The sequence below is a fragment of the Callospermophilus lateralis genome, unplaced genomic scaffold (genome assembly GCF_048772815.1).
Source record: "Callospermophilus lateralis isolate mCalLat2 unplaced genomic scaffold, mCalLat2.hap1 Scaffold_1909, whole genome shotgun sequence".
Classification (NCBI taxonomy): Eukaryota; Metazoa; Chordata; class Mammalia; order Rodentia; family Sciuridae; genus Callospermophilus; species Callospermophilus lateralis.
In genome coordinates, this window is record NW_027512924.1 from 7486 (window position 1) to 295843 (window position 288358).

Genomic DNA, 288358 nt, shown 5'->3' on the forward strand with positions numbered 1-288358 from the left:
GTTAGGAGAATAAGATAAATGTATCCACAATAATGGACCTTCTTGCCAAAATACTCCTGTAGGAATATTTTTTGTTGGTAGTACAATAAATAATAAAGGCAAACTTATATCAATTCTATCCAAATGTATATTTTCCATATATGTTTCAATAATTTTTAATGCCTTTCTTGCTTTAGGAGTTAATATGCGAGGTGAGTTTGGATCTGATGGACCTTTTAGAATATCAAATAAAGGTCCCAACTCTCCTGTTGGTATGCCTAGATAAGGCCTTATCCAATTTATGTCTCCCAATAACTTTTGAAAGTCGTTAAGTGACTTGAGTTGATCTACTCGTATTTGAATTTTTGGTGGACGGACCATTGTTGAGGATAATAGAACTCCTAAATAATTAATTGGAAAATTTAATTGTACTTTATCTATTGCTATCTCTAGATTATAATTTTTTAATAAGTTTGTAAGTGTGGCATAACATTCCAGCAATATGTTTTTATCTTTATGTGCCAATAATACATCATCCATATAGTGAAATATTTGTAGTTCAGGATTTTGATTTCTAAGTGGCTGGATTGCTTTATTAACATATATTTGACACATAGTTGGACTGTTAGCCATCCCTTGAGGGAGTACTTTCCATTCATATCTCTGATCAGGACCTTCATGATTTAATGCAGGGATAGTAAATGCAAAACGTGGACTATCCTCGGGATGAATTGGAATTGAAAAAAAACAATCTTTAATATCTATGGCTAAAACATGCCAGGTTTTTGGCAAAGCAGACAATTGAGGAATCCCTGATTGAGCAGGTCCCATAATAACCATCTCATTATTAATGGCTCTTAAATCTTGCAATAATCTCCATTTACCAGATTTCTTTTTAATGACAAAAATGGGAGTATTATGGGGAGATATGGAAGGTTGTATATGTCCTTCCGCTAATTGTTGTTTGACCAGATCATGGGCTACTTGCATCTTTTCTTTAGTCAGGGGCCACTGAGGAACCCACACTGGTCTTTCTGATTTCCAAGTAATTTTGATTGTCTCAGTGGCACTTTCTGAAAATCCAACCCATGTCTGTCTGTTCCTTGATCTATTTGAATTGGTGCTGCTATACCTTGTCCTTGTTTTCCTAATCTTTTTTCTTTCCTAAAACCTTGTCTAGCCCTAGTAGTGGGCGCATTAGGATTGGTGTTATTTGTTAATGTCAAACCTAATTGATCTAGGACATCTCGTCCCCATAAATTTATAGGAAGATGATCCAATACATAGGGCTGTATAGTTCCCTCACAACCTTCAGGATCCTTCCAATCTAATATCATTGCACTTCTATGGGGATTAGTAGCCACTCCTAGGCCTCGAAGCGTTTGAGTGGCTTGTTGTAATGGCCAATGTTTTGGCCATTCCTTACTAGATATGATGCTAAGGTCTGCACCTGTGTCCAGTAGCCCATTAAAGTCGTGTCCTTGAATATTTAGTTTTAACATTGGGCGAGAATCTAAATTTAAAGACAACATAGCCCAATCTACACCTGTGGAGCCTAATCCCCTGGAACCTCTTTTTACACTATGACTAGGAAATTTATTATGTAGGCTGGGTATTATTAACAACTGTGCTATTCTGTCTCCAGGTGAAATTACTGATATACCTCTTGGAGAACTAGCTATAATTTTTATTTCACCTACATAATCGGGATCAATTACCCCGGGACTTATCATAAGTCCTTTTAATGTAGATGAACTACGTCCCAATAATAAGCCTACTGTCCCTTGGGGAAGAGGTCCTTTTACTCCTGTGGGAATGATTTGAACTCCCATCTCTGGAGTTAGTACTGCTCTGGCAGAGGCGCAGATGTCCAACCCTGCGCTCCCTCGGGTTTGTCTGATGAGGGATTTAATGGACAATGTGTCCTGGGCACTACTCTGATGGTGTTGCTGGGTTCCTCCACTGCCCCGTATATTTGTGGTTGTGGGCCCCGGAGCATTGGGCCCGGCTGTCCGTTTTTTGGCAAGGGAGCCTGATGCCTTTCTCCACGGTATCATGGGTAAATACCTGGTCCTTGTCCGTTTTTTGATAAGGGAGTACCCTCCATGGTAGTTTGAGAACGGCATTCATTAGCCCAATGTCTCCCTCTACGGCATCGTGGGCAAATACCCGGTATTCTATTTCTTTGATACCTAGTTTTGTTAAATCCTCCTCCTATGGGGCAACTCCTTTTAAAATGTCCTGTTTGTTCACAATCATAGCATGTTTTTGGACTGGCATCTAAAGCCTGTTGTACTGCAGCTGCCAAGACTTGCCCTTGTTCATTAATATCTCTACATAATTTAATATATGTGTTTAAATCTTCATGTCTCCATGGTCTAATAACCTCTCTGCAGCAACGATTAGCTTGGTCATAAGCCAGTTGTTTTATTAATGGCATTGCTTGTTCCGTATCCCCAAAAATTTTGGCAGCCGTTTGAATTAGCCTATCTACAAAGTCAGCGTAAGGTTCATTAGCTCTCTGTATTACCTTAGATAGCTGACCTTGTAAATCTCCATGTCCTTGTAAAGTCTTCCATGCCCTAACTGCGTCTGCAGCAATTTGTGCATATATAGCAGGATCATATTCAATTTGTTGCCGCTGACCCTCATAAGGTCCTTTTCCTAGCAACATTTCTAAATTTCTTTGAGGGTAACCGGCTGCTGCATTTCTCCTACCTGTCTCTGCACAAAATTCCTCATTGGCAACCTTCCATAACAAATATTGTCCTCCATTTAGCACAGATTTACACATGCTAGCCCAATCTGCTGGCGTCATGTCCAAGTTAGTAATGGACTCGACCATGCTCACCGTGAAGGGAGCTTGGGGACCATAGGTTGTTACAGCCTCTTTTAACTGCTTCACTGTTTTAAAATCTAAAGCACGGTGAATTCGCTGCCCTCCTACCTGTTCAAGTACAGGGCATGCTAATCTTTGAGGTCCTGTCTCAGGATTCCATTTATCAACTACGGGGTTTGAGGGCCACTCAGCTGTCTCTATCGGTGGGGCTGTTGGTTGAATTAAACCCTCTTGTGATAAAACGGAGTTAGTAACAGCCTCCTGTTGTGGCCTTTTTCCTAACAACCCCTTTTCCTTTAAATTTTCTTCCTCTGTCTGACTAGCTGGAGAGACCTTCTCTTTTGCTTGATCTAAAATGTCTTTCACCATGTTCTGAACCTCTAACAATTTACTTAACATCTTTTCAGTTTGTTTTAATCTACTATAAAGATAACGCAACCCAATAAGATAACACAAAACAAAACCGAAACTGAATGAAGCAAAAACAGAATAAAAAATCGTTGTATCAATTTTCTCTTCCTCAGGGCCGACAAACTTCAAACCTTTAGTCAACCATTTTTTCCAGTTTGCCTGAGAAATTTCTAGGGATAGGCAGCTTGAAAGAAAAACAAAATAAATCAAAAGAAGAACACATTGTTTTCTGAAATGGTCACCCATTCTCTCGCCTTCCCTCAGGGGCGAGCAATTTCACTTACCTCCAAGTTTCAGACGTTCCGCGTACGGGCCACCAGATGCCGCAGTCTCTCGGCTGGGCACAAATCACGAGTCTCCACACAGCTTGTAGATTCAAACAGCAATTCTTTATTCCCGAACTCACACCGGCCGTCTACAAACACGTTCTGGGGGAATCCATGTTCTCTTTCCAAATCCACACTCTGCCCTAATCCACTCTCTCCCAAATCCACTCCGCATGGGCTTCTGTCTCCCAAAATATACTGTCTGACCCTAAGCACTCAAGAGGAACTCAGCAGCAGGATACGCCCTATTCCAAAAGAGGAACACCCTAATCTCCTATTACTAAACCGCCCTATTCTAAAGGGGAAACACCCTACTCTCCTATTATGCTAAACTGCCCTATTCTAAAGGGGGAACACCCTAAACACAGATCCTGCCCTGGTCCTTGAGCAAGGTCACCTTTCAGAAGTCCTTCCACTAGACAGCATGGGAATAAGCTGGCAAGGAATTTGTCATACCTACTTGGCTGATGGCTCCCAGCAAATGTGCATGACTGTATTTGCTTCCATATTCTTGATTAGCAGAGAATATACTCATTGTTGAACAGATGCAAAAACAACTGGTTCCAAAGCTTGCCAATAGTTTTTGTATATCTTGATGGGTCATATAGCTCCATCCTTATGTCTGGAGTTTATGTGACTGTGGAGATTTGAAGCATACACATGAAATAATAAATCAGGAAAACTCAAAAAGAGAAAATTCAGTCTTTCAATATATAACAAATGCTTCTTCAAACTCCAGTGTTAATTGTGTGTATGAAAATTAGATGTAGAAAAGTTGTCCATTATCTTAAATGCCATCAAAGAGATAGCATTTATATAGTACATAGGTAGCTCTATGTTTCTTGTTGAAGGATGACCACTCCAAGTACTAGTTCTTGCCAGGTTTAGGCATCTGGGCAACTGCAAGGGAACTGATTCAGATTATCCCTTATGTGGCAGAAATGACAAACCACTGTTTACACTTTCTTAATTCAAAGCATTCATAAAATGCATTTCTCAAGACAGCAGATTCTTACTAAATGGGTTCCTGGGTCTTAAGATGTCCAGGTAATCCACAATTTCCATAAGTAACTAAAACGAAATAAATAAAAATATCTTAGTCCAAAATACCATATATTAAAAGATTATCTACAGTTCACCCATTAATCTCAAAAATCTATACACCTCATCTCTGGCACTTTCAAGAAGTTGGGACACTTAACCCTCAAAGATATTCGTTCCATTTCCCTTTTGCATTATTTTCTTCTATGGTTGTAATTCCCAAGCAGCCAGATATTAATAATTTAATATCGATTTTTGAAACCTTTTCACCCTAGAAAGGGAGAAAAAGAGACCTGATAAACATGGAGTGACACTCTTCATTTTGGCCCAAAGGCTCTGAGGTGGAACAGCGCTCCAAGGAAGCGCTCTCAGCCCGCCGGGCACAGCAGTCAGAGGCTGTCTACTGAACTCGCCACACTTCTTTGTTGGTAGTTTGCAAAATCTAGGAGAAGAACCCCAGGGTTGCGGCTGGATGGGAACTGGTTAACAGAAAAGGGAAGGCGAGGATCCCTTCCACAAATGATAAATCAAACACACTACAGTGTGACTCCTTCCCCCGCTGCACCAAGGGCGACACGCAGGATGGGGTCGGTTCGCAGCCGCGAACTCCTCCGGAGCACGGGCGCGGGGCAGAGGTGCTGGCAGGGCAGCCCGAGTCCAGCTCGGCCTGCAGACAAAAGGGTCCGAGTCCGGTGCCCGGGTCGCCGAGGCTGGCCGCCCAGCAGAGGCCGTGCCCCGCACCGTGGTCCCCCGCCACACACGCCCGCCGCCGCCTGCCCCGCCCCGCCCCTAGGATGTGTCCGCGGGAGAGTGCGGGGTCCTCGGAGCCCCTGTGAGGGCCGCGGCCAATGTCCAGCACGGCGCCCCCAACCCTCCAGGCCCGCGGAGCGGGGCGCACCTGAGCGGGGATGGCGTCGAGGGGAAGCGGGTCTCCGCCAGCCCCGTTGCAGCCGCGCGCTGCCGACCGAGGGAAAGCCTCGATCCCCCCGCCGCCGCCCCTGGGCACAGCGGCCATGCCACCGCGGCCCCTTGGTACCTGGGCCCTGCCGCCGCCGCCGCCTCAGGCACTGGCTGCGGGAGATTCTGCCGATTGCAGCGCTTCCGTATCCAGCTGCAGCCACCTCCTCTGCTGGCCTGGGGTGCGCTCCCAGCTGCAGATCCGCCTCTTGGCTCCCGGCGACGGCCAGCTCCAGCTGCCCCAGCAGCCCGGGCCTTGCAGCTCCCCACCCCTACAGGCCAGCGGCCGCCACCGCCGCCATCAGGGCATTGACTGTCTGGGGCAGCCTGGACCTGCTGGCTCCGCCCCGCCGCTGAAGCTCCGCCCCAGGCCCCGCCCGCCCTCGAGGCCCCGCCTTAGCCGTCCAACCTGCCTCTCCCGCCCGACCGCCTCCACCCGCCCGACCAGGCCATGCCCCTGGCTTTGGCCCTTCTTCACTCGCTGGCGGGCGCCCTGCGCCCGTGACCCTCCTAGCTTCGCTCTACCGGGCAGGTCTGGTTGGGCTGCACAGGCCCCGCCTTCGCCGTCTAACCTGCCTCACCCGCCCGACCAGGCCACGCCCCCGGCGTCGGCCCTTCTTCACTCGCTGGCGAGCGCCCCGCCCCCGTGGCCCTGCTAGCTTCCCTTGCCCTGGCAGTTCCCTTGGGCTGCTCAGGCCCCGCCCCTAAGGCCTTTCCCCGCTTCCCTGGCGGCCAGTGCCCGGGCATCCGTAATAGCTTGGGACCCGCTGCCTCTCTTTGGGGGCGCCTTTCGGGACGGGCGTCAGGTCTCCGCCTTTCTACGGGGGCGGGGGCCGGAGGACAGGGCGGTGGTGCGTTCTCGCCACCTGAGCGCTTGGTAGTCGCAGCCTCCCTCGGCCATGAGCCTGCCTTTGTCCTGCGGGCCGCCTCCCTCCCTCGCTGGGCGCCTCCGAGGCCACTGGGTTGGCAGCCCCGCGCAGGCCTGGTCGCCGTTCTGTCCACTGAATTGCGGGGATGCTTTCCCAGACCAGAACTCCATGAGGGATGGGCAGAGTGGGGGACGTTGCAGGGCCGCCGCCGCCCGCCCATTCAGGACGCTCCGCTGTAGCGCCGCCAGCCACCTTGCTGTGTGCAGGGCGCCCGCTGTTGGCTCGCCCTGCGCCCTCCCGAGGTCTAGATCCCGGGTTTCTCCTGGGAAAATAGGTGTGTGTCAACCGACGGAGTGGGAAACCTAGTGCATTTATTATTTTGGTTGTTTTGGCTAAAATGCAAAGTTCTCCTCTTTTCTGGTATGTTTCCCAAAATGCCAAGCCAATCTCCCTGGTTTTAGGAATTTCAAAGTACAATACGTAAGTAGAAACTCAACCAAATAGACCTGCTTGTGCTTACTCTCCCATATTGCTTATTCATGACATAAGGCTTAATGTTTAGCTTTGACTTATGTACACTTAATTTGGTGGATCTTTTTCCAGAACACAACCAAAATGACAGTAAAGTTCAGTTTTTCCATAATTAGATGAAAGTTGATTTTATGAAACTATGAATTATGATTTAAACAGCTTATTTGTTTTAATAGTTTTACTGGCACATTATAGTTGTACATAATGGGGGATTTGTTGTAACATATTCATACATGAACACAATGTAACAATTTGGCCAGTAGCATTAACCAGTATTTGTCTTTTTTATCGCTTGCTCCCTCCCCCTGATCCCTCTCCTCAACTGATATCTTATCTCGATTTATAGATTTACATGAGATTCCCCCCAACACACCTTTATTTTTCTTTTTCCTCTCTAGCTTTCACATATCTGAGAAAACATACCACCTTTGACCTTCTGAGTTTGGCTTATTTCACTTAACCTAAGTTCTCAAGTTCTATTCATTTTCTTATGCATACCACAATTTCATTTTTCTTCCTGGCTTAATAAAACTCCTTTGTGTATACATACCACATTTTCTTTATCCATTCATTCACTGATGGACGCCTTGGCTGGTTCCATAGTTTGGCAATTGTGAATTTAGCAGTTATAAATGGGTATTTATCTGTAGCTGTAGTATGACTAATTCTTAAGGATAAATACTATGCAGTGGTTTAGCTGGGTCATATGGTGGTTCCATGCCAAGTCTTTTGAGGAACCTTCATACTAATTTTCCATATTGGTTGTACTAATTTACAAGCCCATCAACAGTATAAAAGTGTTCATTTTTCTCCACATCTTGTCCACCATTTATTATTGTTTTTATTCTTAATGGCTGATGTTCTATCTGGAGTAAAGTGAAATTTCAATGTAGTTTTGCTTGCTTAAGCAGTTTTTAAAAATATATTATTTGTTCTAATTAGTTATATCTGATAGCAGGATGCATTTTGGCATCTCATAGGTAAATGGAGCAGTTTTGATCATGACTTAGTTTACCATGCAACACTGATTGACTCTAGTTTCACAGTTGTCATTTTATGTTTACTGAAAATTTTAAATGAGAAAAATGTATATCACATTTCATTTCCATTAAGCCACTTGCTAGTGTGATAATTAAAATAGTTTCTACCTAACAGGGAAATTCCAGAAACTTGGTTTGGTGCCCCTTTCTAATGATAACTATCACCCTGCATGGAATACAATTTATAGTAACATCAGCTACATCTAAGCAGTTAATAATCTTCAGCCCATCTAGAATTTTATTTTTTTTACTTTTAATAAATTTTATTTCAGGGCTGGGGTTGTGGCTCAATAGTAGAGCACTCACCTCGAATGTGTGAAGCCCTGGGTCCCATCCTCAGCACCACATAAAAATAAAGGCATTGTGTTGTGTCCATCTACACCTAAAAAATAAATATTTTTTTAAAAAATAAATAAAATTTATTTCATATACAAATAAAGTTTATTTCATTTTTTATTGCTTTTTGCTTTCCTCAATAGAAAAGTTTTAATAATAACAATTTTATAATACTTCTTTTTGTTAATTACCTCTATGCTAAAAATAGCATGAGCAGAGTTCTTAGTCCTGCTACTATTCACATTGTTTAATCAGTTTCTTAGCCATCATTTTCTCCAAAAGTAGGTACTGGCATTTTCTGAAAAATGCCTTTTATTTTCATATGGCTTTCCTTATTTTTCTTTATAAGATTTCCTAAAATTATCTTCACAACTGCATAAAATTGAAGTTACTGACACCTTCAATTACTGCTTCTCTATAGAATCTTAAATCAAAAATTTTCTCTGTTTGTAGGACGGCATCTACTACTTTCAAGCAAACTCTGCTTAATGTATTCTCAATTCTGGTTTCTTCAAATGTTCAGCTTAAATCTTTCCCTAGAAATTGTCTTTTTAAAATCCACTTAGAGCTACACACGTCAACATATATTTTTACAAGAGGAAGCTCAACATATATTTTAAGTTTGTTGCTTTGATGATCTTAAGCAAATTTGTAGACTGCACAGATTGACATCTCAATTTTAGCACATTTGTGTACAAAATATAGTTTGTTGTTGTTGTTGTGGTACTAGGGATGGAAGCTGTGGCCTCCTGTGTACTAGCACTCATCCTACCACTAAGCCACATCCCCAGCCCCAAATATAGTTTTATCCAATTAGAAGCTCCATCAAAAGATTCTCCCCACAAGTTCAAGTATCCCAAAGCACAATTAAACATTTCAAAATTAGTTTTTTTTATAAAGTTTATGCTCTTTTCATAGAGTACATTGATTTTCTTTTTGGTCATTATAAGACTTTAAAGCTGCTGAAGGTGAATAATCTGATTTTAGAGTGCCAATAATTTTGAATGAAATGCATGAAAATGTAGAGGTTTTGTGTCAGTCCTCCGGTTTAACTAGTAGGTCCATAGGTTTATTCACAACAGAGTGCTTTAAGGAGCTTTCCCAGCAGGCTTTCCAACTGGGCCACAGTGTACAAAAGCATTCAGCATACTTGCTTTCTCCTCTGCTGTAGGCAAAACCATCTCTATTTCACATGTTCCAGACAAACCTCATGAGATTTTCCACATGTACCAGTGGGTCTGAGAAGTAGCAGCCCGGTAGGGCTCTTGTGTGTGGAAAGTGGCAGCAGCAGGCCACAGCATTCTAGGCACAAGGCTGACACACAGAGTCACAGCAGCGTCAGAGGCCTCCCAAGCTTCTCTGATTATGACCAGGCCCAGGACTGCTTGGAGGTGCACATGTACCACCTCTCATATCAAGTCATATTTAAGTCATATTTACTTACTTCTTTTCAGATAGCACCCTGTACAGTATTCTAGTCACTTTGAATCTGGAAAGGTTCAGGAAAAAAGTTATCACCGGCCATCTTTCATATTTCCCCACAAATTTAAATTCTGTCCTCTCACACACTATTAAACATGGCAAACGCTGGAACTAAGACAATGAAGGTCTATCAAACTCATCCCAAATGATTTTAATGCTAATATTAATAAGGCCTTATCTACACAAACACGTGCATTTGAAAGAAAATTGACCACAACACTCGGAGCAACCAAAAGATCTTTATTGCATCAGTGCAACAAAGAGAAAGAAAAGAAGGAAAGAGAGAGAAAGAAGGGAAGAGATGAACAGGGAGGAGAGCAAGAGCGAGAGAGAGAGACAGAGAGCACGTGCAAGAAAGAGAGAGAGAGCAAGAGAAAGAGGTGCCTGGCAGGAGGGAGTTTTTATAGCCCAAATCTAATGGGGCCTCTGGGTCTGCAAGCTGCCTTGTTGGCCCAAGGGGTGTTAAGTGCTCAGCCTTGAGCGGGACTTGACACAAACAGGTGATAAAGGACCAGATAGAGGGGGGTTTGAGTGCCTGGGCTATCTTGCAGCCAACATCTGTTCAGCCTGCCCTGCAGACAACACAGTTCAGCCTGCTCTGCACCCAACAGCATTATGTTAGTTATGTTGATTGGTCTTGAGGGAGACCTAGACCATGCAAAAGATTTGATTGGCATGATAAGTGTATTGATAGGGATAGCCAGCTGTGTTGCTCTCTTAAATACTCTTTTAAAACAAACCTTATTTAAATTTCACATTTAAAAAAATTAGGTGCCAGCTTTATTCAGTGCTATTCTTGAAAGCATGTCTTAAAATAGTCTTTACTTATAAAATGTGAAAGAAAAAAGCCTCTCCTTCAAAAATTAAAAGAACGCCAAAATATGATTCATTTTGCAGAATTACCAGCTAAGCAAGATGAAGACTTGCTAGCTATGATTATCAAGTAGCTGATTACAATGCTTTACCATCAACCAAAGGTCTACCCCGCCCCCTTTCAGAAGCAGTGCAGAGTGGCCCCAAAAGGTCATCCCAGGGACAGGGAGAGGTCCAGCCAGCCCACATCCCAGGGGGCAGTGGGTCCTGGGATGATTCCAGCCTCCACCACCATGAGCAACAACTTTATGAAGAACCCCAAGAGAGATCAGAGAAAAAATTGTCCAGCTGAGCCCCGGGAACCCCAGAAATATAGGGGCTGACAAGGCCAGTGGTGTTTTGAGGTTCTGGGGCGGGGCTTGTGAAATAGTAGTAAGTAATTTAAACACTGTCAGATGGAAACAATAAACAGCTTCACGGTGCATACATAGGCTGAGCATCCTGAATCCAGAAATCTGAAATCCAAAATGTTCCACATATGAAATTTTTTAGTGTTCCCATGACACTACAACTGTAAACTTCCATGCCCAGCCTCACAAAATGGTCACACAAGAGTCCCACTGCATTTATTGTTGCAATCTCAAAAAATAATAAAACATTTATTTCCAACCAAATTAGGTACATTAAAAGCCTAGAGTAAATGGAAAGGGAGGGAATCAAGTTTATGCTTAGAGACCTACAATCTAAAATAAAGAAGGAAGCCAGGGACAGGGAACACACCTGTAATCCCAGTGGCTCAGGAGGATTGAGGCAGGAGGATTGTAAGTTCAAAGCCAGCCTCAACAACTTAGTGAGACTCTAAGAAACTCAGTGAGATCCCCAGTACCATGAAAGAAAGAAAGAAAGAAAGAAAGAAAGAAAGAAAGAAAGAAAGAAAGAAAGAAAGAAAGAAGCAATCATTTTGTCTAAGAGAACACAGGAAATAATAGTAATAAAAAAGGAGCTATGTTGTACATCCTTCAGGAGGGAGTATGTCTTTGAATTTACTTTAAGGTGAAGTCATATTTGAATGTTAGGAGCTTCATGGTTTGAGGACAGTGAAGAGTCACCACAGATAACTGCACAGGCTGAGTACTGCACAACTTCAGGTGACATTATTCAAATGGATTGTGATGCACTTCTCAAGGATTAGAGGGCATCAGGTTGGGAACATAGTTAGAGGTTATATTGAGTATGGGTAACAAAGCCCCCAAACAATGGTTTGATCATGAGGGCGTGTTTCTCTTGGGCAACAAGAAGTTAGGGAGGCCTAGTTTATATGGTGTACAAAGCCATCAAAAACCACCCTGATGTCTCTCTTCTGCCATTCTATGTAGCTCAGCATGGTGGAACAGAAATAGGGAAGCGGAGAGCCAGAGGAAGCCAGGCTGGGGACTGCCCAGGGAAGGACAGTGGGAGGCCGAGGAACCGGATTGTGGTGGGTGCATGCATATGATTCCCCAAATTGTCCATCCTGAAGTGCATCCTGGGGAAGGAGTGCCAGACAGCCAGTCAGGGCTCTGCTAGTGAGACAGGCGGTAGGACAGGTAGCAAGGTTCCTTTTGGACTTTCAGATACTGGGGGAAAATTCTACCTGAGAAAATCAATGATCTCAAAGAGGTAAATGAATATTACTTCTTTTTGGCCTATGACAAGAATGTTTGCCTTTAATTTGAGATTCGTTAAGTAATTCTGTTTTGCTCATTGAAAAATTCTAAACTTTAGGGGTTGGGGATGCAGCTCAGTGGTAGAGCACTTGCCTAGCACATGTGATCCTCTGCACCTCATTAAAATATATATAAATGTGTATGTATGAATGTGTGTGTGTGTGTGTGTGTGTGTGTGTGTATATATATATATACACAAATAAAATAAAGTGAAAAAAAAATCTAAACTTTAAGGATAAAATTTTTGGGCTGAAATGAAACTATTTCTGTCACAATGATTTTGTTTCTCAAGCTAGAGCCTAGATTTCCACATGTGGGCTTCATTTCTCACATTGGTCTAGGTTAATTTTACCCCAATAAATTTTCTCACTCCTCTAAGCCAAGGAGAAAAAACAATTCTCAAGAAAAATGAGAAATTAACAATAAATCAATAAAGACATCTTAACGATAAAAGCAAAATTTTGTAGAAAAATAGATGGTGATTTGATGACTGAAGAATTTTTTTAAAAATGTATTTTAATGAAAATGTATGTGTGTAAATTTAAGCTAAATATTTTAGTGTCACATGATAATTAGGATAGCTCGCTGATTGAAAATGGAAACCATTTGTCTCAAATGAATACTGACAGTTGTTGAAAGTGACAGCTGAATTGGAAGCACCACCTCCTACTTAAATTGGGGCACATTTAGGAATATATGCCCTTATCAGACTGGGGATAGCAAGAGCCATAACAATCTCTCTAGGGGAAGTAGTATTTATTGCATATTTCAATTTCCCCCTACTAATATTTGAAGGGATTAAATAAGTGAAATCCAGAACTAATGCTATTTATGTAAATAAACTTTAAGGAATCAGTAAAACAAGTCAGTCCTTATTCAGATATTACAAATAAGAAAATAAAAATGACTGTAACAGACTTACAGACCAGCATCACAGCTGCAGTGGTGGAAGATAAGACAATGCTCTAGGAACCAGTAACATAAATTTGATTTTTCTTGTGTGGACCTTATTTTATTTAATACTAACTATTAAATTAAATAGTAATTGTTTCTTTCATCATCACTGTGGGTGATCATCGTTTAGAGTAGGGGATACGGATTTATAATTGCTTGAGTTCAGACCTGGTGAACATAAAATGACACATTTCTCAGAGGGGGAATCCTTCCTCATGAGAGCTTTTAAAGCTCCAACCTGAAGATTCTGTATACTTGTCTAAGGAAGGCCAAGGCATTCCATGGAAGATGGAACCTTCTGGAATAAAGAAGAACCAGGCCCACAGAGTCGGCAGCAGAAGAGCTGCGGGGCCCCTGCAGCAGCTCCGCTCTGGTTTGGCTCCGCTGAGGCAGGAGGCTTTTGTGTCTCAAGCCAGAGCCTAGGGCTGGAGATGTGGCTCAAGCAGTAGCACACTCACCTGGCAGGCGTGCGGCCCCAGGTTCAATCCTCAGCACCACATACAAAGATGTTGTGTCCACCAATAACTAAAAATAAATAAATAAATATTTAAAAAATTTAAAAAATAAAAGAAAAGAAAGATGGACCGAAGGGATCCTTCAATTAATTAAAAAAAAAAAAGCCAGAGCCTAGATTTCCACTCATGGGCTCCATTTCTCACATTGGTCTAGGTGAATTTTACCCCAATAGATTTTCTCACTCCTCTAAGCCAAGGAGAAAAAAAAATTCTCAAGAAAAAGGAGAAATCAGATAACAATACAATGGAGGAAATATTACCTGCAGAATTGGCTGCCTGTCCCTGAGAAATTGAAGATGGTTTGAAGCCTGAGAGCTCTTACACTGATAAAACGATACTGTAAATTTTAATTTATTTAAAGATAAAAATACACTAAGTGTAATTTTTGAATAGGAGAAATTAATTACAAATTTTCAAAGTATAAAAATAATCTTTTCTATTAATATTATTCTCTAATGCATTTTTCTGAAAATGATGAATGCAATATTACCTCCTTTTGACTCATTGAATAGAAAAAGATCATTAAAATGTTGGTACAGAATCTCTTTGTATATAGCAGTTTGTAAAGAAGTCTGTGGTAAAGTGGAGTTTTTGAAAGAGGACTCATTTTTTTGTACCAGCTTTTGGTGGAGGATTAGATTTTTGGACTCTGTGGCTGCATTGAATCCCTTAACCTGAAGCTTAGTGGCTGAAAACAACCCTTACCTATACTTCTCCACCATGCTGTGTTCAACTGGTTGCTCTGATGCCTATTGGGCCGCCTCATGCAGCTGCCCTGAGGTGGGGGGAGGTCACTGCATGTGTAGTCTAGCAGCTGAGAGACCCTAAAATTCGGTACTGGGTCTTCTTCTCTTCCTGGGGGTCCAGAGTTCCTCAAGGGCTGGGGGCAATCGGGGAGGAGGTTGTGAAAAGCTGTGAAAGCTGGTGAGGTCTCTATTCTGAAATTGCCCCACATAGCTTCCTGTCACATCTTATAAAAGTCAAGGCATTTGACCAGGACAGCTCAGCATCAGAGGTGGGGGCAAATCATTGGCATAAGGTTCACAAAATTACAGCTATGTTTTTTAAAGACCACAAATGGAAACCTTTGAAAACTTGATATTTCATATTAATTCCCCACCAGAGAAAAACAAAAAGCACACATATACCAGTTCTCTGTCCATTTTAAAGAAAGCTGATCTTCTGTGTTACCTTAGAATCAGGATGGTCTGATTCAAACAGCTTCCATTTTTATGGATTTAATTCTATGTACTCTTTAACATGAATAAACAGGAAAACCACAAGAAAAAACATATGTCCATCTGTACCTTTTTCAGTGTTAGTTCTGTACTTATTAAAAATTGTATTTTTATTCAATATAACATGATTTTTACAGAAGTTAAGGCTGAGAAACTTGAAATATAGTAGTTCAACAGAAACTTATAACTTTTGGAAAATATTTTGTTTGACCTCAAATGGAACATTACTCATATGAATGAATACATAACAAGATGATAGTACTTTTCAAGTTTTATAAAAAGCTTTTTTATTTCAATTAATTTGTCATTCTGTCTCTGATTACATCTTTTAATCTGAGGAGGCTAAAAGCAAATAGTTTATAATCTTCTGCAATTATGGGTAGAAGGAGCTTCCCTCAAAGAAGAAAGCAAATATATTTTTGCTTAATTAATGTGCTTTAAAAATATGTTAAAGCATATGAGCATTTTGCAAAAATAATTTAATAATTACTATAATTTAATAATTGGCATCAGTTAAATCTTCTCAAGATTCATTTCTTATTTGATAGAATTTTTGTAGTGAATTGATTTTATAATCCCTCTTAGTTTAATTGGGCTAACTTTAAAATGAAATCAATGAAGAATATTTTATTACTTTTATTTTTTATGTGCATTCATTATTTGCTTCCAGAAGAATTTAGAAATACCAATTACACAAGTGTCTAGCACTTCAGTCTATAATTTGTGATGGATTAGAAAAAAGCAGGACTTTTGGATATGTACACAAGTTACATAAAAGAAACCCTGGCACAGTTCCTGAACTTCAGGAGAACCAAGGTGCTGCCATTGGATGCCACACAGGAACCTGTAGAGAGAAATATCATAATCAAAATATGCTCAGATGGGAGCAGGGAAAGTCATGGTAAAGTCCATTGTAGGGGGTTATATCAGGAGCTCACTTATCACACACTAAAGTAAATGAAGGAAAGTCCCAGTTCAAGCAAGATTATAGAACTAAACCCCACCTTGGGGGTGACTGTCTGGGAGAATCTTTGTTCAATTGTATTTTGCAACACTGTTGCTGGCCTTTGAAGATGGAGAGGACCATAAGTAGGGATTGGAGAATGACTGCAAGGAGCCAAGAGTGACTGCTGCCCAAATACCCAGGAGGACACGGGAACCTTAGTCTGCAACTTCAAGGAGCTGTATTCCCCCAGTCACAAGAATGGGCCTGGAAGAGGACCTGATGTTCCTGAGGGAAACAGGCCAGCAGGACCTCAGTTGGTCCTGCTTTGACTCCTTAAGCTGGGAACTCGATTGAGTCCTGCTAGACATCTGGTGCACAGAAACTGGGAGGTAGCGAGTGGGTCCTTTTTTAAGTTTCTAAGTTTGTGATCATAGGTATGGAAGCAACAGAACACTGATATAAATTCTGGTACCAGCCATGCTACCATAACAAAACCTCAAATATGTGCAAAGTGTTTTGGAATCTGCTGGTAAACTAAGCTGCTGGAATTTTGAGAAGAATGATAATAATTGTAAATGCCTAGATTGCTTTGAAAACTGCTATAATTATGGACCCCAAAAGGACTGCAAGGGAGTTCTCAGAAGAAAAAAACCTCATGTTATTGAAACTGCAGGAAGGGAGACCCTTGTTCCACAGTGGCCAGAAGCTTAGGAAAATGGTTCCCTCCCTTTAGGAGGTAGGACCTGTCAATGGTGAGTTTACAAGTTGGGTTGAGGAGATGTCTAAGCAAAGTGTTGAAGTGAAAGCTGGTTCTTCTTTATGTTTATAGTAAAATTGGGGGGTGGGGAGAGAGAGGGAGAAACTGAGGAAAGAGCTGTCGATATGGGAAATCCTCATCCTCTACAGATGGCAAAAGGTGCTAAAAATAATTGATTGCTGCTCTGGAGGTTAGCACAAAGAGCTGAATGGGTACAGCAGTACAGCCCTTTGCTGCAATCTCAGGAAGATGGAAAGGTCCCAGCATTCAACACCAGGGGTTCAAGTAATGCCAGTGGGTCTTCTCAGTCCTTTTAGAGAGCCACCAGGGAGCTTCTTGGAATTATCCTTCAGCCACCCCAGAAGAAGCTGAAAATGGAAAAGGAACAACCTCAGCAAGATGAGAGCACATGTTCTGTCTCATGAGGCATCCAAGGGGCCCACAAGGAACTGGGCTGTCTCATCAGCAGGAGAGCTGCCTGTGGGAACTGACAGGTACAGACCACAGGACAGGGGGAGATGCTCAGAACTATCAAGATCTCTGGCAGGAGGGGACTGGGCAAGCCACACGGCTACTTACAAAAGTTCCCTTCCATGCAGAAGCAAGAAGACACAGTGAAGCTCCCAGAGGGCAGAGATAATCCAGATAGGATTTTCCCAGGCCTGGGGACCTAACATAGAGGAATTCCCCCATTGGATTCAATTTTCCCCATGTTTAAAGAAGAATGCCAGTAACTGTCACTTTTCAATCCCCATGTAACAAATTTGCACAAAGGTAGTGACTTAAAACAGCACAAATTTTTTGGAACCTGTTGAGAGCCACAGCCACAGTCAGAATGATGCCTGGCATATTGCCAGAAGGAGTGGTTGAAAGGTGACACCAGTGAACCATTGAGATGATGATTTGAGTTAAGTTGTATATAATTGCTGTGGTGCTAGATTGATTGAGTTGTATATGGACCCTGTTGGGTGGGGGGAATAGGGCGGCTCCTGGAATCTGCCTCAGGCACCTGATACTTTGTAGTCATGTTGCAAGGCTCTTCTTTTGGAATTGCTTTCAGAGTTTATTGGAAATTTTTGAATGGTGATAAGTCTTGTTCTCTAAAGATTAATTAATTTTCAGCAGTAACTAAATTTCCAAAAAGCAAAGTATGGTATATAAATTTGGGCTCAAAATTAGACAAAGGTTATGAAAGGACTAGAAATCAAGTAGACATAATTTCCCATATGGCTTTTAACTGACTGTAAAGAAAACTCAAGAATAACATTTAGAATAGTTGAAATCAGTTGTAACTTCCCATATTAACTTTGCTTTTATAATTAGTTTGACATTATCTTAAAATCTAAGTACTTTCATATCATATCAAACATTTTAGCAGATAACACTAACTTGAATCAGTTACTCTTAGTTTCTTTACCTACATTCATTATATTCAAATAATAATAATAATAATAATAATAATAATAATAATAATAAATGTGTTAGGCACCATTCTGCTTCAAAGGTGTTTCTATCAAAATTTGTGTGAAATTACAGAAGGAAAGTAAGATTTTACCTTGTAGGTTGAGTTCTGTTGCCTATTATAATAAGTAATTCAGCCTCAGGTGATTCTGTGCAGAGTTCTGTATTTGCTGTCATTCTAAATTTTTATTAATATTGTCAGAGAAGCTGACAGGTAAGGGGTAAGTTTCATGAGTTACACTTAGACCTAAAGACCTTGAACTTTACTGAAATTGTTTAGTAGCAATGAATCACAGCCCTGCATCACCTGAGTCCTCTTCCCATAACCAGAACACTGCTGCTGACTGTGTAGATTTCCATATAGGCTGCAACCAAGAGCAATCATTAATCTCCTTACTACAAACAGTAACTCTAGAGTTAAAATGTTGACTTTCAAGAGAATGTATGTGAGGCCAGAGACCTACCAGGTGACCCGATGATAGTGTACCACTCCAAACCAAAAATTTCACAGTAGGAAAAATGTGGCAGATTCCTAGAGTACAAAGTTGGAAGACATCAAATCCAACATATTTTTTTTTCTTCTGTTGATAAACTTACAGATTTCTTCTTTAAGAAAAATTCTGAAGAAAGGAATTACCTTATTTTCATAGTCAATGTGTAACTGATTATGTTTTTCTGCCTCTTCTGTTAGTTTAGGAATGAACTTCAACCTTGATTTCTGTTTATCCTTTACAACAAATGCTATCAGAGCAGTCAGTTAATTTTATGTTCATGGAGCATGGCACAGAGAAGGTCATGAAGAAATCTTTTTGTTGGAACAAAGAAAAGAAATAAATTATCTTACTGGATTTTGCAAGCTTAAAAATAGTTTTGGAGTCAAACTTTCTGTATTAATATTTTATTTATTTTTATGATGTTGGTGAATAAAAAAATTATTTCCTCCCATTGAACATTAATTCCCTTAACTATAATGCTGGGGTATAATTTGACCAATCTAAAAACACTGTTGTAAAGATTAAATGAGATAATACAAATAAAGTTGATAATATAATAAGTAGGTATTATATAGAGTTCTAACTGTAAATAGCTTTATACCGTGTAGATTTCATTACTTCAAAGGGATGTCATGAATCTATTAAAGAATCTAATGGAATCCCCTCATCATCCCCTCATCATTCCATAGCTTTAGCAAGCTCTTCAAACTATCTAAGCATAATTCACAATAGCTAAATTGTGGAACCAACCCAGATGCCCTTCAGTAGATGAATGGGTAGGGAAATTTTGGTATATATGCACATTGGAATATTACTCAGCAATAAAAAGGAATAAAATCATGGCATTTGCTGGTAAATGAATGGAGTTGGAGAATATAATGTTAAGTGAAGTAAGCCAATCCCTAAAAACCAAAGGCCAAGTATTTTCTTTGATATAGGATACTGACTCATAATGGTGATGGGTGGGTAGCATGGGAGGAATGGAGGAACTTTAAATAGGGCAAAAGGGAAGGAGGGAACGGGAGCGCATATGGGGGTAGGAAAGACTGTGGAATGATTTAGACATCATTACCCTAAGTTCATGAGCCACATCCTCAGCCCATTTTTGTATTTTCTTTAGAGACAGGGTCTCACTGAGTTGCTTAGCACCTCGCTGTTGCTGAGGTTGTGTTTAAACTCAAGATTCTCCTGTCTCAGCCTCTGGAGCTGCTGGGATTATAGGTCTGTGCCACAGTGCCAAGCCCATTATATTTTTAACTAATATGAACCAATGGAATGGAGTGGAGTAGAGTGCAGTTGAGTGGAATAATAGAAGAATAGAGTCTATGCTTTGCATTTAGTGGGATAAATAAAGGTAAACATTTTGTGCAACTTGCCTTAAAGTGTATGTGCATAGTATGCTTATGTGCCTATATATGTATGTTAGGTTCAAATATATCTTGCTTGATCAAGATGGCTCACACAGAGCATCCTGCAGATTTCTATGCCTTATCATTTTCATCACACTTGCTGTTCTTAGTTTCAACTGTTTGCTTTATTTCCCAACATCTAAACACAACAGCTACATTTGCAATACAACTGACCACAGAGATCACACTCATTTAAAAAACAGATTAAATCAACCAAGTGATCACATTATCAAGCAATCACAATAATTGTATGCTAGATTCACCGATAACACAAAAGGTCATGTTCAGAAGGCAAGATGCATCAAATTTTGAGTGTTCCACATAGATGACCTATATTCCAGAGTTTCTTAGACTATGACCCTCAGAGCATGTTATACACAAAGCAGGAAAATGAAGTTGCACTCTTCTAGATGATGTCAGAAATAGTTCTAAGTCAAACTTTGTATCAGAGCATGATGCCTTAGAGTAAAATTATAATGAATAAATATTCCAGATTTTTGTAAATAAGATGCTTTAAGCCAATTTATCCACTTTCTTAACTTGAAACTAGAATCAGAACGTGAATCAAATATGTCACGTGGTTTTTCTTACAAAACATAATTCCACAACTATATATAAAATGTTTTTTGTTCGAATGATATATAGTAAAGACTGTTCACAAAAAAAAACTAAAATCCCTGCAGATGATGGAGACACCTTTGAAATTCTCCATTCCAAGGACCATTAATCTAATTTTCTTCTATTTCTTCTTGAATTAATATCTCTTCAAAAAGGTTAGTTTTTTATTGAGTCTCTGAAATGCAGTGTAGCTGTTCTCCCTCATTGTTAATGTCTTGTTTATTAAACTTTTTCAAGAATTAATCTAATTAACATTGAGTTTACTTTTTAAGACTTGTATTGTTTCACAAAGAAAAGACATAAAATTATTTGAGGGAAAAATGCAGGCATTTATTGTTTTTACCTGGTGCATTTTTACTGTTTGCCACATTAGTGATTTAATTTACACTGAACAAACACAACTCTCTCCAATACAGTTTTATTTAATGCAGCTAAATTTGTATTTGGCAACATTGTACTATATTTAGGATGGAAACATTAGTTAAAAGAGCACATAAACAAAGTATTTATTTTTGATATTCTATGAAATCAACATTAGAGATTTTAGGAAGATTTGCCAGAAGAATTCCAGAAGTTATAAGTCATTATTTATTTGATTGGTCTTCCAGGGAATGTTTGGAACTTTTCATGAATCTATATCTCATGTAGATGCTTGCCTTAAATATTGATTGGATGAAGAATTAAATAGTCAATGTGCTAGAAATTAAAAACATAACTAAACTTTTAACTTTAGCAATTCCTGGTCTGTTGACTAAGGATATATGGATGTTCTTTGAGGCAAAACATCTTTAATAAGCTTTAGATTATATATGTTTTTGACGATTTGTAACTTCATATATATTATGTGAAGAGTTGAAATAAAGCAATTAACTATTCAAGCCAGATCAAGAATACCAGGAAACATGTCATTGGTGTAATAAATGGTGCTCTGTGCATGCAAATTTAGGAGATAGAATTTACAGGCATAAAATAGAATTTGTAACAATGGCAACAGAAGCCAAGCAACCAGAATATAGTCACATGATAAGTTTCCTTAAAGAGCATTAGCTGAGCAGTCAGGAGGTCTTCATTTTATTTTCCTTTTGTCATGACTATTCTTAGTTTGTTATCTTTTGTAAACTGAACATCTAATTATAAATGTGTGAAACAAATATAAAAGCAACATTTGTATTTGTTGTGGGACAAAACACTGAAAAGGATTTGTTTTGGAAATAAGATACTAAAGTGGTTGCTTAAGTCACAAAGTTCATATTCAGGCAATTATGACTACCCTTTTAATTTCTGTAATAATAATTTTTTTCCAATAGCATAATTTTTTTGTTCCCTCAATGGTGACATTCTTGAGTAATTTTATAAGCACAGAATTTTTTTAAAAAAATAAATGTTCTCCAGGAATGTTTAAAACTTTAAGTTTTTCATTTAAATGCTGCCATTCCTTCTCTCATAAAAACTTGACAAAATTCTAACTGCAAATTAAAAGAAAGAAGGATGGACAGACTCAGTCATTTTCATTTATAATCCTTTATATCCAGTCCCAGAATATAATTTGGAGTCCAAAATAAACAGTGAGGGCAGGGACCACATTTATCTTTCACTGATCAAGTTACCAGCCCCCAGTAAGATTTCAGTTAATATAGTTTGAGTAAGTGAAAGAACAAAACTAAATCCAATAAAATGAAACATGATAAAAAACATTTGTGCTTTTAACATAGAAGAGCAAAGGCTTCTTACCTAGCATTTTTTCTCTTGAAATTTCCTATTACAAAATAGTATAAATTTCTAAGCAATTTTTAATTAATGTATTGTCCATGAATTTAGAAAAACTTGTGATTTTCAGAGTTAGGCTAATTTTCTCCACCAATAAGAAGAAGAGGAATTGATACAGTACGTTATACTGTTTGATCCAAAAATATTGGATGACATTAGGCAAATAAAGATCCTAACATGCAAAAGAGTGCAGGTCCTGAGCAAACCCACACTCAGACAAACAGAAAAGTTATTTTTCATGTACTCAGAAGATGTCTTATCACTCATGGACTATCTTCTCTTTAGCTGTGGTTTTTAATTAATAGAAGCACAAAAGAAAGGCTATGCGGTGGGATGGCCAAGTTTTGCAGAACACTCTGGAGATGATGCACCTGCCTATACTATTTATCCCAGGGGCACCCAAATTTGGGTTGACACATTTTGAAGTCTGTGATAAACGTTTGCAAAATTAAACAATATTGACAGTGCAATGGGCTTTTTATTAAAGTTTTTTTCAACTTTGATATCTCATTTAAACAGAAGTTTTCAAATAGAATATTATTGAATAGTAAATTTTGCTGTTTCCAAGCTCAAATAATTTTAAACTTTAGAAAATTGGTAACAGAAACACCTTCTGAGATTGCATTAAAAAGAAGGAAATAGAAAACATTGCAAGTGCAAGAAGAAAACATTAGATTTGAAAGGATAAAAGAAATTGAAGTTAAAATGTAAAGGACCAGGTTTTGTAAAGTTTTCAAGCTGCACTCAGAGCCTGAAATTTCTGTGGCAGTTAAGACAATTCCTGGAACCGCCTGTTAGATGTGTGTCGAAATCTTCCCTTGACCACGTAGTTACTAAATCACCCCTTCCCAGAGGCTGTGCAGCTCAGCACATACACTTCTCAGGGCTTCAACCAATCAGTTTAAATGTATGCCTATCTTAGTGCTGACCAATCACCCCCACCGGACCTGTTCCTGCCAATGAATGTGCTAATCATGTTTTAGAGTTGTTATTTGATTTTCCCGCAGTATATGATGATTTGCTAAAGGAGGCTATGACGTATGTAAAGCCCCTGCCCTCTCTAAAGAATGTATATGAACTCTGCTCAAGTGGCTCTTGGGACTCTTTGTTCTCTGCTCTTCTTAAGTGAGCTCTGAGCCACAGCATGCTGGATGCCCAATAAACCCTTTGCTGTTGCATGAGAGGGTCTCTTGGTGGTCTTTTCCTCCAACGCTCTCCATACCTTTTCAGATTAAAGGAACAAATTTCAGTGTCTCTATTTACAACTGCCATTGATTGATGAATACAGAGAGTCTAGGAGTACTATGAATGGGGTTCCTTCCTCTTTTATTCATCCATTGAAAGAATCCAGCTACCCTTGATACTTCTTTGAAAAATGTCATTCAACTATACCAAAGAAAAAAAAGAAAAGAAATGAAAGGATGCTTTTTTTTTTTTTTTAGAGAATGAAAATGGCCTTGGTTCTCAAAGACTGTTTCTTTTTCATTAATTTATTCAGACATGACCAAGTTATGATGGAAAGTCTTACAATTTATTGTATAAGTTGTGCACAAATGCAAGAAAAAAAGCAAAACAACACTTATTCCAAAATAAACTCAGTCTACTTAAGAAAATTGTTATTAACAAGTTAGATTGAATTTTAAACAATAACTGATGTGTCTGAATTCATTTTAAAAGAGCTAAACATATGTTAAATTTTTCTATGAGTATGATTTAATTATTAAGATATCTACTTAAAAGTTCAGAGATGCATGAAAACTAATATATTTACTTTCTTAGAAGTCTTTTTAAAGAGGGAGCCTGATACTTCTTCAAAATAGATAATCCAGGTTTCCTAAGAAAGTGGTGAATTGAAGTTTTTACCCCAGGATTATTTACTGTAGGATTATTATGTAAGGGCTCGAGTTGTGGCTCAGTGGTAGTGTGCTTGCCTAGCATGCATGAGGCACTGGGTTCGATTCTCAGTACCACATACAAATAAATAAAATAAAGGTCCATCAACAACTAAAAAAATTAAAAAATAAATAAAAAAATATGGCCTGAGGCCTTGTTTAAAAAAGGATTATTATGTAATTAAATTAATTTATCATGTTAAAGTTTTAAGTATAAATTCACATAATTTCTCTTGGTAAGTAAATAAGCAAATAAAAATACATAAAACATACCCCAAATCACCAGTGTATTTAGGGACTATAGCAGAATCATGATACCTTTGAGCTAATGTCATTATCATATTCTCTCATGCTTTAAATTAATAATTTTCCTTACACATTTACACATACATTCACACACATATGCACACACAACCGGTTCATACACTCACATGTATAGACTTTAACCCTTTTGCTTTACATTTAGACATTTATAGCTAAAACAAACCACTATGTGCCCTATATGACTAAATAAAACTTTAAAAACTCTCCTGTGGGGAATTGTTAACTTTTGTATATCATTGAAAAATTTATTTACTACCTCCAATCAATTCTGTAGGAGAATCAAATGAGTATAAAGTCATCTCGAAGATTTAAAAGACTGCAAACAAGTTTGGAAGAAACACTGCATCCTGAATAGGAAAGATAACATCTATGTAATAACGAAAATGATACACTTAGGCAAGGGAATTTGGAAAAAGTTGTAATAATGGAGAAAATAGACATTTATACTCTGAGCTGGACCATCGTATTTAGATTTTTCTTTTTAAAGTTACTCATATGTTAAATAAGGATAATAGTAACTACCACCCTGGTCATTGTGGAGATGATCAGGCATGTTAAATGACTAGCTCTGGAACAAGTATATTTATTAGAATTAGCAAATAAATGTTCATTATTATTAATGGAATTTGATGACATTAATAGTTATAATCATACTTGGTTGTGATCTTCTTCCCCAGCACCCCTCTCACACTGAAGCTTACTTCACACTTGTCTCATGATCCTTTTTACCTGTTTGATTATTAATATTGTGCTACAAGTTGTTGAACTATGTGAGGCCAAGTATTATGATGAGCTGATGTGTGCATCCTACAAAGCAAGCTCTCTCCAACTACAATCTGGTTTCCATGATTTTATTCTGTTTTATTTTCATTAAATTTATTTTAACTGATACATAAAAACATGAAAATTACACAGATTTTGGAGACTATCATGAAATGTTTCTGTATATGTAAACATAACTTACTTATTTATCTACTTAACATACTGGGGATTGAACCCAGTATGTTAAGTAGATAACATAACACTGAGCTACTTCCCTACCATCTATTTCTCCCCTGCCTCTTTTTTTTTGAGACAGTCTCACTAACTTTTTGAGGCTGGTCTTGAACTTAGGATCCTCCTGCCTCAGCCTTCTGAGCAGCAGGGATTACAGGTGTGTGCCATTGCACTCAGCTACATGTAAATACTCTCAATAATTCTGGACAGAGTTCTAAGGTTTTGCACTTTAACGATGATTCTGGTTTCTCTCATCATGCTTAGAGTACAAAGGTGCTACCATACTTACCACATTGCAAGATAGTCTATATTTCTTGAATTAAAATGACAACATAAAACATACTATTTAAATTATAAACTTAATGATTGAAACAACCATTTTTCAAAGATGTTCACAGGGAGAAACTACAGAAAACTTTATAGGAAGAGAGTTTTCTCAAGTTCTAAAAATTATAAAAATGAAAATGGTCAGGATAGAAAGAAAATAAATTTAGATTTGTAGAAGACTTTGAGCCAAATGGAGCAGAATGGAAGGAATGTTCATGCATTAGTGCAGCCTGCATGCTTTTTTGAAACATAAACTTTAGATTAGATTAAAAATAAGTTCAAAAATATTAGTTGATATAAATGTTTATCTGAAAATGAACAAACGTACAAAGTTTTTAAGTAGAGTCTGTGAAATGATCATGATGTTTTTAGGACAGCTGTTCCTTACAGCCATATAAGGTAGTTGAGAGTAAAGAGAAATGTGGAAGACAGGTGCTTCAATAAGGTCTTTCAACTTCTATCTGTATGTTCAGTGAGATTGCCAGAATTTAAATGTAAGATATCCTTGCACATGTTTTCTATTGCTATGTTAAATCTCATGCTAACCCTGAGACAATTAAACAAGAGTATTTGTATATTTTAGCCTCAAAATAAACTTGTTTATAGTTCCTTCTGCCAATTAAATATGTTAATATGATGCATTTTTCCTGATTTCAAGCATCTCCAAATTTCTGAGGTCTCTTACAACTTTCCTAACTGCATTGTATTGGGACTCATATTTAGCAAATATCACTGTTATTTTTACATATATAATAAAATTTCAATGAAATGCTTAAAGCATAAAACTATTAACAACCCATGGATGGGGTGTGAAAAGTAAGCCAATTGCTTACCTTCCATAATAAAGTGAAAAAATAGAATGTAGCATTGCCTACTATATTTAATAATGGAGCAAAGAGTCATGTTTGTGGAAAGCAGTTTTGACTGTATTGTAAAATAATTAACAAGTTTTGACCATAAATTCTTAAAGTTTACAGCTGAAAAAAATCACTCACTAATGTATATTTCAGTGTATCTAATTGCAGTTTTTCCTATTATGTGATTCAATTCTAGGGGGAGATAAAATGAGACTTGTCCCATATTATTTAGTAGTAACATCTAATTAGAGGATATAGCTGGCATAAAATAATTGAAGAGTAACTCTCACTAGTGATGTCTAAAATCAAGTGATTTAGTGTACTGCATCACTTAGAACCAATGAAGCAGAGTAAGCAATTGGCAGTAAAAGTTTTTAAAAAATAGAGAAATGGCAAAGCAAGGCAACTACCATTAACATCAACAACAACAGAAAGTAATGATATTATTATAGACATTGTATGCCATCTCCACTCTAATTTTCACAACTCTGGATTCACTTGCCAGATTTGCAATAATGTTTTCTTCTATCACATAATTTTAACTTTAATTCAAGTGTAAAATAAGAATACTGTTTAATACTGTTTAGATCTTTATTATAGGTTTCACACTTAAGTTACAGTGTTTCATATGCCCATGTGCAGTATTGATTAATACAGTTGCTTTCCTGCCCCTCCTTTTCTAATCTGAGATATAGTGATTCATTTACATATAAAAGTCTGAAGGTAAGCATCCATTAATTCATACTACGTATGTGGTTGAAAAGATTATTTCATATGTGGAAAACTCAATAGAAATCACAGAGAGTTCAAAAGAACATTATAATAAGGCCTTTTAGAAATAGATCTCAGTTTTTTGAACTGTGAGATCTGATTTAAAAATTCATGAGAATTACTTTCCTGTGAGAAGGCTCAGGGAATTATGAATATGACAGACAAAAGCAAAATAAAAATAGGAAACTCAAAAAATCCGGAATTCATTCATTATTTGGGTTTTATAGTTTATTATTACTGATTAAGATAAATCTTGGACATTTTTCTTCAGTTCAAAAACTGCAAAGGAGAAGTTTTAAACTACCTGTGTAAAATTGCTTTGGAACCATGTAATTGTAATTAGATAGGTCAGGATATATGAAAAGACAATCATATGCAGTAAATTCTGTGATATTTTTTAATTGAACACAGATTCTATTTTCAACTTTTCTAACAGTGTTTATTATTACAACAGTTTTTGTTTTAAACTTAAGAGCAATATTTAGAATGTGTGTTCTGCATTAATTTTTAATCATTGAATTTTCATGGACTTTCTGTTTTATTGCTTCATAAATAAATAACTTGTAAATTTGTCTAGTCAATTTTTGTTTCCACATAGAAAACTTGACCTTAAAAAGGAAGTTAATGTTCTAGATATATAATGAAAATATTTGTGAAAATGTAATTTATCATTAAGCATTATAATAGGGGATACATAAAAGAGAAGCACAGCCTCTTTTTTCAAATACAATATAACCGTTTTAGTTGTAGCAATGATTGGTTTTTTAAAAAATAAACATAAGTCCAATTATTATTGCATATATTCGTGTACATAATGTTTCTAATGAAAAGTAGGTTAAAAGAGTGGTCATAGTTACATGGTGAGTGGCACACACTTATAATCCCTAGCAACTTTGGAGGCTGAGCAGGAGGATTGCAAGTTCAGAGCCAGCCTAGGCAACTTAGCCAGGTCCTAATCAACTTAGTAAGACCTCTATATTATATAGGGGTGAGTGTGTAGTATAAGTGCCACAGTCAATCAACACCATCCAGTTCTATGAGTAGTAATGAAATAGGGCACCTCCGCACCTCCTGCTTGTATCATTATTAATTGTGCCAGTCTTTTCTAGAATTTTGGGCTTTATTTGAAAATAAATGTTACAGTATTCTGCTTTGCACAGTATGGTGCAACTATATTTAAGAGTGAAATTTGATTCACTGTGTGACACTGGTTGAATTGTTGCCTTTCTCTTTGTAAGATTTTCTTCCTATTTTTAAGAGGTAAATTATATTTTTCTGCCCTATGCAACACATAATGTTGTTTGGAAGTTCAAATGAACCTTAAGTAAAGGTGCTTTGAAAAGTGCACTGTCTTAAAGAAAAACATCGCTGTGAAGAAATTTCTAAAGAAAACCTCAGGCCTGTGTTCTCATGATCTTAAGTTCCCTACCAGTGCTATGATGTGTACTCCAGTCTCTTTCTCAGAATTTGTCTAATATTTTATCTAGAATTGGTCAACATCCACTCTGATTTGTGCACAGTACAATTTTCATCAAATACCACAAGGCTATTATATTGCAATATAACTTCAAATAAGTATTTTGTACAGCAGAAACCTAGATAGAACTGGAAATTGAGTTCACCATTTCCACAAACCCTTAGACATCTGTCATGTGTCCGACATTGTGCTTGTCACAGGAATACAAAGAAGAGTCTGCCCTTCAGGAGCTTTTTATCTAGTTGAAGAGAAGAGCAAATGAGCATATAATAATGTATTGTAAATATTATTACGCTAAAGTGGATAAATGAGATAAATGAGAAATGTTTACTCATTTTAACAGTTTGATTTTATTTGATTTTAGGAGTTACCATATGATTCATAAAAGGAAGTTACAACTAGTAGTATGATTCCATTCCAATTATTGATTTATGCCAATTTTTCAAATAAATGCTATTTTGAAGAGTAACGTTCCTATTGAATGTTACCCACTATAGTTTATTTAAGTTCTAAAAGAATAAATTTTTAATTTAATTCACTAGTCAATGTCTTTCTGGCAGTAAAATTTATGGGCTTCCCATTGAGCTAACCACTTATATTGAATTAAAGTGATGTGTTTTGGTCTATACTGCAGTTTAAGATGGAAAGATTACAACAATGACCCAAAAAGTTTAATCAAGATTTTCATGTTTATAGAAATGCATACAGAATTTATAATGGATTCAATATAACTAAGTTATATAAAATATAATAAATAAACAGATGGCATTTATAACTAATTATGCATAATTTTTAACCCATTTATTAATTCATTGTAAGACAATAAGGAATCTATCTATTTACAGATACTTAATAATTACAGTTGCCATCACTTTTGCTGGGAAGCCTTACAGGAATCCAAAGTTAAGACATCAATTTTTTTGATTATTCTATAATAAATAGTAATTGAGAAATTATTCTATAATAAATAGTAATTATTTATTATTATTATTATTATTATTATTATTATTATTATTATTATTATATAAATAGTAATTGAGAAATTAAGGGAAAAAATGGTTCAGCCAGAGAAATTAATAGAAGAAATGCACATTCTGGCTATAAAAACGTTTTGCTCTGAGAAACTATAGCAGCATTTCTTTATAATCTAAGAAGCACTAATGGCAACAAACTTACAAAGATATTGAAAGAAAAGAAATAAAATTATAAGCCACTGGTGCATAATAAAGAAATAAACAAAAGACTCAGAAAATTAAGACAAAGATTTTGATTCAGTCACCTCTTGTGGAGTTGAAGACAATGTGCAGAAAACTAAAAGTGCAAAAATCAAACAAATGTAAAAACCAAATCCAAGCTTTTTCAGTTAAGTTTGGGGTAAAATCCAGGTCCTCTTAGAGTTAGTTCATCAAATATACAGTGGCAGATCAGCATAGACATTCCATAGTCCAAGGATCAAGGGAATATGTACATTATGAGGCACAGAGGCAAAGTGAGTTCCAGCATTGCCAAATCAACAGTCACTGTCCTTCAGGAAATCTCTGAGGTAATCTTAAATTTTGAATTATGGCTTCTCCGTCTAAGTCAGGATTTGAGGGGAGATATGATTTGTAATTGAATGCACTAGTAATACTGTTTCTCTTCAAGCATATTTGTCATAATTTTTTTTTAAAAATGATGAAAGCAAGATCTGTAGGGGAGACATTCTTTCCCTCCATTCCTGTGAATTCTAGAGACTGTAGAAGGAGCATATTCCTTGAGCTTAAGAGTTCATTTCTAGCCACCACATAAATGGATATCACCCTAGGAAACCTCTATAATGAAACTCATATTTACCACATTCCCTACACCATCCCTTTGTGTGGCTTTTATGAATTAATTCAATAAATTTTTATTGTGTTCATGCATTATTTCAGGAGCTATTTTTCTGTGCCAGTGAAATCCCAGTAAAAAACCAAGGCCCAGACCTGGGGGACTTATATTTTGGTCAGGAGTTGAAGATAAGTAATAAATAATGAATAACATAATGCAGGTTATTAAGAAAAATGGACAGGGGGTGCAGGTGATACTGGGTCTCTTGGAACAACTCTCTGATAATGTGGCTCAAAGAAAGAAGAATGTACAAATCCGTGGGAAGAATTTCCAAAACAGGAGAAATGAGTTGAAGAGCACTAAGAAACAGCTCATATAAGTATCAGAAAGAAGGTGTAGGTGGTTGAGCAGGGTAAGTCAGGAGAACAGGATGAACTGAGGATGGGTGAGGACACAATACAAATGACACAGATCTTGTGAAGAGAATTTGATCTGATTTGCACAAAGTAGAAATTACTTAGTGAGAGATTTTAAATTAATCCCTCTGCCCGTTGAATAATGAAGATAGTGTACTGACTGGGTTAAGGTAGATCTTGCACGTTAGTCAGAAAGTGATTGCAATAGTGCTGGTGAGAGCTGTACTGGCCATCGCTGAGAGTCTTCCTTGGGGCAACGAAGCCTGACTAGATCATGGACACATTGAAGGGTGTTGGATGGGTGTGGAATGTTTGGAGAGTGAGAATTAGGCGATGATTTTGAAGTTTTAGTCTTAAACTACTGGAATACTGGAGCCATACTGAAACAGAAGGGTGGGAATTAAGAGCATGGTTTTGAGTGGTTTTGAGATGCCATTTGAGTATCTAAATGGAGTTGGTATGCAGGCATTTGGATATGTAGGTCTCGAGTACAAGGAAGGAGTTGAGCTTGAAGTTATAATTTGGGCATCATCAGCATTAAGATATAATTAAAGACCTAGGAAATGATTGTAACAAAAGAAAAGGTCCCCCAACTGGCATTTAGGGAAGATAAATAAGGTGAGCATACAATATTGGTGTTTCTCTTGTTAAGAGATAAGGTCTCAAAAGACAGTAAGCCAGTCATCTTGTAGTGCTCAGCACTGAATCATTTGCAGATAGACAGTTTGCAAGTCACTTTCACATTGATAGGTGAGACCCAAACTGTGTTAACCCCAGTATACAGAGACAGTTATTCTTTTGCAGGTACAAATTCATTAACATTTTGGAATTAACCAACATATTGTAGAATTCTAAAGAAGGAAGTGTGAGACAGAATCTTACTGCATAGGCAATAATCCGAATAAGAGTCAAATTCTGTGGCATTTCTTTGATTAAATAAAAATCCTTTTTTCCCCTAAACTATCCAAAATTTTGGATGTCAATATCCATTGCTTTAGTTATAGGAACATCCAGCTATGATTGATCAAAATCTATCCCTTAAAACATGGATGGTAGGTAAAATATTATAGCAAAAAACCTCTTGACAGTTATATTTCATAACAACTTGTTTTTAATATTTGATAATGGAAAACATAGTAAATAAATATTCATATAATACTAATAAAATGTATTCATATTGCCTATGTCATTAGGGAATTCCCAACCTGTTGAAAGAATGAGAGATTTGTGGTGTCTTGCTTAATGTCTACTCGTTCATAGACTTTTCTCCATCTGGTTTTCTAGGAGTTTTAAAACATCTAAGTTAAAGTTTTTCATTTTCATTTGTTGTTGTGTTAATATGAAAATTATTCTTGCCAGAAGCATTCTGTTACAATCTTTTAAGAAAGAAATTTAAATTAGATATATGTGCCTGTTAATGTTGTGAGAATAGCGCTAACTGCATCTGCTAACTAAATCTGTAGATTAGAAAATCTTTGGTTTAGTGATCACATCAAACTTAAGGAGCTGCAGTTTAAAAGAGATTAAATGTATTTCTAACAACTGCTTCCAAAGCTGTTGATAGCAAAGGAAATGAATGACTATTATCTTGAGAAATGTCTGCAAATTTTCTTAAGGTAATATTTTGATCTTTTTTAACTCAGGTGGCATTATATCAAATGCAGGGTATCGTAAAATAGTGCTTTTGCAAGTTTAAATAATAATGCTTAAAATATTTTTCTATGAAGTCATTATCTTTTGAAATATTTTCTGAGATGCCAGAATTGTCCAGAATTTATACAGAATTAAAATATATTATATGAGGAAGCCCAGCATTCAGATAGTCACAGAATTGCAGTTTGAATCATAGTGATGTTAAAAATCAAAACTGGAGTCTAAAGTAATTGAAACTCATTAATTTGTAAAGGCTTAAAATAATGCAAATGTGAAAGACCACATTAAAAATGCAAGCTTTTATAGGAACATTTTTTCACTTTTTAGGAAGATACACAGAGAAATCAACATTAGAATTTTCCTCTGGCAAGAAATAAAATTGTATATTCTATTTGATGCAATGCTTTCTAAAAGAGCATATTTAACTATTATATGAAGTTTGCATTCTGAATGGTATAGAAAAGAAATGACTATTGTTTGAACTGCATATTCTATTGAATAGGTTGACTTTTTAGCTGTAAACAGGAAATGTAAAGAAATTATTTTATATTCATATAATCTTTTTATCAACTTACAACAAAAGCACCACTTGTAAATATTTCTTAGTTCTCAGTTTAACCTGGAAATGGGGATTATAGAATTTTTATTATACAAATATACAAGCTCCATTTTGAAAAAGTCTAAGGAATGTCAAGAGAATATTAAAATTATAGACATGTGGTAATCATTGTTCTTATTTTATTTATGTATTCAGTATGTTGTGGCTTCATAGAATGAAATCGATAGTGTATGATGTCTCAATCCATGATGTCAGGTCTCCCAACTCGATTTCAAGTCCTTGTCATTATTCTAACTAAGACCTCAATTTCCTCAGAGGATAAATGGATTTCTGTATATTTTTATAACCTCCCTAGGATGTAACATGGTTTCTATATGATTAGAGAAGAGCAATTCCAGTAAATTGTGTTCATAATGCAGCATCTGCTATTAAAGTCTCCCAATTTTCTATTTCAAAAAAAGAATATCTCATAATTCTGCAATTTGCTATCATTATGATATAATTTCAGCTGTATACATACAGACATGCTAAACAGTGGAAAAGAAGGGTATACCTGCAGAAAATAAATAATTCTGTCCTGCATTTGTGTTTACCTCACATCTAAGAAATTGAAAGTAGTTAAAAGAAATGAATGTTGAAAATCAGAGGCAACTACCTGGAAAATATAGTTACCACTCTGTTTAGCAAGGTGAAGTATATACACACCACACAAAGTAAGAAAATTGCTCTCTCCGGAATAATATGGGGAGTGAGAGGAGTATTCTGAGTATATCTTTTACTACTTACACATAGTGATTTTTCTTTCCAGAAATAAAATAGTGAAAAAAATTACAATTGGCCCAAATTTGCTAAATCGTGTCTTTTTTTATTTTTTGTTTGACTCTTTTACTAAATACAATAGTACTCACCATCCACAGGGTTTTTGTTCAAAGACACTCAATGGATTCCTGAAACCACATTCACTAAATTTTTTTTCTATATAAACCTATCTATGATAAGGTTTAATTTTTAATTTAGGCACAGTAAAAATTAAAAGAAATAACTGAAAATAAAACATAATAATTATAAAAATAAACATAATAAATGTTATGTGAATATTGTGTCTCTTTAAAAAGTCAAGACAAATATTGACATTTTTAAATTGTATTTCTCCAAGAGTAACTACACCTGTAAGTATGTGGTGACTACTACACTGAAAACCAAGATTTATTTACTGCTCTACATATGATAAATACAATTCACAAATTAACCTGTTAAACCCTTACAACATCATAAGGTATTATCTATCATTTCACAGATGAGGAATCTAGCAAGAAAAAATCAGGTAGCCTGTCCCAAATCCCACAATAAAGAACTAGGGTTAAAATGTTGCTCCACTACCATTAGAGGTAGCCTTTGATCTTAGAAGGACTCTATGTTAGACCAGCCAATAACTTCCTCATTGTCTGTCTAGAGTTTTCTAAGATTTCATACAGTTCAAATGCCGATAAATATATTTCTTCTTCTCTGGATAATGGAACAGCCTGTTTTAAAATATTCACCTCTATTTTATATAAAATGGTTTACTATCTTCACAGATTTGACATTATTCTGTTTAAAGAAAATGTTATTAAGCCCATGTATCTCTCTTACAATTTTTGTGCATTAATAACAAGGGAAGCCTATTACTACTGATTTTAGTGATTGGAAGTTATGATATAATAAAAAAATAATAATTTGTTGGTGCATCAGTTTGAAAGCCATTCACAGTGTGAACAAGAATCAACTTGTCAGTCATTGTTTCTTGGCCTCTGCCAAAAGAAGAAAAAAGCTTAACAGTAGTTAGGGAGCTACTGAGTTGAAATCTCTAAGGATGTTTCAACCTATTTGTTATATTTTCATCCACCCTGTCCACGGATGAAAAGTGATGTGATCTTAACTTATTACTGACTGAAAATCAGCGTCAGGGGCTTTTCTGTAGTCCTTGTAATGGTTCTGACTAACCATGCTTAAAATCCAATTGCTATTTAAATCAGACAGTGAGGCCTTCTTTTATTGACATGACATTTGCTAGTCTGTGACTTGAATGATTATATTCAGCAGGTTCTTAACTTTGGGATAGAACTTGGCTGTTGAACTCAAGGTCTTTGACCTAATAACTGTAGTAAGTAATGGTGATGAAACTACCTGAATTAATAAAAGTTGCTGATCATTAGTCCTGAGAGCCAAAATGATATTTTTCTTGGGAGCACATTTATAACTTTTTTTCAAACTCAGACGTCCTTGTTCATAAATTATGAGACTAGAAATCACTCTATTGTTCATTACTTAACTGTAACATTACACATCATGATCATGCATTCTTATAATTTTTTTTCTTTCTTTTTTCTTAAACTTCTTTTTTATGTTCTCACCACACCATTGTAATGTCTACAGCTCACCCTGTTGGTAAGTAGTCATCCTTTTATCCATTTAGCATGGCTTTTTACAACGCTTCATAATTCATGCATAGTAGAATTTGACAGAAATATAATTATTCACCCATATTCAAATATTACTGGAGGGACTGTCTACCATAGAAATTCTTCTGACTTTTTTGTCACTCTGAAAAACCATTTTTTTAATGACTTTTGCTACAAAGCAGTGTGTAGGTGTCAGTTTGTCATATAAATGTATAAATGAATGATTTATGGTATAAAATGCTAACTTTTCTTAAGGGGAAAAATGGAATTCTTTCCTTTCCTTGTATGTATAAAAGAATCAATTACTATTTATGCTTGGTATTGGTTAAGACAAAAGATCATAAGATCTTATAAGATCATTTAAGCAATTCTATTACTTTCATCACTTATTTTATTTTAACCTACACAGACTCCCAGTTCTTTAGGAGTATTTTTACCTGCTACACACCTGTTATCTGCATGCCTATATAAACAAAATTAAGTAGAACGCTTTAACTTATTGTGAATAGATTGTGACCCTTAGTGTATAAGGGAAAAGAGAGTAGTGGTTTTTGGCATGAAAAGTTAATGTTTGTGTTTTTAACATATCTCATTCTTCATTTGGCTTTGCAAAATTGAAGTAAGAGCTTATGCTTGCAGAAATTTAGGTAGTAATTATTCATGAGTATGTGGTTGATAAAATATTTTCAAATTCATTGATTTACTAATCTTTTTGTGTCAGATTTGAATTTTAGTTTAACCCAAAAAATACATTTAAATAAGCGAAATATTGCTAATTGTGTGATAAGTAAATTAACAGATGGATGTGTACATGGCTGAATGAATGAATGGATCAATTCTACATATTGCTTCTTTAATATACTAAGAAATAACAAATTTTTTTGTTTTTAGGAATTTTTAAATTTTTCCAGCTAGCTTAAAAACTTTCCTTAATATAATAACTTTAAATTGCTGACATTGATATATATTGATCCAAATTCATAACCCTCCCCCTATCTTTCTTTGAAATAGTCACAGACATTATTATCACATAGTACATTGTTTCATTAATAGCAAGTATCATAAATAGAACTTTAGTGTCCCAATCTGAATTTCTGATATGCCATTTCTGACCAGTACTTTCTTACGTTAGCTCTTGAATAACTGAAACTTTCATCATCTCTTCTGTAAAACGGACAAAATATTATTGACTTATCAAAGTTGCTGCAAGACTGGATTGAGCTTATAATTGATTATGTATTTGAAAAGTGTTCTATATGCCAATACTGGCTAATGTATTCCTTGTTTCTGAGACACTATTTTGCATTTTGATATATTGAAATATGGTTATGACTTAAAGTTATTTGAAAAATAAAGTACCAGGCTCTTTTTTTCTAGGAACATTCATGTTATTTGAAAATTGTGGACTATATTGTTATAATATTTAATTTTCATTTTCTTGTATTTGAAAGAAATCCTAGGAATGATAACTTGGTTGTCAATGGAATAGTATCTAAAATATGGAAGAGAAAGGGAAAATTGAGATAACAGAGAAAGCCTGAGAACAAACTGACAGTAGGCTCCATGATCACTCTCTCTGATTTCCTTGTTTCAGCATCTGTGAAAACATTTTCTGGTTCAGGGGTGGACTTATTTATGTGTCCAAGAATGTATTTCATTATTTATTAATGTTGTATAATAAAATATAAGTGAAGAAATTTATACAAGTCAGGTGTGGTGGTACATGTCTAAAATAGCAGCTATTTGGGGAGACTTGAGGTGGGAGGATTATAAATCCAAGGCCAGCTTGGACAAGATTAGTGAGATCAAGTCTCAAAACAGACCAAAAAAACAAAATCAAAAGCAGAATCATTTATATATAACAAATTTAAGGAATGAATAAGAGTAAATGTAAATATAACATTAATTGACAAGGATTAAAGCAATTTGAATTTTTTTTGGAACTCTTGATAACTAAGTAACATAAATTTACAACTTTAATTAGAAATTATTTTAAAATATTAAACTTATGGATTTTATAATAAATATATAAAGATACATGATTCGATGTGAAAATTTGTCAATTGAAAGGTTGGCAATAAGTACCTCAAAATTCAATTTGATTAGGCTTAGGTATCAATTTTAATTATAAGATCATGACCTCAAATGAATAGAAAAATATCACATATAAATTATAGATTTTTATACAGCAAATCCTGAGTCTGCTATATTGTTACCAGTTAATTTATATCAAATATTTCCAGAACATAAAACAATATTTTAATAATTTTTTTATGTATTTTAAACATTTAAGCTAAGAAAACAGTACATTGATGAAAACAATGTGATGTACACAGAGTATAGGGATTTATCTGTCACCTACAAGTACTTTTAAAAGTTATTTTCATTTTTTATTCTTGTTTGAAATGATTCTTAAATTCCCATTGGACTGGAAATAAAGAATAGCTTCTTGACACATTGCATTTTACTCGAGAAAGTCTGTCATTTCATAAATCTATCTCGAATGCCTTATAACAGTGTTCAGAAATATGAATAACTATACTTTATACTTGACAACTACTATTAATTTTGAAAACTGAATTTTAGATACATTTTTATTGAATTACTAAAAAAGAGAATGATAATTGGGAAATTAGTCTGTTTTTTCTATCAAATTCTTACATCAATTTAAGTTTAGGAACTATAGGTATTTGAACTTTTATTGTTAGTGGACTCAGAAGAAAGTTTTTAAACTTTCAGGTGATAGTAAGAATATTCTGTAGACACCATAGACTGCGAACAGAAGCTAGTTTTTAATTCCAATATGTCTGGTGAAAAAATTTGTACCCAGCACATAAAGCTTAGAGAAAATGCAGAGAGGGCAAAGCTTTCTTTAGAAATCATTGCAGATTCTAGAATTCTTACAAATTCGGAAAATCATCATGGCATTACACCAGATGAAACTTCCTGATGGTCTATGGAAAGTCCCACTTAGAAATCTTTTAAAAACCCCAACTGGGAGTTTGTTTAAATGAATGACTCTTATGAGTTAAAGACTCTACTTTGGAGATTCTATAAAACTTGTTTAAGAGGATCCCCAATGTGGAAAAATATTGCTGAAATCAGTCCATTATACACTTGCCAATGGAAACCAATATTTTCCAGATTGCATTATTCATCTGTAATGTTACCAACATCTCCTAAAGAGCCCTTTAATTCAACCTCTGTATTTATTGGTTTCCAAAAAATCTAGACCAATGCCACTTTGACAATTAAAAAGCCATTTTTACTATTTCGAAGACATTCCTTCTAAGAAAAGCACAAGTGCATTGTAAGGCATAGTTAACTAAGAATGTTGAAATGTTCTTTTGTTTATGTGGAAAACTCTTCCAATGAAGGAACTGACAAGAAAAAAAAAAAAACATGGTCTTAATAAGCATAAATATCTTGCTTCCTTTACCTGTCTGTCTTATTTTCCTATTGGAAGCCTTTCCCAAGCTTAAAAATAAAAAAGAACATCTATTTTGGAGATGGGCAACACATTTTTTCCTAGCAGCAACTCAAAACATGATGAGTAATTTGGAAAAGAACTGTCAAATCGACCAGCTGCCTTACTTGTGATGCTGAGCCCTGCCTCATTTTATATCTTGTACACCATATGCTATCTGCTTATTGCCTCAAGTAGAGAGACCAAAAAAAGCTGAATATATCAGGTGAAACGTGTTTGAAATATCACAAACAAACTGACAGTACACAACTTTATAAAAAAACTTTTTTCCCAATTCAGTGATATAAAAGTATGTTCTTTTTGATAGTAGAATATAATTGGTTACAGAAAAATTCATAAATATTGAGAAAATCATGTTCTTGGCAAAATTCCACATTTTTCGATTATGATTTTATAGAATCTGCCACTAGTCAAAACAGACATCTATAGGGACATAATTTTTCAATGTTTTAACTGCTTAAGCACAAAAGTAAACATATTCTCATTTTAGAAAGTTCTATTTTATGAGTTGAGGCAGTTTTGGAATAACATGTTCTAACGTATTTTATTCCTGAGGCCACCAAGAAATACAACAACAACAATAAAAATGAGTGAATAAAATAATAATTCAAGACAAATAATAAATCAGTTATTACTAAGGAACAAGTTGACAGATATTTTTGACACCTTCATATCCCACCCTACCTTGAAATGTGGAAACTGTAATGTGCTAAATGTAATTTAAATTAGAAGTGGAAAAATTATAGTTTCTTTCAAGTAAAAAAAAAAAAAACGTGGTTATTATCCAGCATGCTGAGATGTATTGTTTGTAAAAGGTGTTCTGAGTGTGTTTTGGAAGGAGACCTAGAATTTTATTCCTTGCATTCTTTCTTTGTTGGACAAACTGAACCTCATAACCTGGGCTAATCTTTTCTTTCCTTCAAGTTCTTGATGTTTCTTGTACCTGGCACTAATTAGCTACTTTATACAGAGTCCTGATTAACTATTACTAAATAAATATCATGTTTTTCATCACACCGTATATTTTTACAAAATTATGGGTAAAAATGCATATTCTAATAGAGTTTCCACTATGTGAAATGTTCAAGATAGCTTAAACTAATACTTATTTTTAAAGTGAAAAACAATTTCAGATTACTTCTGCTGGGCCAGTTTTAGCCTTATGTTCTTGACAGCATCTGTCCATTGTCTCTATAGGGAAGGTTAGGTAAGAATTATTGAATCACATATTTCTTTCTTTTCTTTTTGTTTCTCATAACTGGATGACATATTCTCTTGTTTTGGAATTGAAAGGTACTTACACAACAATTCCCTCTTGGTTGGGATATCTCTTTGCATATTCTTCCAAATATATTTTCTGGATTACGGACACCAAAAGCTTCCTGAATCTATAGGATCATAATTAAGTTAATCCTTAAAGGATGTTTCCTTCTGTTTTATCTTTGAATATTTTTCTTCCACTTATTTCCTTCAGAAATACTTTGTATATTGGCTTTCCTTTGTTTACATTCCATGTTTACTGACTATGCTGTAATAATTTCAAAGGTAAGAATTTTATTTCATATGTGTGAATTTTAATGTCAGTTTTCACCTTCCTTTTTAAATTATAATCATCACGTATTTCTTCTTACTAAAATAATTTATTGTTTTTCTCTTTCTTTCCCCATTTCCTTGCTGAGCCCTTACATACCTTTCTTAATCTCATGTGTCACTTAATCCATTTACTTAATCCAATTTTATGAATTTGTTTGTTGCTTTTGTAGAAGAAAAACTTCATTGTATGTACTTTCCTTTAAAATATGCTCAACTATTGTAAAGTATGTCTGTGTTTCTTTGATAATTCCTAGAAGGTACTGGTCATTTCTCTTGGATTAATTATTTTTCCTTTTTCTCTTTAATTAAATAATTAGTTCAGTAATATATATATTTATTTTGTTTTGCATAGATCCTATTAAAACCTTATCTGGTAATTATCTAGTTGAGTGCAGAAGACTACAGTTTGCATGTTTAGAGAAGAGAAAGAGGAAAGTATGAGGGTCATTTGCTAGCCCTTGCTTGAAATGCAATCTTAAATATCTCTTTTTTTTCTTAATTTTTAAGCTTATTCATTCTAATCAGTTATATATGACAGCAGAATGTTTCTCTGGTTGTACATGAAGTAGGGTCACACCATTGATGCAATCATGACCTAGTATAATGATGTCGGTCTCACTCCATCATTTCTTGAAATCTTCATGCTCCCTCCTCTCTCTTCCCTGTCTTTGCCCAATCCAGAGTTCCTCCACGCATCACATGCCCAACTCCCCATTATGGATTAGCATCCACTTATCAAAGAGAACATTTGGCCTTTGGTTTGGGGGGATTGGCTTACTTTGCTTAGCATGATATTCTACAACTCCATCCATTTATGTGCAAATGCCATAATTTTGTTTTCTTTTATAGTAATATTCCATTGTGTACATATACCACGGTTTCTTTATCCATCATCTATTGAAGAGCATCTACATTGGTTCCTTTATGAAAAAAATAAAATCAATTTCTTTTTAGTGTTTTATTGACTCTGCTGATAAACAATAATATTTGTTAGGTTTGAGCTCTCTGCTTTCCCACATGAAACTACCTCCTCATCTTCCCTTTATATTCCTTTCTTCATAATGAAGATGGCTTTCAGGCATGGTAGTTTTCTATTACTGAGAGAAAATCGTCACAAACTGAGCTATTTAAAACAACATCCAGGGCTGGGGATATGGCTCAAGTGGTAGCGTACTCGCCTGGCATGTGTGCGGCCTGGGTTCAATCCTCAGCACCACATACAAACAAAGATGTTGTGTCCGCCGAAAAAACTAAAAAATAAATATTAAAGATTCTCTCTCGCTTGCTTGCTCTCGCTCTCTTTTTAAAAATAAAATATAAAACAATATCCATTAATTAAGTCAAAATTCTATAGATACAAAGAACAGACAGGTAAAAGCAGGGGGGGTTCTGCTTAGGGTCTCAACAGGTGAAAATCAAAACATATACCCAATTAAGCTCTTCTCTGGAAACTCTCCGAAAGAAACCACTTCAAATTTTGTTTGTGTTGATGGCAGACTTAAGTTCCTTGCAGTTGTAGACTGAAGTCCCCAATTCCTTGGCTGCAAGTCAGTGTCACCCACAGTTTTGAGAGGTCACTCTTCAGCCTTCCTATATGGCTTACAGGGCCTTCAAAATTGGCAATGGTTTCTTGAATTCTTATGTGTTAATTTTGTATTGCTTCCCTTTTGGTACTAGAGAAAATCTACTTATTTAAAAATCTCATAGGGTTAAGTTAGGCCCAACTGACTCATCTTCCTGTCTTTGGGTTAACTGATTTGTACTCTCAGTTATATCTTCAGAATCTCTTTTGTAACATAACATGATCATGAGAGTAACTCCAGCAAGCGGAAGTCATGTGGGTCACCTTAGAATTCTGCCCACCACAGGACGCTTGGCTTTTTCTTTCTTTAAGTTCACCTTCCTTTCTTCTAAATTTTAGCTGGTTTTCTATGTAGTCATGTCTCTTATTTTCAAAATCATGATTAAAGGATCAAATGACTAGCTTTTGCAATGTGACAGGAGATTATAGTGACATGACTAGTGATAGAGAATGGAGGCTGGTTATGCTGATTGATGTTCACCTTGCTTCCTCTTTCTCTTCCCGACTTGAACCTGTTTAGCAGGGATACCATACAGTTTGTTGTTTTGGCTTACAGTAGCTTTTCCATATTATTTATTTCTTTTCTTATAATAACTAGAGGAAAATAGAGCAAAATATATTGACTACATTATCTTAAACCAAACATCAAAAAGTTTAAATCTCATTAATTTTAGAATCTCTCCACATAGGATTAAAACAGAAACTAAATATTTTAATTTGGTACCTAAAGTACTATAAGTTTTGAATATTGTAATAATGTAAATTTTGTGGCCTGAAACTGTCCAATAAGATGAGAATTAAGAGATTTCACTGGATGTAGACAGAATAAAACACATGAACATCTGAGTCATTCCTTTAAAAAAGGTAGAAATTTAAATTTTTATACATTATTGTAATTTGTAGACAGCAAGAAACTCTATGATATGTATGTTTTTATATCCTATAAAATATATTGTGATATGTATTACACCTCAGTCTTACATGCATGACATTTAAATTACTACACTACTTACTTAAACATATTAAAGGTCACTCAAGGGACTGGTACATAATTATATTCATTAAAAATATATAAACTAGCAAATTAAATTAAAATTTGAGTTAAAATATATCTGAATGCACATTAGGCTATCTGGCAAATATTGCTTCCAAGATTTATTGGTGATGCTATTTTCTTCTATCCTACAAAATGATTCGTTCTTTATCTGCAAATATGTTGTTGTATTAATCTTTCTGCTGCTTCTAGCTCTAGCATAACACTTACATGTGGTAGGGGCATGCCAAATGTTGGCACAGTTAATTGATACACACATATGCATACATAGGTAAGACTTGCATAGAAAATGTTTATGCAAGCAGCTTTAAATAGTGCCATAAAAATAGTAAGCAACATTAATGGTAATAGGCCAATCACATATTCCTCATTCTGCTAGTAGGAGATAAAATACAACAAAAAGAAGGCATTAATGAGTTAGGATGGTGCCTTACTAAGCGTGTAATTAATGTTATTAAGAAACATTTCAGTTGCATGTTAAAATTCCATTAACTAAGCAATCCTTCAGCATCAGTACAATGGTTCCTGGGTTGCAAAAAATTTTTCCTTTTTCCTTTTTCTGATTGGCATCTTAATGCAATCTTTCTTTAAAAAATGAGATAATGGGATGTGATCAGCCTTCCTGATTTTCCTGGAATGCTGATGTGACAGTTCTGGCAAGTTGACAGGTTAAGTGACTGAAAGTGGATGTCTTGTCTCACCATTTACTTGAAGAGGCATTTTTTAGGCTATAGTTTTCCCCTCCTCACTTGCACAGTTATGACCCCTTCTACCCCAATATAAGAAATCTTATTTCCCCAGTTTAGCAGCATAGGACCTTGATATTTTTTTTTACAAACTTTTAAAACATTCTCCATTTGCTGGTCAAAAATATGATCGTTCTTTTCTGAATTATGTGAATATTGTCTTGATAAACAATTAGTTCTAAAATTAATAATATTTCATTTGCAAATCAAGAGTTCCCTAAAGAGTAAAAAAAAAATTATTCTGATAAAAAACAGAAAATATAGGGAAGTGGTACTTAGAAGTTCAAAATTTCTTAAAATGTTTATAGATGTTTCCAGAAAGTTTTCAATGTATATTTTTATTTTTTTTTAATAGTTCAGTTGTTCTATGCAACTTGTATGTTGAATCAAGTATGAGTTTCTGTACTTACCTACAATCGAAATTAAATCTACTTTGGTAATCCAAGATATAATAAAGCTTAAATTTCTATAAACATGCCTGAGTTATATGATGAAGTAGGTATACTACTTATACTAATTATGACCAACTGTATCACTGGTGGAAAAGTGTCAGGAGCTTTGAGTATAATGAGATGAAAAAAATATTGCAATGTAGAAATATTTAATACCATCATAGGATTATAGAAGGCTTTGTAAAACAAGTAAAGACAATTAATATAGAAAAATATGTGGGTTCGCTAATATGATCCTTTTTGTTTAACAAACTGACTAAAAATGTGGAATGATCTAGATTGCCAGTGGTGACAAAGAAGGAGGTGAGGTTAATGGAACCCTGGTGCCATTGAAAGAATTTTATATTTCTAACATAAAACATATGTTTTTCTCTCTGTGAAGAACAACCTCTCACCCTTCCTCTTACCTGTTTAATCAATAAAAAAGAATAAAATTCTATCCTTCCTCCCTTTGTCCCTCTATAATTTCCCTCTCTCCCTCTTTCCTTCCTCTAGCTTCTCTTAGAATTGCTTTTACAGTTGCTCTACAATGTGATTAAGAAGTCCACTTTGATCACACTAGATAATAACTGGCTCACTTCATTGCCTACTCTGATCATCAGATTTGGAATAATTGAGAGTGTTTTTGGGGTTTCAAGTATTATATGAACCCTCCAAAATTGTAGTCTTCCCAAAGTTAACAAATTCCATAGGAGGAAGTAAGAAATCCACAGAGTAATACTAAATGACAGCAGCATCATTATTCACACAAGGAATGGATGCTCCTATGTATGTGACCTCTGATAGGTGAAGAGTAGGATGTGAAGTCTGATTAGATGAAGAATCTAAGACTCTCATTCATTGTGATCATTCTATTCTCTTTAACCATTTACTTTACTTTTTCAAATTTATGAAACTAGTAAACTATATAGTACTTTTCCATCTTCATTTTGATATCAGAAAAGTGTGTGTTTGGGGGTGGGCCAGGCATGGTTCTGGAAGCTGAGACAGGAGGACTGCAAGTTCAAAGCCATCATTAGCAATGGTGAGGCGTTCAGCAACTTAGTGAGACCCTGTTTCGAATAAAAAAAAAAAGATGTCAGAAAAAATATATATCTGTTTATGGTTTTACAAATTATATTATTGTCAAAAGAAAAGGTATAGATATTGGTATTATCTTAAATCCTATATTCCAAATTTATATTTTCCATTACAAATGCATTCTTTCCTCTGAGATGAATTATGTATTAATATGCTTCAAATCAAATATTTTATGACATTATGTATGCATTTCCAATATTAAAAGAAATGATATGAACTCAAGTGAATGTTAAATAGTAAAAAAATAAATAAAATTAAATAAGTTCAAAACATTCACTTATCAATTAGAAGTCAAACTCTACTGTTTTTAGATTGAATAAACATTTACCTCTTATTCCTAGAGTATACTGCATTGTAATGAAATGACTTCTGCCTGTTTCTTGTTGGTAAAGGCAAGTCTACTAACATTTTGCCAGGACTTCTAGGTCTGATTGCTATAAAATGCCTATTTTTGTCTATATGCTTTTGTTCCTCTGGGATGGTAGGTACTTGTTTATAGTCATATAGTCATGTTCAAATTGGTTAATTATTTTTTTCCTACATTTTCTGTCATTTCCCTCCATCCAAATTATTACCAATAGTATTGGTGAAAAAATCAGAAGCTTTGAGTAAAATGAGATGGAAAAAATATTGAATATTTTCTATAGATCCATTTTTAAAAATTTCCTAATCTATGCCCTTTACTTAGAAATTCTCTCTTAGAAGATTTTCTAGGCCAAATAACGACAACATTTCAGTGCAAGGTGGTAAACAACACTTCACACCAATAAGAATGTACTACAGATCTGAGTAAGATATGTAAATGGGGGAAAATAGAGAAAAAAAGAGAGAGAAAATGCAAGCCAGGGCAACTACAAGGTCAGGATGTGTTCAGGTAAATCCTTGTTGACAAGGTGAATCAAAAGATAATAGATATCAAGATTGGTTAAGCATAAGAAAAGCCAATATATATGTGAGTGATGGAGAGAAGACTGGTCTACTGAAATTCTGGAAGTAGTCTGGGGACAAATGAATGTCAAGATGATAAAATCTTGGGAGAGAATGAGTTGCAAGCCTTGCAATGATATGCATTGTAGGTTTTTATTGCCATGTAATGAAAAGCACTGTAGGGTTTTGAATCAAGGGTTATTTGAAAGAAAGTGTATTTAAGAAAGGCTGTACTTAGAGTTAGTATAGAAAGAAAAAAATTATGGGTTTTATGCTCCTTTAAATAATAAAAACAGCTATTCAAGAAAAGCATGTTATGATTTTTTAAATATTATACCTTATGGGAAGTTGTAGCCTAAATTTCTGACTCAATTATTTGATGCTAGATATGAAAAATTCTCAGTTAACCAGATTATAATTTGAAGTAAAACAAATTAAACTAGCAGTTCAGTGTTTAATAGGTCCAACTATGACATTGAAATGAAAGTAAAGTAAACCTATCTTCCAGTCTAAGACTTTAACCTTAAGAAAATTGTGTACCCTTTATAAAGTTCAGTTTACTGGCCTTTATATCATAATGGTAATCATTAAGACATAAGGTTTTCAAATTTTAAATAAAATAATGCCTGTAGATTGTTTAACATAGTCCATATCACTTAATAAGCACTCAATTAATGTTAATTATTGTCATTGTATTGCACAGTTTGTGACTGAGCAAGTCTTTGACTCAAGCAAATGATCAAAGAGATTGCATTTTAAATGTTTGCAGAATATATTAGCATTTAATAAGTAAATTATATTAAATAGCAAAAACTCTTTTCTACTCCAGTTTGTCAAGAAGTTCAAAATGTTTATTACTATTGAATCAAAAGTTTATTCATTCAGGCATGAAATTACACCCAAAGAAAGGGAGCAGCTGAGTGTGCCTGTAACCATCCTGTATCACATATTAATGTACCTAACTGCGGCATGACTATCTCCATGTTAATGCCTGCCATACAAAGTCATATTTTCCTGTAGAAACATCTTGAACATGATGTGATGAACCTTTAAGGTCCCCCTCCCCTCATCTCAAAGCCCACCCCATGCATGGCCTATGCTTCCTACTCATGTTCAGCCATCTGATTTCCATATCACCCACTCACTCTCACCAGCAAGCATTAGCATAACAGAGCTGTTGCATGACTTTGATTGAAGCCAGCTTGGGCTGAATTCAGAATCAAAGCATAATTTCGCAGAAATCAAATCTAATTTGCTGTGCATTGTATTTAAATTCTCAAAACACAGTTTCAAGTGAACTGGACTAGACCTCTAATCTTGATTGACCTTTTTATAGATCAGGTCAACTTCTCTGGAAATCACACAACATACTTTTCTCATAGAGATATTGTTTTTTAATGTGTAAGTGTTGATTAAATACTGAACTGCATCACTCTGCTCCATCTCATTTCTTCTTATAGCTAAAGCAATAAGGTATAATCACTTGACATAGCAGGCAAGTAGGTTATTGCAGCATAGTTACAGGAAATTTGTCTAATGTTTTCAGGTTTTAGAGAGGACATAAATATGTATTTCATAGTCATCTGTCTTAATAAACATCAGAGAATTGCCATTTTTATAACTAGCATATTCTTTTGGAGTTTATAACTCAATATCCTTAATTCACATTGGGTTTAAATTGTGTTTTGAATTGTCATCTTGAGGACCTAATTGTGTTTTTTTCATATTTAATGAGAACCATTGTATAAAATCCCTTTTATGTATATCCCACTTCCCACTATGATGCTGTGTTGATAAAAGGCCATCCCTGTCTACTCTCTCCCTTTGGTGCCATCAGCCAAGTACTGTCTTTTCAAACCATTCTCACTGCCACCTGGCAGAGATGCGGAAACTGTGGAGTGTCATCAGAAGAATAATTGATGCTGTTTTTCATTTTAAAACCTCAAAAGTAAATTCCTTGAGCTTATATGCCTTCACAGAAGATTGCAATATAGATCTTGGGCAGAGAAAGAGAATCTACAAAAGTAAAAGTGATCGTTGCAATTTTATTTGTTGGCCTGACTTTGGGTGACAAAAGGACATACATTTTCAGAGACTCAAAAGCTTTTTAGATTGTTTTGCTAAATGATTCAACATTTTTAGTTTTCTTTAAAAAAAATTTACACCTGACAATTCTGGTTCTATTGAGACCCACGAGGCTATTGACATGAAATTTGTCTAATGTTTTCATGTTTTAGAGAGGACATAATTATGTATTTCATAGTCATCTGTCTTAACAAACATCAGAGAATTGCCATTTTTATAACTAGCATATTTTTTGGAGTTTATAACTCGATATCCTTAATTCATATTGGGTTTAAATTGTGTTTTGAATTGTCATCTTGAGGACCTAATTGTGTTATTTTACATTAGAAATAGAGCATATTTATAATAACTTAGAATTAAAGTATAATATAAATAGATATCACAGGAAAAAGAGAGTTTTTAGGATTGATGGCTTTTGGTTAGTGGTCTTTAAAAAATATAAAACTGGAAAAAAGTTCAAGAAATTATGATTTCCTGGTCTTTCAGAATGATATCATGAGTGGTAAATATTATGTTGTGATACTGTAGCACTTCATTTTTGTGTAGGAGTTCTGATGAAATGTTTTCTTTAGGTGCTACTCATAGCAATTCTCACTGGATTTTCTGTCCCAACTTGCCAAGGTGTTCCAGCCTTTGTCTCTGTCTTTCTAATCATCATCTCCAATCACCATCTACATTGCTTCCAGAGCATTCTTTTTAAAACCATATATCTGATATCTATTTTGCAAAATCATCTTTGAAAAGATCTTAATAGCTTTCAGGACACAATTTTCAACTCCTTTGTATAAATTATCTGGTCTTATCTATATCAGCTCTGTACACCAGGTTTCTTCTACTTTTAAAACTCTTTATCTTCCTGTACCAAATCCAGTTCCACAGGTCTTTGCCTTATGTTTGGTGCCTTTGTTCTGTGACCTTAATTCTCTTCATCTAGTGATCTCTTACCTGTGCTTCAAAACACAGCTCATTTTCTATTATTGTACAAATCGTGTAATGGTGTGTTTGTTTCCTGAGAAATCTCTGCCATAGGACAAGTAGGACGAGAGCACCTCCTAACACCTCTTTTTTCCCCTCTCTTTTTTATTTTATTTTGGGTGTCCTGGAGATGGAACCCAGAGCCTGTGAATGCTAGACAAGAGCTCTAATAGTGAGCTACACCCCCACTCAAGTGCCATGTTATATTTGGCTTCCCATGCCCTGAAACAAGCAGAATGTCTTAGAATTTGTTTTCAGTCAGTACATTTTGAATGAATGAATGGAAGAACTCTAGCTTCTCAGGAAAGTGTATGCATAGATATGGCCAATTCTGAATCCTTTTGGGGCGGGCTGTATTTTAGCAGCTGTGATAAAACTATAGGATGAGGATTTCAAAAATGTTTTACAAAAACACTCTTCTAAAACACATTTTCAAACATTTAAGTATCAAATTCAACGAAGTCTATAGCTATTTCTAAATTACAGATAGTGATTTTACTGACAGGTAGATGACAGAAAATAAAATGCTTAAAACTCTGTTTTCATTTATGTTTTATTTGATGATTTCAATCTGTTATTGCTTTTTTAAAATATATATATATATATATATATATATATATATATATATATATATATATATATATATATATATAGTTTAAGTACCAGGTTCTCATGTCTTACTAACTAGTTATATAGGCCAATTTAAATTTTTTCTCACCCAAAGCTGTGCAAATGAACTAATAAGCTGAACAGGCAACTTTTATTAAAGAGTGTCAAATAACTGATTTTGACTGAATTGGGTTTTTAATTTTTGAAGATGACATATAAGCTAAATTCCTCAATACTTCTCAAAAAGCTAATGTCCACATTGGCATTATTACTTTTCTTTTTAGGATTTCATACAACTATACACTGATTCTTAAATATTTCATAACATTTTTTTCTAGAAAAATCCCATATTATAGATGATAAAGATCAACCTTTAATCTTCTGTGGCAAAAATAATCCAGTGGTTTCACATTTCTGCTGAAAAATGAATACTGCTGTGCTTTAAAAGTTTTTCCTAAAGTAATTTTGTAACATTGATTTAAACTATCATTTATATTAGCAAACATGGAACAAAAATCAATGTATCTGCTGATTCAGGAGAAGTGTGTAGAAATAACAAGTAGATTGTGAGAGGCCTGTAATCTTCTGAGCATGCCAGGCAACATAAACCACACTCTGTCCAAATAGAGCCATAAATCCGGGTTCTCTGTACTGTTAGAATGAGTCTTCCATTATCTTTAGTTATAGAAAAGAATTTCACTTAGTAGATTTATCCCTTCTGTCCTTGGGGTATGTGTTGGATATCTTGAATTAGGATCCAGGAAAATAGAACACCTAAAAAAATAAATCAATACAAATCTCACTGAATTCTTTTTGAGAAAAATACCTCTGCTTTCACAGTGATAGCATTTTTGTTAGGATGAATGATTGGTTTTAGGTTTGGGGCACCATGTATTTATTCTGTTCTTAGATTTGCAGTTATGCACTTGAAAAACGTAAAAGAAATTCAGGTGAACTCTTTTATTGGATGTTGCTGATTGTCAGAGTTCTTTAGAGCTCACCTTTTAGCTGATGTATACCAGATTCTAAAACTTAGAGTAGATTTGAAAGTGTTTCCTTGGTCTTAGTTTTCTAGCATAAGCAACTAGTTAAAATAGAAACAGATGATCAGAAAAGTCATGGGATACACATGGTGTTTACAACTGATGTGGGTTTGGTGCTGAAGAAGATGTCCTTGGGAACATTTCTAGCTATACATTCTCTTGCTTTTTACTCCTTTGTCTCTCTTTATCATTAGGTTCCAATCTAAATTTTTCTGTCTTAGCATTTTTACCCCATCCCTGCCCTCTTTCTTTCTTTCTTTTTGTATTATATCTAGATAGATAGATAGATAGATAGATAGATAGACAGATATCTTCTGATATAGATATAGATATAGATAGATTAAACCCTGGGGTGCTCTAATTTGATACATTTATTTATATTGTTTGTTATTTCAAATATGTAACTTCCATCCCTTAAATAATTCAATGTCTTTAATCTTCAAATCTTGAATTCCAGAATATAAGAATTTTAATAATATGGATCATATATTATGCCTTCTGACATCCCATTGCCTCATTCAATATCTTACAAATATTGTAATAAAATGAGTGTGTACTAGGAGATGGATTTTAAAGGAGGAGATAATTGTGTAAAGGAGTGACTCCTTTCCATGTTTTTCTATTAAAAAACATAACCAAATCATTTTTATAAAAAATGTTAGAATCATAAGGGATCAATTTTCCCATATAAGTAGGTGGGACACAGGGATATAATATAATGGACAATATTTAAAATAGATCTGCTAATAAGTTTTCTCACATTATTTCCCCAATCCCTCAGTGTTTTAAGAAATGCATACAAGTAAGTAAAAAATTGCTCTCTGGCACTGAGCAATGCACCCAGAGCCAGATTTTCTCTTTGATATCTTTTTCTTTGACAATGGTTGATATTTACACATTTTCTTTCCTTTTAAATTATAGCTCCTCCACAGTTTGTGGTTAGGCCAAGAGATCAGATTGTTGCTCAAGGTCGAACTGCAACATTTCCCTGTGAAACTAAAGAAAATCCCCAGCCAGCTGTGTTTTGGCAGAAAGAAGGCAGCCAGGTGAGTGTGAGGCTAGACTGCTTTTCTGAAGTCTCTGAACTTTGCTGACTTTGGTACTCCCTGAAGCTTGCCTTGCCTCCATTGCTATCAGATGCTGAACTTATTTTATTGCTAAAAGAAAGACAAATGATTCTAAAATAAGTGAAAGACAGATGTTCTAGCACTTTTTATTTGCTATTGGTAATCTTTGAAAATCCTGCATTTTGCAAGAAACAGAGTGTAGCAAACTTATTTTAAAAATCCAACCAAACCTCTGTAGATATTTAAATCTCTGCAGGTTAAGGTGATTTTGCTTTCTTGCAAAGGATTAGTCTGTGTAAGTGAGTTGGTACATACAAAGAGCTGAGAACAGTTCCTCGCTCATGGAAGATGATCAAAAAATATTTCTAGCATTTATTGGCATAGATCCAATATCCCTCCACTCCTAGATAGAAAATATAAATGACTTTTAAAAATTATTAATTTAAGCCTGTTTCCACTTAAGAGTTGACGAAATCTTTTCTTTCATTTTCCCTTCTGGATTTCTTCACAGCAGGGTAAAACAGAAATAATATATTACACAAAGAGCCAATACATACCTTATCTTTGCTTTGCTCTTTCTGGACATGATGGCCTCTCAATGTCTCTCCCAAAGCCAACTGGATACATTACTTTTATAATTTAGCACTTGGTCCAAATTCAGAGAGTGTTTAGCCTATACCTTCTGAGGCAATGAATGGAACTTTCAGCTAAAATTAGATCAGAGATTGTGATCTTTGCATAAAAATTTGTGCATTCCTGAGAGATCCTGAATTATTTTGTGCTAGATTCTCTAAAATCCTCCAGACAAGAAATGTAGTTCTTGTGGTACTCTTCCCCAGCACATTCTGATACTAGTCCAGGTTCTGAAAAAATTTCTCAGGGATTAATTGAAAATATTATTATAAGTCATAGGAAATCTGAAAACTTGGCCAGCAATAGGGAATGGTTTTAGCTACATTAAGAGAACCTATTGATTAGAACTCATATATGTCTGTCCTTCTGGAGAGCCTCTAGGAAGTCCTGCTCAGCCATGCTTTCTAATTTGTAGGGGTTCCTCTGCATTCCTGAACCACCCCCAAACTAGCAGTTATAAACTCTGAATTGACACCTGGTCATTCTTACTTTCTCAACACTCCTTGTTACTTCCCCTCTGAGTCAGGGATGTAAAGGCAATGAAGAAAAGAGAGTCATGCCCACTGCCTTATCCCATTATCAGAATTATCAGACTTCAATTCCCAATTTTTTTTATCATTTAACAGCTATAAAATGTATTTCTCTTCATAGATTTTCTTGACTATTCTTTTCAGTTTATTTCACATGAATTTATCCCAAAAATTCCAGTAAGTATGAAAAAAAAGATATGATAGTTAAACACACACATGCATACACACTCACAACCTTTAAAGGAGAGGCCTTAAAGCCATTTTCCTCCTTTTTTTGTTGCACAGTATTTGTAAGTGTTTTTCAACTTTACTAAAGCTAGTTTTTATACTAATCTGAAATTTTGGGTTATACATCTTACCTCCCATGAGTTATGAAGATTTCATAAATAATTGTAAATGTAAAAGGAATTTACATGTTATGAAGATAACACAAATTGCTATTTTGTCACTGATAGCAAACATAATGATGAGAAGCAATTTGATTATTGCAAATTCACACTTTAAGTCATGTTTTGAGTGAAATCTCATAATGTTTTCTGATATATATATATATATATATATATATATATATATATATATATGATTTATTTTTGTAAGATTATTTCATGTGTACATAATATCCCTCTAAATAGCTCCAAGGTAGATAAAAAATGTTTTTTTTTCCTGTAGTCTAATTCACATATGGTATCAAACATTGTTTTTAATGGTTATGAAAATAGTTATCAAAAGCATTGAAGTATTCCTTTTCCTATTTGACAATGTAGCATGTAAATCCATATATACTATAGCTAAGGATGCCACAAAATTTCTACTTAGCTTCTTTGGCTTGTTTATTATCATATCAGAGGGAGAGAGAGTAAAGAGAAGTGCTTGAGCAAACTGTAAATTTTCAAATCATGAATTAGGATATTAGGAAAAATAAATTGGTCTTACTGTTTGTAGTATCCAATTTCTATGGTGATCTATGACTATCCATCAGTAGAAAGAGTGAAGTGCTTGGACTTAATGGTCCATATTCCCCAATATGTGCTGATAATGCCAATTAGTACTAATAGGATTCTCAGACACTTCAAGGCAAGCAGAGCTCTGTCGAGTGCCTTGGTTTTGCTTATAATCCATTTTCCTTTGGCCATGTCATACAAGCAGGAAATAAAGATGATGGGTTAATCTCAATCAAATGCCATTTTCCATGTAAATGGATCATTTAGAAGGTGGACTTATATTACATCCTAGAGGAAAAGATCCCAGAGAGAATTAGCCCATCTGATAGATTGGTGCTATGTAAATTGGTATTCTAATGGCTAATTGTAAGAAAGTGCACATTTTGAGTTATTGTATCATTTTCAAGTGCCTTTAAATTTAGACCCTTCTCTTTTGGATGGTTTATTTCTGTAATATATTTGGATTCCACGTGAGATTTAACTTGTTCTCAAATTATGTTTCATATGCATGAAAATATCTAGACTTAGATAGTAATACAAATTTTAAAAGAGGGAAACAGTTTTTTTGAAATCATATCCATGTCAGGCTAGCAAACATCTCTTCTTTTAGGAGTTTAATAACATGGTAATGTTTATGTAAAGTGGGCTAATAGTGTCACACTTGAATCTAATAAAGTGGACATCCATCATGTTGCAATAAAGAGAAGAGCTTCTAATTAAAGTAGGACATCATTTGCAGGATTAAAGTCATTTAGCGTAATTGAAAAGTGTTAATACCTTATTTTATCCTCTTCCATTGGTAGTACTTCAAGGGTAAAAACATTTTAAGGTGAAAATGTGTCTTGTGCCTTTAATTGAATGTTATTACCTCCTGATTGCAACTTATTGAAAATGTTTAATTACAAACCTGGAAAATTAATTACTATATTGAGAAACAGATCCCCGAGGGTTATAATGTTCTTTTTTGTAAGTAAATAGAACATAAAAATTGATATGTTCTTATTTATAATCCAACTTGGAAACATACCTCAATATGATTTATTATATCCAAATGTTTTTCTTAATTTAACAACAGTAAAGTGACATAGGTCATCTAAATTGATGTTACTGCACTCATATAAAAACTTTCAACATTTATGATTAGGTTATATGAGATATATGATAGGCTTTTTTGTGATATATAGTAAAGTGTTTTTTAAAAATAATACTTCAAAATTGTTTGGTTGAACATTCTAACTTCCATAATTATTCTACATCCTTTAATTTTCAGCCATTGATTTTATCATGCTTAGATTAGGATTTGTCAATAGCTCTTTGGGAAGTTGTCATGGTTTGCAGTGCATTATAGCAATACACTCAGCTTTGTCTGTCAGTCAAAGACACACACATTTTGAAAAATGTTAGAATTTAATTTGTTGTCCTAAAATATTCAAAATTATCAGTGACAATTGGAATTATATTTTACATTCTTTGTTTCTTGTAAGTTTAGAAAAGACCTACACATTTATTGTTACTCTCTTGATTCTTACCTTGTGTAGAAGTTAAATCATATGAGCATTAATCTGCCCATTTTATAGATGAGGAAAACTTGTTTTAGAGAGAGTAAATGGCTGAGATCAAGAAACCTTAATGTTACCCTGATTTTATCATTACATGCTGTACATATGTGCTGAATTTTTATACTGTAGCCCATTAAAATGTACAAGCATTATATACCAATCAAAACTTAAAAATTAAAGACAGATCCAGCTCTTTAAAAATGCAGGTGATCATTCCTTTAACTGAAGTATATTGAGGTCATAGAGCATACACCATGATTGGAAACTTTCCCAGTTAGTTTTCCCACTACCCGACCTATAATTATTTTGAAACTTTTTTGTTTAAATCTATACATCTTTTTACCAATCATATTTTTCATAACTATAATATTTGTTGTTAATGCGATTTTCCTTGTAAATGGTAAAAAAAAATATTGATAACATTGTGTTTGCTTCTACAGAACCTACTTTTCCCAAACCAACCCCAGCAGCCCAACAGTAGATGTTCAGTGTCACCAACTGGAGACCTCACCATTACCACCATTCAGCGCTCAGAAGCGGGTTACTACATCTGCCAGGCCTTGACTGTGGCAGGAAGCATTTTAGCAAAAGCTCAACTGGAGGTTACTGATGGTGCGATATTGTTTTTAGATTCGTCTCATAAAAAATATGATTTTTTATTTCAAGATACACATTAGATGTGGGTTTTTTCTACTTGTTAAATGGCTTAGATCAATGTTTATCCTCTAAATTTAAATCTAGGTAAAGTAACACATTTTAACAGTTTTTAATTTACCTGCCAGTATTTCCTTTAATGCCATTAAAGGCAGCCCATTTTAATCTTAAAAACATTGATTTGGAGGAAATTTTAATTTTAAATTTAAAGTAATTTTAAAGAAATGACATCAAAATTATTGTGTTTACAAGTATAATCTGAATACTTTTAGTTAGTCTTATGTTGACATGACTGCTTCTCAAAGATGTTAATAATTTTATATTTTATTGCAGAATAAGAGATATCATCTTTAATATTATCAGTGAAACAGAGAATTAGTTTTTTAGTTATCTAATCACATTATGACATTCCTCTGCCTTTAATTATACATTCACTAAGTTAAATTAATTAAGTACTTTTGGAAGCACTGATGAATGCTAAAATTATTATTTTTTACTTGCATGTATATACTTTGAATCTTAACTGAGACACTTACATTCAGAGTGAAAGTTGAAAATGTTCTGATCTTTCCCCAAGGTTCATCACAATTGACAGTTAGGAAGTTGTAGCTAATTTTTGAGCCTCTGAGCATGAATGTATTCCCTATTCTTCCATGCCTTAAATTAAAACTTTCTATTGCTGTCTTATATTGGTGAGCTTTTTGTGTTTGTTTTCCCTTCGCATTCTGGTTAATGAGATATAAGACTTTTCATCTGTGGTTTCTCTAATTCTCTGCTGGTTAAATTTCAATGTGATTTCATAGAATTTGAATTTACGTGTAGATTAAAAGGTCATTTAAAATTAATAGAAAGGCAGTATTTTTTAATATCTGTCCATGGTATGGCCTGATTCAGCACCATGTCAGTAATGGGAATAAATAAGACAGACAAACACTGGCTGTGAAGACATTGAGTCATTAATGTCTGCACCTGCTAATGCTCTGGAGATTTATGGACTGGAGCTGAAAGAAGAAGTCAGGTTCAAGGGTAACAGTGATAAGAAATCCTTCTTTAAATAGGCAGTGCTTCCTTAAAGCCTCTTTGATGGTTTCTACCTCTTTGTTTATTTAAAAAGAGTGAAAGATAATTATGAATATTTTAAAAGTACTCATATATTCTATCAGTAAAAATTTATAGGTATTTAAATTGGAAAACAAGATATCTGGGTCTAAACCTAAGATTTACTCTAAATTGCTATATTTCAAACATAATGCTTAAAATATCTACTATAATCTAGCTACTTGAAGCATTTTACTTGAGAGAGACCGAGCTTAAATGAATAATTTGCTATGAAAAAGCAGACATATATGTAGAAAACAAAATAAGTGAATTAGAAGAGGTAGTGGTTTCAAATGATAGGGTTCATGAGACAGGTAGATATTGAGAATTATTTTTGATACAATGAATTGAAAACTTATGTTAGTTGATGATATCTCACAGCTAGAATATCTATTCTAGGTCAAAATTAAAAAGGTCACGATGGAGTTTAAATTTTCAGTTGACTGAGATGGCTCTGAACATTTCATTACAACTGTTTCGAACATTAATTCCTACATTGATTTTTACTTAAGCAATCAAAAAGTCAAAGTTATTATGAATAACTATCTCTAAATATGAAATTGTGTCCTTGGCTGATGACTTCATCTTCTAGTCATACTTTAGGTTTTTCAGAATAGTTAGTGATTTAATCATATGTAAGTCATCATTTTCATTTTAGGTGTACTCTTTGATAAGATCTAGGGAAATTTTGAGTCAATTGAAATTGTAAATTGAAAAATATATATCATATTCAGATTATTCCATCTGTACCAATGTTTTTGTTATATCTTTGACATTAAACTCAATTACTGAGCATATATTTAATTTAAACATTCATATAGTATTCACATACTATTGCTAATAGTGATGAAATATGTCATGTCGAGTTACAGTTGTACAGATTATGGATTGAGGTAAGATGTTTCCAAATACTTAAGTTTCAAAATAGACCTCTAAAAGATCTTCTCATAGTTATTCACTTTTTTCCTTTGCCTTTATTTCAAAAAGTTAAAAAAAAAACTTGTAAAGAAAACTCTATGGGTGGAATGAATAGAATCTAAAAGGACTAGGAGCTGAAATGCATTTCTGTCTTATGCTGACTATAAATGTCAAATCATAATCTTACATGCATGGTTTATTAAGGATTTATAATGCATAGTTAGAGAAGACCATGGAGTTGTTCACAGATCACTGGAAACCCTAAATGTTCATTTAAACTTTGACCTTAATGTCATGGAAACCTTGTGGTCATCTTTCACCCATAACATCCTTGAAAGTGAGAATTCCTCTGGCCAGGAGATTTTCAATTCACTTATTGATCGAAGTCATTCAAAAGACAATGAACCACTCATAAAGAAAAAAAAAGGCAGAGGGGAATAATTAGATGACCTTTGGCTACATCTAATGATTTCAGAGATATGACAATAAAAGCAGGTTATAAGAAATTACTGGAATTCTTACGAAGAACTTAATTTGAAGCAAAGATGTAACATTTAAAATTTGATAAATAAGTTAGACTCTGAAGACCTATTTTTCTCGCCATATTAAAAAAATCCATTGATCTAGTTTTGTCTCATAAACGATTTATGTAAAACCATTAGCTTAAATTTCTATTTGCAAATTATTGCCAGATGTCTCAGAATTATTGTAATATTGGGCTCCCACATTCTCTTAAGCTTCTTCATTTGTTTCTAAAATGAAGAAAGTGATCAAAAAATCAGTGAAATAAGTAGTTCTAATTTTGATGTATGATCAAGTAATGGTTCTATGGTTTATTATAGTTTTTTTATTATCAATATAATAAATTCAGGTTCATTGGGGTCTACAGTGTCTTGACTTGTGGGGACCTATTATCCTAAGTTCTAATTTAAATTAAAATTGATTGGTTGTGTCATGGGTGGTTCGTAGAGGCCTGGTAATTTTAATGATTTCTTCCCCAAATCTGTGAACACTAGTATAAATATGATGCATACAGATGGAGACAGAGTCATGAAAATTGGTGTTTACAAACATGGATAGACAAAGGAATTGAGAACCTCAAGCAAAATTACTTTTCTAATTATTTACCTGGTAATAAAAAATAACTTTTTAGAGAAAAGAAACCATTTTTTTTTTTCATCACAGTTGCTAAACAATAATTTAAGTCCACTATTCTTTTTTATTTTCTGGGAGGATTTTTAAATATATATCTTATGTATTGGATGTTATATGTTCATATATGATATATATGATGGGTATTGAATAAATACACAAAGTAAGTTATAAGTAATATGTTTGGCTTTGGGGTTTTCTCCTTACTTCCGATATCAGTACTTTAAGACTATTGAATGCATAGGAGTTAAAATATACTAAATATGTCTTTATTCATCAGTTCTGACAGATAGACCTCCGCCCATAATTTTACAAGGCCCAGTAAACCAAACACTAGCAGTCGATGGTATAGCATTACTAAAATGTAAAGCCACTGGTGATCCTCTTCCAGTCATTAGCTGGTTAAAGGAGGGATTTACTTTTCTGGGTAGAATTTCAAGAGCACCTATACAAGAGAAAGGAACACTGCAAATTAAGAATTTATGGGTAAGCAATATTTGGTTTGCATTTGAGTCCTTGTCTTAACATAAGAACTGTTATAGGGAAATATTTTGTGGTGAACTTAAAATCTTACATCTTAGCATGCCTTCTGTGCATGTTACTTCTTACTGTAAAAATTCTTAGTTGAAATTAGAGCAAGGGTCTTTTCCTTATGTCACTCATAAATTCAAAACAGACCTAGAATCTTTTTACTCTTGTATCACATCTGCTATGTATGTAATTATTGAAACTATAAATCATAGTTTAATGATGTAAGGATAGTAGTATAATATATAAAATCCTTTGAAAAAGTGACAAATGCTTCTGATTTTACTATCACTGATGAAAGGTATATCATAGCAAGATGTAGATAAGTTGGCTTGGTCAAAAAATTGTGTAGAAAAAATAAAGGGATGAGACTGAATGCAAGAAAGGCAGGTTTGGCTAGTTAGAGAAAACCCATAGGTTTTAGGGGATGTTGCTGTGGTTTTTTTCATTTAAACCCCAGGATGAAAACAAATTGTTGGTGATCTTTTAACTGAAATGTATGCAACAGAGAAAGACCATTCCTGGAAATTTAACAATTTGGTACCTCTTCAGGAGCAACTCAAAATAATATGTGTGCTTCTGGATATTTTTTAACTATCTATTACAATGTAACAGTATTGGCAGTAAAACAATTATTAATATCTCATAGCTTATGTGAGTTAGAAGCATGACCATGACTTAATAGGGCCACCTGTTTCAGAGGCATAATCAGAGGTGCCAGTTAGAGGAGATGAGGGCTCATATGAAGATTGACAGGATAGATTTGCTTCCAATCATCATGACTGCTGGTAGACTAGAGTTATTTGGGTCTACTGGATTAACAACCTCAGTTTACTTGCTTTAGTATATTGCTATGTGGACTTTCTCAATATGCCTGTCTCCTTCCTCTATGTCAACAAGCAAGATCATCTCCTACCAAAATAGGCATTGCAATCCTATGTACGAAAGTCACAAACAAGGTATCTTAAAACCTTGAAACCAATGGTTTTCAATATACTCAGGTGGAATATGGAAATTGTAAAATCCAGGTGAATGTCACCATGAGCGATATCTGTTCTCTGCCAGTATATTCAACTCATTCAACCAAGAATAGTTACTCTACCCCTACTTACCCCATGTTGCAAGCATTACACTAAAGCTGGAGGATATATTCATACCACTGGGTTTGAGAGCCAGAATTAAGATACTGGGTATAATATAATGCATGAGGAAAAATGGAATGAAAACAGTTCAGTGGAAGAACAGTTAGTAGAAACTGGTATCTAGGTAGAAATTGAGAATGAAAGATAAAGAAAAAACAAACAAACAAGCAAAACCATATTGCTCAATTTTCACATTCAGAAGCTAAGGAGGAAAGTAAAAAATGTTCTACTATAAATGTTTTCAAATGAAAAGGATTCTTCCTGTATGGTGGGAAATGTTATCTACACTTAAATGTTTATCTGGTTATTTATCACTGTAACTAACACACACACACACACACACACACACACACACACACACACACACAAACACACACACACACACACACACACACACGCCAAATAGAAGAATGATCCTATTTTTGTAGCAAATACATGCTTACATTTTTAATTGTGTGTGTATGTGTGTATATATTAACACACACACACACACCACACACATATATGATTTTGAGACATAGGCATTAATTATTGCTCTTAAGTAACAAAACTACTGCCAAGTTCACTTAAAGGAAAATAAATTAATACAGACTCTTTTTAATGTGTCTTTTCATTGATTGTAAATTAGTTATTAACTTTCTTTGAACAAAATGGAAGTTATTAAAAAATTAATGCCAGCTCTCCTTGGGTAAACACTTTAACCTCTCTCTCTGGGAGCAAGGCAGCCTAGGGCAATGGAGGTTAATGCATTTTCACTGTATTGTTGAATTAAAGGGTATTCTCAGAGTCAAGATTCCTAGGAGTGTTTGAAAGAAGCAATTAAAGGTGCGTGCTTGATGATGTCAAACTCAATAGTCTCTAAGGGGCTTATCTGTAGCCAACTGCACAAGGAGAAAAGTAGGATGGAGTGAGCTAGAATATACACCTCTTAAAGCAGTTGGTGAGATGAATGGATAAGGTTGGAAGAGAAGTGAAGCATTCTTGTCCAGAAAAGTTATTATTTAAAATTAAAACAATAAAAGAGAGTAAAGTGCTGATGATTATGGTGATAAAATAGTGAGATGTATCAATGATATTCAGGCATTTGATAAACACCAAAGTAAGCACATCATTCTTTTTCTGTAAAATGAGTCTCTTTCCAGGAGGATTCAAATGGGCTTTTCAGTGTTTCACTTGCATAATCAAGAAAGGTTTTCTATAGGTCATGTTCTTTTGTGTCTCACTATTTCCTTTTCAGTATGTAAAGCAAGAGAAAAAAATAACATGATGAATACAGTGTTCTCATAGTCCAGCTAATTGGTAACTGAATCTGTATCTTTTGAGACGTAGAATATTCCAGTACTCATTAAAACCTAGCTACCACAGCTATTGTCAGGTTGTATCTCCACACAATGACAAGGAGCTACAGTTAAAAAGCATCACCTACATACTCTTCTTTTAGCATTTGCACAGAATAACAAGTGCTATGTTTTAGTTCAACAGCTATAATAAAATGCAAATTTTTTTACTCTTTCACAGTCCATATTCAAATGAACATCCCATTAAAATCCAACCCTGGCTTATTATATTTAGTTTGTGAGTGATGCTTCTTAAATGCAAAGAATTCTAATGACTATAATGTGAACACAGCCACATTTGAAAGAATGGCTCATTCTACAATGGCTATTCCCATCATCCCTCTGTGTAATAGAAGACAATTGTACAGAGATAATATGGCAAAGAATGACGTGCAAGAGCAATTTGAAACTTAAGTTAAAATACATAATGACATTTGCAATCAATTAAAACAGTGAAATGGCAGTAACATCCATGCACTAATGATATACCTGAGAATCCATTCTGAAAGCTAGAATCATCAATACACTTACATTTTGAACCTGACAGATGCAATATTCTATGAACTCCCACATTTCACCAACAATTAAGTTCATGTTCATCACAGTTTTAATCTATGTCTTCTGCCTTGCTTTATTCTCTTTTTTTCATGAGCCTCTCTTCCCAGTCTCACTTCTCCTGTACTCCTAAACCCAACCTAAGTGAGTGTTGTTTACCATGGAAGCCCACAAGTCTCAACCACAGTGAGGACTTTTGAATTACATCTTTTATTGACCTTGGGGCTATTTTCAAATTATAATGAGAGAATCTTTTGGCTTAGATTTGTAAAAGAGACCTCTTTTTAAGTGTCCTTGGCTGTTCTTCAACGAGTAATGAAAACATTTTCAGTCCTCAATGAAATGTCAGTTTTTAAAAATGTTTAAATTTTGTTAGATTATTTTTATGATCCCTTTCAACACTAACTCCATAGTCAGTATTTGTTGATTTACGTATGACACAACTTTCTTTTACTGGATTCTGCACTGCTACAATTTACATAGAAGTGAATACTGAACTCCTTAAAAGAAAAAAAAAATTCTTCTTAAAAAATATTTTTCTTCTTTTTTTTTCATGTTTTTAAAAAGAAAGAAAGTATGGCCTCCTATTATCTCATTGCTAATTTATTCCAGAGAAAATAGTTTATTTAAAACAGAAAAAAAAAACAGAAAAGACAGCTTTTTATTTCTGATGGTGTGTAGCCTTATGATATTATGAATGAATTCTGTCCTGAGTTGTCTATATTTAACTCAGGCTCCATTATAAAATGGAATTAAGAGATTAGTATTATCAAAAAAGAAAAAAAGACAAATAGAATTTATCCTATACATTTAATTGTAGAAATATAATTTTGCAAACTTTCAAATCAATGCTATGAATAACATTGTATGAATTTATTTTAATATTTCATATATATAAAATTAATGCATTATTTAGATGGGCAAATGGTATCTTTAAAAAAATCAAATATTACCTGGTTGATATTGAGTAATTATTCTGCACACTGATTACAGTTGAATTCTCTCCTTCCATGCATGCTAGATTTCTGACACTGGCACTTACACTTGTGTGGCTACAAGTTCAAGTGGGGAGACTTCCTGGAGTGCAGTACTGGATCTGACAGGTGAGCTCTTTGTGAACCATCTTAGCAGCAGAAATCTTGAGCCTCATAATGATGGTTTCTTATTAAATAACAAGGTAGTGGACGATCAAAGTTTTAATTGATTGAATGTAAATCTAAGTCTGTACATTCAGTACCACTTTTTAAGCCCTCTACCAGTTCACACTCAGCATTACATTTGTGAAATTTAGTACATTGGTTCTTGAAAACTTTGTTATTTTACATCCTCTTAAGTGCAGGCAATTCTAGTGATCATGTGTGAAAGTAGAGTTTGCATTTACTAATGTGTATGGAAAGCAGATATTCACTTACATAGATGCTACTGATTAATGAAGATGAATTGTTCACCATCTAAGCCAACTTCTTTAGTAGACTGTTTTTTTCTTGTAAGCATCAATGTCAACATGACTGATCAGGAACAAAGTTTATTCTGTCTGTCTTCTATAGAATCTGGAGCAACAATCAGTAAAAATTATGATTTAAATGACCTGCCAGGACCACCATCAAAACCACAGGTCACTGATGTTACTAAGAATAGTGTTACCTTGTCCTGGCAACCAGGTACCCCTGGAACTCTTCCAGCAAGTGCATATATCATTGAAGCTTTCAGGTATGGCATGATTTCTTTTTTCTTAGTTGTGTTTTTAATTTAGCTCTTAAGTACTAAAGCCTCACCTGAGCTATCTGGCTGTGTTATGATAAGAATGGGTTCAATGGATGCATTTGAAGAATTTATCTTTTATATCAGTATTTATTCAAGAACAGACTTTATGTTTTAATTTATAACTTAATTGTAGAATTAAATATGCATCATCTATGTCTATATCTATAGAAATGTAGTCATGACACAATCACTTAGCTCATTTATTTTTCCTGACAAGTGTATGTATTTAAAATGAGAATTTGGGCATTAGAACTGGGAAGACAATACTTTAATTAGGGACAGACACATTTTTATGTTATGCAATATTTATTGAAGCATGAGACTTTGGAATATTTATGCCTAATAATTAGGATAGAACTTAATTCCAATGTTTTTATGCTATATATTTGAATAAATCTATTAAATATGTCTGCAAGAAAATGTAAATCTAAATCGAGAAACTGATTCCATGTGGTTTTAGTGCAGAAAGGAAAAGATGTTTTCATGTAGTTTTTGAAATCCTATCAACTTACAGCTATGAATGATAAATTAGCAAATATTATTATAAAATTACTTTATGGGAATTTAATGACATACTGATGCAAATGGGAAAATATACTTAATTTATTTTCATGTTTAATTTCACATCGTAACATCATACATTTTGAAGGATAGCCTTTGTCCTTTGTCAATAATGGGACAAATGATCACTTTCATTTTGAGCTTTTAGAATCCATATTTAAGATAATAAAAGGTACATAGTTTTCAAATTTCAAAATACTATTTTTCTACAGTTTGATAGTTTGATGCTTAAAGACATCTAAAATGAAACCTCCCTAATACCATTTTCTCTTCATTGTAAGCAAAAGTAGCATTTGACTATAGACAAAGTATTTTAAAATGTCATCCATCTGGCTCTAAAAGGTCTGTCTACACACACACACACACACACACACACACACACACACACACATTCAGAGATATTTCACCAGTCTGAGATGCCAAATCACAATTCTGTGTAATGTACAATTTTTTTAAAAAATGTAACCAAGGGAAAATACTCATTATATGCTTTCTTTCTTCTTTTACAGATATGTAGTTTTAGAAGGCTCTATTTTAATATTGCATGTGGAATTGATGCAAAAGAAAACACACCTTGTAACAGGAAAATATATTGGCATAATTTACTCTATAGTCCACTTATTCTTTCTGCAGGTTAATTCTTTTCAAGGTATATATATATATATATATATATATATATATATATATATATATATATATATATATATCTCATACTTATTGTATAAACTTGATATTGTGATCTTGACCTCTGTTCCATTTACAGGTATTCATTTAGTGGGCTGCTGTGCATTAGCAAAGGGCTGTCACATCTCCTGGGCTGAGTTTAATTTTGTTGTGCATGGCACTTCCGTTAGGTGGGCTCGGCTTTGTTGTTGAATAAACTGAATTCATCCAAATGTTTCATTTATTGGACTGAACACTTCAAGTGTTCTGTGTGTGTGTGTGTGTTTAATTTTCAGCCATTAACCTTTGTCATTGCTACCCAACTCCATTTCCAATAACTGTATGACTGTTCTTTAAGTGAAATTTCTGTTCACATTTCAGGCAATCAGTGAGCAATAGCTGGCAGACAGTGGCAAACCATGTAAAGACCACCCTTTATACTGTGAGAGAATTGCGACCCAATACAATCTACTTGTTCATGGTCAGAGCGATCAACCCTCAAGGTCTCAGTGACCCAAGCCCTATGTCAGACCCTGTGCACACTCAAGGTAATTTCAATAGCTGTAAACATGACTGGTTCTAGAGAGAAGCATCAGACTGACATTTGAGAACAAAGAGATTGCATGAGGAAAAGTACATGTATGTACACTGCTTTGTAAAATGATTTACTGGACTTTAGCTAGTGAAGAAGAAAGAAGTCAGCAGTTCAACTTGCTAAAATGTTTCCTTTCTCTGGAGCTGTTAGGATCTTTGCAGTGAAAAATTAAATCGGATACATTTACATGTTAAAAGTAAATCCACTAAGCTAGGACTTTAGTATATTTACAAGAGGGAAAAAAAGATAAAATAAATAAAAATAAAATTTCTCCTTCTTTGGAAGAAATTATACACTAGCCAAAAAAAGTGATATTTTAATGGATAGATGCTCAGATAAGGGTATCCAAATTACTTCAGAAATTCTATTTTTATAGTACAGTGACTGTCCTGAGAATGCAGCATCTGGATCCTCTGAGATAGTTCGAAACACAGATTTTCAGGCTCCAAGTCAAAAACACTGGGGTCAGCCAGTGTGTATCTTAATATACCCTCCAGGGGATGCTGGTGCTAAAGTTTAATGACCACAGTTATGATGTATTTTATTCAATCCAATGTTTCAAAAAGTGATTTAGTACAGAAAACAGTAAATCAAGTTTTCTTTCTGAGGCTTGTCATTCTTTTGACTAGTATAAAAACTCCTAGAATATCAAAATGTGATTTCAAAATGGAGATGTCCTCATCTCATCTTTTGTAACCTGACTCTTCCAACTAAAAAGTCACTGGAATCTCAGATGGAATGCAGGATGCTAGATTACAGTTTCCTTTTCTACTAGTAGGTAAAGGGAATTAATACAATAGAAGTAGTGCCTTTATTATTTGCTGCAAACAGCTCCCCACAGAGTTATAAGAAAGGGTTAATTATTTCTTATTTGTAAAAGGCTTTGAACAAGATATAATTCAAAGTAGTATTTTGTGCTATGAAAAGCACTATACAGCCATAAAATATTATTATAATTACCATGTAGTTCAGTGATAGTAACTAGCATGCCATTATAACAGAGAAGGTGCCTTAAAGGAATCAAGTGAGATAAAGTCACCACGTGACTAATGTTGCTGACATGATGACAGTCAAGAGAGGAGGGAATGCCACTCTGCTATTGTTCTCTAAGCAGTAATGTGATTAATTTTCCTTGATGATAAAGGGCCTGTATGTAAAAAACCTGTCTCAGGAAAAATAAAAAGCACAACAAAGAATCTGAACACCTGTAACTAGTTATATTTTATCTTACCTAGATCCAATTGCTTTATAGGGTGTCTGAATTTAATGAGTAAATTAAATTATTGGATGCAAAATGGAAAAGATGTATAATTTTAATTCAGGAAATCCTAGTACCTAGATCATTTACACCTGTGTGGATTGCAATAGTTTTTTTTTGTGTGTGTACAACTGCAGTGTGAGGTAAGGAGATAACAGAATGTGGACGACTTGCATGTGATTGAGTCTGGCAGATTGTCCAGATCATTCAATAACTATGCCAGTCACTAAATCTTGACTCATAAAATAACTCTCAGTGAAAAGATCAAGAAAGATTAATGAAAAGTTGTTTTTGATCTGACCTGTTTCAGTTGAGAGACTATCCAGAGCAAAAGACTTATGTTCTTTTAACATATATTTAATAGGAAAACTCATGTTGTGGGTCTGAATGTCAGGATCATTTTTGATACCTCACTTTCAGTAGCTTTGCATTTTGCAACCGCTAACTTTCAAAGAGCTCTTATTTTACAAAGATTTTAAATATCACAGAACACAGAAATTGTTTATTTCATTAAGGCTACTAAATGCTTACACCATCAACATCACAGTTGAGTGTATTTATGTAGGCAAAGATTAACATTGTTCATATAAAGGGACTCCCCCCTCCCTCAATTTCAATAAGAGTGTACTTTGCAGTTTTGTTAAGGATGAAACAAAGAAGGAAAATGAGGGGGAAAAATCACCCAAGTATAGTTTCCAAGTATTCATGTGGCAATTTAAATTAGTGCACTCAATTTAAATTATAGCTAAGATATGCACTTAAAAGATATTTCTGCAAAAATGTGGTGTGGTGGCCTGAGAAAACAGGAGAAAAAAAGATGAAGAAAATAAATCATTTTAAATTGGACCTTCTTCCTTAAATAAAGTAGTTTGAATTCAACTAAACTTTGAAGTGTACCAGTTAAAGACAACTTGAAGAGTGTGAAATTCAGTGTTTGATATCAATTAAATGTCTATAAGGTACCATTTTGTCTTAATGGACACAGAATATATACCATTGTATAGGGCCGTAAATAGGTGGATGGTGAATAAGGAGACAACAATGTACAGTTACGCATGTCTTATTCAAAATGTCACCATTCTTTCTTTTCCTCCTTTCTTAATCACCAAAAGCAGCTGCATTTCCTCTTTTCAGATATTGGAGTTCTGGCCAAAATTTATTATTTTGGAATATTTTGTCAGTATTCTAAATTTTTCAGTGACTGTGAATTTGAGGAGCTCTGTCCCCTCTCTCCCCTACTCTAGTTACCTTTAATGACATAGTTCCTTGTCCCAGTCTCCCAAATTTTCCTTTCCATACTCCCAGACTTAAATAGTTCAAGGGGTAGAAAAACACAACCTGAAACAAGGGATTCAACAAATTTCTAACCTTCCGTGTTGAGACATGTATTAATTGACCACTGGGGAAAATTCTTCAATGCTCTAAAATCTACATAAAGCCAATCCTTCTAGAAAAGTCTCCGAGTATGTACTTCATTCTTTCTAAAGGATCATTCTAGTGATCTTCCACAATATTGTGTCTGTGTTTGAATGGAGATGAGGGACTTTAAATGGTCTTTCATTAAACCATTGTAATGAAGATTAATATCCTTCAACTTATGTCCTACCTTGTGAAGTACACACACACACAAAACACACACACACACACACAACACACACACACACACACACACACATGCTTAAATGCTCTTTGTCATGAAAGGTTTGTAATTTTCCCCCTATAATTAGTTCTAGAAGGATAATTTGACTTGTATTAGGTGAATTGGAATTTTATTATGAATTTCTGAAAATCAGGAGTTTTTATTTCCTCTAACTGCAGATATCAGCCCACCAGCACAAGGAATGGACCACAGACAAGTACAGAAGGAACTAGGAGACGTCCTTGTTCGCCTTCACACTCCAGTTGTACTGACTCCCACTACTGTTCAGGTCACATGGACAGTAAGTTGTTGAAAACTATATGAGGCTTTATGGACAGCTTTATATATAGTGAAAAAGCCTATATGAAATGTTTTGTAATACTTTAAGGAAACCAGAAATAATAGGAAAATGCAAATAACCAAACTCAAAACAAATAATTAAAATGCTCACCTTTTAATATCCAAGTAAAATCCACAAAAATATTGAATGAATAAATGTGTAAGTGGAGAAGTAGAATAAAAATATATTATAATATAAACATGACCTTTTCTATCTTCTAAATTTTTAACAGTTTTATTAAAAAGGTATAAGTAACACATCAAAGTGCACAACTAAATATTTTTAGTATATTTATAGAGGTTTGAAATTATCATCAAAATCTAATTTTAGAACACATTTTGAAATGAAACTTTGTCCCCACTATAGGCATTCTCTGTACTATATATCTTAGCCCTGTGCAACTAGGAATTTTCTCTCTATATTTAGATATGCCTATTCTAGACTTTCTTGGGTATGGATTCATATAATATATGTCTTTATTGTGTGGCTTCTTTAATTCACCATGATGTATTTAATGTTCATCCATTGTGAAGTATGTGTCAGTACTTTGTTCCTTAAAATGTACTATTCTATTGTGGGATTTCATTCCCTTCTTTACCAGGATAGTGATTCCAAATAATACTACATTGTATATCATATTTTCTTTATCCATTTATCTAGTGATGGGCCTTTGGGTTGTTTGGAATTTTGGCTATTATAAATAATGGCACCTCGAACATTTGTATGCAAATCTTGGTGTGGACATTCATTTAATTGTTCTTGGTATACATCTAAGAATTTTTGAATAATACGGAAACTCCCCCACTTAATTTTTTGATGAAGTAGCAAAATGTCTTCAAAATGATGATATCATTGTGTATTTGAAACAGCAATGTTTTAACATTCCAATTTCCTCCAAATCTATTCCAACTTTTCTTTCATCCTTGTTAACACTTATTATTCTTTCTCTTTTTTGGTTATGGCTGTTCTAGTGGGTGTATAGTAGTTTATCACTGTGATTTTGACTTGCATTTCTTTCTAGACTAATGATGTTCTTCTTTTCATGTGCTTGTTGGCATTTGTATACCTATTTAGAGAAATGTCTATTCAAATTCTTTGTAAATTTCTAGTTGAATTGTTTGTCTTCTTCTTAAAGATTTATTCCAGATATGTCACTTATCTTATACATGACTTGCAAATATTTCCAGTCTGTGAGTTGTTTTTTACATTCTTTAGGGTGTCATTTGAAACACAAAAGATTTTAATTTTGATGAAGTTATCTTCTGAATTTAAATAAACCATCTTTATAGTCTTTTAGTGAATGTGATACAACAGCACAAAACATTTACACAATTTTAATCATTTGCATGTGTGGTCAAAAAATTAGTGAGATTTAGGTAATAATTTGATATTTTAATGAATGTTAAGAAAGTTCAAGTGTCATGCGTTATTATATGTGTCAGAATACACACTTATTTCAAATGGCAAATGTTTTTATCAGATGGCAACTGCTGCAGTGAAATCAACAAATAGGATGAAAATAGAAATATCAATTGTATTTGAGAATATTGCTACTGTGTGTGCTTATTGTATGTGTGCGACTGTGTTTTGAGAGGAGTCAGATCCTATTCTCTGTGCCTACTATAGTTAGCACCAACTTCTCATTTATGTCCAAATCCCTCTCTATTATAAATCCAAAAAAATCCATTAAAATATACATATTGGAATGACAGAAAAGTACGGCTATTTGGAACACTCTGAGGATGTGACAGAATTTGTTAAAGTAATGAACATTTGAGGGCATGGTTAAGAGTTTTCACTTTAATTACAATATTGTTTATTTAGACAGTACTTGTGTTTCTATTGCTGTTGTTTGATATTATGTAAGTAGAAGGAAGACAAATTTTAAATAATGTGTTTACTGCTCTTAGAATCTAAGTTACTTCAGAGAAAGAACTCTATCACTATTCCTACCAACTCCCTTAAGAGAGGAGAATGCAAAACTAGTTATTTTTGGTCAGTTGTGAGTAGTTATGTTTGGAATATAAGACACAATAAAGAGAAACATACTGATGTCTTCCTCATGATAATTCCATTGAACAAATCCAGTTCAACAAGCATTTTTTTTGTGAATGAATTATGTTCTAGATGGAGAATAGCACCACAGAAGATGTGATTCTAGTTGCTGATACACATGAATGATTGCAATAAGGATATTTATGCACACATTTAAATGAAAAGGAAGTGATTAATTCTATCATAGGCACCAAAAAAGACATTGTTATTCTTTCCCATCCATACTGAGAAATATGGAGGCATTATTGTGTAACAAAAGTAAAAAATGAAAATAACAGTTAAGAATGTTTAGTCCATGCTCCTCCTCCCAACCCCACTATGAATCAGCCTCCTTATTCAGAGAAAACATTCAGCATTTGTTTTTGGGGGATTGGGTAACTTCACTTAGCATTATATTCTCCAACTTCATCCATTTACCTGCAAATGCCATGATTTTAATTCCCTTTTATTGCTCAGTAATATTCCAGTGTGTGTGTGTGTGTGTGTGTGAGTGTGTGACATTTTCTTTATCCATTCATCTATTGAAGGCCATCTAGGATTCCAAGTTCAGCTATTGTGAATTGTGCTGCTATAAACATTGATGTGGCTGTGTCCCTTTGGTTCCATGGGAGGATTAGAGGAACTCTAGATAGGAAAAAGGAGTGGCAGGGAAGGGAGGGGGCATGGGGATACAAAAGATGGTGGAATGAGGTAGACATCATTACCCTAGGTGCAGGTATGAAGACACGAATGGTGTGAATGTACTTTGTATACAACCAGAGAGATGAAAAACTATGCTCTACATGTGTAATATCCACTGCAATGCATTCTACTGTCATATGTAGCAAATTAGAATAAAAAAAAAATAAAATGTTTAGTCCAATTATATACTCCATAAAAGAAAAACAATGCAGACAGGTTGAATAGTATCCCTAATCTCCCCTGTTTATTTATAAGTAAAGATAAGACTAGAAGTCCCTGGATTTGCAGATTTTTAACTTTTTTTTAAGGTGTGTAATTTTGGGGATTGAACCCAGAACCCCGAGCATGCTATATAAGCACTCTACTACTGACCTACACTCCAGCCCCAAATTACCTGACTTTACATATGCATTCTTATTTCTTTTTTTTACTATAAAGAGAAGCTATATATAAATATTTAATAGAAAAGAATGACTTTTAGTAATGAAATTTTGATATATGATCCTGGGTAACACATTTTGTTTCTTCTTAAATGAAACCTCATTATTGTTCAAATTTTCTAACTTATTCGTACAAAATTGGATTATATTTTAATAAAAATATGACTAAGTTTATAGTGACTGTTTCGTATTGTAGCACTCCTAATTCCATTTTGATATAATTTTGTATTGGCCTATTTTATGTTCTGCACATAACACTTTCTATTATTCCAATCCCATGGAAGTAATGTAATTCTCCAATAATTCCAGTGGTACAAACTGCCATGATTCTATCTTTCAGTAGTTTTGACTGGATACAAAACCACCCAAGCCAGGAAACCATGTGTTTTTCATAGCAGATTTTCCACCATTCTTAATGGAAAACATGTCCTCTGTAAATTTTGAGGGGGTTTCTTTTTCATTGATTTTTTAAAAATAAATGAAAGCAGAATGCATTACAATTCTTATTACATGTATACAGCATAATTTTTCATATCTCTGTTTGTATATAGAGTATATTCACCACAATCCGTGTCTCCATACATGTACTTTGGATAATGATGCCTATCACATTTCACCATCTTTGCTAATTCCCCTACCACCTCCCTTTCCCTCCCACCCCTCTGCCCTAACTAGAATTTATCTATTCCTCCCATGCTTCTTTACCCTACCCCACTATGAGTTAGCCTCCTTTCTTTTTCCTTTTTTCTTATTGGTTGTTCAAAACATTACAAAGCTCTTGACATCTCATATTTCATACGTTAGATTCAAGTGGGTTATGAACTCCCATTTTTACCCCAAATACAGATTGCAGAATCACATCGGTTACACATCCACATTTTTACATAATGCCCTATTAGTGATTGTTGTATTCTGCTACCTTTCCTATCCTCTACTATCCCCCCTCCCCTCCCCTCCCATCTTCTCTCTCTACCCCATCTACTATAATTCATTTCTCTCCTTGTTTTTTTTTCCCCATTCCCCTCACAACCTCTTATATGTAATTTTGTATAACAATGAGGGTCTCCTTCAATTTCCATGTAATTTGCCTTTTCTCTCCCTTTCCCTCCCACCTCTTGTCTCTGTTTAATGTTAAACTTTTCCTACTGCTCTTCCTCCCTGCTCTGTTCTTAGTTGCTCTCATTATATCAAAGAAGACATTTGGCATTTGTTTTTTAGGGATCGGCTAGCTTCACTTAGCATAATCTGCTCTAATACCATCCATTTCCCTTCAAATTCCATGATTTTGTTATTTTTTAGTGCAGAGTAATACTCCATTGTGTATAAATGCCACATTGTTTTTTATTCATTCATCTATTGAAGGGCATCTGGGTTGGTTCCACAGTCTAGCTATTGTGATTTGTGCTGCTATGAACATCGATGTAACTGTGTCCCTATAATACACTCTTTTAAGGTCTTTGGGGAATAGTCCGAGAAGGGGAATAGCTGGGTCAAATGTGATTCCATTCCCAGCTTTCCCAGGAATCTACATACTGCTTTCCAAATTGGCCGCACCAATTTGCAGTCCCACCAGCAATGTATAAGTGTACCCTTTTCCCCACATCCTCGCCAGCACTTATTGTTGTTTGACTTCCTAATGGCTGCCAATCTTACTGGAGTGAGATGGTATCTTAGTGTGGTTTTGATTTGCATTTCTCTGACTGCTAGAGATGGTGAGCATTTTTTCATGTACTTGTTGATTGATTATATGTTCTCCTCTGAGAAGTGTCTTTTCAGGTTCTTGGCCCATTTGTTGATTGGGTTATTTGATATCTTATTGTTTAATTTTTTGAGTTCTTTGTATACTCTGTATATTAGGGCTCTATCTGAAGTGTGAGGAGTAAAGATTTGTTCCCATGATGTAGGCTCCCTATTTACCTCTCTTATTGTTTCTCTTGCTGAGAAAAAACTTTTTAGTTTAAGTAAATCCCATTTGTTGATTCTTGTTATTAACTCTTGCGCTATGGCTGTCCTATTAAGGAATTTGGAGCAAAAACCCGACAATATGTAAATCGGAGCCAACTTTTTCTTCTATCAGACGCAGAATCTCTTATTTGATATCAAGCTCCTTGATCCATTTTGAGTTAACTTTTGTGCATGGCGAGAGAAGGGGATTCAGTTTCATTTTGTTGCATATGGATTTCCAGTTTTCTTAGCACCATTTGTTGAAGATGCTATCCTTCATCCATTGCATGCTTTAAGCCCCTTTATCAAATATAAAATAGTTTTAACTTTTTGGATTGGTCTCTGTGTCCTCTATTTTGTACAATTGGTCCACCTGCCTGTTTTGGAACCAGTACCATGCTGTTTTTGTTACTATTGCTCTGTAGTATAGTTTGAAATCTGGTATCGCTATGCCGCCTGATTCACACTTTCTGCTTAGAGTTGCTTTTGCTATTCGGGGTCTTTTACTTTTTCCATATGAATTTCATGATGCTTTATCTATTTTTTTTTTTACAAGAAATGCCATTGGGATTTTGATTGGCATTGCATTAAACCTATAGAGAACTTTTGGTAATATTGCCATTTTGATGATGTTAGTTCTGCCTATCCATGAATAGGGTATATTTTTCCATCTTCTAAGATATTCTTCTATTTCTCTCTTTAGGGTTCTGTAGTTTTTATTGTATAAATCTTTCACCTCATTTGTTAGGTTGATTCCCGAGTATTTTACTTTTTTTGAGGATATTGTGAATGGGTTGTTTTTTCTCATTTCCATTTCAGAAGTTTTGTCACTGATATACAGAAATGCCTTTGATTTATGCGTGTTGATTTTATATCCTGCCACTTTGCTGAATTCATTTATTAGTTCTAGTAGTTTCTTTGTAGACCCTTTGGGTCTTCTAGGTATAGAATCATGTCATCTGAAAATAGGGATAATTTAATTTCTTCTTTACCTATTTTTATGCCTTTAATTTCTTTCATTTGTCTAATTGCTCTGGCCAATGTTTTGAGAACTATATTGAATAGAAGTGGTGATAGAGGGCATCCTTGTCTTGTTCCAGATTTTAGAGGGAATGCCTTCAATTTTTCTCCATTCAGAATGATGGTAGCCTGAGGCTTAGCATAGATAGCTTTTACAATGTTGAGGTAAGTTCCTGTTATCCCTAGTTTTTCTAATGTTTTGAACATAAAGGGATGCTGTACTTTGTCAAATGCTTTTTCTGTGTCTATCGAAGATGATCATATGGTTCTTATCTTTGAGTCTATTGATGTGGTGAATAGCATTTATTGATTTCTGTATATTGAATCATCCTTGCATCCCAGGGATGAATCCTACTTGATCATGCTGCACAATTTTTTTGATGTGTGTTTGTATCCGATTCACCAGAATTTTATTGAGGAATTTTGCATCTAGGTTCATTAGAGATATTGGTCTGTAGTTTTCTTTCTTTGTGGTGTCCTTGTCTGGTTTCAGAATCAGGGTGATGTTGGCCTCATAGAATGAATTTTGAAGAGCTCCCTCTTTTTCTATTTCCTGAAATAACTTGAAAAGTATTGGTATTAATGCTTCTTTAAAGGTTTTGTAAAACTCCACTGTATACCCATCCGGTCCTGGGCTTTTTTTGGTTGGTAATCTTTTGATAGCTTCTTCTATGTCATCCATTGATATTGGTCTGTTCAAATTGTGTGTATCCTCCTGACTCAGTCTGGGCAAATCATATGACTTAAGAAATTTATCGATGATGTCTTCACTATCTTCTATTGTATTGGGATATAGGTTTTCAAAATAATTTCTAATTGTCTTCTGTATTTCTGTAGCATCTGTTGTGATATTGCCTTTTTTATCCCGTATGTTAGTAATTTGAGTTCTCTCTCTTCTTCTCTTCATTAGCATGGCTAAGGGTATGTTGATCTTATCTATTTTTTCGAAGAACCAACTTTTAGTTTTGTCAATTTTTTCAATAGTTTCTTTTGTTTCAATTTCGTTGATTTCCGCTCTGATTTTAATTATTTCTTGCCTTCTGCTACATTTGCTATTGTTTTGCTCTTCCTTTTCTAAGGCTTTGACATGAAGTATGAGCTCATTTACTTGTTGTTTTGTTCTTTTTTTTTGAGGAATTTCCCTCTTAAAACTGCTTTCACTGTGTCCCATAGATTCTGATATGTTGTGTCTGTATTTTCATTTATCTCTAAGAATTTTTTGATTTCCTCCTTTATGTCTTCTGTAACCCATTGATCATTCAGTAACATATTGTTCATTTTCCATGTGATGTAGGATTTTTCCTTCCTTCTTTTATCATTGATTTCCAGTTTCATTCCATTATGATCAGATAAAATGCATGGTATTATCTCCACCCTTTATATTTACTGAGGGTTGCCCTATGGCATAATATATGGTCTATTATTGAGAAGGATCCATGTTCTACTGAGAAAAAAGTATATCCACTTGATGATGGTTGATATATTCTATATACGTCAGTTAAGTCTAGGTTATTGATTGTGATATTGAGTTCTGTAGTTTCTTTATTTAACTTTTGTTTGGAGGATCTGTCCAATGGTGAGAGAGTGTGTTGAAGTCACCCATAATTATTGTGTTGTGGTCTATTTGATTCTTGAACTTGAGGAGAGTTTGTTTTATGAACGTCGCAGCACCCTTATTTGGTGCATAAATATTGATAATTGTTATGTCTTGTTGGTGAATTGTTCCTTTTAACAGTATATAATGTTCTTCCTTATCCCTTTTGATTAACTTAGTCTTGAAGTCGCTTTTATTGGATATGAGGATGGCTACCCCTGCTTGCTTACGAGGACCGTGTGTGTGGTATATTTTTTCCCAACCTTTCACCTTCAGACTGTGTATGTCTTTTCCAATCAGATGTGTCTCCTGGAGGCAGCATATTGTTGGATTTGTTTTTTTAGTCCATGTTACCAACCTATGTCGCTTTATTGGAGAGTTTAAGCCATTAATGTTTAGAGTTACTATTGATATATGATTTGTACTTCCAGCTATGTTTGATTATTTATCTTTTTTTTTTTTAATTTACTTTGTTTCTCCATGATTAGCTTTCCCCCCGCCCTCTGTCTTTACTGAGGTATATCGCACTGTTGGTTTTGGTTATTGTTTTTTATTTCTTGTTCATGTATTATTTTGATCAAGATTCTTTGCAATGCTGGTGTTCTGGCTGCAAATTCTTTTAACTTTTGTTTAACATAAAAGATTTTTATTTCGTTGTCGTACCTGAAGCTTAATTTTGCTGGATACAAAATTCTTGGTTGGCATCCATTGTCTTTCAGTGTTTGAAATACGTTGTTCCAGGATCTTCTCGCTTTCAGCATCTGTGATGAAAAATCCGTTGTTAACCTTATTGGTTTACCCCTGAATGTAATCTGCCTCCTTTCTCTTGTAGCTTTTAATATTTTCTCTTTGTTTTGTATATTGGATATCTTCATAACAATGTGTCTTGACGTTGGTCTACTGTGATTTTGAATGCTCGGTGTCCTGTATGCATTGACAATTTGTATATCCGTTTCCTTTTTTATTTCTGGAAAGGTATCTATAATTATTTCATTCAGCAGGTTGCTCATTCCCTTGGTTTGAATCTCTATACCTTCCTCTATCCCGATGACTCTTAAGTTTGTTTTTTTTATGTTATCCCATATCTCTTGGATGTTTTTCTTGTGATTTTTTACCAGCCTTTCTGAGTTGGCTAGACTCTTTTCAAGATGATATATTTTGTCTTCATTATCTAACGTTCTGGCTTCTACTTGCTCTACTCTGTTAGTGATACTCTCATTTGAGTTTTAAATTTGGTTTATAGTTTCCTTCATTTCTAGAATTATTGTTTGATTTTTTTAATAATCTCTATCTCCTGATAAAGATGCTTATTTGCTTCTTTTATCTGTTTATGTAATTCATTTTCAATGTGTTCTTTCACTGTTTAACTTTGCTGTCTCATATCCTCTTTAAGATTCCATTCCATATATCTAAGGTATTCCTTGATTCTTTATTTGGCCATTTTTCTGATGCCTCTAGGTCCTCCTGAATATTTAGGCTGTCCTGCTCACTTGGTATTAACCTCCGCAGGGTCAGAAGGGACAACCAGTTGTTTCAGTGAGATCGTTTAGTGCTGAGTCACAGCGGTTTGCCTGAGAGACACAGGCGAACAGGAGCATTAATTCAGCCTATCCGGGCTCAGTGCATGTTCTGAGAGGCCCAGACTGTTTGCCCCAGATCCACGTCAGCTCAGCATTACCTAGTGATCCTGAGCAAACAGCCTTTAGATGGCTTACGACTCCCTATGCCCGCACAGCTGAAGAGGTCAGAGACTTGATCTCTCCGTGCCCTCCGCCATGTTGGATCTCTGAGTCAGCCTCCTTATATCAGAAGAAACATTTGGCATTTATTTTTTTGGGATTGGCTAACTTCACTTAGCATTATCTTCTCCAATACCATCCATTTACCTGAAAATGCCATGATTCTGTTCTCTTTTATTGCCAAGTAAAATTCCATTGTGTATATATGCCACATTTTTTTATCCATTCATCTACTGAAGGACATCTAGATTAGCTCCACAGTTTAGCTAGTGTGAATTGTGCTGCTATGTGGCTCTGTCCCTGTAGTATGCTGTTTTTAAGTCTTTCGGTTATAGACCAAGGAGAGGGATAGCTGGGTCAAATGGTGGTTCCATTCCCAGATTTCTAAGGAATCTCCATACTGCTTTCCATATTGGCTGCACCAATTTGCAGTCCCACCAGCTATGTAAGAGTGTACCTTTTTCCCCACATCCTCACCAACAGTTATTGTTGTTTGTCTTTATAAGAGCTTCCCTTCTGACTGGAGTGAGATGATATCTTAGAATAGTTTTGAATTTGCATTTCTCTAATTGCTAGAGATAATGAACATTTTTTTATATATATGTTGATTGATTGTATATCCTCTTCTGAGAAGTGTCTGATGATGTCTTTGGCCCATTTGTTGATTGGGTTGTTTTTTGGGTGCTTACCTTTTTGAGTTCATTATATATCTTAGAGATTAGTGCTCTATCTGATATGTGAGGGGTCAAAATTTGCTCCCAGGATGTCAGTTCTCTGTTCACTTCACAGATTGTTTCTTTTGCTGAAAGGAAACTTTTTAGTTTGATTCCATCCCATTTATTGATTCTTGGTTTTAATTCTTGCACTCTAGGAGTCTTGTTAAGGAAGTTGGAGCCTAATCCCACATGATGAAGATCAGGGCCTACTTTTTCTTCTATTAGACGCAGAGTCTCTGGTTTAATTCCTAGGTCCCTGATCCACTTTGAGTTGAGTTTTGTGCATGTACAGAATAGAGGACACAGAGACTAACCCATAAAATTACAATTATCTTATATTAGACAAAGTTGCCAAAAACACGCATTGGAGAAAAGATAGCCTCTTCAACAAATGATGCTGGGAAAACTGGAAATGCACATGCAAAAAAATGAGGGAGCTTCTTTAAGCTACTTCTAAGTGAAGAAAATATTTGGGGAAGAATTAAAGTCATCATGTTTATGAAGTTAATTGCTTCAAGATTCACTAAGTTTAAAAGAATACATCAAATTAGATTAAAATTGCATGTCTATATATTGGGAGTTCTTCCAGGAAAGGACCATGTCATATTCATCTCTGTAGCCCATGAAGGCTGACTTGCCAGTTTGCTTATCTATCTCTTTCTTGGGCAGGGATTTATGTGAGTATAGAATCCTTGTCCTTCACATCTGTTTTTCAAAATGTTCTTTTAATAACTGCCTATTAAACAATTGAACCAGTTGCTTTCATAGGTCTTTACATTTTTCTTTTGAAATGTAACATATTCAATAATATCTCAGGGTATAATTCCCCTTCAGTTTGTAGTTACACATATGTAAGAATGTATTTGAAGCCAGGCATGGGTGCATGCCTGTAATCCCAGCAGTTTGAGAGGCTGAGGCAGGAGGATCACAACTTCAAAACCAGCCTCCGCAAAAGTGAGACCCTAAGAAACTAAGTGAGACCCTGTCTCTAAATAAAATACAAAATAGGGCAGGGGTTGTGGCTCAGTGGTCAAGTGCCCCTGAATTCAATCCTTGACAAACCCCCACCCTCAAATACCAACCACCAAAAAAAAAAAAAACGTATTTGAGAGAGATAAGTTTTAGTAAAAATGTCTGATTGGGGGTGGGACCAATAGCCAAAGAAATTGTAATTTTGTAATATTTTAACTTGCTAAATGTGTAGGTTATTTAAATTATTACACTGTTGTCATTTGAATGACAGATTGTTGGAGTTTAAGGGGAGGAATATATTCTCCAGCCAAGTGATTGGATCTGTCGGCAGCTGAGGTGATTTACCAAAGGTCCACAGGATTCAGCTATCAAAAGGACAAGACGTTGTACTGAAAAATTATCCCCATGCCCCACCCATGGCTGAAGTTACAGCAACAATAGATAGCAATGGCTAATTTCAGAAGATCAAATTACCACTGTTTTAATGAAGATAGGCAATATGATTAGAAAATACCTGTTCCACAAAGAAAAATAGTCACTGAACAATGATTATTCCTGTGCTTGATTATTATTGTTGCTGTTCAAGGCCAAAAGGATCACAGACCATTTGACTCCGAAAACTCTCAACACTGACATGGAAAATAATATTGTTTTGAATTCAACTAGAACCAGATCAGTTCCTTAGCAGATAAACCCATCAAAGAAAACTCACATTGAATTGTATTTTTAAATGGATGTTTTTGTTTTTGTTTTATTGAAAACAGTAGCTATTCAACATCTTGAATGGTTCAATAACAACACTGATTTGAAAGCCCATATATTCTACTTCTTTTTAGTACATCCCTTCTTTAGCAAAGCTCCTTAACATTACACATCTCTACAGTTTGCAGTGTTTTTTCTGAAATTAGACATCTGATTATTTTTGCACCCTTGAGCTGAGGGTATTATCTGAACAACACAAGTATAGGAAGGCTCAGAAAACTTAAGAGACTAAACTCTATTTGAAATCAAGGTCTTATACTGGAAGTCTGAAGTTTTCTTTATCATTTCACTTCTTCCTTAACACAATTCTTTTTAATGCATGTTTCAAAATACAGTGGTATTTTTTAAAATCATATAAACCTATAAATTTGTGGCCAGACTCTGATTGCAATAAACTTTAAGAGCACATTTTTTTTCTCCTCAGAATGTTAATAAAGCTAGTGACAAGTGTATGGTTTAACTTGAAAATGATAACCTGTCAAAATGAGCACCACACATTAGTGGTGTAGAACACACATCCAATAAAAGCCAGCTTATTTGTTTAAATGGTAATGCTCAGCATTTTCATTTTTGCTTCCACCTGTAACAACAAATTTCCTCTCCCCCCAAATGCCTGGCAACTACACAAACTGAAGTTAAACTACGTGGCTATTAAGTAGGCCATTACTATCTAGGGGTTGGAGACGGTGCCCACTGAAGTGAGCAAGGCGATGTGGGGTAGTAAATACTAGCTTCATAAAGTCCCTAAAACACTTAATTAATGAAAACCAAACATGGATAAAACCAATTTACCCTGATTTACAGACTCCCTTCATCTGGAAACAGCTGCTTAATGCTCTTCTTAAAAACACAGCTTGCTTCTTTCAGTATTAACAAGCTATTATTGTGAGTTATGTCTTTCTTTCAGTATATAAATTCACTTAAAGCCAACACAGAGAAGTTTATAAAATGTAAGCTTCATGTTGTTTTAACGTACGCTGCAAGTTTTTTTTTTTTTTTCTTATTTTGTTTTTTTTCTCAAACTTTGACAGTTTTGATGAAAAGCATCACTCTTTGACTCTTGTAAATTTAACTTTTTGCTTCTTGGTTGCCTTATTTTATGATGTTGGAATGACTCCTGCTTTTTAAAAAAAATATGTGAGTCATTATGAACACAAACTGGTAACATGGATGAGGTCTCAGAGACCACGAGTTTCTGTGTTAGACCTGGGCTCCCCCTTTTCCTCATTCTTTCTCTTTCTTTCTTTCTTTTTTTTTTGTTTAAGTGGGATTTTATGCATTTATTAAAATATCATTTTTACAAATCATTTATTTATTTTCATTGGTTTCTGTTAGTTATGCATGTCAGTAGAATTCATTTTTATAAAATACTAAAGTGTAGAGTGTATTATATTCCAGAGGATATACTTACTATATGGTAAGATTCACTGTGATATATTCATGTATGTCCATAGGAAAGTTATGCCAGATTCATTCCACTCTCTTTCCTTTTCCCATCCTTCCTCCCTTCCCTTCAATCCCCATTGTCTGCTCCACTGAACTTCTATCTCCCACCCCCTGATTGTGGTTTAGCTTCCACATATCAGTGAAAACATTCCACTTTTGGTATCTGGAACTGGTGTCTTTTACTTAGCATGATAGTCTACAGATCCATCCATTTACTGACAGGCAAATATCTTAAGTCATTCTTGATATAATCTTATACAAGTATAGCAGTAATTCCAGAAAAATCTGTGAGGGTTAGAAAGTTGTCAGATGGGTGAAGAAATTTATATTTGTTGAGACTCATCTGAAAGGCTGGAATTAGCTGTATATAGATACACACACAGTCAGACCCATCAACTTCCTAGAGATTTCTAGCTTGGACATTCTGAACATGGAAAAAAACAATTGTTCCATTGTTTTGCCCGAAGCTCTGCGTTTTTATTTTTTGAAAACTAATAGCTTAATATTAATTGCTTTGCTGACTTCCCTTAACAAACAAAACAATGCTGAAGCTAAATAAGAGGTGTTAGAAGTTAATTCATGATAAAAACATTTTTTTGTTCATAGCAAGCTGACAACGGAATAAAGAATTTTTTTAAGAGTTAACATAACCATTTCCATCATCACCTTCTCTCTTTTTTCTTTCTTCATAACCATTCTGAAATGAGGTGATTTTATTTCTCTCCATTAATCTTTACTTTTGATTTGACAGTAAAATATATCAAGCTTAAAGCTTCTTAGTATATGAATATTAAACTATAATATGAGATACTAATTGGAGAAGTTACCATCACTGTTTATGCTTCAATACAGCATCTTAAGAAATAGGGTAGGAACAAAAACTCTTTAAAAATAAAGAAAAAAACCCTAAATTTCCTTTCCCTACAAATGAAGAAACTCTGAAACACCTGTGAAGAGTGCTTAATAAATATATAAAGGGAGCATGTTTATTTTTCTACTTGCACTTACATTATTTGATTTTCATGTAATTATCATGAGACTGAACAAAAATACATATAAAAATACATTAAAAAAGTTCTATTTGATTCAAATTTTAAATTACAAATCTCAGATCATTTTTAAAAATAGCTATTGTCTCTTAAGTAAATGAAAACATAAGAGAGTTTGGTTGTGTACAGAGCAGGACCACTGAAAGAATAAGAAGTTACTGAATTAACAAAAGCTTTTTCATGGACTATTTGGTAATGGGTATAAGTTTTCATATGCACTTAAAACATTAGTACTTGTTTCACAACTGAAATCTCTTTTATATGCTCTCTCTAGCCACAGGGTGGTTACACATCTGTCCCCACTTTTCTTTCCTCTGGTAAACTCTATTTTTATTGCAGATGTCAAATCCTCTGACTTTTGTCTGGAAACTACCTCCCTTTCCCAAATCATTGAGCTTCTTCTGCTCTTATTTCCTGGTGCCTGCCATTCATTACATTTATTTCTGATGTGTGCTGTAACTGAACTTGGCCATGTAGGCACCGTAATGCCTACCTTCCACCTGGACTCAAAGTACCACGAGGGCAAGAGTTGGCTCTACCAACTTTTTCCATTTTATCCCCAGAGCTTAGCAGAATTCCTGGCAGATACTAGTAAGAACTCAAAAATGTCTAAGGAGCAGACAAGTAATGAGAATGGAAATCCCTGAAAAATACCATATCACATATAAAACCATAAATATGGGTGTTGAATGCAAGAGAGTTGTCCTACTCTTCATTTTGGAGATAATGTTGGGGGAAATGTGAATGTGGGATTGGAGGAGGTTATTGGAAGCAGGGAGATGAGTTAGAAAGCCCTGGTCTCACTGAGAAGATAGGTATGTGGATTGAACTGGGACAGAGAAGAGACGATAGGTCTCTTGTGATTCTGGCACACCTCCCTTCAGTTTCAGAGGGTCTTTGATGTGTTTTCCAGGTTGATCGCCAGCCTCAGTTTATTCAAGGCTACCGAGTAATGTATGGTCAGACTTCAGGCCTACAAGCCACCTCCTCATGGCAGAATTTAGATGCCAAAGTCCCAACTGAGCGAAGTGCTTTCTTAGTCAATCTGAAAAAAGGAGTCACTTATGAAATTAAAGTCCGACCATATTTTAATGAGTTCCAAGGAATGGATAGTGAATCTAAAACAGTCCGTACTACTGAAGAAGGTGAGTATCCCAATTTGTAATGTAAACCAAACTTATACTATGAATAAACCAACTTCTCTTACAGTTCTATTTTAGTATATTCCTTAGAAAACTAGACAGAGAACATTTAAAGATATATGGGCTGCGGTTGTAGTTCAGTGTAGAACACTTGCCTAGCATGTGAGGCACTGGGTTGAATCCTCAAAACAACATATAAATAAATAAAACAAAGGTCCATTGAAAACTAAAAAGTTATTAAAAAAAGAAAAAATATATAGTAGGCACTCTCATTTTTCTCTTTGTATTAGGAGAATTGTACAGAATCTGACAAAAATGAATATAAAAATATAAATAGATTCTGAATTTAAATTCTTCTTAAACATTTGAACCAAGTTTTATATGTTTCTGTGCCCTTGATTTTGATTGCAGCATATTTCCATATATTTATGTGGGTGCAGTTCATTAGGGACAGACTATAGAAAATACAAGATCACAGGTTATTCACAATGACTACTCCTTTTTTAATGTAGTAGAATGTGATATTTTCTTTTCTCAGCCATTTTCTACTGTGGGCATTGCCAGTCTGAAACATAAGCTCTGATTTGGAAGGTCACTTTCATGTTTGTAATACGTTTCTTCTTAGGAAAATTCTTGCCTTCTCTCTAGTTTTGAAAATTTTTTTACCCACAGATACTTTAAAGTCAATCAATGATGGACCTAAGATTGATATAGGTTTCAACTAGTCCATTTATAAAGTCTCCTTCAGTAAGCCAGAGACTTATAATGAATATTGCTATTAAAATAAAAATGCGGGATGACAAAACAAATCCCCCTTTTTGTTTTTATACGAATTTTATGTGCACCAATCCTAACAAAAACCTTTTGTCTAAATGTATGTTATGCAAAGAGATATTTTTAAAAAGGCTTTAAGAAAATGTATATTGTTTGCTTATACTGACCGGTATGTCTGACCAGAGAAATTTTATAAAAATATAAATTTTCTATAATATAATACAGAGCAAAAATAGAATGTTCACATTAGTTTACAGTGTGATCCACAGGCAGGGGCACAAAGCCTTATTTTAAAGGCACATTTGCTTTACTTTTAGGATATGAAAAGAAAATGCAAGATTGATAAAAATTGGTAGTATTTTCTCCAGCATTAAATTTTTACCATATCTTGGCAAGTGTAGTACTAATGAGCAGGGTGGATAACTCCAATACAGAAGATCACATTGGAATCCTCCCTCCGAAAGTCATTTTCACTGCAGTTGGCTTTTCCTCTGGCCTAGACATTTGTCACCATTCAGTGTAACATTCATCTCTGATTTCTGTGGCCTTGTGAAGGTAACAAATGGAACTCAGCTGGGCTATGTCTGGGAATGATGAGCAGCGATTTGGGTTCTTTCACATCTGTACAAAGAAGCTGAGTACCAGAATAAATGACCTGTCAGGAAGCAGGCCTGGTGTCTTGCCAAGCCAGCAGTAAGGAGAATGAAAAGCCAGTTTCAAAAGTGTTATTTTTCAGTGCAGTCTACTTACTAACTACAAGGCTGGTAGAAAAGTGGTCAGATTGATGTCATCATACCCTCTTTTACAGCAATATTGTCACATAGAGGAATAGGAAAAGAGCAATATTGTATTATCACATGTCTGTGTACATCCTATATCTCAATGTAAATATGATCATTTCTCAATGAAATTTATGTCCTGACAAGTTTGCCAAACATGGAAAAACCTTATCAATGGGTCTTCAAAATATGTTTTAGATACGATTTTTAAGGGACTAAACTGTGCAGAATATAAAAGCATTGATGGTTTTATATAAAAATCCTTTAATGTCATAAAATTCTTTGTTTTCTAATTATCAAGGAATTTTTATGTAGAATCCTTATTATGCTTTCTCTACATTTGGTTTAAATTCAGAGATTCACTGAAAATAAAGGAGTATTTTTCTGCAAAATTAATATTTCTTAACTCTCAGATGCACCGTATGGAATATGCTTAGTCTAAATTCAGGAAAACCTTCGTGCTTCCTATTTCTCAGTACAGTGGTAATTAGTTATAGGAGAAACTATAAAGAAAAAGAGTTTTTGTTGGAAATCAAAATCTGACTACTTCACATTTGACCCAACATGAACCTGTTTTCATATTTATCATCATAGTCTCTTGCCCATCCATATAAAATCAGTTTTAAATCTTAAATTATGGGTCAGTTTATGAGAGTCAATTATTGTTCCCAGTGTGAAAGGATTGTTTTTCTTTGGTGGTGAAATTTATATCTGTGTTTCTGTTTTTATTTACTAAACACAATCGAAAACAATATTTTTTAAAAGACTGTCAATAATCCCACTATTCAAAAATAATATCTCATAAAATTTTGATATATATTCTCTCAAAATAATTTTGGTTGGAAGCTATGATTTTATTTTTCAGAAACATGGTCTATTAGAATTGAAATAATCAAATTCTTAAAACAGATGTACCTGGTTCAAATCCTGACTTACCATTTAACTTTTTTTTTTTGGTAAGGGAGTTCCAGGAATTTAACTCAGGACACTCAACCACTAAGTCATATCCCAAGCCTTGCTTTGTATTTTACTTAGAAATTGGATCTCACTGAGTTGCTTAGGGCCTAGCTTTTGCAGGGGTTAGCTTTGAACTTTTGATCACCCTGCCTCAGACTCCCAAGCTGCTGTGATTACTGGCGTGTGCCACCATGCCTGGCTTCATTTGACTGTGATAAATTTCTTACAGTAGATCATTTCCTTTTCTGTGAAATTAAGAGTTACTTCTACCCACTGAGGTTATGGTGATAATGAAAATTGACATTTTGGTGCTGGGCATATAAAAACCACTCATTAGCATGTTAACTGTTAAATTTATTATTTAGTGCATGTTTCCCCACCTGTTGTATTTGCTTTAATTTTTTTATTGAGTTTAATGACTGAATTCTCAAAAAAAATTGTCACTGTTAAATGCTATATACAGATTTAGAAGTACTGGAAGCCAGAATGTCATTGGTCTTGCCTTTCTATTAATATTTTGTAAGCAATGCTAATGTACACTGAGACTCAAAGACTGCATTTTTCCTAATTACTCCCTCTGCAGCCCCAAGTGCCCCTCCACAATCTGTCACTGTGCTGACAGTCGGAAGCCACAATAGCACAAGCATTAGTGTTTCCTGGGATCCTCCTCCTCCAGATCACCAGAATGGAATAATCCAAGAGTACAAGGTAGGGCCTGCATGAAGAAGAAAGGTTTATGGATAGTTTTTTGGAGAAAGTTCAGTGTCATATGAGAAAGAGACAGCTCTAAATATTCTCTTATTCATTTAAAGTGTGAAGTGGTTATACCTTTGTATGACAGGTAAGGAAACAAATGCATCAGGAATCATAACTTAATTTTAAGATTAGACACATAACTGAGTTGAGCAAAAAACCTACAACAGTGGAATGATTTTCTATATGGTATGATCCAGGAACCAAGGATTTAAAGGGATGGGGATAGATGTAGGTAATAAAGAGGTCATCCCAGAAATTGCCTGCATGATTATTATTAAATTCTATGTAAGGGACTTAGGGCAGCTGTTTTAAATCTGGTTCTCAAGAAATGGAGAGAGATTTTGGATTTAGAGTGGATAAGGTAGGAATAGAAGATGGCAACACCAACTTGATCTCTATATTCTGCTTTTATTTATTAAGATTTTGAAAGATATTTCCCTTGCGGCGGGGGGAAGGTGACCATTAAAACATCAAATTAAAAAAAAAAACTTAAAAAAGTTTTGTCTCTTTTATTAATTGATAAACTTGTTGCTATTTAGAAAGAGTATCTGTTGTTTTATCCTCATCCTTGATGTTTAAGACACAGGCCATGTCTAAGGATTCAAAATAAAATTTTATCTAATTGATATGATTAAACCATGGATGAGTGTAAAACTTCTCACTAAACTTTGTAAAATTTCAAATCTGTGTTGCTGTTAGGAAATATTTCTAGAATTTTGAAAACAACTTATGCAATAAAAATAATATAATAAAGAACACCTCACTTTGCTTCAGAAATCCATAATTGGTATGTGAAATAAAGTTGAAATAGTTCACTCAAAAGATTGCTGATTGAATTTTATCTCTAAAAATATCCTATATTTTAAATAGAACTGTATTAATTTGAAGGTCAACTTGGAAGCACATGAATGCACTAAAGCATAAGGTTTTATTTTAAAATGATTAACATCACTTTATCAGCAAACATTCTAAAAAAGTATAAGAATAAATGCCTTCATAATAGGATAGTTTTGTACATTCTCAAGTTTTAAAATATTAGAACATTGTTTGAACACTAGATAATTAATCACTATGGTGTATATATGTGTGTGTGTGCATGTCTGTGATTTAATTCGGTGAGGAATTTGCTTTAGGACCATCTAGGTCTGAATACCCTAAATTTACTTTCAATTAAATTTTGATAAATTTATTTACAACATGATGAATGTTTTTCATAAATTATAAAATTTTCCACTCATTATAAATCTGTCATATTTTATTAGCAAATTGTATACATAGATGAGTGATAAATATTCTTTTGCTGGGAACACAGATGTCAGATATAAATATGGAACAGGATGCACAATAATTATTTTGCTAAAAGAATTCAGGGGCTTACCTGTTTCAGAAACAAACCTTATGTATTCCTACATGTTCATCTATATGTAGATTATGAAGTATAATATGAATTAAAATAAAGATATGCAGCAGAACTATTTTACAATTACAGTTTTTCATATCCCTAAAGAAAATATGATCTAAAGTATGATTTCTTCTTGGAGTAAAGACCTAGGTGCTTTAACATCAGTGTCTACAGTATTTAACCATTTTATTTTCGTGTGTGTCATATGTGTCTCTGTGTGTGTGTGTGTGTATGTGTGTGTGTGTGTGTGTGTATGTATTCATCAATATAAAGATTTATTGGTGTCAATGTAAAAATTGGCTTTAATCTCATTTTAGTCAATACCTATAACTTAGGTCAATTAATCTCACTGACTACTTCTGTGTAAGTTAATATTTTCTTTAATGAAATATAAATTACTTAGATGTATATCTATATGCCTTAGACATTATAATTCATAGCCATCATATTTTAAATAGGTTATATGCACAATAAATTTTGATAAATTAAGTGGAAAAAAGTATGTGTTTTTATATGTACCAAAATGCTATTTCCAACTAAAGACCATTTTCTATATAGGTGTTAAAGGAATCATTGTTTGTTATAGATTATTTATCATAATTCCTTGATGATATATATATATATATATATATATATATATATATATATATATATATATATATATAGTTTGAATGTTGAATAGTTGTATTTTCTTTTATTGTTCTTCCTTTAATTCACACATATACATAAAATGCAGGAGTTGGACTTTGGGAAATGTCATTCACAAACATTTCTGGGAGACCAGAAATTAGACTGGTCACAATTAAAAATATTTAATCAATTATAGTCATTCAGTTACCACAAATGGGATTTTCATATTTATGTGTTTTCACTTTCCCTTTGTGTAGATCTGGTGTCTGGGAAATGAAACACGATTCCATATCAACAAAACTGTGGACGCAGCCATTCGGTCGGTAATAATTGGTGGATTATTCCCAGGTATTCAATACCGGGTTGAGTTTGCGGCTAGTACCAGCTCCGGGGTTGGAGTAAAAAGTGAACCACAGCCAATAATAATTGGTGAGTATCGATGTAGGTGCTAAATACTTCAGCATTATTCAACTGACAACAATGTAGATTGGTTTCAGTCTACATCTTAACATATCATATGTTCATATGATATGAACATACCATATGGGCAAATGACTGAGTAGGATTTCCTACAAAATGATATAAGTTCTTGTGCTCTTAAGATGCCCACCAGCCTCTTGAATCTATAATCATTATGAGTTTAAAAGCTGAAAGGTATTTGAAAATTATTTTTAATCACTAGCTTCATTTGTAATTTTGGTGTCACTGAAATATTAAGTAACTGAAAGGAGTGCATCGTGTCTCAAATCTACACGCTTCTTAGCCAGAAAAATGTCAAAAATTAATCAGAACCAGGCCAAAGAAACTTAGTAATCCAAATATACTATCCCAAAGAAATTCGTGTTAAATCTACTTCCATCATTGCATGGAACTCTTCTCTATCAGCATAGATTATATTTGTCTGCTCTTGAAGTGTATATAAATGGGATCATGCAGAATATGATATGTTATGTCTGGTTTCTTTCACGAAGCTTCAGTTTTTTTGATGATTCAACCATGTATGTATTATGCAATTCACATGTTTTGCTGCTGAGCAGGATTCAGTTCTATGAATAAGCTGTATTTTGTTTATCTGCTTTTCTTTTGGGAGAATGAACATTTTTCTGTAAGCCTTTACAAGGACACATACTTTCATTTCCTTTGGAGAAACACCTTGGAGAGGAATTTGTGGGTAATAGGGCTTTATAGTTTTGACTTTATAAGAAACTGCTAAACAGTTTCCACAATTTCAAATTTTAAAATTTAATACTTCCAGCAGCAAGGAAAAGGACTGTCAGTTTCTCTGCATTATCACCAACATTTGACGTTGCCAGCCTTTGAAAATTTAGCATTCAAGTGTATGTAAAACAGTAACATCCTTGTGATTTTACCTTGAATTTTTTTAATGATTAATGATCTCAAGCAACTTTATATGTGCTTCCTAGCTGTTTGCAGATTTTGTTTTGTAATTTTGCCAGGTCTTTGCCTCTCTAAACTTGGATTGTTTCTTGCTACTCCTTGGGGAGAGTTGTTTTTAAATTCTAGAGATAGATAGATAGATAGATAGATAGATAGATAGACAGGCAGACACACACACACAAATATATATCTCACAAACATTTTCTCCTAATCCATTACTTTATATTTATTTTCTTAATGTATTTTGATGAACAAAAGTCTTAAATTTTAATGAAGTATAACTTATCATAATATTTTTCATATTTATTGTTCCTAAGAAATTGTGTTCTACTTCTAGATATTGACGACATTATCTCATACTTTTTCTAAAGGCCTTATAATTTTAGCTTTCATACATAGTTCTGTAATTCAATTTAAGGTAATTACATGTGGTTCAAGGATTAATGTTTATGTATGCATATCAAATTGTATAGGCACACTGACAAGACTTGTTTTCCTCCAGTTAACCACATACACATGGATTCATTCCTGGGTTCCTTATGTTTATAATGTTTATATGGTAATTATACTCTCTTGATTACTGTATCTTACAGTAACTCTTGAAATCAGGTAATGTGAATACTGCCCATTATCTTCTGCAGAATTGCTCTGGCTGATAATAGGCCTTCTACCTTTCCATATACTTCTCAAATTAATGTCAATTTCTACAAAAATATGTTGAAAGTGTGATTGAAGTGCAATGAATCTATCCATCAAAATTGGGTAAACATTTTACTTATGATTTTTTCTGTTCAGGACATGATATACTTCTTCATTATAGACATCTTCAATACTGTTTCAGAATATTTTGTAGATTTCTATGTATGAATGGGCTTACATGTTTTGTTAAAATATTTTGTGTGTACTTAAAGATTTTTTTTACTATGATAAATGGATTTTTGAAATTTCCTTTTGTTTTACATTATACATACAGTAAATTTTTATATTGCCATTCTATCTTGTGGCCTTACTAACATCTCTTGTTCATTTTAATAGTTGTGAAATGACTTTTTTGAGTTTATTAAAATGACCATACTTTTTTTCCTGGGTTTTGGTTTATTTTGTTTGGAGGTGGGCGGTGGTTGTTGACATGATCAATTCTAATGAATGGTTTTCAAAGGTAAATCAACTTTGCATTCCTGGGATAAATTCCACTTGGTCAGATTTGTCCTCTATATGGGTGTTTCTAGATGTGATTTACTGACATTTTGTAAAGAGTCTTGCACTTAAAATTGATAGGTAGCATTTTTTTCTTCTACAATCGTTGTCAAGTTTTGGAATTAGAGTATCTGGCTTTATAAAATGGGTAGGAAGTATTCCTCCTCTTTATTCCTCTGGAATTTTGGAGAGTTTTTTCATTATCTCTTCCATTAATATTTGCTAAAAATCACTGATTATATCCATTCCTAGAGGTTTAATTTTGATTTTTTTAAATTCAATGAACATAGATCTATTTAGCATTTTTTTAATTTCTCCTTGTATTGGCCGTGGTAAGTAGATTTTTGGTTGTGGCCCCAAAATGAACTTGTCTAATTCATCTAAGTTATTGAATTTATTATCATGTGGTTGGTTGTATTTCCTTATGATCTTTGCCATGTCTGCAGAATATGTCGTAATTATGTTAGCTTTTCTCCATTGTGACAAATACCTGAGAAAATAAACTTAGAGAAGGAAAGATTTATTTTGACTCATGGTTTCAGGGGTTTCTGTCCAAGATCAGCCAACGCCATTGCTTTGGGCCTGACTTGATCATGGCAAATGGGAATGTCAGAGCAAAGTTACTCATGTTGGCCCAAAAGCAGAGAAAGAGGAAGGGGCTACAGATGGAAGATAGTCTCCAAAGTCCTGTCCTATGGAAGCATTCCTTACAACTAGGCTGTATATCTCACATACATTTTCTCCTAATCCATGACTTCATATTTATTTTCTTAATTTGAAAAGTATATGGAAAGGTAGAAGGCCTATTATCAGCCAAAACAATTTCAACCTCCTCCCTAGAATGCCATCAAATTATTAATTTACCAAGAAGATCAGAGCCTTATGATCTAATCACTTCCCCAAAACCTCACTTCTGAACATTACTGCATTAGGGACCAACACATGAGCCTTTGGGAGACATTCCTGATCCAAAACATAACAGTAGCATCTCTCTTTTTTTCATATATACTGGGAATTTGTATGGACCTTTCTGCCTATTCTTTGTACCCCTTTGTGTCTGCCTCTCTCTCTCTCTCCTCTATCTCTCCCCTCCACACACAGTTATTACTATTAGTCTTTTTAAAATATACTTTTTAGCTGTCGATAGACATTTTAGTTAATTAATTAATCAATTTATTCTTTTATTTATGTATTTATTTATTTACATGCAGTGCCTCCCATATGCTAAGCGAGCACTCTACCACTAAGCTACAATTCCAGACCTTATTCAATCTTCATAATGATTTAGGAATTTTAAGGATATTTTAAAATTACAAACATTTGACTTTTTCGGTTTTGTTTTCTAATTAATTGTTTTTTGCTATTTCATCTTCTTTTATTTTGCTTCTTAAGACCAATAGTTATTTAATTTGGGGGACATTTTTTTTCTGATTTGAATATTTTTCTCATATGAATATTTTAAAGTTTTACTTTATTTTGAAGCACTTCTTCAGCTAAATATTCCCAATTTTGATATATATTGTTTCCATTTATTATGGAGTATATAATTTTTCTTTTTTTATATATTTCTGTTCTTTTTCTGAGGTAATTTGGAAATACATTGCATAATATACAAATGTTTGGGGAATTTTCCATATATATTTTTGTTCACTGATTTCTAATATAATTCCTTTAAGGACAGAGAATGTACTTTGTGTAAATTTAATTTTTTTAAATATAGAGTAATTTTATGGCTCAACACTTAATCTTGTATGTACTTGTATTTCATAAATGTAAAGTAAACTTGGTAGTGTTTTTCTAGTCATTAATGACTTTCTTTTTTTTCTTTGAAATACAAAGAAAGGGTCTGGAAATCTATTATAATTATGGATTTGTGCATTATTTTTCAGCCTACAATTTTGTTTCATGTCTTTATTCCTTTGTTTAAATGATCACATTTTAAGAATGTTAGCTTCTAAATGAACTTATACTTTAGCATTATAAGATTTCCCTCTTCAGTCCTTGCCCCCAAACTTGCTTTGTCTGATACTAATATAGCCATATATATATAGGCAGTGTAGTCTCTTCCAAGTATTTGCAAGATTTGTCTATTTTCCAGTCATTTAGATTAACCTCTCTTTCATTGCATGTAATGTGCACTTCTGTTATTTAATTTACATATTAACAGGTCTCATTATTTATATATTCTGATTATTTTTGCCTATTAATCATGGTGTTCAGATTATCATTAGTGTATTTATTGACACTTTGGGATTTAAAATTATCAACTTGCTATGTGTTATCTGTGTTACTTTCTGCATTCTTTGTACAAACTGAGAAACTTTCAGTTTTATATTTTATCTCCACTAATGGATTTTTAAATATGTTTCTGTATTTGTTTTTTGTTGTTGTTATTGTTGTTGTTTTTAGTGCTCATCAAACCCAGGGCCTTTATGTATGCAAGGCAAGCACTCTACCAACTGAGCTATAGCCTCAGCCCCTTCTATATTTGTAATGGCTTCTCTAAGATTTCCTACAAGGATCTGAAGTAAAATTTCATTTCTTTCTCTCATCCTATTTAATTAGCCATACCATTTATTTTTAAATTTGTAATAATTATCATTGTGTAAATTATAGTGCATTATTTTTTTTCTGTAAGGACACAAGCATCTTTCAAATAAATTTAAAATAAGAAAAAAAATTTGGTTACTCCTATGCACTTGATACTCTGCTCCATAAATTTAATCCCTGAGCTTTCCTAGTGACTCCTTGTTGTTAGTTCATGAATGACCTCAGTCAGATCCCCTGTTTCATTCCTGTATCTTAGAGATCACAATAACATTCTTTTTCTTATGTATTTAATCTGGTCTTGTTTGTGATGTTTGCACATGTCCCATGCCTGCTATTTCTTCCTGGGTAGAGGTAAAATTATCCAAGGAGTTATTCACTTAATATATTTTTCTGATATCCAATTTCTATTTCCTTTCTTTTATATTTTTCATTTCCCTCTGATATTTTCTATAGATTCATTCATTATGACTTTATTAACATTTTAAATCTATAACCACATTATAACAACTGCTTTAAAACCCATTTCTCCTGATTTCAATGTCTGTATTGTATCAAGGTATATTTTTATTGAGTATATTTTCTAGTTTTTTACCTTGGGGTATATTTTTCTAATTTGTTGTTATTGTTTGCTTATTTTTGCATGTCTGGTAATATTTATTCTATACTGATTATTGCTGATGACATTATAAAAATTGTATTATCTGTTAAAGTATGTTAATTTTGTTCTAGAATACAGTCTAGGTAAATACCTAGAATTTTTCTTTTTTTAAAATTATGTCAGTATGGAATTGTTCATGTATTCCCCTTATTCATAGGGCAAAATCTTGGTTTGATATTTACTTTGGAGGCATGGCCCTCCTAGGATTTCAATGAAAAGTGTAATATATTTATCTGATCTCCCTAACTTGATGAAATTTAAACTTCAATCACTAAGTTATTTTTAATAGCTATCAGATGAAACCCCTCTTCAGTCTTTCATCTTTCTAGTTTTTGATTTTCATGAGATCCTTACAATCTTATTCCTACATGCATAATTCAGGATTCACCCTAAGATTTGGGGGTGGGGATCATTTGGAGATTTGGGAATTCACTATCCACTGCTTTCTTTTGCTCATAGTTTTCCCCTTAATTTTCAGTAAGTATTGCAGTCCTGAACTTTACCTTCTGGCTCATCATACCATTAAGAATGTGACTTTTGAGACTGGGCTCTGGCTTCCCTATATTGCATGAGCTAAGTATATCTCTAAGGTGGAGGGGGCTTATCAACACATATTTCCTCTAATAGGGCTTTTTTTATTTCTAGAGTCAAATCTCTATCAATTAGCTCTGTTCTAATTGCTTGGCAGGGCCATTGATTCTTTAAAAAGTATTCAAAATATTTTTCCCAGAATTTATATATTTTCAAAATATCTGTCATGCATTTGTATAAGCCAGTTAGCTTTTAGATTCCATGACCAAAGTACCTGACAGGAACAACTTTGAGGAGGGAAAGTTTATTTTGGACTAATGGTTTCATAGATTTAGTTCATGGTTGTCCAACTGCATTGCTCTGGGCCTGAAGTGAGGCTGATAATTATGGCAGAAGGGCCTACTAGAGGAAAAGTTTCATCTTATGGCAGGAAGGAAGCAGAGAGCAAAAGAGAGGAGAAAAAGACATGGACAGATATAGTCCAGACCACGCCCACATTGTCCTATTTTCTCCAGCCCTGCCCCACCTGCCTACAGTTAATACAGCAGTCTGTTCAATTTATTAATCTATCAAGTGCATTAATCCACTGATGAGGGTACAGCTTGCATAATCTAATCATTTCACCTTCTGAGCACTCGTGCATTGCCTATCACATGAGATCTTTGGGAGAGCTTTTAAGATCCAAACCATAACACCAATCCCATTATTCTCAGTTTATTTTTTGAAGTAGCATATAGAGGCTATATTGCTATTGACTAGATAATTATTTCTACTGAAAAGTATTTAATATGTATATATTTAAACTCAGTCATAATGTTGAAACATTTAGATTACCTGAGTTTTCTCTGTTTTATACATTAATAACTTTGAAGAGAGAAAGTTAAAGTATTACCTTTTCTTTAAATTGCCTTCCCTTTCTTAATTAGTTGTAAAAACTGAATTAATTTCTTAACCGGAGGGAAACCTACAATCTTACCCTTCTGAGATTTTTCTAAAATAAATTGGAATAAGAAAGAAATACAGGTATACCCAAAAGGATTTAACTGATACATAGATACATATATAATAATATATATGTATATAATAATATATATACACACACATATGTACATATTTATTTCTCTTACAGTATTTAGAAATATGCCATTAATTGTTTCCCTAAAAACTATATATGAAGCAGGTTTAAATGCAATAGTTCATTGTGAGTGCCCCTAGATAAGTAAGAAACTTATTTTTTGTGTCTCTCTAATATATATATAAAACTATATATATATATAGTTTTATAGTAACATAAAGTAACAAAGTCATTTTATGTATGTATATATATGTATATATAATGGATTTATTAAATATAATTATTATAACTTGAAGATAAGTAAGATTACCAAACAACTATATTTGCATTTCATGTTTTATTTTTCTATACTTTAGAAATAAGTATATTTCTTAAGGAAGGGCATTTTCATCTTTTCCTAGTGACTGATGATTCCCAATATATTGGAGAACTATGGCTCTTGGAGGCAAAGAAAAAATAACAAATATAAAATATAACCAATCCCATGACATGACAATCAAAGTAATGTGCTGAACAGTTTTATAGTAACATAAACTAATTAAGTGAATTTAGATTATTTTAAATCAAAAAGTTTCATTAGCTTTTTAATTATTTACAAGAGACAGAGTCTCCAAATGAATAATGAGTATTTTAAAACAATTTTAGAGTACCATAGAAAGATTCAAATTTTCCTATGAAATTAAAAATATCTAGTAAATTATTTTCCTATCTTCTCTTCAGATAATTAGAATATTTTGTGATTGAGGGGTAATGATAGAAGGTAGAATTATAGTAAATGAGTAGATGCATGTGCACACACACATACATACACAAGCTGAATTCAGCCCCCAAAAGTCTATTTGTCTGAAGAGATTTATTTCTTTTTAATATCTACTGTTGTAGTGAGAAACCTCCTAATTGTTTCTTTAATCATCATCCATATCTACCTTCACATCTTGTCTGATAACATTATCTACACAACTCTTATTCCTAGTTGAATAGTGATGGCTAATCTCCTTTCTGTTTCAATTCATGCTCTCCTTATTGCTAATTTAATACTGGATACAGCATTGAAGAGACTCAAGCTCTCTCTCGTTTCCCCTTTGCTTTAATTAAATTGCATATTGTCATTTGATGTAATTTCTAGTTCCTCATTTTACATTTGTCCTATGCCAGACCAAATGTACTGTTTTATCTCTACCCTCTCAGTTTTCTTCATTTCAAAAGATTCCATAAGGAGACCATTAATTAGAATATTGAAAAATATAATGTATGACCTAATGCAAGCTTAAAACCAGTGTTATTCTTTTTTCTACAGTTTTCCATGGGAAAGGGACTTTTATATGAAAGTGTCCATAAGCCCATATCATTCGTAAAACTTACAGGCACAAAAATGCAACACCATTTGTTCACATACATAACTATCAAGCAATATGTCATGTAAAAATTTTACATTGATTTACAGTTTTCAGGAGTCTTGATTAGTAATATATCTATTGTCTCTCTAATCATTTGGCCTTTTCATGCTTACATTACATAGTTGGTAATAATATGTGGAACAGCTGCAAACTTTCACAGTAATAGGTACAATCAAATCTGATGTGTCTAAATAATTTTTAGTCCAACAAATTAGTTTTGTTCTTCATTACTCTCCAATGGGAGGGAGACATTAGATTTCATTATATTTTTTTGTCTGCAGGAACAATGGAGCATTACAGGTCACACACATCCTTGTCTGTGCTCTAATTAGTCCAACTGATAACATTATTTCAAAAATGCTAGGAACATTAAAAAATAGTAACACACCTTGGCAAAATAAGTATTGTACCATACTAAATAATATTCTATGGACTCTTTATAAAAATGAAGGGAAATTTTTCTTTTCTCTTTGCACTAGAAGGTATTTATTTTCTTTTAGGTAACTGTTAATAGTTAAGAAAATCAACAAATCTAGTACTGAAAATGCAAGCTATTTTAAGTAAACTTTTAATTGTATTTATATGTATGATTTTTTATGGGTAAACTTATTGGAGGAAAAAGTAGCCTTATTACCTAAGTGAGTCTGGTTTTAAATGTGAAAATTAATACAAAATAACTTTGGGGAATAAAATATAAGTATGTATAAGGAAATATAAGGAGCTTCATTAAGCCTTCATTTTGCTTGTATTCACAAAATAAAAGGTCTTTATAGCCTTACTTATAGTCTAGTCTAAGACAGGTCCTCAAAATGGAAAATGGGGTTTCAGGGTCCCATATAGTGTTCCAGGAACCTTGTATCCCTCCAAACTTAGCCCTATTATCTCTTAGAGATTCAGCATCCTCCAATAGACCCTTTGTCTCTGTCTAACAAGAAAGGAAACAAAAAAGAGTGTAAAGTATTGTTACAGAAAATAATGGGTTAGGGCCCAAGATGTTGTGCATCATTTGTACCTACACACTATTACTTAACATTCAGTTACTTTGTTGTATTCAACTCCATGTGAGTCTGAGAGATAAAAGTTAATTTTCTGCCCCAGGAGAAAGGGGGAAGAGTGTGGTAAACTAGTCATTTACAGTTTGACTTATATTTCATTCCGAAAAATTATTTGTATTAAAAGTAGTAAATCTATTTTTCAAATCTAGATAATTCATAATGACATGAATTTAACAGAAATGCTCTTAAAGTAAAACTCTTACCATTATGTGAGTCATAATTTTCAGTGAAAAAGATACTGTGCATCTATTAACCTCTTTATATGTATCATCTCCTTGATTCTTCCCCAAATGAATGAAGTAGACAATGTTGTTGCTGACTAACTCAAACAGAGACTTAAGATTAGTTATCTTACGTAAGTTCATTGCTTACCTAGCTAGTTAAGTGACAGAGATGGTACTCCAATCCAGGACTTCAAGGACCATGCTCTTTATAATAGTTACATTGCCATAAGGTAATGACAGTCCTACACATTCTTTTCATGTAATACACTGAAATGTGCCATATATTTTGCTTGCAATTCAATTGTTGAAGGTCTTTGATTAGATACTCACTAGATGTGATATTTACTTTACAAATCACTTAATTCCCAAGGTCTGAATTTCTTTATTTGTTAAATAAGTATCTGAATGTTCACTCTCTCGTGATGTTTTGATTCCATGAGTTTAAAACTTATTAAAAATATAGACTGAAATTTTCTTAATTTTTTTGAGAGTTCTAAATTTTCAAAACATGACCACCTCCAGAATAATCTTTGTCTAGATTTACATGTATGTATATATATGTATATATATATATATATATATATATATATATATATATATATATATAATTTTAGTTATGAAGATCTTAAAATTATTTTAAAGTTGTTTCTCATATTTGATATTTAATCATTGTTAAATTAGTCAAATACATGAGATTTACCTTTTCATTAGGTTTTAATTATACATGCTGATCTCTACAAAAAGACATTTTTATGATTATAATGATTTTATATAGCAAATTTTCTTTGAGAAAGTTAAAGCATAGGTGTTCAAAAGAAAAGGGTAACATGAAATTATATAGTTTTGTATACCAGGAACATTTGAATATAAACAAATACATGGCCAAAAATCAATTGGTAAATACCTGTGTTAAATGCTGTAGTTGCTTACTTTTCTGAGAACTATTTTTAAAAATATTTTTGCTTAACTCAAAAAAAATTACTGTTGTTTAAGTTCCCAGTACTTGTGTGAGTCCTTATTTATAAGGATATAGATCAAGAAGTAGTTCAGAATTTTAGCAAACCAAAACAAACAAACAAAAAAAAGAGAGCAATATTCTTAGTCATGGTTTTAAGGATATGTCTCAATTCTTCTTTTTAAACATGCAACATATGTATGTTGATGATTGTCACAATTGCAGGACAGAACAAATACTACTTGAGCTTACAGGGATTTTCTGTGCCTTTGATGCACCCCACATGTAGTCTGCATTTATTTTTGTCTTCATATTTACTGACACTGTTGTTTCTTCTATAGGAAAAAGGAATAAAGTTGTCATTACTGAAAACAATAACAGCATAACTGAACAAATCACTGATGTTGTGAAGCAACCGGCTTTTATAGCTGGTATTGGTGGTGCCTGCTGGGTAATTTTGATGGGCTTTAGCATCTGGTTGTATTGGCGAAGAAAGAAGAGAAAGGGCCTCAGTAATTATGCTGGTAAGAAACTATTTACAGTTAAGAAAACCTCTTATCTTTAAGAATGTAATGAAAAGAAAGAAAAAAAAGTATATGAAAGAACAAATGAATAATTTGGGCTTGTTTTAAAATCTTGCTCTGTAAAATGCGATGATAAACAACCTACTTTCACATACTTCTCTTGACCATATCACTTTATGACTTTAGGCAATCTTTTTGCTTGTATCTCCAGTGAAGCATAACAAGAGTGCACAGTGATAAAATGTTCAGCTGCTTTTCTCAATTAGTTCTTCAAAACCACACGCAAATACTTTGAACACTATTAAGACATTCTTTGAAAAATCTGTTTAGGCAACAGCATTACTAAAACACAAAAGGAAAATAAAGGAGAGATTTGGAATCTAGCTTGTAGTATGTCAGGATGCAGATTGCAATAGGAAATGTCCCAGAAGGAAAATACAAACAAGCAAAAATCTCACCAATATTAATAAAACTGATGAGGCATGAGTGGAGTGATTTACTCTTCACTTAAATGGTGTAGTCTATTTCAGTGTGAACTGCAGCCTTTTAGAAGGAAAAAAAATAGGAGAGAGGAGCAAAAGGAAAAGGGAAAGAAGCAGATCAGCAGACCAAAATTAAACAAAAAACCTTGGATGTTCTATTTTTTTTAAAATAAATTGTTTTTGAATCCTAGACAGAGTATTAAGGACATTAGATATTATGACCTTCAAATTATCTCCAAAGGAGGGAGGGATAAAACAGGTGATAGAGAGAAAGAGATAAAAATCATAAAGTGGGTAAATGAGAGAAGATATTCAATGCTGAAGTTATGTTCAATTACATTTTGATCATAATTTACATTAAATATTATCTCTAACAGCAACAATTCATCTGAAACTGACAATATTTCATACTTTCTAGAATTTGTAAGTGGACCTATTTAAAATAATATCATCCTACAGACATTTAAACAGTTTCTGAGACATTATATTCAGTCTTCCATTTTTAATAATCAGCAAAGGATCTGTCAAAATAAAATATTATTAAGACATTTGTTTTTTAACAAAACATTAAAAATAGAAGATTTAATATAATGAAATACAATATGTACATAGTGAAAAATATACGACATACCACCCATTCAGTTGTATTGCATGTGTTATTTGACAGCATTAAACATAATAATCTAGTTGTGATATTGTGACTTATGTCTGCATCTTGTGAAGATTAAATTTATTAGTTATTGGTCAAAATAAATTCCAGGAGTAGAAAAAGGAGTATGGCAAATCCATTGAACAGAGGTTTCCATGTGTTTGACATTCTGCCATTCTCAGTTCTCAGTGGTTCTTGGCTGCCCAATTTCTTATGTTCTATCATCCAAGTGTTAAACCACTGCACCAATTAGAGATTCTTCCCAGAGAGGTGTGCTCAGAACTAACTGCTGAGTATAGAGTCTTGGACATTGAAAAAACTAAACAGATACATGAGGTGGGAGGGAAAGAGAGAAGAAAAGGAAATTGCATGGTAATGGAGGGAGACCCTCATTGTTATACAAAATTACATATAAGAGGTTGTGAGGGGAATGGGAAAATTAACAAGGAGAGAAATGAATTATAGTAAATGGGGTAGGGAGAGAAGATGGGAGGGGAGGGGAGGGGGGATAGTAGAGGATAGGAAAGGTAGCAGAATACAACAATCACTAATAGGGCATTATGTAAAAATGTGGATGTGTAACCTATGTGATTCTGCAATCTGTATTTGGGGTAAAATTGGGAGTTCATAACCATCTTGAATCTAATGTATGAAATATGATATGTCAAGAGCTTTATAATGTTTTGAACAACCAATAAAAAAACTCTCATATACTTTCTTGTTTTGCATTCTAGCCCCTTGCCTTCACCCATGAATGTATTGCCCATCAGCCTTTCTTTAATCAGTTACTATGTAATATTTTATCTCTGTGAGACATACATATAAATGATTTTAAAAAATAAGGAAGAATTGATTTAATTCAAGGAAAATTTTTTGTTTATCCCTTCACTTGACTTTAGAGATAATAAAAATGAACTATGCAAGTCACTTCAGTGCAGCGTTCTAAAATATCCATATTTGGAATGGTGCATTTTTAAACTTCATACTTCTTCATTCATTCATGACTTACAAATGAAATAGCTCTCATAGTTGGTAGGTTTGCACTTTTAGTACAATCACATTAAGCTGACTTTCTTTTTCTTCTACTACTTCTTTTTTTTTTTTAACAGCCATTCTTTGCAAAACCTATGCACTTAATTTGAAAATATCTGTTGGTCTTTGAGCTTGACAAGAATAGTACATTTCCCATTATCATTTCTCATTGTGATTGATATCCATCTGCTTGTAGAAAACTGCTAACTCGGAATGTGCTATGCCCTTCAAATATTTTGGAAGAAGGCCAAGCCAGAGAAAAGCCTTTCAAAACTTTTATACTTAATTGATAGATGGCTTACTCTCAGAATGGATTTCCCTTCAGCTAGTAATTTGCCTTCTAGCAACTGCTGCTCCAGATGAGAAGCAAATGAAAATTTGCCAAACCACAGATACCTAGCATTACATGTCTGATTTGTGATATTTTCTACATATTTTCCTCCAAAAATAACCTGTCTTCCACCTTTTTAAGTTTTCACATTCTCATCCTTTTATAACTTAAAGAACAAGGGATTTTGAATGAGTAATAGAATATGTATTTATCTTTTGTTTCTATTTTTGACATTTCATGTATGAGCTAATAATCATACATGAAAGAGCAGAGAGATTTCATAAGGGCTTTTTACCTCGAAGGTCTTATAACAATTATTTTAAAAATTCTTGTGTTGGCCTTGCTTATATTTTGGTTTTCATACAGATTTCTTAGTAAGTCTTATAATTTTATAGTATAAAAACTGTGGAAGGTAATCAGAAGGAAGGAAAGGAAAGGGATATCAAAAAAATAGAGAAGAGACCCAGAAGACTAGAGCAAGGGAATATGGAGAGAGGAGAGAGGAGAGAGGTAAAGATGATAGGTTTGAAGGAATGGAGCAGACCAAATTGTGAGCAGACCAAGTTGTGCATGTATAAATATATCACAATGAATTCCATTATTATGTAAAACTATAATATACCAATAGAAAAGTGAAAACTAAACCAAATAGAATTCAAGCAATGTGACTTGATTTGCAAAATGTGGTCTGAAGTGTATATGTACTTTTTCACTACCTGGTAATATGTATGTAGTCTCAAATCTATATTTACAGTCTCTAATTGTTGATTTATGATAAAACACTTTTTTTGTACAATCAGGTTCCACTTTGAGTCAATATTTAAATTATTTTATAGCACAATTATTTCAAAATTCAGTTGTGGTCATAATTAAATATTTGGTGGAATTTTCCTACATTAGAAAACATATTTTCAATGCAGCTGGATTGACTGTAAGATTGTAGACCAGGCTAAATTTTTTCTCAGACCTCCTTTTTCCTACTTCTTCATTTCTGTTTATCCACTAGAGGAAGGAAAAAGAAGATGTTAAATAGTGTAAGTGCAGAATTGCTTTACAAGGTGTGATCCAAACTCTGGGTAGGATGCCTTAGCTAACTCTATGTAGGCCAAACATTACCCATTGACTCATACTATAGCTCCTTTGGAACTTGCCATTATTACAGAAAATTATACTTGAAGACTTAGAAAAGAAACAACAACAACAACAAAAACTGCTCATCACTGTTAATACTTTCTTTTAGGTGTCAGCAGGTGTAACAGATGTGTCAGAGAACAGTAATGGATTAAATTTTAGATTAAATATCAAGAATCTAATGTATATCTATATATTCATATCATCTGGGAGGAAAATCTGGCCTAAACATGTTTTGCCTCTTCACATAGGAGAAAGTCGAGGATCCTCTGAGACAATGTTACACATCAACTTATAATTTTATATCTGCATATTAATCACTTACTTAAACTCTTCAGATATAAATACATATCTCAGGTTTTGACCCATAGCAATAAGGGCAGCTGCAAGAGCTAAAAGCATCTCTGTGTATCATATCCTAAATAAAATAATATCATACTTCTATAAGCAACATGAAGCGCCATCTACCTTAATTTTCACTGAGCACTATCAATCTCCATATCACTGCCAATGGGGGTCCTGTTTGCTCAACATATTCAGTCCTTAAACTATTATAAACAATAAAAAAAAGTTGTAGAAATTTAGATAGAAAATATTAAGTGGTTTTGAATTTGAAGTAAATATTTGGTAATATCTGTAATAATTTTTGACAATAGAAAAAAGGACAATGTAAGTTTGGAAAAAATCTACATAGCTTTGATAAGGTTCATATAAATATATCAGTATAAATGTATATAACTGTATTATAATCTTTATGATAAATGCACAGTATTTTTCAAACTTCTGCTATCCATTTTTCTATTTGTGATTACTGAAGTCATCAAATATTAATGAAAATAAATGTAATTTTCCAGAAGTATAAAGGGTAAGTTATGTTTTCTGAATATTATCTCTGAGGTTAACATTTTATGAAACTCAGTAAATATAAACAATTCATGAGTGAGAAATTTTGAAAATGCTAAACACCTCACACATAGGTTTTATAACTGGTGGTGAAATAAGTTACTTGACAGTACTCTCCAAAAGCAGCTAAAAGATTTGATGGAATTTTTATACTCTGATTATCTGGGGTGAGTTAATGCTTATTAAAAAGGATTAATATGCTTTCATATTTGCCAAATAAGCATATCAGGAAAGAGAATGAGAATTGGCTGCAAGAATTTGGAGTAGGAAAATGTGAACTACTAGAGATATGCACTTTGAAAGCTACATTACCTCAAAATGCCAATTTACCACATAGTTACATTTTCCTCCCAGTTCTGGCAGACATGTAGTATTAATCCTGTCAGATAGTAGTAGACTTACTTTGTATATGATATAGCTTTGAAAAATCCCACTGGTATGTGGGAGAAATTTCTGGAAACATTATTAGTATTCAGTTCATTTTTGGTCAAAATTTCTATATGTTATGCCTTGTAAGCTTTTAATTTGAGATTCCACACAGACTTCTGATTAAGAGCTTGTAATAATTAAGTTACTCCAAATTTATTTCTGATGAGCACAAAGTTACTGCACTGTGATTTCAAAATTATAAAAAAATAACAAGAAAAAGATTATTCACCATCGATCTATCACCCCCTCACCCTACTTTCTTTCACCTTCAAGTTAAACTTTTCTTATGAATGAGGACTACCTCAAAATAGCTTGTAGTATGCAATGGCATTTATTTTTATGTTACACATGCCCGTACACACACACACACACACACACACACACACACACACATACTTGCACGTTTACATACACACAAACATTCATCAAAATGCTATATATTATTTCCATTTTAGAAGTTTTAGTTTTTCATTCTATTTTGTAGTCTCCTTTGATGGCCTATTAGACTAAGTTACTCTTGTTCTACTTTTCAAAATGAAATTAATCTAAATATTTTGAAGCAAAACATTAAAAAAAAGAAGTGTGAAAAGATGTCCCCTTTCTTCCCTCACTTTAAAAACACAGCTAACCAGTGTCTGTAAGAGAAAATATGTGTGTGTGTTCTCTTCCTCCTCCTACTCTACTTTCCTTCTTCCTCTTTTCCTCGTCCGCCTCCTTCTTCTGTGACAGAAAAATGCAAAATGAAAGATTCCTGTGTATACTAAATTTTATGGAGTCCATTTTAAGTTATTCAGGTATTCACGTAATGTTCTGTGAAGTTTTTCCTATGTTAGCGGGCATGCAGAGATAGAGATGAATGATATTATAGAATATTTGACAAACTATTAGCAGTCTAGAATCCTTTGAGAAACACGTGTTAATGACGACTAGGACACAAATAAAATGGATATGTCCTGAATACTGAATGTGAAATGCTTTGAAATTAATTATTTTGCTTCCAAATTTAGCTCTCAACTGGCAGATATGGACCATCCCATGTGGTCTATATTCTAGCACATCTGCAAATTAACCTTAATAAATGATATATTTTGATAGAATTTTGAGTGTTATGTCATACTACTTTAAACTTCACATTTGATGAAAATATGCCATTGGTTATCTCATAGAGTTAAGTACAACGCAATTTTTGTGACTCAGCTTCAGCTTCTTTTCTTTTCTTTGCTATACTTTATTCCTGTGGCAGTATCAGAAATTTTGGATGATGAAATAAAAGTCATCTAAATTAGGGAGAACTATGTGGCATCTCACATATCTCTTAAACAGCACATTTTTGAGATGCAGCCCATCAGAACCTGCTTATTTGCATATTTGCAATGATGTTCACAGCATTATCTTAACTCCCTTTTGGCAGAGTAAAACAATCACTTGATATTCCATTAAAATGCCACATAACTGGAAAGTCACATCAGATGGAAAGCTAATTAGCTGTACCACTTTCACATTGTGAAAATGAATTTTTACATGTGTGTGTCCTAATCAGGCCTTTATTGAATACCTCTAGTGCTCAATTTTTTTTGCATTAATTGTTTCAGATTAATTCTATTGTGTTCAAAGCAATTAATAAGAGGCACAATGTGATACAGTTGCACTGCTGATTCATGACTCCAAGCCCTGAAGTCACTCTGTAGTGATCAGTATTTTTTCATCATCTCTGCAGAGCTATCTACTGCCAATTCTGGGCAGATGTTAAGGTTTTGTCAGGATTGCTTTACAATGCATTTGAGGTGTTACCTGAAAAAATGATAAGGTTGTATATTTCAGATCCCAGTTTGAAGGCCCTTATTTATTTTACTGTCTTGAAATCCTGATGGACCCTTGGAATTATGTTCATATTGCCTGGTAGTGTCATGAAAAGTAATGTTACTAGATGACCTTTCATATGGGCCTAGGAAACAGTGCTTGGAAACTTACAAAATTTAAAGAGTTATCATATTTAATAGCTCAAACTTGAAAAGCAGAAGAATTTTGGAGAACCATTTAAATGAAAAAGTATCCAAACAATTTGTCTATCTTAAGTGGAAATATGCTTGGTTACTTGAAATATGAATTCTTTCATTAAAATTTTAGTAAATTTCACTTTTAGTCACCAAGCAACAATTTTTAATAGACATAATTATCCTGTTCCAAAGATAAGATGTATTGTTTTCACAACTGTGAAAAATGGTATTTTTCTTTCATTCCCAGGGATTGATTTAACTGACCCTTGCTGTTTGTTTTGTTTTGATTTGATTTTAGAATTTCAAGTTTATTGCAATTTTGTAATCTGTAAGTTTCTTAACAAATACCTTGTCCATAATTTTCTAGTTAAATAATTTAGTGGCAAAACTTGATACAAACTAGTGTGAAGCTATTTTAGACTTTATAATCATTCATATTCAGTTTTCATTGGACAAATATTACATAAATTTGAGTGCAATTTGCTACTTCAAACATTATAGTATGAAAAGTATATTATCTTTCTCGGGTATGAATCATTTTGAAGTCTAAATACATTTGGCTTCAACAGTTTGGGATAAGGTGATGGCCCACAACTGATATTTACATTCTTTGGCTGTTCCTGGAAGTCCACTTGCTCAATGTTAGCTTTGTGGAGTGGAAGACATTGAGTGGAGGGAGTGGCTTCATTGACCTTGGTTCTATTAGATACTAGTGGACATTGTTAATAAGTCACACAGTTTTGTAGAAAATTTTAACTTGTGATCATTACATATAATTGGAGTCTATTTAGTATAAATTGGTTAAATTTTTATTTTCATGAATATGCTATTCTCTATTAGTTACAGTTTACATCTACTGTAATTATACCTATTCAATTCATAATAACTATTAGCATACTTAAAAGGATCTGTGATGATAAGCAATGTGTAATAACAGTTACCTGTTTTTCTTATCTTGTTGGAAAGACATTACCTGTTAAAACTCTCCTGTTTCAATTTCTAGTATATATTTTGCTTTATGCCTTCTAATTAAGACAGTTTTATGTTATTATTAGCAGTTTTATTTGATAACTCTTCATTAATGCTGTGTCAATCATCCAGGATTACTAGGTCCACCACTTATAATAGTGTTTGATGTTTAAATCCAAATTGTCACTTTTATTTATCCATACTTTTGACTTGAAGAAACTTGAAATATTCTATTAAAGTTGGAGCAAGTGATAACTTTGCCCTGAGCCAAACCACTGTTTTTTACTATCTGCACAATTATGTTAATTATATTTTGTTAAAATTCCCATAGGCTTAGTTCTAAACTGAGGTCCAATATGAGTTGTTATTAATTGTAATTAATATTGACAACTTGTGTGTGTACATGCCTTTCTGTTTTTTTGTGTTTTTTTTTACAGTTACATATCAAAGAGGAGATGGAGGAATAATGAGCAATGGAAGGTATGCTAAGGAGATTCTTTATTAGTATTTTTAATCAGGACTAGAAAAACTCTGTAGTAAGAAGCTATTATTGTGATAAATGATCACTTATAAGTCTGAGAATTCTAGGAGGAGTTAAATGGCTTACTACTAGGTTTAATGATCTATCTGTTGTGCACTTTAGAGGAATCAAGTCCAGATGTTTCATATCTCCCAGATGCCCCTGAAGAAATTAGTGGTAAATATCACAAGGAATGTGTTCATTTGTTAGCAGGATGTTTATTGCATTAATTAGACATTAGCAAATGAAGTTGCTGTTGTTTAAGACTCCTTATTGGCTCACACTAAATTGCTGTGAGTGAACAATTACATATAATCGATCACAAAGTAAATGATTCATGGATGATGAATAGGCTGTAGATTGATAGGACTGGATTCCACAACTTTGGATACTCAATTGAAATTGATAAAAGCTGATAACAAACCCATATATCCTCATCTATTTTCCCTTTGCCAATATGGAGATTGTAATTAGGCTCTGGTAATAACTTCCAATCTCCCATTTAATCAATATTTTAGCAAAAAGAGATTAAGTCTAATGAGAACTAGTGGATGTAGCAAGGAAGCAGTTGAATCTTCTTATTGCAGTTCCCATAGAAACACATGTTTCTCTTAGGTATTATACCAGAAGGGGTCTATCAACAACAACAACAAAAAGGTACAATTATTATAGATGTTCTATTTCTTTGTAAATATGTTAATAACTTGGAAAGGAATCAAAATCCCATTTTAACATTAAAGAACGGAATTCTTTATTAAATATGATGTGAAGGAAATTTTCCTTGTAGACTATACTCACATGCTGGAGCAGATCACAGGTGTCTTTTATTGCCTTCAGAAAAACACTTAATAGCCCCCTGATATTTTTCCATTTAAAGAACTTGGAAATGTGCTATTGATGGAACAGTATAAGTACTGTTCATTAATTTCTTTCAAGTTCTTTGCCTCTAAATCAAACATGAAGGCTCACAATAAGGGTGACAGGTTAGAGAGGACAGATTCATGTTGGGACTGCAGTTACTGGGAACAAAATAACCCAAAGTCCTGGAAATGGCTAATACCAAGAAGCCATTCTGAAAGATTGTTCCCTTGAGGTGTCAATTTATCATCAAACCTCGTGTGGGGTTACTACTATGGCCAATTCCCACCAATTACAGGGCAGAAGTCTGATTTCTTGTGGAGTTTGACAGGATCCCAGGCAAAGAGACTTCTTCCACTGACAGGGTTGATCAATACATAGCCTTAATGAATTGCCAAAGTTCTTTAATTTTGAGAGCCTACACATTTTAATTCTAAATTCAATTAAAATCTTCTTAAATTCCTTAATCCTTTCTAGTGCATGAGACAGGCATCAAAATCTTTCATTGAGCTCCATAGTCTGATTTCCTTTTCATTTCTGTTGTAGCCGCCCAGGCCTTCTAAATGCGGGTGATCCCAGCTATCCATGGCTTGATGATTCATGGCCAGCCACAACCTTGCCAGTGAACAACAGCAATAGTGGCCCAAATGAAATTGGAAATTTTGGGCTTGGAGGTAAGTTGTATTTTTCGAAATAATGTTGTTTTTAATTTTGTTTTTGATTCTGTTTTCATTTTCCAGATATTTTTAAGAGATGGAGAGTATTTCTTCCATAGTTAAAAGAATAAAGCACATATATTAATATTGCTGTATGTTTCCAAAATATTTTATTATAAAATTAGTGTGTCTATAATACCTTAAAAAATAAAGTAAAGAAGGTCATTATTAATGTGGAAGTATCCATAATACATTTTGTTTTTAGGAATATCAGTACAAGGTAACTAAAATCAGGGAATATACTGTTAATTAGGGTTTATGCTTTTGGAACAAATACTTCATTTTTCAAAATCTTATTCAACATGTATTTATTGAGTACCTCCTGTGTACCTGGCACTATGGCAGTCAGAAAGAATATAATATTGGTATAAAGAGTGATCATCCTTTATCCCATTTTATTTCATGTGAGGAAGACAGTTAACTAGATGGGGTGGCATGTTCAGAGAGAACTTTCTATTCTACAATCATTAATTGCTATTCCAAAGCAAAGATAAAACAGTGCAACGTGGCTGACACGATAAAACCTCCAAAATTTCACGCTAAACTCCCCTCCATAGGTTTTTCTAAAGAGACAGAGTTGTATCTAATATAAATAATGACTGCTTCCTCCCAAATGCACTTTTTCTTCTGGTCAATTGGATAGGTTAGTTTAGATAAAGATGAGAGGAGTAGAGAATTCCCTGATTGGCTCAGCAATTATACATAAGTTTTCTCCTGGTACAATACTATGCAGACAGTAAATGGACTTGAACTGCCTTATCAGTACCCTGATAAAAAAGGCTGAAATAAAGGCTGCTAGAAATAAGAGACTAGAAATAAGAGAGACATTGGGCTGGGGTTGTGGTTAAATGGTAGAGCTTTTGCCTAGCACATGTGAGGCCCTGGGTTCAAACCTAAAAATAACAAAATAATAAAGGTATTATTGTTGTCCATCTACAATGAAAAAAATTAAAAGACAAAATGACAGACATTCAATCTTTTTAAGAAATTAATAGGAGACTGTGGATGTAGCTTATTGGTAGAGGACTTCTCCAGCATGACCAGGGGCCTAAGTTGATTACCCAGCACTGAAAGGGAGGGTAGGTGAGGGGATAAGAAGGAAGGGAAAGACGGAACTTCCTAACGGTTGAGTTCAATGATGTTAGAAAGCACAAAGGGACAAGAAAGAAAAGATGTTCTAAGTCACATTAAGAGTTTAAACTTTGTCCAGAGGGTAATCAGAAATTATTGGTGAATTTTTAAGAGGAGAATGCTAAGATGTAAACACTTTTAAATCATTCAGGCTTCTTCTGGGTGGAGAATGGAAAAAGTAGAAAACTGGAGTGAGGAATTCGGAGATTCTTGTAAAGCAAAGCAAATTTAGATAGACACACTAGAAGATTTCCACACTTGGAGAATTAATTCGGAAGACCCAGGGCTGTGCTAAACTGTTCCAGTTCTACTAAAAGCTGCAGTGGATTTCACATGTATGACTATATAAGCATATACACTTAAAAAGAAGGGCTGGGCCTGTGGCTCAGTGGTAGAGTGCTCACCTAGTATGGGTGAGACATAGGGTTCCATCCTCAGCACCACATAAAAATCAATAAATAAAAATAAAGGCATTGTGTCCACCTACATCTAAAAAAAATTTTTAAAAAAATTGGAGTAATTATGGATCCTTGCATTTTCTCTTCAAGATGGATTAACAATGTATTTGCATATAAAGTAATACCTCAAATTATAAAGTTACTAAGTATTTCATAAGCCTGATTTCTATGAATATCATTTCAATTAACTCCTTTTCCTTCTTGAAAATAAAATATAAAGATAACCATCCCTACCTCGTAGGTGTGTAATAAGAATTAAATGGATGACAATATATAGTTTTCACACAGAGCTTAACTGCATAATCAACTCCCAAAGGTATCAGATTAAATGAGAAAATACAAAGAAAGCTGTAAGTTTCTTTGACTTCCTGCTTTCTCTCTGTATGCCTTTACTGTCGCCTGGGAAGTTTGTGTGTCTGAGTATTCCCAACCAAGGAAACAGATCATCTTTCCCCTAAAATGCAGACTGATTTTTGCCTAAAGGAATTCTGTTCCCAAAGTTTTTATCAGTCAATAATAACTTCCTATTTTACACTTTGTATTAGAACATCACAAGGTTCTATCTTTGAATCAAGAGATACATGCCTCAGATGGAGAAAACATTTTCTTTTTCTGTTGGCTAGCAAGCTAAATTAACATCTAAAATATCTTAGTCCAATTTAACTGAAGGTAGAATGGAGGGTTTTTCTTCCATTTGTACCTTATTTTTATGGCATGAATATCAAGGCCAAGACTAAGTTTTTCCAGTTTCTACCCACTCTCTTTTCAATTTGATAGTCATTTAAACACTTGTGCCAGAAATACTGTAGGACATTTTTGTATATTTAAATTTATGTCTTTTGCATAATTGTGAAATACATAAACATATTTACATGTTTAAAGTCAAAAGACTAGAGTTAAGCAAGATAATTTGAGAAGTGGATATAGAATGCACGTCTGGTAGATTTTTAATGCCTCTGCTATTTTATTTATACTGCTGTGTAGTCTGAAGTTGGGTTCATATGTATGATTTTATAACCACATTCACTTAGAAAAATAAGCATGGATACTGACATTTTCCCTTTACAAATAGAATACCAATATATGAATGTAATGAAAATCATATTTTGAAAAATGAAAAAATTAATTATCTCATAATTTTGCATTTTACCAATGCAAACTATGAGAAATGCATTTAAACATTCCATCAGCAAGTGCTTACTCTCATAACAGTAGGTGAGGAATTATGGTAATGAAAGCATATATCCAATAGGCTCCTGTTCTCAAGTAACTTATGATGCCATGAGGAAGGCAGTCCTTCATACAAATAATTACATTGGGCAAAAATAAAATAAATCCATGAATACAAATAAAGCCAAGGTACTCAAAAGCTGCACCACTAATCCAAACTGGAGTCAAGGTTTCTCGAATTCATAGGTTTCCAAAACAAATGTTAACAAGTGCCAGTCAGACAGCATTAAGGTTGGCGGGGACAGCAAGAAATATTAAATGAAAAGTCCTTCCTAATGATGGCCGCACTTATTCAGAGCCAGCTTGTTGAATGGAGGGCTAGTCCAGAGTTCCAGAGTATTTCGTGTTATAAGATTCTCCTCCACATACAGATATTCATGTGTGATCCTCCAATGTTTCAGTGTTGGATATAATTTAATTTAGTTTTTGAAAATGTGGGAGTGATCAAATAATATTTGAAGACAATACATGCAGCCCAAAAATCAATATAGAAGCACTTAGGCTGGAAGGCTGACTATAATTTCATCTAGCAGAGAAAAAGAGATACTCTATTTCCAGAGCCATAACTTTAGTGTTTAATTGTTAGTAATATTATGTAGAATTATATTCTTGGACAATATTGTTCCATTTTTTAATTGTTTGAGCACAGAACCCTTTCAATAACATGTAACTGAAGGGACTCTGGAGAACCTTAAGTTCAAGATATGAGAAACTGAGGTCCACGTAGGAGAAACATTTCTATTCAATTAATATTCAAATATTCAGCAGTGAGAGATAGGTGGAGAGAGCCCAAAAACTTATGCAAAAAAAAAAAGATCTGGTGGGGTTTTTTTGCCAATTTTTGATATAGTCTTAAATATTCAAGGTTCTGAGAATTAAAAAAATGATACTAATACTTGAGAATGAACAATGTTTCTTAAAATCAGATTCTATAATTATTAGTAACAAATAAATAATGACAGAAAAACAATTTTGATATTCTGAAATCCAAAAACAATTTCTTGCTTATGCAACCTAGCATAATTTAAAATGTGAATATGTGTAACAGTCTCACTGAGATGCCTTTAAAATCTTTACTTCAATAAACATCCACATATTTGTAAAACAGGTTGGTATTCCAGACTTTCAAAACTTCAGAAAGAGTGAAATTGCACACTCTACACAATATATTATAAATTTCTTGTCACTGTTGTTAATGAAGATTTTTTTTTAGTATTTATAAAATTCCAAAGAAAAGCTAATACTTCTGTAAGCACTTTTATTTCAAGTACTATGGGCATTATCAAATCTAAAAGTTTTAAAGACAGTTGAAATGTCTTATAATGAAGAGATCAAGTGGTTTCATGACCTCAAGTCCTATGAAGTGATATTTTCAGAACATACATTATTCAGGACTGCACTATAATTAGATTTATCTTAAGTGTACATGATTAATACTAGAGTTAGTGATTTCTCTTTTAGATTCACTTAGTGTCTTTCTTCTGAAAAGGGAAAAGAGCTCAGGAGCGAGGTGGCAGATCTGAATTATAAAGCATCCTGTAAAGATAATTCAGCATACCAAAATGATAAATGGACCGATTGATATTCAGTGTTGTTCCTGAAGTTTAATTTTACTCTTGCTGTATTACAACGTGAAACTGTAATTCTCCACTTCTAAGTGTTGATAGCATAAATTAAACTCACTGATCACTAAGGTTGCTTTTTCTATAGTTAAATCCTGCTATATTATGGAAATGACTTATTCATGAAATTTTTCCTTTGTTATGCAAGAAAAAAAGAACACATTTTCTACCATCAGTTCTCCATTTCTGCAGTTATAAAATCAGATCACATAAATGTCAAGTAAAAACTTCAGAAAAATGGATTTCAAAATCAGGGTCGTATAATTTTGGAAATTTTTGCAACTATTTAGCAGCCATATTCCATATCTTTGGGGATGAAGTGGAAAGAGCTGTTTTCAGGCACAATTTGTAGATTCCCTCTGTTCATTGCTGCTGTATCTTGCTACCACTTTCCTTGATTCTAAAACATAGTGAAAAACTGAAAGCATGTTTCAGTAGTGAAATATCCCAAATTTTTCATTCCTGGTTAGAGGAAATGGGGGAAGGGATGTGTTAAGCAGTGAGACGTGAAGGACGAGCAGTAGGCCTGCCTGTCACTGAGGTTGATAGCTTGGCGATGGTTGTATATCATCTACCCTTCATTGGTTCATGAAGCCCATCTCAGCTGAAATGCAAACGTGTGGCATGACACATTTATTTTTCATCTTCAATTCTCATAGTTTTGGGCTTCCTGTGTGTCATTAAATTGTTTCATTTCCCTATGTTCATCACGGATTTGCTGCCACCAGTTCCAGGCCAAGGGGATAAATCAGCAAAGATGCTCTCATATGGAGCCATTTATAGCAGCATTGACTTCACTACCAAAACCACTTACAACAGTTCCAGCCAAATAACACAGGCTACCCCATATGCCACGACACAGATCTTGCATTCCAATAGCATCCATGAATTGGCTGTCGATATGCCTGATCCACAGTGGAAAAGCTCAATTCAGCAAAAAACAGATCTGATGGGATTTGGTTATTCTCTGCCCGAACAGAACAAAGGTAACAATGGTGAGTCACATTCTTCTGTCCTGAGAAGTTAACTTCATGTCATTTGTGCATGAGATAGAAATTAGTATTTGTTGTTCAATTCAGTGATGCATTACCAGGTTCACTACCTAAACTAAAAAAACATACTGGCATGTATTTAGTACCTTGAACAATTCCTACCACCACCGCCACTGCCTCCACCGCCGCTACCACACACCAACACCAATCGGGTTCATCCTTTCAGCTGTTTTTCAATATAGTGATCAGCAATCCATCTGTACTTCCATTAGGACAGGCTAGAGGAGTCATTCCTCCACTCTCCCACTACATCCGCTTCTGAGTTGCTAACTGCATGTTCTGCATGGGCTTGTGCTGTGAACTAATCACATGATGCCACTATGACCTCTGACTTTAACCCTTAGCCTTACTTTACATCCCTGACTACCGATTGGCTGAGGGATTGTCTAATAGAATGCCACACAACCAGTCACAGGATTTCAGCACCACCAGCTCTCACAACAGCTCAGAAAGGAGTGGCAGTCTCTCAGGTTGGTCTCATCACAGTAAGGAGAAATATTTGTTTGTCACCAGCATATGACCTGTGTTCCCTAACAACTGATGAGGAAATATTGAATCGCAAGCCACTGTCAGGCATTTATCTTTCAAATGACAATAACAGTTGATCCTGGTGAAATTATGCCTTGGTGGGGGTGGGCAATAAAAATCATTGTCATCACTTACGTACTAACTGCACAATAATGTATTGAAAGAAAAATAGTGCCATTTTACTAATTACTATTCCTTAAAGAGCAGATGAGTCCATTCCATCTTGAACCAAATATATGAGTCCAAAGAACTTTATAATAAAAAGATCATGCATGAAAGTTAACTCCAGGTCATTGATATCAAAAGATAAATTCAACTGAAATGAAAATAATCTCAGAGATGATTTCATATCGGGATGCCAATAATATAACTTCCTATTTTAGGACAACCTCTCAAATATTATGTAATAGTTATCAATTCAATGATTACTATGCTAAATATGAATGTTAATATGTGAAATTATTAATTTTTACTTCAAAAAATACAATATTTGATAACAATAACTATTTTATGCTGTCACTTTTAATATATATTTGAGAAATATCAGCTAAACCAACAAGCGTAAGGAAAAACGCATTTTATTGGATAGAAATATATTCCTATCCTAATGAGTTATCCTCCCTTTGTATGTGAGGATATTGTATTAACGACATTGTAAATTCCACCTATTTACATCACATGCCTTTTTCTGCCTACTTCTGACTGGTTCCTGACTCCACTTACTTAATATGCTTAATTATATGCTAATTGTTTTTACGGAGTTTCTGTTTGGTTTTTTAAAATTACATATTAATAATAAAGGATTATAGTGTACTATGATACTGTGCAGTCTCCAAGGCATCAAGACTATGAAGAGTTAACTTTTTCTTATCATTAGTGTTACATTTACTAAATTACTTTTCCTCAGGAGATGGAACCTTCTCAGAATGAAAATGTTAATGCTCTCTCTTCCCTCCAAAATGAGTCATTTGCTCTTCTTGCCTATTGGTAGGATTAGGTACATTATAGAATTCAGAAAATTTTAAACATCTGTTATGAATTTAAACTGGCTTAATAATATAAGGGAATGTTTTGAATGACCTTCTATGTCATTTATGCGGGCATTTATTTATAATTAGTCCCACAATTTTTCTGAATAATTAAAAAGTAATTTTGTTGGATATTCCTTTTTATTTCATTAAATATATGTAAAGATCAAGCAATATATGAAAAGAAATCTCCATATTGCAAGCCATGGACTCCATAAGACCTGTAAATCTTTCATTAATTGTTCTGTATAGATTGATTTTCACCAAATTTAAAAGTTATCTTTTGAGTAATTGAAAGCAGAACAGGATTCACAATGGTGCTTGCTGCTGTTTGAATCCATTAATCTCTTGAGTGACATTTACATATATCCAGGAATTATATTAACTACTTCATCTACATTTGAATACAGGATTACTTGAATTGGTGATAGAAAGCATTTTTTAGTAGGTAAGAGTGAGGTGATTATTCCTTTTACAGTTTAGTCTAATTGAGTTTAATGTTACACTTTTGTTTAATTCTTTTTATTTATAGCTATGTTTCCTAGGGGCCAAATCTAAGAATTAACTGCCCCGTGGCTAGCTAATCATATATTATGGGATTTTTTAAATCTGTGCACATTGGTGTAACCAATTTAAAATAATCACAGTGACAAAGAAAATTGGGCATTTCTGAATTATTTGAGTGAACTTCTTACCCTCTTTGAAACACTTTTATAATGCATTCAATATGTAAGTTCTGAGTACTTCTTGTTAAATATCCAACCAGTAAAAACTATACAATGAAACTCAGATGTTTTAAAATAGTATTTTAAATCATAGTTGTATGTGTATATAATATAAAATATTGGTAACAATAGCTAAATCTTTTAATATTTTTTTAAAAATAGACCATATGTTTAATTTTAAAATGAATTGCTTTTATGATTTATTTTTTTTTACAGAGAAGTCATTTTTTAAGCTTTAACTATCCAACTATTTACATTTTTATTTTAAGAGAAAAGGGTCAAATATGTTTACAAGGCATCAATATCTGCTTCGTTAAAACATAATTTAGGTACTCTGGCCTTCAGATGATACAGGGTTCAAGGTGAAACAGCAGACTGTGGCTTGCTTCTCTAAAGATTCAGATCTCAAGAGATTTTAACAGTTGTCAGTTATATCAAGCTCACCTCCATCTCAAAGTGTTGTTAAGACGTCCTAAGATGCATGTGTTGATGAATAATAGTCCTACCCAGACTGATCAAATGAAAGAACAGATATTTCTCCAGAACAGGGGAAAAATAAGTGTTGGTTGTAAAGTCCACAGTAATTCTCTCTGTGCTTCAGCTATTTCCAGAACACATTTAAAAGCCTGATGTTGTTTGGAAGCATAAAAATGAGTAGCTTTCTTGAACCTGAGCAAGGGCTTCAACAATGAGGTTCAGAGCTCTAGAAATATTTTCAAGTTAAGCTGCTCAGTAGTAAATCTGATTGTTCTCTTGCTATGTGAAAGTGAATCACATAACATTCAGAGCCTTAGTGTCATCATCTAGAATACGGAGGTGTAGGAACTTCTTTCTTAGGCACTTTGTTCAGGTGAGATTCAAATGACATTTCTAAAATGCTGGAGAATGTGATTAGGATTGTGCATACATAAAGTTGAAAGGGAGTGATCAGGAAGAACAAATAGCTCAAGCATTCTTCTCTCAATCATTGAAATATAGTTCTGATACTGTAAAAAGGAAATAGACCTTAGTGATTGGTGGGTTAAGGAAATGAGGAATTGAGGTTCATTTACCTTAAAAACAAAAATTACATACTTATAACCGAGCAAGCTTATTATTATTTTTATTCTGAATATGAGGCCTTTTCTGACAAGTAAGACTTCAGAAAACAAGTGAAACTGGTTTTGCTATGAGGAAGAGAAGACAGGAGAAAGCAATTATGATTGGCATTTATTGAGTTTTTCTGTGCATCTGAGCACTTCCTATACAATATCTCTTATAATCCTCATGACAACTCAAGGAAGTAGTAACTTTTGCATGCCTATAATTCCAACAACTCAGGAGGATCACAAATTTTGAGGCCAGCCTCAGCAACTTACCAAGGCCTTACACAACTTAGCAAGATCGTGTCACAAAATAAAAACTAAAAGGGCTGGGGATGTGGCTCAATGGTAAAACATTCCTGGGTCCAATCCCAAGTACCAAAGAAAAAAAAGTGGAATAAGTTCATATTTCTTTTACATGTATGTAAGTTAAGGCAATACCTTTTGAGTGAGGAGTTAAATTTCAAACTCAGAAACCAAACTCTTACTCACTAAACATAGGACACTTTCTTACCCTCCTCTTAATATCTTTTGTCCTGTCAAAGAATAGAAGTGAGAGGAAAGCTGAAAGCACTTTTTTTGTAGGGATCTTCTTTTAAATATTTATTTATGTATCCTATGTGGAAAATGTACACAACTCAATAATTGACTGTAGTGTCTAGTTTAAGAGTTTTATCACTTTCTGGCACTCAAATACATTATTACCAAATTGCATAATCTGACTCAGCAGTTGTAGAAGAAAAAGGATGGATTGACTTCTTAGTGAGATCTAAATAGCTAGATAGCCCTGCTACAAATATCCTATGCTTAAAATTTAGCTATAAGTTGAGGTGGAATTATTGGAAGTTACTGAGTCACCCCTGAAAGGTCATTTTCATTTTGCTCATGAAGTATTCAGTCTGCATCCAACTGAGGTCCATTTTTATGAAAAAGCTTTATTTACTTGATTTTAAAAAGTACAGCACTATGCAGATGATGAATTTTATTTTTATAGTTCATTAAGCATCATGTAATCTCAGATATGGCTCATACACTCTTCATTTATGTTCTGCTAATATTTGTGCATGAATTCATTCATGTAACAAATAGTACTGAAACTGATCACTATATTATCATTAATTTTTCCTCCTTTTTGGAATTTACAAAATGTGATAGTTAAAACATCTGGGAAATATTCTCACTATATGCAAAAGTAATTGTGCCATTTATTAGTCAAAAAGTCTATGAAATGTATCATTGTGAGAGGTTTATAGGTATTCTCCAGATTGTACTTGATTGATTTTTATCAGTGACTTTTGAGAGAAAAATGTTACTCTCCTGGATTAATTAAATTGAGCAAATTCTAATGGAAAAGTTAAGCCTGTATCCTTAGACACTGTATTTTCCACTGAGAGAGATTATTCAAAAGAGCATTTTAAACGCACTAAAATCTGACATTTAAAAGAATTTGTTATGGACCATTATTTCCTCTTACAGTGAAAACGTGGAGGCAGCAGACATGAATAAATCAATAAATGTTCTTTTGATACAGCAGCCATGTTTTTGGTTTATTCAGCTCTGCAGTTAATGCAATGGGAAAGAAACAATATCATTTTGAGTGATTTATAAAAATGTGTTTCTGATTATATAATTTCATTGTTTATAGCTTTTACCATCTCTAACATAGCGATTCTGGTATTTTGAAAACAAATACATCTTTCCACCTGATATTGCCTGTTCGTTCTGATATTCACCATGTCTAAATAAATGCATTATTATTTCCAGGTGGGAAAGGTGGAAAAAAGAGGAAAAATAAAAACTCCTCTAAACCACAGAAAAACAATGGATCAACCTGGGCCAATGTCCCTCTACCTCCTCCCCCAGTTCAACCCCTTCCTGGCATAGAGCTGGAACACTATGGAGTGGAACAGCAAGAGAATGGGTAAATGGTATTTTATATACCAACAAAATGGCCCAGCTTGCATTCCACTCTCTATTGTTCTCTTTTGCCCTGAGTTCTTGTTCTTTCTTAGCTCCCCTCCCACCCTGTTCATTACATTTTCCCTCTTTCCTGTTTGCACTGTCCGTGTATTTTTAGCTGATAAACACAAAACAGCACATATTGAGGACTGTGAATCCTTGGCCTTCAAGTGCCTCAGATTGTCTGCAATCATGATAATGCAGTCTACATTTATAATATTGCTTGTTAGTTTGAAAGCAAGTACCCACAGCTCTTTGAACTAAAGAGCCACTCCTGAGAAGGGCTGAAAGGAAATTAAAATAATCTTCCTCATCATCCCTTGCAGTTCTCTAATGACTTGATGTCTGGCCATAACAGGGCACCACGGTAGAGCGCCATCACAATGGGATAATTGTAGGGACCTGGGAAGTGGGTAGAACTTTAATCATCAGCTCTGATGGGAATTTGGGGGCAGGGACAATAAAAGAGGTTCAAGCCAATGCACACTCTGTAACAAAACCTTTTTAAGTTAGAAAATTTCCTTTGAGGACCTTTAAAGGTGATCAGTTTTCTGAATCTTTCTTTTGAAACATCTAACAAGAGTTAGTGTCCTCTGTAAGCTTAAGTGTTAATTGATTTTGAACACAGACACAGATAATTTTTTATTTGAAAGAAAAAAAACAGGTCAAAAGAATATATTCTCTTTTTCTGTATGAATAAATCCTATGTCTTCCTTATAATTCCTAGATCACTGTTTATTTTGACTAGACCTTTATGTAACCTAAAATAGAGAATACAGACAGTTTTTCTTTGCATAAATTTTCTTTACTTAGAAATATATATATATATATATATATATATATATATATATATATATATATATATATATATATCAGTTTATTTGAATGATAGATTTAAATCTTGTCTTGGTTCAAAAAAATATCATATGTATGTACTTATCATTTATTCTATCTGCTTTCTAAATCTTCTGAGGTTCCCAGAGTACTTTTCATAACTGTTTTCTATGTCATAGCTTTTGTTTTCTTTCAAAAATATTATTTTCCTATATATTATATATATATATATATATATATATATATATATATATACACACACACACATCTGTATAGATATAACATGAATTATATATATAAATATATATACACACACACATAGTATGTATACATGTACACACATCACACACATACACACACACACACACACACACACACACACTCATCACATATTTTTTGTATGTTTTTTTCTCCCTCCAAAGGACTTTATTTATTTCTCTGGGATTATAGTGCCCATATATGTTCATATTATTATCATTTATATATTTTAGAAATATATTGACCTATGAAATAGGCAGCTAAGGGTACATGCTTTCTTTCCGTAACTTAAAAAAATTAAATTTTTTATATGAAATTAATTTACCTCAAGGTATAAATGTGTTAGTCTCACATGAATTGTGAGCAAAGAAATAGCAGACCTATCAGGGCTGAAGGTGTAGCTCAGTGTTGGAGCTCTTGCTTAGCCTGTGTGAGGCCCTGGGTTCAATCCCCAGCACTGCAAAAGAAAAGGAAGAGCAAAGATACATATTCCATAAGAAAAGATTATCACACAGAATTTTACAGTCTGCATTTTTAACAGAATCATCACAAAATGAGGGAATGAAATTTAAAAGATGAATATGAAGAGAAAGCAGTGCTATTAAAACTTTATAAGCATAAAATTGAAAACACAGATCACACAAAAATTATGGGTAATTTGGAATTCTTTCTATTTTCTTTTTTTGTTGAGTCTACTTGAAATATATGTACAATATAATAAGGCCAGTTACTCATTAAAATAAAACTAATTCCATCAAAGTGAGTACTAAACTTATCACTTGATTTGTTTTATCTAGCAGTAGAATTGGAAATACTAATTTGATAATGAAATAACATATGCTATTGCAGACTTTTATCTTTTGACAAAATCATTTTCAGAATATCAAGATATAAAGCAAAAACTTATTTCTTAAGGGGATTTTAATTTGTTTAAATATTCATCCAAAATATATGATATTAAAAAATCCCTTTTTAAAGATTTCTATAATATCAACTTGATTTTTTAAATAGGTAAATTATATTTGTTGACCATATACATGTATATGTATATATCTACATGCATGTGTATATGTATTCATATGTATATTTGAAGTCTATTTAGGATGTATTTTAGTCCTTATTTACCTTTGAATTTTTATCACTTTACCTAGTATTTGCTGAAAAAAGTCATTCTTGCTCAAAGTAATGGTTAGGTCTTAAACAGTTAGTAATACTAACCACAGAATTAGATTTACTTCTATTTTAGTTTTTTTTTCAAAGAATATTGTAGGTTTTATTTCAATTGTTTGTGATGAAAACATATTTAAAGTCAATGCAAAAAGAACAAATTAAACTTACTAAACTGAGGCTGATATTGTTCCTTTGCATATAATCTTTACATTTTGGTGTTTTCTAATGTGCAAACCTCACACTACCAAAAAGGAAATATTATTAGACTCAGGTTGTAGTCTCCTATTCATGAAATTAACGTTGACTATTTCACAGATGAGAACTTCTATAGAATCTTTTTATATTTTAGTGTGAAAACTTCATAATTTAGGCTTGAGGTTTTCTTCATATTCAAAGTAGAGAAACTTTAGAATTAATTTTTTGCTTTTGATAATTTTTACTTCTATCCATCAAGGATTCTGCAGTTATACTACTTACAGAGATATACAGATTATGACACTTTTATTTCTAACATCCTAATAGATAATTTAATCCACAAATATTTCTATCAAGTATAATAAGTGCTAAGCATTGTACTTGGAAGAGACATAGGAGACACAAGATAAATGTACAATTACTAGGGAAAACTGACCTGTGACCCAGAGGGGAAGATAGAAAGCACATTCTAGATAGTAACCCCCTTCACAACACTTATCCATCTCCATCTCTCTGTCTCTCTGTCTCTGTCTTTTTCTCTCTGACACACACGATTTTGTACAATGAGCTCTTGGGGAATTTTGTATACAAAATAATAATTTGTCTACCCCAAGGAATAATCATAGATGCCAGGTAAGCAGGTAAGTCTTCAAAAAGCTGATAGCTGGAGAATATGTCCGTGAATCTTGAATCATTTCTTCATAAAGAACATTGCCAAGTTGGGTGGTTGTTAGATGCCAGATATAGAGCAAAAAGTAAGGACAAAGGAGAACAAGAAATAAGTCTCTGATCTAATGGATCTTATGTACTAGAAATAGGTCATTAATCAATAGCTGCATTGAAACAATACTAAGGTCACTATTTGAACAAATGGAAAGAAATTTCTGTGGGGAAAGAAAAAATTAAAATTAATACTATGTGTGATGAGAAAATGAGAGTAGAAATAGCTCCATTGGTCTTCCTTTGGAAACCCTGCCCTATTCTAGTTAGAGGTATCTGCTTTTCTCTTAGTTGCCCCTATTCAGTACCACCAGCTTCCATGCCCTACCCTCAGCACTTTATTTTAATTACTTGTCTGCATCCTTCAGCAATTGGTGGCTTCTGTATGTGGTTTTATGAGCTTTAACCTACATTTTGTATGACAACATCTGACATGGAGTCTTAGTTTTCATCTTGAATCCTTAATGCCATAGGAAAATTCTGATTTTTGAATACAGATGATGGATTGGAGAACATGATGCTGAAGGACATGAGATTGCAGGTGGATCACATACAAGATATCATAGCATATGATCTAGAAATCATATGATATAAAAATGCTAAGGCAGTAAAATAAGAGGATGAAAGTGGGTAGGTGCGAAAGGAGTAGATTTAGGCACAATTCCTAGCTGATAAAAACTGTGATCTGGAAAGTATAGTCTCTAGTTTTTGTTACAATTTTTAGTACAATTTCTAAGTGTTTAGAAATCAGCAATTTTCTTTCTAAGCATTTCTTGGACCAGTCTTTCCTTACAATACTAAATACCAAAAGTTATCAAAGCATTTTCCAAATAACAAAATATTTAATTGTTAATTCAATAATATGGTAACAATGCTAAATGTTCTCTCTCATCAATATGCATCTTCAGTTAGACAAAATAGTGTTAAAATGTATTAGTTCTTCACTATAAATATATACATTTTATTATAGTCATGATGCTAGGAAGCATTGAATAGTAATTAAGTATAAAACTGGTGCTTTGCTTTGTTATTGCAATTAGAGATTGGCAAGCTTTTGCTAGTGTTGAACTTCATTGTATTTTTTATTAGTAATTTGATATTTGTATTTGGCCTTTAACAAGTTAGTTCACATGTGGCATTTATTTGCCATCATCTTTATCATTATTCATCAGTCAAGACATAACATGACGCCTCATATTTCACTGACAGAATGTCAAAAGAACAAGCACTTCCCTAGGAAAGGTTGGCGAGAAGAACTATGGTTTGGCATTAGGAGAATTTTTATTCATTTTAATGTTACACAAGAAAAAGATGAAATTCTATCTCTCAAATAAGATGTGTATTATAAAATGTGAAGGAAACTATCAAAACAGATTTACATTTTTATAGACTTCATAGGCACATCTGTAGTCTTTTCATCCTTCCTTAGTAGCTGCATGAACTAAGCCTAAAATATATGTTCCTCTGGAATGGATCAAGACTTGACTATTTCAGAGATGATGAACAATTCTTCGCCATTTTGATTTGCACTATATCCCAGATTCCTTTCCTCTATTCTTTCATATTTTTCTTCTTTGAATATTCTTTCCTTCTTTGTTTATTTATCTAATGTTGGTACAAATCACTTTGAATCCATGGACTGTTCCCAGCTTTGCTTATATACTGCATGTAGACTTATATACAGAGTTGGTATATTAAAGTTCTAGAGTAACTTTGAAAAAGGACATAGAAGAATTGGTGATAAAATGTATAGTATGTTTGTGAGATAGGTGATGAAATATGTTTTAGTCATTTAATACACAATGCAATGCATTTACATAGTATTAAAAATAATGTTTTAATGGTTAGACACTTCTTTGCCTGATATTATTTGAATAATAAAAATGAATCTAATACAACTTACTACCATGTTTTTTTTTGTTACCTTAACACATGTGATGCATATACCATACACTTTTCCTTTCTCTTATGTTCATTTTGTGTTTTCATTCCATAGGTATATCTCTAGTAGATTATTGAAAGTAAGAACAGTTTACTATTTATGGACTACACAAATTTTAGGAGATAACTGGCTAATTTCATTTGAAAGATTAAGTATATAGTTTTTTATTTAAAAGTATAATATATATGGGAATAAACCAATGTAAGAAAGTGCAATTATGACTTTCTGACACAAAAATAAATGTGCTCTTTTCTACTGAATTTTACAAAGTAAATGTAAATTTAATTGATGAACTACAGTGGTAAACACATTCTATACTGAAAAAGGACAATTATTTTATGATTAGCTTTCTTGTATATTTTTTTGTTTGAGTTAATAATATGATATTTAAAGTTAAGTAAGAAAATAAACCTAAGCATTTTTATTAATTAATCAAATTGTGTGTTTTCATTTCAAATCAGTAAATATGCTTATAACCTACTATTTTTAAGGTATACTGTTAGGGGCAACAGAACAAGAACAGTTCCGTGTTATAACTCTAAGGTAGCTTAAATCCACTTGAGAAAAAGATACCATAAACATGTGAAAAGTAAATACAAAAATAATTTAAAGTGTTAAAAGAGTCCAACATTGGAAAGAACATTAGATGGTGCATAATCAATTTTCAAATAAATGTAGAAAAATATTGTCAGCACCAGTTAAGAAGAGTAGTTTAGCAATGCTAGTTGGCCTCATCAAGGAAATCTTTATAAAGATATGAGATTTCACCTATAGCTTGAGGATTTATCAGATTAAGATAGGTAAATTTGGACGCATCCAGTTTATTTGAATAACTTGGATTCTATAAACAAACCTACCAGAAAAGTACGTAGACAAGAGGAGACAAACCAATTTAGTTTGAGCAGAAGATTCATGTTGAGAAACTATAAAACCTATCCTAAAGGTAGACTAAAGATTAAATATATTTAATAAACAGAATAGATAAGAGAAATAAAATTGGTAGACCATTCTCATATTTTCATAGAAAAAAAATGTAAGTGGTGCTCTACTTCACCTGTGCCCATTTTTTTTTCTTTCTTTGGAAGATATTGCCATTTAGGAAACTATCTGAATTGTTCCAAAACCATTTCCCTTCCACATATGTCACTTAAAATTTTCTCTTTTTAGTGATCACTGTAGCCTTGATCAACCCCAAAACAATATTAGGCCTTCCAAATCAATTCTATAGTACCCTGTATTTTTAATAATTTACTTAATATCAATCTACTGAATTGTATGCTATATGAAATAAAGTCAGGACCCTAACACATAACTGTTGGGAAGAAAGGATGATAAATTTGGGGTTACTTTAAAAAGAGATTTTAGTTTTATAGACCAGTTTTTGGTTCACAAAAAAATGAAGAAAAGCATAGTGATTTATCCCAACTTTCACATATGCATAATCTCCTATCATCTCTCACCAAGCTGGTGCAATTATTCTAGTTGATGAACTTGCATTGGCACATCATTATCTCCCAGAATGCATCATTTCCCACAGGGTTTACTTATCATGTGGTACATTTTGTGGTTTGGACAGATTCAGGTTGACATGTATCTACCATTATTGTATCATACAAAATATCTTCACTTTTCCAAAATCCACTTTGCTTTTTGCCCATCTCTCACTCCCCAGAGTCTGGCACTACTGATGTTTTTACTCTTTTCATGGTTTTGCCATTTCTAGAATGTTCTGGAATTGGAAATATACAATCTATACCCTTTGTATATTGACTTCTTTCACTTACCAAGGTGCATTTATGTTTTCTCCATGTCTTTTTATGACTTGAAGCCCAATTCTTTTAAACATTGAATAATATTCCATTGTCTGGATGTATCTGTTTATTTATTCAACTTCTGGGGATATCTTAGCTACTTCCAAATTTTGGCAATTATAAATAAAACTGCTATACATGTCCACATGCAGGTTTTTATGATATATTCAGTTTTTAACAAAATGATTAAAATGTTACTCAAGTGAAGATATTCAACTTACAGTGGATCTATATGAGTTACAGGTTTTTTTTTATAAGGGAGATCAAGACTAGTTATGCATAGCTGTGATATGGATAGTTAATTCTAATTTTAGGTACTAAGCACTAGCAATGGAGAAGAGTATTAAATAGTTCTTGGACTTAAGGATCTCACAGAATATTAGGACAAAAGAGACAGAGACAAATAATCCCAATATAACATGGGTAGTTCCACAATGTAGGTATTATAAAATTCTAATCAGTTGTATATGGAAATGGTAGAGAAGGTTCCACAAAACTAACCACCTTTGAGGTGACCAGGAACCCACAGGCAGATAGATGATTTGAGAACAGTCATACGCAGACCCAGAGTTTAGGAAAAAATAGAAAATAGGCTGATGTTGGGGAAATAGTGAGAAACATGGCTAAAATAACAGATTAATCCATTGGGGAAGGATCTTTTAAGCCAGCTAATGAGTTTTGACTTTTCTCATATTAGTTATGATCGTAAGTGTAGGTGTGATGTGAATTAACATCCTGTTGCCTGCATTAAAGATAGGGTGGAAAAGAAGAAAAGAGAATCAGAAAGCTAGTGAACTATTTTATAGAAGGTGACTGATCAATAATTATGGAAGAGGAGATGTAGGAGGCAGATTCAGGAGATATTTAAGATGTTGAATTAAGAAAACAATTAAATCCTTTATTATTCTTATCTTATACTTAAAAATCTATAAAAAAGTATATTAGGACTTATTTGATTTCTGAAAACATTAGGGTTACAGAAAAAGTATAAGTAGAAATTCTGCTTATTTTGTACCACAACAAAAACATATTCCTGGTCATATTACGGTCATATTCCTGGACCATAATCCCATTTCTAGATGTAATTTGAACATGAAATATAAGTATTTAAAATAATTGTATTTTGTGCACTTAAAATATGTCAATGAGGTTCATTTCATATTAAATATTTTACTACAATAAAACAATTTTTTTAAAAATATATATTTTGTAGGGCAAGGTTTTGAACTTCTGTTTTCTGGTTTGAATTTAACACTCAATGTAAGAAGAAGCATTTGATTTTACTGATAAAATTAAGGGAAATAAACTAATATTGAGTATAATTTGTGTCATGAAGTCTTATGACTGGAATATCAAATAGAAAGGTTGTCATAAGTCTAGAATAAAAGCAAATCAAGGGGCTGGGGATGTGGCTCAAGTGGTAGCGCCCCCGTCTGGCATGCGTGCGGCCCGGGTTCGATCCTCAGCACCACATACAAACAAAGATGTTGTGTCTGCCAAAAACTAAGAAATAAAATATTAAAATTCTCTCTCTCTCTCTCTCTCTCTCTCTCTCTCTCTCTCTCTCTCCTCACTCTCTCTTTAAAAAAAAGCAAATCAAGTTCTCTGATACTTCTTATATGGTCAGTCAGCTCTATTGATGTATTCTGCTGGTGCATAAGAGAAGGAAGCAGTTAAGTCTACAAGCACTAAATTCATTAATTGTCTTTTATTAGCAATTTGGTGTTTCCACATGAGTAACTTTGTTGGGAAGTTATTGCTTTTTGTAACTGTGGGGTAACAATTAGCGAAAAAGATCTTTAAAGAATAAATTGAGATACTGAGATAACAGTTGTAATTACAATTTCAAATTAGGTGATTTACTATAGTAGCATTGACAATGTGATCAGGATGAAGTAAACTGAGAGAACATTTTAGACACCGTGTGGTTGCTGTTTATTGTCAGTGTAGCCATTTTTGTTTGTCTATTAATATGCATTTTTCCTCATCTAATTTCAGCTATGACAGTGATAGTTGGTGCCCACCATTACCAGTACAAACATACTTACACCAGGGTATGGAACATGAACTGGAAGAAGATGATGATCGGGTCCCAACTCCACCTGTTTGAGGCGTGGCTTCCTCTCCTGCTATCTCTTTTGGACAACAGTCTACTGCCACTCTTACTCCATCTCCACGGGTAGAGATGCAACCCATGCTGCAGGCTCACCTGGATGAACTGACAAGGGCATATCAGTTTGATATAGCAAAACAAACATGGTAAATATATTCACTGAGTCAAGGGATCCATGTTTTCTGCACATGGAAATGCCCTTTTATATAAATTCACAAGACATATTCATAAAACTATACACATGGGGACAAAATTTTGATTTTGTATACTCGTTAATCATTTAGAAAATGATTTAACTACTACAGAAATGTTAATTTGACCAAAGTCGCATAGCTAGTTGGAGAGTAAGCTAGAGCAAGAATTCAGGTCTGCTGAAATTCAGTCAAAAGTGCTATTTGGCTACAGTGGAATCTTCTAATTTACAACTGATTTAGCTTCAATTAGCTTATCCTTGAACTCACTTTTAATGCCATGATGAAGGACTCCTTTTGGATTCTTCAAAATGCCTGTGATTAATTCTGCATGTGGTTGTGAATATGTAAATCCAAGCTTCTGCAAATCACTTATGGTCAGTGTCAGTTATTAAAAGACCCTCTTTGGGCAGAATTAAACAAATCAGAAAAATAACAAATGTACTAACAGAAAATGCATTTTTTAAAATCATAAAGAATAGATTAAAAACCCAAATTTCATGTTTTTTTTCTTTTGGTACCAAGGATTGAACCCAGGGTCACTTAACCACTAAACCACATGCTCAGCTGCCCCCCTCACCCACACCTCAGACAGGTTGTCTCTAAGTTTCTTAGGGCCTCACTAAATTGGTGTCTTTGAATTTGTGATCCTCCTGCCTCAGCTTTCTGAACCACTGGGATTACAAGCCTGTGCCACCACACCAGGATCTATAGTTTTTTCTTCTAATTATTAAAAAACTTTCATAAATTATAGATGCAATTCATATAGGTATCTTGTACAAATATGGTAGATCATAATTTTATAGGGTTGGTTGTTTTTTCCAATGTTTTTCTCTCAGATAGTGATATATAGGCCTGCACCCTTGAAAACAAAATCTCTGTGACATTCTTTGAATTATGTTCTCTTGATTTATACCCTGTGCTTGAAATCATGGTAGCTTTTTTAAAAGATAATATTATCTTTCTTTTTATGGGAGGGTAATTCTAGCTACTAGAGTAAGTTGATTATGAGATGACTCTTATTCTCAGTGTTAATTGACTATTTTTAAAATATAACAGCTATATTAAAATATAACATAGTTAACTATACATACAAAGAGATTCTCAAACAGGTATGTCACTTAAAGCTGTATAAACATGCTCTTTCCTTAGGATAAGAGGGTCTTGAACATTTTCTCATTTTTTCTAAAGATTAAAGACAACCTCCTGTTACACATAATTATTTTATGATACATCACTGGTTAAAATGAAGCCAATTACTTAAAGAGTGATAGGATTCTCTCAAGGTTAACTGGTGAAATCACAACTTTAAGTCATTTGAAGCAGAGACTTTGGCTCAGGGGTTCTCAAATTTGTGTGTTTTGAAATCATATGGAGAACTTTAAAATATATTGGTCCTAAGTCCCACCTCTAGGCAGATTCTGATTCCATACTCTGAGCTTTGACTGAGGACAGCCCAAGTTGGGGCAGTTACCATGGAGGTGAACCTGCTTCCTATCTGCATAACTATGGGCAACTTGCTTACCACTTGCATGCTATAGTTAATGTGTTTAAAATGATGTCAGAAATAATAGCTCATGTATAAAATGAAAGGGCAGTCCTCACACCACTCTCATTTCTGATAAAAAATACAAATATCAGGGTCCTGAGACCACACTGAAATTCAAGAATTCACTAGAAAAATTTATAGAAATCTATTATTCTCAAAGACATAGTTAACTTCTGTAAAAACATATAAAGTCAGCAAAGAGAAGAGTTATGAGGCAGAGTCTAGAAAAATCCCCAAAGCAGAGCTTCTTGTTGTTTCTTCCAATTGGAGTCAAGGACAGCACTACTTTCCCTTAAGTGTGACGATACACAGGGGATATTGCCAGACTTGGAAATGAGTTTCAAAAGACAACAGTAAAAGAACATAACACTTACTCTTTAGTCTTGCTTAAATAGAAGGGGTATTTAAGATACTTTTGAATGACAGCAATGAAAAGACTCTGTTAAAACTTGTAGTACATTTGCTTTTAAATTACATTAAGAAACAACATTGCTGACGGCTGCAGTGGCGCACACCTATAATCCTAGTAGCTCTGGAGGCTGAGGTAGGAGGATTTTGAGTTCAGAGCCAGCCTCAGCAATGGTGAGGCATTAATCAACTCAGTGAGACCCTGTCTGTAAATAAAATACAAAATAGGGCTGGGGATGTGGCTCAGTGATTGTGCATCCCTGGGTTCAATCTTGGTACTTCCCCAAAAAAAGAAAGGAAGGAAGGAAGGAAGGAAGGAAGGAAGGAAGGAAGGAAGGAAGGGAGGGAGGGAGGAAGGGAGGAAGGAAGAAAGGAAAGAAGGAAGAAAATAACATTGCAGTGCTTTTGCTTAGCATTTTGTAGGTGTCCAGTTGCACATTATTTAGCCACCTTATTTGATAAATTTAAGTTTTACTTGAATATGTTTCAAAACTGTGATGGTAATTATAAGATTCTATTTATCTAATGAAGGTTGAGATTAAAATTATTTACTCATTGCAAAGGGTTTATCTAACACATCTTTTGTTCTAAACACAGAATACTAGGGTGAATTGTTTCTGCCTTGGAGAAGTTCAAGATTTTGGTGGCTGAGATAGATGCACAACTAGGTAGATAGAGCAGAAGATACTTGCCCTAACTGGGGCAAATGAAAATACTACTCAGCCTGCTCTGAGAAGGTCATGCAAAAAGAAATCCTCCTAAGTCCAGAAATGTGTTGAAGATGGAAGAGAAGGAACATTAGGCATTCCAGTGACATCTTAAGTGCTAGCAGGCCGCATGGGTGGGTTACACAAAAACTGGAAACAAAATAATATGTATATGTATATATGTATGGGTATATATATTATTTTTTGAAAAGGTAAACTTTAAATAGTCTTGTGACAAGTATTTTCATTCTGTTTTTGATGACTTATCTATACAAAATATATGTTTATATCACTAGAATAATTCTTAAATTTATGTGGTTGTTGGTAAGGCATATGCCCAGAGACCTATTGTCTCTATTGATGTGTATGTAATAAAGCATTGTAAACTCCAAAATTATTAATGCAAAAGAAGAATACTGTTACCATAGCATGCCATTTAATTCTTATTACAATGTTTTTGAATGTTAATGGACTGCTTTTCCCATTTTATTGTTTCCATTTGAATTCTAGGCACATTCAAAGCAATAATCCACCCCCACAGCCCCCAGTTCCACCATTAGGTTATGTGTCAGGAGCCTTGATTTCTGACTTGGAAACAGATGTTCCAGATGATGATGCTGATAATGAAGAGGAAGCTTTAGAAATCCCCAGGCCCCTGAGAGCACTAGACCAGACACCTGGATCCAGTATGGACAATATAGACAGTTCTGTGACAGGTAATGGAACTGATTTAATATGAATAACTGACCTATTTGCAATATTGAAATGCATCAAAAATCAAGTACTTTCTTACTTTCTTATGTAAGATTTATTCCACTCCATCTATTTCTGTAACATTTTAAATATGTTAATGTTAAACACAAAATTCAAAAAGGATTTGGAAATACTGTTGCTTTGCTGCAAAAATGATAAGAAAATTCATGAATTTTAAAAAGCTTTAAAGACATGAAAGAAAACTCAATTATAGTCATGGCTTTAATGAAAAGTTCACTGTTCTAGGGAACCAAGTCTATTACATAAAAAAAAAGAAACTTTCAGAAATGATATATTTTGTATATCAGGAGGAACATACAAAATGAATGCAATCTTAAAATGCTTCTTGATATTTCACACTGTAAAAGCATTCACTGATGAAAATAAGCAAGTCTTCAGAAAAAGACTCTTCAGTTGCACAAGGTATTAATTTTAGAGTGGAAAATGCATAGTGAGATAAACCATGCATTTATGCATTTTATAGTGTAGAATCCAACAACTTCCCCTCTTCCAAGAAGTATATTTATTTTGACTTATTTACTCCTCTGGCTTCTACTTGCCTTGTTCACCAAGTGAAAGACTTCAGTTGGTACCCTCCTCTGATGATTCCAGGACTGATGTGTAACCTATGTCCAACAATTTCAATTGGAAATTTTAAAATCTTAATATGTACACAATATATATGGTGAAAAGTAAAAATTCAGTATTTCTGTTCACATAGTTATACATTCTTTGATATACAGGCACACACACAAAAAATGCCTTTTACAAAATTATGAAGACCTAGCTACTCCATACTAAGCCTGGTCTTTGCATTTCTTTAGGATTTCTAAGGAAACTACACATATCTGTATTTTCCTGGATGACAACTTTCATCCTAGAAAGCATCTTATCACAGTCTTAATTTACTTTTAATCCAACAGTTTCCGAATTCCACAGACTTTGTGTTCCATATTAGTTCTGCAAACACAAATGGAAACTGGTTTAGTGCTGAGAAAACATGAGTGCCTTCACTTTTCCTGTACAGCCCTCTCTGCATGAGGAAGTGCATGATGCATGAGTCCACTATTCGGTTTTCCTTCTTGCTTGATGGATGGTCAGCTTGCCAGTCAAATTAAGATTTAAGAACTGCAGATATACTGGTGTGATTTGAAACCCAGATCCAACCCACAGTGACAGAGAAAAAGTTAAAATCTTTGAATTCAGAAAGCTGACTTATTAGGGCACTATTATGTTAAGCCTCTTTGCCTGAATTTCTAGCATAATCTCCTTAAGGGTAAAATTCTGCATATTTTTGCATATTTCACTAATGATACTGAACTCTTTTTTTCCTTTAGGAATGCAGTAAAAATGTGCAATAATGATGAAAAAAAGTCAGCTATGCTGATGTAGTTCTTTTATTAAATACTATAATTAGAAAGATGATAAATGTATCTATAAATTGGGAGAACACCACCCTGCACTTTTACATACACACCTGTCAGGAACAAGTAAGAATGTCTAAAATAGTCCACTGGTTAAGATGTCAAGTTTAAACATCTTAAGTAACCTGCATTTCTCCTGTTGGTAATATAATGTTAATTCCAAATGAAGCTCTTATTGCTAAGAAAAGAAAGTCTAAATTTTCCTACTTGAATTCACTGCTTAATTACTTCTGAATATAGAAACCTCAGGGTGTTTAGGCATGAATTCCACAATGCACTTATCCTATGAATAATACATCTCCTTAGCAGAAGTTGTACTTTACACTTAAGCAACTTAAGCACCTCCCCCATACACATTTTTTTGTCTTTCCATGCACCAATGACTTTGAGGAGAAAGTTTGATCAAAGATTTGATTTGCCTTCCAGGGTGTGTTGTGTGTCTATGTGTATGTGTGTAGGAAGTGTGAATGAGTATATGTAGGTATTAGTGTGGCCATAGGGTATGTGAGTATTAGTGTATGTACATATGTAGGGTGTAGAGTGCATGAGTATAAATGTGTGTGAGAACAAGGAAGATTGAAAGTGCATATACAGTGTGAGTGTGAATGGGGTGTGCACATCTATACAGGGTATGTGCATGTATTACACAGTTTTCAATTCTATACAGTTTGTGAACATGTGTGTAAAGTGTATGGTATACATGTGTGTATGAAAGACAAGGCACAATGTGTGTGGAATATGTGTGAGTCTATGTAGCGAGTGAATATATTTGTGTGTGAGGGAGAGCAACTAGGATGTACATGTAATTGTGTGTGTACACATGCCTGTACATATGCTCAGGTGGATGTTTATGTGGACCAAATGTAATCAAAACCAACGTGCTAATAAATATTGTTCTAATGATGTTCTTAGGTTTTGTTCAGCTATAAGGCTACTTTAATAGTGCTAATAGAGATAGGCCATAATACACATACTCCTTCAATGAGCTTTGGAGACTAGAGGACTCTGAACTTACCGTCAGTTTCTTAGAGTTCTAAACTCGCCTGTGGTGTAAATTAATCTTTACTTTCAACTGAAATTCCCTTATATTGTCATTTTCATGAAGCAAATGACCATTTTTATTAAATAGAACTAACAATTTCCATTCCTGGAGACTCTAAATCCATCCAGAATGGATGTAACACTGGGTAACACAGTAACACTGGGTGGGCTGAAAGTCTTTATGTAAAATTTCAAATTTTACTTGGCTGAATTGTACTCCCAACTGCCAGCATAGGGAATACCAGCCACTAACAGTCTACAGAGCTTTATTCTGTAAAATATATATATATATATATATATATATATATATATATATATATATATATATATATATATATACACACATATACATTAACTCCAAATATTTTCATAGCAAGTATGTAGTTTGTGAATGGCTACTTAAATCTTGAAATGATCATCAAGAATGAAAAAGAACAAAAAGAAACGAAAATATCAATAATTCCACATCCCATGATCTTAGTAATGGTAATATGTATTTGCAAGTCTCCTGTTTCATGTATTTATTCCCTAAACAAACATTTATTTTAAGCCCATGACTTCTAGTCACTTGAATAGACATTTAGATTTAATAATAGCAACAACCAAACAGCAATAATAATAATAATAAAGTAGAAAACCTAGCTCCTAGTCAATGCATGATACCCTTCTAAGCAGTGGCTTGTTTTTTCCTATGGCTGGCTGAGCTAAGAATGGATTTAAATGTTAGAGTTTGTAAAGAAACAAGATGTAAGTATGAAATCAGAACTAAAGAATGCATGACAGAACTATAGAATGGAGAAGCCTAAATTATTTGGTTTCTTACATTTGTAGAAAGAACTCCCTGCCCTGATGTAAAGTTTTACCATCTACTAACTCATTTAATCCTCATAACCTCATTATTATTGTTGTTGTTCTCATTTTATAGCTAAAGAAATTGAGTCACAGAAGGATTTACATCCTTTTTGAAGGTTATCTACCAGATAAGTGGCAGAAGAATGAACAAAATCAATCAGTTTTACTTTAAAGATAAATTACTATGATCTCTGCCCTGGAAATGCCCAGTTCATTCTAATCCTCAGAATTAGCATATTGAAGAGGAAAATAATGTTCTGTTTTTTTTTTTACTTCTCTCTCTCTCTCTCTCTGTGTGTGTGTGTGTGTGTGTGTGTGTGTGTGTTGAGAGGAATAAGTATGTATTTATAAAAATAAAATATGCATTTTATCGCTGGAAACGTTAATCCTTTCCCACAATGTGCTTAATTTTGATAAAAATATTGAATTTGATATGACTTTTATTATTTATTCTTCTCATATTTATCTCTGTGTGCAGTTACCTTTTTCTAATAAAATTAAAATCCATTAGCTCTTTTGGAAGGAATATTATTTTTATAATTTTTATTTTAATTTGTGCTTAATACTATTTGGTTGTAATAATGTACATTTTTTTAAGTTTCATACCATCACACTGCATTTGGGACTAAGCAATGTCTATGCAACATTGTCTTGGGAAATATGGACTGTTTCTTCCTCAGTGTTCAACTTGTCAGCTTTGCTCTCTGAGTACCAGGGAGGGGCAAGATTTCAAGATTTCTTTCTCTAACTTCCAAAAGGTGGTGGGAGTCAAGGATAAGTGTTTCCTGAATTTAATGACACCACCATGAAAACAAACCAAGGCAAGAGGAGAGTGGGAGAGGACAATGTCCTGAACATGTAGTCAAGATTCTAACTGCCTCACTGATTACAAAAAGACCCAGATTGAGTGTTGTAAAGTGAAACGAATAAACTTTCCTTGCCTGTTGGATCCCACATGAACACTACAGCTGAAAGGAAATTGTGGCCCTGTATTTTCCACTTTATATCTTTGGAGGTTTTTACTGGAACTCCCATACCAGATGAGTATGAAAGTAATAAAACCAGACATCCTCACCATCTGACCCGAGCACACAGCTTTTGGGTCCTTGGACTCGGGAAAGTTTGATCTGACAGATGGTGAAGCCTAATGGCCTAACAATTTCTCTCCCTCACACACAAATACACTCACTCCCTACTCAGACTCACACACACTCCACACACTTGCCACACTTTGCTTCTGCTACAAAAGCATAATAATTGAGTATTAAGGCAAATTCCAGGAATAATGCTAAAATTAAGGAAATCATTATCTGATGTCTTTAAAAAGAAATTAAATATATACTTTGGAATTTAATGGATAAGAAAAGTGCATATTTTATGCACAATATTTTGACATGAGTTAACAAGTATTATATGAACCAAGGGAAGAGATTTTTTTAATTGCTTATTTTGCTTTTCCTATATGACACATTTCTCTCCCTTCCTCCCTCCCTCTCTCCCACTCCCTCCCACCTTCCCCCATGCCTTTCTCTCTCTGGAATATAGGTGGGACTATTGTATATTCAGACATTTGAGTGTAAAAAGAATTTCCAGAGACTTGAAATATTTCTCTGCCTCTAAACAGAAGTCAATATTTGGATTGATTTGATCAAAGACATTTAGAGTTGAAGATTTTACTTAGCAGGTAGTTAGGCAATGAGAACTTCATAGAAAAAATTTCAGGATTAAATATTGGCTCAAAAAATGGGGGAACATTAGTTTTTGTATCTCATAAAAATGGTAATGCAACAATTATCAGGGTCATATTAGAAAGCACAGACTTTACTCTAGCTTAATGGATCTAAGGATAAGCATTTATCAGCAAGGAAGGATTTAGCATATAACGACATGTAAATGAATTGATGACTGATCATAAATTAATTTTAGTGCTGAAGATGTAATAGAGACACAGCAAGATGCCACTTTATCATGGTATTTTATGTTCAGTAACATTTGAGCAACAACTTAATGTCCTGTGTGCATTTTTTCTTTAACAACTTGAATACATTTGAGATATTTTTTGACCTTTCAGTAATTTTAAAGCTGAGAAATTTGGAAAGATTGAGAACATAAACACAAATAAATTTCTCTATAGGACATAAATTCATTTTTCATTAAGTGTTTAAGTATGTATTGATTATGTTTGGGGCTATAATGTGTCAAATGAATACAAATCTCATGTAATTTGTAAGAATCTCTGGCTGAACTCCTTTTACCTGGTGTTCACTTTTATTTTCATGTTTATGCTTACATTTACAAAAAAAAAACTGTTACCACTAAATGACTTCCTTTTTAATTGATGAGTTACTCTTTTTTTGTTTTCTTTCAATTACTGTCTTTTTTCCTCCCCCTTTTCTCTTCCTCCTCAAGGATTTCTACCCTTCTCCTCCTTCTTTCCCTCCTCTCTTTAATAATTGTTTGCCTGAATCTTCAGATCATTCTTGATGTTCAAATCAAAAGTAAGAGGAAAAATTGTAATGACTGAGAGGTAAAATCAATAAATGTTAAAAATTTTAACGATTTTATGGTAGGAACTTTAACATATGTTATAGACCTTTTTGTTCATACAATATGACTAAACTGCTTTAAAATTGTCCTACGAAGGTACTAATTCTATGTATCTCATCCCCAATTCAGAGGAAAGTTGAAGACTTACCAGAAAGGCAGAGTAATGAAGGAAAAGGAAATATCGATTTCTTTCTGTTTATATTGGTTGCAATCTATTGAAGCAACTAACTTAACTTCTCTCTTTCACTTGGGATCATTAGTGTTCTCATTGCCTAATATGGCCAAATAGCTATAGTATATTTGTCTTTAACTCTAAAGTCATCTGTCTAGTCGCTTTGCTCTTATTGGAAGTACAAGTAAAAGAATAGCTAATGTTGTCTCTTTATCAACCAATACCCACTTGATGTCCTGCCTTCCAGGCCACTCTCTCTTCCCAGAGAAGGGAGTCGGTGAGCATCAGGAAAAGCTTCATGAACAAATGAAAAATAAATTCATTTTTAAATGAATTTAAATATGTTTAAATATTTCTTGATTATGTTTGAGGCCATATTGTGTCAAATTAAAGCTTGAAAGATTGAGAGAAATCAGAGCAAACACAAAAGTAGGAAAGTTGCTGATCTGTTTAGGGTAAGGCAGATGCATGTATGGAAATCCTCTTGTGTGGGACTCACTTTCACAGGGCGATAACAGTTTATTTGGGGGGAAAGTTGGGAAGTCTTACAAGATGGGATTTCTTTGGTAACATTGCTGTGATGGGAGATTTTTTTCTAAATTTTGCAGATTCAGAAACTAAATTTGTCAATATTCTAGATCCTCAGAGTAGAACCACACAGCAGGCAGAGTAGACTCAATTTCTTGGCTGATCATAGTGGATAGAAGTGGAATAAGAAAATTTTAAAAGAATAACAACAAAAATAAGAGCTTGGGCTAAGTGCATTGGGATGGGTGAATCTCAATAGAGATGTCACATATACACACACAAATAAATTGCCACTTGCCACTTAATGATATTTAGCATCTTCATTGGAAGACAATATTGCTTAACCTTGATATTCAAAAATATCAAAGCCTAACCAAGATGTACATCATATGAACTTTATTATATAATATATATCCTAATTTATATAATAAAAATTATATAGTACAATTTTTACTTTCTTACTTGAAGACGTTATTGCTTTTCCCATGGTTCCAAAGTAATCAACAAATATTCACTAATTTGTTTAATAAATTTTCTGAGGATGCTTGTAAGAACATTCTTTTTGCAACTAAAGAAAGGTCATTGCTAAGAAATTGTACATCAAATATAATCACTCAAAGAATTTACAGTGAATAAAAAAACAATAAATGCATTTAATTCCATATGCCCACTGTTCATTGAATTCCTACTGTTCAGTGACCCTGTACAAGAAATACTGAAGTGAAGAAGAGATAGTTCTTAATGTCAAGAGTTTTATTTCCTGGAACAGGAAAAATACATACAATATACAAAATATAGGGAGACAGGTGATAGACTACTGCATGCACAATGTTTTCACAACAAAGGAGGGAGTCACCCTAACAGAATGTTGAAGGTAGAACCCAGGTGATAAAGATGGTATTTTATTTGAACTTTAAAGTTTGGCAGTGATTATTAGATTTGGTGCAATACAGAGTATTGTCAAAAAATGGGAAGTGATGTGTGGGTGAGAGAGTGAGACTACACTAGTTGTGGGACAGAATGGGCTGCAAAGGTAGGCTGGCTTAATATTGGGGGGAGGTCTCAGATTCCTAATTTTTTATGTGCATTGGTGTTATAGGTAAGACTTTAAACAGAGGAACAAAGTATAAGATTGATGCTTTGAAAAGATAATGTAGATAACAATGAGGAAAGATAGAAGGGACTAGAAGGAAATCCGCTAAAAGGAGTGTCAGGATGAATTAGAATAACAATAAGGAGATGCTTGTTTGGAGAGTGAGCACAGACATTTAGAAAAACAGAAATCACATGGAAGGGTTTGGAACTGAGCTTTTGAATGTTTTAAAACTATTCCCAGTTCTCGACTTTCATATTCTTTTGTGACCCCTTGCTGAATCACTTTGATTTCTTCTTATCTCCTGTAGCATTATATTGCAAGACCCACTGCATCATTTCTTCTTTCATTTTGGGCTGTTGATCCTTGACTTGTGATTATTAACCTAGAAATGAATCTCTCAGAGGAGGCTCAGTTGCTTGTGTTATCTCAGGTTCCTTGCAGTGGTCTGTGTCAAGGGAATTTGTTTGGAAAGTAAAAAGTATATCTTTGTGCTTTTGGCAAATAGAATCAAGACTCTATCTTTCTCTGCTACACTTAACACCCTTTTAACTTCCAGATCATTCTAACCCTTTCAGTTTCAGTTTTCTCTGTTTTGAGAATGCATGCATCCGTGTTATTGTACCATGACAGCCTGAATTCTAAATTAACTTTTTGTAAGTCCTTTTTTTGTCCCTCTTCTAACAAAAGCAGAAGATAAGGTAAACAATACTTGATAATTTATTTTGTCATGAATTAATGGTACACCAACTTAAATATGTACTGCAATTTTAATTTTATTACATAATGAGTTAAGTTCCCAGTGTGCTTTTATCTAATATGTGTGTATGTATATGCATAAAATACTAAGTGACTTTCTAGAAAGAAAAAAAGTTGTCAATATCTTCAAAGTGTATTTTCTTTAAATATAAAGTTGCATTTTTTTTACTCTACTGCCATAGTTCATTTTGAAAAAGAAAATTGATAGAAATGCTGATAATAGTCTCCATAAAGGCTAATTTCATAAGTATCAGTGTTAAAGAGAAAATTAGAGTTCTTCAAATATTAAAAATCAAAGAAAGCATAAGAAATATTGAAATTAATAGCACTTTTGCAAACTAACATTTTCCTTATGTTCTATGTTTAGTTGATTTGATGTCATCTATACATTTTAGTTGATGTATTTTGTTATTTAAACAGTAATTAACTGTTCACCTTAAAATCTTAAAATAATTCCAGATCTTCTATGAAATACAACTGTACGTACAAGGTCCGGTATTCAAGTTTTTATGCAGATTACCATTGCCCTCTGAAGTAACTTCAAATTATACCCATACTATTTATTCAAGCAAGTCACTGATCAGTTTAAATTAACCATAATTTGTTTCAATAAAATTGTTCATCCCTGACTTGTAGAAAATACACATAGCAGTTCTTGCTTGGAAAAATGATCATGTAACAATTTAAACAATGTAAGAAATGAACCACTTGGAACATGTCTTGCACATGTGCTTCAAACAAATACCGATTTTACACAAGCTTCTTTCATTTGTACTAAGTGTGTTTAAAACACGGATAATGTTTAGCTAAGGAATCCATGATGAAACTTCAAAGTGGCAAGGAGTCGAGGCAGTGTACTTGCTCATTCGTATAGTGTTTGCAAGCACATGAGATATGCAATATATACAAACTCACTAGACAACTACATTTGTTTTTAGGTTCAATGGTAAATGGATGGGGCTCTGCATCTGATGAGGATTGTAACTTTTCTAGTCATAGATCTAGTGTAGGTAGCTCCTCAGATGGTTCCATATTTGCCAGTGGCAGTTTTGCACAAGCACTGGTGGAAGCAGCAGATAAAGCTGGTTTTAGGCTGGATGGAACCAGCCTTACAAGAACAGGTTGGTAGACTCCAAAGTCAACACTCTTTGCATGAGAGAATCTTGTCCTTGGGACACTTACCTTTTTTCTCTTCTTCTTTCTCAGCAAGTCTGACTGCAGGGCTCTCTGTAATATGCATGAACATTTGGGATGCTCTGTTGTCTGAACTCTGACCTGATGCAAGTTTTGCAGAGCCAAAAATAGGCTCCAACTTACTACCTTCTATCCTTAATATCCCTTTCTCTTCACGGTTCTGCTGATTAATTGGAATATACTTCCTTTCTATATTACGGCAAATCAGCAACTCAGATTGCCATTAAATTTTCAATAACTCACACTTTGCAAAATCTGCACACATTAATTTTGAACCTAGTGATTAAAATTATTCAGCTTTTATCTCCATTACTTTCCTTTGCCCCGTCTCTTTCTACAGATGCAGTTTCTGGGAAACCTTCCTCAGCATGGGGTGAATAGGTGTAAGGCTTTCAGTCTAACAGTTCAAATGGCTGAGGGTCTTATTGTTTGGCTAAGATTTTAATACAATAATTTATTATATGTTTTAAAGGATGCTAATTAAAGATACACCTACTGCATTTGCAAGTTGAATAAAATGATGACTACGTGTATATTGTACATTAGAGAATTTAATATTGATTTCTGAGAGTAATAAGTAATAATATAAAGGACCAATTATGTCATTTTCACATGCTGCTCATTCCACAAAAAGAAATGCAGTCTTAATTCTAAAAATAGATTAGCAGTTTGTAATCATTTGTTTTTCTGGGAAAAAAACCAACAATTTGGCATGATTATGCTCTAATATTTGTATATGTACTTCTTAACTTCACATTTAGGATGGTAATATATGAATTAAACTGAGCTCTCTTACAAAACTAATGAAATATCAAATGCATTTTTAAATCTTTGTAGTGTTCAAATATTAAATAAAAGTGATATGCTCCTGATATTTATTAAACTCTCAGGTTAGAAAAGTGAGCCTTGGAAATTGTCTTGAATTATATCATCAATGTTTATTTTGAGCACGTATTAGATATCTTCAAGCAAAATAAAATGATTTCTCAAGCATTGCAGAGGTTTATTTTCATATAGCATCCAATCTAAAATATGTTGTAATATAACTGTTATTTGAATTTTCTTGCTTTATAAAGAATAAGTCAAAAACTTTATGTTGTCTGAGTGCTTTTTGTGGCATTAGCTGTAAGCAGAACAGTGAGAAAGTGCAAGGAAACTAATAAATTAGACAGAATAGGTGCATTTCTTGCATGTGTGCTAATAGCTAATAAAACATTAAGCAACATCATGTAACATTGACTTAGGAAAATGAAACTATGTAGGATAAGTTTGTATGAAATGAAAACATGACAAGAGAATAAATATATGAACATAAACCATCCTTCTCTTACTATAATAAACAGTATTAAAAGACGTTTTTGAAAATGTATTAGGTAACCTTTTCCCAGAATAAATTTCACTTCTTTTGTACTAAACCACAAGAAAGGGAAATAGTACAATTCATTCGTCCATAAGAATTTGAAGTCTGCTCAGATACAGTAATCACAAAATACCTACTTCACTTTGGATATACAAGGTGATTTTAACCTGCTATCCTCTACACTGATGTTATTGAGTTTCCACTAAGAGATAGAGTTCATTTTGTTTGCATATAAGTGGTAAAGTCAATTTAGCATGTGTACCTGAGCAGACTTTTCAAATAAAACTACAAGGCATTTTTTACTGTGCTCAGATTTTTTAAAATTTCAGGGGTGAAAATGAAACAGTGTGCAATTCATTTAAGAAATAACCTCTTGAATTTTGAGAAATAATGTTTCATGAATTTGCATATAACTATAAAATTATCACTAAGATTTTCAAGGTAATATAAAAACTAATCAAGCAGTATGAAGCTTTGGATTGGTGGATTTGTTTTATGTTCAATTGTTTGAAATATTTTTGTGGGTGGGATGTTCTTAGCTTATAAAAATTGAACACATTATATGTAGCAGGGCATATATTTATTTTTATAGGTGCACCAATATTTGGTATCTTCCAATGGCGTCTCTAGGTAGGTTCACAGACTTAGCCTTAGGAAGAGCAGAAAATACAAGACATTATCAGTGCATTACAATGACCTTCCCTATACCCCACTCCCTTTGTTTTCTTTCTAGGAAAAGCCTTTACCTCCTCTCAAAGACCTTGACCCACCAGCCCATTTTCTACTGATAGTAACACGAGCACAGCCCTGAATCAAAGTCAGAGGCCCAGGCCCACCAACAAACACAAGGGAGGGCGAATGGACCAACAGCCAGCACTGCCATACCGAAGGGAAGAAATAACAGATGGTAGGCTGATTTCTGTTCCTCTTCTTTCCTCAATGAAGAGATGCATTCTACTTGGTCATTAACTCAGATTAAAATATCTATGGTAGATTAGGCATTGCCTCATTACATACAAGGCAGGAACCTGGCAAAATGGTCTTGCTTACGTGAAACACCCTCTCTCTCAACAATCTGGAATTATGTCTTTATGATTAATCCCCAAGAAAGAGAAGCTGTACCACTCTTAACTGTTGATTTTTCTACCCTTCTGAAATTTTTCTTTATTGTATTTTAGCAAACATTCCACTTAAAGGTTAGGAAAAAAAAACATAAGCAGCATGTGCACATGTCATAGTATCAGAACATTTATGATATGAAATTATAATCTCTTTCACTCTTGGAAAAGAACTTGAAATGGTTTAGTAATTTTTTAGTTTCGTGAATTTCAGAGCTTAAAACATGCTAGCGGTTATGTAGTTGAAGAGTGTCTACTTGGGCTGCTATAACAGATAATCATAACTGTATAAACAGCAGAAAGTTTCTAAACAACAAATATTCATTTCTCATGGATGTCTGGGCTAATATTAGTGGAAGTACAAAGATCAAGGCACTTACTGATTTGGAATCTTTTGAAGGCTCACACTCTGGTTTACAGATGGTACATTTTTATTAATTCTCACATGATGGAACAGACCTCTCTGGGGTGTGATTAATAAGGGCACTAATCCCATTCATGTGAACTTTACCTTTATGACCTCATGAAGCCCTCATATTCCAATACCATCACCTGGGGTTAGGATTTCAACAGATGAATTTTAGGGATATACAGTCATTTGGACCATAACAAAGGGCTAGTATATATATATATATATATATATATATATATATATATATATATATATATATATATATATCTATTGAAATTCAGAGAGTAAATATTTGGAGTTTTTTTTAGCATGTGGCCTGTGCCACAAGTACTCTGCACTGCCATTATTGCATGGGTAGAGCTATAGTAAATGAAAATATGGGTGCGACTAATATCTAATAAATCGTTATTGATAGAATAGTGGCAGAATTTGGCCTATAGGTCATAGTTTGCCAAGGTATGTCAATTAATTGAATAGCCAATCTTTGAATATTTGCTTAAATAGTTAGTTTCAGAAAATATTTTTACTGGAAGTTATCCATGGTCAATAATGAGTATTTCAACTGCTCCACGAGCATAGTCTATTTCCCACATTTTCCACTTAATTATTATATCTTTTAAAGTCTGAATAAATATATTCATCATGAAACTTTATTCTAAGCATAAGCACATATGAAGTATATTTAAGGATATATAATTATATTTAAAGTGCCTAGTATGCAGTGAGACTCAAAAATGAGTTTCTTCCCTCTTCTCAACCTTATCTTTCATAAGCATACAAACTTTATCTGAGATTGTCCAACTAAACCTAGCCATGCTGAATGTTGGAAACATTTGGGGAGATCTTCAAATAAACCATGGAGACATTCATGATTATTCTGAGGTATAATCCTATTATAGGAAGTTTTGAAGCTCCATGGGTTAAAATTAATGGACATCCACCTTTGAGAAGCCATGACCTAGTCCTTAGCACTCTTACATCCATCATTATGAAACAGAATGAAGCTTGTTTTGGAAAAAAAAAGCATTTTCCTTTGTGGGAAGGGGCACTCTGTGTCAGGCAGCCATCTTTGTGCTTTCTTTTGTCACCCTGTAATGCTAAGAAGGCTTAAAAAAGCCAAACATGCTTGTTCTAAAAGCTTTCAGGTTTGTTCATATATCCTGCTTATTTTGTTTTCATGGGGAAGTGTTTCTATGGAATATGAAGATTAAGGGTCCAATTGAGTTTTTCATTCTCTCTAAATAGATACCCTGTGGTGAACAAAGCCTTTCTGCTCCACATGCTCTGGAGATTAGTTGAGCACTTAGAACAGTTTGCAGTGTTGATCTTATTCACTCTAAATAGAAAAGACTGCTCTCACTGATATGCTACAACTTGGAGAATTAATAATTTTATATATTTTTTTCTGCTCAGAATATTGTGGCAACAGAGAAAAATATAGTGTGTTCTTTTTACAAATCTTTGAAGACCATATGTAGTATATGTGGATGGCATACAATTTAAATATACAAAAAGTAGAGTGCTCTTTTTTTCTTCTATAATCCTTTTTTCTGCAAGATTTTTCAATATGTTCACATAAAACTATCTTCCTCCTAGTTTAAATCATGATCAATATATTGCTTATCTTTCTAAAAAAAATAGGTCCCTAAATTTCAATTTTGAAAAGTGATTATGAATTATGTGTTATTAGTAGATATATTTTAAGTGATATTGCAAAGGAAATTTGGCTCACATATCTTCCCACATGTGCAATCCAGACACATTTAATTGTGAAACAAGGACATTTATTTTGGAGGCCTTAAGAATATTGTTATTTTACAATAAATGCTTATGACATGGCACTTACATGATATGAATCCATGTGTCAGGAATAATTCAAAACTTCTTTACATAAAATCAAACTGTTCTTTTTGGGAAGATTGCTGCCTAGTAGTTTATAGTGTATGGACACTTTACAATAAAACTTTTACATTATAGATTTTACAATAGTGTTTTATGGCTATATTAATTAGGGTAATTATTGCTAGCTGCTTTACCAAACAACCTCTAACCCTCAGTGTCTTGGCACAGTAAAAGATACTTTCTTATTGACACACTCATCTATCAAGGTCAGGTGGTTCTCCTCTAAGCAGTAATGTAAGGGTGTAGGTCTCTCCAGAATTGAGATGGCATTATTTTCAGAAATATTTATGGTTTCTGAGTGAGGCAAAGACAGATAATGGGTGATCATTGGGAGTTTCTAATGACAAGAACCTATTTCATGTCTCATATGTCATTATCAAAAACTCTCTCCCATGGTGTCTAGTACTAGAAAGTATCCTCCATGTGTCCCAGAAGAATTGGAATGTATATTTCTGTGTCTGTCCCAAAAGCTATACCAAAACCCAGGCACACCTAAGGAGACATTGATGAATCCACATCTTCTATCCACTTGCATAATGAGTCAAAAAATACCTTTGAAGCCAACACACTGAGTAAAAATTGGCAGTTCTCTACCCAACAAACTGATTTTCCTTAGACTACAACCTGTGTTCCCTTTCCCCTGGTTTTTAATGCCCTGTTCAGAAAAGGGGCCCTTTCCAAGCTCTGTCAAATATTAGCTTTACCCCTTAAAATATATATTAAGTGTATTCCACATGGTAGGCAATAGGAGCCAGATAGACAAAATCCTCTGGTTTCATGGAGCTTACATTTGAGTGTAGGAAGATAGATAAAGACCAACAGTAATACATGAATATAAAAAAGCAGTTGATAAGAGGGTGATCATTGCCATGAGGAAAAAGACAAAAGGGAAAGAAGTTGAGAAATATGGAGGTAGGGAAGAGATATTTTTCAGAATGTTCTTTAGGGAAGGCCTCACATACAAGGTGACATTGGAGAAAAGACTAGAAGAATGAAAGCAAAGATATCCAAGGAAAGGTCCTTCAAAGACATAAAAAAACAGCAATAAAATCTGGGGCTTATTTACCAAAAATGTTAGGGGAGAAAAATGACTAGAGCAAGCATAAAAACAAAATAGAACACGAAGTCAGACAAGCAAAAGAGCACATATGATGTAGGACCTTAAAGCTGCAGTGTTGCAATCAGCCTTACAGTATGTTGAGTGGGAAGCTACTGGAGAGAGGGGTGGGGAGTGTGGGGTGGGGGGGAGCAGAGGAGTGACATGATCTTCTCTGTTTTTCTTTTTAAAAAGATCGTCTCCACTGTTGTGTTATATTTAATGGGGAAAAGGTGTAAAACAGATCACATACTTAGGAAGCTGTAGAAGCAACATAGGGGATTCATAACAAGTCAGAAATAAGTGAAAGCGATGAGAAGTGAGGAATTCTGGAAATGGTGCTCACAGGTCTTGTTAATAAAATTAGTAAAGCAAAGCTTAAAGGTCACTTCATAGCTTTGGTGAACTTGTAGGATGAAATTGCCACAGGTGGGGAAGAGGAATATCATGCAAGACACACATTTTATAAAGGAGGAACTAGATTTCAGTTCTGATATGTGCAATTTGAAAAGCTTTCTAAATATCCAAGTGGAATTTTCCCATGTAGATTTGGTTAGAAGAGTCTGCAGTTCTTGGGAGGAAAGATCCAGAATGGAGATACTTCATTTCTTTGTGGTCCCAGTTTCTCAAATAAAAAATGAAGACAATAACAACATTTATGTCATGGGATTGTGGTCACCTGACAATAGCTAATTCTCAGTAGTCTAGTAAGATACTCTTTAGTGAATTGACTTTGTTGAGATGAATCAACCTACAATTGAATAATAAATTTAATTTAGATAAAATGTATTTGCTTATATATTTTTATTTTTCTATAGCCATTTGCAATTCCATTTCCCTTTCCCGTTGGTTTATTTCAATGTGCTTGCAATGCCCTTTCTTCTTAGAAGACACAGTCTTCAAGGATATTACTTAATTATGAAGCTATATAATTTCAGGTTATATTAAATAGTCTTCAGAGTTTTAGCTGGCATAAGCAGATACCATTTTGACCATTTTAGAAATTAAGCTGCTCTGATGGAGAGTAAAAATCAATGTGAAGATCTGTTATTTTGGAAGCAAATTTTATAATTTCTCCTTGCTGTCTCTCTAAGAACAATAACTCAAATGAAATAATTAATTTGCATTTATAATAATGTTTAGTGATGGGAGTCCCAAACTCATTAGATTATCCAACAAAGAGATATCTCAACATTACATTAGCTTTTCATCTTGGAAGAAATGTTTGGAATAAAACCTTATTTTCCCAGACAGAGACTCTGTTCCCCTCAATAATTAGAAATTCATAATATAATGTGAAAAGTATACATAAGAACTAGTAACCATCCAACCTGGGTGCTCCAGATTCTCTGTGCAGTAGAGAATAATATAATTTTGCTCCTAAGACAAAGTATAAATCTTAGAATGACCAGTTTAACATTCCTTTGAAAAAGCTATTTTTTGTATATAAGAAATTTATACTTTTCCCTTTAAAATTCAATGATAATATTATTAGAAATAAGAACCTGGTTATAAAAGTGTCATAACAATGCTATATTAAGTACAGTATCTTCTAATTAATGAAATAAATAGTATACATGATTTTTGCTTTTTATGAATAAATAACATAATTGCCAATACTCTAAGGATAAACTAAGAAGTACACAATAGCATACACAAAATCACAATAAATCAAGCTAAATGAATATTTAGAAGGATTTAAAAATTATTTTAAACCTGGGTGTTGTGATGCTCACCTACCATACCAATGACTCAGGAGGCTGAGTCAGGAGGGTCACAAGTTTGAGGCTGGCCTCAATCATTAGCATTTAATGAGACTCTCAACAACTTATAAAACTACCTCAAAATAACAAATTAAAAAAACTGGGGATGTAGCTCAGTGGCAAAATTCCCCTGGGTTCAATGCCCAGTACTAAAGGAAAAAAAATAAATCATTTCAGCTGGTGTAATATTTAAGGAAGGAAGTATGATTTCACAGTGGAAGATTTTCCAGACACAAAGTTTTAGATATGAATAGCTAATAAAAGGAAAATGAAAAATTTGCTGATACTTGAACTTTAAAGTTTTTCATTTCCGATATTTAATTTAAAAAGCGTTTCTAAAAAATTATCTATTCCACTACTTCTCAAATTTCCATGATATATTGCCAACTCTAGTACCATAAAGCATATTCAATCTGTATGCTGAACATTGGTTATTATTTATTAAAATTAATACATTGGAAGATTATAATATATTAGTTGTAACTCATTAGCTAACTCATGAAACGAATAGCCAGAATTGGTTGTCAGGCAGAATGTTAATTGCATTTAATAAATGTTAGCTTAACCCTTTGACTATTGCTAAATGTGCCACATACTTGGGTAAAGGCAATCATATGTTGCATATGATACGGCATATAGTTCTTAATTTCCCAAGGGTGATGTTTCCTATGGAGATTGGCAGGCTGGCTTTTGTTCTTTTATTAGCACAGTTGCTAGAATTTCTAGTGATGTTATTATTTTATTTTTTGCCATAGTATTTCTACCTTGAAAAGGGAAGGATGAAAATGAATTATGACCCTTAAGTTGCCCTTTAACCTTGAATGTTAGCCCCAGTGTGCAATTGAAAACATTTTCCATGTTTAACAGTTGGATGAATCCAGTCAATTTGATTTCAATGATGCTGTGGTAGAAGACAGCAGAGACACCAATAATATGCATTTTACATATCAATAATTGACTTTTATTTTTCTCTGTTTTTTTTTTTTGTTTGTTTGTTTGTTTTTGCATGGGTGATACTTGTACAAGGGCAGGAGTTTTTTTTTTCCAACTTGAACTAAAACCTGTATTTTTTCATTAAATTTTAGTCCATTCTAAACATTATTCAAAATTTTTAGATCTTCCACCACCACCAGATCCCCCACCAGGTCAGGGTTTAAGGCAGCAAATAGGCCCGAGCCAGCATGCTGGTCATGTGGAAAACTCAACAGAGAGAAAAGGAAGCACTCTAGAGAGACAACATGCCTCCAGCTTAGAAGACCCAAAGAGCTCCTTGGATTGTCCAGCCAAAACCTCCCTAGAGTGGCAACGACAAACCCAGGAATGGATAAGCTCCACAGAACGCCAAGAAGACACACAAAACGCCCCACACAAACAAGGGTTTGGATCAGGTGTGTTCTGCACAGTCCCAAGCAAGTGTGGGCTGTGACCCTTTTATTTTCTACCAGGTATTCTAGAAATGGCAGTTGTTTAAGCGCATCCAAGAGATATTTGCCTTAAGTCAGTAAGTGAAGTAGGAATTTCTCAAGCAGACCTCAGAGGCATGTTCCTTGAAACTGATTACAGTGGTGATTGCTCCTCAAATTGACCACTCCATAGGTCTTTGAATCCAAGAAATCTCCAGCCTTCATCTACGGTCTCAGGGGACAATTTTGGCTTTTTTGCCTTTTACCTTTTCTATTGAGTAGCTTTAAGACCACTAAATTTCAGCTTTTGTGTCAGTTTAATCTCTACCTTCAAGGAGATTGTCATTTTGACAGAAGTAACCAGTCACTTGAAAGGAGAGCTCCTGTCAGTCAATTAGGTGAATTAATTGAGATTATAAATTTACAAATAAATGACCAACCAACAGACCTCATGTTGGAAAAGGTTAACTGATTAAATGTAGATGACTGTTCACATGGGGACAAGAATGCTCTTGTTTATAAATCACACTTCCTGGAAATGTTAAAACATAAATTTCATGGTTTCTGATTGGACATTAATTAGGGGTGGGGCTATTGCATTTTTTGGAATATCTTGCATCAGGATTTACTGAGTATTAATAAACATATACACATGCACACAACTTTTGAAACATATTCCATATTCATTTGGACTCAATCTTTATTAGACAAGTCCTCTCCCCATGCATTTCTGTAATTACATTTTGTTACAACACTGTGCTCAAGTTTTTGAAAAATTCAATTTGTGCAAGGGCCAGAAGATGACAATTTCAATATCTAGATTTACTGAAATGTTTAGGAATGGTTGACCATTCAAGCTGTGAGAGAAAAATTATGTGATCCCTGTCATTAAAGACTATCTAAGGCAAGAAACAGTAAATTCAGCCAACATTTTTTCATCATCTAATCACTTGTTAATGGCCAAAACCTCAAAAGAAAGAAAGAAATAGAGTAGTTGGGGTGGAGAGGAAGATGTGGAGAGATGAAAAGAAAGAGCTAAAGAAAGACAGGAAGAGAGAGATAAGAAATAAAGAGAGGAGAAAAGGAGAAGGAAAGAAGGATTCAAAATATTAAATAATTATTCATAATACATTTGATCAGTTATTTGTTGGGAGACAATATACAAAATAAATATTATCACATTTGTTAAAATTGGGTGGGTTTCTCTTTTTCTTTTAATGAAATTCCTAGCCTTTCAATTAATATATTTATGTCCCAAGCAACAACAAAAATTTAAGAAACTTACTTAATTTGTTAATACAAAATCCTTGATCTAAATTGATTGAGAAAATATTGCTGTGGTTTAAACTAAAACAAAACCACGTTCCTTCTGTTTTGATGGGAATATTGAAGCCTCATTGAACTCTAGAAATTATTCTAAGATATGCTTTTTTTTGAAACAAAGTAGTTCACTGTAAGCTGCTCTCTTTTATAATGAATTTAAGTTTTGCAAATAATATACAACAGTGTATACTTATCCCAAGATCTCTTTTAATTTAATCCTGCTTCAGATCCTATTGTAGGAAATGTTGCTTGCACATGGAAATTCCTTTAATATCCAGTCTTGATTAAACCTCTTAATTTTAATTTTACTAAAGAATGAAATAGTAAAATGGTCCATTCTGAGCTTAACTTGTAAGAGTTAAATTCGTGTTATTTTCCCAGGCTGCAGTTCAATTTAGCCCTTTATTGTTTTTTATTTTTCTTTTTCAGAGGAGGCCTTGGTGCCCTATAGCAAGCCCAGTTTCCCATCTCCAGGTGGCCACAGCTCATCAGGAACAGCTTCTTCTAAAGGATCCACTGGACCCAGGAAACCAGAGGTGTTGAGGGGAGGCCACCAGCGCAATGCCAGTAACCTTCTTGACATAGGATATATGGGCTCAAATAGTCAAGGACAGTTTACAGGTGAATTATGTAAGTGTTTTAGGTCACTGAAAAGGCTACCATAGCCAAGCACGGTGTGGCACAGCTGTAATCCCTATGACATAGAAGGCTGAGGTAGGAGGATTCCAAGTTTGAGGCCAGCCTCAATTTAGTAAAACCATCAGCTACTCAACAGGACCCTGTCTCAAAATGAAAAATAAAAGCACTGGGGATGTAGTTCAATGGTAGCTCATCCCTGAGTTCAATCCCCAGAACCAAAATAATAAAAATTATGGTTTATTGTGATTCAGAAAAAATATTAGATTAATAATATTGTCATATTAAACAAATTTAAGAATGATAGAAAACTTTCCCTGCTACAGGAAAAAAAATCAATGATTTTTAAACAAGTTTGGTCATAACGTAGATGATTGCTATTTATAGCAGGTCGATGACATAAATATTTCATTTATATTTCAAGATGATTTATGCTATGTTAGAATTACTTTAAACATGGTGGTGCACACCTGTAATTCTAGCTACCAGAGGCTGAGGCAGGAGGATCACAAGCTTGAGGACAACTTGGGCAACTTAGTAAGATCCTGTTTCAAAATAAAATATAACAAAGACTGGGGATGTAGCTCAGGATAGAGCACCCTTGGTTCAAACCCCATTACCAAAATAAACAACCATAAAACAACAGAAAATTGTTTAAACGTGGGCAAAGAGTCTCAACACTTACAAGTTAAATTAAATGTAGTTCACTGGATACTTTTCTTGCTCTTTTAAACTCAGCACAATAAAAAAGAGAGAAATTCTGGCCCTTTGGTACTTTAAAGAGTCTTCTTTCTTAGTAGTTCTTCCTATTCTTCATTTATTTGCTCTTCATTCGTTTTTTTTTTTTTTTTTAATTTATGGAGTCAGTCTTAAAAAAATTTGATCTTTGATTTGAGTTAGTTCACAATATTTTTATTATAATGATATAGCTATTGATTAAGTTTATCTTTTTGAATGAAGAACTGGCATTGGTTTTCATATTTTCTAAATATAAAAATATGAGGTAATGGTGAAAAATAGGGATGTCACAGTTCGTCCAATTAAAAACATTGAATTTGTGTTAATTCCATTAGGAAATTTACCAACTCCCTATTCCCTATTATAATGATGCCTGCTTAACATTGTCAACTGCTTCTTTGAATTCAGCTTAACCAAGGCTGTTAAGAGAACAGCCATGGCTTCTAATGTTCTCAACCACTTGCCTGATTATAGCTCATGAGAAGACAAAGCTACTTTTATGATCTCTTGAATTTCTCATGGAAAAATAGTTTATGATTACCATTATGCTCACATCACAGGCTGGAGGAGTTCATGAGCTAATGAAAAGGGAAAATAGTTTCAAACTTATTGTTTATGGATCTGAGTTATCATTATTGGCTATTATCAATCAGATCAGTATTAAGATTTATTTATAATTTTTCATTTGGCCCATGGGTACTTGAAATTTTCTTTAAATTTTATATTGACATAATCGTAGGTGTGCAGGGAGTGAAAATAAAATAGCTCTAGTTGAATTTTAAATCTCCAGATACTACAGTGTTTCTATTTTCCTTGTTTCTCTGGTTCAACGAAAATGAATTGCACAAACACACCAAGATCTTTCTGATGACTTCATCTTCATTTACTATCCAGTTGCTCTGATATTGAATATGCGGGTCAGGATAGAAGAATGCATCATTTAACTCTTGAGCTTTATTCCTGACTTTTGTTTCCATCTCTTTTTAGAGTAACCGAGAGGAGACATACAAAGCTGCTCTGAAGGATCATCAGGTCCCAACTCATGAACGTGATGACACTAAACAGTGCAATGAACAATTTCTTTTATTTATGTACTATTAAAAGAACTGTAAATGCAATGTAAAGACACACAGCCACACATATCCCACAGATATTTTACTTGTGTTCTTCTCTTAAGTACACCATCCACCTTAACTCTTTCTTGTCAGGAGTATATAAAAAAAAGAAAGAAAACAAAACTTGCCCTCCAGGAAGAAAAGGATTTTTCTCTGTATATAATTTCTTTTGTGCATTGCTATGCAAGCTCACTCTTTTTAGCTCTGTTCCTATTATTGTCTGTTCTTATTGGTTTGTTTTACTATATGTGAATTAATAGGCTGTGGTTCCATATATTAACTTTTAATTGTGTAACTTTTTTTTTGTCAGAACAGAAATTAGAAGTTTATTAAAGGACAGCAGAAAAGACTTCTCCCGGAGGAAGAAGGGAACCCAAAAGGTGGAATCCGTGGAAGTGCAGTTGTTTCCCCTTTTTATAGTTCTTTCAGTGATGGTTTGTAGGTTGGAGGTCTACAGGTGGGCTTAATTATCACCTTTGGGGATGGGCTATCTCCAAGTCTGTTGGGGCTGTTTTCCCAGGCTCCATTAACATTTCCTTGAGGTGGACTTTGGCCTAGGGCCTTTTCAGGACTTCATTAACATTCCATGAGTTGTCCTGCGTTTTCCCTGAGTCATTCCCAGCATGGCCTCCATTTTAGATTTCACTCGATATTAGATTTACCTAACTACACTGACTACCTAACTTTTAATCTGGCTTCATTCCCCCTTCTAATTTGGGAACTCCTTACTGCTGTAAGGAAGGGGGGCGAAGAAAATCTTTCTGGCTTCTTCAGGCTGAAAAGGGAAGGTGTGGGGCAAGCAGTTTGGAGTCCCCCTTTAAAATTCGGGTCTATTGAGTGGGTCCATGATAGAAGTCTGATTGAGAAGTAATTGGCTGGAGGGCCATTTGAGTGATGGGTGGTCTATAAGAGAAAAAAGAATTCATTAGTACTGGAACCAGACTGATGCAGCAATAAATCTCATAGCACAGGAATATGCCAATGAGTATGATGGCAAAGACAAAGACTAACAATGTTTTCCACCAGGAAGTACCAAGAACCAGGAGCTAAGATTGCTGAGAACATGTCTTTTATCTAAGTATGTAAATCTTTAAGGATATTTGTCACATTGCCAGAATTGTCAGGGATGTAAACACAACATTAAGATACAGTTTAATGTCATCTGGCTTGCAAAATCCTTTTACTAGTATGACCTCTGTGTCTAATAGAGAAATCTTTAATTCTGTTACTTAGGGCTGGATAACCATACTAGCAAACACCAGGCCTACCTGTGTAGGTTAGAAATAAAGGCCTTGAACTAAGAACTACTTTGGCAGTTCCTTTTGATAGTTATCAGGCATTCATGTCTGAGAATCTCTTTTGAAGAATCCAGTTTACTTATTTATGGAAGTTACATTTAAGTATTATTTTATTTAAAATGCCCAGGAATAGCTGTGTTTTGGCTTTGACTGTCTTTGCTAAGTGTTTAAGATGAAGCAAGTCAAACTGACTTTTGTTTCTATCTATTGTTAACAGTCAGCCAAGTTTCCTTGGGAGTCCTCGGGAACTTACAGCAGCTTCTCAGATCTGCTAGTGCCATTTGCGCTAGGATGGGTCCAGGCCTTGCTTGACCATGTGGCTTCCCTCAGAAGCATCAGGAATGTCTCCCTTTTCTGATGACCCTCCTCTTCACAGCAAATGCACTGACTGGCTTTCTGTCCTCCACTGGTCTCATTAATCTCCCTGATCGGGAGGTTATGTGGCCTAGAGTTGCAAAGCTCTTTGGAAAAGTCCCCTATCCCCTGACTCAGACTGACTCAGAGTGCAGGAGTCAAATTTTTAATTTTAAAACTTAATCTTAAACATTTAGCAAATAAGTTTTAACAGCCTTATATTAAGAGCACTGGGCTTTAATGTCTATCTCTCTATCCTGTAGGTGATAACTCCTTATCTTAAATTAACCCAGGTTGTGAGTTCTTAAAGCAGTACCTCTGCAAAACAGGCAATCTTTAGACCATTTATAAGAAAACTACAAAATAAAATTATCAAGAGTAAAAACATATTTAGTTCATATAATAGCTACCTTGAATTTTGGTGGAGTTATACATTATATCCCCTGTTTGAGATCCTGGTAATCATGACAAAAACTAACTTTTAATGTACTGAAATCTAGCCTATTTCTTTTATAGTCACTTTCACATGCAGTGAGATGGGACATAGAGCCTTATCTCAAGTAAGGGGCTCTTCATGAATTTTACTATAGCTCTGAAGCTGATCTTTGCTTTTTAGACATCATTTTATAAAGCCTACATAAATTGTTGTAAACTTGAGCAAACACAACATAATATCACATCTAAAACATGAATTAAAGAAAGGCTGAAAGCTTCTAACATTTTGTAGAAAAGTAGCAAAGTACTTTTGTGTTTTACAATAAAACCTTTACATAGATTAAGCCCTCATTAACTTAAAAATACACTTAAGTTGTATCTCAGTGTAAAAAGGTAACATAGAACTGTACATATCTTATTGATAACAAGCCCAGTTATAGAACACAAATGATTTAATTATATCTCCAACATGTCTTTTTTTAAGCCTAAAATTACCATCATATAGACTCTTATCCAGAAACACATTTTTCCTCTATGAAATCCATACCTAGAACTTTCTAGTTTCTTTTTTATCTGTTAACCTCCTTCTGTTCACATTTTGAAACAATACTTGTAAATTTTGAATTTAATCAGATTATTTTATAGACATCAACATTTTTAGGTTTTATTTTTGAACACCTAGAAAAACTTATAAGCTTAATTTTAAAGACATCTTTACTTTTATCTGTTTACCCAATTTAAATTGAACCATTTGAATCATGTGAGTCAAAGAAATTTGGATCCATTTTTAAAATTTTTCATGAGCACTCCTCATCTGCCAATTGTTATATCACTGCATGATATATGAACATACAGACATACTGACATACAACACGTAACACAAGTGTAACACAACACAATATTAAAGGCCTTGTTGCTTTCTTAATTGTGTAACTTTTATGTTTAAATTTTGCACTGCAATTTTATTTGGTGATAAGCACAAATCTTTACTCCTCATGACATGAAGAAAAGATTGAATGTGAAGGGGGTTTCTGTACTGTGAGCTAGGTTGGATAATGCTGGTGTAACTCATTCTGTTAGATGGTTTTCAGCTGGGGTGTAGAAATAGGAAGATGCAAAGGAACAATGGTGTTGGCAAAGTCTGAACATCAGAAAACGAGTCTGTTTTTAAGAGAAGAAAGATGGATTTTGCTATTGACAAAAGCAAGGGGTCAAAAGAAGGAATTTTAAGTCTTTAGGCTGAATATGCATTAAAATATGCAGATAGCAAAGATGTACTAAACTTGCTTTAAAAAAAAGATAATTAAAGTTTTATTTAGAATCAACTTTACTTGTCATTGTAATTGACCCATCTGAGAATGGCGACAAGCAAAAGGAAATTAAGGTGTTTCACAAGAGCTGTATTTATATTATAGCTTTTTAAAACAGCATTTTCTGAATTACCATAATTAATCTCTCCAACTCATTAAGTCAGAATATAACATGAAGTTCCCCAAGGAAACAAACAAAATGAACTCGCGACTATCTAGCAAGTAAAGAAGCAATTTATTATTAGGACATGCTCAAGCTGCTTCCAAACATGAAATCTATTGCAATATCTTGTTTTGTCTTTCTAATACATGTACAGTACACACTAGAGGATAAAACTGAATCACTTAAATTCATGATTGAAAAAATGCAGTCTATATACAACTTTGTGTTTCATTTAACTAAGATATAAAGTTGATTTCACCAAAGGTAGAGCCAAATTGCAAGTGCTTAAAAAGCAGTGCTCAGAGTATGTTCAGTTCACCATCCATAAGTTTATTGGAATAAATATTTGATGGTACATTCTCGGAAATTGGCTACCAACTAAAATCTGTTTGACCCATTTTGAATGAGTAAATTGAAAAGAAAAAATTAAAAAGGAGAAAAAAAATGCATGTTTATACACTTTTTAAATAAAATCAAACCTTGTAAGTGGACACTAATAACAGTGTCCTCCCTCATTTGTTTTCACGACTTTGAGAACAAGAAGTTGAACATCAGCTACGTATGCTCAAAATAAATGTGACTTTGAAATATATGTTAGCTACTGTACATGTATAGTCAATCAGTCAAGTAGAAGATAACCTTCCTGAAATTCCCACTTGTGACATTTTCCCATGTGCTACCTACGCAATCTTAAATTCTAGCTCTGACTATATTTTCTTATGTTTTTCCTACGATATATTCAGTACTTCAAAACTATTCGATGTAACAATCAGGATCAGTTTTCAAGTAGGAGACCCTTTAATAGGTCTCATACTCTGCATTATTGGCTCAGTCACCGGTTCATGTCCTGTTGTCATAGCAAAGGGATGACATAGTTCAATGGCTCCATCTTTTGAATTCCCTGAGACTGCATCAGCACAGGCAAGCCTAGAATGTGATGTTATTTATGGACCCCAACATCTTCTCGGTGTCGTGTGTAGTTCATTTCTTCACTGAAGAGAAAAGGAATTCTGAGACACACTTATTAAACACTTTATCAGCTTTCTACCATCAGTGCCTGGATTTTCATGCAGTTTGATTTCTCTGGGATAAAGAGACTGGGAGAGGAGAAAAAGCTTTTGCAAAAAAATGAATACATAATAATTCACAACTCTAAGATGTGAGGAATTTATTTTTTATTTGTGAAGTTCCTTAATTCACCTCCTTTATTTCAAAACAAATATCTAAGAAGTTATATTCATTTGTATTTCATCTTTTTGCTCCTCAATCACTGAATTTAGTCTAAAATTTTATCACATAGATTATACAGATTCTTGACTCCTGGTAACTGGCATTTGTAGGCAATTAATAAACCAAGACTTAAAAAATATGTCTTTATGTAGATGACATGTAGAATAATTGGAACATAGCATCATACCTTCCTGATTGTCTTGAGTACACAAAAAATTAACAGTTAGGTAATGCAATACAAACCCTGTGGTTACTTGGAATGTTCTTTTAGAATAATCCATGTTGCCCATTAAACTTAGTTTTAAATAAATTTGTCCAAAAAATCTTCCACCCAATATGGTCATCCTTTTATAGAGCAAAATAACATGCTATGGCTATATAAATTCAGGAACACTCTTAAAAATCAGAAATCTTCATCAACATGATACACGTATAAAGCTACCAGTCAGTACAAGCCAGAATGTCAACAGAATAACACAAATCTAAGAGAAACTTCGTAGATTTTTATTGTGTAGCTGATTGAATGAATGCGATTAGGAATTCACTGAGCTAACTCTGCTAACCAGAGCCTACATAAACCATCAGAAGGAAAAGTGGGTGGGAGAGAATGTAACTTACTTTGCACTTACAGGCTTCACTGCTGTGAAGTCAAGACAGACACAAGTACTGCTTCATTTATAACGGGTAAAGTCTCTTTAGAGAAAATAACCATGTCAGTGCCCAAACTCAGGTATGCCAGTGTATGCCAGGGAGTCAACCCACCCTCCTCTAAATCTTTTCCATGCCATTTTTTAAAAAGTTAGGATAGTACAGGGGCATGAAAATAATTGATCCCTTCAGAGGATTTGCATCCAATTCAAGAGAGAATATAAGAAAACAAGGACCAGCATGTTAAGTTATCATACAACCAAAGGGAAGTAAAACCATTACAAGTTTACTTGCTTTGAATAGCAGATTTAATGGTGTTCTATGTCATGGTTTAATGCTCTGGGTATTTAAATATATTTTCAATTGAATTTGAGTTGAAAGTTTGTATGTGCTTTGGTGGAACACTTCCTAATTTCTACTCAATAAAAATATGTAACTGTCCATTGACAATAAAACAATAATGATGCCAATGAGCTCCAAACAGGGGATTATCTCCACTGGAAAGCAATTGTGTGTCAGTATTAAAGATATGCAGAACCATAGTATTCACTAATGTTAGTTTTTTCATCTGCTTCTGTATATTGTGTTTATAGAGTTACATGACAAGAATTGGTGTAAAGCTACATGTCTTTCCACATTATCTTAGAGGTGAAGTTACTTTTATTTTCCTTCTTTATAATGTGTAAATCAAATGAAGCACCATGCATTTATTTAAATGACATGCAATTTACTAATTCTTTTTAATTCCATGATTTTAAAATAATTTATTGTGACTTTAAAAGTGTTGCAAGATAAGGGATTCTGTGGCCGTGGGTAGACTTTTTATACTTTGTTTTATAGATGCATTTTTTTAAAAAACTGTAGTTTTTTTAAGTCACCAAACAGCATCCAAAAATCTTAATGTGTTTCATTTGATGTTAGATTGGCAAAGAAATTGGCATAAAATTGGTTAATAGTATTGTCAAACAATTGTGTATTGTGTACTCACTGGGAAAAAATAAAATATATTCACATTTCAAATTTGTAAAAAAGCCATTTAATGTAAAACAAACTTGCTTGTAGAAAAACCAAAAAATAGACTATTTTGTCACTTTTAGGTCTTCACATTAATATTTTGTAGCAAAATGAATAATCTTGTCTTCTAATTCAGGTACGGGTTGAAAAGTGACAGCTAGGAATTGGCATTGACCTATAAAAGTCATTAAAATACAATGATTGAGACCATGACCTGTAGTTGGAATTTCACAGCTCATTCTATCAGCACTGTTTTCCATATCTGAAGCCTCCACCACACCATAATGACCTTTAGATAGTTAAAATTACCACAAACATTTCTCAACAGAATTACTTTAATGAATTATTTTAAGTGTAAGTAAATATGAGAATTACAAGCAAGTACATAGTTCTTAATTGCTTTAGAATCGTTAATTATAATTGTTTGAGATGTTGGATATTGAACAATTACCTCTGGGACAGACGGGTACAAAAGAATAATATTCTATCTTATTGTACTTCATAAATACTTCATCATTCTTCATGGTAAACTATAACTGTAGGATATAATTCTCCAAAAGTAGTTTCTGAGTTTTTAAAAATAATTATCTCAGTAACTGTAAAAAGCAAATGGTAAAAAAGAAAAGATACATTTATTCATTTAAAAATAGCTTTAAAAACACATGGTAAATGGACAATACATTTTAGAGATCTATTTAACATAGATGCATCATAAAATGCTCTTAGAGTAATTACAAATAATGTTGCCTTAATATAATATAGTGGTGATACATACTATGTGGGGGTTAAAGATGAAACCTACCTGTTATCAATATGATGAAAAACAGACCAATTACAAAGCAAACATTGCTTTATTGAATTTTGTTGTATTGTAGAAACACCTACACATGGCAAAAATACAAAATTATCACAAAGGTTATTTTAAAAAACGCACTATTTTATCTTGATTACTGTAGATATTAGCTAAGGAAAAATATATATTTTAATAGTGCAGAAAAGCATTTATATAAAAATATTATTTAGAATCTTTAATTTGTGAAAATAAATTCTCTCTCTCCCATGGAAGACAGCAGGTCACTATAACTGCCCTTAGACCATAGTACCATAGTACTCTTTCCAAAAAAAAATAATGATAATACCTGGACAGATACAGAATTTATAGCACACATTTATTTAAAACAATTTTCAGACATTCTTTTTCTAGACCCATTTTTCAATAATTTGTTTCTGTCAAATATAGTTCTTGTTTTTATTCTTTTTGCAAGCAAGCACTGAGACACGGTGCTTAGAATTAAATATTCAGAGTGCTTTAAAAGGAAATAATTCTTGTCTTGAGAAATAGATTAATATCTTTTATTAAATCTTGCCCTGATTTTTAAGAAAGTATTGTTTTGAGTAATGTTTTTATGTTAATGGGAAAGACCCAAAAACCAAAGTTTTCAAATACATTTCATACAGTAAATTCTGTGTTAGCATCATTTGTATCTCAAACTCCCATCAAATTACCCTTGTTTTATTCTTTCTCAAAAATAGTATGTGGGGTATTAAAAGTTATTTTAAAAACTAAGAAGAGGCTAAAGAACTGGAAGCTCGAGGTTTGAATATATGTAGAGTTTTCATCACTGCCTGACTTATTTATACATCTTCTGTGACATAAAACCCTTTGTCCTGGGACACCTCATGGGATTAATACTCTTCCAGGATCTGTAGTACCTATTCTGCCATTAGACTCTTTAGTGACCCCAAAGGTATTTTATGCCATATCTTGCTGCATATTTTTTTAACCAATTTAACTCTTGGGAAAGAATCATGCAAATCCCAGGAACTCTGTGAAGGTGATGAGAAAAGTGAGTTATTAAATCATTGAATTATGTTTCAAGAACTTAATTGAGATCAGTACTCTGCACTTTCTCAACAGGTATGAGTGCATCATGTTCCTCAGCATTTCCACAATTTTGTGCTGTGAACACTTGAAATCATTAGGCTAAAACTAAAGCATAAAAATAGACTCATTATCTTTCCCCACCCCCAGTTCATATCTACTACCTCCCACAAAAAAATAATTATTATTTTTTAAGACTATTGCTTGATTATCACTAGGTTCTACATAAAGTGGAGTTTTGCTAAAATTAATAATGAATAACATGAAATTTAAGGGAAAAAGACTTATCTCAGTAAGATAATAATAGAACTAAGTCCCAGTAGAATTTTAAATATAGCTAACTAGAAACTACAAAAATCAGAATACTCAGAAATTTATAAATATAGATGCTCAGAAGTGAAAATGAAGGGTTACCATTAAACGAACTTTCACTGGCAGTGAGTACAAAGATGCTAATATTATCATAGAAATGAAAGTGGAATAGAGAATATAAAGATTTAAATTTGCTTGATTAATTTTGAATGATGGTAGATTGGTGCAATCAATAAATTTAAATATCCTAACAGTGTGATTTAAAAACAATTACCAATGGGTAATGATTCTACTAAAAGATGAAATAGGCAAATGGAAGCAGCCTGGGTGTTGGGGGGGAAGACACATAAGGCTAATATTCAACTTAAGAAAAAGGAGTAATATTTTCAGTAATATGCAACCCTTTCTTATGCAAGTAACCATTTACCAAGAATTAAATTAATCAGTAATAGAGATGTTATTTTTTAAATATTTAAAAATATGATGTTATTTTTTAAATGTATAAGAGAAATCCTTATATATGAATGGCAACAAAGTATTAAAAAATAAGTGTGTTCAATATCAGATAACTCCTACTAAAACTATTTCAATATTATATTACAAGTTAAAAATTGGGCTGGGAATATAACTAGGGCTTGCCTAGTGTTTGTTGAGACTGCCAAACCTAATTCATATAAGGTCCCAGCATGAGCTCGCATTCAGTTATCATTAACATCTTTAACCTATTCTTCAATTTCTTTAATGAATAAATTTAACTTCTTTCCTCAGAATATAGAACAATTGTACTTTCCTTCTTGAGCATTGTATATATGCAATATAAATTATGATGTTAAAGTATCCTATCAAGTCATAAACGTTATCACATTGCTTTTTGGTCAGAATCATAACTAATGGAATGATGTTAGAAAGGTATTGAAGAAACAGGTCTTGATTTATATTTTTCCCATAAATTCTTCATGAAAACAGATTTCACATACCAATAAAGTAATTCTGAGGCTGCATAAATTACTAAATTACTGGTTAAGTTAAAAAAAAAGTGACAGAGCTATTTGTGCCTTAGTGGCTAATGTCAGTGCCTAATAAATTTGTTATAAAATGTTACAGGATTAAAATAAAGATCATCACTTAGGATTGGATTAACAATAAAAAAACAGGAGCCTTTTCCTAAAGCTCTATGTGAACAATGGCACTTGAAAATGAAACACTGGCAATTTGACCATCTCCTGTGGGAAAAAGGAGGAAGGAAACAGCTGTGTCTTTGTAAGCAATCACACTGGAGAAGGCAGGCTTCTTCCTGGGGCATTAACAACATCTCAACAGGAATCAGAGATTTTTGTCAAGAGCCACAATTTACACAATAATTACACTCATTGGAGCAAATACTGATCCCAAATTGCCTACTACTTCTTGTTAGTTCCCCAAATCAAATGTTTTGTTCATGTCCCCAAGTTGTTTAAAAGGATTAGTTTATTAGTGTATTTGTTTAATAAATAGTAGCTTTTATGTGTGTGTGTGTGTGTGTGTGTGTGTGTGTTTTATCTTTCCAAGCAATCAATTCATAGCTCTGACATCATTTTCCTTTCTATTCATGTACAAAAAAAATTTAAATGTGATTTTGTTGTTGTTGTTGTTTGGTTTGGGGTTTTTTTCAGGAGGGTACTGGGGATTGAACTCAGGGGTATTTGACCACTGACCCACATTTGCAGCCCTATTTTGTATTTTATTTGGAGAGCAGGTCTCACTGTGTTGCTTATGACCTTGCTAAGTTGCTGAGGCTGGCTTTGATCTAGCGATCCTCCTGCCTCAGCCTCCTGAGACTCTGGGATTACAGGCATTTACCACTGTGCCTTACTCACTCATTTTTTATCTGCCTGAAATATAACCTTCTCATGTTTTTAAAATAGGAATCTGGATTCATTATTATCTGTAATGGGTAGCCAATATTCTAAATGCTCTCTGTAAAACCATTCATACACAAAAGCAGCTGTCATGTACATAGTGTCTGTATATACATGGGTCTGTATTTGAGCTTTTGAATGTGACCTGTTGGTTTATTTCCTTTTGTATGATTGTATACTTTGATAAATTTATAGCATAGCTATTCTTTAATAAATAGTATGTATCACTTAAAATTGTAACTAACAAACTGTAAAGTGTAATTACAAACTTTCTTCAAAAGAAACACATAAGCAAAATAAAAAAACTGCAGTCATTGAGGAGTAAAGGAAGGCAAGATAGCAGTCAGTGAACAGAAAACGGGAATCAGTAGACATTAGGCCTCAAATTAAAAGCTTATTAATTCTCAAAGTGAAACTGTTGTTCGAATTCGGAGCCTCATCTCCAGAAGCCTGACCAAATGTGACATTCAGACAGATGTTTTAACCCATTTTTAATCTGTTTAAGATACTAGCTTCAATTACCAATGGAAAACTGGATCATTAGCAATAAACCCTGAAGAATTAGACATCATAACATAGAAACTTTCAATGGGGCCAGGATGCCCTGGTATCACAAGTGACAGGTGGACTATGTAGAGCATGTCACCCTCACCCTCTCTGGCTTGGTTGTAGACCTGAGATAAGAAAGGGGGTAAATGAAGACTTTGACAAAAGAAACTAAATCACTCTAAAAATGTAAATAACCAAAGAGCTACTTTCAATGTGGCACATTTTTGTCTACACACTGTTATCTCCAGACAACATTTAGAAAATGTATCCCTTTCTGTCTTCTGCTAATAGTGTAATAGTGCTTTAGCCCAGATTTTCATAAGAATTCTGGAGAATTCGAGAAAGACCAATTAATCAATGCCAGAGTGGATAATGATTTATGACCAGAGTGAAAATAGGACTGCAAACCTTTCAATGTGGTTCCTTCTCTCCATTGACCAGACTTTTCTTTTTTTTTGTCTTTTTCTTGGAATCACTCCAAACATCTTGCTGGCAAAGAGGGTGTATTTTTTGAGATAGCAAAGTTGTTTATTGAGCCGCAGTGTTCAATCAGCATCAGTAACTCCTGCAGTCCAAGGAAAATTGGAAAGAAAAAGCTTAGTGTAAATCTTCGAATATGGAGTAACCCATTAGCTGGTTCAGTCAGTCACAGAATGGGGCTTGAAATGTGAACATATCATATACAGGGTTATGTTGTGGCTGTCTGTTGTAAAATATATGGGATAGTCTCTACCTATCAAAGCATTTTCATTTTTCTGCCACATGGGCACACAGATATTTTGACAGTATTGCTGGCATAGCACACCCAACCAAAATAAAAGATCTATATTATTTTTCTGCTTTCCACTTTTGTCTTCAAGCTATTTCGTTCAAATATTCATTCAGTTTTATCATGTTTTTTTTTCCTGAATCATAAAATGCTTAACAATACCATATCATGGGCTCCGCGGAACCCGACAGCGCGGCAGCTTCTCCTCAGAGCCGGACGCGGAGCGTCTGCCACCGTTGTTGCAGCCATGAGTCGTACTTACAACGATGAGTTACAGTTCTTGGAAAAGATCAATAAAAACTGCTGGAGAATCAAGAAGGGCTTCGTGCCCAACATGCAGGTTGAAGGAGTTTTCTATGTGAATGATGCTCTGGAGAAATTAATGTTTGAGGAATTAAGGAATGCCTGTCGAGGTGGTGGTGTTGGTGGATTCTTGCCAGCCATGAAACAGATTGGCAACGTGGCAGCCTTGCCTGGAATTGTTCATCGATCTATTGGGCTTCCTGATGTCCATTCAGGCTATGGGTTTGCTATTGGGAATATGGCTGCCTTTGATATGAATGATCCTGAAGCGGTGGTATCCCAAGGTGGTGTCGGATTTGACATCAACTGTGGTGTGCGCTTGCTGAGAACCAATTTGGATGAGAGTGATGTCCAGCCTGTGAAAGAGCAACTTGCCCAAGCTATGTTTGACCACATTCCTGTTGGGGTGGGATCAAAAGGTGTGATCCCAATGAATGCCAAGACTTGGAGGAGGCCTTGGAGATGGGCGTGGACTGGTCTCTAAGGGAAGGCTATGCCTGGGCTGAAGACAAGGAGCACTGTGAGGAGTATGGAAGGATGCTGCAAGCTGACCCCAACAAGGTCTCTGCAAGGGCCAAGAAAAGAGGCCTTCCTCAGTTGGGGACCCTAGGAGCAGGCAACCACTATGCAGAAATCCAGGTTGTGGATGAGATTTTCAATGAGTATGCTGCTAAGAAAATGGGCATCGACCATAAGGGACAAGTGTGTGTAATGATCCACAGTGGAAGCAGAGGCTTGGGCCACCAAGTAGCCACAGATGCACTGGTAGCTATGGAAAAGGCCATGAAGAGAGACAAGATCATAGTCAATGACCGTCAGTTGGCTTGTGCTCGAATTGCTTCTGCAGAGGGTCAGGACTACCTAAAGGGAATGGCAGCAGCTGGGAACTATGCCTGGGTCAACCGCTCATCTATGACCTTCTTAACGCGTCAGGCTTTTGCCAAGGTCTTCAACACAACCCCTGACGACTTGGACCTGCATGTGATCTATGATGTTTCTCACAATATTGCCAAAGTAGAGCAGCATGTGGTGGATGGAAAGGAACGGACACTGTTGGTGCACAGGAAGGGATCCACCCGTGCTTTCCCTCCTCACCACCCCCTCATTGCTGTTGATTACCAACTCACTGGACAGCCAGTACTTATTGGTGGCACCATGGAAACTTGTAGTTATGTTCTTACTGGCACTGAACAAGGCATGACTGAGACCTTTGGAACAACCTGTCATGGAGCGGGCCGTGCATTGTCCCGAGCAAAATCTCGGCGTAATTTAGATTTCCAGGATGTTTTAGACAAATTGGCAGATATGGGAATTGCGATCCGTGTTGCCTCACCCAAACTGGTTATGGAAGAGGCTCCTGAGTCCTATAAGAATGTTACAGATGTGGTAAATACCTGCCATGATGCTGGAATCAGCAAGAAGGCCATTAAACTGAGACCAATTGCTGTTATCAAAGGGTAGAACCTTGATGGGAGCCTCTGGATGCCACTGACCCTCAGTGAAGTGGCTGTGGACTGCAACACTCTTCAGACGTCAGACTTGAGACTTGGCAAGTTCAAAGTGTGCTGCTGAAACTGTCCATGCCAAAATGGCTGCTGACCCCAGAGCCAGTGTTGTGAAATAACCTTCCAGAGGGGACCATCTGGAAAGGATGAAAGGGCTTCCTCCTCAGTAGTCCCATAGACTTTTAGGAAAATCTTTTAGGGGGAGGTATCAAGAAACTCCCTTTAATCATCAGAATGAACTCCTTCACACCAGATTCTGTTTACATCCTAATAGGTGTCGTGAAGAACATTCTACTAAATATAATTTTGGAATGTTCTCTTTTTTCCCCTCACTTTGTTCATTGACTGACTATCTACCAACCACCCCTGCACTAAACAAAATCTAAATACCCTTCTTACCTGCAGAGCACCCAGGGCTTGTAGTTAGGACACTGGATGATTAAATAATGAAACATGTTGAGGAGGGCATGTGTGGAAGAGCCCAAAAGAGAAAATAATTTTTAAAAGCATTACTATTGCATACTAAAGACAGAGTTGCCTGCAGCATCGTACTTGTTATCTGTCTTTAATTAGGCCCGACCTGGCAAACTTTTTTTTTTAAATAATGCAATTGCATAGCAGCAGCAAAAAAAAAAATAAATAAAAATAAAACTGAAAACCTTTACATTTCTTTATAATACTAAATTTTTTACATTTCATGGTTGAATTATTATAAAAGCATTAAGTGGCCAGCTGCAACATTCACAGTTGCTCTTTGTTGATGGTGTTATGTCACCTAATTGGATTTTACATTATGTATGGTGATGTCTCAAAGATGTTAAAGGACCATCATTATAGGTTACTAAGACCTCGCTAGAGTCCAAACATAAAATAGAAAAATGTAATAAAGTTGCAATATGTTGTTTAAAAAAAAAAACAATACCATATCATTGATGTATTCCATAGAACAAGACAGTATCTTATTTCTTCTGTGAGTGATTATGGACGAGTACCTTATATTGCAGAGATTAATGGTACTGTTTTAGGAAGAGCTGCTGTAGGATGGTGAAATGAACAGTAATAAAGTTGGCAGACTGAAGGCTGCTCTGTGTGTCTAATGTCTGAAAAAGAAGTCTGCTTTTATGCAAATACACATTGGCTGTGAAGCTTGTAATTCTGGAATCCAAACATCTAGCATGTGTCCTCTGTATGACCCAATATAATTTGAAAGACAGAATGTAGACAATGGGTGGAGAGTGCAAGATTGAGAAGGAAAATATTAATTATATTAGTGGTTATTTGTTAAAGGTCACTGCCTATTAAAGAAAGAAACTCAGGAATGGAACTTCTGCTAAATGCTCAATTATGATCTTAGCAATGAAAAAAGAGAGAACAATTGTTATTATTTTCTTTCTAACCACAATAAGGGTTAAATAATATCTAACACTGCCTTTGGTGCTTGGTAAACAGATGATTTCATTGTATCGTGCTGTTGTGAATACTAACACTGCTCCTTTTGTTAGAAAAGATAACAAAAAAACAGGAGAGAGTGCCTGATAGAGCTGTCTGCAGCAATCTGAGTGTTGAGACCCAAGGATTACTCGGAACCATATGGAAAATGTTTCTGAGTCACCAATGAAAATTTGAGAAGAAATGGGAACTCTTTTATATTATTGTCCTGGATGTGTATTGTTTTTGTCTCCTTCTAGAATTTCCTTTATCTTTTCATAACTTCCTCAATACTGGCCATGAGTACATCTCCCAGCCATGTTGATCCAATTGTGAGAATCGGACCAAAACTGGTTAAAAAAAATTATTTTCTGATTCCTGGCTGAGTTCAATGATCCAGGAAGCTTGGGAACAGGATTGCACCAAATTAATCTAAGAAAGTACAACTCTAGGATTTGAAATCTTAACATGAAACACACAGAAACAGTTAAAATTCATGTGTTCCACCATACAGAAGAAATCTATATAACATTATATGTTGATAAGATGATGTCAATAAGCAAATGGAAGCTCAATCCATACATAGAGTCCTATGGTCCTTCAAACCCTGTATCAAGGTGTTTGCCAGACTTCACTATACCCCAGTGTTTCCTATGTGTTGGATATTCACTAATTTCTTGTATTCCTTAAGTTATTCTGTCTTGTTAAATTGATTCAGATTGGCATTTGTCACTTAACAATAAGAATCTTGACTAATATCATTTATGAAATTAATGATTTTCAGGTAAGCTGTAAAAAAATCATCATCATGTATTAACTATGGTATAAACAAAAACTAAAAGTACAAGATTTAAGTCTGGAATTGACCCAAATGTATTTTTTTAAATGAGATCATTTACATAAAACACATTTAAAAGGTTAAGTAATCCTGAGAATATTCAATAGTTAAGTATGGAACAGATAAACAAAGAGAGACAATTCAATCTGTTATATGTGATTATGTCAGATAGAAAATATTTAACCATTACTCTTTTTATTCTAGTTCACCAAATTTTTTTTTAGGTTTCCTAAATACAAATGAGTACAAATTTTGCTGGATGAGCACTAATTAAAAAATAAACATGACAAATTTAAATTGGACATATTTGAATTGTTTATCTCTTTGCAGAGCAAATTCTAAGACTTCCCCCACCTCCTTATTCATGTTTGTTTATAGAGTAGCTACAATCCAGCAAGTATTGCAGATGGAACTAAAAATCTAATGGAAGAAAGAAGTAGTGAATTCAAACAGCACAGAATACAGTCATAAATTGCTAGCATAAGTTATGCACTAATTCTAGAACTTTCTGTGAGCACAATGGACAATGATTTATCTATTTTATGACCTGTCCTGTTCAATACCACAACCAATGGAATTATGTGGCCAATGAAAAAGGACTGAACATTTTATTTTAAATAATTTACATTTAATTAACCACATGTAACTAGTGGATACTGTATGGATACACATGTACAGCATGTTACTTCATTTACAGTCCTAATGTGGCACAGGCCCTCACAAGTAGGAGGTATGTAGCAAATGTTGATTGCTTTGATTAGGTTGTTTATGATCATAGCAACTGCTACACAGAGATCTGCTATAATGAAGGGAAAGAAAAAAATAGGGGAAAAATAGAAAGTCACTGCCCGGAGTCAGAGAATTTAAATACACAAGATTAGAAAGTTTCATATAAAGATAATATAATAAATAATAATTATATATACTACTTAATCAAGCGAAGAACTAATGAGATAGGAAAACTAAATACTGAATTTAGTAAATAATCCTAAAAAGACTGATCAATTGATTGATCAATTTGGGATGTGCCAAGGAGCAAACTGAGGGCCTAATGCATGCTCTAATAAGCACTTTACCACTAAGCTGCAATTCCAGCCCCAGTAATACAAGCTCTTAAGTGGCTGATGATGAACATAATAAATAATGATGATTTTTCAAACACATGTTAAGCAGAAGTCAATTTATATATATATATAATTTTTGCTTTGGGGACTATGTTGATTTTTCTCAATTTCAACTCTTCAAATTTTACCTGTCAAATTTTCCTTTTAAAATTTATTCTCACATAAATTAAAATTAATTCTACACCTGCCAAAAACCTAACTTAACACATAGGTCTCAAGAAAATTCATATTTTACACAGAAATAATAGAGGCAGCACATGGTGGGTTTGAAATCAGAAACTTGGGGTTCAACTGTTAGCTTTGTTCTTCATTAAAGGGAGAGGGGAAGGAGAAAAATGGAGGTGGAGAAGAAGTGGAGGAGATGGACTGGAAAGGGAAGTGAAGCCAGGGAGGAGGAGAGTGGAAGGAAGAGAAGAATATCTTTCTGTGAGAGTTATGTCATGAAAATGAAAGGAATTGAAATACAGGTAAGTGTCTCACAAAGGAATGGTACTCTGTCATCATATGTTATGTGTAAGTAGATTAAGTCTTTTGCAATCCAGGGCCATTTTTCATGTTTGTGTTAAGTTGGAATCTCCATGCACCATGATCTCCAGCTGCTGCTTCTCTGTCTCCTTCAACTTTTTATATATGGAACCATTGATTTCCTGTATGTGCTGATTCAGCCTCCCCAGAGTTTTCATAAGAAATCCCAAATGAGCCAGAATATATCCCCACAGCAACCACACCAGTGTCTTCCTAATTTCAACCTAATCCAGTGGAGTTTTGAATTGTTGTTTGCATACTTTTCATTAAGGGTCCACACATTACTTCTCCCAAGTGTTCCTTGCTGCTAGTATCTGTAAAAAGTTAGAGTAATGCAAACCTATCGGGCTGCTGTGAAGATTAACTTAAGGAATGGATAGAAAATGCTCAGGAAGAGTAGGAAGAGGTTAATGGAGCAGAGGAAGGGGATTGAGGGTAAAGGAGGAGGGACAGGAAGAACACTGGAATGAATCTGACCAAAATTTCCTATGTAGGTATTTGAATATACCACAGTAAATCATAGACACACACACACACACACACACACACACACACACACACACGGCACTAATTTAAGCAAATATATAGATAAATTGAAGAAAGATTAGTAGAATAGAGGAAAGGGAACACGGAGGGAGGGGAGGGAAAGGGGAATTACTAGGAACTGAATCAGAGAAAACTTTATTTCATGCTTGTATAATTATGTCAAAATGAACCCTAATAGTATGTATAACTAAATAGAAAAAGGAAATGCTCAGGAAAATGATTCCCAAAGCAAATGCTCAATACTATATACTATATATATATATATTTGTACATTCTCTTCTTCCTGTTATAATTGCATTAATTATTTGCAGGCACTATCTTCTTGGGTCTAATGATCAGTTCCTGTTCACAGCCCACACTAATGTTCTGGTGCCTTTCCAGGTTTCAGGTTTGACATTCTCTTCATATTCCCACTTTGGTTAATTAGTTTAAAATTTTCTTCACTTGTTCATTCATAAAATCAATTTACAGCTGATTTTATTTTTTTTAACAAAAATGGCAAAAAAAGAATGCCTAAGATAAGACAAGAAATGTGACAATGAATGTAAGAAAAAATGTTCTACCCAGTTCAGTATTGGGAAGGATAGAGGTAGAGAGGACAATTATATCCATGCACAATAATTAAGACATGGGTCTTTACTCCTAAATAGGGGGTGAGAATGATGGGAAAAAAATTTCCTTGTTTATTTTTGGTTTTCCAGACCTTGTGACCATAATCCGTATCTTCAAGTGGTAAGGGAGACAGTGTTGTTAATTTCCATGGACAATAGAAATTTTTAAAAATATATACAATAAGGGAGGAGAGACTGGCACATACACATATCATACCATGAAGGGCTGTGTGTGTGTGAGTGTGTACACATATTTTACCTGAAGTCTCCCCCCTTATCATCTGTCATTCCACTCCTGTCTTAGAGTCTTTTCTACATGAAATATACAGAAAAGTGTCATTTTTCTGTGTCATTTTTCTCTGCTCAAAGCTCTTCAGTGGCATCTTGCATTGCTCAGAATAAAGTCTTAACTAGTTGATATGACTGAGTTCTTAAAGGAACCATGCTTTCTGAAATAAATAAGCTAGAAAAGAAGAAGGAGAAGGACGAGGAGGAGGAAAAAGAAGAGTAAAAGGAGAAGGAGAAGGAAGAGGGGAAGAGGAGGAGGAGGAAAAGGAGAGGAGGAAAAAGAGGAGAAAGGGGAAGAAGGAGGAGAAGTAGTAAAGGAGAAGCCGGGGAAAGGGTATGTGTAGAGGAGATCTTGATGTATTCCTGGTGCTACAACAAAATACCACATACTAGGTAATTTGTAAACAATGGAAATTTATTGCTCATAGTTCTGGAGGGTGAGAAGTCCAAGATCAAGGTACCAGCAGATTTGGTGAAGCTCATCTTTATTTCCAAGGTGTCATCTTGTTATTGCATCTTCACCTGGCAGAAGGTGAAGGGTCAAAAGGGCCCGAGTGATTTCTCCCAGCTCTTTCATAAAAGCATTGTTCCCATTAATGAGGGTTTCACCTAGTCCCCTCCCAAAGGTCCCATCTTCTAATATTATCATCTTGGGGTTTAAATTCCAATATATGAATTTTGTAGGGGCATACACATTCAAACCATATCAGTGGAGAAGAAGAGAAGGAAGAATTGCTTCTAAATGATGTAGCAGAGAAAAGAATTCATGAATTCAAGGGAAGTTGTCCTTTAACTAGAAGGAGATCAAGCATAAATATGGTAATCAAGTCCTACAGATAGTAAACTTAGGTCAATCCTAACCGGATAATCTATGCAGTCTATATTTCACAAGAGTTCAGTTCATCACTTTGTGAGAGAGCTGAGAATTTGTACCTTTATGTCACTAATTATTTTTTAGTGGCTTTTCCTGAAGGAACATACATTTTCAGGCTTTTTGCATCTCATTTGTGTAGACAGGGTATGCTCATCATCCTGAAGACAGCTCTATGTTTAAAAGATGCAGATTTGGACTGGTAAAATATGAGTTAGTGGGGAAATCTGTGGATGATTATAAGAAACGTGTGGGAAACATGATCTGCTACAATTCATCCATATCAATGGTCAGATCCATTCAGTTGTCACATTAAATCCATTACACTGTTGCTTCAAGATGATGTCTGATAAAATTCCTAGAAAAATAAAAATGAAAAGGAAGTATTAGTGAGTTATACTATATTGTGCTCTATGGCAGGACTTCCATCATAGTTGGTCCTGTAGCCTAAGTAATGTACACCATCTCCCACCTTCACCATTTATTCTAGACTTCTCTGACACTTGGTCAACACTTCTGCTACCCTGGATTAGAGGAGGATGATTTCAGAAGCTCAGTAAATAGATAGCCAAGTTCATTGCTCCAGGGCCTAGTTGAGGCAGAACTTCATGGTGGAACAATGTGGTAGAGGAATGTGGCACATGCTACCAGGAATCAGGGAGAGAGAACTCTGATCAACAAGGACAAAATATAAGTCCCAAAGGCACACCACTAGTGACCCCACCTCCTCCAGCTATATCCCACCTGCTTAGAGTTAGCATCCAGTTAATCCCTATCAGCAATGATCAGGATGTAGCTCTCATAAACCAATCATTTAATCTCGAAACTTTCTCGCATTGTCTCACGAGTGAGTTTTTGGATGATACCTCATATCTAAACCATAATATTCTGCCTGTACCCTCAAAAGCTCATGTCCACCCCACAGTGAAAAATACATTTAGTCCATTTCCAAGTCTCAATAATTCAAGGATTGCCCAAACATTCAAGTTCAAAGTCTCCACTGAGATTCAAGGCAAACTCTCAGCATGAGTCCCTCTAAAAGTCTGAAGCAAATTATATATATCCAAAATATGAAGGCATAGAATAAACATTTGTATTCCACAGGGGATAAATAGGGGGATAGAAAAAAGAAACAAGATCAAAGCAAGAGAAAAATTCACCTGAGAAAAGAAGTCTTGTAGCTCCTGAGACCCTGCAAGCAGCCGCTGAGAGGGTGCTGCCTGGAGATGTGTAAAGGAAGCTCAAGTAGCACTGGATACTCTCCAGATTAAGAGATGCCAGTAATATGGAGTGTCTTTTGAGGAAAGCTGTAGGAATTGAGCAGAATTAAGCCAACAGAGAGGGAGGCCAAGTGGTCTCCAAACAGCAAGGACATAGGGGTGGAGCTGCACAAGGTTTTTGGAGAGAAAGTTAGGATGCCATGTACCCCAGTTGCCAAACATGAGGCTACAAGACTTGAGTTTATCCTTTCCTTTCTTTAGTATATAAATGATATTTGACAAAACCCAATCAATCACACAATGATTCTAAAAGTTACTACTTCCCCTATATTACTTGAATGCTGGAGATAATGCAAAAGAAAATAAATTCATTACCTCCAATCCCATCCCAATTCACCTCAGAGGAAGGTTAGATATAAGACGCTATTGAATTACAAGTTACAATACAGTTTCCACCAGTAATTGCATCCCTGTTACCATCAGGCTGGTAAATGACCCCACCTCAGGATTCTCTCCCACTGTCCACTTTCTAGGACCAGCTCTGTTAACTCAGTTAATTCTCCAAAGTGAAATCCCAAGATAAGGAGTTTGAAATGAAATGAATTTACTAGAGAAAGTTCATTGAAAAAAAAACCTGAAAAGGAGTGGGGGGGAATTAGAAATTGGTTTGCCTATATCTCTTCCAAATTTCCAGTGTAGTGTCATCAGGAATGAGACCTTGTGAATGGGATCAAGACCCCAATAAAAGAGACTTTCCCTTTCACCTTGTACAATATGGGGATGGTGTTCTTCCCTCTAGAGGATGAAGCCATGTCCAGACAAACAGATGTGCTGATTCCTCCATCTTGGAACTCCCAGCCTCTGGAATGGTGGGAAATAAACTCTATTGTTTATCAATGACCCAGTCTGTGGTATTTTAGGATAGCAGAACAAACAGGCAAAGTTCAAGCAAGAGTGTGATACCCACAAAAGCCCTATAGGTACCAAATTAGATTTTTGGTTTCTGACTAACAAATTACCACATTTTGTGACAATACAATGCCTACTTATTTCATAGCTCTACAATTTTGATGTCCAGCCAGACTCACCTGGGTTCTCTGCTTAGGGATCATAAGGCCCAAATTAAGGATTGGTCTGGTTAAGTTCAGACCTGGAAACTGAGGATGAAGATGCATCAAAATTCCCTTAATTATGGTAGAACATAATTCCTTATGATTGCTGGATTGAAGTCCTTGTTTTCTCGTTGGCTGTTGGGTTGTTGTTACCCACCTCTGCTAAAATCTCTCTACAGCCTTCACACAACCCCTTTATCTTCAAGGTCAGCAGTGGCTCGTGGATTCCTTCACATGCTTTTTATCTCTTTGACTTTTTCTTCTGCTACCAGCTGGAGAAAAATCCCTGCTTTTAAAGGATAGTCTCACCTGAATAAGCTCCTTGTATTGAAGTCAACTAATTAGAAAACTTAATTAAATATGCAAAATCCCTTTGTCACATAACAAGAGTTAGAGGAGGAACACCATGGGGCAGAGACCTCAAGGGCCATGTAGAATTCCATCCACCACAGTCTGGTACAGAGCTGTCATTCACCAAATATATAAAACAATTAGTTTACCTAAAAACAAACAAACAAATAAAAAAAACCCTCATCTTTCACTGGGTTATTACAATATTAAAATGGATAATGCATACAAGAGTACAGATAGTCCCTAACTTAAGATGGTTTGACTTGAATTTTCAACTTTGGGATGGTGAAAAGCAAAGCACATTTAGTAGGAAATGAGCTTATGCATTGTATTTTGAATTTTTATCTTTTCCAGAGCTAGCAAAATGTGGTACAGTACTCTCTTGTGTTGCTTGTCATCTCCCAGGCAACCATGAGATCACAAACATAAATAACCCATTCTTTGCAGTGTCCTGCAATGCTATAGTTTTCAGATATAGTAGTTTTTTTATTATTTTGCATCCCATCATGTCTGCAAAATGCCTATTATGTGTATACATGAGATATTTCACTCTTAATTATAAAATAGTCTTCATATTAGATAAGTTTGTTCAACAGTAGGATCATGGAAGTGTTTGGAACACTTAATCTTAAAGATAGGCTAGGCAAAGCTGTGATGCTCAGTAGGACCAACCAGGTGTATCAAACACATTTTCAACTTAAGAAATTTTCAATTTTCATTTGGTTTATGAGGATATCACCCCATTGTAAGTTAAGAAACATCTTATTTAGAGGAGTGCTCTATTCATAGTAAGCAACAGCAAATCCCTCAGCTCGTAGATTAACAAGGTTTTTATAGCTGTTCTCTGAAGAAGGACCTCTACTGACCACGCTTCCTAATATTCATGCCCTTATATAATTCCTGACCCTTGAGTCTAGGCTGACATTGTGATATGCTGGTAACAAATAATTTGTGAGAGGGGTAATACTGTCTGACTGACTCCTGATCTTATGTCATAAGAACTCTTGTAGTTTCTAACTTTGTCTCTGGGTAAAACCAATTCTGCTCTAGGGAAAACCAATTTTCTCAGACCACTATGCTCTGTGGATACTCCAACTAGTCATGTGAAGTGATGGCATGGAAAAAAAGATGCTTGAACAGCCCTAAGTGGTTTTAACTCAGGCAGATGATAGACCAGTGATTGAAGAAGTTATCTTGATCGTGACCCTGTTAAACCTTCAAAAGTCAATTAACATCTGGCTGTAATGCTATGTGAGACTCACAGAGCCAGTAAAGATAATAATAAATTCTTGCTTAATGTCAACAAGTTTGCTATTTTATTTTTGTTTTTTTTTTTTTTTGTTTATTTGTTTCTTTGCAACAATGGACAACTAGAACAAAGTTCAAAGCAAGTTACTAAATTAAGTTGTCATTGTAATATATTTTCATGGTGCAAATTCACATTACATCCTTTCCCAGGTTCTTTTGTAATTTTGAGATTGGTTGATCTAGAGGTTCTTTGTGATGTGGGAATCAGTCTTTTATTTGCTTTATGTAGACTTATTGTTCATTAGAACACACTTCCATTCCTTGACCATCTGTGATAAATGTCTATGTCTATGCATGGATGGTCAGATCTCAAATTAAATCTGACAACCACACCAAGTGGTTGGACTTAATTTGTCCTCCCCTGGCTCCCACTTATTACAAAGAGACCTGATCATTCAAGTGCTTTCAAGCTACACATTCCTGTAGTTGGAAGTTATTACATGTTGATAGTTATCTTCACTGACATTCACTAGCATTGATGTGGCAGGGAATTTTAAATAGAACTGAGAAACAAAGGCAATGCAGTTATGCAGACACCGGAATGTGAAATAACACTCCAGTGACTTAATGAAATGGGATCAAGATAGCTCTAATAAAATATGAAGGCTTTCGAGTTTCAGATCCTATTATCTCCAGTGATACTCTACTGTCTGTCTTTTAAAAGTGCAGATGCAATCCAGTTAGAAAAATGTCAGAGTTCTCCTGCAACAACAGAATGCTGTACACTCACAGTAATGAAGATTTCCTTCTTCAGTGAACATGTTGTCTTCAGTCCCCAGAGTTGAGACGTTCCACCCAAATTTCAAGATCAGCTTATTTGACAAGTGATTTGATCTCATCCACAACAGAAGCAAATATCGTCTATAACATTAGTAATTCGCCAAAGTTAAATAAAGAAAATGGTCCAAGAAGAGCAATCAGAAGCAGAGCCTAGAAGCTAGTGGAGCACACTGACTGAGCATCTCTGTCCAGCAGTGCCTATGTGGATTATCTTCAAGGGCTTATTGATGATAAATGACAGCGAGGTCATTATTTCCCTGAACCCAATTCCAAAACCTCCTCTTTCTTATACACACAGTCATGCATAAATGACATTTAAAGATATTTGTGACTGTCTAGAAGCATGAAGGCTGTAGCTCCAAGCTTAATGAACAGTCATGTGTTCTGAAGGAAATAAGAGAATTACCCAGCCGCCTTGATGGCAAAACTTTTCATAGTGAAATAAGAGAGACTAAAGCTAGACCAATGTAGGACTCCAAAACTGGGAAATGGTGGTGGGGAGATATTAGTTCATAGGTTCCTTAATGGCTACAATGTTACTTGTACAAAGACTGTAAATCTAGCTAACTTAGAGATCCATGTCTCTAATAAAGGAAGGTTTTTGCCTTGATTTTTTCCCCATTAAATGTCATCCTATCAATCTTTAAAAAATACAGCCAGGGTGTGTGTGCATGCTTGGAGGAGCTGAAGGATGTAAATCAACAAATAATCATAGAACTAGAATGGATTCTATAATTTCACTAGTTCAACCCTATTATTTTAGCTTATCCTCCATGACAGAAGCCTAGAGAATGAGTTGTGTGAGGCCAGGAAGCTCATCTGTGACAGTCAGGATCTGAATAAAATTTCCTTCCTCCAGTCTCTTGCCCATCTCAGTACTGCTCCTAGATGCTGGATATGAGGAAGGTCTGTTCTCGTCAGGAGCAGCTGCTTCCTGCTGTACTCACTCACCTTTAATGTGCCAGAGTCCCAGTATGGAGCATGATTAGGGAGGAGAAGGAGGAATGTTCTGTGTTCCCTGAGTTTCAGGGGAAGTCGGATAAGCAGGGAGTTCATGGCAATGGCTAACATTGCCTAAGTTTCCAAAGGATGTTCTGTACAGTGTTAGGGATGATTGACAAGGGAGTTTACAGAATATATATTAAAAGAAAATTAGTGGGTTCTCTGTCTTGAGGACCAGAAGACCAAAATTTATAGGCCCAAGAGGCCTTTCAAACCAGGTAACCCTTTTCTTTACTTTTTAACTTTTATTTCTCCTACATGTACATAGGCTGAATACTCTAACAATGTATAATTTTTTACCACTTCCTGTTGATCCATCTTTTTATTTCTAACAATTCTTTGGGGTATTATAAATACAACAGTAGATGAAGATAAATCTTTATTTTCCCAGATTTTGGGGGGGGGGCGGGTAGTGGGGGCATGGTACCATGAGAAGAGACATTTGACACAATCAGGATTATATCTACTTGAAATCGTGTTGATAAGATTCTGACAAATTCTTGTCTTTCCAGGAAAAAAAAAGTAAGGCATAACCATTTTCTGTTTTCTATTCCTCCTGCCTGAAGCATGTGTGCAATGTTTGGAGCAGCAGCAGTCATGTTACAGTCATGAAGGAGTGGCATTATTGACCCTGAAACATATCCAGCAATTACTTATTGTGAACTTATTTTTTTTTTTGAGATAAAAATAAACTTTTGTTCATTGCAACTATTTCCTCTGGGTTTTCTGTGATATGCAACAAAAAGCATTCCTAACTAATTCGTTCTTGCCTTTTTTTGAGAGAATTACTCAAATTCTCTCAGTTCTCTAGTTCTTCATGCTTTTACATATTCTGACCTTTTTGAAATGAATATCTCCCCTTTCCTATATGTAAAATATTTTTTCTACCTATAAGAAAATTATAAACCATAGGCTTTTCTGTTAAATCCTCCCTTAAGTCTTCTGAGTTCACTCTATACTTTTGGGTGTCCTTATTACTATCTGTGGTTACCATCATTAGATACTTACTATAAATTTATTATAATCATATATGTAATCTACATTGGACTCAGGCTCCATGGACTCTGAGACTGTATGAGTATTAATATTCATTTGTAGCCTCAGTTGCCTCATAATAGCAGTTGCTAGAAAGACAATCTATGACCTCTCAATACTGTGGACACCCCACATGTGCAGAAAGAAGACCCATACTCTGAGTGTGGCTATCCCAGTCCTGGGTCTAAACTGGTAACTGTCACTGTCTCCAGGGCAATTGCTGACTCTAATGAGCATGTTGCCTCTCAGCACTGCCTGCTGCTAAAGCTTCCTCTTCCTTGGAGAATGAGGTCTTGCTCTGGGAACAGAAATCTAGGGCAGTCCAAAGCTGCAAAAACACCAAAGTAACAAAACTGTATTATGCTCTCAAGTGTAATATCATCCATTCTAGAGTGTCTTCAGGTACAGCACAAATCCGGTCCCATGGTCATGTGCCAAATGCCATGATAGGCTAGCTAATCCACAGTATTTCTCTTCCATCTCCTGCTTTTCCCTTTAAATAAGCACAAAGCTCTCATCCTCTCCATTACTACTACTGAAGAGTTCATCAGAAGATGGACATTTGAAGTACTGATCACTGATCACACATGTTACATAAAGGCAGACTGTGATTCCCAGCTTGGTGTCCCCAGAACACCCCGACATATTTATTTTACATCTGCTCCTTTTACAAGGTTGTAAGTTCCTCTGAGATTTGGAGATTTTAGTTTAGTTTTACCCCCACCCTACATGTGTTTATTTTTTGTTCTTCTTTATTTCCTTCCTATCTCCATGTGCAGCCTCTGACATTCAGTGGGCCTTTGACCAATATTTACTTGATGATTTTATGAGGCTGAAAGAGGCTAAGTGACAATATTCCACCTGTTCAACCAGTCATTGGGGGAGCCAGAACTAGAAGCTTCTTTGACTTCCAAGCCCACACTCCTTACTCTTGAATGAGTCTTTAATGACACTTGGAGCAGTAAGAGTGGACATGTTTTTCACAAAAGAAAACATCTCTCTTGCTTGCAGATGAATCTAGTTCTTATAGTTTGAGAAAAGGGTTTATCATTTCCAACATATGACATGTGCTCAACCCCATAGTCCTAGGAGGCCATATGGCTTTCTGGAAGCCACTGGATAATCATAGGAATCACAGTGGAGTCCAGCCTTGCTTCTGTTAGAGAACTGTTAGGTCCAAAATGAGTAAGTGGCCTACTAGTGGCATGGTGAAAAAGAAAACAAAAATTGGTAAGATTAGCACACGTGCAAAAGTATCTCACCTTGATGTGTGCACACTCACCCCCCCCACACACACACATATGGCTTCCCTATAAACATATCTTAGCAAAACTGAAGGTTGAGCAAAGGGAGCTCACAGAAGCAAAATGACAGCAATCAATACTTGAGTTGGCCTCCAGCTGGTGTTGAGGAAGAAAAGCCCCTGTCAAATGACTCGCATGATGACAATCATCTTCACTGAGAGTCCTGCAGTAGCGCCATTAGCCATCTGACTTAAAGAACGGGAGAGAGTAGCAGTGCCAATGTAGTGCATTATTTTATCCAAGCATCCTCCAACCCTACTAACTGAGTCGTCTCAACTCAACTGGTGACAGATTCAGTTGAAAAAAAAAAAAACACAAAAAGCTGCATAGGTGTACGAAGGTAGGAGAGACAAAATATTTTTGCTGTTCTCATTATTTTAAATTTTAAAATGAGACCTGTATTAACTCAGGCTGTCATAACAAAATTGCATTCATTGGGTGGCTTAAACAACAGAAATTTTCATGGGCAGGCAGGATCATTTTCTGATAAAGTTTTTTTGTTTGTTTGTTTGGCTTGTACATTGCCGTGCCTTGCCATTTCCTCATATGGCAATTGATCTGTACATGGATATGAAGAGAAAAAGATATCTCTGCCTCTCTCTTTGCGATGCTAGGGACCAAAACCATGGTCTCATGCATGCCAGGCCAACACTCTACTACTGAGCTTTATCCCCAGCCCTTCTCTTCCTCATCAGACCCATATGATCTCAATTAACCTTAATTATTTCCAAAAGGCTCCATCTCCAAATACCATCCCATTGGGATTTAGGGGTTCAATATCTGAATTTGGGGGAGACATATTCCAGTCTATAGCTTAAAATGCATGTCCTTCTTGCATACAAAGTATATTTATTAAAAACCCAACAGTCCTGAAGTCCTAACTCATACCAGCATCAACTCAACTTCTAAAGTCTACTCTTGGCTAAACGTCATTTAAATGTGAGACTCATCCTAAGACCAGATTCCTCTCCAACTGTGAAATTGTGAAGTCAGATGAATTATGTGCTCCCAAAATACAATGGTTAGATAAGCGTAGGATATTCCCATTCCAGCAGGCAGAAAACAGAAGGAAGAAAGACACAAGATAGGTCCCAAACAAAGTCTAAACTCTACCAGAAACATTCCATCAGACATGAAGGCTTCTACATAATTCGTTTGTTACCAAAAGCTCCATCTTTGTCCCAGATGCCAATCTGATAACAAGGACATGATTTGGAGAGAAAGGAAAAAGAAGTTTTATTGCTTTGCTAGCTAGAGAGAAGCACAGAGGACTCTAGTCCCAGAGGCTGTGGTTCTTCTTCCCGGCCCCCAGGTTAGGGAGGGAAGAGGGAGAGGAGGAAAAGATAAACACATCCCTTTTAGACTAGGCCTCAGAGCAGTGAAGGCTATGTTCAAAAAGTGAAATGGTTCAATTCTCTCCCTTGTTTTTTTTCAAATGTATGAAAGATGATATGTCAAGAGCTTTGTAATATTTTGAACAACCAATAAAAAACAAAAAGAAAATTGCAATGCAAAAAAAGGAAAAAAAAAGTTAAGTGGACACCTGTTACACTAGAAGCTGGAGCCAGCAGCTACCAACTGCTCTCTGGAACTCTCCATTGCACTCTGATCCTCTCTGGCTGCTAGACCCCTCAGCGTTGCCAGCCCTGGTTTGTGGCTGCTTTTAGTACCAGCAGCCTCAGTGTTACTAGCTTTTAGAGTCACCAGGTCCGCTGGTTCTACTCAAGAGAGAAATCATGAATACACAAAATAAAACCCATTTCATTAGAACTTTTGTTGCAGCATAAGGGAAACAGTACTCAGACTATTCCACTGTTCCAAAAAGGGTGAGGAGAAGACTGCTCATGTAGGAAAAAACAAACAAACAAACAAAAACGGAAGATGGAAGGCTCACACATGTGCACCATGTCCTGCCTATACTGCGGACGTCCTGCTTCCTCTCGAGAGGAGCTTCTGAGAGACCACAGAGGGGACAGCTACAGTGGCCACAGAGGGGGACATCATCTAGAGAAGCTGTGGGGTGGAGTTATCTGAGATGAACACTCATCAAAAGTTGCAGCAGCTGAAGCAAAACTCTCTGGAACAGTCTCGGAGTATCTGATGTCACCGAGGCCAATGGCAAGACATTTAGGACAACCATGTGTATCAAAGACAGAAGAAAGAAAATAAGTGCCTCTTGGAAAACATGGGTCCTTCAGGCCCTTCAGGTCTGCCCCAGAGACCAACCAACATGGCTCTCTCGGGAGGGCATGTTCCATGTGTTCTTTGTGGTAACCACTTGTTCTGCTAAAATGGAGGAGGGAGCCACCTTGCTCCAGGCTTGTGAGGGAAGCAGCAGTCAGAGGTTCTCTGAATTCCTCGGGAGTCATTCCTCAGTTTTCTCAAACAATAACACATGTTGGCAGGCTTCCTTCACTGGGTCCTATTTTCTGTTTTCTTTAGTCCCAGCAGGCACTGTTTCTGTGGGTATAATCCTGGTTTTTGCTGAGCAGTCACTGCCTAAGCAAAACCAGTGTGTACATTGCACATTCATCAACACCCTGCGTGGAAAATCTTAAGATTCATTCATTTAACTGACAAGTTGCTTTTTTCAGAGTATTTTGGGTGACTTCTGGTGGGTCCCACAGCTGGAAGTACATATTTCATAGCCTCAGCCGAGTTTTTTTAGAGGGAAGATCTTTTGTGGGAACACCTGCAGGAAATATTTTAAACTTAAAGGCAATTTCTTCTATTACACACAGAACTCAGGCCTTTTCTAAATGCTAAAGATGATCCAAGGATCTTCTTATGAGAAAATATTTACTATCTGCACTCTGGGTATACATGTTGCTTAAGTAGATTGAACCTACAGGTAAGAAATATTGGTCTAATGCCCACACTTTAACCCCACCAAAAAATTGCCTTTGATAAGGTAATATTTACCGGGACTTCACCTCTAAGCATATATAAAAGATTTATATTAAAAAGGATCTGTTTCAAAAAATAGTCTTCTGACTTACAAAGCTGTGGTTGATGGTAGTGCTATTTTCTTACCCAGCATTTATCTGAAGTCTCACTTGGTGAACTTGCACTTGCTTAAAATTTTAGTGGAATATGTATATTTGTCTCTCCAGAGAAATGTTATAATTAATTGAACTTAAGTAGTGAAATGGTGCTTTATAAAGCTTTGTTCTTCTTAAGTGTATTGAAGACAAAATTTCAGCGCTTCATAGCTTCTAACTGTTTTGATGCTATTCTATTTCCACAACCAACTAAGGCTATTCTGCATTACGTTTAGACTTTTAGCTTATAGATAGAATATTTAGTGAAATGTGAAATGGCTGATTTTTCTAGTAAAGTCACAATGATGTTCAACTGGACTTAGTAAAAAAAATTCAGGAAGAATACAGGAACTTAGGATCTTGGTAGGTGTTGCCCATCTGCAAGGCAAGCAGCAGTACATTCATAAATTGGACATGAGGAGTCCTGCAAAGATTTCCACTATTCAGGACACATACACGGCTGCATTCTTCTCTCTACACTCTTTAACCACAAACCCAGTGGGATCCACTGACATAAAATGGCTCACTAGTTAACAGTCCATTTCAAACCAAAAACAACAACAACAACAACAAAAGTTTTTCCTTCACGTTCTCAGAACATGAGACAAAACGACAAATTGAAACACACACCCATTGAGACACAGAACCCACCCCTGTATTTGGTCTGCATCTATCCACTCTGTCCTCTGACTGGTGGGTGAAATAATGTTCCTCAGCAGTGGCGTGTTCTGTCTCAGCTCTGGTCTCCTTGGCCATCTCTCTGTAGTTGTCAGGAGCCAGCAATGAGTCAACACTTCTTTCTCAGGAAAGGCCCCTGTTGAGACCATTCAAGGCATTTGGCTATCCACACATCACTAGGTACCAACAAAGAATGACTCTGGCCTTGGTATAGACAATCAAGTGAGCCCACTGGGAGTGGAACTGCCTCTGGATGACTCGCCTGCTGGATCCCAAATTCAGAGAGTTCCATCACCAAGGAAGTGAGGTAAGGTCACTTCCTTCAGGGAAGTGAATGAGGTCACTGCCTTGGCAACCACTTTGTCCTAACAGTTTTTTCCAAGGGTCCCATGAGATGGAGGCTGCCCCACCATTCTGTGACATTTTCATAAGACATAAAGTCTATATACCCTAGGAGCCCGGGATCAGCAATCCACACAGACCTGATTGTGTCCATCTTCCCTGCATTGAGAAGAGAGAGGCTAATTTAGCCTTATCCCTTCATCCTGACTGGGTTCTTGGCCAGGGAAGATGACTTTAGACCTCACAGGTCCTACCTAGCTGCCTACATTTGCTCCAGGGATCATTTCTGCATCTACCTTTGAGCTTCCCAGCAGGTGTAGGATTCCCTACATACCTGTATGGCAAGATCAACTCAGGACCTGCTGTTATGTGAAAATAGATTGAGGGAACAGAGTACAGTTAAGGGGCATATCATGTTCGATTTGGGTTAAAAGTCATTCTGCTGGCTGAATACGGGTATTGGGCAACTGAGATATTTATACGAATGTAAGGTGAAATGTAATTATGAAAATAGAAATCTAGGTAAGATCTGAAGCACACAAGTTTGTTGGGCTCACGATTTGGATACATAGTTTTGAATTATGTTCTGCAGAGATGAATCCTCTAAATCCATAGACAATGGCCTAAGATCTTGTACCTGGAACTACTGAATGTAAAAGAGAACTATCAGTGAAATAGAGAGAGTAGGCAGGATTCCAGTGTTGGGTAAGGAAGAATAGTGAGTTTAGGATTTGGACCAAAGGCCCTTTCTGCAATCCGATGAATTTCTATTAAAGTGTAAATGGGAATGTCAGCACACATGAAGAGTCAGTCACAACAAGGCCCTTGGGGAAATAGATATCAATAAGGATGTTAGGAGATCAGGAGAAGTACAAAATGAGTGATAAGGTCAGGGATAATTTTAACAGGGGGGTAGTTGAACACACTATCCTTGAATGAATCAAGTGTATACTCACCATAGGACTGAAATTTGAAAACAATAGGAAATGCAGACATAGATGATTTTAGTAAACCATGCTCTCTTTAAAATGAGGCTTTTGTAGAAGAATAAGATAAGTGTGAGTTTTGCATTTGTGTCCAGAACATGATGTGATGAAAGGAATATATGGAGCAGGTGACATGCGTATTTCTTCCACCATTTCTGGGAGCATGTTTTGAAACAGTATCATTTAGAGTTTGGGGATAAAAATAGGTGTACCCTGGGTTTATGTATATTTAGATGATGCATGAATAGACCATATGGTGAATAAAAAATATAACAGGTTACTATTTTAAATAATGGGTTGAATTGATATTTTAAAAAATACATGAAATCTGGTATTCACATACAAACATTCAATCTAAGTAGTTATACATTTAGTGGTAATATTAGGGTTAATAATTATAACCAACTGTGTTTGAGTTTTGCTTCAAAAATGATGATTAAATTCAAAGTTATGTGATATAAAAGAAATCTCATGAAAAAGCAAGTAAAGCAACATGGAGAAATACATCAGATCTGATACAGGGAGTGAATGAAAGTGAATCATATGCATATCAATTTGTGAATTGTGGATGAAATGATACATCCTATGATGTGTATATACTGAAGAAAAAGGAATATAACAATTTTGAATAAAAATTTAATTCAAAATACACATCATGTCCCATATGAGTATACTTTCATTGAAGTTAAACTGGGTCATTTAGTGTAAAAATGTTAGGGTTAGTACTCAATATTCACTGAAGTTCATTTTGAGTATTCTGAAATGAATATGTATGTCAAGAAAATGAATATTTCTGGAAAATGTCTCCTGAAAAGTTGATTATAAATCCACACAGATGGACATGAAAGAATCAAGGTAGTATAAGAATATGACACATATAGTTCATGTTTGCAAATTCGTACTATATATATATATATATATATATATATATGTATATACATATATATATATATATATGTATATATTTAATACAATAAAATATAATAGTATGTATGCCAATCGAAACTCATTAGGGGATATATATCCTTCACATATGTACCCAAATATTCATTTTCCTCTACATTGTTTCATGTCTAATCTTGTTGAAGTATAAAGCTCACCACAGCTTGAATTTTGAGTTACCTCAGTGTATTGGGGGGCAGTGATCTCTTTATGAAATTCGTATTTACCAAAATGAGAGTACTCTCAAGAATATACCTGTGATGGCAATAGGATTATATATACATGTATATAAAAATATACATTGTGACCCAGGCGACAGATTCAGGGAGTCAGGATGTTACACATTTGTTAATTTTGAAATTTCTTGGAGAAGTAAAATGAGAAAAATGTGTCACAGGTTTTATAATATGTATCTCTGATGTAGCAAAAGGCAAATACATGTATACACCATGCCTCCTATCAAATGCCTCTACTTCTATTCCTTTAGGATTATTTTTATCGATGTTAGGATAAGTAGACAGAGCCTAGAAGGTTATGGGTTAGCGTCACAGATTCAATATTTCAAATGGCAAAACGGAAAATGACTCTAATACATATGGGAACACGTGGCACAGAAAAATCTTCCACTGTCATTCACCACAATGCCTGGAAATGACTATCACCCCAAGGAAGACACAATGAGAGGAGACGAGGAAAAAAAATCTGTGAATACATATCTGGAATTGGAAATTCTGAGCTCACAAACTTGGGTGTGGCAGAAGAGATCCCAAAAGTAGAGGACAGGGTAAACATTCCATAAACATGTGTAGTAAGCCATTGTTGTAAATTGTGGCCGCCATTAGAAGATGGCGCCGGCTTCCACTGTGGCCTGTGATAAATCAAATTCCTTTGTGGAGAGTTGGCACGCTATCTCTTGCCACCCTATAAGAAAGACCCACGCGGCAGCTTAAGATTGGTACGTGGGAGGCTTTATTAGGCTGTGCTTGGGCCCTCAGAGGGAAGAAGAAGAAAGAAAGTGAGTCACTATAAGATACTTAAATCAAGGCCTGAATAAACTGCTGAAAGAAGATTCCTGAGTTGCGTCTTCCTTGCGGGCAAGGGGTCGCGACAAGTGGTGCCGAGAGACCCGGGAACCAGAACTTTCAGCAGTCAGGGGTGGTGCACCGGTTAGTCCCAGGTAAGGTGGGACCTGCTATTAAAGCAGAGATTAGTCCCAGGTTAATTGGGACCTGCGGTTAAAGCAGAGATTAGTCCCAGGTTAATTGGGACCCCGGTTAAAGCGGAGATTAGTCCTAGGTGATTTAGGACCCGCTGTCAAGGCGGCAGCTCCTCTGTAAAGCCAGAGAGAGCATTAAATCTTATTGCAGCTGCACTGTGTACTTTTGCTCTTACTTTCACTCTTGTTTGTTGTGTGTCTTTTGTTGTGTCATGGGTGCCGTATCTTCAAGTCCGCTTCTCCTGGCCCTAGATAACCTGTTACGTTCCAAGGGCCTAAAAGTGAAACGTAGTACTTTACAGAGATTTTTACAGAAGACAGATGTTATTGCACCGTGGTTTGCATTTTCTGGCAGTCTTACTCTGCCTAGCTGGGATAAGTTAGGCACAGACCTTGACTTTGCTTCTGAGCAGGGCATATTAGAGGGTGGGGTGATACCCCTTTGGAAGATGATTCGTAGTTGCCTCACAGATAGCAGATGTCAGGAAGCACTTACTAAAGGACAAGAAGTTTTAGAGCAGTTACATGAAGAAAAATCAGAAATGGCAGGCAGTGAGGTATTTCAGGAGGGTGGCAGTGTGCGGAGCGAGAAACAGGGGAGGAGGCGATTGTCTCTGGCACGGAGTGAAATATTTCAGGAGGAGGGGAATGTGCAGAGCGAGAAACGGGGGAGGAAACGCTTGTATCCAGATCTCAGTACACTGCGCACACTCCCATGTAAAAGTGGGTCAGAAGAGGAGGAGGAAGAACAGGAGGAGCTCGGGAGACTGTCTCGGCAGCTAGGGAGTTTAACTATGGGAGAAGGGAACAAAAATAAACAGGAGCTCAAGAAAAATGATCCTCCAGACCCGCCGCCGTACGGTGAGGGTGTTTCGAGGAGAGCTTTCCATGCCCAAACATGGAGGGCTGTTAATGCTGAGATGGGTCTTGCTTATCCAGTTTTCCAGGATGACAATAGGGGAAGATTCCATGAGCCCTTAGATTTCAAAATTGTGAAGACCCTGGCAGAGTCTGTGGGTACTTATGGGGTGGATGCCGCCTTCACATTAACTCAGGTGGAGAGTCTGTCTAGATACTGTATGACTCCCTCTGATTGGGCTAGCCTTGTTCGGGCTTGTGTTTCTCCAGGCAAATATTTGGACTGGAGAGCCTTTGTGCTAGAGGGTGCTGTAGAGCAGGCTGCCCAAAACTATGCGGCGGGACACCCCCATTGGGACAAGGAAATGCTTTTGGGACAAGGCAGATATGCTAATCAACAAACAGGATACCCCCCTGAGGTATATGAACAGATCAATAACATTTGTATCCGTGCATGGAAATCACTCCCAAATAGAGGAGAAGTGTCTGGCAATTTAACAAAAATCATGCAAGGCCCCACAGAACCTTTCTCGGATTTTGTTGCTAGGATGGTGGATGCCGCAGGAAAAATCTTTGGTGACCCTGATAGAGCAATGCCCTTGATTAAACAACTTGTTTTTGAGCAATGCACCAAAGAATGTAAAGCAGCAATCGCTCCTTATAAAAACAAGGGCATAGAATCTTGGATGAAAGTGTGTAGAGAGCTTGGAGGACCTTTAACTAATGCAGGTCTTGCAGCTGCTGTCCTTCGGATTGCAAAAGGGGGCGGTCCTGGTGCCGGAACATGCTTCCATTGTGGTCAATCCGGCCATTTCAAACGTGACTGTCCCAAAAAAGGCAATTTTACTGGACCTCCTCGCGGTGGCCCTTCTAATGGCCCTCGTCAACCGGGGCTGTGTCCAAAATGCAAAAAGGGGAAGCATTGGGCAAGGGAGTGTAGATCAGTGAGGGACATCCATGGACAGCCTATTTCAGCTGGGCCAAAAAACGGCCAAAGGGGCCCCCGACCCCAGGGCCCACGAATATATGGGGCAATGGAGAATGTCACACCCGAACCCGAGACATGGCCTTCTCTGCGCCATCCCACGAGATGCGGAGAGCCACTACAGGTGCCGCGGGATTGGACCTCTGTTCCACCTCCAGACTCGTATTAACACCTAAGATGGGAGTCCAATTGGTGGAAACTGAGTTCAAAGGGCCTTTACCCCCTGGCACTGTAGGTTTGTTAATTGGACGTGCATCCTCTATCCTACAAGGTCTTCATGTTTTCCCCGGAGTTGTAAACCCTGATACTGTAGGGGCAGTAAAGGTTATGGTAGAAGCTCCAAGGGGCATTGTGTCTATCTCCCCAGGGGATCGGATTGCTCAATTGCTAATTTTGCCTAGTTTGCATAATCACTTCCCTGCTGACTCAAGGTCACGGACAGGAAATCAGATTGGTACCACCGGAGGAAATTGTGCCTATTTGTCACTGGATATGAGCAATCGCCCCACTTTGGAATTAAGCATAGAGGGTAAATCTATTGTGGGATTGCTGGACACAGGAGCAGATCGTAGTATCATAGCCCTTAAGGACTGGTCTAGGGGATGGCCAGTGCAGGCTTCTGATCAATCCTTAAGAGGACTTGGATATGCCCAAGCCCCTCAAATCAGCTGTAGACATCTATCTTGGAAGGACTCGGAAGGACACGATGGTACCTTTCAGCCTTATGTACTTGATTTACCTATTTCTTTATGGGGCCGTGATCTGATGAAAGACATGGGGTTCACTCTTAGTAATTACTATTCCCCAATGTCTCAACATATCATGCAAGATATGGGGTATAAGCCAGGTCTAGGACTAGGAAGGCACCTACAGGGACGTAAGCATCCTGTGCAAGGTCATCAAAAGCTTAACAGGTTTGGTCAGGGTTTTTCCTAGGGGCCACTGGGGCTCAAATACCCATAACATGGCTCACCGAGGAGCCTGTTTGGGTGCCTCAGTGGCCTCTTCCCTCGGTTAAACTGGCAGCAGCCCATGATCTAGTCAAAGAACAACTTGATTTGGGTCACATCCAACCTTCTACTTCTCCATGGAATACTCCCATATTTGTCATTAAGAAAAAATCAGGGAAGTGGCGCCTACTGCATGATCTACGAGCAGTTAATGCTCAGATGCAGCTTATGGGGCCCATTCAAAGAGGGCTGCCTCTGCTCTCCTCTGTTCCTCAAGGCTGGCATATAATTGTTATTGACATTAAAGACTGTTTCTTTTCCATTCCTTTGCATCCTAAAGATTCCCAACGCTTTGCTTTCACCCTTCCCTCGTGTAATCATGAGGAACCAGATCAAAGGTTTGAGTGGGTGGTGTTGCCACAGGGAATGGCGAACAGTCCCACGATGTGCCAGATGTATGTGGGAAAGGCACTCGCACCTCTCAGACATAAGTATTCCTCCACCAAGATCATTCACTATATGGATGATGTGTTATTGGCCGCAAAATTAGAACAGACAGTTTATGAGGCTTATAAAGAACTCGTGATGCTGTTGGCTCAACATGGACTGCACATCGCACCTGAAAAGGTTCAAACGGGGGATTCTATCAGGTTTTTGGGAGCAACAATTGGGTATGACAAATTAAAACCACAAAAAATTACCATCAGGACTCAAGATCTCCGAACTTTAAATGATTTTCAAAAATTGCTGGGAGATATTAATTGGATAAGAGGATATTTACATATTCCTAATATTGTGCTCCAGCCTTTGTATGCTACTCTTAAGGGTGATCCAGATCTTGCTTCCCCTCGTAGCCTCACTACTGAGGCTAGAGCGGCCCTTATGAAAGTAGAACAAGCTATACAGCATGCCACTCTATGCAGGCTCCAGAGTGATAAACCTTTCCAGTTATGTGTGCTTGCCACTATGCGGCAGCCTACTGGAGTACTGTGGCAAGATGGGCCTTTACTATGGATCCACCCACATGTATCCCCAGGAAAATCCTTAGAATATTATCCTGATGCTGTTGCAGCATTGGCACTTAAAGGGATTCAACAAAGCATTCAATTTTTCGGCCAATCACCTTCTTCTCTTATCATACCCTACACTAAAGCTCAACTTAATGTTTTATGTGCTACTCTAGACAACTGGGCTATTCTGTGTTGCTCGTTTCAAGGGAGTATTGATAATCACTACCCTTCTCATCCATTACTCCATTTTGTTAAAGAACATCCCATCATTTTCCCTAAGGTAACTTCATCCAGTCCAATTCCGGGGGCTGTTAACATTTTTACTGATGGTTCCAAGTCTGGAATGGGAGCCTACGTAATTAATGACTCTCCCCCTATCCAGCATCAATTTGCTCCTGGAAATCCACAATGGGTAGAACTACAAATTGTTATTGAAGTTTTTAAACAGTGTTCTTTTCCTTTTAATCTTATTTCGGACTCCAGTTATGTGGTACAAGCACTAAAAGTCCTGGAGGCCGTGGGAACTATTAGTGATGCCCACAATGTGTCTGTTTACTTTACTCAGCTTCAACAGCTTATCTCTAACCGCACTGCTTCTTTTTATCCAATGCACATCAGGGCTCACACCTCTCTTCCTGGTCCGTTATCCCAAGGTAATGCCTGTGCGGACTTAGCCACTAGAAGTCAATTGATATGCTTGGCTTCCTCCTTAGAGAGGGCTAAGTTGTTTCACCAAAACTTCCATGTTAATGCATTAACGCTGCGCAGGCGTTTTTCCATTTCAAGAGCGGATGCTCGGCAGATAGTATTGCAATGTCCCCATTGTGTCACATTTCTTCATCCCCCTAATTATGGAGTAAACCCACGGGGATTAAAGCCATTGGTTGTTTGGCAAATGGATGTGACACATATACCTGACTTTGGTAACCTTAAGTATGTGCATGTTTCCGTTGATACGTGCTCTGGAATTATCCATGCTTCTGCTTTATCGGGAGAAAAGGCACGTAATGTCATTACTCACTGTTTAGAGGCATGGGCAGCATGGGGTGCACCTGCATCCCTTAAGACTGATAATGGACCTGCTTATACTGGCAGACAATTTACAGCTTTTTGTTCTACCATGGGAGTGCAACTTACTCATGGTTTGCCTTATAATCCTCAAGGACAAGGCATTGTTGAACGTGCTCATCGCACCTTAAAGGAAACTTTACAAAAACAAAAAGGGGGAATAGGAGCTGAACACACTCCTAAAGAACGCCTGTCCTTAGCTCTCTTTACCATTAATTTTTTGAATTTGGATATTCATGGTCGCTCTGCGGCCGATAGACATGTGTCCCCTCAGCCCTCTGTGATTGGCTATGTTAAGTGGAAGGATGTTCTTACGGGCCAATGGAATGGCCCTGACCCCGTGCTGACATGGGCACGAGGATCTGTATGTGTTTTTCCCCAGGATCGTACGGAACCGTTGTGGGTCCCTGAACGCTTGACAAGAAGAGTCTCGACATCAACTGACCAGCAACAAGAGATACCACAACAATCCTGTGATGAAGATCTTCATTCTGCTAAGTGCTCTGGCTCTGGTGCTGGTGCCGATGGCACAGGCGACACCAATGCAGTGGTGGGCAGTGGCACGGGCATGGCCAATGCCGATGCCGGTTCATGGTAATTCTAATGTCCTCCCCACTCTTTTTTCTACCTCATGTGAGATGTCTGCTCCCTGTGCCTCTCCTAGAGGGGACATGGAGAGAATTTTTAATCAATCTCAAGTTAATCTTACAGGAGTTTTTTGTTTCAGCCTTAAAAACGCTAATTGCATTAGCCTTAAGACCAAAAATTTGACTAACTGGGAGGAACCATTGCGGTCCAATCAGGTCTCAGGAAGCATTATCAGTGCTGTATTGAGCAAAGTAGTTTCGGGGAAGCAATCAGGCTCAGGGACCCCCGCAAACAGCAGCTCTACTCTTAACATAACTACCTTGGCTATTATCTCCGAGGTACTAATCCCAGTGCCTCCTTCTTCTAGTAGTATTTATAAGGCCACTCATTTTAAGGCCTCTCCTTACTGTTCCCCTAATCTTGGTTTCCCCCCAACATTTACGCCTTGTAAGGATCATTCTTGGGAGAAACATCAAGTTGCTAAAGGTTTCTCCCTTTCCCCCTCTCTTAAGAGGTATGTTTATAACTTTAACAATAGTGCCAGCTCCTCTACAGGAGTAGGTTGGTCCTGGTTTCAGTGGCTGATTTCCAATGAAAAGGGGGCTTCAGCCGATATTTCTGCATTGGCTCAGTTGCTAGGAGCCAAAAGTTGGCTGGCTAATATTTCTGGTACTGTTAGGGAAAGTGAACAAGGTAATAGACTTACATCTGTTTCATTCAACTCTCTGTTGTATAATGCCGCATTGCCTCCTGCAATGGTCTGTGTCCAATCCCCTTTCTTATTCCTTCTGGCTGAGGCCACCTCAGCAGAGATGCTGGATTGTTCTCATACTACCTGTCTCTTATCTGAGTGTTGGAATGGTTCCTGGACTGTAGCAGTGGTTATGAAAATTCCAACTTTCGTCCCAATCCCGGTCACTGCGGATCCTGATAAATTCCCTATTGTTGAGCTACTTAGAGTCCGCAGAGATTTTGGGATCACAGCGGCTATAGTGACAGCCGTGGCGATATCTGCTGCTGCAGCGGTTACGGCCGGAATGGCTATGGCCAATCAAGTACAAACTGCTGCCACCATTAATCAAGTTGTCCAACAAACTTCCACTATACTTGAATCCCAAAATACAATTAATCAACATATTTTGTCAGGGATTTTAGCTGCCAACCAAAGAATAGATTTACTCCAAGCTCAGGTAGAAGAATTGGCTGACTTAGTACTTTTGGGTTGTGTTGACCAACGTGCACATTTATGCATAACCTCTGTCAGATTTAATGATTCCAGGAATGCTTCCCGCATCATTGGCGAATATTTGGCTGGAAATTGGTCCATGGAAGCGGAAGACATGATCCAGTCTCAACTAACCCAGATAGCTGTCTTGAATAACACCCGTGTTGATCCCGTGACTTTGGGTCAATTCACCGATTGGATATCTTCTGCTTTTTCCTTTTTTAAAGAGTGGGTGGGGGTAGGCATTTTTGGTGCAATGTGTTGCTTCGGTATGTTTCTCTGTTTGTGGTTTCTCTGTCGCCTCAAGGCCCGCAATGCTCACGATAAGGCTATGATCATCCAAGCTCTTGCAGCTTTAGAAAATGGCAATTCACCTCAAGTCTGGCTTGCGCAGCTTAAACAGTAAATCTTTGACATGGCCGTTGCACCCCAAGTTGTTATAACATTGCACTGGGATCGGCATGTCTTTCCTCGTTATTCTCTTAGTGTTGGAAAGCCCTTGCACTCTGCCGGTCTTGCTGCCATTGCACGCAGGTGGGTTTCCACACTAATACTTCTCTATCGCCTTAAAGTCCGTGCCTTTCTTTCAGGGTGCTGTCAACTCGTTTGTCGTTGTGTACAGCCACAGAACAGCCTCAGCTGTCCCCCTTCGTCCACCTTCATCACGATGCAGGATGCGAGGCAAAGCACTGCACTTGAGTGATCCTTCAACGGACCTCAAGGAAAGCATGTCCTATTGCATGCGGGTTTGACGTCCACACCCCCGCCCTACGAAAAAAGGCGTCGGCTGATATGGGGTCAGGTCTGGGGAAGGGCCCTCCTTAGGACTGAACCATACATTGCAGCCACTTCTGCACAGTAGGATAGGACCTCTACTTTCGCCTGCATTGTTTTATAAATTAGAAGGGGGAACAGTAGTAAGCCATTGTTGTAAATTGTGGCCGCCATTAGAAGATGGCGCCGGCTTCCACTGTGGCCTGTGATAAATCAAATTCCTTTGTGGAGAGTTGGCACGCTATCTCTTGCCACCCTATAAGAAAGACCCACGCGGCAGCTTAAGATTGGTACGTGGGAGGCTTTATTAGGCTGTGCTTGGGCCCTCAGAGGGAAGAAGAAGAAAGAAAGTGAGTCACTATAAGATACTTAAATCAAGGCCTGAATAAACTGCTGAAAGAAGATTCCTGAGTTGCGTCTTCCTTGCGGGCAAGGGGTCGCGACAAACATGGAACTTTGCTGGCCTAATGACTTTTTGACTATTTGCCTCTGACATTCGTCCACTAGAAATATACCTTTGTGTTTTAGCTTCCTTTGTAGTGAGAACATGAAAGCTTAGTCTGAGTCTATGTGAACAGGAGGACATGGGTTCATATTTTCCAATAGGAACAGGAGGCAGCAGAGCTGAATCCTCTCTATGCAGGTAACTGTGGCCGTTGGGCTATGAATGTCTCCCTGGGTGCATTGTGAAGCCTTTGGCTCACCGCCCAGTTTTAATGGCTTTTCTTACAACTTCCCTGGAAAATTGGTGTTTGTTTTTGAAATACAAAAAGGTCAACCAGGACACAGTGCTGGAGGGAGCTCTGCCACGTGGGGTGAGTCAGGGTCTGAAGGCCAAAACACAAACTGGGCTGCTACCCCATATATCTTTCCCACTTGAGCTTAGCAACTTGTTTCTGAGCATCGCACCAAATCCTCTCCCCACAACAACATGCCTTTATATTTTCAGGTCTCCTGGCTGCACCTTGTCAGTCACATGTCATTTGGAAGCCAATGACAGAACCACAGGGGCCCACCACAGGTGTTGGATCACACACCTGCACTCCATTGCTTCAGGCCCAGTTCCCTGCTGGCACCTACTCACTGGCATCTCTGTTCTTTACCATGGTCATGAATTCCATTCAGTCAAAAATGGCACTCGCTGGTTCAGTCATGATGAGCAACAGGAGATCTAAAGGTTCTCCAGGGATTTCTGGTCATGGGATTCTCAAAAACTTCATGGTAATTGGCCTAGCCATATTTCAAGAATGAAGAAGTTGACACTGTGGGTTTTGATTCATTCAGGAGCCACTAAATGTTGAGGAATCTCTTGTCAGTAAAAGCTCTGGAGATCGCATGCAGGCAAGGTTCCCAAGGAGTGTCGAAAGGTCACAGGAATCCAGGCCCATTGGGGTCTAAAATATGAGGTTCCTGTGAGTTTTGGCTCTCAAATATAGCTGAAAAGGCTTTCACAGCAAAATCATGTGAAATCCTGGCTGAGATTCCCAGTGCTGTGGAGAAAGCCACCCTCAGCCTAGATCTCAGTATTCAAAGGCTCCTCTAATGCCTGGCCTTCTAAAATCCCAACACAATTCATGGCAATAGTTCTCTGAGATCAGTTCCAGAACTCAGTCTCTAATGGCATCACACCAGACTTCAACCTGAGGTGGACCCAGTCATCTTTTCCAACCACCACACAAAAGACCACTATTCTAACAAAAACTCTCCCACATGGCCCTCATCTTCTTCCATACAGACACTCATCATAACATTCTGGCTGGGGGTTTCTATAGGGTGAGCAGTCTTAGATGGTGTGCAAAGTAAGCTCTCATGCCCATCATATGCCAAATGTCATGGTGGCCTGGACACCCTTCCTGAGAAATAGGATAGATAAAATGGGCCTGTACTTAATACTGCTCTGCTTGTCAAATTAGAGGCCTCCTGCCTGCCAGGGGTAGATTCTTTATGTGTACTGGACTCATGAAAAACCCAAACACCTGTATGCTAGTTACTGGAGGGCTTGAAACAACTCATTTGACCCAGAGGATCCCTGTTATGACTTCATAGGGGTCAGGAGCCTGACCAGAGGAAGGCAAGAGACTTCATCCAATAGTACACTTCTTTTTCATCCTTTTAGATTGGGATGGACACATGGGATTTTTCTTGAGTTTCCTGGGGTGCTGAGAATGTAATTCACAGCCTCACACAGGGCCAAGAGTCTGATGCAGACACAACTTTTACAAAGCACTTTACTTCAAAGGCACAGATTAGGCCTCTTCATTTCCATTTGAAACTGTTTTCTTGAGGAGTCCCAAAGGAGTGCCCTAAGGCAAACACCTCCCTGACATTCAGGGGAACAGAACAATAGGGAAGAAAGAAGCCTGGAGAAAAACTTTTCTTTAATTGAACACTGTGGCACTGACAGCTCCTAATCATGCAACTTGGGTTGCTATCTATCCAAGCAGGGATTCTCCAGAGAGATCCTTACCAGTGTTAGATCAGGACGCAAGAAAAGACCACTGACTCAAATTAAAATCAAATTAATGCAAGCTTATTATTTCGACCGGCTGGGCTGCTTCTCCCTCCCAAAATGGTGGGAACAAGACAGCAAACCCACCGTTCCTACAGCCCAGCTTTATAGCCCAGAAAGTTACACAAAGGGGGGTTACAGATAAGAGAACTCTGACAAGCATCACACTAATGGTAGTTTACATTTTTTGCTGGCCCCAACATCAGAATTTATGAGGACCATTAAACCCTCAGAGAGGATTATTGCTTGGCCAGGGAAGTCCAATATTTATGAGGTGTCACTAAGTTTCAGAGAGGGCTGCTATCTGGTCAGAGAGCCAGGCATGGGAGAGTTCAAGGCAAGGGCAGGCATTCCAAGCAGGTTCAGAATTTGCAGTAATTTATAGTAAAGCCGAAATTATCTTTTCAAGGCTTTGTGGCAAAATGGCTCCCAATTTTAATAAAAGATCAGGATGGGTCTATCAACCAGTCATGCTAATTTTTGAGGTTTTGGAGATGCTTGGCATGCCCTTCAGCAATCCAGTCCATAGCCATGTCACAGAGCTTGAATGTGGTACAAATCTTGGACACAAAACCAAGAACCCCTTCAGAGAGTGGCCAAAATTCAGGAAGAATACAGGAACTTAGAATCTTGGTAGGTGTTGCACATCTGCAAGGCAAGCAGCAGTCCATTTATAAATTGGCCATGAGGAGTCCTGAAAAGATTTTCACTAGACAGGACACATTCTCGGCTGCATTCTTCTCTCTCCTCTCTTTAACCACAAACCCAGTGGGATCCATTGACATAAAAAGGCTCACTAGTAAACAGTCCATTTCAAACCAACAAAAACAAAAACAACAACAACAACAAAAACGTTTTTCCTTCATGTTCTCAGAACATGAGACAAAACGACAAATTGAAACACACACCCACTGAGACACACAAACCACCCCTGTATTTGGTCTGCATCTATCCACTCTCTCCTCTGACTGGTGGGTCACAATATGTTCCTCAGCAATGGCCCATCCTGTCTCAGCTCTGGTCTCCTTGGCCATCTCTCTGTAGTTGTCAGGAGCCAGCAATGAGCCAACACTTCTTTCTCAGGAAAGGCCCCTGTTGAGACCATTCAAGGCATTTGGCTATCCACACATCATTAGGTACCAACAAAGAATGACTCTGGCCTTGGTATAGACAATCAAGTGAGCCCACTGGGAGTGGAACTGCCTCTGGATGACTCGCCTCCTGAATCCCAAGTTCAAAGATTTCCATCACCAAGGAAGTGAGGTGAGGTCACTTCTTTCAGGGAAGTGAATGAGGTCACTGCCTTGGCAACCACTTTGTTTTAACAGTTGTTTCCAAGGGTCCCATGAGATGGAGGCTGCCACACATTCCTGTGACATTTTCACAAGACATAAAGTCTATATACCCTAGGAGCCCGGTATCAGCAATCCACACACCTGATTGTGTCCATCTTCACTGCATTGAGAAGAGAGAGGCTGATTCAGCCTCATGCCTTCATCCTGACTGGGTTGTTTGCCAGGGAAAATGACTTTAGACCTCACAGGCCCTACCTAGCTGCCTACATTTGCTCCAGGGATCATTTCTGCATCTACCTTTGAGCTTCTCAGCAGCTGGAGGATTCCCTACATACCTGTATGGCAAGATCAACTCAGGACCTGCTGTTATGTGAAAATAGATTGAGGGAACAGAGTACAGTTAAGGGGCATATCATGTTCGATTTGGGTTAAAAGTCATTCTGCTGGCTGAATACGGGTATTGGGCAACTGGGATATTTATACGAATGTAAGGTGAAATGTAAGTATGAAAATAGAAAACTAGGTAAGATCTGAAGCACACAAGTTTGTTGGGCCCTTGATTTAGATACATAGTTTTGAATTATGTTCTGCACAGATGAATCCTCTAAATCCATAGACAATGGCCTAAGATCTTGTACCTGGGACTACTGATTGTAAAAGAGAACTTGCAGTGAAATAGAGAGAGTAGGCAGGATTCCAGTGTAGGGTAAGGAAGAATAGTGAGTTTAGGATTTGGACCAAAGGCCCTTTTTGCAATCCAATGAATTTCAATTAAAGTGTAAATGGGAATGTCAGCACACATGAAGACTCAGTCACAACAAGGCACTTGGGGAAATAGATATCAATAAGGATGTTAGGAGATCAGGCAAAGTACAAAATGAGTGATAAGATCAGGGATGATTTCAACAGGGGGGGTAGTTGAATACACTATCCTTGAAATAATCAAGTGTATACTCACCATAGGATTGAAATTTGAAAACAATAGGCAATGCAGACATAGATGATTTTAATAATCCATGCTCTCCTTAAATTGAGGCTTTGGTAGAAGAATAAGATAAGTGTGAGTTTTGCATTTTGTGTCCAGAACATGATGTGATGAAAGGAATATATGGAGCAGGTGACATGCATATTTCTTCCACAATTTATGGAAGCATGTTTTGAAACACTATCATTTAGAGTTTGGGGATAAAAATAGGTGTACCCTGGGTTTGTGTATATTGAGATGATGCATGAATAGACCATATGGTGAAGAAATAATATAACAGGTTACTATTTTAAATAATGGATTGAATTGATATTTTAAAAAATACATAAAATCTGGTATTCACATACAAACATTCAATCCAAGCAGTTATACATGTAGTGGTAATATTAGGGTTAAAAATAATAACAAACTGTGTTTGCGTTTTGCTTCAAAAATGATGAAGGAATTAAAAAGTTATGTGATATAAAAGAAATCTCATGAAAAAGCAAGTAAAGCAACATGTAGAAATACATGGGATCTGATACAGGGCGTGAATGAAAGTGAATCATATGCATATCAATTTGTGAATTGTGGATGAAATGATACATCCTATAAAGTATATATACTGAAGAAATAGGAATATAACAATTTTGAATAAAAATTTACCTCAAAATACACATCATGTCCCATATGAATATACTTTTATTGATGTTAAAGTGGGTCACTTACTGTAGAAGTATTAGGGTTAGTACTCAATATTAACTTAAGTTCATTTTGAGTATTCCAAAATGAATATGTATGTCAAGACAATGAATATTTCTGAAAAATATCTCTTGAAAATCTGATTATAAATCCACACAGATGGACATGAAAGAATCAAGGTAGTATAAGTATAAGACACATATAGTTCATGTTTGCAAATTCATACTATATATATATATATATATATATATATATATATATATATATATATATATATAACATTAAAATGTAATAGTATGTATGCCAATTGAAATTCATAAGGGAATATATATATCCTTCACATATGTACCCAAAATATTCATTTTCCTCTACATTGTTTCATGTCTAAACTTGTTGAAGTAGAAAGCTCACCACAGCTTGTATTTTCAGTAACCTCAGTGTATTGGGGGACAGTGATCTCTTCATGAAATTCGTATTTACCAAAGGGAGAGTACTCTCAAAAATATACCTGTGATGGCAGTAGGATTATATATATGTATAAAAAATATGCATTGTGACCCTGGTGGCAGAGACAAGGAGTCAGGAAGCTACATATTTGTTGATTTTGAATATTCTTGGAGAACTAAAATGAGAAAAATGTGTCACAGATTTTATAATATGTATCTCTGATGAAGCAAAAGGCAAGTCCAAGTATACACCATACCTCCTATCAAATGCCTCTACTTCTATTCCTTTAGGATTATTTTTATCAATGTTAGGATAAGCAGTCAGAGCCTAGAAGGTTATGGGTTAGTGTCAGAGATTCAATATTTCAAATGGCAAAACGGAAAATGACTCTAATACATATGGGAACACGTGGCACATAAAAATCTTCCACTGTCATCCACCACAATGCCTGGACATGACTATCACCCCAAAGAAGACACAATGAGAGGAGAAGAGGAAAAATATCTGTGAATACATATCTGGAATTGGAAATTCTGAGGAGCTCACAAACTTATATAAACTATAGCTGAGAAGGCTTTAACAGCAAAATCATGTGAAATTCTGGGTGAGATTCCCAGTGCTGTGGAGAAAGCCACCCTCGGCCTAGATCTCAGTGTCCAAAAGCTCCTCTAATGCCTGGCCTTCTAAAATCCCAACAAAATTCATATCAATAATTGTGGGTTATTGATCCTGTTTCCTTTATTCACTAATCTTCAGTTTAATCATATACTATTATAGCTATCACACCTATTTCTCCACAGTTTACACTTGATACATTTCATTTTCTATGGATTTAAAAATATTATATTTAGTATCTTCATGTAAAAACTGTTTCCCTCTTTTGTCTCTTTTCTTAACATAAATATCCTTTGAGCAGTTTTACATCAAAATTAGTAACATTAAGATAACCAAAACATAATATGTTTACAGAAAAATTTCTGTGAAAAGCTAACCTTTATGTATCATACATTTCCAGTAAATGGTGAACAAGTAATTCATATCATCTCTTCACAAAGGCTTCTAAGAAATTGGATTGAAAAACAACTTAATAAATCAATGAGAGCCTCATATAAAAATGAGGGAGGGAATGACTGTTTCTTAGGGTAATTTTGAACCACAACTACAACAGGCAGCAGACAGCAGTAGTCAGAGATGTAGGCCACTAGGAAGATGGACGTTCCTGAGAGATAGCCCCTTTTTGCCCTCTGTGTTCTGGAAACTTCTGCCAATCCTCCATGTGCATCTGTGGTGAAAGTTCCATTCAACAGTTTCTCTAAGATGGAAAGATGAGAGTTACTATTCAGCGATTACAATGTTGGAAGCCCTAGTATAACATCCCTTGCTCTGGGCAGGAGGCTGGAGAACCTGGCCATCTAGGTAATTAGCTCTCACAATTCTCAAGCTTTAGTGTGGACCTCCTAGACATTTCTTCTCAGCAGAAGAAAGAGAAGTTCATATCTGAAAGAATATAATATCTTCTTAGGACTCAAATATTTTTGAAAACATTTATTTAAATACACAAAGATAGGAAGTAGATGCCAGAATAAAAATGCATGAGCTAGAATCAGTCAAAAAACATTCTGTAGAAGTTGTTCCAGAGGGCTACTGGATGTGGGAGTTATAGATACACATTGTGATACAGTATGCAAGGTTAAGGGAAAGAAAAAAGTAACCTAAGAACTTAGAGCAAAGAATTAGAAACCATGAAAAAATGATACTACATATTTGAACTAAGAACAAGTTTGACACAGCTGAGCTAGAGAGAAACAGGGACAAGTAAAATATAGACATAAAGAATAGGTAGGAAAGGAGACAATGAGAAGATGTAATATCCTCTAAACCAAAATAATAAAAGAGTATAGCTAAAATGGAGCACAGGAGATTTTTGTATGAGATAATGGATGAGAATTTTCCAGAAGTAATGAAGTAAACAAAGCATAAAAATTTAAAAAAATAGGGGCTGGGGATGTGGCTCAAGCGGTAGCGTGCTCGCCTGGTATGCGTGTGGCCCGAGTTCGATCCTCAGCACCACATACAAACAAGGATGTTGTATTCGCCAAAAACTGAAAAATAAATATCAAAAAAGTTCTCTCTAAAAAAAAATTTTTAAAAAATAGCCAGAGATTAATCTCACGTAAGTTACTGAGTGGCTTCTGAGCATTAAGGGCCAGAAGACAGTGCATCTTCAAGATGCTGAAGTGTACAATTTTCAAGTTGAATTCCTCCTTTGTAAATAAATATATTTTAATAACAAAGGTAACATCAAAGCATTTGCATATGAGCAATTAAAGATTCACTGCCAGCAAAAGAACCTGTAAGAAAATAATAAAAACTCTTCTTTAGGAAGAAAAAAAATAATAGGTCCCAAATGGAATCCCAGACGTGAAACAAGAAAAAAGGCAGAATATAAATCTGGGAATTAACCTAAATGAGTTCTGGTGATAAAAAGCAATTATAAAAGTACAGTGGGATTTAAGGTTTCTAACATTAATATACATAAATATTATTTAGGAAGCTAATCAATGGTGTTAAAATGTGCTAAGTGCATGTTTTGTTCAAGAGTGAGGGAAATATGAGCAGAAAATCACAAACTTCAAGTTTAAAAGGCAGATTTAGTATCAGTATGTGAAATAAGGTGTAGATATTTAATAAAAATAATTTAGTTGAAGTTCTGATTAAATCGTTAAGTATGAGAAAAACAATACAAATTTGATAATAATCACAATGTAAAGTTCTTTACATAATGTTTGTTTTCACTACATAAGACTGGCCTTAAGTTATTAATTACCTTGTATATTAGTTTATCATATTTAAAAATAGGGTTATATGAGCCTATTGTAAAAGTTTTTTTTTTCCAATGTAAGAAAGCCTCAATTTTTACTATCACCTCAGGTACTGTGATGAAAACCTGGTAGAGAGATTATAAGCAATATTGATGGAAACATGACTTACTCATTTCTCCTTCACACCATGGGATAAAGAAGAAAAAAATGAGTCTAAAACAAAATAGCCATTATCTCATAAGGACTGTAGACAGATCTTTGACCTGACTGTTCATATATCAGAAAAACAATGACAAAATTTGAAAACCATTCACAAGAGTCATACTGTCCTGTGTCAAAAGACTAATATTCTATAAATGCAGGAACAAGAAGTTTAACAAAGTAAGTACATGAAGGGAACAAATTATTTCAGCATCAAATGATTTGATTTGAAGATTTTTAAATATTTAATAAAAATAAAACTCATGAAAATGTAAAGAAGCACTGTGAATCCTAAAAGGGAATAAGAAAAGTTTCAAATGATTTTGGCTTTTTAAATATATTTTTCTTATTAATTTGCAAGAAGAAACTTACTATTCTTTGCATTAGGATGAGGTTGGGTAGCACAACAACTTCAAAGTGCTGACTATTTTATTTTTGTAAATGTGCAAAACACTTAAAATATCAGAACCAAATGCTGCATATTTTAACAAGTAAAAGGAAAACTGACAATCAATAATGTATGATATTACACCACATAATAAAAATGTATGATTCAATTTTCTTTAAATACATTTTCATAAACATGAAATAGAATTGCTTTTATCTTTCTGTTAATAAATTTGAATTCATTGGGATATTGTTTGATTTGAATGTCAGTAAAATAAAATCAGAGGTGATGAAAATATGTATAAGTCTGGTCCAAACTAGATATTTTAGAACAGTTAGATATTAGCAGACTATAACCTATGGGACATGAGTGGTTTGTATCTTTTTGTTATTATATTGTAAAAGTCTTACTAGAGTATGAAGCATGTACGTAGCCTCTCTGTGTTTTTTAAGTAGATGAAAAAGATTGGGAGTGAAAAATAAGGGCATTCTTACTTGTATGAGGGCATTCATCAGTGGTTCTTAATTTTACTTCTTTGAAATAAGTAAAATCTCCAGATTTGGTTCCTGATAAAAGATAAATATGCAATCTGTATCTGAATATCTGCTAATTTTGAAGACAATTTTAGAACAGATACCATTAGGCTTAGAATCCATCTAAGGCCCCAAATCTCAGCAATGCCATAAAAATACTTAACACTCAAAGGCTTTGTGGCTACACTTTAAAGTATGTTTTAAATTTACACCTAATTCTAATCTTTTCTGATGTTCTAACTTATTAGCCTTTAGTTTGTGGGTAGTTTTTTCTTTATACTTGACACATATGCTTGCAGAGGAGTGTATTCATGTGGAATCCTATTATATACTATGTGATAGACATGTTTGTAAGCACATGCACAAATTCTGTACATAAAAATACATCAAATATGATGGTGAACCTCCGTATGCAGGAATTTTGACTCTAAACAGAGTTAGTAAACATAATCGCATATGGTGAAATAAACATTAAAAATTCTTCAAATAATCTAGGTGTTTGGCCCTTGGAAGTTTAAAGTCACCAGAAGTTTGTACCACCCTGACTTGGTACAATCTAGGGTACTGGAAATACAAAACATACAAAATGGCAAAAATCTCTACTAACTTCAAGCTTACATTTTCATGTGGTAAGTATACAGTAAAAATGATCAATAAATTTATTTTTAGAGCGATGCATCAATAAAAGTTCTTTTATTTTTTTAAAATAGAGAGAGAGAGAGAGAGAGAGAGAGAGAGAGAGAGAGAGAGAGAGGCAATCTTTTTTGTTGGTGGACACAACATAATGCCTTTTTTATTTTTATGTGGTGCTGAGAATAGAACCCGGGTCCTGCCCGTGCTAGGTGAATGCTTACGCTGAGCCACAATCCCAGCCCAAGGTAATTTTGATTTTTGTTTTTCACCTTCCCTTTGAGCATAGAAAAGAGAAACAGAATAAAAGAAATCCTCCCTTCTTTCTCCTCTCTTCCAGTCTTTTTCTCTCTGTTTTCTTTCTTCCCTTCCTTTCGTCTAATTGCTACTTTTTAAACCCAGTCCCCTTCAATGTTGGAATTATTTGTGCATAGATATGGTAGGTGTGGTGAGTTCTATTTTTTTGTTGTTGTTGTTTATTCATTTGGTTTAGTCCTGGAGATTGAATTGTAGTAACTTGGAAAGTTGAGGCAGGAGGATCATGAGTTTGAGGCTGACATCAGCAACTTAGCTAGGCCCTAAACAACTTAGAGAGAGCTGTCTCAAAATAGAATAAAATGAAAATAAAAATAGTCTGGGAATGTAACTCAGTGAATTCTAGATTACAAAAAAAAAAATGCACAGAAAATGATGATATAACCAGCTTGCAAATATTTGAGGCACTGACTAAAATGGGTGACTATACTGAGTCTAGTGTGAGGGAAAAGTCCCTTAGCTGAATGAGAAAGCCAAGCTGGTAGTATAGATTTCCTTGAGTAGGTGTCTATTTTCTTTCATTTTCATCAGTGAGCTCCTTTTCATGACAGTCAACAACTGTTTGTCAGAACTTATCCTCTATTTCCTCAGTATAATTCTGTAGAAGTGTTGGCATCTTCTGCTTTGAAGACTTCCATTCACTGATGTCTGCATAATTGTAATGGGCTTAAGTTTGTTGTTGATTAGTATTTTTCTAGGGACTCCTTTTACTTTTCACAGCATGAAATTATCTTTTCCTCAATACTCACCTTTTGCTATTCTGTTTTTTGTGTTCTTTTTCCACCATAACTTGTTTTCAGGCACAATTTCAATTCTTACTTCTCTGACATTGACTAGTAATATATATTAACAAACTTCAGTGATAAGTGTCTCTCTTCTTCCCTCACTGTCTCTCCTTTGTCTCTCCTTCTTCATCTCTCTCTCTCTTTCTCTCCCTCTACACACACACACACACACACACACACACATATACATAAATTATGAAAAAAAGAAAATATAGTGGAAAGTAAATATATTATTTTAAAGATTGCATATATATATATATATATATATATATATATATATATAGAGAGAGAGAGAGAGAGAGAGAGAGAGAGAGAGAGAAAGAGAGAGGCAGAGAGAGAGAAAGAGAAAGAGAAAGAGAGAGAGAGAGAGTTGGAGAGAGATATAGAGATATATATATATATATCTTATTTCCCAGCACCATATTTTGAACTACTTGACATCCATTTTACTCTCTAAATATCTCTACTGGCAGGTATCCTGAGTACCTCAAATCCAATGCATCTGAAAATGAACTTATCACTTGCCCTTTTGCAGTTTCCACTGCAGATGTGTCATGTCCCTATTCTAAAGATGGTTACCACCTTCTAGAATTAGTTTTGGAATCATCCTTGATGTCTCCTTCTCCGTATTTTATCAACTTCAATAATTAATTACTGTCAAATGTGAAATCTAGACAATATGTTCCCTTACTTTCATCAACATGAGGGCCACCATAAGTTGTATCCCAGATTGGACACTGCAAAATTCCAGAGTTTCTACTTATATATTCTACCATAGATATGGTACCCATTAAGAATATGCATACTAATATTTATAAAGCATGTGTTTAACCCATTCCTTCCCTCTAATCAAAAACAAAGATTGTGTGAAAGCAAAAAGTGTTCAGAATATGAGGTATGATGATCTTTGAAAAGTATTGATCCGTATTTCCCTAGACATGTGACCTCTGAACAAGATATTTAACATCTCTGAGAAATAATTTTTGTCTTCCATAAGAATAATAGCAAGGTAAGGAATTTTTACAGCAGTCAGAAAAAACAACACTTGGTAGAAAAAAATTACTGCTCGGTGGTTGTTACTCAGAATTCTGAGTACCAGGAAGCAGAATGAAGGCCATAGGTGCTTCATAGAATGAAGCCTCCAAGAATGAAGGTGACATAAGAATATGAGAGGATGCCAAGTGTGAATCTTTCCTGAGTCAAAATGTGCTTAGCATCAGAGAGAAGTGGACAGGATAATCCATTGAAATTGCTAAATAAATATAAATGTGTAAGATTAAATGTATAAGACTATCTTTGTACTTGCTTGTTCTTTACAGGGCAAATTTAAATGTTAGACTGGGCAAGCAGCTCAGTGGTAGAGAGTACTTGCCCAGCTTACGTCAGGCTCAAGGTTCAAATCCCCAGTAATAGAAAAACAAAATAACAGAATAAACACACTATATATAATACATTATCAATTTAGTCCTGAAGGTTGGTTTTAACCATGTTCTCATACTGTGCCCTGAATTGAACTTCTATAAAGATAGATATTAAGGTGAAATTAATAGTGAAAAGAGAATTTGGTGTTAAAGAATGTTGTTCATAAACCATTCGTCTAAACCTGTGACATAAATTAGATAATGAATCTGCATGGAAGCAGTTAACTCAACCCAAGTTTATAAAGGTTAAAATAAAAAGACTATCTTAAAATTATGATCTTTCTCTAGTAATTGAGCCAGCTCTACACATTTTCTTGTGATAATTAAAGTTGGTGTTTCTGAAGGTAAACTTGAGAATCAAAATCCCCCACATTTTTCCCCTTCACTTTTCCCCAGCCAAAGTAACTTTAACACTTAAGGCAAATAATGGAATTAAATAAATTATGGAAGAAAGGAAATGTAATGGAAATTAAATTAAATATATTATTTTAAAGATTTCATCAGTTTCTACAAATATTTTGTCTTGATTATTGTAGATTATTTATGTAAAAAATAAGTATCTTGAATGATTCAAATTCATTTTCTTGTTAGAATAAAATAATTCTGAAATTTACTCTTAAAGCATGAAATAAATTAGAGAAAAACTATTAATGAACTTAAATATAGTTCTGAGTTTTTTCAGAACTATATTTAAAATTTGTGTCAAGCCCTGTGTTCAAATTCTCTATACTAGAGAGTGAGATTAAAATGATCATTTAACTTTTTAGAAAACATTTGCTTACCATTTTACTTTTCCTGTCAACAATGAAATATATTTTAACTAAATGTTGCTTTGGGTTTGGGGAGAAAATTGAAGAATGCCTTAATTTTTCAATAACTACAGCATTAATCAGTGGTTAATTGTAATTATTTAGCCTGTAGAAAAAGTGAAAGTAGAATTAGAATCTGATTACAAGTCAAATAAACTTTTTTTATTATTGATTGAAGCATTTTTAAGACAGATACTCAATAGAGTTTGCTTAGCAAAATTTTAGTAGTGCCAGGTCACAGTGCTGAATAGTAATTGCAGTCAGTTGCTATGGCAGACTGTTTCTCTTTCTATGTTAACTTGTAACTATTAATATGCTTTAATATCAGAGGACAGTATTAGTATTGCTTTTCCAATATCAGTGTATAATTACAATTGAAAGTTTTGAGAGGTTATTGAATATATTATCTGCCTCTGTGGACTTTCAGTATTATATTGAAATCAATTGATTCTGCAGTTTTGAAAATGTTTCTTGATATTTTATTTGGAAGCCATTGAAAATGATATAAATTACTTGTACAGATCTCTCCAGTATGGTTGATGTCTCTTGCTAATTGTTAAATTGTTAAAGGCATAAATCTGGAATCCTATTAGCTTCAACTCCCATTTTGCATTTTAAAGAGCACCTTCTTGTTTGTAATGTGGGGGAGAAATTGGAGACCAAATCTTTTCTCAACAGAATGTCAGAAAATAAATAAAACCCCTATTTCAAAATGTGAAAATGTTAAAGGCATGCCATGTCTCATTTCTGATTTTGAGAAAATGTGATTGTTGTAGAGTTTCATCCTTTTCCTGATAGCTATACTCAGAACCTTGTTATAATCTTTTCTTCACAGAAATTTCTCATTGAAGGAGAAACACCTGAATTTGGCATTCTTTAGCTTCCCTTTCATCAGTGTCTGAATTATCCATACATTTTCTAAATTCTATGCTAACAGACCTCTGCAGTCAAATGGTAAATGTTATTAACCTCTAACAAATTAGATTCCTGATGAATGCATGTTCTTTTTTGCAACAGTGTCAATAAGTCATCTTTAAGCTTCCAGTGGGGAACCGCTAGGGGCTCTCTGAATGGGCCAGTTCATCTATATGGCCTTTGCTTTTGATGAGTCTGATGCCATTTTTTGATGGTTTATAAAATAATCATAAACATATTTTTATTTTTACTGAACAAGTATTTTTTTTAGTACAAGCTGTGTGGTTGTACTATGTTTAGATCTATGGATTATTAAATAACAAAACAGTTGTGTCTAGAGTTGTGTTTCATTTATTTAGTGTATATGGGTATATGTGGTTTTATAGAAGTAAATGATACATTTTGTACCTTTCTCAAAATCGGGGCATTGAGTTAATTTAAAGTCAATTTATAACTTCAATTAATAAGAAGAAACTTTAATATAATTATTAACTTCTATTTTATTTTCAAGCCTTTTTCCTACTTTCAGAGAAACATAATCAATTCTTATTCCATTGGGTCAGACATAACTTCTGTAACATGAGATGAAAGTTTTGTGATTTCCAAGCACATAGAAATGACCTCTTCCAAAACAGCATTTTCCTTTTCATGGTCTAGCTGAAGGTTGCAAGCAGATTGTTGAGAAGGTATCTCCAAAGTTTGAGATAATAAAAACGACAAGACTTCAGCAATTTCTGAAAATGTATCGAATGCTTCCAAAGCAGCACCAAATGTTTGATTATCTCTGTGACCTTTGTTCATCAAAAAATAGATTAAGGAGAGAGAAGCATACAAATTTATTTAATATAAGTTTTATATGACATGAGACTCCTGATAAAGAGATGAAAGCCAAAAGAAACTGGAAAAGTGGTTTATTTTTATGCTTCCGTTTTAGAGAAATGGGATTGGAGAACCAAGAGGGTGTTAGCTAATGACAATAAACCAGAGGCCAATAATTCAGATTCTTTATTATATCCTTTTGTCTTCAGAGATAAGGATACTACTTTCCTCCTGGTTTAAGGGTGGCACCCCTAGAATGAAGCATTTGTGACCTGCTTCAGAGGAGAGAGAAGAAGGGAAGTTGAGAAAGACCTTTCTGATTCTGCTTTTTTCTCAAATGCCAAGATGCATATTTTGGGGTAACATATTTTGAGTCCCATCACATTCTTTAGTTTTACACCTCAAGTTTCTCACAATCTCACAGGGTCTTATGTGTTTTTATGATGATGTTTACATTTTGTCCTATGTTTTATTTTGCTAAACAGGAGGATTGGTCTGTACACCTTATCCATCAGTACTCAGCAGGACTGAGTACTGCTCCAGCTATCAGTGAGCCTTCTTCAACGTGTCCTCATACCCTCAATATTTTTGATAACTTTAAGCTAAAAAAGCAACAAGTTTTCTGATACTCTAGTCTCCTAACTTGTATTTACATAACATGGCAGATGATAAAGAGAAGAGGGCAGTCCTTTTCAAAATTACAATTTCAGCAAATCCTTAACAGATTTTCTAGGTTCTCTGCTGCTTTCATTGCAGATAATTCTGTCTTTCAAGTAAGGAACAGTGTAGTATTAATGTAAGAAGGTAATATATTAGTTTTAACCATAAAACATAAGGAAAGAAAAAATAGGGTTTCAGAAGAAAGTTGAGTGTGAAAATTATGTTATTATAGAAATGAATTAGAGAATGTACACTTTTTAAAGGAAACTTTTTCAAGATGAAGGCACCAGGAAGTGATGAATTAAGGATATATGGGAAGAAAAATAGGGAACCTCCACTCTAGGTATATTCAGGGACTGTGGATCTCTGAAGAAGATCTGGAATGTTTGACTTACAAATAATTTGCATGGCAGAATTCAAAGGATTATTGTGGGCTCAAACTGTTTGGACAACCAAGGAAATCATTCAACAATGCCATGTGTGCACAACAAGAACAAAATCTGTTAGAAAAGTCAGACTTATCATGAAATGCTATGCTAAGTATTATAATCATTAAAATACATTTTATGAATTATATTTGTTTCGCTGGAGAAGTCATAGAAATTACATGAGCTGGGTGATATGACTTATAACAGAAACTAATTCATCCAGCAGACCCACATGGGAGCCCAGGCCCAGGAAAGGCCTAGGACTGACCACACTGACCTGACAACCCTCATGAGAGAATTAACACCAATACTCCTCAAATTACTCCATGAAATAGAAAAGAAGAGAGTCCTTCCAAATTCATTCTATGAAGCTAGTATCATCCTGATACCAAAACCAGTCAGAGACACATCAAGGAAAAAAAATTTCAGACCAATATCCCTGATGAATATTAACATAAAAATTCTCAACAAAATTCTGGCAAATCACATACAGAAATATATTTTTAAAAATAGTGCACCATAATCAAGTGGGAATTCATTTCAGAGATGCAAGTTTGGTTCAATATACAGAAATCAATAAATTTATTCATCACATCAATAGACTTAAAGATAAGAATCATATGGTTATATGAATTGATGCAGAGAAAGCACTTGCCAAAATACAGCACCGTTTCATGTTCAAAACACTAGAAAAACTGGGTAAAATAGGATCATAACTCAACATTGTATATATTATCTATGCTAAACCCAAGGCCAATGTCATTCTAAATGGAGAAAAACTAAAAGCATTCCCTCTAATAACTGGAATGAGACAGGGATACTCTCTTTCACCACTTCTATTCAACATAGCCCTTGAAACTCTAGTCAGAGCAATTGGATTAAAGAAATTAAAAATATACAAGTAGAAAAAAAGAACTTAAATTATCATTATTTGCTGATGACATGATTCTATACCTAGAAGATCCAAAAGAATTCAGCAAAGTAGCAGGGTATAAAATCAATACCCATAAATAAAATCCATTTCTATAAATCAGTTTTGAATCCTCTGAAAGAGAAATTAGGAAAACTACTCCCTTAACATTAGCCTCAAAAATAAATAAATAAGTAAATAAGAAAATAAGGAAAATAAAAATTGGGACTCAATTTAACAAAAGAGGTGAAAAATCTCTAGAATAAAAACTACAGAACACTAAAGAAAGAAATTGAAGATGACCTTAGAAGATGGAAAGATCTCCCATGCTTTTGGATAGTCAAAATTAATATTGTCAAAAAGGCCAGACTACCCAAAGCGCTATACAGATTCAATACAATTCCAATTAAAATCCCAAGATCTTTCATTATAGAAACAGAAAAAGCAATTATGAAACTCATTTGGAAAGAGATCAGAGAGTAGCCAAAGCAATACTTAGTGAGAAGAGTGAATCAGGAGTCATCATAATAGTAGACCTTAAACTATACAAAGCTATGGTAACAAAAATTGCATGGTATTGGCACCAAAATAGACTTGTAGACCAATGGTACAGAATAAAAGATGCAGAGACAAACCCACATAAATACAGTTATCTCATACTACACAAAGGCACTCAAAGCATACATTGGATAAAAGATAGCCTATTCAACAAATGGTGCTGGGAAAACTGGGAATTTATATGCAAAATGAAACTAAACCCCTATCTCTCACCAATCACAAAACTCAAATCAAAGTGGATCGAGGACCTAGGAATTAGACCAGAGACCCTGCACCTAATAGAGTAAAAAGTAGGCCCCAATCTTCATCATGTCGGATGAGGCTCTGACTTCCTTAACAAGCCTCCTAAAGAAGTGCAAGAAACAGAATTAATAAATGGGATGGATTCAAACTAAAAAGCTTCTTGTCAAAAAAATAAACAACCAATGAGATGAAGAGAAGCCTACATTTTGGGAGCAAAATTTTGCCACATGCACGTCAGATAGAGCACTAATCTCCAGGATATATAAAGAACTCAAAAAACTTAACACCAACAAAACAAACAATCCAGTCAACAAATGGGCTAAGGAACTGAACAGACAATTCTCAGAAGAATACATAAAATCAATTAACAAATACATGAAAAAAATGTTCAACATTTCTAATACTTAGAGAAATGCAAATCAGAACTACTGTAAGATTTCATCTCATGCCAATCAGAATGATAGTCCTCAAGAATACAAATAACAAGTATTGGCAAGGATGTGGTGAAAAAGGCAGACTCATACATTGCTGGTGGTACTGCAAATTGGTGCAGCCCATCTGGAAAGCAGTAGGAGATTTCTTAGAAAACCTCAAATGGAACCACTACTTGAGTTAGCTATCCCACTCCTTGGTTTAAACCCAAAGAATTTAAAATCAGCATACTTTAGTAGCAGCCACATCAATGTTTATAGCAGCTCAATTCACAATAACTAAACTGTGGAATCAACATAGATGACCTTCAATAGATGTATGGATAAAGAAACTGTGGTATATATACACAATGGAATATGACTCAGCATTAAAAGAGAATAAAATTATGGCATTTTCAGGGAAATAGATGGAGTTGGAGAATATCATGGTAAGCAAAGAAGCCAAACCCCAAAAACCAAAGGTTAATGTTCTCTCTGATAAGTGTGTGCTGATCCATTATCAGTGGTGGTGGGGGGGTGGTTTGAGAAAAATGGAGGAAATTTGATTAAGTAAAGGGGAGGGAAAGGTGGTCATGGGGGCAGAAAAGATGGTGGAATGAAATGCACATCATTACCCTAGTACATGTGTGACTGCACATATGGTATGACACTACATCATGTATAACCAGAAAAATAAAATTTGTGCAATAATTGTATACAATGAACCAAAATGCATTCTGTTGTCATATATAATTAGAATAAATACATAAATATTTTTTAAAAATATAAATAACAACCCCCTGAATTTTTCTTAATAATAGAAAATAAAAATGAAAAAAAAAGTCATCTTCATCACACGTGATTAGGGACATTTTTTTTCCAAGTCATTTAAAATGATATTGGATACTAATCTTCTAAACTCAATTGAAGTGAACTCTTTTAATTATTTAAAAATTTAGACTAAGCTTATTGTACTTTGATTCCTCTATAAAAACACTCTATAGAGTGGGTTCAATCATCTAATTTTTTCTACCTACACCTAATTTCAAAATGTACTGAAGTCAAATTATTTATTTGAATAAATTGATTTTCCAGAATCATGAATATATCTGGAGTTTTAGTTTGATTGTAATTTTGATGTGTAATTCTTCAACAACTTTTTAATATGAAAGTTACATGAATATCTGTAAAATTATACACAAACAGATATGATCCTAGACGATTTCATGTAGTAGAAGAATGAATTAAAATATGGGGTGAAAATAAGTGTAAATATTTGATGACTATTTTAATTCTCCAAAAGCAAATAATAAATAATAACTTCTAAATGTTTGTGTGTCATATGAAAAAGCTAAGAGCCATGGCAGATATTTGCTTAATTTTGCATAAAAAATAAAAAAAATAGAGATCAAGAAGGAAGGATATGGATGGGCTAGCACTACATCAAGTCATTTTCTCCTTTGATATATTGACTTAGTTTACTTGAGTGGCTTATTATTATTTTTGTTCAGAGCTTCAAGTGGAAAAGAGCCCTTGAAAAATTCTTCCATGGTTTTGGAGTCTAGAGGTCAAAATAAAGGCATCAGCATGGCCACACACCCTCTGAAGGCTCTGGAGGAATGATCCTTTTCTTTTCTTAGCTTTTGCCATTTCTCATCTGTTGGAGTCTGCAAACAAGTCAGGATGGCACCTGGCATTTTGCCAGAGAAATGTTAGAGTCTGTAAACAAGTCTGGATGGCGCCTGGCAAAATGCCAGGGGGAGTGGTTTGTGGGGTGGAGCAAGCAAGCCAATAAGTGTGGAGATTTATTATTGGTTGACTGCTGTATCTAGTTTATGCTAATTAAGATAAGCTGTGTGGAATGTATGAATACCTCTGTTGTCTTACAATAAATGGCTCCTACTCCTGCTGTATCAATCTACACAAGTTGTTCGTCCCCCCCCAAACTCCACCCCGCCCCGCTATTTTGCCGCAGCTGGACTGTGGCACTCATCAAGTCCTCAGTGTTCCTTCGTTTACAGTGTTGTCACACCAGACTCTGCCCCATATTCACTTGGCCTCTTTCTTCTATGACTCCATATCTCCTGTTCCCTTCAAAGGACACAATGAATTGGATTTAATATCCACTCTGATCCTGTGAGTTCATTGTAACTGAACTAGTTATATCTTCAAAGTCTCTATTTCCAAATAATATCATATTCTAATATTTCAGTTGTATGTATTTTGTAAGACATTATTAAATGTACTGCAGGTATTATTGTCACTAGTTATATCTACTTATTGATATAAATATATATAGAGAGAGATACATGATTACATATATTTATGTATATATTATTAACCTGTGTTACATTGCCTTCATAATTTAGTTTTATGATGACATACTTTCCTATATTCATAAGATTGGGCTTAGTTGATGTTTTTGCAGTTATGGTCTATGTGAAATCATCCATTCAAAAAGTATTTGCTTTGTGTTTAGTAAGTGCTATAGATTTTGCTAGACTTGTTGGATAAAGCAAAGAAAAAAATGTAAAAGAAGAAAGAAAATGCAATGATAGAGGTGAGCCTCTATATACCCAATAATAATAAATGAAGAATTTTAATTACTATGTTAGATTAATATAAATAAATTCCAAAGAGAGAATATAACATGGTAGAAAAATGACAGCATTGAAATAGTGGGGTCAGTTATGAGAACTGCAAGCATTTCTATATAGAAAGAGATAGAAGCAATGTCATGTTGAAAGTGATTCTAGGGAGGAATTCAATCATTATGCTTGTATTCTCATCTCTTAGACAAATTGGTCATAATTCTTTTGACAGTAAAGAGTCTCTAGAAGCTTTTAAGCTGGGTGAGAAAAAGATGTTGGAATTATTTGATTTATGTTTTAAATTTCTTCATTTGCTTCAAACTTACACAAACTCAATTGTCTACAAATTCTCTAACTTTCTAATCTTATGCATAATTGATGTTGCTTCTATATTTTGAAAGAATGTTTTTAAAAGGGATAATGACTTTGACCATCACGTCCAGCACACATCTCACCCTGCAAAAGTACCAGTGCCCCTGAGTAAATCTTGAAGATATGGTTGTCATGTGGAGCTTGGAAATTTGAAAAACTTAGTTGAAATTGTATTTGCAGTTTTAAGTATCTTATGTGTACTCTTTGATGAGAGGAATAATTGAATTGTTCTGATTTTTATTCAAGGGAAGTGTCATATTCCACCAACCACTACCAAATTTGTGGTACGATCAATTTTAAGGTGGAAGAGGAAATACTATTTTTCTAATCACATAGTATCATACTCTGTTGTTCAAAATCTCAGCTACATACACCATACACAAATAACCGTTCTTTGATTGCTGTCTTCTAGCTGCCGTGCTCTGGCAAACTTCTTTGAAGAACCTGGCCACAAGGAAGAGGAGGATCTTTCCTGTTGGCTCTAGATGGAGAGAACATTTAAGGTCAGTCCCCAGGGGATGCTTTCAACAGATATTAAACAGAAAGACTGAAGAGCTGTGAGCCATCAACCAGGTTTATGTAAAGATTTCCCAAACAGAAAAAACACAAAAGAGGAAAGCACAGGGCATACCTTTTGTGATGAGCTTCTGAGTGGGTACAGCCTCTAGGCAGTTGATACCAAGAAGCATGACCCCAGAAAGCCAGTAATTGTGAGATGATATACACAGGACTTAACAACCTTTCAAAGAGCATAGAAATTTGTGTAAAAACAAGCCTACTGGCCAGAAATCTGGACATGTACCTTTTCCCCTCTCTCCTGGTTGCAAAGTAATAAATAGTGTTAAGAACCTTCTGAAACCAGCAGGAAATCATAACAAGCAACAATAACATTTTCAGCACAGAAAAAGTATAGTTGAATGTCACTAAGGTAGAAAGCATTTTGTCTTAGAAGGTAGATGTTTTCTAAGAAAGAATAGTTTTTTACTAAAAGACTATAAATATAGGATATTGAGAGAAATTTTGTCCTAGAAGGTAGATGTTTTCTAAGAAAGAATAGTTTTTACTAAAAGACTATAAATATAGGATATTGAGATATCTTGAAGGGATTGGCGGTAGGATAAACAGTCTTTTAAAGCCTAAATCATTTGCAGGAGTCAGAGCATGACTGGATAAAGGTACACAGGAGGAGACAGGGTTTTAGAGGAATGTTAAAGACCAAGTTCAACATAGTTTTCACAGAATCAGTCTTAGCACAGTATGTTTCTCATTCTCTGTCTTATCTTTGCTCTGATACAATAAGCATTTACACGCATTTATACACTAGGATCCAGAACTGAAACTATTTTATGAGGATTGATGTAATATAATGGGCAGATTACTATCAAACTGTGATAATCTGTGATTTTTGGATCTGACATAGAACACAGTGTTTTCTAAAATATGAAAGCTTTGAGTTACATGAAAATTGAAATGTGAATAAGGAAGGGTTTGTGTACTGGCATTAGACAAATAGTATTCATCTAACATTATCTATGTTAAATACTGAAAGAAACACAGTCAGTATGTATTTTAGCATTGGAGCTGAAAGGTCATCCTCAATTTTTCATTTGGTAAAGGCATTTCTTAAGCTTTTTGTGTAACAGTCAATGGCATATATAAGCTTAAAATCTGATTCATATTCTGGTAGAAATAATGAAACAAATAAAGTACATCATTGGAAAAAGTCTGAGTTCAGTTCACAGAAATTCTCTTGGTTTACTTAAAAAGGATTTAATCCCTGTGGCTGGCCTCATTTGTTACTGCACATAGGTATTCACCATTCTTCTCATAATTGTTCTTAAAATCCACTACTAGAGTGTTGTGCCAGAACTTTCTATAAATAAATAAACAAACAAATAAATAAATTGGTCCCGCAACTTCAGGGATATGTTAAAAGAACACAAGAGCCAACACAGAAATCTTAAAGCTGGAAGAATTTGTGTAACAAAATAAATAATGTGGGGCTGGGGATGTGGCTCAAGTGGTAGTGTGCTCGCCTGGCATGCGTGCGGCCCGGGTTCGATTCTCAGTACCATGTACAAACAAAGATGTTGTGCCCGCCAATAACTAAAAAATAAATATTAAAAAATTCTCTCTCTCTCTCTCCTCTCTCTCTCTCTTTAAAAAAATAAATAATGTAATTATTTATTTGAGTATCAAAATAAATAATGAGATTATAAACCAATGTATGAAATAAATATATGTGAGACTGTACTGATATGAACAAATGAATGGATAATTAAATTGGGTACAGTAAAGAAAAATCTCATGTGGAAGCAAATCAAATAATTTATATAAACACTCCTTCTACCCTTAAGGAGATGGAACATAACTCCCTACTTCTTAAGTATGGGATTCCCAAAGTAACCTCTGAAGATCATGGTATATAACGGCAGAAATAAAACAGTTTTACAGTGAAGTTCAACCTCAGTCGGGTGCTCAAGATTGACATCAACAGTGTTGTTATGTGATATAATGTTCTGAAATAACAATTTATCTTTGATGTTCCTCCTCAAAACACGTAACTGCCAGCTAATCATGAAAAAAAAATACAACAGAAAAATCTTACTTGAGGGTTGCCTACAAAATATCTTACCATTTCTTTTCAAATCTGCCAGGATAGGGCAGATATTCAACTTTCTGCTTTGATAGACAAAATAGAAAATTTATGACCTTTTTTGCACTTTTTGTTTAACAAAAAGCAAAACATATCAGCAAACTATAGGCTCTCCTTTTGCATACATTCACAAAAACAATGCCCTATAGCCATGAAATTCTTATCATCACTATCTCCCCTGTTTAAATGTCCTAGGACTTTTATAATGTTGCTGGGATTAGGGAGAGAAGAGTCTGTAAATTCAATGAGGCAGGGATACAGCAAGTGGTCTTGTTTTGGACCTCTATCCCCTCTCATAAAGCCAGTTCCTCCTGTAAATTTAGCATATCCACAAAATCTGAAACCTTGGAGTAGGTTAAAACAATCTCAGGGCTATTAATTATTTCATCATCAAGTCATCCATTGCTTCTGAGACTTTTTACACAGCAGGTCCAGTAACAAGGCTTTTCATTGACTACACTGAGGACCATTCTTGATTTAGACTACATTTCTAATAATCTTGTGTGTCAGTATACAGTTGGGTTATTCATTAACTGTATAGGCTAATAATTGAGTTCTACTGTAAAAATTATTTTATTCTTCTGTTATCTATCCTCATAGTTCTTTTCTTGTTACTGTTCTTAATGGGAGAGCAACACTACTGGTTTTCAGACCCCTCTGCAAACAATCGCCCAGTGAATTTCTAAATGTTATTCCTCTGTGTATACATACTTATCTTAGTTATTTTTATTTTACAGTTTTAACCTTTCTGATTTCCAGGTCATCGTCATTATGACTGGGATATTTTATTTCCAACCAAGTCCTAGTTAAAATAATATACAAAATATGGAAACTATGTTTGCATATTTTTTCATTATACTAATGTGAAATAATTCTATCTCTGGTGCAAGCATCAGCTATGAGTCATTCTGAAATTGTTTGGAAACAGGTCACATGTGTTTGACTAAGTAGAGACTTAATTTAGGTGATATACAAACTTCACATTCTTCCATCAAGCTTTTTAAAAACCATTACAAAAGATATTACAGTCACATCTGAATTCTGTCACTTAACCACAAAAGAACTCTAGCTTAATAAATCATGAAGAGAATCAATGAGGCTTGCCTTGAATGCCTGAAAGAAAGCTGCAATCATTCATATGAAGTAACACTGGATGATTGCTAAGTTATCTGAAGTAGTTGAGACTGCAGAAAAATCATAAATGCTTTGTACAACAATTATCACTATCCAATATATGAATTTAGCCATTTTGAAAGTATTTCCAATAAATCCACAGATGCCTTGACTGGAACTGAAGTGAACTGTTTTTTCAAAACTCTATTGAAACTCTCAGCTGCAAAGGTTGCTGTCTGAATGGAATAGTAATGTTCTTTTGTCAGGATGATAAATATTTTTGTGTAATTGTAGATCTTTTGATCAAATGCTTCTACTCAAGAGTAAAAACAACAAAGAGAATTCTATTAGCATGTAGGATAATGTAATTCACACAGAATATGACAGAATCACACAACTTATTTAATAACATAAACTACAAGTGATAGGACAGCTTTTTAGATGCTTAATGAGTTAATGTCTCTCCTTCATATTCAAGAAAATATGCTTCTAGAGTTTTTTATATGTGCCAAGTATTGGACTAGCTCAAGGAGAGAAATAAAGAATAATAAAATTGTTCACTCTCCTTAAGTACCCCTATATGAACAAAAAAAAAAAAAACATGAGGAGTAAGAAAGAGTGCATACATGTGTAAATTCAGAGACCAGGTATTTTCAGATATAGACATACATGAGATCAGCAGTAACATAGAGATTGTGTCTTAGTTTGTAAACAAACTATTAAAATCATATTTAATCTACAGAAAGTGCAATCTTTGAAGAGTTTTTATTTCATTTGATATATATATATATATATATATATATATATATATATATATATATATATATATATATATATATATATATTCCAAACATATATTCCAAAATCAAGGGGGTGGAAGCTGCCCAGGAGGCAAAATTACATCTTAATCAAAGCACAGCAAGAGGACATAGAAGGTCTTAATTAACTTGCTGGTGACTGAAAGAACCTGAGATAATTACACATCCCATATGAGAAATTATTATTCATGTTGTATGGTCTGTGCTAATTAACATTGAACATATGCAAATTAATGACATGTTTAGAGAATGAAGATATTAGAAAAAGAGGAAGGGAGTTAGCTATTAGGTAGAAATGATAGACAGTGCATTGGTTGTAATTAAGTCACGGATAAATAAGCCAGTAACAATTGTAATTATTGATATATTTACAAGGGCAAATTTGATTTGCATTTTGCATCTGCTGTCAAAGGAAGGGGATGATATGTGAAAACATAGCTACTAGAGTACATCATTGAGAGTCAGTTTGTACTTCCAATCTGCTCCTAAAAGTAACTTATTTTGCAATGTGTTTCAAATCATGAGAATTTTTGGCCTTAGCTTACTGGCTTATATATGGAGTGTAGGAGCTCATCTGCATCTGCTCCCAATGATGACTCCGCTTCATTTACATAGTTCTCTCTGAATCATTTTCACATCTTTCTTTGCACACCCTGTGTAGGAATCCAAAGGCTGAGTATTCTCTGAAGTCAATTGAAATCTGGCATTAGGTCAGCTTGATATGGGTGTTGCAAAAAATCAGTTCTTTTTCTCATGACTAAGGACCAAGGAAAACAGATGGTAGGGTGAGGAATGCGGAGGTTGTCAAATAAAGTTCTTGCCAACAAGATTTGGTGCTAACATAATGTATTCAGTCAATTGGAGCATCTTGATGACACCAAATATAGAAAAGAAAGGTTTCTCTTTTCCCATCTGAACTCCGACTGAAACAGGAAACTGGTGTTCTCATTTGTTGTGGGTATTAGTGAAATGGGAATGATCTCTGTAGACATAAATTTGATAATATTGATACCAGCCCTCTGGTCTTCCTTCCACTGACTTTGAAGATTAAACACCCAAGAAATGCTGAGGCAAGTGTAGAAAACAAGTTTTATTTAAGAAAGGGACAGAGACAGACTTCTCTGGAAAAAAGTGGGGCCAAGAGCTGTATGCCCTCAAAAGCGTGTATGTCTTGCTCTTTTATAGGTTCCCCAGAATGCTTCACCTTCTTTCGCCTTGTGTACAAGTGCCTAAGACAGGAAGAAGCAGCACAGGGGGTAATCATTTCTGTCAGAAAATGCTGTCAGATCCCAGAGGGGTTAGCAACTCTTTCAGCTGGGAAGTGTGATTCCCCCTAGAGGTTTTCTATTAGCAACCCAGTGATAACCAGTCATCATCCTGTCTCCCATCATTCATTATCAACACTGACTGCCAGGCCCCCTGCCTCAGTTTGTTGAAGAATGTGATAGTTCCTGTCTCCTCAGGCCAGGTAGGGGCTGCAGGCAGATTGCTTTTGGGCAAAGGAAGCATGTGGAGAGTCAGTACAGTGGGCTCATGTTATAGAATTATTCTCTTACCCTCATGTTCCCACCATCCTAATCTATATGTCTCCTTAAAAAACATGAGATGGGGATGGGGGGGGTCAGCGCAGTGGGCCAATTTTATAGAATTACTCTCTCTCTCTCTCTCTCTCTCTCTCTCTCTCTCTCTCTCTCTCATTATTCTCTTAACCTCATGTTTCTATCTTTCGCATCTACTTGTTCCCTTACAATATTTATCCAATTTTAAATGTACATTTATTGGTTGTGGTGGTGAGGATGGGTCAGAGGGGCTTATCTTTTCCAGCTGAAATTATTTTGTATAAGAAATTTGAATCACAATATATTTCTAATTTGAAAAGAAAAGAAACCTTTAAGCATATCTTCTCTGTTGTCACACTGAGGAAGGAACTGTGCATCTCTGTTGGGGTGTGTCTAGACAGTAGAAATTTAAAAAAAAATTAAAAATCTTAGTTAAAGACAGACATGACTGGAATAAATTGAGACAAAGTAGATGGAGGAAAATAATCAATGGTGAGGGATGTTCCTGCTGCTAGGATGCAATTAATTTCCAAGCAAAAGACATAATGAACTGAGGTATTACAAGGTATGTTATGAAACCTGCTGTGAAGAAACAGAAAATAATAATTGTGCTAGCTCTGAAGGAATCTATTCTGATTATCTCAGAAGTTTATGAAGCAAGCAAGCTTTCAGGGATCACTTTTATGAATCTTCAGGAAGGCAATAAATTGGGTACCATGAATGTTATTGTGAAGCTGTGATGGATAATTCAAGGACAGATATGGTGTGCAGCATTGAGTGGTGTGAAACACCAGTTCCCAGAGTACGTGACATGGGTACCTGAGGAATACAATTATGTAATGGTTCTGCATAGACAGCACGTTCTGGCTGTAGACATACTAAGTAACAAGTCTGACATTGACCTTGAGAAAGACAATCTGAATGTGCCCAAAGTACGTCAGACCTAAGTTTGAATCCATATTCTTTCTGGTAGTAAGGGTCTAAATATAAGACCCAAGCAATTTTTGATTCTGTTGCAGATAGCAACTCTTACGTCACATACTTAGTATATGATGTAAGCTCTTACAATTGTCTGGTACACTATTATAAGTTTATTCAAATACTTATATTTGAATAGGTTTACTGTCAATATTCACTCAGAAATACAACTCAGGTAAATGAAACATCATGATGTACAAGGCTCAGATACTCTAAAATGTTATTTAATTTTATTCATGGATTATAGAAGGATATTAAAAATTACAATGAAAAGAAAAATATTACAAAAAATGCAATTATTATAGAACTTTATATGAAAATATTTTATTTTTAAAATTCTTACTTCAGGAATAATAACACACTACATATCAGAACCCTCGAAACTGTGCTCCTTAAGGTTATAATCCTCAACAGAATATTTGATGTACTCAGAAATACCATGCCTGACAAGAATCAAAAGAGAGACAAAGAAAGCCTTCAGTGATGTTTAGAAAGACAGAGTGTGTCAAATACTTACATTTTGATGAACAACTTTGATCTATATGTTTGATAATCAGCATTCATGTACATGTGCTTGTATTTAAAAATAGGTTTGTTGTCATTTTGAAGTTTTCTCAATCAATTGCTGTCAAAAGTATGACTACTATTATGTTGGGTTCCACAAATATCTTTTCTTATAACTCAGACAGATTGGAATCAAATAATGTAAATATTATGAATATATGGAGTGGTGGCAATAAAAAATTTCTTACATGATCCTCATATTATAATAAACCAAAGCAGTCATTTTAAATGAAATCAGTATATGTGGTGAAAAATCTGTACAAAATAACAACAGTTCAGATATTGTAAAATGTCAGGCATCCTACAAATAATGTTTGGGATTCTTATTATTAAAGGTAATTAGCAGCCTCCTATAATAGTTATTATATTTCAATAATAACACACAAAGCACTTAGTGTGCACCAAGGATTATTCTAAGCATCTCACATAAGTTAATTCATTGCATCCTTTCAAGAATTCCATGAGATAATAATATTATTATTATTGCTGTTATTTTTATTCCCATTGTACAGATGCAAAAGAAGTAGAACATACGTATTTCAAGTTAATAATACTTAGAATTATCAATATTTGCTACTCTAGGTATCTGCTTAAGAATAGATTAAAATAATATAGCACAAAAAGCAAAATCGTGAGACATGGTGGTCTATTTCAAGTGTTCTCTCCTTTCATTAATATATGAATTCAAAATGATATTACTATAGCAACTCTACTAATGTGTTTGTGCTCTGCAAGGTTTTTCAAGATTCTTTTTATCAGAATGAGAAAGTTCTTATTAATTATAATTTTTTGAGAGATTTTAATTAATTTCTACATAGTTTTGCTGCATCTATTAAATTGATTACAAGTCTTTTCTCTTTTATTCTGTTATTAAAATAAATTAGATTAATTTTCAGATTCATTTAACATTTGCATTCCTAGGATAAATCCCACTCAGTTACTATAACTACCCCCACCTTTTTTTTTTAGTTATACATGGACACAAATTCTTTATTTTGTTTATTTATTTTTATGTGGTGCTGAGGATTAAACCCAGTGCCTCACATGTGCAAGGCAAGCACTCAGCCACTGAGCCACAACCTCAGCCCATGTGTATTATTACTCTTTTTAAAAAATGTACATTGTTCTATTTGATTTGCTAATATGTTGTTAATGATGTTCCTGCCCATGCTTATGAGAGATATTAATAGTTCACAGATTTTTTCCTTACATAGTCTTTTTTTTGGTTTGGGTAATTTTGCCTTATCAAATTCATTGGAAAGCATTCCTCTGCCTTTATATTTTGTGAAAAATTTTGGGTAGAATATATAGGTCTTGATTTGTATTTATTTTGATAATCTTTATCTTTCTATTGGAGTGAATAGTCCATTAACATGTATTATAATTATTGTGGTTGGACTTAAGTCTGTAAATCTATTATTTCTTCTATTTAAATAAATATTTTTATTAATTTAATTTATTAAATTATTTCTTTTCATCTTTAGTATTTCTCTCTGATCCCATTTACTATCTTCTTTTAATAAATTTAAAATTGCTTTTTTTTTTAATTTAGGAGGCACCTGAGTTATTACTCTTAGGATTTTTTAATTTAATGTTAGATGGATTATATAATCATTCTTACTGTTTTCTTCACTGCCTGCTTAGAGATAATATTTTGGCATTCTGGATAAATGTAGAAACTTTTTAATCTAGGCCCATTTGACACGCTCTTGCCCTTCTTTATCTTGCTGTATTCATATGTACTATATACCCATTTATTATAAAAGATAATTCAATATTTTATTTTAAATAACCATGTGAATCTTAAAGAAAATAGAAGCCATGCATTGTCTATATTTTCAATATTTTGAATATTCTTCACTTATTCAAAAATATCTAAGATTTATTTGAAATAATTTTTCTTTTTTGCATTTAATAATTTATTTTGTGCATCTTTTCCTTTATGGAGCCTACTGAGGGCAAATTCTTCTCATTTTACTTCATGTAAAAATGCTTTGTTTTCATTACTGGAGGATTTTTTGCTGTAAATAGTACTCTTTTTCATTCAAGAATCAAGTCTCATCCTCTTTTATTCATTTCTTTGCAGTTTTATTAGAAAATTACAGTTATACACAGTAGTTATGTTTATTTTGACAATTATCATAAGTGCATGGGGTTTGATCTATTCCATTTCATTCCCCATTCCCCTGCCCCACTCTCTCTCCCTTCCTCCCTTCCTCTATTCTTTTTCTACTATTCTATTGGTTTTTCTTTAGCTCATATATTTATTTACTATTTTTTATCGGTGTTTTGTGCATATACATTAAGATGGCATTCACTCTGGTATATTTCTATAGGCATATTATATGATTTTGTTAAACTCATTCAGCATTTTCTCCCCTTTCACATCCCTTCTCCCTCCCCATCTCCTTCTTCTACTCCACTGATCTTCTCTTTATCTTTATGATATCTGACCCTGTACCTGCTTTTTTTTCTTATTTTTCTCTAACTTCTTCATATGAGAGAAAACATTCTACCCTTGACTTTTTAAATCTGGCTTAATTCACTTAGCACCAGGTTCTCCAATTTCATTCATTTACTGGCAAATTCTATTATTTCATTCCTCTTTTTGACTGAGTAAAACTCCGTTGTGTATATATATACTACATTTTCTTTTCTTTTTTTTTTTTCAAGTTGGTCACTAGTAGCCTTGCCTTTATTTCCTTTGAAATTTGTAGGACACAAATGGAAGACATGTTAAGTATATCACATGTTATGCAGTTTTTTTGTATCTGAAGAGAAAAAAATTTCTTTTTTAAAAAAATTTGTTATATTGATTTTATTTTTTAAATACATGATAGCAGAATGCATTACAATCCTTATTACACATATGCAATATGATTTTTCATATCTTTGTATATAGAGTATGTTCACGCCAATTCATGCCTTTATACATGTACTTTTTTGTTTTTGTTTTTTTGGATTACAATTCTTCTTACACATATATACCACAACTTTTCATATCTGTTTGTATGAAAAGTATGTTGACACCCAATTCGAGTTTTCATACATGTACTTTGGATAATGATATTCATCACATTCCACTGCCCTTTCTAATTCCCTGCCCATTCCCTTTCCCTCCCACTCTTCTTCCCTATCTAGAATTTATCTATTCCTCCCATGCTCCCCCTCCCTACCCCACTATGAGTCATACTCCTTATATCAGAGAAAACATTCAGCATTTGTCTTTGGGGGATTGGCTAACTTCACTTAGCATTTATCTTTTCCAGTGCCATCCATTTACCTGCAAATGCCATGATTTTATTCTCTTTTAATGCTAAGTAAAATTCCATTGTGTATATATGCCACATTTATTTTTTATCTATTCATCCACTGAAAGGCATCTAGGTTGGCTCCACAGTTTAGCTATTGTGAATTGTTCTGCTATAAACATTAATGTGGCTGTGTCCCTGTAGTATATTTAAGTCCTTTGGTATAACACATTTTCTTAATCCATTCATCTATTGATGGGCATCTGGGCTGGTTCCATAATTTTTGTATTTTGAATTATGCTGCTATAAACATGGATGTGACTATATCACTATAGTATACTGATTTTCGTTTATTTGGATTAAAATAGTGGTTCCATTTATAGTTTTTTGAGGATTCCTCACATTGCTTGGAAATAAAATCCTTTGTTCTCTTTTCTTGTTTTGCTTTTTCTTTTAATCTTTTCAAGAAATTTTCTATTTTCTTCTGAACTTCATATTTTTTGTTGAGCTGTCTGTTATGGTCTAATTTTTTTCCCTATATATCTAGAAATTTTCTCTGAGTACACAGAAGATTTCACTGTTTATTTCTCTATCTTAGATTTCAGCAGTTTGACTCTTGTGTGCGTAAGTGTGAATTTTTTCAAGTTTGTTCTGTTTATTTCAATAAGCTTCTAAATCTATAAGTATATTTATATTTCCAAATTGGGATAGTTTTCTGGTATTGTTTTTTCAATATCTTGTTTTCCCTCTTCTCTTGAGAAACAAGATGTTTTGATAATAACCTACAGGTCCTTGAGGTTTAATATAGATATTTCGTTTTGCTCTTCAAAAATTTACTTTAGATATTGCATTTGGTTCTTTTTCTATATTTTATTTTTTTCTAGCAATTTCTCTTTAATTTCATGATGAGCATATTTTGCTTTATCTGAGCACTAGTGAGAGTTATATCAACTCCTCAACTGCAACCTCCAGGCAATCTCAAGGTTAGCATGTGCTTACTGCCTAGTGTCTTGAGAATGAACTCTATGTTCTTGCTTTCTGTACGTTGAAGATGTCAATTGGACTCTGAACATTTTTAATATTATGGTGCATAGACTGTGTATTCCTCAATAATGCCAAAGAACTAAATGATTTTTGTTTGTTAGGTTGGTAGTTTGCTTTTACAAAGCATACAGGGATGTCTGAAAATACTGATCTCAGTTCAGTAATTTCAGCCATAGTTGAAGGTGCTTTCATTTATCTTCCTGAAATGTTGGGGACAAGATGTAAACTCAAACTGCCTATACACTGTTTTTCTCTTCTTTGGTGCTTTCTTTTCTGGGATTTTCTTCTCAATCTTCAGGGGATGTTTATTACCTTGATCTCTCTGAATTTTTCAAGCACAACAGCCTATGTACTCTTTTATCAGAGTTTAGATGCCTATATGTTGCAATCAAAGCCACAACTAGGCCACCCTCAGGGAATCAAAGACAAAACTGGAAAATTCAGTTCATATCATTTTGCTTGTTCTCAGTTTTGACTGACAGTATTTTGACATTAAAAATTTTTTCAGAGCACGCAGGCAGCTCTTTCATGGATTTTGCTCAGAGTTTATTATTTATTTATGTGAGAACACATAATAGCTGATATTTATAGAATAATCTACTTCTCACTTCTTAACATTAGAAGCAAAATTCATATATATTCTAACTAAAATTTGTAATAGGAGTAAGAAAAAGTAGTGAAAAACAGCGTATCCCATGATTCTACAGGAGAGCGACAGTAAGTGTTAGTAAGAAATGTATAGGCAATTTGTTTTATCAGTCTACCAGGAAAATAATCAATTTCATTTACATGTCAAAGTATAATTTCATCCCTCACATGGTTTCTTCATGTAAACACAAGAAATAATGCCAACAATGTTCTCAGACCATGTTTGGAAATGAGAAAATAGATCTTACTCTCTACAATTGGTCTTAAGAATAAACATGGAAAATGACCCAAACCTTATTTTTCATAATGCAATTGCAATACTACTAATATGAGCATATGAAATCTGCAGCTCTTTTAAAATCAGAAAACTAGTAAGTGAATAAAAACTAGCATCGTTAGAAAATCTTTATTTTTTTCATCACTTGAAATTTTATTCTCCATATATTGCAAAAGAATTTTTGATCTACCTTGGAATTTTTTAAAAAGCATAAATTAATCATCTGTGTTGTCATGTTTTATGGTTACCATATTATTGTTTCCATGTTGAATACTGTCATCTCTTTAAAGATATTTTAAGCAGCAATTAAAACATAATACATGTAGCACTAATAATGCACATAACTCAATTGATGCAAAGACAAAATGAACAATGATGATTGATTTTAGGCTTGTCAAGTCAATGACAGCTACATTGTGACTGTTAGCTGGCCAGTTGTCAATTTTAAGCATCCTCTCAAACTCAGATTTTAAAATGTAAAAAGGTGTATCTTAGTGTAATAAAACATTGCTAAATATCTTGATGATTTTTTTTCCTAACAGAAAAATAGTATACCTTTTCAATTAAGTGATCCATTCCTCTAGATAAATATCTTTCTATGTGACATTTTTGTTGGATCATTAACATAGCATTTTGTTCTGTTCATTTCATGTTAAAATAAACAAATCATCATAAATTATTGTCACAGATTATATATTTTAAAAATAAAATCCAAGATAAGAGAGTTGGCTATATTTCTAAACCAAGAGTAAATTAATTTAAATTTTATTTTATACTGCTATATGTCTCCTCCCTATATTCCAATGTATCATGTGTTTTAATATGTAGAGTTTTTGAAGTCTACTGAAAGTACGGCAGACAAAAATCCTGAACCTTATCTTTCTGTGTGCAGAAGTTTGTCATAGGAAATGAATAGAAATCTTGGCAGTGAGGTCAACTTGGGATACCCTCTAAATAGTAAAAACAATGTGATAGAATTTCTTTATGAGTGCTCTGATTTCCACATAAGCAATCCCAAAAAGGCACACACTGGGAACAAACTTCCATTGACATCAATGTTTTGAAGATGGGTTTTCAATAGATATGTATATTTCAGTTTTTCAAATGGTTGTGGACATGTGATCTCTCCCCTAATGACCTCACCTCATCTCCCATTTCTCTTTCAGACCTTTTCCTTCACCAACTCCTTGCATTTCTGGTTTTTTATGCTGTTTTTTTCCAACTGTATTTCCTCTTCATTAATCCACAGTTCATGAATAAACTTTCCTCTTTATCTTGCTTAATGAAACTCTTTTTCATCTTTAAAAATAAGTTAGGCAATCTACTCTAAGAAGATTCCCCTGATCTATGTTTCATTCTAATCTGAATTGTAATCAAAACTTTGAGGTGGTCTCTCTCTCTCTCTCTCTCTTTCTCTCTCTCTCTCTCTTTCTCTCTCACACACACACACACACACACACACACACACACACACACACCTTTTCTTTTTATCTATGTTGATGTAAGTTGATCTAAGCTTCCCGGTTCTGTATTGGTCAGCATAGGCTGCCATAACAAAATACCACACACCAGTGGCTTTAAAACAGAAAATGTTTTTCCTTATCATTCTAGAAACTGGGATGTCTAGAATCAAGGTGGCAGCTGCTTTGATTTCTGCTTTGGCCCTCTCCCTGGCTTCTTAATGACAACTGTTTCTCAAGTGTTGTCTCACTGGGAGGATATAGAGAGAAGAGAGAGAGTGTATGAACATGTTTTTGGTATCAATTCTTTTAAGGTCATTAATCCTATTATATCAGTGCCCCAATCTCATGACTTCACTTAATCTTAATGATATCTACAAGACCCTATCTCCAAACATAGCCATGCTGGAGGTTAAGGCTTCAACATACTAATTTATTGGGAACAAAAACATAATTCTGTAACATGGTTATAAAGAAACCCCTTTAGAATCAGAGAACCACAGAGGTGAAGAATTATTTAACTAATATTACTCCTCACATACCCACTGATATTATAATTATTGTCATCATCATTATCATCATCATCTCCCTAATGTGTGGCAAAGAATAAGCTTTCATGGAGAAGCAAGCAATAGAGTCTCTATGAAATAGAAGTTAGGTGAGAATCTCTTCCTATTACTCAGTTGTGTATGTTTATTACCTAAAAGCAACAACACAAAATAAATAAATACATAACTATTCTATAAATTTTTAAAAATGCAAATAATCTCCAATTGTTTTGTGGTCATATAAAGCAACTCATGAACACTATTACACCTTATGGCATATTTAGCATACTCATGGCCAACTGCTATGAACAGTAGAAGGAAGAAAGGACTGAGATTGCTTCCATTCCCTCAGATACCCCTACAATTCTTGGTGATTCCAAAATTCAGTTTCCTCCCCAACTTCTCTCTCCCTACCTCCCTTTCAATATACACATAATCTGCATGTAATTTTCTGTTATCTTCAGTTCCTTCTGCAAGATTCAATCTTTTCTGCCCACTGGTATATAGGTGTGTTAAATGCCTTTTGCCATGGGGAATACCTGACTCTTAATGTTCCTGTTCATTTCCTTTTAAAAAGTCCCTTCAATCAGCTTCCATCACTCACCCCATTGAGTAAAGTCTTCATTCTGGCAGGGCCCTAACCAATGCATTTTTCAATGTTTCTTTCACCTAAATTACAGAGTTTTTTTGCAAATGACATAATTAAAAACATACTTCATGGCCTGACACAGTCAATGATTTGATTAATAAATATACCCCCCCAATATTAAATTTTCGGTCCCAAGTATTTCTTTTTGTTATTGCTACAGATTTAGTCCACAAGGACTAGAATCACTTATGTGTCTGTCAAGTAGAATTTCCAGAACTTTGTTCTGAAATGGGACAGAATGGAGAACAAGTGTTTCCTTTGTGAAAAGGAGATGTATTGTCAGTACAGTAAATCAAATCTCCAATCAGCAGGCCCTTTGTTTGTAAGGACTCTCTCACACAAACTTTCCTGAAGACCATTTGGGATTAAATAAAAAGTTGATAGAGTTTATTGAGGAGTGATGTGCTGTGTTATATCTTGTACCAATAGAACATTGGATTTTCTAGCATATTAAGGTGAAACAGAGGAAATGAAGAGGGAACAACTAAATATTACAGGGAGAAGGAGAGATGAAAAACAAAATTACCAGAGCATGAATATCGAGAGTAATGGGAGGATTAAAATTCTGACATGGGACATATTGTCTCTTGATCCTTTCATTTTGTGAAGTATGATTCTTTTTCATTCTTTCTGCTTCTCATTTATGTATAGGCCTGGATTGCTGAATTTAGATCATGCCATTTGCTCATATAAACGCTCCTAGCTTAATGGCTTTGGCTGAATATGCCTTCTTTCAGAGCAGCACCAACTGGAGAAAAAAAGTACATGTAACAATGAGTGTCTATGAAAAAGTTGTTTATACCCTTTGAAATAAAGACATTGATGGAAAACTATAGTTCTCAGTATTCCTGAAAAGATATCCTTTTTTGTTTGTTTTGTTTTGAGGTCTGTAATGCCCACAGATACCTTCCTAGATGGACAGTGCTATTAGATTTAATGGGCATGTTCAGCTACAGCTCACCTAGAAATGTTCTGTAGAAAATGATATAAAATAGAGCTTACATTGGAAGAAACACATTTACCATTATAGAAAAAATTACTCTTTAGGTTTTGTCTGAGAAATACCAAGACAATAGTAAAATAAAGCAGTAAACATATTCTTTAGTTGCTCCAAGTATAGTGAGTGTAAGGGTGGCAGGATAGTTTGTAGATCAGGGATTGGCCCCCAAACTGGTAAATACCACAGCCTTGAGAACAGAGAGCCCATGGCATATGAGTCTTTCTTTCTATAGCAGCAGTAATTTATAACAGAGTCTGGAAAAAATTTCATACAGTTGCAGAAGGGTTAGTTAACTCATTTGTTTTCATGGCACATGGAAAACTATGCCTATGAATATGAATTACAAAATAGTTTAGTGTTCAATCATGTAGTCTTTTTTCCCCCTTTCTCACCCCATCCCACTTTCTATTGTTTAAGAAGTGCCATAATATTCCATATGGTAAATCAGCTTTCAGGAACCAGAAAACACTTCCTCTAGCTAATTTACCACCTGTGCATTCATTGTCTCAGAGTATGCCTGGTTCTGGTGTCTCAGGCATTGTGCCTGCCTTTCATGGAGAAGGCAGAGCATGCAGCTCTGTAAAGGATCCATTCATCAAAATATCCCACCACAACATTGCAGCCTGTTTCTTAACAGAAAAGATAATTATCTCAAATATTCAGTATTCCTTTTGTCCCCACTGAAATAAAAGAATTTCTGATTCCAATATTCTGAAAAGCTAAATTAGCAATGTAACAGCTCAGCTGCATGAAGTGTAATATGCAATGAAATCGCTATGTTAAAATAGAGATCTAATGATACCTTCATTAACTTGATCACTGAAACAGCTAACCCTTTTCCAACAGAAAAGTTTCTATAGACACCACATGCTTATGATCAAAATCGTTTCTCTGAGTGTGTTTTGTTCTTCCTTTGATTGTATCTTCCATCTTCATTCTGGTTGTAACTTACAATTAAACACAAGGAAAAGCAGTACATGGTAAAGTATACTTCATATCAGTTAGCTATTCAAATAAATGGGTCATCTCCAAAAATCAGATTTTCATAGTGGGTAAGTTGCAGATGACTGCCTAGAAAGATTCCAGTTTTTCTTTCTATTTCTGTTTTTGGAGGAGAGAAAGAGGAATGGGAATTTAATACCACCAGGAACTTACCAAGTACTGCTGGAAGCATTTTTCATTTATTTTAGGTACTTACTAAACAGCCTAAGTGCTCTACAAACTTAAACTGCTGTGATACTTTGTACCATTAAAATGAATGCTAGATTATCCATAGACTTTCATACACAAGCACAGTTGTACTTTTTTATTTATATATTGACTTGAAGCCATATAAACAATAACTTTGAGAAAGGAGAATTTGAAATTAAAGGAAAATTTTTGAATGTAGAAATTGTCATTTTTTTTCGCTACAACATTCATCATTTTCTTGTTGTGTTGTTGCTTAGCATTTTCCCCCATATATTAAATAATAAAAACAAATTAAGTTACTAATGAGAAATCCTATAAAATTTTATTCTACTTTCCATAAGACTAGTTTTATGTATGAAATTTTATGCATATAATTTCTACATAAATTGTGGAACTAACTATAGCAAAGAACTAATGGAGTATGAAGCCATATGAGATGCTCATGAAAAAGGAAAATTCAGTAACATGAATCCATTTCTACCAAAACTTTTTATATTTTGTTCATCACAAAATTTTTTGTCAATTTTGAATTTTGTATGAAATTATATATATAATTTCTGAGTTTGCAGCAGCTCCTTAAATTTTGCACCTAAGGCAAGTGCCCTCTGACTTCACTTACCTGGTTGTAGTCATAGCCATGCAAAGAATGATTATGATCATTAAAATTATTAAACTATACATAGATCCTATTTTATTCCAATTATTAACAACTAAGAAATACTATAAAATTTCATGACACATATTCAGTTTTCTTTGGACATTATGATATTGTCAGTTATTGTAGCTCAAAAGATCCCCAAATAATTTGTCTTATGTCCTCAGCAGAATTTATGTTGTAATGGTCATTTTATGTACTTTAATAAACAATGTACTTTATAATTTGTGAAATGAAATGCTAACTACTTCAGTTGGTATACTTAGTAGTTGAGAATGGTTTATATTGATTTATACTTTAATAACTTTTTTGATACTGTGACACAATATACAATTCATTTGTGATATTTAAAGTGACAACCAGAACATTTCCATCCTCAAATGATATTTTGAGAAGCTGCGTATTTCATATTAGTGTGTTAATACTCTAAAAGTTTCTATGTAACAGATGCATGTGTTTAACTTTGGTTAATTCAATTTTTTCCCAATCATTGACCCTAAAATCTGTTAGGATGTTTTTGATATATGAATTCTGCAAGTACATGGGATAACTCAGAATGTACTTTAGGAAATACACTTCTGAGTGAAATTAATACATACTATGTTGTTTTACAACAGTATTTATATTGTTTTCTCATCCTTTATATTATTAGAATTAAAATGTTTGTTTATTTTGCAATATTTTACATGTACATGACTTTAATTTACAGCTTTGAATACTAAAGAGGAGAGACCAAAATTATATCAAAGATGAAGTTAAATGCTATATCATCCTTAAATTCTATATTAATTCAACAGAAGATGATTGTTTAAGAAGCACATTAATTATATTCTACTTTTATATATAAATATTTATTGGAATATTTATTATTTATATACTCATTTATTCAAATTTATTTATTTTTCAACTTTCAAATATCTAAACATCCTTACATCTATCCTGTATTTTATCAGATGTTTTGAAAAAAAATCTCCCATGATTTCTCAAAATGTCCAGTTTTTCTTGTCTTAGTGCATATATCTCTTCCTCAAAGAAATGTCTTATGGATGATTTGAGCTGTTATTTAAATGTTTCACATTATGAAGTCTCCCTCTTTACTAAATTATGAGTAATTTAAATATAAAAGTTGTGCTTTTTTCTTTGAATAAACCACAATAAGCGGCATATTGTAGGTAAATATTAGGCACATTATTAGCATTTCAAATTAATTAAAGTAAGCCAAATTATTGGATATTGTTAGTTTTCTTTTATGAATATCCTTCATTATGAAATAATTTTGCCTTACTTTCTTTGAAAACTGCTTACTGAACAATTAACAAATGGTCATGGGAATACAGTCAATCATAGCAGAAAGTATATGGACATTGGTGCCAGATATCACAGGGTTCAAATTCCAGAATTTTTATATTCATAAGTTTCAGGAAATTGAGAACTACTTTGATTACATACTTCTATAAAAAGGATATTTTTCAGGGCTTTCTAAGAGAATTAAATGGCACAGTATTTTTGAAAGAGCCTAATATCTTCTGTCAGTTCAATTCTCAAAAAATTCCTAATGAAGGGTGGAATAATATATCACCCCAAAATATGCCACTTTGGCATAAAGATTAATTTGAGCTAAAGGCACTTGAAAAACAGCAGATGCAAGAAGGGCATTCTAATCTGTGCTTTTCCTCCTGAAAAGAGTAGATAAAAGCTCCCATGTGAAGGATGCCCTCCCTGTATCCAGAGAAAAGAAACATTCTTCAACAAGGAGTCATAGTGAAGAGAATTCTGTATAAACAGACCTTGTAAAAATAATTCTTATCTTCTTTTAGCTTCCCCACATAATTTAGTTTCTTTCCACAATCACCTCTCTCAGTTCTACCTAATACATAAGTAGGTAGGTTTTGCCAGTTCTTTAAGTTGTCATTTCCTTATGAGGGTTCCCTTGTTATGTAAAATTATATACATCTGCATGTTTCTCTTGTTAATCTGTTTTATGTCAATTTAATTCTCTAGCCCAGCCTGAAACCTTTAGCAGAGATCATTTTTTTTTCCTCTCACTAAGTACTTAATAGGAGCTTTGCATCACATTTGGCATTGATTTTCATGAAGGTAGGTTCTCAGTACACCATGTACATTATATACACAGGATTTCACTGAGGGTAAGCAAAAAGGATAATATTTTCACCTGATTCTTGGCTCCTGGGTAAAATCTCACTCAGATTCTATCATTTTTTTCCTCAGACACGTTCTCAAAAATATATTTTTGTCATCATCTTTAATTTCACAAATGGTTCAGTTGCTAAAATATAGAGTCTAAAATAAAATCAGATCTTCAATTTCTAAGATCTTTTCCTCTCAGTCCTGCTGAGAGAGTGGATTGGTAGGATAAGTGAACCTTTCCTCCTACCTCCCATCCTGGTGCAAACTGTCTCTGACATCCTCAGTGTTTGAGATTGTTTGGGAAATGAGAGGAAAGCTAAGGCCAAGGAGGAGGACAGCAATTATTATGTTTACAAAGATCATAAGATGTTATGCTTACAGAGACCATTTCATAAAATCTTGTTTTAAATAGTATGAATTTTATTGTTTTTTAACATTATGAGGGGCTGAAAGTTTGCTAAAATTTCATGATTTTCTTCATCACTTTCAAAACATGATGAAAAGATGGGAAATCATTCTCTAAGATGATGTCATAGTATTGCTATAATCCTCTGGTTTCACAAAAAGAATGAGAGTGCAGTTCTGAGTGACAGTAAAATGTTCTACCTTATATGATGGGTACTACTCTCATTAGGCATTGGCTGGGTTTTCTAAACTGGCTCTTATTTTCATGAGAATAGTTTATACTTACCTGAGATTTCCTTGCTGAGTAGATCTCCCCTGCATAACCCCCTCACAAAGAGCATTAATTTCACCCTTGAACTTTGGGTACTTCTCAGCCTTCCTGTTGTATGGGGCTTTCAGTGACCCTGCAGTTATTCTTCATCACAGGATTTGAAATAGCATCAAGTTTGTTTTCCTCCAAAGGGCCATATTGGTCCATGAAAAATATCCACATATCTTCCTTTCATATCTGAAATCATAGTTTTGACAGCTACTAGTTTTACTACTTTTTAGGAGCTGCAACAACAATGACCCAGAGACCAGGCAGTTTAAACAATGATTTATCCCCTCACAGTGCCAGAGGCTGGAATTCTCAGATCAAGGTTTTGACAGCTTTGATTTGTCCTGAGTGCTCTCTCCTTGGTTTATAATGACTGTTGCCTTCTATTATTTTCAAATGGTTTCCCTCTGTGTGCCTGTCCTAATGTCCTTGAATAAGGATATCTATCATACTGAATTAAAGCCAACTTTATTAATCTCACTTAGCCTTAATTATCTCTTTAAAGACCCCATTTCCAAATATAGTCTCATTCTGAGGAAGTGATAGTGCAGTCAGCCTCTCCTCTCTCTCTCTCTTTCCCCCTCCTATTCTCTCTGGTTATCTCCACTATTGGCTACATATTCACAGCCTATGCCTTTTACATTTCTCAGGTCACTGTAGAAACCTAGGTTCACTATCATGCAGACACAGGGAGATATATACCAAGCTTTCTGAGTTGTCCCATTGTATTCTCTCCTATTTCACTAAAGGGGGAAAAGGAGAGGAATTCTATAATATGTCAACCATTTTATCCAAAGAAATTTTCTTTTCTGGCCTTGTTTTTTATCTGTCACCCTTTTTACATGCTGTAGGTAGGTATTAAGTCAAGAATTGCAAAACTGGTTTTTGGAGCTCTCCGTAATAGGTTTAATATCATGGATTGAAATTATCTCACCAATTATTTTGTTATCAAATATTTCAGCACTTTGCTATGTTGAGAACAAAAGGTTAGATTTTAGTAAATAAATTTTATCATATTTAAAAATATTTGAGAAATATTTTGTAGACTTTCCAAATCCTCTTTTTCTGCAGAACTTTGAAACTAATGTGTAGTGGGGTGAACAGCAATTGTTATGTTTACAAAGACCAGAAGATGTTATGTTTACAGAGACTATTTGGCAAAATCTTGTTTTACATAGTGTGAATTTTATTTTTGTTTTTTTAACATTATGAGGGGCTGAAATTTTGCTAAAATTTTGTGATTTTCTTCATCACTTTCTAAACATTATAAAAGATGGGAGATCATTTTTAAGATGATGTCATGTTGTTGCTATAATCCTCTGGATTCATCAAAAAGAAGAAGTGTGCAGTCCTGAGTGTGATTAAAACTTACTACCTACAAAACACACACACACACACACACACACACACACACACACACACACACCACAGGCAATACAAAAAAACAGAAATCTGCAGTGGCATTGTAGCATTGTACAGATGATGCTTAATATTTTCTGGAGCCTCGGGAAGGAGAAAAAAGACAAAAATGATTCGGAACATTTTGGCAGTGTCTCTATGAATACTATGTGTAAAAATGTCCTCAAGGGTAAGAACATGATTCTTTGGAACATAAGTGTATAGAGAGTGGGGCTTACATAATATTTTTAAAATATATCTTCAGAGGATTTTCTATCATCATAAGTGTAAACCTTAATTTGTTTTCAGATAGGCTGTTAGCTAATTTGTTTTGTCATTTTGATCTTTTGCTCCTATAAAGCTAGTATTTCCTTATGCACAAATATGAATTGCAATATATTTGAAAGTTACCCCAAATAATTAGTAAACCAAATTATGCTCCCAAACATGAACTTACACACAAAACAATAAAGTGAATTTCCCTCATATGCAATAATTTCTCCTCATACTGATGAAATATATAATGAATTAGCTATAAATATATATTTGGCATTTTTGTTAGTCAAGATCCATTTTCATTTATCAGCAAAACTTTAAAGTCACTTTATTTTTTCTTTGTTTTTTTAATTCATGCATTTGTTTAAATTATTTTAAAAATTATTCATTCTGCTCAAATATCCCATTATACATAAATTCCTTTTAAATATTACTGAAACTATCTTTTCCCATAATTAACCAGTTCCTAATGGCCAGATGAGTCACCTGTACTACTATTTTGTCAGATTTGAGACTGAGAAGCTGTGAATGTTGAAAGCATCAAAGATATGATAAATCTAAAATAAATAAGTCTTGTTGGTTTTTCATGTAAACACTTCTCAGTTGTTACATTTGTATATAGAATATATTTCCACACCCCTCATTTAATCTGCTCTACTTATGATGGGCCAAACAGGATCTATGAAAGGATGATAGAACTCTAAATAGTGGCTTCTTACCTCCTTCCATTCAAATGCATTACAGATGCAAAACTGACAACCCTGTTTCTTCTTGCATATGGAGGGCATTTACTCCCTATTACCACAAAAAATATTCTTCTTCAGAGAGAACCTCTTTTAAGTAAATGAGGGTCAAGACACAGACACAAATTCTGACATATTTGCTATTTCTGAAAAAAATTAAATATGAATTTAAAGGCCAAGACCAACCATTTCCTTACATGGTAAGAGAATCCCCCAAGGAAGAACATTTCACAAGGAATCCTATAGAACTTTCAAAAGCTTATTTACTTATTTCATATTACATATGTTATCTCTACTCATACTTCTTCAATCCTCCCAAACTTAACTCTCTACAGGTTTCTTTACATAAAAAGCTATATTGCCAGAAATTTTCAAATAGTGGTTTTAAGATCATCAGAAAAGTTGAAGACTTAAATATTAACTGTGGTAATTTTAAAAAATTATTCATAATTCCATCATTACTATCATGAATTGTTGAAATATTGTTTTCTAGTTTATACTGTCAAATTTTTTCAATATTTTAATAAGAACTACATCATAAATATTTTATTATATTATTTGATGGCTTTAAAAATAATTTTTCATACTATGTAATATTTTATTATATATTATGTGTGAAATTTTATTATCATATATATTTGTGATGTGTGTTATTAGGTACTAAGTGATTCCCTGTTTTGGCTATTTAGAAGTTTTAGATTCCCTAGCCATATTTCAGATTATTTTATGGTTAGATTCTCAAATGTGTAATTTGTAAGTGCAGGGTATAAACATTTTAAAATTAATATTTATTGATAAAACCCATTCCAAAATCATTATTTACAATCTCATAAAAAACTGAAAGAGAGGTCTGTTTCAACATACTCATTCTGCCTTATTTCTTAATCCTAAAGGAAACAAAGCCTTAGAGAGTTTGCATGGTAGGTAGTCAGTGTAGAAATAGCATGAACATTTGATATTAATAATTACATTTGGATTTTGGGACTTTAGAATAATTATGTGTTATATGCTCTACTTTTATAGTTATTTACATTTGTGTTTGAAACCATTAAATATTTTTCTGTTTTATGTCTTGACATATATTAACTATTCTGAATCTTATAATTCTCTACCACCATAGTGATAGTGTTCTCATCATCTTGACCAAAAAAAATTAATTTGGGGGTAAGATAAAGTATTATTTCTATATGTATTATTGTTTTTAAAAGAAATTTTTGAACCTATTTCACCTGAAACTATTTATAAAGTCTTTTGTCAGTTTCAAGATTTTCAGAGCTCTTAAGGTATACCAATGCAAAGTGTAAATTATATATTAACTGTTGTCTCTACTTTCATTCCATAATTTCACTTCTAGAGGTTAAATTTTTAAAAATAGTAGCATTTTACCTTTATAACCTTAAGACATTAAATCAAACCAGCCTGCACACAAGTTTTCAATCTCTGACTTCTGTTTGTTCTTCTGAGTTCCAGCTTGCCAAGCCTGTTGTGAGACATCATGACAGCCAACTTTTTGAACATGTGATCCATGATGCTGCCTTTATTCATTCCAATAGCAGGTGAAAGTCAAGACACCATTTTTCCTTTAATGGATAGAGTAATCAGACCAATTTTTTGACATGTGAAGTCCAAGTCAGCCTCACTTGATAAGCAAAAGTTGTTTCTCTGCTCATGTGAGAGATGAATAAATTGTAAGAGAATGTGGGTTGCAATTGCCTGAGGCAGAAATATGGTCTCAAGAGATTTCTTTTTAACTTCCCTGTTCAATATTTAGTGGAACTTTGGGAAGTCAAAGCCAGAAATCCAAGGAGCCAGTTGGCAAGGCAGGAAGCAATTTGGCCTTGAGATCTGACCCCTTTTGAGGATAGAATGAAATTAGTCTTTAATGTCCTTTACAAAATAGAAGTGTTATAGAATAATGAAAGGTATTATTAGTTGGGTCACATCAAATTTGGGGACTAAAACGCCCCCTATCCCTTGCATTCTGAGGGTAGTGCTGAGGGATCAAAAGAGAACTAACATAATCCTTTCATAGGTTTTTAAAGTAATTCCTGGAAAAAAAAAATTATAAATTTAGTTGCTTCTTATTATTTTTGAAGATAAAGAAGAGACATAAAATGAATGGTAGACTCTAAAACAGCAGGTATATAGTATTTTTAAGATGAACTAAAATAAGTAAGTTACAAATAGTCTTACTTTGTAGGGTTATTTTGTTGTTGTTTGTTTGTTTGTTTGTTTGTTTTAATCAGAAATTTAATTTTTACAAGTACAGATTTAGAGACAGATTTTTGAGGAAACCTACCATATGTGTGCCATTCCTTGTTAGATCACCAGTATCTAAAAAGAGGTTGGTACATAGGATATTCTTTTGGGTTAATGAATGAAACTTTGGCATGCATTTTGTCCAAATGTATTCTGATTATCAGATCTCTTTGACAGATCACCCTTCAGATTGATACCTTACATTGCTTTAAAACAGAACCACAGAACACAAGAAAAAGAGATTGGGTAGCCTGAATTTCCATAGTATACCCTGATACTGACCTCAAACTTACACCATTATTAATAATCTAATAAAAGATTTACTCCTTCTACTCATGTAGCCAAATTCATATACTTCTACTTATCATGAGATTTTCAGTTTATATAATACTTCCCCTGCTAAACTGAGTTTATGGGTATCTAGTTATAACCCATATTGCCTTCCTGTACATATTCTTTTGATTATTATCTCTTAAACTGTCCTCTCTTAAATTGTTTTTGTCCCAGTGAGTACTGAAGCATCTTAGTGGAGCTGATTCACAAAATGTTCATTGCAGACAGAATATTTTGGATTTACATAACATCTTAAATATCCATATACTGTTGAAAAATGCAAAATTCAAAATATAGAAAAAAAGTTCATACTCCCTCAGGTGTTTCCTCATGGAAACCACTTGGTAGAAATCAATTTTTCTATGCATTTGACACCTGTGCAGTTAACTGACCACTGAAGACTCTGATCCAACATCACTCCAGGAACAGAAATTGCCGCAGTCTGGCTGCAGAAAAATAACCGGGGGGTGACGAGCAGCTTGTGTAGATTGATACATCAGGAGTGGGAGCCATTTATTGTAGGACAGGAGGGGTATATATACATTCCACACAGCTTATCTTAATTAACATAAACTAGATACAGAACTCAACCAATAAGGAATCTCCACACTTAATGGCTCGCTGGCATTACTTCACAAACCACTCCCTCTACAAAATGCCAGGCGCCATCTTGACTTGTTTACAGACTCTAACAAGAAATGCAGCATCCAGATGTTCTCTTGTTTCTTTCACCCATGGACACCAGTCATGATCTTTATTACCAAATCACTAATCTTGTTTACTTACTGTATTAATTTCCTAAGATTGCTGTAATAAGTCACCACAAACCTGGTGGCTTAAAACAAGTGACACTTATTCTCTCACAATTATGGAGATAATAATTCATCATTTCAACAGAGACACTCTTCTTCTTAAGGTACTAGGAGGGAATCCTTTCTTGCCTCTTACAGCTTCTTGTGGCTCCAAACATTCCTTGGCATGTGGCTGCATCTCTCTAGTCTTTGTCTCAATCTTCATTTGATCTTCTCTTTGTGTTGGATTTTGAAATCACTTCAATCCAGGATGATCTCATCTCAAAACCCTTAACTTAATTATATTTGCAAAGATACCTCTTCTTTGTTAAATTGGATTAACATGTTCAGGGGATACATATATCTATTTGGAGGCCAAAACTTAACTCACTACATATTTGATATACAGATGGGACTAACAGTCAAGATCTCTACTGACCCTTCCTCTAGAGCAGCTCTGTCTCCCAAATTCTTCTCACCTTATCAAAACCTCTCTGTTCTTCCCTTATAACATCCCTTGTAGAAAAGTCTCAGTGGAGCATTAAGTTTGATTAAATTTGGAGTTCAAATGATAAGCAATTGAAAACCAGACCCTTTGAGCTATAGAGATCTTGAGCCTCATAAAATCAATTTGCTTAGCTCCCCAGTCTTGAGAGGAGGGCAGTGAAGTTTTAAATCAGTCTATTGCTGAATAACTTTTCTCACATAACTAAAAAGTGAAAATCAGCTAAATCTGATGCTATTTAACACAAATATATTTTGTAAACATTGGACAACTATAAATTGCTAAAAGTGCAGATGAAAACTAAGGATAAACTCCCTTTATTTAAGTAAAGGGTTTTATTTAACAATGGAAATTAGAATGTACAAATTAATGAGAAAACAACTAGATAGAAATAATTCAAATGTTGGCATCAACTGAATGTGACAGATGATTATTTTCTAAAACGAAATCACTACTGGTTAGACTCGTGGGAATACTAATTATTGAATGTAGTTCATTAAGGGTATAAGCCCCTTGGTGCTGTGTTTTGCCATGGTCCAACTATTTCCTCTATCCAAATAATTGTTTAACCTTTTCCTTATTTGGGGCATAATGGGCATTTGGTCTTCTCTCTATGCAAACTCTATTTGTTACTTCTTATTAGAACAATTAAAGGGGACAGTTGAATTCTAATATATTGAAAATCAAACATAACGACAGGTCAGAAAGATGTACAGGTAATGAGCTCAAGTAATTAACAAAATCTCTTTAAGATTGTACAGTTTTCAGCTACAAGTTTGGTGTGGAGTCTGTGTATGCTGCTTCATTTTGATAGAAAAGAGTTTGCTGGAGTATGGATATTTAGCTCACACCTGGGGTTCTAGTGAGTTGCTTTTTGTATTTAAAAAGTTTTGTTTTCATCTAAGGATTATGTACTGAAATGATTTTTCACTCTGGCTGAATTTCAAGCAAACCAGGTACTCTGTGTTGCTTATTGGAGTGAGAAAAGTGGTATCCATGAATTCATATCACTCAATTTTTTCAACTAACTCTAAAATTGAGCCTGAGAAGGAAAATGAACATTTGTTACAACTTTCAACATTTCCTTTTAGATTGGAGATGGCCTAATGTTAACACACTTATCTCAAGTGCATCATTATTATTCAAACATTACAGACATTGTTCTATATGGAAATAAATACAACAGCAGAATTTACCTTTCTGTTTAGTTTCACATACAGAAGGTATGCAGGAATATTGTGGTTGCACAAGTATCTTGACTGTCATGTGTCACAGTGTTATGAACTGAATCATGTCCTCCCAAAATATATATGTTAAAGCATTTACCCACCCCCATGTATTTGGAGACAGGATTTTCATAGAGATAATTAGAAATAAATGAAGTCATAAAAGTAGAGTTTTAATTAGGTAGAACTGGTGTCTTTCTAAGAAGAGGGAGATATTCCAGAGATGACAATGTGAGCAAACACAAGAGAAAGGCTACAAGAGAGCAGATTGAGGAAGCCACCATTTAGGAGGCAGAGACAGCCCTCAGCAGAAACCAAATTTGCTAGGACCTTGATCATGTGCAAGCCTCTAACACCATAAGAACATAAATGTCTACTGTGTGAGCCACCCAGTGTGTTGTTTTAGTTTTGTCAGCCCAAAGCTGACTAATACGCATAACAAAGTTTGATTGGTTAGTGTTATCCCAGATAATTACCTCACTCTACACTGAACTGTCTAGCTTTAGTTATAACTACACTACCAATGTCTGGTGGAAATTATTTCATCTGTGACTTTGCTGAGATATGGTGAAACATTCTACTGAGTGCTGGAAATAATTTTGAGTTGAATCCAGTCCACAAAGGACAAAGCTGGCATCAAAAAACGTCCCCTCACCATTGGGTCCTCATTAGTCTTCTTCCTGACAGCTGAATTAGGTAAACCAGGACTAAGTATTAAATCAGGGTGGAATAAACTGCTCTCGTCCTTAGAGTTTATCTTTCTTACCAATGCTTGAGATATTTTCTCTCGGAAGTCAATGGAAATTTGTACTCCTGGTTTTCTGACCAATTAGAGCATTGTATTTTTCCATCATCTTGACGTATTCTGCCATGGAACAAAGGTAGAAATAAAAGAGCAATTTACGATTTCTGTAAACAGTGATGCATAATTCTAGTGTATCTAGAAAATTACTATAAGACATTTTTCACATTAGAAATGATGGGCACACTGTTCATTCCTTATGTCTCAGAAATGAGTTTTTTAAAATGTGCCAGAATGGCTTTAATTTATTGTAAAGGACCAAAGAAACTATTCGGGAAATCCATAAATTACTGAAAATTCAAATCAGTTAACCATCAGGTGAGTCTCTTCTTTTTATTCAGCTTAGTTAGCACTTCTATTATTTACTTTGAATTAACAAAGTGCTTATCGGCCTTATTAATTAACCCTTGTAATGTGCCCATGAAGTGGATGGATGGCAAGCATTAGTGAGACATACATTAGTGTAGTCCTTTGAGGGATACCATCAATGAAGCACACAGGTTAAATGATTGCTACACATTTGCCCATCAAGCCTGAAGGTAAAAAAAAAAGGCTCAGTTTCAATTTTCTATGTTCTAAACCTTGTCAACAGCAAGGGTAAAACTAAAGATAAGATCATCCACAAGGATCTAATGTATATTCCCCTTTAAAAATAAAAGCTCCCAAATGCATTTTCTTAGGGTACAGAGAATCCATCCATTGAGCAAGTATATTAGATATATATTTCTTTGTCACTTCCCCATTTAAGATGGGATCATCTTAAATGGTTATGACATAAATTGTTGTGGAAAAGATCGATTAGTTTAAAAGCTTTTTCCTTTTAACAGATCAGATAGTCATTATATTTCACCCTTTTGCGTGAGATTTTCATTGAGCCATTTTCGTCATTTATTCATTTGAAAAATTTTTCCCAAACAGGAGGGTCTACCAGTTTATTTACCAGTTCTGGCGCTAATTGCTACGTTTGGACTTCTGGGAATTGGAGACAGCTGCCTGACTTTGAAATCCACATCTTCAGAAGCAATTTTTCTTTTTCTTTTTTCTTTTTATTTTTTTTCTTCAGTTCTCTTCATGGTTAGAGTTTCTGCCTCATTTATAATCTCTTATCTCATTGGAGAACATCATCAGATGGATGTTTATTTGACACTGAAGAAGGATATGTTTTGAACCTGAGGGTAAAGAGAAAGAGACTGCAGTCTGTTTGATGGGAAAGCATGCTACGCAATATATTTTTGGATGACTCGATCTGAGTCAATCTTTTAATTCCACTTCCCGGCCCTGTATTATATTCTTGTGTGTGTGTGTGTGTGTGTGTGTGTGTGTGTGTGTGTATACATTCATATCCCCAAGTGACAATTTCAGTTGGAAATGAATACAGAGACAAAATACATTCAGGGTGAAATCATATTATTTCATTGTCCTCTTATAATTTAAACGAAAAACTGGTGAGGCATAAAGTTAAAACTGTTTTAATAAAATTAGAATTTATAGATATGAATTATTCAACTTTCTTGACTCCAAACAAGAGAAAACTAAAATAAAATACCATAAAGTGATGACCACTATTTATAGTAAATATTTTTATGTTTTAAAGTATTCCTACATTCAACATTTAATTTGATCCTTACATTGTTTGAGATGTGGTATTATATATTATCATTTCTATTTCTCTAGTAAAGAAAATAAAGCTCAAGGAATCTGAGGTTTATTGAAGTCATGTGCCTGATACAAGTTTTAGAATTAGCACAGGCACATTTTGACACCAAGGTTAGAGAATTCTCCTCTCACTATTTTATACTATGGTTCAAATATTCAAGCATACTCACAGATACACTTTGGAGGATGTGTAATATCTCTTCCACACCTAAGATAATTAATATGAAAGTCATTACTGATATAATACCAATAAAATCTCGATAAGTATTTATCATATTAATCCACAAGGAGAGAACAAAATAGCTATCATTTTTGAAAAGTTGTTAATGATTTTTTGCCCTCTTGTCTGCAATTACACATGTGGGTGGTTTCCAAATAAAACCTGATCCATAAATGCTGCATATGATTATTGCATAAGAGTAAAATTTGCTTTAAGAAGCTCCAAAGAATTGGTACTTAAGTGTAAATTCAGTACCTGCCCTCATGTTCAGTAATCTTGTTATGCAATTATAAAAAATTGGTACTATATTTGTATCCCTAATTTGCCATTAATGAGAGTTAGTGTGCTTCTGAAAGGACCCATCTCACAATAGATTCTGCCCACTTTATGAAATTACAGTTTAGGGGATACAAATCTCCCATGGTCACCTGTTGCCTACTCAACCAAGTCAAGTCCTCTTTTCCTGGCATTCAAGGCCATCAAGACTGGTCCAGTGTCTTTCTCCAGCTTCCTCCTAATTACTCTTATAATCAAGTTTGTGTTATTGCTAAACCAGTCATCTGCCCTTTCTTCAGATTTTCTTTGTGTTTTTTTTCATGGGTACTTTAAATGTCTTACCATTTTTTCTTATCTATCCATGCCCTGTCAAATCATCACTGTCCACCTCAAACACAGTCCCTACACAATATTATCTTTTTTTGAACTCTAGCTTTAATGCATATAATTCTCATTTGAACTGCAAAATGTACTGCTGTTGTTGCATTATATCATACATTTTTAAGTGTCTCGCATGATTACACTTTTTTTCTTTTTTAAGGGAATCAACATAAGACAACATAATGTTTGCTAACAATCATTAAATGTTAGGGTCAGACACCAGCTAAGCACTTCAACTACATTTCCTTGTTTAGGCAGCAACGCAGAAGCTGCTACTATTGTTATTTCTATTTCACAACTGACTACACTGCAGCCTAGAGATATTAAGTTATTTGTTAGTGTTATAGTACTTTGGTAATTTGCAAAACAAGAATTTAAAACCAGGCATTTCTTCCCCTAGAACTCAATTTTATCTTACCACACAATTCTATCAAGAATTATAATTGATGATGGAAGTTATGAACTAAAATTATTTCTATCCTAAATGCAATGGCATGCTCTTAATTGAATCCTGGAACAGAAAAAGAACAATGGTGGAAAACTTCTGAAATTCATATAAAGTCCAGAGGTCAGTTAAAAGTAACATAATCAACGTTGGTTTCTCAGTTTTGACATCTGTACTATTGTTATAAAGACGTTGGCATTATGGAAAGCTGGATATACAAGAAGTCTCTTTAATATGTTTACAACTTTTCTGTAAATCTAAATTTATTCCAAAACTTAAAAGATGTCCTAAAAAAATACATGAATAATTTGTTTCTGCTCATAATTACAGTCCAGTTATATTTTCTCAACCATTTATTGTTTTTCTCTTCTGTAGCTTCAAGTAACTGTGTTACCTCTTTAGTTGAATTTGTTACACTGCTTATATTTGAGTGTGTTGGTTCATGTGTCTCACAGAGAGACACACACACAAAGAAAGAATATTTTTGCTGCTGTAATTTTGTCAACTTTATGATGTCAAGCACTGTCTTCTTATTTGATTTCTCTTTAAATTTTGCTAGTGTCCCTGATATAATGAGAATGTGAATAAAATTTATTGAATTAATTTGAGCTTAGGGTGGGCAATTTCAAGGTGCTTTTTGGAGATGTAATAGATTTTCACATGTGCAGCCTTAATCTCCAATTTCTTTTTCACCTAGTCTGTATGGCAAGATGTTTAGTAAGCTTCATAGCTGTAGTCTGTGATTAAATAATAGTTCACTCATGTGATCCCTAAACTGTGGCATATGATATGTTGTAAACTTTACCAGATTATGGTTTTAGATATTATAGAGAACACAAGCCATTATTATGCAATATCCACCACCCAAGAGATGTAGAAATGCAGGGGTTTTGTTTGTTTCTCTTTGCAGTACTGAAAATAAAACCCACAGCTTTACACATGTTAGGGAAACACTCTACTGCTGAGCCACCCCTTACCTAGAAATACAGGTAGAGAATTCAGAAAAAGAAAAATGGGTGATTCTTCCTAAATATGAAACTGTAATCTAGTGCTTTTTTGGTTTTGTTTTGCTTCAGAATTCATTGACAATAGTCTAAAGTTTTTCAAAGGAAAAGCTTTTCATTATTATTATTCTATTATTATTCATTATTATTATTCATTTTATTTTCTGAAAATAATAATGAATATCAACCCATGCCCTTATATTGGCTATCAAATTTCTTTTGAAAACCAAATAATATTACATAAGATATATAGACACAAGATTTGTGACTTCATAAATTTAAAAAAAATTAAAATGAGGACAAGAAAATGTGTGACTTTAAAACTAAAATCCAGAGCCAAACTTCAGGCTCAGCTCTAACAGCAGTATGCCACTCATGCATAACTCAGTAACAATGGATGAAGACAGTAGCAAGGATGCTGACAAACCCATCCCTCCTGTTATAAGTGCTTATATTCTCCTGAGCTTGAAGATAGTTTTTAAAATTAACACCCCAGAGTTAGTATGCCTTGTCTCATTGGTAAGTGTAACAAATCAGTGGCAGTTGAATTAGGATTCTTTGCCCTTGACACCTCAAATGCACTGCTAAGCCCAGTGAGTTAATGGGATATTGTGATGGCATATTAGAGCATCCTGATTTCTGAACACTATCATACCTAAGACAAGAGTGACAGGACACTTTAAGTCATCAACCAGGAAAGATTTCTCCACTCATGCCTTGAAAATGGGAATAAATGTGCAAATCCGTACAATTGTACTTGCCTTGCCATCTATCTTGTCAAAATGAAAATCGACATGGGAATCAAGTCAAATGTGCTTTAGCAGATTAGAGAGAAATAATGTATATTTTTTCTCTAGAGTCACACAGAACAGCTATCACTTCCTGCTGTGCTAATTTGTCTTGGGCTAGGAGTTCTGAAGGTGAAACTCTGAAGGTCCTATGAATGAGAAGTCAGGGCAACATGAGGAGAAATAAACAATAAAAGAACAATGTGTGGATAAAATAATTTATTGTAAAGCAAACTACCCATAGTTCATTCATGTGATCCCTAAACTATGGCAAGACAATATAGTGTTCTCTTGAATACTATGAGAAATAATTAAAAGAGAAACTGTAACATTTTATATAGAATATTTTCTAGCAAAAATTGAAATTCATTCAGTTATTTCTGTGGCTTTCATTCTGTGAAAAGATGTATTTGATCTCCAGTCATCTTGTGGCTCCTGTGTGTGTGTGTGTGTGTGTGTGTGTGTGTGCGTGTGTGTGTTGTGTGTTATGAGGAGATCACATAGAACAGGTTGGGGAGGGCTTTGACAAGAAAAGAAAAAGGTTATGGCTAGAACTTGAAGTCTATGAAGAATGCATTTTAGATATTGTCAAAAGTCAAACGTGAGTCACTGTCTAAACCACTCATTCATCACCCCGCCTACATGTATACTTTTTCCACGAACACTATTATTTTCCATTCCATAGACCCCTACCCCATAATTTACTCCCTCCTGTACAGTTCCTTATACTCTTTCAAGGAAATAATATGCTTCCCTCATTTCTAGGGCCTGATGTGATTTTTTTTTAAAAAAAGACATTGGCATATTCAAAGCAAAGGGAAGATATTTTTTAATTCTGTTTTTCTTCCATGAGATCACTTTTTGAAATCCATCAACACGACCTACATAGGAGACCCAAGATATTATAATCTCCTTGCCTCTGCCCTTGGGATTTGCCAGCAAGTCAGGTTGTCTAGGAAAATCTCATACGGCAAGACTCAATGTCCAAGCAAGTATTAGCAGAGAGAAAGCAGGGAGAAATGTAACCCAGGTGACTGTCAGTAAATTGACACAGATTAACTCTTCTCTGTCTAGATTCCTGGTGGAATACTGGAGAGCTACAGAAAGTCGTTTGCAGACACAAAGTTGAAAATAGAACTGAACAATGATACATAGGCATCCGTGAATTGCAACAAGTGCCATACAATCCAACAATCAGGAGTAAAGTTAATTTGGCCCCAAAATATCCCAAGGAACAGTTTTAGCTAAGCTTCAAAATGTTCCTATAGAGGACTATTTAATTGAAAAAGCCATTAAACCATTTGATTGCAATGGGGAAAATTCCGTAAAATTGTGGCGCCATATTCATAACCACCGGTTTATCTTTTCTCCTTGTATTCAATTGAGGACACTAATTGAATTCATCTACAAAGCCCTGGATTTTATTGTGTATGGAGTTGGTTTCATTCCAGGAATCAATTCCCATTCTAAAAGGATGCCTAAAGTGTCCGGGTTTCAGCCAGATGTTTCTGAGAGGATAGTGATTAAGATGGTTGCTAGCTCCATGGTGAATATTTGCCTTGCCATTCTCAAAGCCCACTTTCAAAAATCAAGACTAAATACTATCCTGGATTACATATTTCTGAATAAGATTTTAAATGATATTTTAGTTTAATTTAAATTTTACATGTATCAAATAATTTAGAGAGGCATAAATTTGATTTGGATATTATACAATATTAAAGCCAGAACAAATAATATTTATCTATGGATAGATGAGTGAATGCTCTTGGGATTATGACTAATTTAATTAAATTTTCTTGAAAGATTGAAATCACAAAGAATCACTTTTGAATATTTGTTGCAATTTACCACATTTCTATATCTTTACTTCAAAAGATACTGTAAGGTGTATATTTATGATACCAACCAGAATATCTGCATTTTTGAAAGACTAGGAAAAAATGAAATAAGATTTTCCCCTATGAGAACCCATAGGAGTAACTCACACACATATCATCAGCAAAACCACAAACAGAATGTATAAATGGTTTAAAGTATTTTATTAGACTACGATTTGGCCAAAGTTTGCTTGCTGGAAAATTTTAATTCTCATGGTTGTATAAGTTTTGCAAAGAGCTCTGTTTTTTTTTTTTTTTAATGAAGACTGATAAAAATCCAGACATCAAAATATAAGAATCTACTTTTGACATGTATACTTTTATTGCACTTGCTACTTAAATTTCAGTCTTTAAATACTGTTACATAAATCTATCCATGCAAGGCAGTCAACTCAAGTGGTGTGATTGTCCTTTGTAATCTCTTTTCATCAGGAAGTACTAAAGTAATTTCAGTGTCTATGATGCACACTGTTGTACATATGGTCTGGAAATCAAGTTGGTTTCAAGTAGGAGAAATTTACATATCATAACCATGCTTCAAGAAAAAAATATGACTTCATGTAAGAAAATTGAGGATCAGAGAAATCATCACCTTAGTTGAAATTTAGCCAATAAGGTAGGCTCAGGGAAAGGTTAGGGAGCCCTTGGATGAGCATCCATGCTGATGGTAGTGTCGGGTTGATTTTGCATGGCTACAGCAAAGAAGCTGCACATGCAACTGCCTTATGTTGGAATTTCAAGTAAAATTATTTTTGAACAAAAGAAATTTAGATAATTTATTGCAGTATACATAGGGTGACCAACTGTCCCAGTTTGCCTGGAACTGAGGGAACTGCCAGGAAACAAGAGTTTCATTGCTAAAATGGGGAAAGTCTCAGAAAAACAAGGATGAGTCAATCACCCTGCTGGTCTACTTCCCAACAAAATATTTATTTTTTTGTATCCTGCAGATTGAACAGATGGGAAATAGTGTTCATTGAGGGCTCTGATTTATGTGGAACATGACCCTGTTCCACATCTTCAAATGAGTTAGTTTTTTAAGAAGCTGTATACCTCTTCTAGGTCTTGACTTCATGCAAAATAGAGGCAAAGATATGTGTTATATAATAACAATTCTGTGTAACTATCATTTATTCTTATTTAAAATATTTTTTATTATTTAGGAACTTATTTTCTATTCATTTATACTTTGCACCTAGAATCGAAATACAGGTCATAATAAATGTGCTACCTAGACTGGCAATCATGAAATCCTGTTTTAGGTAATTATGTTATTTTGCATTGTTTCCAGTACTATAAAGCCTGTGGACTCCAGAAAGGCAAGTTAGCCAGAAGTTGGATTACAAGTCCAAAGAATAAAGAAATTCAGGAAAATTATATACAAAGATTTTATTTCATGTCGAATTGGCGCCTGCATTTCTAAAGCAGTGAGATTAAAACATACAAAGCACCAGAAGGGCACAGCTAATTTCTCTCACTGATTCATCATGAAAATTACAAAATACATTTATCATCAAGGAAAAGACATTTGTGTAAAAAATGGACAAAGGCTTTTTGCTGGGATGTTGTTAGATCATCCACCAAGTCAAAATGGTTGTACATTTTGTTAATATGTTACTGGAATAAAATAATGTTGCACATTTAGCACTGGATTATTTGGCCTGCTGCCAAAATTTGTAGCTCTGATTACAAGGTGCAAATTTAAGTAGTTCCTCACTGATTTATGTCTGATGCATTATAATTCACTGACTGACTGGGTAAGATACTATATTTGTTAAATGGACAGAAAAATATTTTGTTCTTCTGTTGTAATACTTCAAAATTTGAGGCCAAGGTAAGAAAAATACATGCTATCATAAAATTCAACACATTATAAATGAGACCAAGGGCAATTATTTTTTTTAATTCTTGTTCCAAGTAATTATAATTAAAGAAAAGTAAACTCCATTGTGTAAGTTAACAAGACTTATATTCTATATGTATAAAGTCAGTTCATGTTAAATAAATGCCTAATATGTATTCAAGAAGAAGTGTTGTGTACTACTATCAGAACCCACCCAATGGTGCCTTTTAAGTAAGGGTAAATTTATTATTTGCATTAATGTTCAGGGGTTTTCATGTCCCACCAAAAATGTAAGTAGCTCACTCTGCTTTTCAACCTGAAAAACGTGATAAACATGATTTCTTTGAATGATATATATATATATATATATATATATATATATATATATATATACTTTTTAAGCTTTATTTTTCTATAGATAAAAATAGCATTACTTGCATGTATACATTTGAGTAAAATAGATGAGAATCTAGCAATTAAGTAAGAAATATGTGAAAAATTTGCATTAATATTCTGTATTTCATCCAATATCTCCTCTTAATTATACACCTATAATGAATTAAATGGAACATTTTTAAGAGATGAAATTTTACATTACCAGTGATGTTTTTATTATTTCAGATACCTCCCTCAATAATTTACATCATTATAGAATTAAAATCTTTTCCTGTTTTAATAAAGCACTTGTGATTTATTGAGTTAACCATAGTAACTAACAGCATGACCATGAGATATTTTCCTGCCTGTAAAGAGAATTAAACTATATGTTTTTTTGCATGCAATAGTTTTTTTTGAGTATCCGGAATGTGAAGAAAAAAAAGATTAAGTAAAGGAAGAAACAAGATCCTCAAAAATAGATAATGAACAAAATTCAATTCCATGTAAACTAACTTAGTACTAATTCCAAAGAGTTCCAGGAGTTTTTAAGGAGTTGGGAATAACTAATTAGACAATCATCTTTCAGGAAGACCAGTGTAATAGAATTGGGACAATTGTCCACAGGACATTATGGAGTTGAATAGAATCTGCTTGTTTCACAAAGATTATGGAGAAGAATATGGTGGCTAAGGCCTTATTGTCTTCTGTTTGAAGTACAAAGGATTTCTTTCTCTGTGCCCCATGTGTTAGACATCTGAGGAACATAGAAAACGAATGTACCCACTGACTTGTAAACAAGTGGGTTAGAATGGCTTCTCCACTGGAATGTCAGTGGAGGGCAGTAATCTGACAGGGTTATAGAAACACAGTGGTTTCAAAAAGACCTCAGTGCACAGACATCATCTGTATAAAAGAGTATCTAGTATCTTACTAATAGAAGAAGAGTACCAGCAGTCCCAAGACAGACTCCTGAGTCAGAAGGAAGCAAAACAGGTATGAATACTTATGGATGGGTAGATGTTCCTCCTAGAGGCAAACCATGCTGAAATGTATGATTGGTGAAAAAAAAAGAAACTAAATTCTTCTGTTGTTTATTTTCCATTTTGCTTTGAGTTAAAGTCTGAAACATGGTCAGGTAGATGCTATAGAATCTACTTTTCACTCCTGGCTGAACTTCATCCCCTGTCCCTCCTCTCTACTGCAGTCATAGTAGCCATTTCTTCTAGATATTTACTCAAAGATTGCTACATCCAAGGAAGACATCACTGACAACTTTGTCTAAAATAGGGAGACAACTCACTTCCCCATTCATCATGATCTTTTATTTTTCTTCACAGCATTTTAACACCCCCTGGCCTATTTCATGGTGTTGTACTGTTTCTTTCTGGAGGATTATAAACTCCACAAAATCAGAAAGGATTTTGTCCCTTTTATTTATTGCCATATGCTAAAGATACTAAAATACTGAGTGAAATAGTCTAATAATGAATAACATCCTTGTTCAACTTACTAATCTCCTCTTCACCTTAATAAAAAAATTATTAATTTGAAAAATAGTTAAGACTCACTGGCTAGGAACTCAGTATGGATGTGTTGATTTAAAACCAGTTTTGGGTAAGAAAAATTGCAGAGGGTAGATTAACTCAGTGATTAGACAATATATTCATTATTCTGCACTCAAGGTTTAGCACTTATTATTCCAACAATTGGCTTATAGCATTAAATTTGTCTCAGTAATTAGAAAATCTTTTGTGAATTGGCCAAGTCTTAGCATCATAAAAAAAAGAAGAAGAAGAAAGAAAGAAAGAAAAGAAACAGAATTTTGTTACTTGCTTTTTACAGCTTCTCTTTTTATAGAAAGATCAAAATAGCAAGAACACAGGGTGAGTTGATTACTCTCAGGCAATATTAAAACATACACTTAAAATTGCTGTATTCAGGTTCCAGTGTACCTCCAAAAAGAAGTAGAGAGAGAGAAAATAGTATGTCATCTGTATCTTATTACCCATGGGGAGACATAGAGTTCAGGTAAGGGATTCAAATTGGAGAAAGTATTCTATTCAAAATTGCATTTTACATGTCTAAGGCTTGGAAATTACTTAACAATCCTTTGGTAAATATATACATTTTATCCAAGTCTTTTAGCTTATAACTTGTTTGTCAGAAAGTTAAAAAAAAAGTCCTGTATTATCAAAGGTCACTGTGGCTTAAAATAATTATAAGGACTGCAAAACATATTTTAGTTTGAAAATATACTAACTTATTATTTGCTTCACAACGATATATTAGAAGAAATGACATGGAGGATGCTATCCTAGATCATGAAGGGAATATGAAAAATAAATATATATTGTTCCTCACAAACTTGTGAAGGGGACACTATCATATTATCTTTGGATATCATTGCACAAGGAGAAAGAGATGGTAAGACCTATCCCATGTCAGTCACGCCCAAATAGAATATAAAACAAAAATCAAAAACTAATGTTTTAGCTTATAGTATCACATAATGATTAAAGTGTTAGTTTATTGGTAATCTCTACATAACCTTTTTGAGTGTAAAAAAGATTCTTAAAGTATTGTTTTTATAAAGTTTAAATATATTAAGCTGTTTAATTATACCTTTTAATCTTTAATTTCCCATCTGGTCAGCTCTAGGAAAAAAAAAAAAAACAATGCAGTCAGCAGCATTTACTCTCACTACTTTTGCTATGCACTGACTCCTTATATGTCCAAAGTTGAATATTTGCCTAATCTAATCCTAAAACATCTTTAGTGCTATGTGCTCATAACTATATGGAAACTATAAAGAATGTTCTAGCTAATTATATTTTTATGGTGTATGTGTGTGAATTAAAAAAAAAAACAAAATATCTTTTACATTGCACGTGAAAGATACCTTTGCAAAAATTAAATGACTCATTTTTTCCTAGATATGTTGTATGAAAAATGTTGTGACCCAAATCCTATTAGATAATGTTGTCATCAATGAGAAGGACTGATGAGTGGGGAGAGAAGATGAGTATCCTTGTTACTTCAGAGTACACTATGAATCATACTCAGTGAATGAACTGTGCTCAACTCTACAGAAAACTATTAGGCTAAACCATATAGAATTTTCATTTTTGTAGGTTAAAAGTGTGTATTATCAGTTTCACATGTTATGTTGAAATTTATTTATTTATTTGTGCTTCTAAAGAAGATGCCCATCCTTTACCAAAAAACTTAAAAATATCAAGGGCAATTAAAGTCACCAAAGGCCTATAATAAAAACTAATAAGACAATTGCTTTTGATTAAGATTTTTTCAAGGGAAAACATTATTCAGAATTTTAAACTACTATACAATTTTGTATCTGTCATTTCTCTTGGCAATAGTACACATTGGAGTAAATGATGAAAATTGTGTTTTAAAGAGTAGATTATTTCTCTATATCAGAACATAATGCCTCAAGGAACAGGATCTAATATTCCAAGCCAAGAGTTTATATTTTCAAAAAAATTCTTTGTTCTAATGATTCATTGAAAAAATGATTACAAGTTTAAGAAATTCATTTAAATTTAATTTGTCCACATTACCTCTTGGTTGGATCATAATTATCTCTAAGTAATTATATAAATAATTACTTCAAATGCTGCATTTTGCTATACATCATGAAATAACTAAATTAAGAATTTAAATTATGCTGCTTTAGTATTTATAGTTAATTATATTTTCACTTCATGAACAGCTTTTAATTGGGAATTTGAGTTTAAATTTAATAATAAAAAGCTGCGCTGATTGAAGTTATTCTTGAAAGATCTATTCAACCATTAATTGAATGAGGTAATATATTTAAAGATAATATGCTTTTTAAACAGTGTCTCTTAGCAGGTTTTAAGACCTACTAAGTCTAATGTGACCTATCTATATTCTTTAGCTTATTGTAAATATTCGTCAGTTTTTTACTTGATGTGTACAATATTAGTAGAATATTTTAAGAAATTTGTTTCCTGGAGCTACACAGTACAAATTACAGTGATAAATGATAAATAGTATAATTCCACTTAAGATTATAATTCTCCCAAATGAATAGGAAGAGTGGGTTATGAATTAAATATTTCAGGTGTCTTATAGTGTAGGAAGTATTTGGTAGTATTTTAGAAGATACCAAGTGTTGGGCACATTGGAAAAGAAAAATTTGAAGAAAACCTGTATGCTTTATCATTTAACCATTATCTACAAATCAGAAATACTGAGGAACATTATAATTGCAACCAGGAAATATATGATAGATAATATATTCTTTTGAAATAGGCTTTTCAAAAATTAAACTATATTTTGGTTAGAATGTAAAGTATGTTGGAATACACTTAGGTAAGTAAAATAAGACAAGATCCCCTATTTTTTTCATGGAATCTGATTATTATTTGGATATGGGTTGGTGGCTGAGTGTTCACAGAATCAATGGAACCGGTAAAGAATCTTCATTTTGCTGATAATTAGCATCAGGGCTTTAGAAAAATCTTTGAATTGCAATATCTCCATCTTATCAAAATTGCATGCAATCTTCTCCATTAAGCATCGATTTCCTTTATTCTCCCAGCTGAACATTCTCCTTTGAAACCATATGACACATGTTCCTGTGCCTCTTGATACGTTTGTCAGTTTCCAACTTTTGTTCTATTTAGTTACGTATGTGGCCATGTACAGATGGCTCTGCTGGAAAACAAACTTTCTGGGATGAAAGTCTATTCTCTCACACTTTTATGCATTTAAAATTACTAGTACACTAGGCCGTGGGTTCAATCCCTAGCACCAAAAAAAAAAAAAAAAAAAAAAAAGATTTCTTTGAGTGCAATCAATGACTACCTGCCTTGAAAGCAAGTTAAAATGCAGATTCCATAAATGCTAGCCCTGTGTTAGCCAGCACAATAGATACCAACCACATACATCTATTGAACTCTTGAAATGTGCTTAGACTTAAATGTTCTGTAGTTGTAAAACATAGATTCCAAGGATATAATACAAAAATTATGAAATTTTTATTAATATTTAAATATTAATTATATGTTTAAATAATAATAATTGGATATATTATGCTAAATAAATATAGTTTAAAATGAATTTCACCTGTTTCTTTTTACCTTCCTAGTGTAGTTTCAGAAATTATTCAATTATTTAGGTGAGTCCCTTTATATTACTTTTAGAGGCAGGCTAGAGATTTTAATAAAGTAGAATTCTTTTCTTTAAGAGAGAGTGAGAGAGGGAGGGAGAGAGAGAGAGAGAGAATTTTTAATATTTATTTATTTTTTTAATCATCAGCGAATGCAACATCTTCGTTTTGCATGTGGTGCTGAGGATGGAACCCGGGCCGCATGCATGCCAGGCGAATGCGCTACCGCTTGAGCCACATCCCCAGCCCAATAAAGTAGAATTCTTACACTATAGCTATCCCTATTTATGAAAAGATCTTCAGGTGATTACAATGTGTACAAACTTTTAAAAATCACCAGGTTGGCATATGAGTTATACATAGTGTATAGTTAGCAAGTGACTTTGGTGTTGGTATGATAGCCCATCATCTCATTATTAGGAAGTAAATGATCAACAAAAGTCTTTGCACTGGGTAATTCTGGGGAGACATACTGGTAAGGCAGAAAGGAAAGGTTGCCACCATTCTGAATACTGTTTGTACAAATAACAAAGCTTATTTGAGGTCATTAGAAACAATTAGCACCTTGTCTGCTATAGTAAACAAGAACTCTGTTTTCAGTTAATGATGTTTTTTGCCAGCTTCCAAAAAGAAACTAATACCCTGGGGGGGGGTGGGGACAAAGACAACTTTTCCTGAGGGCTTGGCTGTTTAATGGTGGTGAGTAAGCCGGATTAATTTACTTATTGATCCAATGTTGGTGTAAATTGAATGTGAATGGATTGTTGAACAATGAATAAGAATAAAGGAGATATTAAAAATTTGATTCAAAAAATAAAAAGTACAGTAGTTTCCTTGTATAAGAGGAGTAATAAAATAGAAATAGTTTAAGAAAAATAGATTTAGAATTAGTCTAATGAAAAACAGCATTTTACATTATTCTGATTACATAAAGTTACAGCTGCAATTCATTCTGACTTTCAGATGTAATAGAAAGGACAATATTATGAAGCAGAATGTAGGTAATGATACTTTCAGGGAAGAAAACACATCTATTTTAAAGCTTTTAATTTTAGTCTGATTTTACCCTACAGTCAAAAAAAAAAAAAGCCAAATTTATGTTCTTGAAAAGCAGCTTGATTAAAAGTCATCACAGGACAGTTACATTCTTCGTGAGATCCTGGCTGAAGCATAGTGTATTTTTAAAAATATGAATAATATGTATTCATATCAGTTGATTAGCGGAGCCCATTCTTTTCCCTTTCAACAATCCCTTTAAGAGAAACACACTACTTTGCCATCTTTGCAAATAAGACTTGGTGTTGGGTTGCAAAGAACCTTTTAGTCTTTTAGATTCTCCACAAGCTTACTGGGAATGACTTAATAGCCTTCTGAGAGAACTGAGGTTGCATTTTGTGCCACTGCAAATTTAAATCCAGGTCACAGAGATGTTAAATAGCAAATGACACATTAGCTGTGCCACCCAGCTGCCTCCTCTAATGCACTAGGACTGCCTTCTGAACAAAGTCAGCATGCCAATGCTGGGCTGTGTGCAGTGGCTTTGTTTATCAGGGTGATGCTAAAAGAAGAAATTCTGCCCACAATTAAGAAGCTACTTAGCTCAATTGCTAATTCACCCCTGAAGTGTCAAATAAATGACTTGTCTCTCAGAAGGCGCTATAATCCTCACCCTCATGAGAGAAAAAATTCCAAGCTGTTCAGTGACTCAGAGTTGAGATTAAAATACTCTTAGAGAATCTAGCTCCCCATGCTAGATGGCAGAGATCACGGGATATCGTCGTCGGGCTACTGTAAGTAATCATTTTACAATATGTTTAGCCCCAAGAAAAACTTGTTAAAGTGAAAGCTGTCATCATGCTACATTGTGGTTGGATAAGAAAGATGCACTGTGCTGGGAAAACCCTAATAGTTTCTCTCTTTCATCATACCACAATTTCATATGTGCTTTCTTCCAAGGATTCTCACTATTGTAGCCTCTTCCTGTGAATCAACATCATATTGTCTATTAATTCCAAGAATAGAAAAAGATAAAACTGAGAGACAGATAATTTCAGAAGAGCAAGACCGGATGCTTTCATTCTTGAGGAACTTGGAGATCCAGAGCCCTGGATTTACAGGGAAAGATTATGGCATGTTCCAGTTAAGGGAGAGGGAAACATAGTACTTGCCTGAAAACCTAGTTTTTTACTTGTTAATACTTCTCAGCCATTACTGAGTTATCTTGATGAAGCAAATATTTGAATCCTAATACAGCTGTGTCTAATATAGCTGGATATGAGAAAAAGAGGGTGATCATTACACACACACACACACACACACACACACACACACAAACAGACACACACAGGAACTGTCCTATTTACTGATCTATTACTTCAAGTTTTAGGGCTTCATTTATAAAATTTTACAGGTCATTCTAATATTCAGCTAATTGACAAAAGTCTTGTCCTATGCCGTATATTGTTGTTTATCTACAAATATAAGAATTGTTTTATCATTCAAACCAAGTGTAGATTTCTTGGCTTTGTAAGATCAAAGTTACTTTGCAAGATACAGTAAATAAACAAAAATATATATGAACACACATATATGCATATATATATCATGAAAAATGTTCACTTATTTATATACAAAATGATCTCTCCTTTTAGGTATACTAAGGCATGTTTATTTACACTTTCTTTACATTTTTATTCCCAAAGAGCATCTTCTAAACTTCACCCAGAGTGATCATACTCGCCCCAGTAAACATAGGTGAGAATAAATATTTTCTCCATCAACATTTTTTTTTCTGTTTTCACTTTGTCTTTGAGGTATTTGAGGATACCAAAAAATGTCTACATTTTGGTAAATCACTCTATTCTAATAAGAATTTGGCTTTTTATTTTTTACTGAGGACTGGGAGATATGGTTCAAGCTAAACTATTTATTCATTCTTTGGACAATATTTATCTGTGCTTTATCCCTTCTATGTGCAAAGCACAAAGCTAAGTGCTTTGAAGGACATGAAGTTGAATCAGATATTTATATATTTGTTTAGCCCACATAGAATTTATATTCTTTTAGGGAAGATGAGCCATATACACAAATATCTATACTACAACAAAAAGCATAAAACATAAAGGAAAAGTCTGATCAATCTGACTGCATTAATATTTTAAAATTGTGGGCATCAAAAGGTACCATTTTATTTCAGTGACAATATAAGCTGCAGAACATAAGGACATATTTTTGATGGCCATAACTGATATATGAATACAATCCATAATACATAAAGTACTGCCAAAAATTAATAAGAACAATGAGGACACATTTGAAAAAGAGGTAGAAATATGATCAGGTAATTAATGGGTACTGAATTATGAATAAAACATGAAGAGTTTCTCTAACATAATAGATGTCAGTAAATGTATACTAAAACCATGAGATACATCAAACATCAAGTTTGCAAAACAAATGAAGGGGTTCATATTTACTACTGGTGAAATTATAAACTGATACAATATCAGCAGAGAACAATTTAACAATTTGGCAATAACTAGTCAAGTTGAAGGTATGCATACTCAAAAAATGTTCTATTCCTAAGCATATGATAGTGTCAGTGTCCCATGAAGAAACAGGATGGCATAGTCAGACCAGAAGACTAAGGAGAATTTTATAAAGAGATTCTCTGCAAAGTTTTGGGCAGGCTTAAGAAAAATAAAAAAAGGGACTTTAGCATCCCAGGGCTAATGTCAGCAGGAGTCACTGCCAGTTCTAGGATAAAAGATACAGAGAGAAAGAGAGTTGTTACAGATGTTACTGGAACCAGAATAAAGTGTGCTAGCTATAAAGAAGTCTGACCAACAGGAGCCATTTTCCTCAATTAAAGAAAATAGCCACGGGAACTAACCCAGGCGGAAGAGAACCTAGGGAACAAATATTCATACCAAGCTCATGCTTTCCTTTCCTTGGGTCACCTGTGAGTGCTTTCCAGTATCCTAAACACCCATAAGTCATGTTACCATTTATTGCCTCAAACGTGTAACATTATTATGAGGTTGCTAACAAAATGTGTAATTAGCAAAAATGTAAAGAAATTTAAAAAAATAATGCACAGTAAATTTATAGGTGGGGTACCTCTGGAGGAAGAAGGAACACAGTTTTTGATACATAACTGGACTAAAAACAACAACAACAGCAACAACAACAAAAACTTTTGTATGAAATTCAAATTCAATTTGGCAGCCTGTATTTCATGTAACAATCCCAGTTCAGAAGTGGTATGAAATGGCCTCAGAAACTGTGGTAGTACAAATACTTCCTCTCAGTCTGTAGTTTGTCTTTCCTAATGTTCTCTGCTCTTATAGTATTTCTCAATTGGGTAGAAGTTAATTTTCTTTACCTGGGCATTGAGAACACAGGTATTCATTTTATTATTCTGTATAGCTTTCTATATATATGGAACATCTCTTAAGTAATAGTAAAAATATCTGCGCAACAGAGTAGGAACTGAAATGTTATAAGAAAAGACTTCTGGAAGAAGTGCTTTTTGGAAGTTAGAAGACAGCTCATACTCAGCTCAGGACTCAGAGGCTTAAAAGTTTGGACTATGAATAAAATATCTAAAGAAGAACAGCATATTCTAGGAAAAGGATCAATATGAAGAAAGGCAGAAAGACCCGCATACACAGCATATCTTTAAAAAAGAATGAAAATAAGAATGCAAATAATAAATGTAATGCAAAGCACAACAGTTGTTTTAAATAGCCAACTTGAGTGCTGTATGCCAGAAAATATGTTGATGTTTTGTTTTTTAATTTAATACACTAATCTTTTGCAATATGTATCATAATTTTCTCACTTTAAAAATGAGCTTTAGTTATGTGGGGTAACTTATGCATGTCCACAAAACTAGTAAGTGGCAGAGGCAAAGTTTGACCCAGATTACATGAGTTCACAACACACTACTATCTGCACTCTTACCTATAATAAATACTGAAGCTAATGTTAACATATACAGTACATCTACCCTTTGCTAGAAAGTGTTTTTAATTGCTCTATGTGTTTCCGTAATTGATCCTTGAAAAAACTTTATGTTAGGTAATGCCCAACTTTATGAGGGGCAGCAAAGTAACTTGCCTGAGAATCACTGGCTACAAGGTAGAAGAGAAGTATTTTAAACATGCTCTGTAGGACTCCAAAACAAATCAACTATTTAATAGATAATGCCAAAGTAAAGTGAAGAGAAATATAGAAAATACGCCTGAATATTAACTCTGGGATTTAGATCAGGAAGTTAAAGTTAGAATTTCTTCTCTCAGCAATTGCTTGTTGCAAAGGGTATAAAAGTAATCATTGATGATATCTGGGGAAATGAAATGATGGGATCTATGTGTCAAGATTAATATTAAGATAATATGAACTTTTGTTGACAGGTTATTACCAAATATTTGGGTAATATATTGTAGAGATTTACTATACCATTGTTGTCCTATGCCAACACTTACCTGAGTATTTCACATATAACAAGAACTTAATAAATACATAGGACAAGTAATCGATATTTGCATCGCATAAATACATAGATTAATGCCATAGCATATCCAAGTTAAAGAGTCGTACAACACATTATCATGGGGTCTGGGGTATGTTATAATATATGAACTCAAAGGAAGTACAGAAGTCTTCTGCCACAGCCTTGTATTGTTAACATCCTGTCTACAGTTCTCAGATGAGGTAACTCCTGGGGTTCCTTGTGATATTGCCATATGAGATATTGAAAGGAATATGGGTTTCCTGAGTGCCCACAAGTTCCCTTCAAGAAAATATAATTTAGACATATAATGTTGGGCTGTGATTATCAAGAGAAGCAGTATTTGTTATTTATTTCAACCCCACTTCAGAAAATAGTAGAGGTTTTCTGCTTTTCCCCAAACTGAACTGCCTGTCTTTAGTTGAACTTTAAATATTCTTGAACCTGTAAGTAATTGATATTCATTTTAGTCCATTGAGTTGGTTTTTAATCCACTCAATAAAAAAGTAATTATGTAAGAAGGGACGGAGAATGAACAATCATTTGCAGGTTTGTTTTAATGAGGAATTCTGGTGAAGTATGTGCTTTAGAATGATTAATGTGGTGTTTCTTCCTACAATACTACAAAATCTAACTCTTATTTAAGTGTTTTTCACACAATAAAAGGCTTATTTATGACAAACCATATAATAATTTGTGTACAGACCCACATTCCCAGTCACTAGCAATAGAGGCTTAAAAACAAAAATGATACCCAATAAAAGTCTCTTCTGAATTCCCCCAGTACATTTGAACATTGGACTTCTTTTCATGAAATTGTCACCCTGCACAGGCAATAAGTTTATATCATTTAAGTATTTCCAAATGAACAGGATCATTAAAATATAGGGGTAAAAACAAACAAAAAAGCTTCTTGGCTCAAGTATATGAAGACAGGCTATTCTGAGTTTTTGTTTATAGAATGAATACTTTCATTTGCACTTGACACTACCATTTATAATGAAGTTATTTATTTCCTAGCAGAAAGGCAAACAATAACCCCAAATGAAGATAATTTGAAAAAAAAAATGTGTCTTAGCTGTATGTCAACATATAGATAGATGAGCACTGAGTTTGTAACTTTGATTACTCCTTTGATCGAGAGTTGCCTTAACTTTCTTGATAGTAGAAAAAAAATTGTTGAATGATCCAATTGTCTGTGGGTAATGTAAAATGATGTTTATTCATTTGACTTTTCTTTTTACGTAGCATTGCAATGGTAGCTGTTCCTGTTCTTCTATAATAATTTGCAATCTGGGGTTTAAGTCTTCATTTTGCTCAATTTTTATATACTGAATTGATACATAATCAAATATATCATTTCAAATTTTAAAACTTTTATTAATATTTTTGTGGAAATAATATTATAGGCAAAATTTATTTTGATATTCAAATTAGTGAGTTAAATAATATAAAGATCTGGTCACAGTGACATACGCCTGTGACGCCAGTGGCTCAGGAGGCTGAAGCAGGAAGACAGTGCATTCAAAGTCAGCCTCAGCAACTGAGCAAGACTCTAAGCAACTAAGTGAGACCCTATCTCTAAATTATATATATATTTTATATATAAATTATATATATATATATATATAAATTATATATATATAAATTATATATATATAATTATATATATTATATATATTATATATAAATTATATACATATATATATATATATATAAAGGGTTGGGAATGTGGCTCAGTGACTAAGTGCTCCTGGGTTCAATCCATGGTATTAAAAAAAAAGAGAGAAGGAGGATGAAATAATCACAAAAAGGAGAATAATAAAGAAAAAATAAGAACACACTGTCATTTATGCAGGGATAATCACTATGAGATAACAACAAGCATGTTAACTCTCTGTATCAACAGTATTTACACTTTAGACATCACTGTTCCATAATGAGTTCTGGAATTCAAATACTTGGCTTCTTTAACCCCTCTACCATTTAACCTTAACTCAATCTCCAATGGTTCAATTACACAAATTTTATGGATTTGGGAAAGAACACCAATATGATTCTTTTCTTGTAAGAGATTTGGGCATTTAATTCATTTGCACAAAACCCAAATCCAAGTATAAATTGCCTATAATTAATTCTTATTTTGATTCTTCTATTTTAATTTTTGGTTTTTGTTTCTCTTAAAATACACTGGCTTTCTCAATGGTAATTAGCATAGTACTTTCAAATCCAAAAAGAGAGGGGGTGGAAAAGCAATGGAAATAGAATTGAGTACTACAGGGTTACTCAAAACTGAGCTGCAAGAAGGACGAAGTTTTGAAAGAAAACATTTTTAAAATATTTGTTTTATTATTTTAACTTCCACCAAATGTTATAATTTTCATCAGTGACACTCAGCATTGCATATGTGAGCTTGCACACTGACATTTCCATAAAAATACCCCAAAGATGTCTTCATTTCCAAAGGCTATTTAATTTATATAATTGAAGATATGTTTAACATTTTTCTTCATTTGAAAAAAAATAACCCTACCTTCCTTAAATATTACTCTCTGAATTTCACAGAACATAATCAGTTTACCAGATTCCATTATAATATGTTGGGTTACTCGACAACCATCTATTTTTTTTTAATTCCAAGTAAATGATTGAAAAACTCTAACATCAGTCCATCCCTACTAAAAAAAATTCCAAAAATAAAATATATTTTTGATATATTTCATGGGATTGGGATTAAATTTTGAAATATTTTCAGAAGTTCAATTTAGAAAATAAGGTTAAGTATGTAGCATAAAAAAAAACACCAGGAAAACATAGTGTTTCTAAGGAATTTTGAGCAAATATTGTAAAATATTTTATTTACATATATGGATAAACTTAAAAATTATAAGGTGTATCCATTAACCAAATCTAAAACTGAAACCAATTCCCAGATTCAACTATATGAGGATACATTTTTAACCAAATAGTTTCTTGACAGTCTATTAATCCTTTCCTTATACTCAAGTGCTTTCATTTTGTTTATAAACCTTAAATTTACTGAGCAACAAATTATTGTATACAGTGTCTAATTCATAGGAAGAAGTATTTATCTTTTTTTTAAAGGGAGTTAAAAATAAACCTCTCAGATTTACTACTAAATTGAAGTTAAAGACATATCTTCATTAGGACATAGGAGAGAACAGAGGAAAGAAAGACATGTCAAATATGGAAAGGTCCATTCCTCTGTTTTAACTCTGAGCATAAACTCCAGCAGAATGGACTTTGCAGTGGCATGGCATATAAGTGAGAGCTTTCTTTGATCAACTCTATTTCTAGTAGTAAGTTTTTTTGTTTTTGTTTTTTGGGTCAGGTGGAGGAGCAGATTTTTGTTGTTGCTATTTGCAGCTGACACTATGAATCAATTTAAAACTAATGTTTGTACAAATCATTTCACAATGAATCCTGGTAAATTTCTGAATATCAAAATGGATGTCGATTTAAAACCAGCAGGATTCAGAGGTAGGAGGATAGACAAGGAGAACAAGAAAGGCTGTTACTTTCATATTATCAAACAATCTGTGATTTTCACCAGTATTACTGTGGGTACTAGGCTTCTGATTTATGAAAGTGTCTTTGTAGGTTTTGCCTGCAATATACAATGAATCATTTAGCAGAGGGTTTTTTTTTAGTTTTTTTTATTATATTGGACATGATGAAATGTATGTGTTTTAATGTGTGTGTAGTTTATACTTTAATTTCTCCAATTATTAATATCAAAGATTGAAATAGATCTTCTATTTTTCTGTTAATATAAAATCTCTGTGTTAATTCTTATCTTTCTTATGATGTTCCAATATTAGTAAAGTTTTTGACCCCACTGTTTAGTTAAATTATTTTTATATTATACATATAATTTTTAGAAATGGTTTGCTTAGTAAATTTCAAATTGTAACCACACTTATAACTAGTACTTTATACTTACTATTATGATGAATTGGCTTCAATTTTCATCACCAGATCATCTTTTATATTTTTACCATTTTTTTGCTCTTTAATGAGTATATTAACTGGATGCATATTTCTTCATACTGTTTCATAAGAAGTGTGAAGGATCTGCATGCTTTACAAGCTCTTGAAAACAGAAGGTTATTTTACAGATAAGGAAATAAAGTTTTGGGGTCAAAACTCTTTATAGTATAATGATAGCTAACATATATGTAGCATGAATTATTCTCATCATTTCTACTTGTTTTCTGCATACCATAACAACCATTCTACCAGGTGGAAGACATTTACTCTGCCTATTTTTATAGGTGAGAACATTGAATCTTGGTGCAGCCAAGTCTCTTGACAGGGAATCACACATAAGTAAACGAAAGAGTTGAGTCTCCCAATCACCAGTACTTTGTACCCTTCAAAATTGCAGCTCAGTAGATGTGAATTTTAACTGTGCATGTACCTCTGAGGTCATCTTCTTAATATTTATTTTCTAGTTGACCTTTTATTTCCCTGCCTAGATGATTTCGAATTTTATAAATACAATTAATTCAAATGTTTATGAGAAAAATTTTCCCAGACTGCCTCTATGTATTACTATAATTTCATTCACTTTTTTTTCTTTGAATGGGAAGGGACTCTAATCATCATAAAGAACTAAGTGTGTGTGTGTGTGTATGTAATATATATATTTGAGTCCACAGTGTCATGAACACAATCATTTGCTAGTGATTTCACTTTGGCCTGTCAATGTGATTTCTTTTCCCTTAGGCAATAATGTTATATGTACCCTGAAAATAGATCATTATCCTTTATCTTTAAATACACACACACACACACACACACACACACACACACACACACACACACACACTGTTTCCACATTGACTGTCTCATCCATTTCCCACTAATCCTTTGATCTTTGTCCAGGCTCTAAATATCCTTCCAATGTCATTGACACTGCAATCCTCTACAAATCCAGAACAAAATTCTTACCTTTTAATTTTCGTTTTATAGGTGACTTATCAGCACAAGAAACATTGTATTTCTCACTTTTAAATGTCTTCCTATCATAAATAATGTTCTGTTCTTAAAACAAAGATACCACTGAGGTGGTATCTTTTGTTAATTTGCTTTAAAAAATCTAAATTTATATTAAGAAATAATATTATGACATACAAATGTAAATAAATACATGATATGAATAAAATATCATTGTTCATTTTCTATCCAAATCATCTCTGCTTAATTGTTACTTTTGACAAATTATGTAGTACAATCAGCAAAACTATTGAATCTGCATCTACTCCTTGAATTCTAAATTGTCTACTATTTAAGGATCCTCTTAATCTGGTACACACCTTGTCTGTCAAACTTTACAGTACATCACATTCTCATAGTCAATATTTTTGGCAACAGAGATCTCTTCAGTATTTTTCCTCTGTTGCTGCTATTCCATAGATTTTCTTCAGGGTACAATTTCTCATCTAATCTTATTCATATCTAATGTTCCATTCCAAGACTCAGCACCTTCAGAATAACATCAGGGGCATATTTTCTTTTGAATGCACTCCATCTTTAGTCACTTAGGTTTTCTTTAAATTATTGCAGGTGATTGATTATGCCAAAATAGTGAGGAAATACACAGAAGGATAAAGAAAATTGAGTCAGGAGTATGCAGAAAGGCTTCTGATCCCAGTGCAGGTTAGACTCCAGTGAAAGCAGAGGAAGTAAGGGGGATCCCATAGGAAAGGGATGCAATGCTATTGTAAGAAAGTTGGCCAGACCATTGTTAAGCATAAGCACCCATTTTATACTCAATATTTGAGTAGGAGTTTTAAGGAAAGGGTCTTTCCCATGATCTTGAGTGCTGTGATAAGTCCTGCCTGCTACAAGTGATAACAATAATTACGTGAAAAGTCAGTGCATTATCCCTCAACAATGATTCAGTTGCCTGGGAGTGGGGGAAACTGATTAAGACAATATTTGGGGGTTTTATTCACTTCTAAAATATAGTTTATAGTTCCACTCTGGGCCAAGCCCTTTGATTTGCTATTAATAAGATTTATGTGTCAGAGTTGGGTGCAGTAGCATACACCCATATTCCCAGTGACTACACAGGCTGAGGCAAAACGATCTATAGTTTAAGCCAGTCTCAGCAGTTTAGCCAGCATCTAAGCAAATTGGTGAGATCCTGTAGCAAAATAAATGAATAAATAAACATAACTGGGGATATGGTTCAGTGGTTAAGCCCTCAGGGGTTCAATTTCTCATAAAAAATATTTTTGAGTTTGATGAAGTTCATTAATTTCTGTTCAACTTAGGGATAAATGAAGCAGAGAATGGGGAGTAAAAGCCTAATAATTGAATTAAGTAATGAGTAAAGTTAGCTAGATGTCATTATTAAAGATAGTTAATATTTTAAACTCTGCCTTTTGTTTTTCTTCCAATGAATTTCTGTTATGTAGATAAATTTTCCATATAGATTATGAATGGAACTAAAAATCAGTTTTAATAAGATTTACAGAGTTTTAATTATCTGTAAATAACATTACATTCAGATGTACATTAATGGTACTGTTACTTATGAGAGGTAAAATTTGAGTGGGACTGTTTACAGGTAACTTTTCCATTTTAGTGCTTAATAGATCATTCAGCATGTACAAAATGTTTGCAAGGGTATCTCCTGGGACCCCTAGGATTCTGTGTAACAAACTGCTACTTCAGTGCATTATCTACAAGGACTTTAATATCTTGCTCATTGAAATACAGTAGAGGCCGAGGATGATAGAAAATTAATAATATAGCAATGATAAATTTTAAGACATAAAATCATAAAATTTTGATAACCAAAAAAGAAAAATATATATATGAAGGTAAAATGTAAAGGGATTATTACCCACTTGGAAATCTGATGTTTTTTATCTAACTAGCTAAATGTGGAATTGAGGAAAACACAAATATGATTGTCACATGGAGTACCTGAAAAGCCATACCTAGATGTAAAGAACTTAAAATTGAGCATGTTATTTTGCATATCTTTGAGAAATGATACAAGCATCTTTCAAAGATTTAAACTTATTGTTGACAAGTTACAGAAAAAAGTTAAAGCAAGTGGACTCTAAGGACACGACGTAGTTTACACTTGTACATCTGTGTGTGCAAGTACATGTTTGTGTGTGTGTGTTACAAACAAGTGAAGCACATGGTAGATCTCTCTAGAATTTAAAAAGAAAAATATTCCACTAATCCTCTGCCTATTTCTCAACTTTTTTTCAAATATCTACTTTATTATTTTCTCTCTTTGCAGTCCAGATTGTTCTGCCTTTTTATCTGGTCACATTGTGGGTGGATAATGGAAACTCCACAGCCTCAAAGTTTAAAAGTCTACTTTTAAAATGATTTCCTCCAAAACAAGTAAAGGTAATGAATGGGATTCAAATTTAATGTGATATTTAGGCTTCTGAACTTTCTTAGCTACCTATTTTCATTACAAATCTATGAGACTTCCCACTTTTAAAATCTAATGCCTATGCAAAATTACCCTGAATCTGTGTTTATTATGTGACATTAGTTTCTGCATCTAATTCTGAATACCTTCAGGGGAAAAATTGTTAAATTCAGATAAAATATAATGTATTCTTGATTAAGAAAGCAATTCTAAGATATCCCTCAGTAGAACTGTACTAAAACCCCTAAATTTTAAACCTCATTGTCTATGTTTGAAAGGCATTCTGCCTATGTCCTGGATCCATAGATTTGGCATTCCTTGTACTAAATTCATGGTCCCCCTTTTTGCTTACAGTTCCTAGTCCAATAAAAGAGATGTCTGTTCATTGTAAAATATAAAGACTGGGTGCAGTGACACACACCTGTAATCCAACCTACTCAAGACTGAGGCAGGAGGATCAGAAGTTTGAATCCAGCCTAGACCCTGTGTCAAATTAAAAAAAAATGAAAACTTCTAGCGAAGTAGCTCTGGTAGAACACCCCTGGGTTCAATCCCTAGTACCACTGAATAAATGAATGAATAAATACACATATGTGTATGTACATACACATAGATACACACACACACACATAGACAAACACAAAGTATATATAAAGTCCCCTAAAAACTGCTTCTTCATAAATACAGTAACCAGGAGCACTTGTGTTGTAACCTGCTGTACAAAGTACTTTCAAATAGTGTGGAGAATCTGACATGTTGTTCAGAATCAGTTGGAATTGGAATTGATCAAATTGTAGTTTCAGGTTTCTTTCACAAGGTGGCAGGGTTAAAGACAAAACAAAACAACAACAACAACAACAAAACGCATGCACAGGATATGTTCTTTTAAAAACATATCTTGTCAGATTAGCAGTGAGTTTTCAGGGAAAGAGTATATACAAAATTCCTAGAAAGGAAATGAATTTATTGGCATCCAGGAACAACCCAATTTTAAAGACATCTAGTAAATGCACAATTTTCCAACAGAAAAGGTTACCTCCAAGCTCTATGTCTTTTCACTGAACAGAGCACTGCCTTATGAGCTTGTCAATCCTGTTTAAAAATACAAAAAGTATATGCATATGGGGGCATAGCATGATGCACATAAAAAACACACTTGTCTGTATATCTTAATTAAAGAAGTTTAACTCAGGGGAACTAATTGTTTGACTCACTATTAGTGCATCTTTGGAGTGTTCACCAGGAACACATTTTTGTGCTAGGCACTCAGGCCAAGAGATAGATAGGGATAGGGAGGGGGCTAAGTGCTCTGTTTTAATCATTTTTAAAATACTTTGCAGAAATTCCAATTTAAGAATATTCCAGAAGGCACTAACATTTGTTAACTCAGCATTATGTAATATTCTATACTCTGTGTTTACTTATACTCTTCATTTTATTAGTAAGGCAATAGATCCTAGTATTTCCAAATCCACAAGTATCTAAGCATATCTGTAATAGAATCCCATTATTTAAAACACATGATGTTTTGTCTTGGGCTAAAAATAAAAAGTAAAATTCTCTCAAATGCTCTCCAAAGTCCTTTAATGTTTATCCTGTACCTTTTGTGCCAGATTCATATTGTTACAAACTTTCCAAAGTTTTCTGAACTGAAACCATACTCAACCTCCTTTTACCTGGGGCTGAATCCTCAGACCCCATCCTAATCCTGCTGCTAATACCAATTTACTTTCAGAGCTCAACTCCTCCCCTTTTCCCCAGGGAAGGCCTCAATGAGGAACAGGTGAAAGACCTCTGGTTCAAGCATTCCCAGCAGAAGGAACTTCTGCTGTAAGCATATATTACAGTTGATTGACTGCTGTCCCACAGTAGACTGAGCTCCCTGAGGGAAGTGATGAGGTCTGCATTTGAATTAGCAAATGCACCATCAAGCCAAAGTGTTCATAGACAAACATGATAAACAATATTTACTACTAGGGTTTGTAAATACTTTTTAAATGAATTTTGCTGTCTGATTTTAAGCTTATATTTCATGATGGAATAGTATTTCAAAGCAGAGTAAACTGAATTCTGTTTATTTTTGGTAGTCCTAAAATGCTGAATCCTTTTATCTGGCTTAGCTGGAATACAGTCTCACTTCTTTCAGGCTATTGCTGTTATCTGTTTTTAAACTGTACCCACAATATTATCATTCTAAAACATATTTACAGAAATCAGCCATGTAAAAAGTACATTAGGAAATCAGATTTTGACATGAATTCAAGTAATTTCTTTGTAATTCGAACACTGAAATACACTGATTCATATCAAAGCCTATTTCTTTGTCATTGGCTAGGTGGGTGACTTTGGATAAGTAACTTCATCTTTATAGACAAGTTTCCTGCATTGGTAATATGAGGGATTGGAAGAGATCATCCCTAAAGTCTTTTTCAGTTCTTACATTCTTTATCTTTTAGTTCCTCTCTAAGGAATTTTAACTCTGAAAACTGCTGCCATTTCACATCGTACACTTTGCAAAAGAGATATTTTCAATTCCCAGTGATGAACTGAATCTGCATACATACTTGTATTTATTGTGTTAGAGTAAAAGGATTTAGGGGAAAATATATATCTTTTTCCCCCTAAATCCTTTTACTCTAATATATATATATATATATATATATATATATATATATACACACACACACACACACACACACACACACACATATGTATATATATGTACACACACACACACACACACACATATACATACACACACACATTCAAATTCTCCTCCTAAGGAAATGGGATTTAGTTGAATTATGAATAGAAATTAGAATACATGTATTCAACCTATACCCATAGCTCCTTCTCCCCAACTGTCTGTGTTCAATTCTTAAAACAGTTAACATTTTCACAGAAGCCACAGAAATTCTTCTCTAATTTGTAAAAAGTACATTGTAAGTTACATACATCCATATCAGTATTTTAGCATTTTAGGGTTCTTTCCTTCTTTATAGGATGTGTATGAAGACTTTTGAGTTTAGGCTTTCTTATTCGTTCATTAGCATGTACCTGCAGAATAGATTCATAACAATAATTCTAAACTTTAAGTGATCATATACCTTTGTGAAGTGACAGATTACACAGAAAACACTTGAATTCTATTCAAACTATTATGGAAAATAAGTTACCTTTGTCACCCTCTCCTATTTCATCTTCTGTCATTTTATTAGCTCATGTAAATTTTGAAAAATATCTTTTCTTACTTTACAACTCATTATGGTCAGTGCTGTCTATTTTAAGTCATCCATTCTTAAATTGATGACATGAGATTTTTTAAAAAAACTTGATGTTTTATTGTTCACATTTAAGTTTTTATGCCACCTAGAATTATTACATATAATGAGACAGTGAGTAAATTTAAAGTTTCTCCATATTTTTATCTAATTGTCTTGGTGCCATTTACTAAAATGTCTGTCCAGTTGTGTGCTGATAAACACCAGGCAACAAATGCTTAGGACTAGTATTTGCCTATTTCAATCGTCTAAATATTCCCAACTTTGATGATTTTCAGATATTAATATGACATTAGTGAATACAAATTTGGGCAATGATAGTTGATCTACAAGCTATCATCCAGACACACGGGAAATAAAAAATGTCAACAAGAGCAAAGAAATAATAAAATACAGTCAAATAATTAAATGGTTTAGGTTTTAATTATTTATTACATTTATTTTTAGTATAATTTAATTGCTAGTTTATAGTTTAATTTCAAGAGTGAGCATATTTAATAACTAACTTATAAAATTTAATAATCACAAGTCAGAGGATATAAATCTGTGTGCACCACTGAATGTGTCTTTTTTCAATACTTCTGAAATGACACCTGTATTTTTATCAAGTATCTGTATATTCTATGCATAGAATTGTTTGAGTTCTCTATTATTTTGTATTTTCCCATGTGTCTCATTGCCTTTATTACAGACTGTTAATTGCTATAGATGTGTGATGTTTTTGTATTGTAAGTCATCTTTTTCTTTCTTTTTTATTATTAACACATTTTCAATCACACAAATTAATGGAATGCATTATTCTATTTTCACACTTGCATCTATTGTGCATTGGTCATATCCATCTACCCTTTTCTACCCTCTCATACCTTCCCCTTTCTCTCCCATCCTCTTGATCACCTTCTGTTATGGTCCTTCTTCTACTTTCTACTTCTTTTTCTAGTTTTCATATATGAGAGGAAATGTGAGAAGCTTGTCTTTCTGTGTCTGACTTATTTCACTTAACTTGATGTCCAAGAGTTCCATTCATTTTGTTGTAAATGACAAGAATTCCTTCTTCTTTATGGCTCTATTACTTATACATCACATATATTCTTTATCCATTCCTCTGTTGACAGGCACCTAGACTGAATCCAAATCTTATTATTTTTATAATACATATTTAAAGTACATATCTACATATTAAAGTACATACTTAAAGTGTATGTCATGGTGTATATTTGTATTATATTAAGGTATATTACTGTTGAGCATATTAACATATTAATGTGCTCACTTACTTTTTAAATTTGTGGTAGGAGCACCTGAAATCAGCTCTCATCATATTTCCAATATACAATACAGGTTTAAATACCATCATCACAATGTACATTAGATCTCTGGACTTAACACACACACAACTGCAACTTCTTACCATTTTATCTTTCTTCCTTTTTTTTTTTAAACTAGGAATTGAACCCAGGAGTATTCTACAACTGAACTACATATCCAACCCTTCTTAAAAATACTTTGAGACAGGATTTCATTAAGTTGTGACCTCATTAAGTTGAGACTGACCTCAAACTTGCTATTTTCCTGCAGTATTCTCCCAAGTCACTGGTGTTAGAGGTGTGCACCACCACACCCACCAACTTCATACTCTGATCAACATTTCAACCTGTACACAGCCCATTTTTATTGAATTCCCTAGTGGACCCTAGTTTTATATTCCATTTATATGTATTTAACTCTTTTAGCTTCCACATGTAAATAAGATCATACAGTATTTCCCTGCTGTGTCTAGCTTATTTCCGTGATTTCACTTAGCATAATATCTCTACAAATTTGTTGTCACAAATTGCAGAATGTTCTTTTTTGATGCTAAGTAATAGTTCTCTTTATTCCTCTGCCTCTATCTCTGTCTCTGTCTCTCTCTCTCTCTTTCCATGTGTGTGTGTGTGTGTGTGTGTGTGTGTGTGTGTGTGTGAGTGTGTGTGTGTGAAAGAGGGGATGGAGAGATTCATCTATTAATTAACAAGATTTATCTTGTTTCCCTATCTTGGTTTTTGTGAATACTGCTGTCACAAGCATGAGAGTACAGATACCTTCCAAGATATTGATTTAACTTCCTTTGTCTTTGTACACAAAATGGGTTGATGATTGTACAGTAGTTCTATTGTAGCTTTTTGAGAAATCTCAATAGTGCCTTCCATATGGCCATATCAATTCACATTCCAACCAAGAGTACACAAGAATTCCTTTTCCATATCCTAGCCAACACTTGTTATTTCTTTTCTTTTGGAAAAAGTCATCCTAATAGGTGTGAGATAATATCGTAGTTTTTATTTGTAGGAAAATCTTCCGCACAGCCAAGAAAATAATCTATGAAATAAAGACAACCTATAAATTGGAAAAATATTTTAAAACTATATATCCTTTAATCCATTATATTTCCTTTGATTATTTTCTTTTCTGTGCAGAAGATTTTCCTTAATTCAAATTGTATTATAAAGCTATAGCTGTACTATGTTACTGATATAAGCAGATACATAGAGCAGTGGAACAGAAATAAACGTAAACACACTATCAATAAATTTTTGACAAGAACACCAAAAATACACAGTGGAAGAGAATGGTAACTAATAAATTGTGTTAGCAGAACTGAATATCTCCATGCAAGAGAAAGGAACTAGACCCTTACTTTATAAAACCTGTAAAACATCCATTTGAAATTGTTTCAAAACATAAATGTAGAACCCAAACTGGTAAAATCCAGGAGAAAATGGAGGAGTAAAGCTCCTTGACTTGAGCCTTGACACCGACTTTTCCAGTGTCACACCAGAAGCTTATGCAACAAGACAACAATGCACAATGGGGACCATAATTAACTGAAAGACTCTTCTCCAAATTTCCATGTGCTGTGGTAATTTTTGACCATGGCAATTATACATAAATATTCAGATCAGTTTTACAAATTAAACTCAGACACAAACACATGCATAAACATGCAAACATCTTTTGGGGTTTCTATTACTATTGAAAATAATATTTTTTTTTGCATTTTTATGCTGAGTCTTTTGACCTTGATATTCAGGGTATTATTTTTGGAAAACCTTAATTTTCTTCATTACATTGTATATTTTTTGAATAAAGGTCTTTTATATCTTTTACAAATTTATTAAAAGGCCCTTTTAATGTTTTGAGCACCTCTTATGAACTTTTTAAACTAACTGAGTTGGTTTATACATGGAAAACACTTAGAATATTGTGCAGGATATAGATGAATTATTACATATATTTTTTAAAGCTTAAATAAATGCTGAAATATATTTCATTAAAAAACTAACGAAGTATATAATGTGCACTATTGACTCTGTCACTATATATATATATATATATTAAGCAACAATAATATGTATATCATAATATATATCACATATATATCATAACACAACATATGTGTTTAGGTAATGTTAAATAATGATGTTAAGACCTGAAAATAAATATCCACCTTGGTAGGGATAGTGACAATTAGGCAAATGCTCTTCAGTGAGGTTCTTTGGCAGTTTAAAATGAAGCAACCTTTGTGCAAGAGTGTTTGGCAGTTCCCCAAAGAGCATTAAACATAGAAATTCCATAAGTATTAGCTTGATTAGTGCTTCTACAACAAAATGTCACTGCAAAGGGAATTTTGAAATTTCTTATCTCACTATTCAGGAGGCTGAAAAATCCATGAACAGAACTGATTTCTCCTAAGGTCTCTTTTCTTGATTTGGGATTTAATAACTTTTCATGATGTCTTCACGTAATCATCTGTGCACATCTTGGGGGTGGCATCTTATACTCTTGAAAATTTTGAAGTTTTAGCATTATTATATTTTATAAACTTTGCTACTTGTCTATAGAATTATATTATGTATAATTTCTGTATGCAAATTTTTAAACCCAGTAATCTTGTTGAACTATTGTGTTTATTGTGATCATCGAAGTGTAATTTCTTTCATATTCTCTACATAATCATATGTTTGAAAGTAATGACTGGCTTGTTTCTCTCATTCCATTCAAATATTCTTAAATAATTTTCTTGCCTTATTGTTATGGGTAAGATATTCAGAACAGAACTTAAATGGATTTGGTAGAAGGAATAGCCACGTCTTATTTGTAATCTCATAGGAAAGACTATTTAAAAGTTCCTCATTGAAGATGATGACTATTATAATTTCTTGCAGCTATTTTTATCCTTTTAGAGAGATTTCTTTCTTTATAAAATTTTATTAAATCCAAGATGAATGTGGAATTGTATCTAGTAATTTTGGGCATAATTTTAAAAGATAGTGATTTTTCTAATTTGGTTAATTACTATACTAAAATACATTACTTGAATTTTTTTCTTTTTTGGGGAGGGGTACCTAGGATTGAACTCAGGGGTACTTGACCACTGAGTCACATCAGCAGCCCTATTTTTTATTTTATTTAGAGACAGGGTCTCACTGAGTTACTTGGAGCCTTGAAGTTGCTGAGGCTGTCTTTAAACTTGAGATCCTCCTGCCTCAGGCTCCCAAGCCACTGGGATTACAGGCATGTCACACTGCACCTGGCTATCAGTTGTTTTTTTAATCCTCAAATGTCGTTTATTCCTTGGATATGCCACTTTGAGCATCATATGATAGTTTTAGACATTTATTAATTTGATCAGATAATATTTTCAGATCCACACAATAATTATAATTGTGTCAAAATATAAAGTATAATTTTTTAGTTATTGGGTCCACTGTTGATTAGGTATACATTACATAAGGGTAATGCTGTTATTCAAATCTTCTTTATCTTTACTGATTTTTTTAAAATCCATATAGCCTATTAATTTTTGAAAGATCTTTTATTTAAATAATAATACTATAAGAGTAGATTTCTTCTTTTTATTTTTTCCACTTATTTTACCTTGTATAAAAAGACTATCATATTGATTGATACAAGTAAATTTTGACATACATGTTTCTGATGAAACTATCAGCATTTTGTAGTTAATGTATTTATCTTTCATAAAAATGCCTTTTGGATGTAAAGCTTATTTTACCAGCAAATAATTCAAAAACTCTAACATTTTTATATTTTCTGACTGGTAGATCATTTTTCATAATTTATCTTTCAGC

At 34.4% G+C, this 288358-nt stretch overlaps 1 protein-coding gene and 1 pseudogene across 1 annotated transcript; both read left to right on the forward strand.

The window, feature by feature from the left end:
* Positions 1–13572: 13572 nt before the first annotated feature.
* Positions 13573–158257, forward strand: LOC143387348 (roundabout homolog 2-like). Its single transcript, XM_076841835.1, is given in 23 exon segments — positions 13573–13657; positions 52566–52690; positions 56815–56986; positions 60477–60682; positions 64780–64861; positions 65306–65468; positions 67128–67294; positions 70418–70539; positions 85910–86141; positions 89232–89356; positions 91694–91865; positions 102818–103000; positions 111361–111403; positions 112848–112973; positions 118170–118453; positions 118855–118980; positions 123638–123794; positions 132761–133021; positions 136241–136446; positions 148187–148360; positions 154860–155132; positions 156900–157100; positions 158253–158257. Coding segments are annotated over 23 exon segments (3690 nt in total).
* Positions 158258–171013: 12756 nt separating this feature from the next.
* LOC143387346 (RNA-splicing ligase RtcB homolog pseudogene) lies at positions 171014–172900 on the forward strand (annotated as a pseudogene).
* The last annotated feature ends 115458 nt before the right edge of the window (positions 172901–288358 follow it).